At 34.4% G+C, this 288,358-nt stretch overlaps 1 protein-coding gene across 4 annotated transcripts; it reads right to left on the bottom strand.

Annotated features, from left to right (window-relative positions):
* Positions 1–59,571: 59,571 nt before the first annotated feature.
* Positions 59,572–277,666, bottom strand: LOC120626182. Of its 4 annotated transcripts, XM_039893555.1 has the most exons (7): positions 208,266–208,280; positions 206,253–206,544; positions 160,018–160,071; positions 143,279–143,308; positions 75,419–75,512; positions 62,136–62,298; positions 59,572–60,878 (listed from the first exon to the last, which is right to left on the bottom strand). In XM_039893555.1, exons 3-7 carry the CDS (start codon positions 160,067–160,069, stop codon positions 60,714–60,716), a joined length of 504 nt encoding a protein of 167 aa, XP_039749489.1. In that variant the 5' UTR covers positions 160,070–160,071; positions 206,253–206,544; positions 208,266–208,280; the 3' UTR covers positions 59,572–60,713. The 4 variants fall into 4 exon arrangements, with proteins under 4 accessions (XP_039749489.1, XP_039749487.1, XP_039749488.1 ...); XM_039893553.1 differs by lacking the exons at positions 206,253–206,544; positions 208,266–208,280 and adding an exon at positions 277,223–277,666; XM_039893554.1 differs by lacking the exons at positions 143,279–143,308; positions 206,253–206,544; positions 208,266–208,280 and adding an exon at positions 277,223–277,662.
* Positions 277,667–288,358: the final 10,692 nt, after the last annotated feature.

Below are 288,358 nucleotides of genomic sequence, written 5' to 3'. Positions count from 1 at the left end.
CCAAATACCAAACAATTTTAGTCCGATCCGGTGTCTGAACCTAGGACCTCGTGCTCCGTAATTGGACATTCGAACCACTAAACCAACGAGGTAGACTCAAGTATTATCATTAAATATGAAATCTCTGGAACTTGCAGACCATTTGTATGACAGATTACTTCAATTAAACTAAGCGCTGAGAACGTCCTTAATATGTGTTTCATATAACTAATACAGTTCAACAGATGGCAAACAAACGCAATGAGTTTAACGAGTCTTAATTGGTGTAGTTAGTGACACTTTAGTGGGACAAACTTTGACCTGCGGCTTGGACTATTCGAGCATTACTTTGAAGGGTTTACCTATAACAAATCAATATCGTTGTGATGAAAAACAGGACTCCCAAGCATTGCACGAATATAACTCTTTTAATTTTATTCCACTAAAAGTTACTTGACTTTTAGTGGAATAAAATTACTGACTTTGACTTGTCTGCAGTACAACATATCTTACCTTATGGTAAGTTATGTTGTAGTTGAAGAAGGTGGCGGGCTTAATTTTCGGATCATTCCGAGTCAAAATTCTCAGTCAGCTCATTCTCAAATATAAGCGGCGTATAAGGTTGATGTCTTTTGAAATCTCGCGGAAATTCTTGTTTTCCTCAAGCACGTATCCTATATTAGAAGTCAAATTCTAGACTAACTGCCTCGTAAGTCTATGAAATTTGACTCTTATATCATCCTTAAAACAACGAGTAAGGCGATAAATAATCGCGTAAAGGCAAAATTAAGAAAAGCTGACGAATAATATTACCAAGGTTCTATTAGTACCATTAGTTTATCTATAAAGCCCAGAAAAATAATTACATTTGTATTTGAGATCAAAAGAAGAAATATAAATACACAGTATTTTCCTACGCTTTGACGCGCGTTAATATAAGGATAGCTTGTAAATATAAGGATGTATTTAACATTTGGACTATCAAATGATTAGCGCGTGCAAACAATAAACTTTGCTTCTTAATAATCCATAATAATATTACTATTTCATGACGACTTCATGGAGAAGGAGGGCCTTTATATGATGAACTCCTTCTTCAAGAAGCGGCCACACAGGAAATGGACCTGGATAAGCCCCTATGGTTCCACGAGAAACGAGATCGACTTCATCATGTCGACCAAACGGCATGTATTCAATGATGTCTCTGTGATCAACAGGGTTAAAACCGGAAGTGATCACCGTATGGTAAGAGGCACATTGAGTATAAACGTTCAACTTAAAAGAGTCAGACTGGTGAAGTCTACACTCCGGCCTACTCGTGCCCATATTCAAAACCCCGAGAGCTTTCAACTAGAACTACAGAACCGGTTCGGTTGCCTAGCAGATTGCGACACTGTGGACGATTTGAACAACAGGCTGGTGGAAACTGTCCAAACAGTCGGGTCCAAATTCTACAAGGCCCACCGTAGAAACAAGGCCAATAGGTTCTCAACCAATACACTCAAGCTTATGACGGAGAGGCAAGAGATGAGACTACAGTCTATAGCAGACGCGTCCGCTTACCGGCGGATTAATAGGCAGATCTCTAAATCACAGACTCGTGATATGCGGCACTTCAATACAGAGCGTATTAAAAATGCCATCGAGCAAAACAGAGGCTCTAAAGTGTTCGCTAGAGATCTGTCTATCGGTCAGAGCCAGTTGATGCGACTGAAGACCAATAATGGTAGTCTTGTCTCTTCCAAACCTGAGATCTTGGGTGAGGTTGAGAACTTTTATGGACAGTTGTACACCACAGTACAGACGCCTGTTGAAGATTTGGCTAAGGATCCTAGAGCCAAATTAACTCGACACTATACCGAAGATATCCCAGACGTCAGCCTATACGAGATTAGTGTGGCTCTCAAGCAGCTTAAAAATGGCAAGGCGCCGGGTGATGACGGAATAACGGCAGAACTCCTGAAGGCAGGTGGAAAACCGATACTGAAAGTCCTTCAGCGATTGTTTGATTCCGTTATTCACCAAGGCACAACGCCAGAGGCATGGCACAGGAGTGTGGTGGTTCTGTTCTTCAAAAAAGGTGATAATACCTTGTTGAAGAATTACAGACCCATCTCGCTGCTGAGTCATATCTACAAGCTGTTTTCGAGAGTCATTACGAATCGTCTCGCTCGTAGGTTTGATGACTTCCAGCCTCCCGAACAAGCCGGTTTCCGTAAGGGCTTTAGTACCATAGACCACATTCATACGCTGCGGCAGGTTATACAGAAGACTGAAGAGTATAACCGGCCACTTTGCTTAGCGTTTGTGGACTATGAAAAAGCCTTTGATTCGGTGGAAACTTGGGCTGTGTTTAGGTCACTGCAGAGATGCCGAATTGACTACCGGTATATCCAAGTGTTGCAGTGTTTGTACAAAAACGCCACTATGTCAGTTCGTATACAGGATCAGACTACGAGACCAATCCAATTGCAGCGAGGCGTGCGACAGGGAGATGTTATCTCCCCGAAACTATTTACCGCTGCGTTGGAGGACGTCTTTAAGCTTCTGGAATGGAACGGACTTGGCATCAACATTAACGGCGAGTACATCACTCAACTTCGGTTTGCCGACGATGTAGTCATAATGGCAGAGACTCTGGGAGACCTAAATACGATGCTCGATGGCCTCAGCAGAGCTTCTCAACAGGTTGGCCTACGAATGAACATGAGCAAGACGAAGATTATGTCTAATGCTCATGTTCCGCTTCAACCAGTAATCGTTGAGAACACTGCACTCGAAATTGTTGACGAATACGTATACCTAGGACACACGATCCAGTTAGGTAGGTCCAATTTCGAGAAGGAGGTGAACCGCCGAATTCAACTCGGATGGGCAGCGTTCGGGAAACTCCGTGCCATCTTTTCGTCAGAAATCCCTCAGTGCCTGAAGACGAAAGTCTTCGAACAGTGCGTGTTACCAGTGATGACCTATGGCTCTGAAACATGGTCGTTAACTATGGGCCTCATAAGAAGGCTTAGAGTCACTCAGCGGGCGATGGAGAGAGCTATGCTCGGAGTATCTCTACGCGATCGAATCAGAAATGTGGAGATTCGTAGAAGAACCAAAGTTACCGACATAGCTCAACGAGTCGCGAAGCTTAAGTGGCAATGGGCCGGGCACATAGTTCGGAGAAAGGATGGACGTTGGGGTCCCAAGGTGCTGGAATGGCAGCCCCGTACTGGTAAGCGCAGCGTTGGTCGACCCCCAACGAGGTGGACAGACGACATTAAGCGCGTCGCAGGTAGCCGTTGGATCCAAGCGGCTCAGAATCGTGGAACTTGGAACTCCCTACAAAAGACCTATGTCCAGCAGTGGACGTCTATCGGTTGATGTGATGATGATGATGATGATTACTATTTTCGGCTTAAACGTTTAACCGATCTTATTGAAATTTAGCACCAAACATTGGTCGAAATTTGAAGCCTGGAGACGGATATCATAATATTAATCCCGAAAATCTGCTGAGGAAATTTTTTAAATATATAGTTTGCAACCTGTAGGCGACGGGGAATAGGGGAATACATTTTATGCCGAGAAAATAAAACAAACGCAGTCAAAGTCGGGGCAAGAGCTAGTATGTGGCACTACCACATACATAATTAACAAATATTATTATTCTATTTCTACAGATTTGCATGATATTTTGTGGTTAGAAAAGTATAGTAGAACACTCACTTATTATGCTCAAAGAATTTCATCGGGTGTCCAATTGCAATCTGCCTAATGAACAGTCGCGGAGATAAATCACAAACGCTATAATTACAAAGGCAAAAGTAGATGTATAAACAAGGGGGTGGCTTCGTGTGGCCATTTGTTATTTATTGTCAATTTGCGTCCGACTGCGACCGTTCGTTAGCGGCGCGGTAATAAACTTATTAAAAAGAGCCGTAGCTGAGACCGCAGTGTAACGGTAGAGGTTTATTCAAAACGAAAACAAGATTGTGTTTGAGCTCGTGCTCCAAAATTCAATTACCCAGGCGCCTGTATAATACCTTTTAGTCAAATGGATGTTTACTAACGACAGTTTACAAATAAATTGGAAGCATTAAAGGTGAAGCAGTATAGCTCAATGGACTTCGGGCTTCATTTTCGGGATGCAGAGTTCGAATTCCTAATAGTAATATTTAGATTTGAAGCGGTGACAGCTCAGTGTGAAGGAGCTCGACTTCACATTCGGGGGGCCGAGTTCGAATTCTAGCGTGCACCTCTAACTTTTCTAAGTTATGCACGTTTTAAGCAATTCAAATATCACTTGCTTCAACGGTGAAGGAAAACATCGTGAAGAAAGCCTCAAGCCCGAGAGTACTTCATAAAGTTCAAATCATGTTATAAAAACATACTCAGCTCCACATATTACTTACGTACCGTTCGCAGACCCATAGCCTTTTCGATTGACACATACTGTAACACCGATGCCACACCAGCCTCTATATAAACTTGTTATATATGCATTACTGAATAATTTTTCAGTGATGCTATTCTATGCACAGATTTTTGCATCAAACAGGCATTCAGGCTCAGTAATAGCAACAGACGTTGCGTACACCTACCTAAATATCGTGCGCTATATATTAATGAATTATAGAAATTTAAGTAGGTACATATAGAACAGTCAGTTCTCAATAGCATATTGCTGAAATCCCGAATAGGTAATACCTGCCAAATTTAAATTATCATCATCGTCATCATATCAATCCATCATCAGCCTACTACAGGGAACGGGTCTCCTTCCACAATGAGAAAGGTCCGTAGTCCACCACGCTGGCCCAGTGCAGATTGGTGGACTCCATACACCTTTGAGGACACTATGTAGAACTCTCAGGCATGCAGGTTTCCTCACGATGTTTTCCTTCACCGTTGCAGCAAGTAATATTTTAATTACTTAAAACGCACATAACTTAGAAAAATTAAAGGTGCGTGCAGGGATTCGAACTCGGCCCCCGAAAGTGAAGTCGAGCTCGTACACACTGGGCTATCACCGCTTCAAATCTAAATATTACACGTTATTTTGTTTATATATAAAGGATATAACGGAGGACGGTTAGCGGACTGTTATAGGCTGTTGATGATCAGGATTATGCTTAGATTAAAATAAGGCTACTTTAAACTATTACACTTTGTCAATTACAACACCGTGTAAGGGCGCTTCAAACAATGATTTCATTTAGTTTGAATACTTCCCCGACTAGCAATACGTATACATTTACTTTAAGTTAGTATATAAAATAATATCCCTTCCTAGATTACCTATTAAAAAAGCAATATTTTATCATAGAGCAATATAATATAAAATTATAATTTTTTATTATAACGAAAAGTTAACACCTATCGTTATTTCTATGAGAGTTCAGTTTTTTTTCAACCATGCTATAATAAAATATTAGATAGGAACGACAGTTTTTATGTTAGAAACATACATCAATATATATTAAGCAGGTGCCTAATTTATTATTCAACAGTTATGAAATACGTTCCTATGATTTATTATATCGATACTTTGACCGTCTACAAACAACGCATACTTCTTAAGTGTTCGTATTTTATTATAATTTTTTCCTGGAGGGATGTTCAAGACATTTAACTTAAGATGGCAATATTTTTCAGTCGCTTCAGTTGAAAAGTTTCGAATGTAATGTTGTAAGTAAGCAAAGGGTGACGTTTATCTATGAGTTTTTATATTTCGAACTTTGCTACTGGTAATCAGTTTTTGAAATTGCTATACTTATAGTATAATATGCCAGCCTTTTCATAAAATTGATTTGAATTTTCTTGCATTTAATAATTCGTAGTTATTGAATAGTTTAATGAAATAATTTTAATTCATTTTACTTACCGCGACTAAGGCAAACTCGACTCGCAGTCAATGAATAACCTCTGATGTTCAGGTTGTAAATTTGATGAGCAACGCCAAAGCAATCGCTCCCAATTAAGTACCTAAACATCACCGTTAGAATATCTTTCGATAAAAGGGTTATATAAATGGTCGTTTTTTTGGTAGATACCCGCAATCTTAAATATTATTAGTGAATAGCAATTTGCTTTAGTATTAAACTCAGTTTTATTTGATGATTTTGCAAGTAACAATTAGGGATAGTAGAATTAAATGATAGTTATGCATTATTAAAAATAACAATAAATATTTCAAAAGGAAAAATGTAGAACATATTTCTTGCTTTTGAGGAGTTTATACATGTCGGTTTATTTTAATCAAAAAAAAAAATTGAGTAATCCTCGCATGCAAATATTTTATCCATTTAAAATAAATAAAATGTAAAACATATTTGTATTTTAGACAATTGTCAGCTTTGGTCAATTGCTGTATAAATCTTTTCAATGTGGTCGTATTTGGCACACGAGTCAGGCGTATCGGACAACCCTCCAATACGGAGCTCCCTGATTTATTGGCTCAGAGCCGGAAAGGTACTGTCTACCACCTGTCTGGATCTCCTAGAAACTTTGGTAATACTAGTATTTCAAAAGAACTAGACAAAGCCACTTTCAATAATTTTAAATATGTATTAAATAATGTTTATTATTGCGTAATACGTGTAATACGAATAATCAATTCGATCTAATTTTTCGCAGTAACGTGCGTTGCGAGTATTGAAATGTCACCTGCTTTTTTTAAATATATCAAAATTTAAAAAAGAAAATGCACTGTAACAATATAAATATTAGAAGCAAAAATAAACTCGTCTAAGTTTACTAGGCTGCACAAAATTGCAAATTCATTCAAGGACAATTGTATATTATTTTATAACAAATTACCAAATGAAATCTTTGAGATGTCTCTCAATAAGTTCAAAGTTTATATAAAACGTAAGCTTACAGAAAAATCCTATTATAATATTAAGGATTATTTAAACGATAAAAAAGCTTGGGTGTGAATTGCTCTAGCTTCATCAGTTAATATAAATTTACTGGAAGATGGTGATAACAAAAAAATAAATTTACCCGGCTAAGTTTGTTGTGGGCTCTTCTTAGACCAGGGCGCGTTTGGAACCCTCGTAGCTTTAGATTTAAGTTAAGACGAACGAAGTTATCACCATCCCTTTACAATTATGTAAACAAATATGTATGAACGCTTCATAAGCGCCTGAGATAGACCGACATGAATAAAGAAATTTTGAATTTGAATTTTGAACTTTTACGGTGGGGGAAAACAGGAAGCCTACATGCCTCCATTATGTTCTCAAAGGAGTGTGAAGTCCACTCCGCCAATCTGCTCATGGTTAGCGTGGTAGCCTTAACTGGTCTCATTCTGAGAGGCTCCTGAAGGCACTTTATCAAGCACCTTTCAACCAAAATGTCTGTGTACCAATGTGGTATCTGATCGCTGTTTGTGGTGATAATTGCACTCTTTGGATTAAGCAGTTTACTGTGCCGACCTACCTTAGGCTCTTCCGCCACTTTAGCTTCGAAACTCGTCGAGCTGTGTGACCCTGTTTCTCCCACAGATCTTTTCATTTCTAATTTGGTCACGCAGAGAACTCCGAGCATAGCTCCTTTCATTACTCCTTAAATGACTCTGAATTTTCTTTTGAGGCCCAAAGTTAGTTCCTAAATTGCCACAGTTGTCAAAAATAGCTTAAGTAGTTTACATTGTGAGATGCTCTTAAATATCTCTATCACTTAACTCTAATTCGTGTCTCGGGTATTCGTGACACAATAGAAGATTATAATTAACTAGATGTCGTGACTTCGTCTTCATTTAAAAATCGCCCTCTATTCTTCGATGACAAAATGACAAAATATGAGTGCTACTTTTTTAATCCCTGTAGCTTTCACCAATAGCTTTTTCGGGATAAATATTTATCTTATGCTCATCTCAAGAATGCAAGCTACGTGTGTGCTAAATTTCATCAAGATCGATTCAACAGTTAAGCCGAACACAGGTAACAAACCAACAATCAAACAAACATAATCTACCCGCTGTTACTTGCGCTGCACAAGATTGAATTATGAAAGATATTTACTTTCTTGACGCCTCTCCGCTGAAGACTGTAAAGCCCGAAATACCTATAAACATCGTTTTCAAAGAAGGCGAATTTGTGATTGAGAATTTTTATTAAAATTCCTAATCATATTTTCTTTTATACATGTTAAAATACGGCCTGAATCGGCAAAACTTTTATCCCTAGAATCTGAAGAAGTTACATCCTCCTCCGAAGTTATAGACATCCTGTTAAATAACCCTAAAGGCTTTCAGTATTTGCGAATGACAAGATCCGTTTAACTCTAAGACGAGACCGTACTCTATTAATTAAACCTATTTGCTCTTTGACAGTCTGTATTTGCGTCTTACTTAATTAACATTCTCGAATACACGTAAATGTACATATTGTCATGATTTCAGCGCGTAACAATCGTGTTACGTAAATAACAGTTTCAGAATAATATATTAATAAATTCAGCCCTTAGAATATTTGAATTTTTATTCCTTTCAACCACATTCTTAATGAGTTACCCATTGGATAACTGTAAATCTTTGTGGTGAATCTCCGGGGAAGTACTAATGACATGCTTACTTCTGCCGCCAAGTAGCATTGCTGCATTAAGGTCTGAAGGGCGTGGTTGCGGTGTAATTACAGGCACATGTGCCTTAACACATACGCCTCTGGTTGATCGACTCAAGGCGGTACTTTGTAAGAAGTGTTCCTTACATGCCCTGAGAATCGCTGTTTATAGGCGATGGGTTTTGATTTATCATCACAAGGCATTTTGCCTCACTCATCTACTATCCCTATCCCTAACCCTATCCCTACTTCCCTACTAATATTATAAATGTCAATGTAAGTTTTTTTTGTTACGCTTTCACGCAGAAACTACTTAAACGATCCTCATGAAACTTTGTTAACCTATTCTTGGAAGGGTTAGAAGTAATATAGGATACTTTTTATCCCGACATTAAGCTCGATTCCTCTGGATGAGGGGGTGAAAGTGTTTGACGACTTTTCACCACAAAATTATATCCGATTTAAATAATTATTTTTGTACTATCGAGGTTATAGTAAGTGTTTAATTTTGCCCAAACTTTAGGTAGATCTGATGAATGTGATTGGAGATAGAGGACAGAACTCCTTAGCGGACAGCAGCAAACTACTTATAAGGCTTAGCGATACTTAATACTTTTTTTTTTAGAATTAACACTAAATTGAATTTCACATCAAAAAACAAAATCAAACGCAGATGAAGTCGCGGGCAACTGCAAGTTAGTATATCAAAGAATCAATATATGCAACGTGTAATCGAATTACGAAATACAGTTGAAGGGTGAATACCCTAGTATATTTCATAAGGAATGTAAAAATATTAAATCAATAGTAATATATTTATTCTTCCATACAAACTAATGCAAAACATTTTAAGTTTTTACTTATGAGAACCCTATTGAAGATAAAAGACTGACATGCGCATAGTACCTACGCTACGCTACGCTACGCTTACCTATTGAAAGTGATAGGAGTAACTCTATTTTAATTTTGCATGAGATATTAGGACTGTATTTGATTTATTTCAGTAAAAACTATCTATGCAGTGGTTAACTAAAAAACTATTAGCGTTTCGGTTCCACAGATAAGTCAGAGACAGCGAAGTAATATTTCGTTTTTCATTTACACGTTGTTGTTGACGGTCGTCGATATTTATATTTAAATATATTTTAATTTATATTTCTAATCAATTCGTTTTCTGTTCGTCCGTTGTATTGCGTCTGTCCGCCCGATGTACTGGGTTGTCTTGGCCTGCGCCTATCATAATTGTTTTTCAGTAAGTTAATCTGCACTTACTATCATTATTCCATATTGATAAACACTTAGTCTGTTAATTACTCCACGTTGTGCGTCACGAGATTTGCACTTAATTGAACAAACTCTCCGAAGACGCGACGGCGACGACTTAAAAATACATTTACTTTATTACAGAGACAGTACAGACCGATGCTTTAAGACATTGCATTATTGTTTTACTTCCATTCTGTTGCATACAGACAAACGCTAATGGCTGGCTGAACTTGCTGAAATTATTTAATTTAGGAATAATAGGGTATTCCACACTTCACAAAATGTTTATAACCATATTTGTAGTTTAGGTTACAAAAAAAATATCTTCCATTTTTTGTACATCATCATCATATCAACCCATTGCCGGCCCAAAACTCTCCTACAACTCTCCTCCCACAATGAGAAGGGTGTGCCACCCCACTGGCCCAGTGTGGATCGGTGGACTCCACATGCCTTTGAGAACATTATTGAGAACTCTTGGGTATGCAGGTTTCCTCACGATGTTTTCCATTACCGTTGATATAGTATTATATTATATACCGAAGAAATATTTTAATTACTTAAAACGATTCGAACTCGGTCCCCCGAAAATGAAACTGAAGTCCTAACCACTGAGCAAACACCGCTATTTTTTTACAATACGATGTATTATGTCTATCTTGTTGCAGTTAAGTTATTCAAAAATTTCAAATGTTCTCTCAGCGACCTGCATTTATTATAACTAGGTACTTTTATTATGCCGATAACTCTATCCCCCGCAAATGTTCCCGTTGTTTAACAGTACAATTTAACTTACAAATGTTTCCTACGGCGCGTTTTCAAGAGATTAAACTTAAGATGGGTAATATTTTTCAGTCGGTAGTGTTGAAACTTTTCCTTTGTCGTGTTCCGAGTAAGCAAAGGGTGCCGTTTATCTAAGACGAGCGGCTGTACTTGGAAGTTTGATAATATCATTGTTTTTGAAACTTCCATCTAGACGTGCTTCATGTGTGAATTAAATCTAAATTTGGGTTTTAGTTCATCTTTTGTTTGATAATTATCACCATCAGCCTTTCAACGCCCAAAGCTGGGCCTAGATTACTCTCCCGTACGGTAACGGATAAAATATAGTAAGTTTTAACGGTTTATGATTTTGGCCTGACCCGGGAATTGAACTCAAAACCTCGTGATTCGAGGTTACTCGAACATCCTAGCCACTAGACCAATGAGGCCAGAGGCCATTCAGCTCCAGATTTATGCTTATTCGAACCGATGACGTTGGGGTCTCAAAGTACTAGAATGGCGCGACCTACAGCTTAGACATACTACTTTAATAGATATAGATATAGTGAAGTTTTATATCCTATGGGAATTATACTAAATTACTGACAGCAAAAAAACGTGATTTATTGGCTCTGAGCCGGCAAGGAACTGTCTTCTTGTAGTCTGAGCCACGGTAGATATAACTTGTTATAGTCAATACAACCGATAAATATTGGTTTAGATTTATAAAAAGAAAGATGTTATTTATTAAGTGCCTGTTCTGTAAGATAGCTTTGTTAACGTTATTTAAACATTCGTTCAAATTTCAAGAACTACAAATATTATGCTACTAAATATTGGATGCTTTTTTTTTGTTAAAAAGCTAACGGTATTGGTTCATAAATATTTAGTTTCTTGTGTTTAGATAGCGAAGCATTTAAGTCGCATCACTCGTAACTCGTAACTCGTACGGGAGCAATACAAGGACAAAAAGTTTGGAAAAACGATCTAGGACTCGAGAAGATGCGGTCTCGAAATGCTAGAACGAACTCGTAGCGGTAAATGTAGCGTTGGTAGAGCCTCGACTAGCTAAACAGAAGACATCAAATGAGTCGCACGGAGTTTGGAACTCTCTACAAAGACCTACGTTGATCATTGAACTTCCGTTTAATATTAGTGCCGCTTAGCAAAGCATTTTATACATAATTTATTTATTTATTTAAAGTACCACCAACAGAATCACATGTTATACATTCACATATGATAATAGCCTAAGGTACTAGAAACATATATGATTCACCTTAAATGTAGCTACAACATGCTTTATTCAAGTGGACGCTTAATAAAGATGGACACTATAACACAAAAAGAACATTTAAAAAAGAAAACAAATGAAAAGAGAAGCTGCATATACAAAATTATACAAAAGGAAAAAAAAAACTCATATACCAGACTTTGGCATTAGTAAATATTTATAAGTCATACTTAAAAAACATAATGAATGATATCATCATTGACCTCGGCTTATTAATATCTCAATGCTGGGCGCAGGCCCCTCTGACAGGACTCTCATTAGCAGGTAAAGAATAAAAACATTAATCCACAACACTGCCCCAATTTCATAATTATAAATAAACTGAAATTAAATGAATATACCCAAAATAAGAAAAATTTATTTAAGGTATTAGACCGTACTTGCGGAAATTGCACGATTCCGAACTCTATGAAAAAGCTGGCAAATTTTTCACAATACAGCTTTTTGTCGTATCATTCAATAGCAGTGTGAAAAGAATGTCATTTGTATCTTATCTCGTGATTTTCCTCACTGAAGGATACCGTTTGCCTAGAAAATCACACTCAATGCAATTACCGTTTTCCCTTCGCCAAAGGCGTAAAGTCATTTTTGCTCCTTAGTCGCCTGCGATGAATAAGCAAATTAATTGACAACAAGGATTTTGTTCGTTCATTCATTGTATTGTTGGTATTATACTTGCAGCTCCTCGGTGACACTAAGCTTCTATTGTTGCAGGCTATTGAAAAGGCCTTGGTGACTTCTTAATGTAACGAAACCGTAGAATATACCTATTGTATAACATTAGTTTTATGCATCTATTCGAATAAACTGTTAAGTATGTATGCTTCACTTCGCGATGCTGAAGAATTTTTTGAGTGCCATCTTTTCTGTAAAGTACCCTGTTTAACAATATTAAAAACTTTTTGGTATTAGATACTCGTATTAGTAAGTGTTAGTCGTGATATATCGTATAGTGCGCGTCGTAGTGAGCCGTTGGACGCGAGCGTACTGGTACTTGGACGCAACTTGTTACTGCCTATAAAATACCTATGCCCAGCTGTGGACGTTCGATATGATAATGATGAGGATGCTTCTTACTTTTAGACAAAACAGTTAGTAATTATTATTATGATCCTTGCAAAGGAAATGGCATGTACCTAATAATTTTTTAATGGTTAGTAAGTATGTAATCTCACCAACATAAGTCCACCAAGCGCGGTGGACTACGGCCTTAACCCCTTCTCAATGTGGAAGGAGACCCGTGCTCTTAAGTGGGTAATGGGTTGATATGATGATGATGACGAAGTAAATTATTACAAGATGCCGTCGATTTGAAGAAGTTGTTCTTAATCTCTTATCTTCTAAATCTATTGTTGTTCGACTCCAAATTTCGACTGTTAGGTTTTTACAAAAAAAAAAGTAGGAAAAAATGTGGTTAGTATCATAAATTTTAAAGTTCCCCAAATGGTAACTTTGTTTCGAAATATATTGTAGTTTAACCTTTTTCTTTAGAAAGTGCAGTTTATAACGGGTTTCGCTGAAGCTTTAACATTAGTTACCGTTTGCGCGGAAGAAACATGAAACAAAAGCAACTTTGTTCTCGCAGTTTATGGTGTGCTTACATGATTATAAGAACGTGTGTTAAAATTCGCATTAACACACTATAAAGGCTTACAAAGACTTTAAAATGGCTTTGAAAAACCTCGTACCCCAAGCCGTAAAAATAAGTGAGGAAACTACTCCTCGGATTTTGAAACGTTGATCTTTGATCAAATTATCAAATCGTTTAAAATTTTCAAATTAAGTTACAAAATTTGATTAAAATTAAGTAAAGTTATTATGAGTGGATGTAAAACGCTAATAATTATATCTATTAATCATTATTATAATTATCAAACCTGGATCTTGTCTCAGAAAGAGACAAGTTTAAGAGAAGCTTTACTCCTCCACACTGGCGAAATGGTAGGATGGGGTGAGATTGGTAGAATTCATGCGCCTTTCAAAATATTATGGAGTAGAAAAGTGAGAGATTGGTGCTGGGGAGCGAACTCAGTAAACCAGAAATTAATTATAAAACTGCTTTTGTTTCATTTTAACAAACCGTATTTGTAATTTTAAATTTTGCTACAAACTTGATCTTAGCTCACCTTTAAATCACTTAAAGACCAACATCCGTTTTCTTTATTAAATCTTTCAATAATCTTTCGATAAGTTGCTAGGCAATGTTGTTATTTGGTTAAATTTTATGTACTCGTGACAACATGTTGCTAAATAATAAATCTATTGATTATGGATAGATTGAATATAGAAAATGGGCATTAGACAGCTTTGTTAGTTGACCGTTTATCAACTCTCTTAACTCGTTAACAACTCATTTGCATGTTCTTGAATTATTGTTGCTAAACTGTTACGTATTTAATTCTATTTATCCGGTATTTTTAAATTGTAAAAATAATTCTGTTTGAATTATTAAAAATACCTGCCGTTCAACCACTAGAGCTCTGCAATTAGCTTTTGAACTTTAAAGAGCCATAAACTATTATAGTTTTACTTCAGCTAGTCAAGTGCTAACGAAAATAACAAAATTTGTTATGAACATAATAATAGTATACATGACACTATGCACAATACTTATTAGGTATAAAACTACTTCTATAGTAGGTACTATGAATATTTATTATGTGTACGCAACTACTAGAAATAATAGAATAGGTGATATCAAAGTATGGATATGGAGTTTGATCTCGCGAAAAAAATATAGCGATGTAACCTGCATAGAGAGTTCTTTATAATGTTGGCGTAAGAATTCTACCAATCCGCACTAACTAAGCCAACGAGGTGGATTACTGCTCTTTTTAACCAGAGTGGTGGCCGTTGCCCTATAGTATGCCGGTGGGTTGATAATGATGATTATAACAACAATGGTGACCTGTAAAAAACCAGCTCAGCGCGAGACTCTTGTACGCTCGCTAGACGTAGGATCAGTGGAACCAGAACAGCATTATAATTAAACCGAAAATTTGTTGTTTATAAAATAACAAAGCGAATAGGGTGAAGACCTTGCAATTACATTGAGTCTAATGCGAAGAGGAACTTCTCCTCAAGGTTTTGGATGATATAATTTGAAAGGGGGTTTTAATTCCACAAAAACATTTACATGGAGAGTTGCCGACAGATAAGCGGTCGTTTGAATATGTCAAAACCAAAAAAGTCTGTCTTCAAGTTCGGAGTCTCATCCTCTGTAGCTTGAAAAGAGAAAAGAAATTAGATTTTTGTATGTGTTTGTTTGGCAAAATGCTACTTAAATCGATTTATTTCATATAAAAATGTTGTAAAATCTAGCAAAGTAACTATCTCCATTGATGATATTAAATATGCCAAAAGATACGTCATAAATATGTAAGATACTCAAATTGAACTTTCTTACTTATTACTGGGACGGTTTCATCACTTCACTAAGCTTCTTTGTCTGTCGTACTTACTTTTTCTGACTGTATTTTTAACCTTCTAGTGTTACATCCCCCAGTCCTCGGTCAGTCAGAGCTACTAGACTAACTAACTAGACATTAGTTTTATATTCTTTTTCGGTTTACCCCTAATTTTTATAGCAACCATGAGCAAAATATGTTTCGTTTTATGAACCGTTAGGAACTAGTTACCGGCATGAAATAGTGATCAAGTATTCTGTCCCCTACTTTATTACTCACGTGTAGTAAAGTCCACTTTTATTTTTACGAAAAGTTCCCCTAAAGGAAATTTTGATATGGATGCGGAAATCGTCCGTCTTTATATATGTCCAATGTCCATTTTCAGGTTGATTTGTTATTTTCCTCTATTATTGTTATGGGACTTTTTATGATCTCAAATAAAACGTAAGCCTTTTGGCGAAAAGTTCAAATCACCTTTACACAAAATAACTATAAGTAACAATATACTTCAAGGTTCTGTATGTTGCATCAATAGCCTATGACAGTTTATTGCTTGACTTAATACCTCTCGTAACGGAAGGGCTTGGCTATAACCACGCTGGGCAGACCAGGTGGTGACTGCAGTAGATGGTCGTAGTATCACAGAGGACGCTGCTCCCTTTTCTTCTTTGTATAGGAGTGTTGGTGACAACTGTACTCTAATCGGCCATTACCAAACGACACACTGCCTATTTAATCATCATCATCATCATATCCAAAGGGCTTCCAATGGGAGTTCACAATACCACAGTCTTGTGCCGCTTGGATTCAGCAGCTGCGTGCGACTCAGTGGACGTCATCCGTCCACCTCATTCGAGGTCTACCAACGCTGCGTTTACCGGCGCGAGGTCGTAATTCTAGCACTATGAGACCCGAACGTCCATCGGTATGGAGTCTAATGCTCATTTTCTGCGCCAATCAGTCATCGTTGAGAGCACTGCACTCAAAGTTGTCAAAGAATACGTATGTCTCGGACACATTGCCCGTTTACTAAATGGCAATGTTTTTGTTTTATAAAGCAATCATACATATATTTGTCAAAGTTGACTTAAGGTCCTACAAATTAAAATAAAAAATATCTAAAAGGCTGAAAGAGGGAATACAATGAAGCGCATATAAATATCTTACTTTATTCAAATTTTGAAAAATAGTTCGATTGCACGCGATGACACAACGCATTACCCACTGAAATCGGACCGGAAAATATTCCTGTCGATGGCAATAAAAACACTTGGCTATATGCAACCAAAATGCAACGAGTCGAAAAATATTGGAAGCCTTCCAATAAGTTCGGGTAATGAAAACAAGTTTACACTGAAGATACCTAAGAAGTTACCCATTTCACGAAATCTCAGTACGTTTTACGATCGAGACAATAGATGTTTGCTAGTTTGTGTTGGCAGAGGGCCGGGGCGGCGATGCGAATAACTCATTTTACGCTTCATGTCATCAACCCGATCGGGATCCGTATTCTGAATCAATCGGCTTGAAATAAAGTCGATTGATTAGTTTTTAAAATTAGATTAAAGGTCCGATAATGGTGACAATTTTTAAAATAGAATTAGTAGTAGTACCTACTTACTTACTTTTTTTTTGTAGACTACATGATTTGTGCCCGACAAAAACATACAACTTAGCGCTAGTCAATTCTGACCATTGCACTTAACAGAATATTTCATGAGCTTGCGAAAGATGGCACTTTCTAACATATAATAACCATTAATTCCCTTTAAAGACTTTTCTTTCTTATTTAAATCACTGGGCATATATGGGTAAACACATCAAGTGTCTAGGGTTCAAGTAATTTTAACTTAATAAAATTAATAATTACAAAATCTAGTCCAGACCAACTTCCTACATTAATTCTTACGTTATATTTTTAGAATGTAGGTATAAGTTGTAAACTTAAGTTGTGTAAGTTCAATTTAACGTGACTAAACTAACAAGTATTGTAGTCACGTTAAATTGAAGTAGCAAAAAAAGGTTGTTATCTTCTTGAAGGCAAATCTAAAACCGACGTGTCCAGCGAAAAAACGCTGCCGCCTTGACGATTAAATTTCATTCCTTCTTGCTGGCGTTTCTTGCCCTTTGTCGTAAATTCGCGGACGGACATTTGTTTGGTTTAAGGATTGTAAACGCTTCGCTTCGCGTTCGGTTTCGCTTTTATGATTTTATTTGGTTACTTTCTGGATGTTTACTGTAGTAAAAAATACTCGAGATGTATATTATTTGTGTATCTTCTCAAAAATTTATTTATGAAAGATCAAAATAACGTACGTTTGCAAAAACTAACTAATTACTGGTCTTATTATAATAATTACAAGAAGCTTAAAATTCTTAATGTGGCTATTCCGTCTCTTTCTGGTGTTACAGATAGTTGTATGGATATATGGTTCTACATTGCAATACTGTTACTATCATAATATCTAAGAAACCTTTTGTAAAGTAATCCTCTCAGGGGATTCAATAGAACAGAGAGACCAATACTCGCCCCAAAACCAACAGTCTGGACGTTAAGAAAACTAAAGCATTCAACTCCATACATAATGTGGTAACTTAGATATGCCCAACAAAAAGCTTGAATAATTAACATCCCTTTGCGCTATATTGGAGAGCTCAAAGTTTAGTTGAATTTTATTTTAAATGCATTAGTAAAAGGATCAGGTTTTAGAACCACACTCATGGCGATAACAGTATCCAAAGCATATAAATGTCTCACTGCTGGGCACAGGCTTTTACTCCTATTAAGAGCATTAAACAGGCGGTTTGTCCAATGAGGGTGGTTGGGCTTTAAGGATCTCTATCGGATCTCAGTGCTTATAACCAGAATCGACGGCTTGCTCTCCGAGGCATGGAGGTTTAACATCTTTTTCTAAGTCCGGGCCAGTAATGAGGTTTAAACTAACAGAAAAACTCAATACCTATCCTAGCCGACCCGGTAAGGTAATCTAGGTTCTCATGCCCCGCAGTTGTTTTATGTATTTTATGTGTGTTCATATGATCTAGTACCAATCACCACAAAAGTAACAACTAATATGCTTCAGAGTAACATTCTAGGTGACTTAACGCAAACATTCGGAAATAAAAACCTAACCAGAAGTAGATTCAACCCAACTAAAAGACGTAAACCAAAGGTATGCCGAACACAATCTCGTAGAACCGCGCTTTCTGGACGTCAATATTACTTCCAGAGAATATAAAAAAAATCAGGACACCTTAAACATCGCTAAACTTAACAAACATAACTGTAAACAAACTGTTAAAACGTATCAAGGGACTTGCCTGGAAAACGAGGATGTTATTACTGAAAAATAATAATATCATAACTATCATTGTACTCGCGCATATACACACACACAAACTCATACATAAAAAATTACAATACACTGCACATATAAAAATATTTTTGTAATATTTACGTGTTATAAGTTGGTTGAATTTTTGTTTGGATCCGTAGGCAGGCTACGGCACTCGTGATACAGGCCTCCCTGGTACGGCTTCCAAAGCATATTTTGTGGGCTTCATATTTTACACCTTGTATTTTACACCTATTTATGATTGAGTTTGTAAATGGTATGCTACCTACATTATTCTTACCAGAATAGAGACACTTTCTTTCTTACCAGTTTTTGCCCATCCGTTTCTACACACCAGTTCAAAGAAAATTGGTAGATGTCCAATACCTAAAAAAGTAAAAAAAAATACTTTTGCACGTAAACTCTATAACTTTCTTGCACCCTGCCAACACGAACTTTTAAAAAAAGGCACTTTAAAAGATATCCAATAATGAAATTATGATCTACATTAAATCTTGGCTAAAAGATTACGATTATGAGGGTACAGAGAAAATATTTCATAATAATATCTAATTTAGAAAAAAAAATTAATTACAAATTAAAATTAAAACAAATAAATTACACACAGAACGCACGCACACACACGCATACAAACACGCGCACACCCACAAATGATTCAAATGTACCTACGCACCCGCCTCAAAAATTTATATCATTCTTTTTTTTACATTTTTTTTCTCTCATATAATTTTGCCTGTTTATTTGTTAAACGTTTGTTATTAAGACCATCGATATAGGGAAGTCACTGCCTCCTGTAACACAGTTTAAACTACCGCAGTACGTATACATTTCATTAGTGTGAAGCCGACAGGGCTTTGCCCAGGTTGCTTTTCCTCAGCAACCTAGGCGGCATGCTGGGATTCTAGAACGAGCTTGGATGGCTGGAGTAGCAAGCAACAATGGGAAATTTCACGTACAACAAGCGAAGCGCTTACGTGCGGAAACTGCCCAGAGAGAAGAAGAAGAAGAACCTTAAGGCTAGGGAGATATTGGACGGACAGGCAGGTGGTGTATAATTTGAACATACACGTTAATAAGTAAATATATATATCAGAATACAAACATGTATGTAAATATTCTATCATTAACTAACACAATAAGTAGTTGTGTTACTTCTTCGGGAACTTCAGAATTTTTCAAGATAAAATGTAATTAAATATGTGAATTAATTTAGGCTACAAATTAGTTTAATCACGTAAAGTGATATGAAGGAAATATCCAAAAATATCTATTTTTGGATATTACAATAAACATCCAAATATAAGCAACCATTTTATATTAAAAATATTAGTGACATACGCTATAATTGAGATTACAGTTACTTATTATTTTCTTCATTACCAACCTCATAATTATACGCAAACTTAAGATAATTCACACACTTAGCTTAGCTTTCAAAACTCGTTGTAAAGTTAAACAACGTCAAAGTTTGCGAACTCATAAGTGCGGAAAATATTGTTGGAGACTCTTTCATTTTGAAACGTTGATAACAAGGGGAACTATCTGGATAAGTACTCACTGTTTTTCTTTTCCTGAACACTTTATTATTGGACAGTTAGAAAAGTTTAGAAATTGTTCAGTGTGTATCGTAACTGTCATTTTTATTTTTCTTGGAAAATTATAAAAGTATTTTTTTTAAATACAAAAAAATAATTTTAGTCATAATAAAAAAATAAGAAGGGGCAATTACAAATAAGTGATCATAATAACTGGAATCAACGACAACTTAACATGCTCTCCGAGGCACGGATGTGGTCGAAGCCGATCAATCATGGTCCCAGGAAACATATGGTTTGCATCTTTAGCTACGGTAATCATGAAACAAACGAAACAGTTTTGCAAAATGAAATCAAATAGTCTTTATTGCTGATCATAAAAAATATCTAGCATTACAAATTACAAATGTTCTAATTTCTTTACTCTAAATTATTATAGACTACGTTATTTTTTATAATACGAGTATAGTAGGTGTTTAAATACAAAGTTTAACTGAATAATAAACATTTCAATTAATAAATATATTCCAATCACGTTTTTGATATGTATAATGTATGTATTGGAAATATATGTTCTACATTTACCTTAAATTGCAGGCTACAGTAGGGTGACTATATCACTAGTGGACACTAGCGGGTAAGCTCCAAATATAAGACATAGAATTATGCTGCTGATATAGAAACTGTATTTATACTATAGAAAAGAGCTGTGCGATATAATATTATCTTAGATCAAGAGAAACCCTACGTGCCAAATGTAAAAAATAGGTATACTTTCAGTAGCTTAGCAATATATTTATAATAAAAAAACCTTTGTAAAACAAAACATAAGTTATTATTAAAAAAAGTCAATATAAACAACCGAAGTACAAAAACGGACATAAATTAGTAATATCTGCATATCGTCTGAAAAATTACAGAAATCCTTGGTGGAGATTGGTAGGTATGTCTACATTATTCCGAAGGTTAGATCTACCGTTAGCTAAGTTTAAACTTAAGAATTTAAGTGAAATTGGCGATAATATGTATGCATAGTAGTGTAATGCATACATATTATCATACCATAATATCATAGTATTGTAATAGTTTATTTATTTTTGGACATCGGTAACATCAGCTTGCCCTTTAGCAAAATAGTGTTACCAAAATAAAACTTTCCTCAAATCTGACAAAGTAATACCTAAATCATAACACAAAATATTGTATTCAACTAATAAAGAGGTCTTCGAGCTCAGAGAATATGTGAAATGTGTGAATATGGGTTAAGGGGACCGGGGAGCGGGATAAAAAAAGAAAAGGACAGGGCGCACAATGGTGAACCTTATTAAGGATAAGGCAAGAATGATGAATGGTTTTGGGTTCATATTGCGAAGAAAATATATTAAGTCCCTAAAAAATAAAAATCACTTTAATGTTGCCTCCATTAAAATTACAATGCTTTTAAATGGACCTAATAAATAAAAAAATCTAGTTGCAATACTTATGTTTTGTGAAGCGTTTTGTAAAAATAAGTTTTAAGTACCTGTTAAACTAAAATTCACAATATGTCTGTTTAAAATTGTGTTTAGTTTAATAAATCTGTTTCCACTAAACTTTATTTTAATTGGCAGATTTTATTTCAATTCTGAGAGCATCAGTTATAACCAATTATCAATTGATATATTCCGATAAATAATTTGCTTTTATAATTATTTACCAATGCATGCTGTTTTATTAATTGCGGTTACTGCATTTGCATAAATGAAACCAATGCAGTATGTATAGCTTGAATGGAAAATAACTTTGAAATAAAGTAGATTCCGCAATTTATAAGAAAAAAATAGATTAAACAAAATACGAAATACCTTACAAAATACATGATTAGTTGTTTTTGCAGCTCTTTTATTTATAATTTATGAATAGATATAATATTTACTTGAGAAGAGATAAAAACAAAAATATAAGTTCGAAACAAAACAATCTTAGTTTAGTAAAATAAATATTAATAGGTTTTTTTCATTTTCAGATTAAAATTTCAACAAGGCTACATATGAAGTTATTTTTAAAACTGAAGTGAAACAACATTTTGTATTAAAAAAAATCGCGATGTATAGAACATGAACTAAAAACTTGAATATCAAACAAAAAGCTCTTTAGAAAATGTTAAGACGGAAAGCGTTGACGCCTGCATAGAGGTGACGCTACAATCTGATACGATTCATTAGTGTTATGAGCTATTAATATTTAATGATCCCCTTTGATTGACCCAAGGAAGTGTTATGTAGCCTTGAGGTGATGACGCTTTTAAAACCTTTGAAGCTCTTCTAAGAATTCTATAACACTTTAACGTCACAGCATCGCAGTTTAAAAAAGTGTTGAAATATAAAAATGTTTCGATAACAGTCTGGTAGTGATGAGTTTTAATTGAAAATAAGGTCTTATACATTATTTTATCTAAATCACACTTTAATTATCTATCTATACGTCTGTCTGTTTATATCCACTAACATAGGAATTTCATAATAAACTACTGGAGATCTCTCTTAAAAAATTCAAAGTTTGTGTTAAATGTTAGCTTATAGAAAAGTTCTATTATAGAATAAAGGATTACGTAAACGATAAAAATACTTGGGATATCGGGTGTGTCGAGCTGCTTGACCACGTTTTATTTAATTATCAACTATTGATAATATTTTCATGAATTTCCCGCCAGTCTTATTTATCATATACATATATGCCCACTTTCGTTCAGACAAAGTTACGAACATTACCTAGCGATATCACTTTTTGGAAGACCAGAACTTAAAAATATTTCTGGCAATTAAAAAAAATATATATGAAGTCAGAAATGGATTTTCATGTATGAGATAGTATAATTTATACCCTGTTAAATACTGAACATGGCATCGGGTAGGAGCTCGACTTGTCGTGCTCAAGCTTGCTTCACGCACCTCCAACTTTTTAAGTTATGTACATTTTTAGCAATTAAAATATCACTCGCTTCGATTGTGAGAAATGTTCTCAAAGGTGTGTGGACCAATGTCCACCAATCCGCACTGGGCCAGCGTAGCGAACTATGGCCTTAAGCCCTTCTCATTGTGCGAGAGAACCCTTGCTCTGTAGTGGGCCGGTCAGTGGCGTGCACTTTGTATATGCACAAAAGCATTGCCTACCCATTTTTTTTACATAACTCGTATCGTATTAGGATTTTTCCATTATATGCTATCTTCCTGCTTTAAGCATACCCTGGTCAAAAGCTATATGCACACCACTTGGGCCGGTAATGGGTTGATGTGATGATGTTGATGAAACACAGAAAAAACAAACTAATGAAATTGTTGTTCAATTATATTTTATTTTGTCATTTTAAACTTATTTATGCATCTATCACAAAATACTTAGGTCTGGTGAAGTTTTATAACGTAGAAATATAACCCCGTTTTGTTTTGTAGTTTAATTACATATCTCTTTTTTATAGTTGAGCGTTTACAAAAGGAAAAATCCATTATTCCAGTAGTCTGCACAAAGGCAATTAAGTAGGTATGGGAGTTGTGGCTGTTTCACATCCAATTGAAGGCACGTTAACACTTACATTACACAGCTATATAACAAAAAAAGGAATAATAACTTCTTACTTAATTGAGATAAAAAGTAATAGAACCATAGTCTATTACTATGTATCTCAATTTAAGTAAATATTTATTCATTTCTACCGCACGATTTATGCTTCTATACTGTAATTTTTAAAACGGAAATGTGTCTGTCTGTTTATTTATCCATTTATTTTTTACCAATGTTTGGCAAAATTACTTTATCGGCCTTGATTAAGTCTAGCACATATTATATAACTTGTATTCTGAAATTGGACTAAGCTTTTTATCCCAAGAAATCAATAGAGTAACGTTTACGGTAACTTGTTTTTAAATAAAGCTAGGAAAAAATCCATTACAGGAGTTTTTCTAAAACCGAAATGCAAAACGCGGTTAGGTATACAATGAACAGTAAGCTTAATTTGGTGTATTACTCGTAAAAAAAGTGTAATTTAACATTCCTATAATCTATGTATTTAAAAAAAAAAGGCGTGTCAAGGTATTGACAGACTGGATGATTAATCATAATATCTCAGGAATAAAATAATAAATAAATATATAATTTATTTGTGAAAATCCCTCATCCACCTTATGTAAAGTAGGATATGAAAGTTTTTGCTGTTTTTTTATAATTAAGTCTACAATCCTGAAATTTAGTAAATAGATTTTTTTTAAAGCATAGACATTAGTCCAGAAAATAGTCTATCTAATAGCCCTAAATGGGGTAGCCCTAAAGAGGTATAACAGGAGTTGGAAGTTTATATGAAAGTCCTATGTTTTCGAAGTTAGAGGCCCCGAAATTAGCTTTTAGTTAAGTAAATATAAAACAAAAATTGCTGATTAATATTTATTCACAGACAACGTCATGATCAACAGCTAGTTAACAATTTTCTAAGTCCAGTAACTATTGTGCATTGTTAAGCAAACATCTTTTTAGGGTTCTCCGATGTCAGAAAAAATAAAAGAGTAGCGAGTGCATTTTAAAAGATCTGTGTGGTGTGGTATGAATGGATTGGCGAAATTTTAATCTACACCGTGCAGATTATTTTGCAGGAGTATTTGTTATATATATCATAGATTCCGTATAATAAGTAAGTTTACTCACACTTCCTCTGGTAATCAGATGCTCCACTCTGCTTCAATGAAGGTTGTTTAATAAACTTCAGACACAAGCTTGAGAATAAATATTAAAATTTTACAGCATGTAAATCAATCTTTACGAAAAAAAAGTCAAATATTGATTTTGAACGTTTTAAAGTTGTTCTACACAGGACCCCTCCAGAGGGGGTTAAAAGGGTTCAAATCTCAAGGGAGGTGTCGAATCATTCGAACGAACTTACTAACGCTCTCCCTAGAGTTTTATACACTTGTTAATATTCAGTTCAAGTTACATGCTTTTTGCGTATACATACATATTTTGCAAAAAAAAATTAAAGAAATTGTTTTATGTGTTTCAAAATAAAAATTTAAGTCTTGACCTGCAACAATTTGCTGTAAGTTTTTTGGTTATTAAACACTGTTTCGTTTTGATGACCTATTTACCTGCTTTACACAGCAAAGTATTCATATGTTAGTATGTTATGTATTATATAAAATATATATATGGTAGAGACAAACAAACAAACTTGACTATTCAAAAGTGCGTATAAAGTAAGCCTACTTGTAATAGATGAACTTTATTCTTATTTGGAATATACTTTTTCTTTACGCATAATATTACGTATGATGAGAAATCCAGGGTACGCAACACAGAGTAGTCCGGAACTGCAGCGCACGAACGCTAACTTTTTTCATTTCGTAGAGTAAAATACAGTCATTGCCAATAACGTTGCGGCGCGCCGCTCTGTCCGCGTAGCCGTGAATCCGTAGCAATACAATGCGTCGTGTGGAAGTAATAAGACAATTATAAATTGCTATGAACAATTGGGAACGGTGATAGCCTAGTGGAACTTCGGCTTTAATTTCTGTGGGCCGAGTTCTAACCCTGGCATGGACCTATAACTTTCCCGAGTTTTTTTAATTTAAAATGAGACAATTACAAATTGCTATGAACAATTGAAAACGATGATAGCCTAGTGGGTGGGATTTCGGAGGGCCGAGTTATTGCTCCGGCACGAACCTATAATTCTCCCGAGTTTGTTAATTTAAACTATCACTTGACTTCCGGTTGAAGGAAACATCGTAAGGAAACCTGCATGCTTGAGATTTGGCCATAATGTTCTCAAGACGCGTGAAGTCCACCAATCTTGGCCAGCGTGATGGACTACGGTCTAAACCCTTCTGAGAGGTGACCCGTGCCCTGTAGTGTCCCGGAAATGGGTTGATGATAATTTAAAAAAAATTACATATTTGTAAAGTTTTTAATAAAGTCTCACCTTGGTCCATACAACAAGATATGATATTTAGCGCTATAAGCCTCTGACTTGGCCCGAGTATTAATGCCGCATACTTCGTGAATATTACAAAACTGCAATTTCCGTATCAACGCGTTGTAAATACGTAATGCACCATACCATTCTGTATTCATTATCATACGTACCTAAGTAGATAGGTAGGTACGCGTATGAATTATCTATTTACTAGTCTGCAATGGTTCCGTTTCATTTCATTTTTGTACCATGCTCATTTAAAATTTGTTCCTCATGTTTAATGCCACTTAAATCATTCGTTGTCGATCTAATTTCTTTGAAAGTGCTTTCGTAATAAAATAACTCTAGTAGGCTTAAAATAAGCAGAAATAATAGAGTATTCTTGAATCCATGAAATAATAATTATTTGAATAGTTTTCAGCCTTTAGTTCTTTATTTATAACATATAAATAGCGGGCAAATGTCCAACTAGATACTAGGTAATTACTGCCATCATTATAAAATCTGAAGCTAGACTAGTGCGAACGTTGATATGGACGGTATTTAAATACCCAGGAAGAATATCTAAGTGGTTGTTAAGGCGACATTTAAACAGCAAGTGAAGTTTATTATGATTTCCACAATATAATTTCCGCAATAGATTCCTTTACAATCTATCTGACCTCAGTCCATAGATCGCTTTTCCATTCAGACGTATAGAACACGGTAGTATCGGTAGGAGCATAATTCTCCGCTCTGAAATATTTATATCATGGTCTGTGTAGTGGTACTAGGGAGCCACGCTGTAATCCACTTTTAGGTAATACGACACGACTTTGATATTATATGTTACTATCGTGATACGATAAAGACGTATGGTATGTTATTCAAATTCATTCGTCCACTGCTGGACATAAGTGTTTTGTAGGGAGTTCCAAAATCCAAAGTCCTGGGCCACTTGTTGCCCGCGGTTCCCAGCGACCCACGAAATCAGGCGATTACGTCCGTCCACCTCGTTGGGGGCCGACCTACGCTGCGTTTACCAGTGCAGGGTCGCCACTCCAGCACCTTAAAACCTCAACGTATCAAGTTACCTTGGAGATTATGTACGATAGAATATTTGACATTAACATCTGATTATAGGAAAATAAGTAAAATAATAAATAAATAAGAAATTTTCGTTTAACAAAAACAAAAGTTCTATAATGGAAATAAATCAAACAAAGAAGATTGCGACTTTAAAACAAAATATAATATTTATATGATCCAATCTAAATTAACTCAGATGGGCTTATTTTTTTATATAAAACTATAAAAATAACAAGTTCTCGTAGTAAATTTGGTCGTATTCGTTACGTATGGAGACAACAAAGGCGGTTATACTGAAATCTACGATGTTAAGACTAGCTCTCGAGTTATGGAAATAGCTTTGGCAAGCATTGAACACCAATTGTTATAGCTTGAACCGTATATTAAAGCTATTGCTTAATAACATCGTGCACTTAATTGCCCCTCGTTTGTTGATGGACCTCCTTTTCACAGGCACCAAGGCTCTATGGTGGTCAGAGATTTTCCGAAAATGTATTTATTTCTTTCTTATATTCTTCATTTTGACTTTGCTACAAGCAGAGACATTATCGATTAGAAGTGCTTTGGGAAACCCTATAAAAAAACAGACGACACGCGGTGCATAGTTATAAAAACAAACATACATAAACTAGATTAATTAAATAAAGTATTGTATAATTAATATTTAAAAATAATAAAATGTAGAATATAATATATCCTAACATAAAAAAAATACTTCATCATTATGATCATATCAACCGACAGACGTACACTGCTACACATAGGTCTTTTGTAGGGAGTTCCAAATTCAACGGTTTTGTGCAGCTTGGAGCCAGCGGATACCTGAGACGCGCTTAATGTCGTCTGTCCACCTCGTTAAGGGTTGACCAACGCTGCGCTTACCAGTGCGGGGCTGCTATTCCAGCACCTTTGCACTCCAACGTCGATCTTTTCTCCGAACTTTGTGCCCCACCCATTGCCACTCTAGCTTTGCGACTCGTTGAGTCTGTGTCGGTAACTCTGGTTCTTCTACGAATCCCCACATTTCTGATTTGATCACGTAGAGACTACTACTACTCCGAGCATAGCTCTCTCCATCGCCCGCTGAGTGACTCTGAGCCATCACCCATTATGAGACCCATAAGAAAGAAAAAAAACTTACTTGATAAACATAAAAGTATATCGAATTTATGTCAAGTAAGTGTTCTTTGAATAATATATGTAGTTCAAACAGATTGTGTATATTTTATTTTTGTAAAAAGTTTATATATTCCATACTTATATTAATGAACAGTATAACATATCAATTAGTTAATAAATATGTGTCATAGTGTTGATAAAAAATATGCGGTAACTGTAAGTTAAGTAAGTTAACTACTACTAGTTAACGACTATTTAAAATTACCTTGCAACAATAATTTTAAATAGTCTCCTGAAAAGTGAAGTAGCAATTTTTTAGTTTGCAGTTACTATTTATTGTGCTAGAATATCTTGGAAAACCACACAATCAGCAATCCATTCTCTACGTGATATTTACGGACATTGAGGTCTTTAAAATGATTTGAGTGAGAACGAGTTCAAACAAGGGAATTGTTCATTTACTCACTGTTAAGAACACAGAGTTATGTATTTTATTTACCTAATAATAACTATTTGTAAGCACTTGGTATTGAGGTAGGGCACATGAAACAGGTAGAGCAGGAACGCTTCTTTAGCCGCCTGAAAAAAGTACTAAAGAGTCTTTTATCAGGTGGTAATAAGGTACGTGCCTTTAGTAGCTAAAGTGGAATCAAACTGAACTGGACACCCTGGACTGTAAAGTTCGCAAACTGTTGAGGGCTTACCGTATGCAACACCCACGTTCGTCTGTAATGAGGTTGTACATCCCACGCAAGTGTGGAGGACATGGTCTTCTGAATGCCAAGAACCTTCATAATCGTGAGGTTTGCAATCTTAGAGATCATTTTCTTAGAATGAATGTGGGTATGTGTAAGGATGTCGTTGCAGTAGATAAGGGTCTTATTGCACTATTCCTTGGCAAAGAGAACTGGCGTAAGCCAAAAGTACTTAGCAACTCAGATCGTGTGGCGGTATGGAAGAGTAAGGAGTTTTATGGCAGATTCTACAAGACCCTGTCGGGACCAGATGTAGATCAAATCGCATCTGTATCCTGGTAACAGTTCGGTGACCTATTTGGGGAAACCGAGGGTTTTTTCTGTGCAATTATGGACGAAGTCATCAAGACGAGAAATTACCGGAAACATATTATGAAAGATGGCACTCTAGACATATGTCGAGCGTGTCATCGTCCTGGGAAGTCCCTCAGGCATAAAGTTTCTGAGTGTTCTCATCTTGCTAACGGCGAATACTTGCACAGACATAATCAAGTAGCCAGGATAGTTCATCAACAACTTGCTCTTCGGTTTGGCCTCAAAATCGATGAACCCGGCGTCAGTTCTTGAAAATAGCAGAACATTGCTCTACTGGGATCGAACGATTATCACGGACAGGTATATTACAGCTAATAGACCTGATATAGTGCTAGTCTATCGATCAGTGCGCCGTGCAATAATTGTTGACATTACTATTCTACATGACGATAATCTGGTGAAAGCTGAAAAGGAAAAAGTTTCTAAATACTTGGACCTTGCTCACGAGATTATCGCCATGTGGAATGTTGATTCGACCGTTATTGTTCCGATCGTCGTTTCAGTCAATGGTCTTCTCGCGAAAAGCTTCGACCAACATCTTAAGAAGATTCAGCTTGGTTGTTGGTTCAAGGGTCGGATACAGAAGGCAGTAGTCCTAGAAACGGGGCGTATTGTGAGGAGGTTGCTCACTCTGGAGCCCTGACCTCCGATTGCTTGGGCATTCAAAAGCGGAGGGTGGATGTTTTTTTTATAAATTTTTAAGTGTTTTATTTTATTTTTAAGCATTGTTAAGAATTTTAAAAAGAATAAATGATAAAGACTATTTGTAAAATAATAGCTTTAGTATAGTAATAGCCTACATCTGACGGTAGATTAGTGTCAAAAGCAAATTTGCTTTATTTTTACACTAGCTGTTGCCCGCGACTTCGTCTGCGTTTGATTTTGTTTTGTGATGTGGCATTCAATTTAGTTCTAGTTTAAAAAAAAAAAAAGTATTCAGTAACGCTAAGCCTTAAATGAGGAGTTCTGACCTCTATCTCCAACAACATTCAGATCTACACAAAGTTTGGAGAAAATTAAACACATATTATAGTACACAAATAATTATTTAAATCGGTTTGAATTTGTCGGTGTTATGGTGTCAAATCGTCAAACACTTTCATTCCCTCTCCCGAAGAAACCGAGCGTAATGTCGGCATAAAAAGTATCCTATATTACTTCTTACACTTCCAAGAATATTTGTCCTAAGTTTCATGAGGATCGGTTAAGTAGTTTTTGCGTGAAAGTGAAACAAACAAACTTACATTGACATTTATAATATTAGTAGGGATAAGGATGGGGATGTAATCAATCTTTGTTTTTAGTTCTGTTAGTGGACTAAAAGCAAAGAACTCTTATACCAATTAAATAGTTAGGAACCAAAAATTAGGATAATAATCTAATATCGTAGAATCGGCAACTCTGATTCAATAAACACAAAGTTTGCATTAATTTGCTTGAGTAAGAAAGTATTATTTCCGTTCCGTCTAGCTTTGTGCCTTGCAGAAGCTCCACACTAAGCAAAAGGCCAAGCGCCATTACATAAGGAAGCCTTAAAACCGTAACGGTGTCTTTTTCGTCTGTAAACGCCAAAGAAATCAATACATTGCTACTAAACCGTGCATTTGCATAAATTTCGCGTGGTTACGTATAAAACACAGCTTGTCAACCTTACCGCCGTTTGCCCTGTTTATATAATGAAGCATGTCATAACATTTTTATAGTAAGAGACGAGCCATAAAGCTGGTTTAGTGCAGCGACATTACCGCAAAGCCTCGCTTCGATGAGATATTTTTGCTTATAAGCTCCCGTTTCAATACCTATATCGTAGATCTTATTATGTTAGATTATATCCCATATTGGCTTGAAACTGCTTAGTTCAATGAATGCAGGTAATTAAACTTTTGAGTTTCACGTTCCACTTCAATACTATAATAAAAAAATATTTATTAAAAGAGATATTTTGAATAAATAACGGATGGACAAGTCCCTACTCGTTAAATGTAAATGTTTTTTTTTTACTTCACTATAGGCTCAACTTCGTTCGCTGGGCTTAACGGCTTAGTACACAACAAACAGTGGTAGTTTAATTTGAAAGTAAAGTATACGCTAGTATGCTACTATGCTACCTGGCTAGGACAAACTTTAACAAAACCGTAACGTAATTATTTGCCTTACATTTTAGTAGATCCTTGTGGAAGAGATTAGAAGGGACAGAGCATCCTCCTTCAAAAATTTTGTAGTAATAACTTTTTTGTAAGCAAAAATCAAATAACACAAAATCTTAAATGTGGGCATACTATTAAATGCAACACGTAGAGCCTCTACGAGAGTGTTGATCTACGGGTAATTTATGAGAAAGATACAATTTTGCTAATAATAAAAATTTATAACATGATTTTATGCGAAAACATGAAATCCCGATACGTATGTTCGGATAATCTCTAGACAAGTTTTCAAATGTGAACTCTACGGCCTACTTAGCGGGTTGCCAAATGGATCCATTATAGTAAGCGTTTGTACCGATCGCTCGACGTACGTGGCTTATTCTAGAACTGCAAGCCATGTAATTACTTTATTGTGGAGTGGCCTAGTTGCGACAGAGTGTATAATTTGCATTAAGTTAAGCAATTTAGATCGGAAATTATTGATTGCTGGATTGGATTACTTTAACAGTAAAAGTTTTAATTACGTTATATAGAATATTCTAGATTGCTACTACCTGAATTATCCTTTTTAAATGATTCCCTATACCTAGAAACAGACAAAATTTTAAAATTAAAGTAGTAATAATAACAATAAACTTTATTCAGCTTCCACACATAAGTAAACTACTGAAAACTAATTACTAATTACGTTAAAACTAATTATTCACTATATTACAAACTAAATGCCTTATAATTTACTACTTATACTAAATGCCTAAAAAAAAATCTAAATTCATTTATTTCAAATAAGCCTAGTTTATAAGTAACTTTTAAAACATCAAGTCAGTAAGTTTGTAGTGAATCTACCACCGGTTAAGTAGGCAGAAAGTAACAGTTATTAATTGATTGAAACAATTATTACATCCATGGGCTTCTTAAACATTGGGCTGTAAGAATTAGTTCTCTTCTCTCTCTTAGATCGCGTAAAGCAGTATCATTCCAAAATACGTAACTTGACGTTATTATTATGATTCTTTATCACAACATCAAGAATATATACGAGGCACGTGAAAAACATGAAAAAAGAAGTTGAATACAAAAGTCTGCCTTATCGCTCTGTGCCAGGTAACGTTAGAATTAGGAAATAAAGTGGGGAACAGACTGCAGGTCGTGCTAAAATTTTAAAATACGTACTTACGAATTTTAATACATTAATAATTGACATAAACGAATTTAAATATATTTATTAAATATCCATAATTAATATACATAAATTAAACAATTCAACTTAATAATAATCATTTTAATAATAATGTAAAATCGGTTTACGCTTTGTTACTCCTGGACCTAAAGATCCCATCAGACTAGCAGCATTGCCGCGCTGTATAGCGATGGGCAACCTTTGGGCCAGGTAATCTCCAAAGCGATCGCAGCCCCCTTCCCGTAATATCACGACCAATCTCCTGGATGAAAACCTTAGCGCCCCCCACCCAGCAACCAGTTGTCTCCACCACCAACTAAGACATAAAGGTAGCGGTCTTGAAGTTGGGAATATTTTAGGTTTTTTTTTTGGTGGTAGCGACTCTGCAGCATCACCGTCACCATCATCAGCAGTCCGGCCAATATAACTGGCCGCCAACATACTTACGCATGTCATGTCACATAACAGGAATTTGCCGTTTTACCAGGGGACAAGTGCGCTTGCCGTCTCTGTGGCTCAGATGCGGCTACACAATAAATTTAATAGGTACATGACGTTACAAGAGTAAACATATATATTTGAAGACGTTTTCAATAGGAATATAATACTAACAGCTTTTTAAATATCATCAATGGTTTTTATTAGCATATGCTCATTGGAAGCGCATTCTACAATTCCACAGTTTGTACGGAAAATGAACGCTTGTAAAATTCGGTCACAGGCATAACATAATTTACATAATTTTATAACGCAAACATCAACTGTAGATGTTTGGTTTCATTAAAAACAGGAATTTGGCCTATAAAGGTTGCTACTTCGTGTGAGTTAAAAAAAAATTGGATTTCCCTACACTTTTTAAGTATTGTAAACCTACAAAGGGATTCAATACAATATCAGTGACTAGGCAGAATATTCTGCCATATAAAAGGAACTCTAATAGACTGTCGTATGATAATAGAAACGACCGGAAGTAATTAGGTCATTTACATAATTATGACGCTTTACGATTATGGTGACTAAAATGAGGTGTTCTGGGAACTAACTAGAGCTTAACTGGGTTCTAAACCGCTGGAGATTAAATCGTCAGAGGTTCACATACAAGAGACTGGAGTACATAAAAAATATATTTCGGTCTTCCTAACCGAAATATATTTTTTATGTATATACTCGATACTACGGTCTTTTTCAAAGTCTGCGGAAAAATACTTTTTAGGATGGTTAAAAGTTTTATACCTGCCGTATTAGCTAACAGCTCAATTGGTCTTGTGGTTAGGATGCTTAACTACGGATTACGAGGCCCTGGGTTCGATTCCTTGATCGGGACAGGAATTGTTTGCGGCTGAGATTTTTCTCTATTTAATTCTCAGATTTTTCTCTAATATTATTTTCCGGAGTTAGGAAATTGTTGGTGTCATCCACCGCGCTTTTAAAAGTACGCCAAGCCATCGGTCGACGATGCAATCTTGTCTTTCTGTCAGGTGGTCGAGTTGGCAAACTATATACTTGATTACACATATGGCAATGTGTAATCAAGTATATAGAAATTTTAAATTAAAGTAATAATTTCCGAAATTAGTGCGTTTCTTATATACAAACTCTTCATTATCCTACTAATATTATAAATGTGAAAGAAAAGAACATAGGCTACCTTATATAGGATAAAAACAATTGAAAATTGTTTAAGAGCTAAGCCGTGGGCAGACTGCTTTTAAATTTGGCATGCATGTCACCTATGCCATGGAAAAGGACATGTGATTTATATACTGATCTCTGAAATAGTTCCCGTAGTAAGATTTAAAATTGTTAACGAATAAAGCTTCAGTCTCAATTCTGAAGTCCACGCAGACAAAGTCGCGGGCAGAAGCTAGAATATGATACAGGTGAAAGTTTGTATGTTTGTTACTTCAATCACGTCCGAACCGAATTGAACCGATTTGGCTGAAATTTGTTACAGAGAGAGATTTTATTCTGGAATAGCACATAGGGTCCTTTTTATCCCGGAAGATAAGAGACTTCCTGCGGGGAAAAACCCTTAATCCACGCGAACGATGTCGCGGGTATCAGCTAGTTATAATATAAAGTATAGATTTTAAAATGTATCAATGTCTGAAAAATCCTTTGTTACGCATAGACTCCACTGCCGTCCGTCTTTATCTTCCTATAAACTCTTTTCACGTGATCGGACGCAATAGTAGGCTTTCAACTTGTTGACCATCCCAAATTGGCCTTTGAGTCACTAGTGCACTGAAGAGATGATGTTAGCTCTCTTTGTGTGTTCCATCAACTTTATAACTGAGAGTGTTCTGAAGAGTTGATTGTAATCGTGAGTCAGTCAGCGCAAGGTAGTATACCTTCACTGTGCTCTGACTGCACTTCACGCCGTGGAAATAAATTCAATCCACACCAAGGGGATGCCTAATATTCTACAACTCACAATACCAGACCATTTCTACCGCGTACTTGTATATTGTAGAACCTTCTCCCATCTGACGTGTCCGCTTAACCTACGATTTGGAGTTATTCAAGGGGCGGATAAACAAATTCTTCAACAGCTAACAATGCCTTGGGTTTTTTTTTTGGTGTTGCATATTTTCACGGTCGACAATGATCACTTTAGGTGCTGAGTGCTATAAAATGAGGTTGAAAAAACTTAAACTATTTATAAATATGTTATTTTTGACCATATTTATGAATAAATGGTAGCCCGCTTAATACGAATACATAAAATCTTCTGGTGTGTTCAAAAACAAAAGTGCTGAAGATTATATAGACATTATTGAGTATTTTAGTTGATTTAATTTTTCTAACTACTAGCTGTTATGAGCATGAACAGTTTTTCAGTGTCTGGGTGTGTATCAGTATATTATAAGTATTTATTTATTTATTTAAATATCTTTATTGCGTAGTAAAGGAGAAATTACAAATACTTAAAAAACAATTAAAAGCAAAAGGCGACCTTATCACTAAAAGTGATCTCTGCCAGGTAACCTTAACGATAGTAAGAATAATACAAGAGAGACGGGAAATCGCAATTACAATAAACAATTCATAAATTTACACACTTAAGTACACACTACTAATAACTAATATAATAAATTTTTAAAAGAGATAAATAAAATAAGATATATGAAACACAATAATAAATATTTATATATATTTACTATAGATATATAAGTACACATATACGAACAACAAAATATAATGACAAATAGTGATGTCTAACATTATTTATGTATATTATCCATAAAAATATTTTTTTGTTGTTTGTGTTATGGGTATTAGTACCCATAACACAAACTACGCTTACTTTGGGGCTAGATGGCGATGTGTAGCACACACATCGCCATCTAGCATCATCATCATCCGTCGTAGTATAAAAAAAACCTTATATTTTTCTTAGTGGAAATATTAGGAACTCCACGACTCCTGAAGTGCATGAAAAAACTGCAAATAAAATGCAAATTGCAACCTTGCATACCGATATCGAATTCAGTCATGTCACGATCTTAACAAAGGTGACAAGGTCTCCCGCTATATAAAATTTAAAAAAATACGATTCCAGTAATAATGTCTGCGTATCTTTTTACAGAAAGTATAAATAAGACGCTGGCAAATAAAAATAGACTACAATAATGCCGCAGACGCTCGTTACGCTTAATTAGAATAATAGGGACCTTTTCAATTTTGTAAATCCATTATCTAATCATCGCAATCATTAAAAGGAAAAACAAATCATAAGTAATGAATTTAAAACAGAAAATGTAACAATCAATTAATGTAAGATGGATAAAGGCGAAATAAAATAATGTAATAACGGCGTTAAAAGTCCGAATTTGCCCTTTGTTCAGTCTGGGCGAGTCTTACAAACACTTTCAGTTCCCCAATTACTTAAAACATTTGGCAATAGACTTTTCATTTTATTTAACCAAGGGCTTGACTTTTCGATTGATTTGAACAGTTCAAAGGGCGGAGGGATAGGAATTAACGCAATGTGGGGTGTGCAATGAAGGAGCGAGGTCTTCAAAGGGAAAATAATATTCCTATTTTGTTACGTAAATCGCGTTCAATACTTGAAATAACAGTTTTTACAATTTGGGGATCTCGGAATAAAAGATCTAAATATTTTTTTATATTTTTAATACTTATATTAAAGCGGTGATAGCTTAGTGGGTAAAGCGGTGATATCCTAGTTGGTAAGACTTAGGTTTTCCTTTCGTGGAGACCGAGTTCGAGCCCCGGCACGCACCACTGACTTTTCAGAGTTATGTGCGTTTTTATTTAACAAACGAACACGTCACTGTCACTGGAAAAATGGCTCCAGTCGGGGATGAAAAATCAGTTTTGCATTTGATGGCCCAATTCTTGAGGAAGTTCGTATACATAACATCAAGCAACTGACCTTTATTGTCGAACAAGGTGCGGGCGATGTAACCTGGAAAATAAAAATATTAGTCGGCCAAATTTACTTATAAGGTGTACGAGGAAGAAGCCGCGGGGAACTAGTATCAACTAAACGACGATCAAAACAATAAATATGCTAACGTTGGTGCTTTTAGTATAGTTTTAGTGATACGCGTACTTCTATCTACTTCACATGAAAAAAATTCACATGATTCTGATTTCTTTTTTGATAATGGTGGAGTTTATAGTTGTAAGTATTCTCAGTGTAGAAGCCTAACAATGATTTTTAGTTGATTTACTAACTACCTAATTTGAATGTACCCATATGATAAGCACAATATTTTAAGGCACCCCTTTTGTACCCTACCTGAGCTTGTAAACTTTGCGTCTGCAACTTTTTGTGGGTGTACCTTCGTAAGAAAATAATTGGAAATCCAATATGGATACAACATTTATGTTTCATTACAATTATTATTTTAAAGTATTACTCTATACATTTCATGGATATATGTGCTAACAGCTTCATTGCTCTGTCTGGCAAATTTTACTTCCAGCTCATGTAGAATGAGCTATTGCCTTGAGTCCTGTTACTGTTAGATTTGCTATTTGATAAGTTTTGATTGTTATTAAATTTGGGTATATGCTTCTCCTTATATCAGGTCACTTTTGGAAGCAGCAGATCGGGAGTTTATTTGAGAACGGGCTGCAACGTCCTCGGTGCTACTAATACCATCTACTGAGATCACCCACTAATCCGTCCAGCATGGCGATTAAGTCAAACTTTCTCCTTAGGAGTAATGAACAAAAATTATATGAGAACGCTTCATGTGCCCGTGATAAAGCTGAATAATTTAACTTCATGTTTTTATTATTTATTATGATAGACCGTAGTTTGTAATTCTAAAACACTAGCCAATTACTTGCAATTCATTCACAGTCCGGCGCTTAAACTTCACCACAAAATCACCTCCCAGTCGGTAGGTGCTGGAGCTATTTATTTATTCAGTGAATCGTGAATGCCGTCGGAGTGGAAACATTGGCGTCTGCATTGTGATGCGTTCAATTAGCAAATGTTAAGAGCTGAGTAATTGGCGTTTCCCGCGCGTTTTTGTGCAAACTCAATTGTTTTCCAATTAACACTTTTCTTAATGAATGTCCCATCGAGCTGTGTTCTGATTTCGACAATGTAACGGAATATACTATTGTCTGGATATCTGTGTTGCGAGATGTCGTTCGAACTCGTGGATTATTTGTACTGGATCTAAAATGAATTACTTTTACCTAACTTATATCGCTTGGGTTATTTTGAATTCATAAATATTTCCGAAATATAAATTTTTTGTACATTTGTCAAGTTCACTCAAATTCTATCTGACAATCTGTTTTCCAGTGGGATCGAGAAGTCAACCTGAAGTAGTGAAATACTGCATCCTCATATTGGGGTTTCAGCCTTTTTAGCTGAAGCACCCTTAAACTAATGCATTTTGCTAGTAATATAGTACTTAGGTATTATTAGTATTGGTTTTGGTTTATGATATTTTGAAGCTGAACAAATACTTAATTCTTTGTCGAATACTTTTTTCATCTTTAAAACAATGGACATAGCCACAACTATTTTATCATCGAAGATTTACCGCTTCCGGTAAACAGTGGCGTGCATAGGGTTTTAAAAAGGGTAGGGTAGGGTAAGCAAGAAGATTGCATAAAATTTTAATGAAATTTTTATGGTAGGCAGTGCATTTGTGCATATATGAAGCGCACGCCACTGCCGGTACGCATTTATTGGTTGCCTTTATATTTATTTCTAATTTCAGTGTGACAGTTAAGTGTTATACGATATATTTCGTATCTTACGATACGTTAGTGATACATACGTCGTACGGTAGTGATCGATACGTTTACGACTCACGAAATAGTCGTCAGTCGTTATATTCACACGATTCACGACTATTTTCCCATGGGGCCTCATGGATGCATATATGTTTCATAACATATATGCATGTTATGAAATTAAATACTGCAGTAATAAATAACAGTAACAAACTCATGAGTTATAATTTTATGAAACTAGTCTGAAAAGAGTCCTGATTAAATAATAATTATGTAACTTACACTTAACCAGTTATCTTTAGTAGTTACTGTTACCCTCCTCTAAATAGTTCAAACTATTATTTCAAGTGTCTAAAACGATTTATGTTAGCAAAAACCAATATGACTTTCCCTTTGAAGATCATTGTCCTTCGCTGCACACCCTGTATTGTGTTAATTTTTAGCCCTTCGTCCTTTGAACTGAGCAAGTCAGTGGAAAGATGAAATTAAAAGTTATTGGAAGATGTGTTCAGTAAATAGAAAATGAATTCACGGAACCATCCAGAAAGCCATTGTTTTTATCTCTACTGTATTTATTTCATATCCTCTACCTATATAATGTTGTTCTATATTAATTGTTTCGAACTACAAACTAACAAATTAAAATGTTCCAATTATTTTGAACATCACAAACTTTGATTGTTAGCTGTTACTTTTTTTAATTATTTATATTAAAATATTATATTTATGTAGATAAAAAAAGGTGCCTTTCTATGAAACTAGTCTTCTGACCATTAATTTTAAAAAAGCAATACATTCAATCAAAAATACAATACAGTCAGTTTTGTTTTGATTTTCGCTTATCTTACTGTGATATTTCTATTGTACTGATTAATAAAATGAGTATTTTCTGTCTGTGATTACAAACCCTGGCGTTGAAGATTAAAAATAACAATAGGGTTTTTCCTCTTGGTGGGTTTGAATATTGTCAAGTCATTTGGAATAATGTCTTTTGTTAACATCGAGATTAGAGTATTACTTTTGCGCTTCACTTGCTAAGAAAATTGGTAGGGCTTCTCTATCTTTGAAGCAAAATTTTTGGTTGGAAGCATGCCCAGCTAGCACGAGTAGGTAACGATAACGGTTAAAATGCTTTTAGAGCCAATGTAATGGTTAGAGTCTCCTGTAAAACTTTAATAACGCGATATAGCTGTATTTTTTTTTAATTCAGAATTCGGATTCAAAAATTTTTTATATCTCAAGTAGGCCTATCACAAGCACTTATAAAGCATTCATACATATACGTTACCATTATTGTGAGGCGATGGTGACAACTAAACTTAAACCTAAAGCTAGAATGGTTACAAACGGGTTGGTCTAAGAATCACAACAAACTTATTCGAGTTTTATTCTGTTCTCACAATTTATAATTGTACAGCAATAAGTTAGGGATAACAGCAAAAGAAGCAGAAAAAAAAGGCTGCAAAAGATGGCCGTTAAGTACAGAAGGCAATACAGGGACGACGAAGAAGAAGTAAGTGGTATAAGAAAAGTATAACATGTGTGTGGCAAAGAAAAGTTACATTTCTCAAAGTTCCCCCTTATGAGTACCCCTTTAAATTAGGCTTATTTAGTTTGGTAATCAATGGGTATCGTTATCTTGAACACATCCGACGCCGAAACTAACGTGAGTTTGTGTAAATCTGTTTCTCTCCTAAGGAAAAAATAAATAAATGATCTTTGTAAAAATTACGTATGGGCGACTACCCATTTTCTTATGGGTGATATTTATATATATATATATATATATATATATTATGGGAATAGGATAAAGTGGCAGACATAATTATTATCTTGTGGCGTTCATGTTTATCCTACTCGACTAAAAGATATACCGAAGGCAACCGATAATGAGGAATATAATTTGCATTTAATTTTTTTAACAGTGATTAATTATTAGATATTTTGAGTTACCTATAAAATCTAACTTAACTCTGACCATAAAATTATTCGTTCGAAAGTCACATTTGCACATTTTAGAAATATATAAATATCTACTATTAAAATTGATGTTTTAACACTGTTGAATCGTAATCGGAATACCAACTTAAATACACTGAAATTAATATAAATGATAAACAATAATTGAAGATACATTTTCCTTAAAATGTGTTTTAGAATTAAGTATACCGTAAAAGTGATAGATAGATAGAAAAGACAGTGGGTAGGTTCTCGACTTCACTTTCTTGAGACCTAATTCTAATCCCAACCTCTAACTTTTTTAAGTTATGTGTGCAGGGTTATAGACCAGGGTATGCATTAAAAAAATTAAAAATGTACTAATACTATACAAAAATTTTAGAGTAGGCAGTGCTTTTGTAAATGTATGAAGTGCACACCACTGTTTGTGCGTTTTAAGCAATTGAGATATGATTTGCTTCAACGGTGAAGGAAAAAACGTGAGGAAACCTGCATGCCTGAGCATGAGCATCTCCATAATGTTAGATTAAAACTGTGTGGAGTCCACATATCCCCAGCGGGAGAGCATGGTGCACAACGGCCCTAACTTAGGTCTTATTGTGGAAGGAGACCCGTGCCCGGTAACGGGTTGATATGATGATGACACCGTAGAGCCAAATTCCTAGGAAGTATTACCCCTAAGCCGCTTGCATCGTATACGCAGCTTCTAACAAAATAAAAGGAAAACTCTTATGGTAGCAAACTTTGACCAAACACCTAATCAAACAAAGAATATGAACTTCTCAACGTAACAAAGAATTTGCTCGAAAATTTTTCATTATACTAACAATATTTATTACTCTGACGCGACTCACATGTTACATTTGCGAACTTTTTTACAACTTGGGATACTGTGAGAAACTCGATAAAGCCTCCATAATCGCATTGATCATGAGTTTCCGAAGTAATCAAGATCGAGAAGTTTTGATGCGTTTTTTATGTAATTTATTAGGAATGTAACATATTTATGAACTTCATATAGAACCTGTTTTGCGTCATAAATTGTCTCTTCCCAAACCTATGCAGAAATATTTCAATAATTCGAAAAAAGAATACCTACTCAAAATATCATACGTATTACTATGTCTAGTTATTTTTAATAAAAAAATAACGTCTCAAGAAAATAACTAAGAAAATGCAATATCTAGTTTAAATTTCATAATGAATGAATATCCATTTGTCTTCTACGCTTTTTTAATAACAGACGTTTTATGAATAATGATATTCTGCTTTAAAGGACGCTAGGAAACATAGTGTTTGTACACTCTTTGGTCGCTAGGTTGCATCGTGGAGTACCTTTACTTGAACGAAAGCGGACAGACAAAAATATTACGATTTGCACTGAGCACAGTGATAGACAGGGATAATGTATATAGGAATAATGTAATTGCCAAATTTATGAAATATTTTAATTTATAGTTGATTTAATTTTAACCTTAATTAAAGTATTCCGTAGCTATTTGATTTTATTTTAACGAATTATATTTTTTGGAACAGCACTTCGTAGGCCGTGGTGGAAATTATGAAAATGCCATAAAATTTCCTCCCCTACACCTAACAATCGAAAATTTACTCGTGCAGCGCTCTTCTTTTCGGGACTTGAAACGAATGTACTATAGAAAGCAAATTTAAACTAATGCCCCTTGCATTAACTAAAACATTAGACACGATATACTTAGTATAATTATAGAATGGTAAAATACGCGCATATTTTAATCTACCATGTTGCTCTCTCGATCCTTGGGGGCACGTACAGAAAATAGAAACAAACACGAAATTGGGGACTTTTGAATAAAATAATAGTCCCTATGTTTGATATAGACAAGGCTGAGCAATTAAAACCAGACAACTACTGGACTAGGAGTCGGTAATTTTTCATCCTTGTATGTGTATTGCCAACTTATATACCTTTGCCTCGTTATTTTGTGGTTTGGTTCATCGTAACCGCTATATCGGATTTGTCATGGCTTTTATATAAGTAATTATGCATTATAGAGGTATATGTTACGATTTAAATGTAGTAAATCAATGGTAAAAAATGGGACGATTATTAACACAAAAGCTTGTGTTGAAAATTGTGGTGAACTTTTTTAATATGTTGGTTGTGTAATGTTAAGTCTACTACTACTCATTTATCTACGCATGGATAACTTTACAAGCATGGTACATCTTAATTCAGCTCTTGTAGAGATATCTGGTCCCATTATATCTAAAGTGTGATGCTATAACCTTTAGCTGCTGAGGTCGTTTCGCTGGGGTGTTGCCCTTCAATTTATCTGACATTTTCTAAAAATGTAAAATTCTCTACAAAGGATACAACATAATGTGTGTTGTGAATGTATCTTTAAAATATACAACTACTAATCCACCGTAGTCAAGATAAGGATTACGTTTTCTAATAAAGTTGTTTGTGCCGTAAAAAGATACGTTTATGTTACAATTAAGCCCGGGCAATGTTGTAGTATAAGAACGAACATCTAGATAAGCTACCCTGAGTTTATTAAGGGAAAAAATAGCCTTAAGTATTAAAAGTAGCTTTTCTGTGGATTATACGCGAAAGTACTTTTGCAAGCACAAGCACAAGATGGTTAACTATGGTTGGAGAACGTGGGGATAGCACTTGGAATAATACTATATTGCAATTTTTATATTTGACATATAATCGGGCAGAGTTTCCCCCTTCAACTTCTTAATACAGAATGAAAGCTTGAGAAGGTAATGCTTCTACTTTTATACGACTCGGGTACCGTTTACAATGTTGACAACAAAACGAACCAATATATTTATTATATATATTAGTTTCCGGTAGGTTATTTCACAAAATATATTGTTATTAATATAAGTAATTATGCATTATAGAGGATTATGCATTTATTTGGGAAACATTAAATATTTAGACGAAGTATTTTTACGAATTATATAAAGCAAAATAGAACTATTAAAGCAATTATATATTGATGAATCTTGAAGTGACGTCATAACATGTTTACGGCGTAGCATAGGTATCAGCCAGGGGGGCAACCGCTAACACTATACACCTATGTTAACACAGATATGTCTCGGTAGAAGTGCAATGTATCTTAATCATAACAAAACTATTATGGATATATGTGTTAGGAAGAAAGAATTTCCACACACGTGTTTTCCGTGGGGTGTTCCAACGCAGAGCTTCTCAGTGCGATATCTATGTCTTTGAAACCCAAAAATCCATCTGCTTTTCGGCTTGCTGGGCTTTTAACTCCTAGACTAGGAATAGCGTTAAGAGTCATAGCGCTCATTTAAGAGAAAGAAAACTGCTATATAGTTATTATTTAATTTTCTACATCAAATGTTATTCAGTTCCATTTTTTATTTGCTTAAGGAACTCAAAAGCATTTTTTATTACGGTTTCCTGTTTCTTTCTGTCGTATACATTCATCAGGTGTACGGTACACCACCAATTTAACCAAGGATTTGCAGTTTTTTTTATTAATAATAAGTGATGATGCCGTTTAAGATAGTATCGTGCTAAACTGTTAGGGATTTGGCACCCACCCACATCGTTACTACCCAAAACGCATCGTGCCTGACCCAGCCAAAGAAAATTGATTTTGTTTTTTTTGCAAAGTTGCCCACGCTGGGAACCAAACAGGGACCTTATTATTACTCAGACTATTATAAGAAAACGCTCACGAGTGTTAGGAGATAGTTGAAAATTAGACGCCATTCAAAAACAGAACATGACGTAAATTATAATAATATGTCTCTAATAACATTCTGAGCCACATAAGGCACGTCAGAACAAGTTTAACGGTTAAATTGCAACAAGTTTAAACCCATGGGACGGTGGAGTTACGTCTAATTTACGCTAGACTCTTCCCTAAAACCTATTTAATTCGTACAATAGAGAGCCCCTTCAAAATACCTTGTTCATTTGAACAAGAATAGTTAGCCACGAATTCTTGTACAAAGATAAATAACAGACTTTATTCTGGAAGAGTCACTTTTTATGCTATTTGATATAGAATAGCAAATTATACAAGAAAATACTACTTTTTAATGTTTATTTATATAAAAATAATAAAAAGTTTATAATAAAAAATTATTTTAACAATAATATAAAATTTAAATTAAAAGAATTAAAAATTTTATTTGTTAAAAAAAGGGTTATTATATAAGCTATGTTAGTATGTAATTTGGTATACCTTCCATTTACAGGGCACTGAGAATTCACATGCGTGCCCACCCAGTGCTGCATAAATGCCTTTTCTTGCTTTTCTGATAGCGTATTAAGAATACCGTTGTAGCTTCCGTATATGCTACATATTTTCGTCATAGTGCCGTTTAATCTTTAAAGGAATAGATCAGTTACACATTATACTGACACTGTAACCGATATATGTATAGTTCCGGGAATTTACAAAATTGGCCGGCTAACTGGGAACTCTAGTAACAATACAAATATCGCTTTTATATGGGCGAGGTACACGTACGTAGGTACACGGCACGGGCCGGAGTGTAAAACTACTATAGAATCTCATTTGCAATTCAAAATATATTTATCCAGGTAAACAGTTAGTGAAGTTTTTGTAGCCCATGTTATATAGCAAGCAAGTCAATTTTTACTTATCATGATCATCATAATTTAGAAATTTTAGAAATTTTAGGTTTATTCGTATTCAATGTACCAAGGGTAAGTAAATTGAAAAAAAGTCTTCTTCGCAAAATGATCAATCACCTTAAAACAAACGAAAAATAGTTATCAAAATATCAAACGTTTTTGTTATCAATCAAGCCCGAAAGACAAAAGTATATAGTCTTAGAATAGCTATCCTATGTGAGTAAATAACCTTATCCTTTTTGTCTTTTTAATATAATGTAGTTAAGTGGTTATTATAGCTCATTTAACTATTATAAAAATATAACGGTAAGGTAATGATAATATTTAACTGTTATGAAGGAAAATTAATGTTTTTTTTTTTCAGTACAAGTAGCCCTTGACTGCAATCTCACCTGGTATTAAGTAACGATGTAGTCGATAGCGGGCTAACCCGTTAGAATGTGTGGAAGTTATATTTAGCCCGTAGCAAAACACTATTATTGGTAAATAGCCACATAGTAACGTATCTACGCGGCACATCTTTATCGGTAGGGTGGTATCTAGCCACCGCCAAAGCCAGGCCAGAAAAAAGTCAAAAATTATAAATTCCTAAATCGCCTCTACCGGGGAATCCACCCCAGAACCTCGAACTTTAAGCCACAGCGCAAGTTACAAGATGACTACTGCTGATGTCTTTTCTAGTGGTTCTAAAGAGGCGTTGTCTTTTATATTCACTTGTGTGGTCAAGACCCAAATAATTGCGCGTCGACCCGCAGCGTTTATAAATTACAAATTAGGACAGTAATTATAACGAACGCTGTCCTTTACTTGTTCAATATTAGGTATACGGCGCGTCGTTCCGGTACGATGCCGCGTAGAAACCAATAAGAGGGTTACCACAACTGCCATACACCTTTAAGTTACCTAGCTACCATCTTTAATTGCATCATCCTTTATCAGTCTAGAGCTAAGTTGTAGTGGTATAAAAAAACCTAAAAGTAACTTTTGCTGTATGTAAAGTTAGTGAATTTCATTAAAATCTGTTTAGTTATTAGGGATTATTATTTATTTATTTATGCTCTTTATTTGTACAACACATAATTCAGAAAAAAAGAACAAACACTTCAAGAATGACGTCGGGTACAAAAGGCGGCCTTATTGCTAAGTAGCGATCTCTGCTAGGCACCCTTAGGATTAGGAAAACTAAAAAGTAAAACGAATAGGTTGTGTACACTGTTTAAAACATACTCGTACGTACGAATAACTCCATACTAATACATAATAATAATATTTATTTATTTCATTAAACAGACCCTTCAGAATCGACTGTCACAGACAGTGTGCAAATGTTTATAAAAATAAAAAATAAAATAGATAAATTACATTACAATTTAAAGAATAAAAATACAATAAACAGAAATAAGTTATACTGTCATTTTAAATTAATTAGGCAAATAATACAATTACAAACATAAACCAGACTACATAAATACAACAAAACTATTGATAAATATAAAGAAATAATCAATAATTATGAATGCGCCATGGATCTGTCTTATTGAAAATCACTTTTTTCGGGATAAAAAGTAGCCTAAGAGTATGTTTGTGGTATTATTCCCCGTTCTATATGAAGAAAAAGATCGACGTGACAACAATCTATGTTCCTGTCTCAAACAAGGGAAAAACCCAATAAAACACTATGATTTTTTTTATTTAATAATAATTGTAATAAATCTTTATTTCGGATTTGGTCCATAGCGTATTAGGAAATATCTCTTAACCTATGGTAGGAAGTAATCCTGTAATCACAAACTTGAGCCAAAAGTTACAGGGAGGTCTCAGCATCTTCAGAGTCAGCTATGCATGCGAATGTACTGAGAAGGGTGCTGGTGCTCCTCTATGACAAAAATCAAGTCCATTATTTAGTAATATAATATGGACTAACATTTGGAATAAATATAAATTAATAAAATATCCAAACAAACAAATTGTAATAAATAACACTAAGAATCAGTTAGGATTAAATAAATAATATCGATACGACATCAGTTGTTGAGTATTCCCGATTCCTGAACGAAAACTGTAGGTCTTAGTAGGAGGAATGTCAATGTCAATGGTGAAGAAAGGGGAATAAAGGGGAATTAACCGGTTTTTAGTAGTAGGTAACTAAAATAAATCTCGAAGTTGTACTTCAGTAATTAGAGTAAATAAATAACTCTAAAGTAAATAAATAACTCTAAAATAAGTGCACTGTATTTTTTTTATGTGAGCCTAACACAATATTTCTAACATTAGCGTAGCGAGCATAATGTAAGGACCGAGAAAAGGTTTTCTCATAATCGAAAACATCTTTAACCAAAATAATCGAAATCTTAAGAGTAGGTAGGTACTCCCCGACGTAGTATCTAGTTGGGCCCATTGAAAACATATAAAGAACAACTTACACCTTCTACAAAAAGTAAAAAAAAATTATAACACTTTTTCACTTTCATTTTATTTTGTATCCACTGCACCTCTAGTATATTATTGATCGAATACCTTCAGATCGAATCGATACAATAAGTTTAGAATAAGTGCAGTACTTTTGCATTGCGTAAAATTACACTTCATAATTTCAGCCACCGCTAAACCATCTGTAGAATATTATTGTGGAGGTATTTCACAAAAAGCTCCACCACGCCCAGTCCTAAGCCTACTTCGTATACCCGGCCCCGGCTTTATATCATCCATCAATCGTGCTTGTGAGCCCCAAATGACTCTTGCTACTCTAGGGCTATCCTTGTTCAAAAGCTTACTTATACTATATATGGAAAAACACTTAATTTTCTAACTACTTATTTTAGTACATGTCTTTTTATGCCATCGATTGTCAGAAGATATCACTTTAAAGTAAGAAGGCCCTTAATTTTATAAACTGTATTGCATTTTATTATTTGCTATATATAGGTACATTTTGTGTGAAAGTGTTTCCATAAGAGTATATTTATATATTATATCTTATGTGTAGATGTCTACTTACGGCATTAGTATTAGTGTGTAATTAAGTAACTATAAGTGTAATAAAAATAGACCTTACCAATCGATTCCTCTTGGTTTCCTAATCCTAAGATAGCCTGGAAGAGATCGCTAATAATCGACAGGGCCGGCTTATATATCCCATTGTTCAGGTTTTCTTTTTTTGGTGCACAAATAAAGTTTATAAATAAATAAATTGAACGCCCTAAAATTGTAAATGAGCTAAGTAGCTTTATTTTGTTCTTTTTTCCGTATCTCCGAGAGGTGTACAATAAAAGTGCATTCATTCATTTTAAGATCAAAGCGATTCAACTTTGGCCCATGGACTGGACATCGAACAAATTTAAAAGATAGCATCAGTTGTAATTGGAGAACAAACTGTCTGTGTTAGTTGATTACTCGCGCTGATGGGAGTGAGGATAGTAATAGACCAATTTAATTTAACTGCGTAATAACACTCTTTATTGTTTTGGCCTCAAAAAGCTCTTTATTGTTTTCAGACTTCAAAAAAGGAAGTTTGATACATAGATTTTGTTACTACTTAAGAACAGGGTCGCACACAATCCGCTTGAGTTTAATTTGGCTCACGAGGTAAGCTCGTACTTTGATTTGACGGCAAGATTTACCTGTTAGGTTAGGTTATTTCGAAACATTTCCGCTGCAAGGCGATTTTAAGTAACCAATTTCAAAATACGTCGGTCGTACGGTCTCAGGTAGTTCACGAGTGTTTTAAGAGATGGCGCTGATTGATTTGTTCGGCCGAGCGGTAAGAAATATTTGTTTGCACGACTATAAATTATTATAATATAACAAAATATATCTAATAGGTAATAAGTTAGTTTTGAAGTGGTTTATTTATTTTTAGTTCCAGCTCCCATTCAAAATGCTGTCGGATGAATATCTTTTAACTGTTTGACAATCATAAAAAAAACCGTTTGTATTTGCATTAAATTGGCAATATTTTTAAAATGCTGACGAAAGTGAGATAATAGTAAAATATTACAATTTTCTTTTATATATTGGATAGAAGCAGTCGTTACTTTGCGGACATCCATAATATATTATGAAAAATAAGCTTAATTTGGTATACTCTGCGAAAAGATTACTCTTTTCGTTTAGAAAATTAAAGCTTCATTTTCATAATTTTCATATTTTTTTTATATATCCGTTCTTATTAATATATTAGGTGGGGAAGTATGTCTGCCAGTTTATTTGTTATCTATTGACACTTAGAGCTCCAAGCCGAAATACGTACACGTCTTATCACAGAAGGAAAATATTTTAAAACAGAATGTCCTCCCACGATATCGCCCAACAACTTGTCTTTTCTGACAGGTAATTATAAAGTTGGATTTACATCTTTACATAGTATAAAACATATTCGATGGTGGCGTCTGTTTATCTACTAACTGCTACCATACCACGTGACTGATTTTGATGCTGTTTTTACAATCGTTAATCGATAATTATCCACTTATTACGAAACAAGTGGCATAAACCTCTAATTTGGGAAAGGTTAAACCTGAAATGAACGCCTGCATAGCACTAATTTTAAGCCTAATTTCATAATGTAATTACGAATAAAGGCCTACGCTAACTTATTGACTCGACACTGTTCCAATGACGATTCATAGAATAGGTTTTTGAGGCAGAGCTCGAGCTGCAACCGGAAAGCATGGTGTCCGTTTTAAAGGTTGCGGTTGCCGTTGTAATTAGGTACAGGAACATGAGGCTTGACAGCTACGCCTCAGGTCGAAGGACACAGGGCGATGCAAGACGTGTTTCTGGGACGGTGGTGGTTGTTTTTAATTCACCACCAGGTGGCCATCTTGTGGGTGGGCTTGGTCCGACATTTGGAAAAAAATGGTATGCGCTGTATTATTATAGATAAAATTGTAAAGTTGACAGATATTAATAAGCCAATAAAAAATACCATAACTGCCTCGTTGGTCTGGTGATTAGCATGTAAGACTAAAATTAGTAAAAAAGTGGGTGTCTGTGTTTAGGTATTGTTAGTACTAGACGATTTAGTAAATTGGTGGTCCAATTTACCAACCGGTGGACGGGGGTAGACCGCTACCCCCGTCCACCGGAGAGCTAGTTGTTTTCATTACTAAACTGTGATAAAATTGTTAAACTTCGCCAACCTTATTATGGTGAACAACAAAGTTTATTTTGATGTGATTTAATGCGCACGATAAAAACAAGCCTATCTATCTATTTTGAGTAAGAAGGCATATTTCGGTCTATTTTGGACATAAATACACTTAGGATAGATGAGAATGGAAAATTGTCATTGTTTTTATTCATGTACTTGTCATAATTCAACTGAAACAATTTCAATCATAATTACGCCACTGATGTTGTCATTTCATGGCACATTGAATGCAATATCCATACTCTTTCGCTATGCGTTGGCTACCATAAAACGGCCGTTAGTTCGCTCGATGGTCCAACAAATATGTCATAACAATGAATCAAGTTATTGTTTAGTTTAACCAACTTTATGACGTTATTGAGTTACTAAAAAACACTGTTACAAAATTAATTGCGTACTGCTAACTAACTAACTACTAGCCAAAAATGTTACGCATACTTGATTAATAGTTGGTAGGTAGGTATAAATCTAAATAACCAAATTCATCCGTCAATTAGCAATTTTATGTTATGATTGAATATGTAACTATATGGTAAACAATAAAAGAGAAGGTATTATAACTGGGTAATGCTAGGCGTAGAAGACTTAGTGCAGACCATAATCCTGTGAACGAATAAATATTGACATAAATAGTAATATCAAAGAAATAATAATAAGTTCACTTTTTTCCTGTGATTACGAAATAAGTAGGTAATTTTTGTCCGTCTGTCTTGACTACGCAAAATATAATTCAAAGATCTTTAATTTATTTTTGACACATATAAATAAATAACCTCTGTAATTACTCTTTTTTTCCAATAGCAAACCTGAATTATAAAAGTCATTTATCTAAACTATATGCAGTATTAAGTATTTATCAGAAATTGTGAATTGTTGTCGAATATTTATCAAAGCCGTAATAAATAGGTACCTACTAATATTAGATAATTAAATAAACTTTCAAGCTTTCTTTATAAATCAACTAGGGTAAATCCAGAGCGAGAGTCAAACCGCGAGCATGTTCGAGCAGTGTGATGTTCAGTCTGCTCTGACCCTACAGCAAACGAGAGCCGCAAGGCGGAAACGTGGCAAGCCCTTAATTAATGTTATGTTTTTAGGAGTATGACTATATTAATTAGCAAACGAAGACAACCAATTACTGTTTGGGAGCGCCTCCGAGTTGTTGATTTTGTCGTACAACCCGGAGGCGCTCCCAAGCAGACCAAGCGAGGCTTTGATAATAGTCATTTGTTTTAAGTGTTAAAACCTCATAATAGGTATAGGTTTACACAACTATTTTTTTATTAATAGAATTTTTTTATATAAATTATTTAAAATATAAAAAATAAGGTTCACTTGCTTTTGTCTGTTTATACAACATGCCGTCCACACCACTAGCCTATCAAAGTCCAGTGCTGAACTAAAGGTCTCTCCCAACGGATTAGCCCATGTTGACCGCGCTGGGTTGGTGATCGCAGTAGAGTGAGGTGGTAGTAGCACAGACCAACCTGCTGCCCGTTCTCCGTTATAAACCCTTAGTCACCTCGTATAACACCCACGGAAAGCGGAGATGTGGTGATGACAATTGTACCTATATATATGACATACCTACCATGTACCTATATAGATATGACGTCACCACACGGCACATAATTAAACACAGTCAAACGATTCCGCCACGCAGATTTCTGTTGTTGCTTCCCCGCCTCGTCACACAAGCGAAGTACCTAGCTTACGCATGAAATAAAGCTCACAATTATTATTTAAAATTGTCGTAACATAAAGCACAAAGCAAATGCAGTGGCGGGAATTAACAACCATATCAGAATACACTGTATATAATAGCACAACCAAATCAGAATACACTGTATACGTTCTTATAATTTTATATTATTGATAATTTTTATTTGTAATTGTACAATATTTTTTTGTTTGTATGTACATGTTATACTAACAATAACTAATTACTAGTAGTATTTAAGTATGCTCGTTATTTAGTTTTAATTAAGGTAATGTTTGACATGTGATGTTTTTAATTAATCCTTTGTTTCTTTTCCCTTTGTACGTTATAAAGTCCTTTAAATAAATAAGTGGAAATAAACTTTATAAATATTTTTTTAAATCACTATTCCATTGCTTATATTACAGCGCTTCCATGTCATTCAATGAAAGCTTCGTAATTGTCAGCAATAAAATAAAGACAAGAGAAAATAGGGCAATAGTTACAGCTAGAGTTTTCCGAGAGTACATAAAATACAATCAACAAACGCTTTCCGCAAGGAACTCTCCTTTGTCATTACAGAAATAAACTGCATTGTATTAAAGGGCCCTACCGGCTTCATTATTGTTTACTTCATAGGGTTATCGCAGTGAGTCAGATCTATCTCTTGTTATCGCTTGCTTTCTCAATCTCATTTTACACGCATAATTTAAATATCGACCTTTCACGAAGATTATATATATGTGGTCATTTGATTCGATTGCAATTGTTGTAATCAATTTCCTAATTATCCTTAACTCCTACTAGAGGTCGCCAGCGTCTTCGTTCGCGGGGAAATTTGGATGTGTTTTTATTCTCTAAACAAAAAGCATGTCAATCTCTTGTTCTGTAAAAAAAAATCTATCCCTCGGGAACCGTAAATTTTTCCGGGAAAAAGAAGTCTATGTGCTATTCCAGTCTATCTGCCTTTGTTATCTGCTCTAAATTTCATCCAGAGCCACTTATACACCGATTAAAGATAACGTAATATAAAACTAAATAAATTGCCATATTATTTTCAGGTATATATTAGCTCGCTTTTATCATAGGTATTTTCTACGCGCATATTAGTATGCTATCAAAATTTAAATTAATTTTCTATATTATGAAAATTAAGCTTAAGGAATATAGGGATTGAAGAAATTAAAATCATATACATACTCCTCCTGCTTTTGTGGAGTATAGCAAATTAAGCTCAATATTCATAATATATCATGGATTTCCTCAAAGTAACGCCTGATTCTATTCAATACTTAATAATGAGGTACGGTGTAATTGATAATTTCTTCAATGTTTATACTCCACACCTAACAGATCTTCGGTCATGTACTCTCATATCTCATGAGAGTGAGATATTCTCATGCTTTTCGCGGAGGTTAAACTTTTTTTGCGGCAAATTAAGCTTAACTTTTACAGCAGACATTACATAGCGGAATGGAATTCCAGTATGTAATGCCTCCTTCTATCCATTCCTGGACTAAAGGCCTCTCACAACTGGAGGATTTGCCCATACTCACCACGCTGGACAAGCGGGTTGGTGATCTCAGTAGATTGTAGTAGTAGCACAGAGGACGCTGCTGACCGCTCTCCGTTGTATCCCCTTAGTCGTCTCGTACGACACCCGCCGGAAGAAGAGGGGTGGTGACAACTGTATTCTGCTCTGCCGTCACCACATGGCACCTATCCATTAGTATTATTGACGGCCGATTGTCGCAATTTGCAGCGACCCTGCTTTCTGAGTCCAAGGCCGTGGATTCGATTCCTACTACTGGAAAATGTTTGTGTGAAGAGCATAAATGTTTTTCAGTGTCTGGGAGTTTATATGTATATTCTAAGCATTTATTTATATTGCTCAAAAAAATATTCATCAGTCATCTTAGTTCCCATAACACGAGCTACGCTTACTTTGGGGCTAGATGTATGTATTGTCGTGGTGTATTTATTTATTTTTTATTCATTTATTATGGAGTGAATACACAACTATATTTTTCAACTTAATCAATGGCTATTTATTTCAAAGACGACATGAACGACAAATCCGAATGAACGATAGCCCCAAGGCGGGAACGTGACCCACTCCTTTGTTGTTGCACAAATAAGCTTCATTTCCCTCCCCTCATTACCAGTCCGATTCGTTTCTTGCGAACGTGTCAATCTAATGCATGGCTGTTGTCTGCTTTTATGAAGAGCTTAGCCCGAAAATAAATTGGGTCCTACCTTTCTGATAAGTTTACTTAATTAGTGATAATTGCATCTCTCGTCTTATGGTACAGTTTCGATAATTTTTGGACTTGGTTTTTCTGTCAAAAAAAATGTTATTGGGAAGTCACCGTCCAACCCTCGGGGAGTACGTTTAGCCGTTGGCCCTGGTTACTTATCATTGAACTGTGATAACAACTTAAAATCCGCAAATCCACCTTGGATCAGCGAGGAGGATCAAAGTTCCAACATTATATCAAGGAGGAAACAGATTTTTTAATTTAAGAAATTTAAATTATCACTTTCTTTAATGGCCGAGGAAAACATCGTAAGGAAACCTGTATGCATGAGAGTTATCCCATAACGTTCGAGAAAGGCGAGTGAAATATCAATCCGTACTGGGCCAGCGTGATGGACTACGACCTAAGCCATCCTGTAAGTATTATTAATAAGTGGCTTTTAATATATGAATCTATGCTTCTTAGAGATCAGCATATGAGAAAAAGGTTTAAAAATTCTGGGCAGACGAAATCGCATGATATGCTGTAATAAAAAAATGTAATTAAATTTATGAGGGTGCGTCTCGAGAGATATTGGTTTATTATATCGGAAATTTTTGGAGCTTATATTTTTAATCAATACAGTAAGATTTTGGAAGGCTCCCGTACTTTAATTAAGCTTCTGTAATAATAAAACTTTCATTAAAAATAAACTAATATTTTTTTTTTACGAAGCGATGATAGCTCAGTGGGTAGGGCTCGACTTCACTTTCGGGGGGCCGAGTTCGAATCCCAGCACGCACCTCTTACCTTTCTAAGTTATCTGCTTTTTAAGTAATTAAAAATATAACTTGCTTCGACGGTGAAGGAAAACATCGTGAGGAAACCTGCATGCCTGTTCTACTAAATAGAAGTATAAGTTGATTAAGTATTTGTATTTTTTTTTTGTTATTTAAGTATTATTTTGAGTATTTGATTGTACCCTCACGATTACCTAGCCATAAAAAGATTCTGCACGCACCCTTATCTAAAACTTAGAACAGATTTAAATATTTTGTAATCAGTGTCTCTCGCCTTCTTAATTCAACAGAATTACTAGCAGAATTGATAACAATCAATGACCCCGAAATTGATTTCTTTTATGGTAATATTAATAGTGTACGTCGCAACTTGGAAGATAAACTTTTGCATGCTTATTTTATACTTAATTTTTAGTTATAGTTTGCTGCATTTTTGCTGGGTTCTAACAGGTACCCTTGTTTATATAAAACTTATGTGTGGAAACCTGTTATTAGTTTTAAGTCAACCAATTTGTTTACTTTTTAGTATTTACAACTGTTGGTTTTTCAATTAAATAATATTAAATAAATTAAAACAATGTTCTCAAAGGTATGTGGATTTCACCCCTTCTAATTGTGGGAGGCGACCCGTGCCCTGTAGTGGGCCGGTATTGAGATGATTTGATAAAGATTTTTTTTTTGTTTTTAGTTGTCAACTCATAGAGTCCTCGGAATGAATATCTGCTCTAAAAATTCTAATTACATGAGGACAGTATACGCTTTGCATGCTCGCAATCGTCAAGTTGCTTTTCCAGTATCGACATAATGTAACGTCTTAAATAAATAAATAACACACATCGCCACCTAGCCCCAAAGTAAGCGTAGCTTGTGTTATGGGTACTAAGATGACTGATGAATATTTTTATGAATTATATAATTATATATACATAAATACTTAGAAAATACATATAAACACCCAGACACTGAAAAACACTTATGCTCATCACACAAACATTTTCCAGTTGTGGGAATCGAACCCACGGCATTGGACTCAGAAAGCAGGGTCGCTGCCCACTGCGCCAGTCGGCCGTCGAAGCAAAATAGTCTTAACGTGACTAAGAATTGCAAAATCTTTAACCCACTTTTTATTTTTCTAAGAGCGCTAACTATACAAGTGCGGGCGAATATATCCTTTAAATCAAGATTATTACATCTCATTTTACTCGGACGTTATCAGATGTATAGTACTCGGAGATGTATAGGGTGAGGATTATGTGCTCCGTTATTCGACTATGAGCTATGAAACCCAATAAAACATTCCTTTTAAAAATGTACCAATTTGAAAAGAATGAATATTGTCCAAAATAACAAAGGAATAAGATGGTTTTTACTCTAAGCTACTAGGTATAAGCTAACAGGTTAGCCCACTACCATTTTAGCCCGTATCGTCACTTACCTACTGGCATCAGGTGACATTGCAGTCAAAGGTTAACATAACAAATAATTTGAGTGTGCATACATGCAGGAAAAAATAAGGTCAGGACTCAAAAAGTATTTGTCGAAATAATATTTGAATTATATCGCTAAATAAGAGCTAGTTACCTGCTACATAAGCAGTTTTATATTTGAGGTTAATGGTCTTCGATAACTGCTTTTGCCTTTTATATTCGTCGAATCAGCCGTTTAATTAATTTCGGACTCGATTGATGAAGTTTGCAATACTAAAACGAAAACTTTATATGCGCATGGCTTTTTTAAGTTAGTAACGTACCCAATTACCATATCCTTTTTCCAAGCTCTGGACTCTCCTGCTCTTTATAATTAATTGGTTAGCTCTTACCTTTTATGAAAAGAAAATGATTATTGCTATTTCATTATTTTAACAAATATTTTGTATGATATTGATGGTTTTGGAATAAGTTTACCAAATGTGTTGTGCTGCCATCTATAAATATGTTGAACTTCGTCGATGCTGTTACTCTCTATTTTAAAACTTAGCTTATAATTGTTCTTATAACTAACTTGTTAGGTATAATACGATAAAACCGGAAAAGATTGTGTGGTATCACGGTACAAAGAAAAGGTGCGTAGTTCAGCGCCCTTGATCTCATGGCAAATGTTGACAGCGTCACTAATGTGTGTAGTAACTACCTAGGTCCCATCCTTTTGAAGCCATTTAGACATCACATTCACCGGCACAGCACTGTCACGATTATGAATGTCTCTCAAAATCACGATTTGATGTGTTTTTTTATAACACTATAAGGTAGCCTTTGACTACAATCTTACCTGCTGTGATTATGCTGTTTGAGTTGGTAAAGGGCCATCCTATTTTTTTATAAATCTGCTTCTCTTACCCCCCTATATGGATGCGTTCTGCCGGCTATTGGTTATTTTTAACTGCTCCTAATTCCGTATTTCTGCTAAATTAAAATCTGCTGGATGGTTTAATTTAAAACTTTCCACCTTTTTCTCTATCACTAGATCTCCCAGCACTGGCTGGAACACCCTCTACTCACTTCATTCAGAGCAGCTGTCTCAAACATTCTCAGGTCAAGAGGAAGTACTCCAGCCACTCTAGGTGATAGCTGGCCACCGCCGTAGCCTCCAACCATTCTAGACCAGAGAATATTCTGAAATTATAAATACCGAAATTGACCCTACCAGGGATCGAACTTGGCACCTCCCACTTAAAATTAAAGCGTTCACCGCTGCTTCCCTGGCGCCTGGTCGTCAAAAATTCAGCTCATACAAGGCTTTTTTATCGCTGTTCCTCCGTAAAATGTGGACGGAGATTGATGTTTTCTGTAATTTGAAAGGACTTAGGTATGTAGGTCCCTACTTACCGTCTATTGCCGAGATTTAAATTTTATGATGTACATTGAACTAATGAAGATATATAGAATTATTTAATGTAGCACAGCATATAATTCAAAGCAGTGAGCGCAATACAATATAGGTAATAGTTTGTACTCAAAATCCTATTTTTATAAAAATAAATTTTTCCTTCCCATGTTAGTTTTTTCTGTCCGCTTTATTTATGAAATCTGCCTACTTTCCTATCATGAGATATGAAAAGGTTTTGCAAAGTATGCCTAGTACGTGTAAATAAACTAAATTTATAAATTATTATTTAAAATAATATTTTCATACACTGCCATCTATCGCAAAACAATGTTGAACAACGTTGCAATTAAAGAACCGAGAGAGAGAGCTTCGTCTCACAAAGTATAACATTTACGTTATATACGTTTATCTTATACGTTTCTACTAGATGGCAGCACAAAATAATATGTAAAAATACCGCTAGATGGCGCTACAAAAATAATTATAGGTGGCAGCACTAACGTGACAAAATAAATATATTTTATATATTTTTTCCTTAGAAAGCAACTATCAAACTGTGATGCATAGCCATGACCATGACCTCAAAATCAGTTGAATATTTAGGAAGAAATACAATAACTACATTGCATTGACTGCTTCATGGTTCTTTGAGTCCATTTAGCACACAGGTTTGTTTTTTGTATGATTTGCTATTTTGTTTATGTTGCTAATATTATGACTTGAACCAACTAGTGACTCCATTTTCTTAAATTTAGCATTACAACGTCGTCATTATCATCATATAAACCGATGCGTATCGACTCCTTGACATAAGTCTCTTGCAGTGTTCTGAATTACACGGTAATGTACAACTCAACGGCTCTCTGCAAGTCTTTTGATGTCATCTGACCTAGTTAAAGGTCTACTTACGCTGCTGTATCAATCCAATGTGGGTCAGCATTCCAGCATCTTGGTTTCCTAGCCTTCATTAGCCACTTAACCTTCTTATCTTTTTTATATATGTATAGACAATAGATGCTGTACTTGCCCAATCTGTCGGGCTATAATGCGTGCAACGAGATAATTATTTCTACCAGTTACTCGTATTTTTCTATAGAGATAGACGAGATAATTAGTAGACATAGTTTTTTCGCAATGCGTGTGATCGTTTTAGTGGTCATTGTTTTGGCAACGGCTTACCTACTGATGGTTCAGTAATTTTGGGGTATAATAACTAAATGGTACTGTCTACATTCATCTGCTTTCAACGTTATTTCATTATAACTAAAAATTAAGGATGAAGATGAGAGCGTATAAGTGTAGACAGACTTAATTGGTAAATAATTTTATATCTAAAGAAAACAAGGTAATAACATCCTGATGGAATTTATTTTTCTCTATGTCAATGATAGATTGAAGTAACTGCACACTGTTAAAATACACTTTTTATAACATTGTATCCTTTGCAACAGATTTCTAACGAAAATAATATATTACCATGGCTGAGTTTATTGTACCTACATCTACAAACTTAATTCATCAGAATATCTGGCTCAATATGAGCTATCACAATTCTCGACCGTCGGTCCATCCTACTGATAATTGACAGGTCAAAACGAATTTAAACTCAAAATTTCATCATCAATCATTATTTATTTATCATTTTATATCACAGTAGGAAAAGACCGGGCGAAAACCAGAAAATTACACTAACAAAGCATGCAAGTAACGTAACTTTACAACTAGGTCATTCATAATTCTCAGAAAAAAAAATCAGAAGACGATCAGAACATTGAACGATATTTAGATAATATTTCAGGTGTTACGTTACATAATAATTTGAACAATATATCAGTCTCGCTCGCAACTCAAATGCTTCATATAAAATACTGCATCAAACAATAAGGTTCCACATTCGTTTCCATAAGATGATAGGTTAGCTTACATATGTATAGCTTCATGATACTATTTGATCGATGTACCTACATCTAAAGATACGATCATCGTCTAGAATAAGTTAATGAACTACAAAATGCCCTAATCAGTTAAAATTACATGGTTACAAGGCATCAGCTTCTATCATAATTATTGGATTTTCGTCACTAGTATGCGCGACCGCACTTTCCTAATTCCATTCGTAACTTTAAATTAAAAATTAAACTAATTCATTTGACTATCACTCATATTCCAACATTCAAATATCAATAACGGAACAACACTCAAACTTCAGTGTTCTAATACTTATTAATACATCTAGGCTTATAATCACAAAGTGTTGAATGAAAGATTAAATATTGGTCATAAAAGTTAATTGGTCGAAAGATATGTTGAAAGATACAGAAGGCATAAAGCCCGTGCATAGATGTTTCCTGATATTCGAATACAGATATGGTTTTAACAGTAAGATATGATTTTTTAATATTACAACCATGGAGCTCTTGGTTGAAGTCTATCTTAAACTAGCATTGAAGATTCCTGCTTCTCTGCCATTATAGTCGTAAACAGAAAGTAGTTAGTACACATATATTTGCTTGAGTTGAGGCTTGAGCTCAGGCGGGATTGTGTACACTTCTTGCTCAGGCTTCTTATTGACGAGTCGCTTCCAACGACCGCCAATGTTTTTTCGTAAACTGCGAAAACTCGCTCGCTCATTGCCAAGGGGCTGCATCATATTGTCCTGCAATCAATACAAATGATGAGTTAGTAGGTATTCAGGATGTTAGAGGTGAATTTCGCAGATATCTTTGAGAGAGCTAGTAAACCATGCCATCTAAACAATATGCATTGTACACTTTTGGAAACCCGCATTATTCATTGATAGGTACCTAGTGACACAAATCCCGTTACAGTTTTTCCGTTATCGTCCTCAATATTGCAAGTAAATGCATTTGCGATGCTTCACAACTGGCTTCCAGTTTCACAATGCTCTTAAGTTATTTTAAGCCTGTTGCTATCCAAACGTTGAAAGAAGGCCGTTTGTCGAACGTTAAATATTATTACTAACAACGACGCGAGAACTTTTGTAACTGTCGTTTCACTTAACCTCCATGCTTGGCATTTTAATATTATCTTTTGTTTAAAACAACAATCGGTATGTTTGAAAATAAGGACGATTGATAAAGCAGAAATCGTTAAAAGGGATTTAAAAAAGAGCAGTAAGTTATAGTTGCCTCCTTTTCACATGTATCTAGGAAGCTATTATTGCAAATTGAACTTTAAGTCTACTAATATAAGACAAGCCTTGAATTCAAAGGCGCATTAGCATTTTTCACTTCCTGGTGCCGTCAGAATATAGGCAGCCGCACGTATTAGAAACATAGGTTAAGAACGTTTAGACGATTTTATACATAAACCTCGGGAAGCCATAACTAGACCGTGATATTAAGGTTAAAACATTTACAAGACTGCAATTTTAAGAGCTGAACACTGCATTAGTCTCCTTTGTTCGTTTAAGAAAGAAGGTCGAACGGTTACAACATGTTCGCCTTGCACAGCTTTCTACTCTGTACCTACCTACAAGCGTGTCCCGACATTTAAATTTATTTTGCACTTAGATATCGTCACTAGAAACAACTCTCTCTCTGGCGTGGAGGGGACTGGGGACGCTCTTTGAACGTAACGTTTCTTTTTATGATATTAACATTCCGGACTTCTAAAACCTTCATGTTAGGTACTATATTTATAATCTTTAGGCTACAGAGCGGATTTATGCTTTTAAAACATTGCACATGTTATGAGAATAGTATGCAGGTCAAGACTATCAGCTGTATCATGTTTGCAATCGGCTTTATCGGTATATAACTACCTAGTTATAGTAGTTCGGTATATAAATACATATATAACTACCTAGTAAATAATTACTTGTACTTAGTCTGTTTGTATACCGGATTTAGGCTATCTAGATTTTAATTATCTTTATTGTATAGGCACTAACCTGATCGTGGGAATAGACGTAAGGCGGAGGCAGCGGTGGTGGGAACTGCCACAGGGGCTGCTGACGAAAGGCAAGAGGCTCGGGCGGTGGTTGCGGAGCGGCCTGGAGCACTGCTTCGGCCGGATGCACCGAAGCCGAGTGCTCCTCACGCTTACGCAGCTTGCTGTGGACGATGCGAATCGCCATCATTGTACCGTTGTTTCCAACCATGATTGTAAAAGGTCCTTCAACGCAAGTACAACTAAACACACTGGGTTGGATCACAGGTAAATAGTTCCAGTCGGACAGTCACAACATATCCAATTCACAATTTCACTCACAGCCGTTTTGCGGTCTAATCGACGCGTATAACTAATTACTAATTTAAATAAATTATCACAATTATTTTGTAAGTAGAGCTATTGCACATATCACTGCTCGTAGGAACGCGCGGGAGACCGCGTTAAGCGAGCTTCAGCTGCGCGGTGACTAGAATGTTATCGTGAAGATTGGCCGGCAGGTGCCTAGCAAAGCGCTCGCTCGTGCCAAACGACCTCTACGGAGTACTCCATGCGTCTGAGTTGAAGTGGAGGGGCGCGAATGGCTTTTATATGGTAGCATCTGACGCGGCGCCAGTGAGCGGGGGACGGGAGGAGAGGGGGACTCGACGATGTGGCCGTTTTCCATGAAAAACTACGATGATTGCGATACCATAGTCTCCACATATAAACCGTCATGGCAATGACGCACCTTATGGGCCAACCGTTGGTTTATCCCTGATGCTAAAGACATAAAAATTCAGACGTTCATTCTAATTATTAACAAATATCCGCACCTAGTGACGACTGTGAGTGCGAATCGGAACATACCAGTATATTATGTAGTTTTCTTGCGTTGAAGCTTTAACTTATAAACTAGTAAAGTGCAAAGAGTAAGATCAGATAATCCTTTCGTAGAAATAGATACCTTCATTAAAAAACGATACAATCACAAAGTGTATCGATTTGAAGATGAGTACTATATTGTATAAACGTAAGAGATAAGAGCTTCCTAGAAAATGTAGTCATTATGTAGCCATAGGTAAACAATGAACACGCCCCCTGCTAGCTTAACTTGGTTATTGCAGCAGATAACGGGCCCGTATTGATTCCGCTGATAGTAACAAATCTGAGGGAGACATTTCACCATCAACCGAGTACAAAGTCCATAAAATACAAATGCACAGCCGCGTATACATTCAACGCACAGCTGTGTCTATGGATAAAGAAAACGCAATAGTCACAAATATTGCATCTCTCTCTATCAAACACGTGTAAATGGGCATAAAAGAGGAGGCAGATATTTAATGCTTTCAACTTAAAAAGGTAAAGTAGGGCTACAGGGTAAGGGAGACCGGGAAGGTGCATTGCCCTTAGTCTGTTCCTAATACAAGCAAGCCTTCGGGGCTTTGACTCGAATGTGGGATAAAAAACACAGGTAGTTTAGCCATTATAAGCAGTTACCCTTGAGAAATGTCTGGAGGATACCGTCAATGTCGGTAGAAATTGAACAAGAACCTCTAGATTTTGCAATAATAATACAAAATAATTTTACTTAATTACACAAACGGAATTTATGAGATTAAAATTGTGCGTGCGTAATACATATTTGTAAATTAAATAGGGATGGTTACAGGATAGTCATGTGGCTTAAATAATGATAGGAGGGTAGATTTAACCTCTTGTTTAAGTCTTAGTTTCTGGATACCTACCAATAGTGTAGCTCTCAAATCATATATTAATGTTACAGGATTCTGTGATAAGTAATAATAACCGAAGAGTAAGAGTACGTTAACGGAACCCCAATTAAAGTAGCATGGTCGGGCTCAGCTCGTTATGTATTCAAATTGTCTTTCGCATAATAAATAAAAGAAACAGCCCATGTCCAGCAATTGGATATAAATTATGCTGGCGAAGAATTTGGAAACCAGAAAGTTATTGATAATAAACTTGGCATATATTTGATGAAGTTCAGAACTTCGGTCAACAATAGTTCTATAAAAACAGCTCTTTTATTAGGCTATTGTTACCATTGACGTCAAACTGTGATGGAAGTAACAAAAGTACATTTTAATAAGATCTACACAGTATGAAGACTTTAATGAATAGAGTAATGGATGCATTGATTACGATCAATCGCCATTTAATAGAACATAATATTACTCGATAACTTGAATGATCAATTTAATGTTGTTATTGATACAATCAACTCGGAACCATACGGTGAGGTCGATAAAAGTGTATTTTGAACGAATGTTGTTACGCTGTATGGAAATAAGTAATATAGGTAGGTACTAGCGGCGGATGTTGATAACGTTTTGTGTAAAAGACTTACCTACTTAACTTTTCTTTAGCATACAGTTATAAGAAGATCTTCTTGATCATAATGCTGTTGTATATGGAATGTGACGAATATAACGGGCATGGGAAAATGACGTCGGACTATAATGGTACGATATCATTTTTCCATATGTCGATGTTTATTGATTTTACGGATAAATAGCAGTTCCTTAATGTTGTGATTAAAATTAAAGCACGCGTTCATTTTACTTGTAAAAATAAAAACATAACATTTATTTCAAAAACCCTACTTGTACGTTTTCAAATGTCCGTTTGTTGTGACAATTACAAGTTCGCAAGAGACATTTTACTCAAAAGAGCAAAAAACTCAGCAGTTTCTCTTTTCAAACGTAAACAATGTACTATTTTAATAGGTAATAATTGTTCTGTCTTATGAGAGGAGAAAGCAAGGCCTGCTTTTAGGCCACCTTCTCAGTAAACAATTTGTAAATTCTGTTCCTTGAGGTGACAAGAACAGCCGAACGGCTAAGTCTATCAATTCAAAGAGAGCAGAGTTTAGAGCACCAGCGCTTTGGGTTACCATACTCATAAGTGAGTATTTCAATGGTTTTAAATAGTAATTTCTTATTATATAGAGTAATGGATTTATTTTTAGTGATGATACTTTCATCTACAAATTAGTCCGACGTTTATCTTGATTTATTCACATTAGAATCACACAAACACACGATATGATTTTCCCACACAAAACCTAGGTAGTTTACGTTTGCTCGCATTCACATTTTTATCTCTTGGCCTCGCTTGTTCTCCGGACGTTTCTCAGGAAGGTTTTGTTTATAAAGAAGCGCCAGTGTTTACAGACGCGTCAGCAGTGGTTATATAAACGGTTGAAGAAAAGCCATCAATTGATAGAGGGAGGACTCGCCAGATCTGCGTTTGCAGGTTTATACCTGCAAACGCAGATCTGGCGAGAATACCATATCCTTATGGATATGGTATTCTATACCGATTTTGAAATATTTTATTATTACGTTCATGTAATTTTACAAGAAAAGCATGACCAATTGAAGGTTTTTTTAGGCTGGCTGAACTGAATTTGTTTCTTATTAGTAGAACATTACACAGAGAGTCATAAAAGCTTCTTTGTATTCATAATAAAAAAAGGGATTAAGTAGGAGGTTTTATTAAAGTTCTGTAGGTTTCCTAATCCCTTGAGTAAGAAAGGGTTTTACTGAAGTCCACAACTAATAGATTGAAAAAAGGTTAAAAATTGTATTCTAAAACTGAAGGATGAAGTCTGTGAAAAAAAACTTGGGTATTAACGCGTTGTTGTTTTCAAGGCAATACAACTTGAATTGTTGTGCATTTCGCTGATATTATGCAACAAAGGTGGATAAGACTTATACACGTAAGTAATTAGTACCCATTTCTTTTATTTTGTGTAGGTGCCGCAAGCCGGTAAGCTATAAACTAATTACCCGTAGAGTATACAAACACTACGTCAGACCATGTCATGCCTGTCCGCAAAAACCCTTGACCTTTGGTCCCTACTGAAAATCAGCGTTGCAGTATTCCTTGGCAGTTACTGCCATGATGCTGCGGCAAAGAACTGAGTAGGTGCCCCGTTGATCACAACGAAGCAACATACGCCTAAACGATTGTATCTTTTTCTCTGTTCTCTTGTTGTAGTATGTTGTAATTTATATTTGTTGTAGTATATAATAATCATAATAAATATTTATTATTATGATTATTATTATTACTAATAACTAACAACTGCAAGGCATGATTGCAAGATTTCTTCCTCAGAATAATGAATTTTTGCGATATCTTCATAAAGCATCTGCCAAGCGCACCACGATATAAACTCATAATAAGTTCAAAGCCTTGTGAGTTGTGACCTCCTTTACTCTGTAGTGACTATACAAAAAAAAAATAGTATTTTTTTAGCCACTTCAAAAAGACTGAGCTGAGTTGACTTCTCAAATTCGTTGTTGTTTATACCCAAACGAATGTATGACGTTCATGATCACACACCTGTAAGTATAACCACCTGCCTCGTACATGTAAACCATAATAAAGTACGGTCTACATACATATTAAAAAAATAACTGTACAGCATCAAGCTGCGCTCGCGCCAACTAAATTTATTTGCATATCAATACGGGTGTGAAAGTTTGATCGGCATAATATTACATTTGTAGATACCTACGTAATCATAATATTATAAATTGTTCGACATTAACTGTTTGTATTTTAAAAGTACCTAATCGAGCCGTACAGTGTACTAAGAGTATTGTAATAAACGCGTGTATCGTCCTATCTATGCCTACGTGATACGTCGTAAGCTTGTCCGGGCGAGTTTAATGAAAATAATAGAAGCCCACTAATTACAAATTCGTATGTAATGAGCATTTGTCATATTGCCACATGTTCTAATATCTATATAACATATTACTTATGTAGCAACTTAAATATTCCTGTGCTGCAGAATATTGCTGTTAAGTACTTCTAACTTAATTATTTTATTGACCCTGAAGTATTATAACTTTACAACATTGCTTGAATTTTGGTTTTGATTTACCTGTGATCAATTGATTTCAATAATATTTATCCTTTAATAAATAAATAAAGAGTTTATACGTCCGCTTTCCTAGTGAATCTTTGTAAATATGGTATTCGTACCACATTATTATAAAAAATTGCCATTTTGCCAATCACTAAAGCCCCTACATAATATTTCGGTCTCAAAATCCATTCACCAGAATATACGGGTAATATTTTAACGCGAGGTCAAGTACGAATAATTTGTTTGTCCGTAACATTGTTATTAAATGTTTTCAGTGTTCTTGATGATTATATCTTATTACCCAAAAAATAAATCAAATCGAGTTACTAATAAATACTTAATTCACAACAATGGTGCAAAATTTCTTGTACAGCAATCTATAAAATAAATTGACAGACCTTTGTACGGGTCTCGCCGTGGAAATGGTAGCACTTTCTTTGTACCTCCCCATTTATATAACTTTAAAGGTAAGTATATGTAAAAGATACAATAGATTTGGAATCAATACCTGTAACTTTTCACACGTATCATACAAAGTTGCGGTAAGAAGCCAGAAGCCCTATAGTATTTAAAAAGGAACTGCCAGCAATTAAAATTTGACCAAGCCAATTTGTGATGCCTGCTGTGCTAGGTGTTTTGGTATTATCTGATAACTAAAGAGATTAAGAATAAACAAAAAAACATTTGAAACAGGAAATAAAGTGTAAAGAACTTTTACTTCCGATGTCCGATTCCTTAAAGTCCACTTTCATCTCCTTTTCTGTATTTGGAAGGCATTGTACGAACGGTCGCGACCTTGTCAGTTCTTACGGTCAATGATCAGTTCCTTTTACTCTTTAGGTAGGTACCTACAAATAACTTTTTGTTCGTATTAAATTGACCCATTCTACTGTATTGTCAGGTTTGAAATAAAATAGCAAATTTGATAAAATACAGTCGCGGATGTAGAAAGAACCTGGTATAGCTAAAACACAAATAAAACCAAAATAACTTAATGTCTTAATGTCAAATACTCAATGCGAACATTCACATGCAATATGTATGGACTGAAGAATTTACCTTGACCAGGTAGATGTCAACCTTGGTAGCTGTCGGTATGACAGAAAACAAGTTTCTCTGCTAATAGCGACATGTTCAATTGAAATGCTCTATCGAATTTGAGGTACTACTTAGTTTGACTATTTGGTAGGTACAATGAGACATAGAATTACCCGCGCTCGAAAGGGTTGTTTTTGTTTCTCCCGCAGAGGCACACGATGGTCTTGTTGACAGATAGAACGATCAGGGAGTTGTGTTCCAGCACCACACCGACTTCGCAATTTTCCTCTTTACACTTCATCGCCTCACAGGCGATAGGAGTGAAGCGCATCGAAAGGCGGGCACAGACACTGACACAGAGCTCGTTTGGGCGGAAAGGCGCCAACGTGGGGCGCTCAACGCGATTTGGCGCAGACTGCCGGTCAGCCGCCTGGTTTCATGCCGCCCGCGTCGACTGCGGTGACTATTTGACTGCCGGCACCACGGCTCGCTCACCGCACCGACGGGTGGCGACTGATCACGCACCTCTCCCGTTACCTCATTGCTATGTTATGGGGGCTCGACCTCGCAAAGCTTTTAGCAAAACCAATTAGGTAGGTGTTTAAATCAATTAGGTAGGACGTAGGACATACGATTATCGATCGACTTATACTATATTCTACATCAGTTACAAACTTATAGGTACGCGGCCGTTGCTAAAGATAGCACTTCACAGAAATCAACCATAACGCTTAAAGGTTAAGACTCAGTTTTCTGACGCTTTGCATATACACTGTATGTTTCGACATACAGTGTATATGCAAAGCGTCACCTGTTACAGCTTTGTGCTGCAGTTTTCTCTTGCCGTTTTTAATTGCTGCAATTTTTTCTTGCCAATGATTTTGTATCTAAGTAATAAGTTGAACGTTGCATACGATATTAAAATCTGTAGAAGAATCGAGTTACCGATATAGCTAAAAGTGTACTAAAACATGACAATGACAACCTTGCTCTGGAAAAAGTTAGCGTTGGTAGACTTATGAAAAGATGGACAAACGACATCAAGGGAGTGAACGGGAGCCGTTTGATACAAGCAGCACATAACAGGAGCGTAGGAAAATCTCTGCTAGAGATTTATGCTAAATCCAAAATAAACTTAACAAAGAACTAATGTGAAGCCGGACGTAAAGATTAAATTCCATAAAAGCATCAAAAGAAAGGTCAAAATATATTTTAAGATTGCAGGAAGTATTTAAATGACATTAAGGATTCTCTGCGGGTGAGAGGAAGTGTTCGAAGGTCCTTGAAACTTATTTAATGTATGTTACATTTGTAAAATTGATAAATATTTTAGTCTAACATTTAGTATCAATAAATTGGACAGATAGGTAAAAAAGGAAGTTTTATTTTTGCGTACATTATCAGACAATTAATAGGCTACGACATTATTAAACCGCATTACTCTTTCCTTAGTCTCTGTACTTTCTTATTATGTCTATTTATATTTATATAACAGTTGTTTTCATTAAAAAAAACTTCAATACTGTACACTGCTGGAATAAAGGCCTCTTCCAGTGGGGATGGTAGTAGTAGCACAGAGGACGCTGCTGCACGCACTCCGTTTTATTCCCTTAGTTGCTTCGTACGACACCCCGGGGTGGTGACTACTTTTCTCCATAAGCAAACCGTTTCTTGTATCCAAGCAAAAATAGCATTTAGACATTCTGATACTTAATCTGAAATGCTGTGGGAAATGTTGGGGAGGTGCTTGAAGAAGTTTTATGCAGTTTATTTCTTCACTTAGAGTGCCTAACATGACAACTACTGCGGTGGTCACTCATTAAAGTTACAAAAAATCCAAAAATAATAGAAATGAAATAAAAATAAAAATGCTATAGAAATAAATTAATTTTAGGAAACTATGTATATAAGCAAACAGCTTATATGTTTATCTGATCCGAATACGTTTAAAAGGATTTTATTTCTTCCGGAATAGAAAGCGTTTAAAGATATATTTGGATTTCAGAAAATATACAAAAGTAATTGAATTTGCTTATTTTAAAATTGTTTATTGGTCTAGCAGTAATCATGTTCGAGTTCAGATCATTAGGTTCTAGTAAAGGAAGATATATTCAGTAAAGGAATACTATAAGAAATTCTCAGTAAAGGAAATTATTAGAAAATTTATTTTTTAGTTAGAAAATTTGCATTGTCCGTTATAGTGAATCGGAAAACAAATTAAGCCGGCAGTCTCGATTGTCACTATCATTTGATTATAAGTTTCATTGCAATCCGCATTGTAGCAGCGTGATGGAGTTATGCTCTAAATCTTTTCTCCTATGAGCGAGGAGGCCTGTGCTACGAGGTGGAAAATAAGTACACGAATGATAATGATGATGGTGACTTACTCCACTTCAATCCATCTGCCTGATAGCAGAGTGTATCATCTAAAAACTTTTTAACACTTCTCACAATTTTACCACGTTCTATCAGGTCATTATTTGCATTTAGCCACGCCGTTTTGGTATACCGTTTGGGCGTCGGGTAGTGATTTGCGATTTAAAACAGTGAACAACCGCTAACCTACGATGTCCAGATGAAAAAAATTGGCTCGTATCCAACGATACCCGGCAGACCTTGGTAGCGCATTGTTGTATAACGTGGTTTAATTGCTCTTAATGTACTGGCATCCTTGTTATCAATACGCATTTTTTAAATAGACCCATTAGAGCTATGGGAACGCTTTGCCCTTGGTTACCATTATTATTATAAAATTCATATTGTTAATTAAATTAAAAAAATAAAGTATCAAATAAATTTTAAATTTGCATATTTTAACAGCATCACTGCTAATTACGGCTGTGGTATACGTACGCTGCCATATTTTAAATAAAACAGTTTAGTAAACAGTAAGAAAACTAGAAATTTTGTTTACGATATTCGATATAAGTAAATAATAAAAATATTATTTTGAAAGTGTTTGTACCTTGAAACAGTTAATTTGTAATAAGGTATACGGAAGTTTTTGGAAAATGACTAGTAATTATTTAATGCTGTGAAGTTTGATATAAAAAGATTAAATTTCATTCTAATAGATAACAGGCAAATTATTAGATAAATCCCTTATCTAGTCTAGTATAATTTAGTCTACCACGCTGGCCAAGTGCTGATTGGTGGACTTCACACACCTTTGAGAACATAGTTCAATTAATATTTAATTGAAAAGGCATATCTAACATTTCACTAAATCAGACATGTTTAGTGTTTTTTGTTCCCGCTTCCTCTATAGAAACCGTTATTTCAGCTGAAATTGTATTATTACTGAAAAAAATATATAGTCTGTGTTACTCGCTGAGAATTCTTCCCTCGGCCAAATTTTTTTGAAATCGATTAAGTGGTTTTTATTTCATACATTAGGTACATACAAAAATATACAATATAAGATAATCTATATGTGAATAACAAATTCTCCAGTTTCGGTTCGTTTTATTTGTCTTAATCAGGACTCAAGGCCAAATGACCAAAAGATATAGTTACTTTATACTCGTAGATACGATATATTCCTGTTAATATTATCAAATTATACTTAAACTAAACAACTCTATTGACTTGTTACTAAGGTTCACATATTGCAGGGCTTCCTAAAATGTTAAATTGTATTTGCGTAAGTACTAACACGGATATATCTTAGTTTGGACAGCCACTCGTGACTGTTTTGGGCTTGAGTATTTTAACACATCTATATAAAAATTACGATAATTATTATTTCCTTTTTAGAATTTCGATAAAAAACCATTTAACCAAAAAAAGTAAATAGCTTTCTTACACCAGTAAAAAAATTGAGTTAAAATAAATAAAAACTACAGGGTACTTCCCGACGGAATACAAGCTTGAAATTGATTACGAAGGTCATAATCACTTATGGAAAACCAGTGATTTAAAATAAAAATTGGGATCTAGGCTCGTAGGCTGAGTATCATTAGGCGAAAGGGCTCGACTTGCAAAAAAGGTTTTTGTTGTCAGTCACATATAGTTAAAATCATATATAAATATCAAAATCAATAATAAATGTAAGGGAAAACATTTTCTCCCTGGAGGTTTAAAAAACATGAAATATGATATTTGATGCAAAGTAAAACTAAAATAGAAAAGGATTACAGCCCGCATTAGAGCAGCGTGGAAAATGTATGCTCTAAATCTGCCTCTCTTATAAAGGAGGGCTGTGCTCAGTCAGGAGAAAAAGTAATGCATGTCATTGTCAAACTAACTTACCTATTATAATCGAACATATAATTATCATTACACCTGTTTCTTTTTAAAGTACCAATGGAAGTCCCGACGGTCCCGAAGGCCCTCAGTGCGCCAGTCTTTCGCACTTAGCCCTATTTCTATTATAAATTAGGTTCTTACCTATCGCTGTGAAAAACGTGTCTCAAAATATAAACGTTAAAATATGTTATGGTTTAAATTATCGTCGGTTACCAGTGTTAAATTAGAATTGGAATATCTCAAAACAGCCAGTTGGTTGAAGTTTATCAATTATCGAGACATTAGTAGAAAGGAATTTATGTAAAACAAGTAGTTTTTACAGTTGGTACTTACATTTTGCGGCAAACTCTTCGAAATGAACGTTTTATGATACTTATTATCAACATCTTATCGTACTTCTATTATTGAAACACTTATGGATTAGGAAATTTAAAAAAAAAAACCTTCCGAGATTTTGTCAAGTAAAACACTACGTTGAAGTATCGGCGAACTGTCTCAAATGCGATATTGTTGAGGACAAATCAAATAATGAAATAATTTTTGAACTACCCTCAAAAATAAAATGAACAAATCTTGTCTATGTATTTTAAGGTATGGTATGATAGATATTGTTTTTCTTTATACCAATTATGTATTTCTTTTGTTTTTTCAATCGTGCAAATATGTAGGGTTCTCAACTTTATTTCTAAATATTTATAAAAACATGAATCTACATCAGATCTAGGGTATGGACGGATTAGGAACGTAAATGGCTGCACAATGTAAACAAAGACTCAAAGAAGACCGGACGATTACGAACCGTTAAAGCACACTCTTCTATGTCTACCGCTTTATAATCTTGAGCAACGTTTCCCAACCATCTTATATTTTTTGCTACCGCCGCGTGAGCCTTATTAGCTTTTATATAGGTTAGAAGAAACACCATAGTACGTATTATAAAAAGTAAAGGTAGGGATTTAGTGTGAATATTAACATGACATTCAGATAACGTACCAATTTTTGTACCTAGTTCATCATTGGATTGCAATTGTGCCTCCAATATTATATTTGCATATAAAGTTTAAATAATTGTACGGTGATTTATTGGTTGGAATAAAGTACGATTGCCAAATGCTACAAACTCAATATGCGTTGATGTATTTGAGATTTGACTTCGCTTTTACTTTGATGAAATCAATATGTAAAAGCTTTTCTATATATAGCTGATTTTGGTATACCGACCGCAAATAGAGTTATGGTTTGTGTTGTACAGTTGTACACTTCGCGTATAGTTAAGTTTACGCAGCAAGTTATGCGCTTCCAAAGTTAATTTGTACGTGTTCCCTGTTTACGTATCGTTCCAAATGGTTCCTACGCATAAAATAATTCGATATAAAAGAACTCGTAAAAATTGTAAGTGATGCTTCGCGTACATTTTTATTGGTTTTTTAGTACGTATTATTAAGGTTCTTCAGATAGAAGCCCGATCTTTTTTTTTATGACCACTAACACTTTAAATAAATTGATATACCTACATAATTTTGAAGTAGTGAATAAATCTGAGTAAAGTTTTGATTGTCACAAAATCCGTCAGCGGCAAATATGAAGTTCTAAGATGCGCATGCTTACACTCGCAATCGCTTTGAATAACGGAACACTAACGTTAAAGTTAAACAGCCAGCCAGCGTTGTAGCGAAACGTTTGTAACATAAAAAACCGCGGGGCACAATGTTACACTTTAAGGGTCTAACAAGTAAACGTGTAGTTACTTCGGAATAATTATTTAGTGTTTGGCAACTCTTCAACAGAAGTTTTTTTGTTGACAGAGCATGACAAAAACTGAACCACGTTTTTTTGTAATGTCTTAAAACTAATAAATAATATTAGGTCCATAAATATAACGAAGACTTCAATAGTGTTTAATTATTCGAATCAGACTCTGTAACTATAAGCTTACAAATCAAATTTTTTCTTTGAAGGTGGGCTAAGAGGCTTATGAAGTATGAAGAAATATGAAGTTTCATTCGTTCGTGTTAAACTTAAGAGAGTTTTTGAGTTGTTTTTTTACAGTATACACAGTACTTAGTACTTGGAGCTTTTTATGACAGAGCTCGTCCGGGGAAGTACTATCGCAATGCTTATTTCTACCGTTAAGCAGCATCGTTGCAATACTGTGTTCCGCAGGGTGATTACGTATCTCGCGGCAGTGACGTTACGACGGAAAAATGACGTTTGACAGCAGTGATTGCAAGATTTACGCCTGTCGCATTGCTGTCGCGAGATACGTAATCACCCTGCCGTTCTGAAGGGTGGTGTAATTACAGGCACATGAGGCTTAACACCTACGCTTAAAATTGATTGACTCAGGGTGGCATGTTGCAGGACGTGATCATTGCATGCCCTCTGAAGTATTGCTCTGTTCATAGGCGATGGTTTTCCACTTAACATCGGGTGGGCCATCAGCTTCAATTTCGTCCGTAATAAAAAAAAAGAAATTTAAAATTGTATAAATTTCTGAACTAGCTTATTGTCAAAGTAATACGTGTCTTTAGTTCATAATTTCATAAAATTTTCAAGCTAGTGTTTGACTCTTAACTGTAACATGGTAGGGACATTACTGGGCCGTGATACATCCATGAGGTATATACATCTAGGTGCGGACAATTATGCAAAGCCTGTGCATTGACGCAGGCAAGGCATTAAACAAACAAATGGTACAGATCAATTGGTGCTAAGCGTTAAAAGAGCACCAAACGTGCGAAGGAGGTAACCTTTTTCTGCCGACTTGATAGGAGCAATAAAGTGATTACACCAAGCGAAAATTCGACAAGGTGTTATATCAGGTAACTTAAGTTTCACAAATACCACGTAGTCTTATAGAGATTCGTGGTAGTTCATGAGCATGATGATGTTGGTCAAATGAATGCAAAATATTTATTCGCAAAACCACATTATCTATTGATTTATATGGATATAAAATATGCATGTCAAACTTCTGTGTTAAATACTGAGTCTTATTATGGAATATATGAAACAAGATTGGTACTATAGGAACTATTGTAATTGATATAAGAAAAAGATCAGTTTAAAAATCCGCAAAGAAATGATGAAGTTTAGAAGTGGATACTTACTTGATAGTGAGAGCCAGCAGCACAATTATTAGCCCCACGAGGGCCATGGCTATCACCACACCGCCAATCATGTAATTCGCATCATTCGGGGCATCTGTAACAAGGGAATATTATATACATCAATATTACGTTCATATTCTTGTACTTTGGTAAAGTCAGATTAGACATTATAATGTACCGATCCTAAATAAAATTTGTATTCATTATAATATAACTGCATATTTTGAGATAGAAACCAAAAAAATAATTACGCGATAATTTTACTTTCCTTAATAATACAGTGCTTTATGCACTGTATTATTTTCAGGATAGCTAAATACCGTGATCTCTCAACGCATGAAAGGATTTACTTAAAACTTTTGCTAAAATTCAAAAAAGTATTTTCAAAAAACTCTCAACTTGTTTGGCTGTCGTGTTTTAAATTTTTTCTTATGCGTACTTGTTTCTTAGCTGAATAAAAAGTTGCAGATTTTAATATTAAAGCTTACTAAGGAAACAACCTTGCATGATTGATGGTCAAGAAAAATAAGCAAATTTAGATGCTAATATCCTTAATCACAACCAACAAAAAGTTGCAATAACAATCAAAATAGAAAAAAAACTGTTACGTCACCCGGGTCATTTCTTGTAAATTTACTTAAATAATAATTAAAATATTCAAATAATTATACCTACATATTCTTAAACGTACTGTTGAGGCCAACTACTTTATTCAGACAGTTTACACCTCGCCGCTGTCTCTTCTAATAAGGATAACGTTTACTAACGTGTACGCAAAACCTTCAAATAGAGTTATGTAGTTAAATATTAATACTGCTGGGTACCTAGTTGTGACGTAGCTTACGTAGGAACTTAAGAAGTATAATAAATTGCAAACACGAATTTTTTTAAGTGATTTACTACACCTCGATACTTTTTAGCGTGCCAACATATTGTAGAAAAATGCCACGGAGGTAAGCGAAAAGTAAGCGGGTTTAATAATAATTATCATTAATAAAACAGAATAAACGACGAATGGACTGATCCACAAATTTAAAGTCGCTCTTAGAGGGCTATGTTGGGAAATTCCCTAGAGGATAGAATTAGACACGAAAAGATCCACAGGAGAAACAAAGTCACTGACAAAGCCAAAAGACTAAACTATCCATGCCATGCAGACTAGCCATGCTTGTCGTAGGTGCGTCAGAAACGTTCTAGAGTGGAGACCACGAACAAGCAAGCGTAGTGTGGACGCCCTCCAGCACGATGGAACTATGACATAAAGAGAGTGACGAGGAGTGGTTGGATGAGGAAGGCTGAGGTACCGGGTGTGGTTGCGCTTCTTGGGAAATGCCTATGCTCAGCAGTGGACTTCCGCTGGCTGAAATAATGATAATGGATAATAAACGATGCCGTGGAATGGGTTGTACACTTAACTAAATTTCTAAACTCCGAGCAAGCACCAAGATTTCATTGACATTAAAACAGGAAATTTAACTCAGGTCTATTTCAGGGTTGCACATGTTAAACATTAGGCAAATGAGGACCCAGAAATATCTAATATTCTTGATAAATATCCAGTGAACAGTGGTAAATTTTAAGTTTTGGAAGTGGGCGTGATCACTGTTACAGTTTCATAATTTTACAGTGATCATCGTTTTATTTATTAGCGGTTAAGTTATGTTATATATTTCACAAATAAAAAAATGCATAATTGAGAGTTAACAGACAATGTAATAAAACAACGATTTGTAAATTACTAACACGCAAAATCTTTGGTTTGGTTATTCCACCCACTGTAGTATGTCTACGCTAGAACCGCTTCATACCGGCTGTTAATAAGCGTACCACTTTGCGCCAATTGTACCGCGTTCGCTATAGCCCCTCGATGCAGACAAATCGATATTAAGGGAAAATACCAGATCGATGGCGCACCACACACGCAACTGCAGTTCGCTGAGGTTGAACCTCAGTTTTTAACTGACTTACAAAAAAGGAGGAGTTCATCAATTCGGTTGTATTTTTTTGTAAGTTTGTTACCTTAGAAAAAATATTTTTTTGTTCGAAATGGTACACTTCCCATGTGGTCCCATTTTCACCTAGTCAAGATCTATTGAAGATATCCTGGAGAAATCGTGGGAACTCTTCAAATGTTATAGGGACACGTATAGCGATTAAAGTATTTTTAACCGACTTTAAAAAGGAGGAAGTTCTCAATTCGTCGGAATCTTTTTTTTAATGTATGTTACCCGATTACTCGAAGACGCCTGAACTGATTTGAAAAATTCTTTTTTTGTTTTAAAGGGCATACCCATGTCCCATTTAACAATAATGTAACTCAAAGTAGCAAATTTTTCCCTATAAAGTTCATTATTTGGCCTACGCTGAGTAGAGTATTGATGATAGATAAACAATAGGTACTACATGCTTAAAGTACTCATTATTAGCTACAAAAAAGTTCGCGAGGGAATACATCTGACTATAATATTTAGGTCACAATAGTAGCGTTTGTGTTCTAAAATTTAATTAGTTCGCCGGTAGAAACAAGTATTTTTTGCTTTTTAGTTGAAGTCAATTTTTCTTCTATTTTTTTAAACCACATTATATTATTAAAGTAACTAAAGCATTTGCAAAGCATCACTTGACGAAATGGTGCTTTTCAAGAGAAAAGCACCATTTCGTCAAGTGATGATGAACCACGGATGGCCACCGGAATGTGACAATAATAAGTATGGCACGGGTTGCGATTCGGTTATGGTATATAGTTGGTAAGCAATTTATGCTCACTACGATAAAGGAGATGATGGTGAAGTGCCGGGATATCTCCTCAACCAATAACTTTAATAACTTAGATCATTTCAAATCTAGCCAATAAACTATTTAAAAAAAAGGCCGGTCGATAATAATTGTTGAACCCCACCACCCTGTATTGAAGGCTGGTTCAGCGTGGAGTCTCCAAATCCCTCCCTCCTAGAGAGAGTTTAGTAGCAGTTGATCTCCAAAACTCGTCGAGGGACATACTACCGCCATGCTTGTTTCTGCCGCTAAGCAGCATGGCCACGTTGCGGTCTAAAGGGTGTTGTTGCCGGCACATGAGACTTGCGGAGCTAGGACATATTCCTTGCATGTCCTGCGAAGTGTTTATCTGTGTATAGACGGTAGTTTTCCATTTAACAATTCGGACATCGGCGTTGTCCGTCAATTATTACTATAAATAAGCAGAGGAGGCCTGTGCCTAGAAGTAGTTTATTAATAGTGTGACGATGTTAATGGAATATTATAGGTCATTTGCTACGTCCTGTCTGGGACGGCCCTTGCGTGCATGGTGTAGTGATTCAAGTTTATTATGTACCTACCTGTCTTTATTGTAATTTGAAGGTTTACACGCAAAGGGCAACACACCTTGCTTGATATGGTAATCATACTTTATACCACCTACGTAAGAAGGGCAAAAAACTAAAATGATAAGAGGCCAAAAATGCTTTGCGTTCTGTTTATTGTCAATGATAGTATTCCGCGATCTTTGTCGTATAGGTACATTCCGAGTTATTTGAGTGAATACAAAACGTGTGCACGGCTATAATGCTAAGAGTCGCAGTGATACATTTTTCTCGTTGTATTTTAGTAAATATTCTATACTTAGTCATAATTTTATTACTTGCAAATTTTTTCTCCTCCGTTTGAATTCGGTTAAAAACCAGGTGAGCATTATTTTTAAAATAAATTATCTTATTACCCGTGACGTGTCGATTCCCAAAAATACTATTTGGTATGTCGGTCGAAAAAAACAATGCAGCGATCGATATAAAATTCGACGATCGAACCCTCAACTATATTTATTTTTATTAAAACTTAGATAACCAACTAGCTAATCTAACAGATGGACCGAAAGGGAAGCGTTGTGAAAACTTCGCGACATCTTTTCCTCCAAAATCCAAAATCCAAGTCTTCGGTTCCATAGCAATGCAATTCCACCAGCAGTGGAATTCTACCGGTTGATGTGGTGAAGATAATTAGAGCAATTTTAATCAGGTGCAAGAACATTCATGCAGTAAATTAATGAATAATTAATAGAAATTCTAGACAAGCAAGTTGATAATTGTTTTGTTTTCAGACATTTGATATCACCTTCATTGTAACTGCTATCGTCGCAATCCTCTTCGATTTTCCTAACACAATACCCAATTAAACATTATTTAATAATACGAATTTCTTTAAAATTATAAAGTAAAAACAATGAATACCAAAGTAACAAGTTCTTATGTAATAATTGTATAACAGAACACTTAACTGGCATCAATAACCTCAGTAATATAAATTAGAAGTAAGTATTGCAAGCCTTTTGATTAATTCATAAATGATTGATCTTTTTGACTTAATTTCTTATTTCGTTATAAGTTTTCTATGATCTTTTTATTATATCGTCTAACACATGGTCTTGTTACTAAAATTATGGAATATACTTATTTATAAATTATAATGGAACAAGTAATAAATTTCTGTAACTTATAGATAAGAAGATAACACTAAGCAACCGTTTCGAAATTAATGATTATCTCGGCACTCATGTATCTGATCTTCGTATACCTTATTCAGGTTTATGCCTCTAGACCACCACCAGACCAGACTAGATACAATTGAGAAATCATAATAAAACATTATTATGAATTTATGTGTTTTTATTATGAATTTATTTAATTTATGCTTTTGACTTTTAATAGTTTGTAGAAATGGCTACAATGCGAATAGTTGTCCAATAGCATATGACTAATGTGTACCTACATAGCCTTAATGATGGCGCCGTCAAGCCTTTTAAACATGCAAGGCAAACATTTTTATCACTCCACGTGTAACCTTTTTTCACATAAGGCTCAATAGACTCACCGCTTTCCTGACAATGCAGTTATACCTTGTTGCCAAGAAATATTTTAATGGTATTGCATAAAACAGGCGCCACTAGATTTAACTATTCAATCATTTTAATTACTTTCAATTATGAATTTTCATTTAGTTTGCTTTTTTTTTGCTAACTACCCGCGGCTTCGCTCGCGCGGTAATATGAAGAACGTTGTCAGGAGAAATAAGACACCGACCATGAATACAGAACAGTTCGTTATATACGAAGGTTTGTGTAAACTATGTTAATTTTTTAGCCTATGTTACTACTACTACTGTACTAACTCCATACAAAAAATTATTATGCTGTGTAACCGTAACAGTTGTAACCATCCTCTTACCGCGGGTGTCCTACGAGGGAATATAACGGAGAACGGGCAGCAGCGTCCTGTGTGCTACTACTACCTCTACTGCGATCACCAACCCGTCTGCCCAGCGTGCTGCCTAAATGGGCTCCCTTTGGGAGAGGCCTGTAGTCCTGTAGGACTAACATAAGCTAAAGATGTTGCCATAAATCAATTGGATTGGTTGCTCAGTTAGCGTGTAGGAAAAAAATTCTGACAAACACACTATCGCGTTTATAATTATACTAGCTTCGCCCTACGTTGTTACCCGCGGTTAATGAGCCATTTGGGTGCTGTGTTAGGACGTGAAGGAAGGACGGTATTTGGTTATATATGACGGAATATTTCTGTTGAGCCTTGGAAATTTTATGTTTAAATACCCTATGTTACTTTCCGTACTTTCAGAATCGATCGAAATCAAGTAGATTTTTTCCTTAGTTACGTTTACAGTTACGTGAATTAATGACGAACAAACACAATTTTGCTACTGGTAAGTAAGTTAGAACTTCGAGTAAGTGATTTTATCAAAGCAAATTATTTCGAACTAGTCAGACCATTTTACATAGTTTTCTAATGAATCCCTTCACAAAATATTTTGTTACATAAAAAATAAGCGAACAAAGGAAATTATATTTGTAGGCATTTTATCGTAATATCCTAAATGCAAAATATTTTTTTTAATGTATTTTATTCTTGCAAAGACTTTAGTCTCCTATCGGAGGTTTTTAAGACTTTTATACTTTGAAATAGCTGCACACAATAATGGGGTACTTTTCCCGTACATTGGCATAAATTTTACAGCGGAGACGTCCTTTTTCGGCCAGCTGGTCTTTTACCGGCCATTTTACCCTTAATGATGAGCAAAAGGAGATCATATTTGGGATTTCTCACAAAATGATCAAAGTCTCTAACTTCCGCCTCTTTGTCGATGTTCGCATAGCCTCTGTAATACTGTCGTTTTCCGTATATTAATTATTAGGTAGGTTATTTTTTTATGATTGTTTTTCGCGGCCCATTACTTGATCAGTTCAGTAAGTAGGGCGCAAGTGCGGTATCGCGTTACATAAATCAATATAACCTGCTTACTAAGGCATATCAGGCAGTGGAGGTGTTTCCATAGAATTACCTACTTTTACTGTGCGCACTTTGTACACGCACAAACCCACTGCTTACCTAATCATTCTAAATGCCAAAGTTTGATTTTTAGTAATTTAGTCAGACAGATTCTGGCAAAACCTTTGCGCATCCCCGTGGCGGGTATTCATAAGGATTTCCCCAAGATAAAAAACGTATAACACCGCTATAAACGCTAGTTATTTGATAAATAAATAAATATACTCGTCAATACACACATTGCCGCCTAGCCATAAATTATTGATACATACATACTTATGATATACAGATTAACACCCTGTCTGGGTGTTAATCTGTATATCAAAAACAATCATGTTCATCACACAAACATTTTCCAGTTGTGAATCGAACCCACAGAATTGGACTCAGAAAGCAGGGTCGCTGTACACTGCGCCAATCGGCCGTCAAATTCTATAAGTATTAGTGTAGAAAAAAGACTTTTCCTGTTATCTCAAAAACCTTATACCTACCTGTACTGTGTTACAACCTTACACCGCGCGTACAGGACTCAATCATGCATCCTCGGTTACATCGGGATATTTGTTGAGATGGAAGTACTAGTAGGTACATTTATTAAGTTTTGAATAATAATAACTCACATTATACATAGGTAAGAAAAATTCTTTAACAGCAACACAACTTAATGCCAAGCAGGCTTTATCAATTTAAAGGCCACGCGTGACATTACCGAACATTTTGGTATAATAAAGCAGACAAATCCGGTTCAAGACACGTTTATATCACATGTTTCAGTTCTTCGATGTTGTGTCAATCGTTACAGATTTCTCATGCTGTATTTTTAATTAAATCTTATACTCATTTTTAATTTCAATTTTTTTTTTAAATTTTATGGTGGATGAAAGATTCAACATTTTCGTCAACTTAAACACTGACGCATTTAATAATACTCAGCCTATTGACGTCCCACCACTCACTTTACATGTAGGTCTCCCGCCTTTGGAATGGGGGAAATAAGAGCTTAAAGTCACCATGCTACTCCAATAAGCTCCGGTTTATTCCAAATGATAGTACAACGAGTACGTAAAGCTTTTGTATAAATTTACTATATATTAGCACCCCTGTTTTTTCCACCAATACGCACTGGGCCAACGTGGTGGACTACAGTTTAAACCCCTTTTCATTGTGGGAGAAGACCCGTATCCTGTAGTGGGATATGATGATGATGATATCATCATTGCGATGTCCCGTCTCTCATTGCCTTATTCCAATAGTTAAGGTAGCCACAAGATCACTTTTAGTGATAAGGCCGCCTTTTGCATATAATTTATGTTAATGTAAGTGTTCCTGTGTGTGTTTCCTTTATTATGTCATAAAGTTGTTTAAAAAAAATAAAAAATGATGATGATATTAAAACGCAATATATATATTTATATAGCATATTTTTATAGCAATTTAACAAAGAATAGACCTCTTATTCGTAAGTGAATTGCTTTATTGTTCATGGACACTTTCAGCAAATCTTTCCTGAGTATATTATGCGATTGAAGTTTAAAAACTGTCAGCTTCAATAATAATATAGCAGGGGCTATCGACTTTACAAACTCTCTGAGGTGCGAGGTCTGACAACACCAATTGTTTACTGGAGTGGAATTTACTAACAAAAATCCTATATATGGTCTTGTGAACCATATTCAAGCATGCATAACAATAAGTAAGTAGTTGTTTTTTTTTAATATCAATTACAGGTTTTTCTATTCTCCAAACGGAAAACCTGTTAAATTTTTTTAAACCTGAAAAAAACCTTGATCCATAATAAATATAAAGTTCTTTATGTATCTTGTGAAAGGATGACGTGTCGGTTTATTCCTATTAGTGTACTCAGACAGACAAACAGACAGATAGGAATATGCGAATCAATTATTTTTCGTAATATACATTGCTTAATTCGTACTCTTTGTTAACGTAACCGTGATGTAGGTAAGCTAAATAATAAAAGTATAACACCAATTCACCGTTATGTAATGTAGATACAACATTTGAAGTCTTATAATACTTTTTATGTAATTGTTATATTTAGTAGAACCAGCAATTTATTGGGCTGAATATCGATGATATCGGTAATAGTGCACCCAAGAACAGTGAGCTATTTTTGTTATATAATCATGCGATTGGTTCGTAAGGTTATTATGATTAAGTATTTACTCGATCAGGACTTGAGATTGTAAAGTGAAAGTGACTTCCTTTTAGTGACAAGAGAAATCGATGTCACACCTAAAGATTTATGTATGTATAACAGACATTAACTGGTAAGTATACCTTCTGTAAGTATCAATGTCAGAGTAACTAAATAAGCTATTAGTTTTAAAAGTAATCAATTAATCAAGCTAGGTATTTTATTAAGCTAGTAGATAGGTTCAATTTCGACTATGATCTTAAGTCTTTGTGTCCCCTTTTCGGCTCAAATATCTCAGTGTCTGAAGACCAAATTATCTGGATATTGTGAGTGATTTGATTCGAAACATGAGCGTTAATTATGGGCCTGACAAGAAAGCTAAGAGTCATTTACTCAGCGAAGATAAAAAGTATATTATATGTTTACCTAGAGATAGATATTAGAAATAATCTCTCTAGAGTTGCAAAGCTAAAGTACCGATGGACGTGGGGGCCCAAGGTGGATTGAGTAGCAACCCTGCACTGGAAAGATCAGGGTTGGTAGATTCCCTACTAGGTCGACCGACGATATAAAGCGAGGCGTAAGGAGACGTTTGATGCAGGTGATACAAACCCGTGGACCCATATCGCTACAAACGACCCATGATTGAACTATAATCCCTATCCCTGTCCCTATCCCTATCCCTGCTAATATTATAAATGTCAATGTTAGTTTGTTTGTTACGCTTTCAGGCAAAAATTTCTAAACCGATCCCCATAAAACTTTGTACACATATTCTTGGAAGTTTTAAAAGTAATATAGGATACTTTTTATCCCGACATTAAGCTCAGTTCCTTTGGGAGAGGAGATGAAAGTGTTTAACGATTTTACTCCGACAAATTATAACTGATCTAAATAATTAATTTTGTACTATATAATATGTGTTTAATTTTGCCCAAACTGTGGTTGGAGATAGAGGACAGAACTCCTCGGCGGAAAGCAGCAAACCCCTGATTTAAGGCTTAGCGATACTGAATACTTAATTTTTTTTTAGATCTACAACTAAATTTAATGCCACAATTTAATCACAAAACAAAATCAAGCGCAGACGAAGTCGCGGGCAACAGCTAGTCATTAATAAAGCAAGGGGCGGTAAAAAAACCAACAACCTAAATTAGTCGGTAAGGATTCATCAATCATTTACTTTTCGTTGAGCCTTTTACGTTAGAGTGATAAAGCCAAATTGTTTGTAAACCTAATTAACGTTTTGTCAAGTGTGTGCCATCCTTAATAGATAATAAATTAGCACTTGCTATCAACTCATCATTGTGTACATTATTTTGACACTTGATGAATTGATGGAGGTCACGCTGGATTCAACTACATATAATATATGAAATTTCCTGTTCTGTAGAAGTAAACTTATATCCGTTTTGCACAATAAAACACACCAATTCACCGATTTTTCTATGTATCATGTGCAATCTGTGAAACTATTCTTTAATAATTTGCTAAAAAATTCTAAAGGTATATTATTTTTGTTACAGTCATTATTAACATCTTCAGCTTATCAATAACCTACTGCTGGACACACACATACTCTCTCATAAAAAAAAAACAAGAATTTAGAGTTTTGCCACTCGGTATTGATTAAATGTTGTTGTTAATAACTACGACCGATCACTGAACGTGCTTTTCGAGGCATTTGGTTGAACAACGCCAATTTACTAACTACGGTCTTGTAAGGAGATTTTATTTGACAATGAAACGCACCTTACAATATTATATTCTTATCTTGGAAACGCACCAAGGACCTTGCGATCCTTAGTCTATTTGAAAGCTTAACTTGTTCTTTGGGAAACAAGACACAATACCCCCATTTTCTAACTCTGGGCTGGTATTGAGGATTTCTTGACAGAAAAACCTAATACCTTATAATTATTAGCGCGACTGAAAATCTTAAACAGGACCTGGTTATCAGTTGTGGAGCAGGCTAATCACAAGACCAGCGAGGTAGCTTATATTACAATACAAATTAATGCTTTCTGTCAATGTTGCCCACGTTGAGTCTTACATCAATTTATTGGACGATTAACAAACGAGATATCTGAAATCGACTTTCACTATTATCCTATTGCGCATGAGCTCTTGCACGGAAGAGAGAAAGCGATGTGATAAGCTGTTCTGGGAATTAGGCTATAACGAGACAGCTTTTGGTTATAGACTTTATTTCTTGAACGAATATTAAAACAACGAAAGGCCTATGACTGTTATGAACGCCTGAATATATATATATCAATGATGAATTCAGAGTTCAAATAAAAAACGTAGACATCCTACCCCCATTATGTACCCCTGTATGTTCGACACCATTTGCTGATGATGATTAATGCTGATGACGCAGCTGGGAATTAAAAGCTACCTACATTCATACTTTTTAAGAGTGTACCATCATCATGAATTGTTTAGTGTTGAAAAAAACTTCATACTAATTTAATATAACTCTCACGCGATGGAATAAGTTAACTTAGGGAGAAAATTTTAAACAGGCACCCTAGAGAAAGGCATTAAACACAAAAAACATCTCACAGAAAATAAGGATTTTTTCAGAGTAGTAAGTACATCATATACTTTTTGTGGATGCTCTAGTTATTAAATGCAATTCAGCGGTTCTTTCTCTCCTATTCTGAGACAACTAGCTAAAATAAAGAGAGAATTAAAATAAGGAGGAGGAATGATCGGCAAGGAACGCGCACCCTTTAGGATCAAAATAGATCGGACGTTAAACTTGTTAACTATACTATTTCTACTGACGCACTGGGCTTGTAGTTAACGATTGTATATATCTAAGCACTGTAACTTCGCGAAGTAACGAGTTCAACAAAGACTCGGTATTTATGGTAAGTATTCCTAGTGTGTAATCTTGTACTCAAACAAAACCCTAAGCAATTTTGTTTCTTTTTATTTAATAAAACAATAAAGATAAAACTGTAATATACTCGTTTAAACCACCTGTTTCTGAAACGCTGATGGTTCATCGGATCTATGAATCGACGAGTGTGTTTGTTAACATTTGCATGCCACGCGCTCAGAATTTCTGTAATACGATTTGCGTAGCTAATTGAAGCCGATCAATGGACATCGGCAGAGTTAACCTAAGAATCAACAAACATGTTTACTTATATCTACTAAAATTCTTAGACTATTTTATAACCTTCATTTCAAAAACTATAATGTAACTAACACTTCTTTCTCATTATTAAAAAACATTCTACATTTCGTAAATTTTTTTACACCCTCACGTATCTCGAATAGGCACCTACTAATAACTAAAATGAATAAAACAATTTCGATAAGCAAAACAAAAAAAAAAACAATATTTAGCCCGGGTAAACAAAGGATTATCTCATTTATTGCATGTAAATTACGGTTACATTAATTAAATTAAATAATCAATTAGTCACATTTTTTTTCAGTTCTCACTATTTTATTGCTATCGTAATAGATACTAATGCAAAAAATAGCATAGAAATAGAAGGTCAAACTACAAAGGTAACGTAGCTAATGTAATGACAAAATCGCATGTCTGGGCAGCTCAGCCGTAATTAGTTAAATAAAAAATTATGCCGTACCTATAGTTTCAGTGGCCAAGGTTTGTAGTTGAGTATTTTTATTGCTTATAGTAATTAATTTTAATGGAAATATAGTTCTCAATAATATGCAGAATATCTCCTGCTTGTATTATTTAGTACCTAAGAAAAACTAGCTTATTTATTATTAGGGACTAAATAAGAAAACAGTGTTACAGTAATTTAATTGAGTTAATAAAGTGCCAGATATTTTATTTAATTAATTAGATCTTTACAAGTGCGCTAGTAATAATTATTTGATTAATAAATAGTTTCAAGAAACAATTAAAATTATGTTTGATACACAACCAATGTTCATGAACAGATTTGCTGGATATTCCGATATAAATACTGGAGCATTTTTGATACAATTCAGTCTTGAATGAGATTAAACGATGCAAAGATACCTCACGGTGTCTTAATCGTAACAAAGTTGTCAATCATTGAATTGAAAAATTTGACTGTTAGATATTTTTGCTTTGCTGGACTGGTTCCACGACATTTTTTTATACAATGCGCTTGTTGTCACTGGATATAAGACCAAATTCTGAAATTGGTAAATTTAATAGCCTGTATTATCTAGAATCTAACTGGGAATTCCCATAAGGTAACAAGTACAGCCAAAGTCTCCTAAGACCCAAAAACAATAGAAGCATCATGGCAATATATCTCTTAGTTGGCATTATTGTATGATGTGTTTACCGAGTATTTATACGTGTGCATATGTAAGAACAAATGAAATTTATAATTTTATTTGCATAGATACCTAATAATAATTACCTAATTTCATCAATACATCGTGATAGTATTTGGTCGTGCACTATCGTCGTTTTATTTTTAAACCAGCCTCTGTCTGATTGGACGCATGCAAATTTCATGAAGGAAGGTCGGTTGAGTACGGAATAAATCGTTTGCAATTAATGTCAAATTAAACATCACAGAATTATATTTTGTGTTCAAATTCAAATTCAAATTCAAAATTTCTTTATTCATGTAGGCCTATCACAGGCACTTATGAAGCGTTCATACATATTTGTTTACATAATTGTAACGGGATGGTGATAACTTCGTTCGCCAACTTAAATCTAAAGCTACGAGGGTTCCAAACGCGCCCTGGTCTAAGAAGAGCCCACAACAAACTTAGCCGGGTAAATTTATTTTTTTGTTATCACCATCTTCCAGTAAATTTAAATTAAGCTATGAAGCTAGAGCAATTCACAACCAAGCTTTTTTATCGTTTAAATAATGCTTAATGTTATAATAGGATTTTTCTGTAAGCTTACGTTTTATATAAACTTTGAACTTATTGAGAGACAACTCAAAGATTTCATTTGGTTTGGTTACTCTATTAGTTCCTAAACACTACCAATACAACTACATTTAGAATAGAATCTCCATTTAAATATTGGTTGAAAAATGAACAATATAGCAAGTATTATTATAGGTTCTTAGTTACTTAACTTTTCTTTTGTTACACGTTATTTATAATGTTGGTATGTCGACGCTAAAGCGTTAAGGCTAATATTTCAATTATCTTTTCAGAGCTTTATGAAACCGTATATACCAACTCGTTTTAAACCGATGAATCACCCAACGACGGGCCCACTACTCGATTATACATTTGATATATTTGCATCATGCACTTAACATCTGGCGGAAAAGTGTGCTTCTGTATTTATAACGTGTCCATAGTGTATCCGTTTCCTGTAACCTTAATTTTATTACCATTATGGAAACTTTGTATTTATATATTGTAACTATATAATAGGAAATACCTGAGTAATAAGTGTTAAGTATGGTACCTATTCCACGATGCGTTCAGAAAAATATCACTTTTAGGTGTCTATCTAAATATGTATAGTCAGAATTCTGATAACACAAAGAAGATTATCTATCTTTTTTCTTTTTTGTCTTCTAAGTATCTTGCACTAAAACGGTGCAAATACCCCTTATATGGCAACTACATCCATAAGTCATAGACAAAAATGGCCTTGTGGTGACGGCAGATCAGAATATAGATTACCCTACGCAGCGTCCTCTGTGCTATTAAGAAACTTCCATCTACTGCGGTCACCAACCCGTCCGCCCAGGGTGGTTATTACGGGTCCCCTTCCATCAGGAGAGGCCTGTAGTTCAGCAACTATTATTCCACCTGACTAAACATTAAAGCGCAAAGCCAAAAACCTATACTAAATAGAGTTAATAGTCGTTCGAATACACAGAATTAAGATCACACACAAACCGTGTACACGACAAATATTAAAGCATCAAAACCACTCACGCACAACTCCACTTTAATAGTGTTTCTTTAAGAGGTGGTTAGTAATTTTATTCCATTAAGTTGTTGACACTACCTATTTTACCTCTAATGTTCTAAACGTTTACTATTAAATGGGATAAAGGGGAAACAGTTTGCGAGCTAGCACTTTTAGACGAGACGTGCGCGGGCGTTTTCAATGTTATTGGACACAATGCACTGCATGCAATAATGTATGAATGAGGATTCTGTAGTTTCCTTATTCTGTGTTCATATACACATGGTGAGGAAAAAGCGCTGTTCTATAGAAAGTAGCAATAATCCTTTTGGTACATAACAACATACTAACCTAGATTGAGTGTTTTCAAATGGGTTCGAGCTAAAAGTTGCACATCGCATCCCTTCGTTGTTCTACAAATGTTTTGGCAAAAGATTATTTTGGTACTTTTAACTTAAAAATATCAATTTGTTGTGAGTATTTTTGGTCGGACAAATTTATGATATAAGAAATAATTGGGTTTATAGATCTGGGGGAATTAACATGCCACTGTAGGAAGGTGATTACTTTAGTCACTATTTTCCTTGTGTTGTAATCTTTTGGTATAGGGGAAAATTATATAATGTTATACTTACTCGCTAACATTACTATGAACAAGTGAAGTTATATCAAAAGGTACATAAAACTCATGAATAAACCAAAAACACATTTCAAAATTTTAAAATAAATACACACATACAAGTTTTACTACATACTAATAGTGAGCTGACGTGTGTACTTCAGATGTAAAAAAAGTTATGACGATTAAAATTGCTACTTAAAGTAATAAAGCATGTTTCAGGATTTACAAAATTCTATCCAACGGTTAAAGTCATGAAACATAATTGTGTTTTAAATAAAAACAAATATATTAAAATGATTTTCGTATCATATTTGTTTTAATTTTATTTATGTACCTTATTGTATTTTTTTACTACTCTTAAATCATAAATTGTTTATATTATAAAAGAAAAAAAAATCTACATATGCCTAGTTTTATATCCTATTTATAAAATGCAAAAAAGAAACTAAGTATTCTCTAACTGGATCTAACCAGTTAGAAAATGACTAGATATAAGTGACAATAATTATAAACAACCTATATCTCCTAACCAGTTTACTAACAGTCATATTTACATAAAATGGCGTCGGGTACAAAATTAACTTTCACCAATTCAACGTTGGGTTCGGCATATAGAATTAGTCTAGGGTAGGGTATTCGAGTATATAAAATTGGGGTCTACTTTATGGATTCAATTAAATTTGGATTTTACAATAAATTCCTAGGTAACACAGCAAGATATCCGTTTATTATATCTACCGTTGTACTTGTAGCACATCACTAATTTCGAATCAATAAGGAAACATTGCGGCATCGGAAAGCAGCTGGTTTTTAAGAAAAAATGTATTTCCTTCCTTAAATAAACGTTCAACATCATCATCTATATGTCAACCTATTACCGGCCCAGTATTGTTCACGGGTCTCATTCTGAAATGAGAAGGGTTTTGGCCGTGGTGGTGGCCACGTGCATATTGGTGGACTTCACACGTTTTCGAGAACGTTATGAAAACTCTCAGGCATGCAGGTTTCCTATTTCCATGCAGGTAACACGCACAAAACTTAGAAAAGTTTAATTTGTGTGCCGGGGTCATAACTTGGTACCCTCGAAACGGAGGCCGAAATATTTCTGAAAAGGTTATTCAATTATTGTATATGAATATTACAGCTTCACTTTGCCAGCACGCACCTCTAACTTTTCTAAGATATGTGCGTGTTAAGCAATTAAAACACATTTGCTTTAACCTATATGAGAGTTTTTCATACTGTTCACAAAGGAGTGTGAAGTCCACCAATCCGTTCTTCGCCAGTTTGGTGGACTAGGGCCTAGACTTTTCTTATTCTGGGAGGATAACCGGGCCTGGTAATGGGTTGATCACAATGATATCTCATTTCGCATAAAGACAGTATAGAATGTAATTGAATCATGAAGTTTAATAATAAATAAATAAGTAAATATACTACGATAATAAACACATCGCCATCTCTAGCCCCTCAGTAAGCGTAGCTTGTGTTATGAGTAATACAGTGGCTGCCTGCATAAAGTTTTTCTCAACAAGGCTATATCGGGCTGTCTATTGAGATACTCGTTTTGCTTCGATTTCCGTTACAGTCAAGGGCCCGCCCGGCGCCGCCCCGGCGCATACGTAACGGTAATGAGCACACTTATAGCGGATGCTAAAACTAAACCATGCGTGAACTTAGATATAGATCGAACAAGGAATCTTAAGTATTTTAAGTAATTAATTATGTAAGCAACTGTTTATTGATTAATGGTATGGTGCGTGGAATGGCAAATTAGGTTGCGTATTATATATAGTTTTTTTAATACCTCGCCATCCTAGCTTAGTTATTTCTGTAATTTTCGCATGCAGGAATCCCAAACCATAAGATTTACAGGTATTACAGTTTTTTAAAGGATCAAAATACATAAACTCAGGGCCGCGCCGCACAGCATCTGTGTGCGAAACCTATGAAGCGTCTGTTTTTATCAAGAAACTTCATGACTGAATATTATTTTTATATTATGTTCGTTAGTATGATATTCTACTGCTGCGTGTGTTAAACTTTATTCAAAAAATATATAATAATATAGTGACATTGTTATAGACTACATATCAAATATTTTGAGAAGTTTATAACTTTCGCATTTGTTTTATAAATATAACCTAAAATAAACTATTTAAAACTAAATAAAATCTAAAACGTCTTCGAAACTACCGCAGCGAGGCCCGGCTCCTAAGATGCTGGCAGCATTGCCTCTTTGGATGGCCAAACTAATTCGTTGGCCAAGGTAACTGCCCGCTCTAGGATCACCGGTACACTCGATAACCCTTCTCGATGATTCTTTAAAAAGAGCTCGTGCCACGATCCCAAACACGATCGATCCAAACACGAGCTCGTGACACGATCCCACGGTCCCAAAGTCTCTACTCCAAAAGGCACCAAATCAAACTGCTATCCCGGTTTTCATATTTACGCCTCTTGGCCTACTCGGCACTGGTAGCAGCCGCTCCCATAATTTGTTATTTACAATTTTCGCCTATTGTACCGACTTACTTATCGATTCTCCAATACAAAGAATATGTTGTTGTGTAAGAGTAACAAAAAATAATTCGCTTGAGGCGCCCCTATTATCTTGGCTCCTGTGTGGGGGCGCACACTCTGCAGGGGCACATAAACTTATAGATTGAATAGGACTTTCAGGGGAACCGGGTTCGAACCTTTCGGAATAATGTGAGTTTTAAGCCATTAAATGTGGTTCAACGATGAAGGAAAACCTCATGCCTGAGACTTCTCCATAATATTCTCAAAAGCATGTGAATTCTACAAATCGGCACGTCGTGAGAGACTACGGGGCTCTAAATCCTTCTCAATCTGAGGAGAACCGTGCTCTGTAAAGGGCCGGTAGTAGGTTGATAATAATGACAAAGTCTTCACTGTCGTCAAAAGGAAAACAAAACTTAGGTACAAATAAATAATATACTATGAAATGTATCTGTCTGCTTTCCTATTTTTAGGTTACACGTGTAATTGTACCGTGTTGTGTAATTTGCTGGTCTCCTTTAATACAACTATCCTTTCTAAGTAAATCTCTCTATTTGTCCGGACCAATATCCGGAACCGCTGAATGGGATTTTTACGGACAAGACATTGAAAGGAGTGCTCTAGGCAACTTCACGCCGTGGGAAATAGAAAAACAGAACTCTGGCAGACGTAGTAGGGTAATAAACTTATAAATACTAAACGTAAAACTGAATGTTGGAAGCGCATCAATAAATAACAAAAATTTATAAAGTTTCATAAATATTATACTTATGTATTCGTTTTTATTCACATTATAATTTTCTTGTCGTGCTCCACTAATTGCCCTGTATTTACGAGGTGCAATTAAAATAAATAATTAAATGATTTAAATGCGCAAGAAAGTAATGTAAGTAAACATTGGAAATCAATTACTTAGTTACTTTACATCGACACGAGGCAATAATTATCACGTATAATAATAATATTATGTATGTAACCACCTAATGCTTGTGTTTAGCGAAAACACAAACCTCATAGTATGACACTTATTATTAAAGACGTCAGTAAAAACCAAGTAGTCATGTTTACACATTGTGATAAAAAAATATTTATGTGTGTTACATGAATACATCATCTTGCACTTTTCCTTATCTCAGATTATCTGCGGTCAGCAAGCTCCACGGCATTCAGATGATACCATAAATTTTCCTCTCCGTAGAGGAAAACCGAAATCGAAGGACTGGATGGTTGTAATTCTAATTTAAAATTAAATGAGATTTATTGTAGCCCCAACCTGTGACCACGCGTCACACCTAGCGACTTAGCGTTTGCCCTTGACTTAAACTACGGTTTTTAATAATCCCGCGGGAACCGTTAGTTTTGCCGGGACAAAAAGTATTTTTCTAACGCCACCCGAAAGCAAGCTATCCCTATGAAAAATTTTGCTAAGATCAGTTTAGCTGTAACAAGCACAAACATTTTTAATCCGTCGGGAACGTTATACTGGTGCTTTTCTAGAATAAAAGTATCTTATATCCAAGCTATATATTTGCTTAATTTCATGAAGATCAGTGCAGTGGATAAGGCAAACATTGATAGTAAACAAACAGACATACATTCAGTAAACACAGGCTATAACAGTTGCCCCATAGTGCGCATGGCCCCTAAACGGCAAGTAGTTACAAATTTATACAGGATGTTCTTGGTACGCAAGTCATTGTCTTAGTGACAAATGAATGCAGTATAAAATACCAGTTGCGCATCAGACTAAATGGTTTCCTTGTATAATGACAATCTATAGACCAAAATAAAAAAGCTGTGTCATAACGGGCTTTCAGATACATTAATTTATTTATATATATCCTTAGAATACTTACAGCTATCCAAAACGTATGCTAAGTCCGTTACAGATGTACATTATAAAAAATATCATTGGTGGAAATATTAAGCTTAAGGCAAATCATGAAAATAAATCCATGGATGAATTAATGGATTTAACAGTTTTAAAGAAAGTTGGAAGTACGGGAATGCCGGTGCCATGAAAAAATCTTTTTTATCCCTTAGTTCTAAAGGCAAAGGGAATTAATTTCAGTTATGCAATTACCGTATTTCTGTTATGCTTCTCAATCTCATTTTGATTCATTTGTTCAACTGACCTCATAATTGGAAGTGGCAAATTCTTATAAACTGTAATACTTATAAACTGTTGTTGTACGCGGTGTTACATATTTATGTATGCCTAACTTGAGTTATATAAAATATCAATATATTATTTTATAAAACGATATCGACGATTGCAAAGCACATGACATAAGAAATCGCCATATAAGGTTGTATGCTAAATTACTTAAATAGGAAAAAGATTTCGACAAAGAATTTGCTAAGAGTACGAAATATTTTGGGTAGATATTGCTGAACATCTATTGTACATAATGTAATTTTAGTGTCTTATAGATTATTACCTGGGTTCCAATAAAATCGCAGTTTCATAAATAACGTTAAAGGAATCAGTTTTAACAAAAACCCTTTTAATATAAGTTTAGAATAAGGTTTATTTTACATTGTCGTTGCCAAAAGAATCAGTGCATGACTTATCCTTCCAGAGACGAGTAATACGAGCCACGATTGCGATAAGCGGAGTTTTCATAACTCTCTAGAAATAATAACTTAAAAAAACCTATCGTTATTTTTAAAACTGAATCAGAATAAATAAGTTGAGCTATAATTTTATGTAAATGGAACTTAATGAAATTATTTTCGTACTAACCAACTATTTAATACTTCTGTAACATTTTGTGTAAAGGAAAAATAAATTTTAATATATATTTTTATTTTGATCCTTTTATCCTCATTTATGTATAACGGAATTATTAAGCTTATAAGTACCTACCCTTAGGTTGTATATGGATATACTGTGATTCTGTCTGAGTAAAATGAACCATTCCTACCTTTTACGAACCTAAGTTTAAAAGCCTAAATTAATCCGCAGGCCCATTTCACGCTAACCCGCCAACCCACATTTGAGCAGCGTGATGGTTCTATACCCTAAATTAAACTCTCCTATGAGAGGAAAGCCTGTGCCCAGCAGTGAGGCATCAAAAGGCTTAAGCAGATGACGATGATTTTATTTTGGCGTTATATTTTTCGATTGTCGTAAATACATCAATGATTGCGAGCGTTAAAATCTAAAACTTATTCTAGAGAATTAGAATCAAATGGACTCTCGGCAAAACATTAACATGAAATAAGTGACCATGCTTTGTAGTTCAGTGTAAATATTCGATAGAAAATATTTCTAACATTACTGGGATTTTCATTACTCAAACATAGCAGCACTGTTTCACAGCTACATTTATCAAAGCAAGTATGCCAAGGTACGGCTGCGTCACTCAGTTGCACCGTGGCCCACATGAAATCGGTTTTACATTATAAACTCTATTTTGACCATGATAAGAACTATGCTTTGATATTGAAAATTACAATATTCTCCCACCGAGATAGAGCGTTCTATTCATACAGCTATTACTATTAAAATAGGTACTCGTATTTTGATTTATGTCAAGTTTGCCTTATTTATCGAAGTTGGAACGTTTTCTACATTACCGTTAGTTAGTTTTAATCTTATATAGTGTTAAACTAAGATTTAAACATTAACGTTTAGCGGCAAGTTAGTCGACTTTTTGGAAGAGCAAGTGTGGTGAACTGGAAATAAAGAACTTTACTACTAACTGCTTTAATATCTATGTGACAAATTAATCACTGATAAATGGCAATATTAAAATTTATGAACCGTTTAAAAACACCCACAAGCTTTTATTTTTATTGAGTTTTCAAACTTAGCAATCAGCTTCAGATTATTTAATTACTACCTCTATAAAGGTCATACATTCACCTGCAAATAACATATTAATATTTTAATATAACATTTATAATACAAGGTAGTTTAAAATGTAAAATTTTGATTAAAGAGTGAGATAAAATCTTAAAACTTATGTTTTAAATAGCTATCTATATATTTATATAAACTTATGTTTTATATACCTTATGTATGGTTAAAAATTTAATTAGTAAAAACACTCGTCTCGGAGTTCGGGCGCATGCATGCCTTCTTGGAAGATACGCTAAATATAATTATTTTATCAATAAACTAGCGGTCCATCGTAATTTCGTCCGCTTAAAACTTCTGAGAAGTTTCCCATACCTACGAACTTTCTTCTGCCATTCTATCAGATCTGATCCACCGGTAAAAATAGATTTTTATATTATATAGCCTACTGGCTCTTCCAGACTTCCTTGACTAAAAAATTGGAAATCTAATGTTTAAAAGATTTTTCAAATATCTGCGGTTCTATACTTTAAATGGGGCTGAATTAATATGGCAGACTTCCTACTACGCCATTTAATCCTGGCTACCATATGTAGATATAATAGCTTCGTATAGAGATCAATTCAATGAGCCAAAACATTATCTATTCATCTGCTGTATCAACTTGAACTATCTACAGACGGTCTTGGCTGCAGCAATGTATATTATTAACTGATCACTGGAAACATATTGCCAGGGATTAAATATTATCTGTTTGCGCGTATAAACACGCGCAGATAGACAAAGGCGGTTTTTTTTTTATTTATTTTTTTTTATTTTGTCTCATTCAATTTAACTACACTAAATGCACTACAATGTTTTATTTTATTTATTTCCTAGCTAACTTTTTACCATGACCACATCCTTAATTGTATATCTTTAACAGTTTTTAATTTTGTTAACTATTAATTCATGTTTAATTACTGTACTGTACTTACACACACTTTGAATTTTAGCGTGGATACAATCTTTATTTCGATTTAACTATAGTTATTAGCTGTGCCTAGCAATAAAATAAATAAAAAATACTGCTTTTGCATCGAGATTAAAACTTACATACTACCTACATGTTCGTGGTTATCAGAAATCTTAATGATTATATGAATAGAAAGTTTAATAAACATGTTATCTAATCATGTTTGCAGGTATCTCCACGGAATTCCCCTAATTTTTCCATAATTGATAACAAATCTAACTAATATAGACGCATTAAGGCAGCATTATCGTGAAAGTTTTTGTTGTATTGCCAATTTTCTTTAGAATTTAACTAAACCAACCCTTATTCTTATAAGCTATATGAATGAATTAAAAAAAATCGTTTTATATTATTTTTAGTGTCATCATTTATAGTTAGATACCTACTTATCTTTCTTAACCTTTAAGTATTTCTAGATAAGTGGCAAGTGCCAAAGTAGTTCCTCAAGAATATTAACTAAGTACTATCGATACTGATCTTATTCCGTTTGCTGCTATTATTAGAATATGCATATTATCAGCGAGTAGGTAGGTACGGTCACGAACACATTGAAATATTGTGATAACCGAAATTCCCCAGGGTAATGAATAAAAACATAATACAACTCAGTGCATGGTGGCATTACTTCCTCATTATAATTACTATCAAACAAACGAACGAATTAGTATTTATTCGCAAGAGAATGTTTATATAAATACTAGTACGGCACGTGACTGCGCTATCTGCTAAAGTGAACCGAAATTTTTAAATCAGATTGGGTAGGTAACAATGGATTTAGACTATCAAAACTATTGATGGCAATATCGTTAACCTTTCAAACGTGCGTAACATCACTTTTACTTCTAAACAAATACGAAATGTTGATCAACTCTTTCACAAAGGCCTTTTAAGTAACTTACAGGCACTTATGAAATGTCAGAATCACCTCTACAGTTTTGAACCCAGAAAGGGTTTAAAAAACCTAACCGAAACTGTACGCGCTTAAATATATTTAACAGTAGGTTATAAACACCAATTTCGTCGGTTCCACTAAGGTCACTTAGGGACGATTTTTTGATCCGTAGTCAAAACTGACTTAACAATTTGTTAAATTAACTATAGTTAAGACACGAGCCAATTGTTACATCTATTTTACGTTTATTGGTCACCACATTAACTAAAGTTAATATTAACTGGTTGCATTGGAACTATTTACCAATAGGTTGTCATGTGCTGAGGCTAGTTCCCTTATCTACGGATCAAAAACCGGACCTTAGTGTCACTGACGGCCGATTGGCGCAATGGGCAGAGGCCCTGCTTTCTGAGTGGGTGGCAGAGGTCCTGCTTCAGCTATGGGTTCGATTCCCACAACTGGAAAATATTTGTGCGATGAACATGAATGTTTTTCAGTGTCTGGGTATTTATCTGTATATAATAAGTATTTATGTACATTATTTATAAAAATACTTATCAGTCATATTAGTACCCATAACACAAGCTACCTTTACGTTGGGGCTAGATGGCGATGTGTGTATTGTCGAAGTATATTTATTTATTTATTTTAAAGGCTTGATATTATTATGTCTAGAAAATTATGTCAGAAAGAAGAAGTTCTTTGTGACAAGAACTAAGCAAAAAATGGTTATAGTTGATGGTACGAGTGATATCTCAAAATATAATTATATCACCAAACATGATGGATATGGACTAAAAAAACGTTAAATAGTTATGAATAAATTACGCAAGTGACCAGCACTCAGTTACTAAGGCGCTGGTTAATAATACAAGTTTAGGAAAACAATGATTATTATTACTCATCAACATTTATCAATAATATGACGATTATTTATTAGCATTCTACCTTTTGGACACCATTCAAAAATGTAATAAAATTAAACAGGTACTTAACTGGCCGATCAAATGCTCATATGAAACGTTCCTGAACTTTAATTAGCTTATTGAGACGGTATAGTAATATAGTAATGGCTAGATTTATTAACTCAACACGAATGCTTCTAACGTACACTGGTCGAAATAAAACCCCATGACAAATTTTTCCGCATTATTATTAATATTTTCTTTACACGGAGTAACTTCAACGTAATTGGTTATTTATTTTGAGTTATTGATACCCAAGTTTTTTCATTAAAAAACCGAGCACCAATATGAAGCGGCTATATTTGTTAATAGATAATTCGATCAACCTTTAAGGTACTAGGATTATGCTAAGCAGTAGGCACGCGCCTGCTGAATGATAGGACATTCGATACATGTGATGGCCACCAAAGAGTAATTGTGTCATGTGGGTAACAAGATAACATGTGCTTTAGTTTACAGCTACCATGAAGTCAACCTTAAAATGCAATTGAACTCCACGATTATAGAGATTATCTCTCATACTAATTATAAGACTCGTTATCTGCTTGAATAGGTTCCATGTGGTTCATACGTGATATCATAATGTAATAGTCTGACACGAATAATGCTATCGTGTACATAGTATTATTCTGAAATCGACTTCTTACTTTATCCCACCATTTTTAATTTTGAAGCAACCGATGGTTTGCTATTGCTAAACCCGGCTGGTAACTGTTCAGGCGATTTATATACCCGACCAAAAAGGCTTTGATTTATATACCTATTTATAAATAATAATTAAAGCAAATAATCTACAGATTTTTTATAAATTTAACTAGGTTTTATTGATACACTAAAAAGTAACGTAATGTCAACCTTCTTTTGCTATCATTGTATATATTATCCGATTTTGCTTTTAGATCCCAGAATTTTTGTATGTGTCTACACACGTTTTACTAACATACGAATCCAATTATCAATATTTATAATTCGTTTGGTATTTTACTTGTTTATTTTTAATGCGGGACAATATTTTTCTCCAGGGTTTGACAGAAATTGCACAAGGGCGGAAACTTGTACCCTTAAAACTGATAAAAATTTAATGATTTGCACAAAAAGGAATATTAAATTTTGAGAGAATAATTTGTAATGCATAACCTAAGTATTTTTAAATCTCTCAGTTGTAAAAGAACAACAGAAGAAAATATAGTTTGTTGACTTTGTTGAAATTGCAACATTCTGAGTCTTCTGCGGTGACTGACTTGTAGAAAATTACATGTTTGTTGTAAATATTATATTCTATTTTATGCACCGAAACTGTACGTTTTCATGCGTGCGTGTACTTAAATGGCGACATACAAGTAACAAATTATTGAAAACAAGTGAAAATTTGTATCCGTAATAAAATTAGTAAAACCAGTTCGTACAACTCATCTATAACTTTCTTATTTTAACGGAATCTTCATAGTTCAAGAAATTATTGACGTATTCATGATTTATTTATTTCCATACCGAATACTTCTAGCTTGATTCAGAATAACACAGTTTTATATGTTTATATCTTTCCTTGTTATATTATATTCTAAATTTCTCTCTCCTACAAGAGAAGAGGTCTATGACATTGATAGACTGATGTTTGATGCTGAGGATGATTTTATCAATGAATGTACAAAGCTTAAAACTAGAGGAAATATTTACTGTAGATTCATTTTCCACGTAGTTGAAAGGAAGGCTAAGAACAGATCACACATAGTACCATAAATTATGCGATAAAGAAATTAATGTTGATTTAAGAAAGTGACAAAACCTGTCTTGTAATTTCAATTTAAGGTCCAAGATAATTAATTTGTACTTTATTTCACAGATCTCGCTCCGCAGCATGAGTCAAGCTATGTTTATATTTAGGTGTAAAGTCGTGTATTAAGTGGAACACAATATGACGAAATAGGTAAACGTCTTTGTGTGTGTGTATCCGCAGTATTACTCATGTTAAAATTCATGTGATTCGAACGTTTAAATCGGGGTTACCGTAACGATCGGTGAAAAATTACACCCCTTTTAAAATGACTCAGCCTTTTTCTGCAAGCAATGCTAAAGTAATGTACGTACCACGGATTTGGTATTATGGACCTACGCATTCGTAGCTATTTTCTAAGTAGTAAGTAGGGTATGTACAGATACAATCCTACATCATTATAATCGTTAGCCTATAAATGTTCTATTAAGCACATAAGATGGCGGATACAGGTACAATATTTACTGTTCAATATTATCAATAATAAATTCAAATTAACTGGAAAAACCGCATTATAGCATCGTTAAAGCTCTCCTGTAGAAGAGAAAAAACCTGAAACCAGTTGTAGAACGTGGAATAATGCGTTATGGCACCAACTAGCATCGATCAGTGAAGAAATGAATGAGATAAACAACAACTTGTTTTTTTACATAGCGCATTAATAATTCAAAAATATTGTTTGTCATAGAAAATATGTCAGTAGGAATAATTATCTGGTTTGAACAGATGATAATAATTGTTGCCTTCTCGTGGTTCTAAGAAAATAACTAAAACAAACAATATTACTGTTTTATGTAAGAAAAATACATAGGAGTCTTGAATAAAGCAATAATATTTTTAATCAAAACAAACCTAGTAGATAATTGACTGTTTCATGAACAAGCAGAAAAAAGTAGCAGTGGTAGAAGTTGGAATTAAGGCAATAATACATTTATGGTTTATCCAGACAAATCAGAGCAAAGCGCCTTCATCGAATTTGCATAGCTTAAAACAGTTGTATATATTTTTAAATAAAGCTTATTCTTAAAGTCCTTAAAAATACGGATTACAATACTGAAACAAAACGTCAACAATATTAAAATAAGTCTAAGTACTATAATATCATGAGTGGCGCGAAGATAAAAATGCTTGCATAAAATTTGTCTCTGTTACACTTATTTATCAAAGGTTTGCAGTTTTTCGGGGTTCTAGGGCTCGCCTTGACACAACCGAAGACACTGATGCAGATATCTCAAATAGATATAGTCAAAATTGACTGACAGCACGCCCCTGATGGGTTTTACAGTTTCGTTTGTGATTTGAAGATTCGTTTGGGGTTTGAAGATTTGCAAATTCTATTCCTGGAACACTCAGATATTGACTCATAAAAACTTTGGATTGTTTTCTAATGTAAGACGTTTGGGACGTCTGAATTACCCATCTGTAATTCATTATGGCATTAAGTGGCAGTAGTATGACTATCTGTTATATGAAAATATTGAGAAAAAACAATAAGAACAGAAGTAACAGAAACAGAAGGATAAAAATAAAACAGCGTTTTATCATTGCGTAATCGCAGAATTTAACAAATACTTTTGCTAGAACTGTATATAGTTGTCGTCAGTGTCTTCCTAGTATTTCTTTTATTTTTGTGAAATTCTCAATTGTTTTCCCTGACAGGCATAATTGCTATAAAAGTCTTACTTACTTGGATTCAGGTTTAGTAAAATTTGTTAGTTATCTTAAAATTAAAAAAACCAAGATGGTTACTCGTTTTTAATATTATATACCTACATATTGTTAAAGTTAAAATTATTCAAAAATACATATAAGTACATGTTGTAAGACGAGGATACGGAACTTTTCGTGTGCGAGTTGTTTGAAATATCAAAAATGTGATAAACATAAAGTATGATTTTCAGTTTTGCATGATAAATCATTGAGGTTATAAAAAACGTAAGTAGGTGCGATTTCATGACAGGAATCAATAAGGTTATTGCCCTACTGATCCACTATTTGTTGTCAAATATTGGTTAGGATTACGTCCTCATTGCCTCGTAAATTTTTATCAAGATAATTACTTATATAACGGATTATGTTGTAAAAAGCAGTGCGCATAAGTCCAACTGTATTATTCCAACACGCTATTCTACCGTGTTTATCATTCTTATCGTTACAATCTTGTGATGGCTGTCAGTTCTTAAAAACATGTGAATTCTCAGTGTAGACACAAGAACGAGTACTTAGTACTCTAAGATACAAAAACTTTGTATTATAATCCTGTATGCATATATTTATTCCTATAAATCTTAGATGCAACTGTACTCTACCGTTGTCTTTTAAATGCTTATTAAACAGACACTCTTTATTGCCACACACATAAATAACTAAATGAGATTAATTTCGCGGTTTCAAAAATTAATCTCGAGACAACCATAAGCCCCCGAATTTGAGCATAATTAAAATTAAAGAATGGTGAGAGAAGTTAAATAACAAAAATAGATCAAAACACATAATTAAAAAGAATTACGCATACATGTAAATATTCTATATTATTTAATAATATGTGTAAATAGCCTACTACAAAAATATCCAAAATTCATAACTAACGATATAGAGGAGTACCTACTAATGCAGCTTGAGTTTCGACTTATAAACAGTCAGAGATTATAATCTCTGGTATTGAGGCGAACAAATTAAAATCTAATTATTCGAGCCATTTTCGAGTTTTTGCAGGGCACACACAAGAGATTATATATGTCATATACAACGTGACAATTCGTAACTAAGTGATCGGAATTTTGTCGAGATTTCGTCGACAAAATTCTGGACAGCACAACCTCGCTCGTTTTTTATTCTGTGAAATATCTATGAAATATCTGAAATATGACCGTGCATTTCCAGGCTCGATCCGCGAAGGAATTAGGGAATTTATTATGATATATATTATAATTCATCAACATGCAAAAGCACTTCACTAGCTGTCAAATTCAAATTCAATTCAAATTCAAATTCAAATTCAAAATTCATTTATTTCAAGTAGGCCTAATATAAGCACTTTTGAAACGTCAAGTCTGTCTGTTTGTAGTGATTCTACCACCGGTTCGGAAGGCAGATTCTACCGAGAAGAAGCCGGCAAGAAACTCAGCAGTTGCTCTTTTCCAACATCAACAATTTACATTTTGTATTTTAACATTCATTTTTCTATCTTGTGAGAGCTGAAAGCGGAGCCGGATTCTTCCAAGCAACCTTGTCATTAAAAAATTCATCAATTGTATAGTAACCTCGCTCTAATAAATGTGTTTTAACAAATTCTTTAAACTTGTGCATTGGCAGGTCCAAAATCACCTTAGGAATCATATTATAAAAGCGTATACTCAATCCCAAAAATGATCCCTGTACCTTACGCAGACGATATGCAGATGACACTAATTTATGACCATTTCTTGTAAGTCGACTGTTTATGTCCACTTTTTGTGTATAAAGACTAATATGTTGTCTTACAAATACTATATTGTTATAAATATATTGTGAAGCTACAGTAAGTATGCCTATTTCTTTAAACTTCTCACGGAGGGATTCGCGTGATTTAAGTTTATATATTGACCGTACAGCTCTTTTCTGCAATATAAATATAGTTTCGATATCAGCTGCTTTACCCCATAACAAGATTCCATAGGACATAACACTATGAAAGTACGCAAAATAAACTAGCCTAGCTATTTCAACGTCAGTAATCTGTCTAATTTTTCTGACTGCGTAGGCAGCCGAGCTTAGTTTACCCGCTAGTGAATCTATATGGGCACCCCACTGTAGCTTATTATCCAAGGTCACGCCCAGAAAAACTGTGGAAGTCTCTATTTTTAGTGATTCACCATTTATCATTATATTTTTATCAATTTTCTTTACATTTGGTAAGATAAATTCGACACACTTTGTTTTTTTTGCATTTAAAAGTAAGTTGTTAACTGTAAACCAGTGCGACACATGCGACATAACACGGTTTACTTCGTCAGAGTTATCTTTACTCCTATCAGTCTTAAAAATTAGAGATGTATCATCTGCAAACAATACAATGTCGCATGTTCCACTGACATGGTACGGTAGATCATTTATATACACTAAAAATAGAAAAGGACCCAAAATCGAGCCTTGTGGGACACCCATTGAGGTATTTGAACCCTGAGACTTTGCATCATTTATGCAAACTCTTTGGGTTCTATTGCTGAGATAAGAGGCAACCAAATTTAGTGCAACGTTTTGGATACCATAGTGGCTTAGCTTAAGAAGCAAGGTTTTATGATCAACACAATCGAAAGCTTTAGATAGATCACAAAAAACAGCCATGGCGTTCTGTGAACATTCCCAGGCATCATAAACATGTTTTATAAGTTTAGCGCCTGCGTCCGTTGTGCTACGACCTTTAGTGAAGCCATACTGCTCAGGGTGTAGTAAGTTATTTACATTAAAATGATATAAGAGTTGATTTAATATAATTTTTTCAAATATCTTACTAAGAGCTGGTAAGATTGAGATAGGTCTGTAATTGTTTATATCATTTTTATTACCAGATTTAAATAGAGGAATGAGTTTACTATGTTTCATTAGGTTCGGGAAAGTACCTAAATCAACACATTCATTGAAAATTATGGCTAAAAGAGGAGCAATGACGTCAATAATTTGAGATATTACCTTTACCGACATTCCCCATATATCACCTGTTTTCTTTAATTTTAACAACTTGAAGTTTTTACTGATATCCGATGCATCTATATGTTTGAAATGAAATAAAACTTTGCACTCATTAATGTTGCCTCTTAATAAATTCTGAGCTGCAGTAGGTGAGGAATTTAGTGAATCTGTTAACAAAATAGGAACATTCTGAAAAAAGTTTTCAAAAGTACTAGCAACTTCTGTATCAGTAGTTACCATATTATTATTAATAATTAATTCAAAATTTCCGTCTCGAGATTTAGTTTTCCCAGATTCATTATTAACAATTTTCCAGGTTGTTTGTATTTTGTTTTCAGATTTTACTATCCGATCTTTAATGTATAGCGACTTAGCTTGTCTACAAACATTTTTAAATGTTTTGGAGTAACTTTTTACATATTCAAGGAAGGTTGGAGTCTGATTGTATTGTTTTTCATCATATAGCTCATACAACTTATCCCTGCTTTTGTAAATGCCTATTGTCAATGTTATAGTTTATTCATATCCATATACCATTATCTGCGAGTACATAGTATACAGTACAAAATTAGTTATTTTTATTTAATAATGAATTCTTCATAAATACCCTTCCACGGTTTATAGCCTTCTCATTCTGAGAGAGGACCCGTGCCCTGTGGTGGGCCGGTAAATGGGTTGATGATGAAGTTAGAACAATAATGGAATATAGCCTCACGCTAGAACGTCGTGACAATCACTCTTATCATTTCAATCTAGTGAAAGCTGAAGCCCCTTCGAATGCTTCGCCGATTGGAATAACGTGGAAAACTTTTTCTTCGCGGTTGCCATACATAATCGACTCGTTACGCAATTCATCTATGTAGTGTGACGTGAATTTTATGTTTCTCTACCATCTTGGTTTGTAACCTTTTGCGATAATTTAATTTTGTGACGTGTGCAGATCTATTGAAGTTCATTAGTGTTGAATCTGAAGTTTGTTTATTAGCATTAGTTAGGTACCTACGTAATACGTGGTTTTCACGCATTGGCATTCAAAAGGTTCTGTTCAGTTAAAATATGTCAAAACACGTCATAACCATTCCGATCTTATGCCTCGTTTATTAATAAAACGTACAGTTTACTACTATTGTGCTGGCCACGAAAGGTTCTATAAAACATATAATAAAAGCAGAGCTTAAAGCTCCACCTTCACTAAGCGAAAATTAATATATGTTTTATCCTTAGTGTATGCATTAGTTATAGGATAAATAGATATTTCATCTTTATTTGGTCTACCGTCCAGTCAAATATATCACTGGATGAAATATATATTTACCCTATACCTAATGCATCCGCTAAGGCGGTCATTAAAGGTGTATTATTCTTTAATGCCATGAACCGATTATCATTTATTGCATTAATAACTTCTTATCTTGGTATTTAATAAATAAGTAGGTACAAAATACAAGTATTTTATTATTAATATACTGTAAGTCAGTGCATTAATAAATAAATAGTTTTCTGGATCGTCCGTAATTAAATGATGTGTCTCGATACGCAGTTCCCTAAACCTAATATTTTGTTCGGTTAATCATCTTTACATGTAACTAAGTTTACCTAATAAATAAAAAATAATAATGATCTATAATTATAATAATAATATCAATTAAAGATAGCTAGAATAGAGGCGATAAAATACATGGTAACTATTATCGTCTCATATCGATGCCTATAACATATTTAATATGTATCTAAGAAATAATAAGAAATCTAAACTATTCTATTCAATATCAAATAAAAAAAGAAACGAGACAGCGAGATAAAATATACTTTTTAGGGTTTCGTCCCTCTGTCAGCGAGCTGTGTAACAATACAGTTATTTGATATAGGGATGAAATTTTCACAGAACGCGGATTTCCGATAGCTGCAATAACAGCAAATAATAAAATCTAAAATAGTTTAAATTTAAAAGCTCCTTACAAGAAACCGGTTTTTGGGTTCATTGCTCGATCTTAGTAATGTTAATAAGTAGATACTGTTTCATATTGCACCTTGGTATGGAACACAACGTGTGCAATTCCAATTCGCACTTCGCCTATTTTTTTAGGAAATTTCTTCAGGTCTCTTTCGAACTGTTAAACTTATAAGGCGCTCTTTTTATTTGATCGATTCTTATAATGCATTGCAGCGAAGGTCGAAAGATAGTGTTTTAACATCATTATTTTTTTAGTACAATATTTTTTTGTCTAGACTGTAACGTGTAGGTATTCGTCCGGAGATCATGCCGTACTAAAATTCTAACAACGCATTAAATTTAACTGCGTTGTAACCCTGAATAAACAAAAACAATGACAATAATTACTGGCGTTCATTATTAACTGGAATTTCCTGTATGTTGACAATAATTAACACTATAATTCAGTTGAATATACCTACAAGCGACTTAGTGACGAGCTCGAATCCTAGCACGCACCTGTAATTTTCCTAAGTTCTGTGCGTTTTAAGCAATTAAAATACCACTTGCTTCAACTGCGAAGGAAAACTTCATGAGGAAACCTGCGTGGCTGTGAGTTCTACATGATGTTCTCAAAGGCTTGTGGAGTTCACTAATCCGCACTAGGCCAACTTGGTGGATTACAGCCTAAATCCTTCTCATTGTAGGAGGAGACCCGAGCCCTGTAGTGGGCCGGTAATGGGTTTATATGATGATGCAAGCGGAAATAAGTACCTAAATATAATGTAGGTAACGGTTAGTAGCCTGAGTGAAACCCAGATGACGTAAGGGCAGCCTCATTCGGATATTTCTCAATAAACTTAAAACCAAATACCTAAAGTAGGATAGGTATTTCATAGTACGTAGGGACCTACTGTAGTTATACAAACAACTAGCTATTGCCTTCGTTCTTCGTCCGCATATATTACGGCATGTCGGAAATCCCGTAGGAATCGTTTGTTTTTCTGTGATAAAAGTACCCTATGTTGCTCTCCGTCTTTTCAACAAATTCTTTGCCAAAAATCAAGTCGATTGGTTGTTTTGGGAGGGCGTAAAGGAAGGACAAACAAAAACATTTTCGCATATATAATATTAAAAAGTAAAAATAATATTATCCTCTCATACTTACGAAAACCTTAGATTTCAACAAACAGAGAAGGTATAATATTCGTTTAGAATGCACGGCACCAGGCTTTGAATGATGTTTCTTTTGGAAATCCATTGGTACCTACCACGATATTATTATAAGCAGATAACGTGAATGTTGGTAAATAATGTTTTACATTTATGTTTAAATTTAATATATTTTAAAACCTGCACGTTATCTACGCATAGCAACACATACCTTATACATATTATAAAGCTGAAGAGTTCGTTTGGTTGAGCGCGCTAATCTCGTGACCTACTGGTTTGAATTGGAAAATATTTGATGTTGGACCGTCCATAAGAGACCAATAAGACCGGAGCATCAATGAATTGCAAAAACGGGAAAAAATATTTTAAGATATTATATCATGGAATTGATCTTTATAAAAAGTTCGAAAAATCCCGCAACATCCTAAGTCTACCTTTTTAGGTTGTCCCATACGCGGACGAAGTCGCAGGGGACCGCTAGTTAATAATATTCAGTAGAATCTATCGTCATACACAAATGGACTGTCGAGGTTTTATGCTCATCCAGTAATAAAAAATATGTCTATTACTAAGAATTATAGTCGTGTACGAAAAAATCAATAAGCTTGAAACAAATATCTTAAACACTAAGCTTTTTGTATCATTACTTAGATACGATTTAAATAACTAGATATTAATGAACGAATTTGTAGTGAATGACGTGAGTTTCATATCTATTGTAAAATAAGCTTGTCGGCCTCTGCGAGACCGTTGACTTATAAAAACTTCAAGGTCAACCGACCGGGAATAGAGGTTTGACCCGAAACGTATCTCGTCGCTAGGCGAATTCGGATTCTCTTGGAGTTCCTTGAAAAGGGAACCTTTAAGGGGAGATTATTGTGTGGGACTGTTTTATGCTATACTAACATAGATATACCTACCCTCATTATATTTGCGAATCGCTTTGTCTTCCAAAAAAGGTGAATAATCATACTAAAACGAACATTTATCATTTTAGTTAACCTGCAGTAATCATGTATCCATGTTCCATATAGGTATGAACTATGAAGTAAATAATGCATAGATGATGTATATTATTGTTATCTATTTCTAAGATCGAAAATATATACCTACCGAACTCAGGTAAAATTGAAATAAAAATGGTTGATTCAAACAAAATAGTTTATATATTCACTTCACACATTTTTGGATTATCTGTATTAAATAAATCTCAGCTAGCTAGAAATCCTTTTGATTTTCATAATGTTAAAATGTTCTTTGGTCTTACGCCTACGTCTTTTTAACTATCAAAATCTACGTCTTTTTTTAACTTCCAGGTTCATATAAAACATCAAACATTTTTGTTCTTCTTCTTCTATTGATTTATGGCTTTTCGTAGTGCCAAAACAGCACAATGATCAAACATTTTTATCCCGAATGTTATAACAATTGTAAATCTACCAAAACTTGTAATTCAAATGCTCGTGACCGATGCGTCTTAAAATACTCTGGCGAGACAGCAGGTACCTAAATGCAACTTGGAAATATTTCAAGGAATTTTAAAAACAAACAGTTCCTGATTTTTTTAATAATTTAAGTGATATTTGTAGCAGTTTTTTTAATTTATTATTCTGTGGCTGAGGTAGGTAAAATACCTTGCTTAAATCAGAAATGTATAATTATTTCTTTATTTCCAATAAGAAAATTAACTTCTGCCAGTAAGTAGGAAATATTTTTTTCCAGCGGATGTTTCGTCATACAAGAAACTCTCTACATGATACCACGATCAACATAAACATCAAAATACTTACTTTGACTTACTTTGACTTGATAGATCTCCTCCGATGCCTCAAGGATCTTAGTCGTAAGATAGTAAAATGAGAATGTAAATAAACCCAATTATTACCCAAGAAAGTTATTTTGAGCTAAAGGAAGTCAACTCTTGCGGCATCTCAAACTAGAACCGTTAAGAGAGTCAATACACTTACAAAGGTAAATGCTCAAGATCACATAAATTAAACGTTAAGTAGGTACTCGTATAACACAATTCGAAGACTGCCGCCAAAAGTCAGGTTGACCTTCGCAAAGACATGATCGGTTGAATCAAAGGCGTGTATAATCCAGTGGGTAGGTATTACAATACAATGACTCAGTCACTCAATTAAGGACCTCAGAACGAAAAAGTGCTTAAAATTAAACAAGGAACCTATCAAACAACCAAACGTGTTTTAAAAAACTTGAGGATAGGCATTGTAAAAATTAAAAAAAGTCTACCCTTAAGTGTTTATAACTCGTACTGGAGATGTTCTGCATTTTATATCATCTGCTTACCCTGTGCGTACCCTCTATGCACGCCAATGCAAACAACTATAGAACGTACAAGGCGGTGAGACATTTGTTAATAAGACCTACGAGAGAATTTTGAGATACTCATAGTAGTTTCTCGGTGCTGAAAGAAGACCACTTTTTTATTAATTATAATTTAAACTAATGGTGTTTGTGACTTCATCTGTTATAAAGCTAACTCATGTGTTGTTAAACTTTTAAAATAGTTGCCTATGGGTACATAAGCCAAATATCACTGACTACGGATAAAAGTACAAATACAACACTGATTATTGTATATGTAGTCTCGAGGATGCACGCTAGCTTTGTGACAAAATTTGTAAAGAACTGTGCAGTAGTAGAGTCGGATTTTCACATCTATAATATTTTTATGAAATTATGGATTTACCGTTAATATGTAATGTCTGAAGCATAATCTGTTATTATTTACTATTTCGTCCACGTGATAAAATATGGTTGAAACGACGCCAAATGCATATTTTGCAAATCGGTGTAATAATAACCCAGACATTGGTATATATCCTCGGCTCTATACTTATGTGTCGCAGTCTGGCAACTATTCACGATATAAAAATTTTCAAAAGTAAATGTCGAATCAAAATTGTGTACTTAAGTTACTTAATAATTTTATAGTTTCTATATTAAATTTGGTGACCTCCCTGGCGCAGTAGAAGTGCTGTTGGTCTTGTGAATGCACGTCGCGGGTTCAAATCCCAGTAGCAATTTTGAAATCTATAATTTGCGAAGAAAAAAAATTCCTCTAATCGGTATCTTCATTGAAAATAATTGATTTCAAAATTATTACCGGTTTCATATAGCTGATATACCCATAATAGGTTAGCCAGCTGTGATCTTAGCCGTCATCATCATCACTAACAGATCAGATTGTAGTCAACGGCTAACTTCTTGATTATTATCCTCGGCCTATTAGTGTACCAAGGCTGAGCAGAAGCGTCCTGTCTCATGGTTAAAATGAGCTAAGAGTGTAGAAATAAGATCATAATAACCGGGATCGAATGCTCGACGACGCGATGCACTCCGATGCGCGGAAGTGTAACACGGGCACCTTCCTAACTCCGGGCGGAAAAATCCAATACCTAGCAATATTTAACACAACACATCCCATGTAATCCGAAGTAAAAAAGCGGTGATAGCCTAGAGGTCAGAAGCTATGGCCGTGGCTAGTTACCAACAAACCGGCAAAGACATGCCGCTATACGATTTAGTTATTATCCCGCTACCATCTTAGACTGCATCATCACTTTCCTTCAGCACGGCTAGCATGGGCAGGAAACGATTATCTCCCCGGGGAAAGGATACAAATGTATCTTCTCCCTCAGCTTTATTAACTGTCACAGGACTGGTGCACAAGTGGAAATAATATCCAAATAATATAGGTATAACAAACGGAGATAAACTTCTCCTATTCTGTGTTCCCGTGCTTTAGCAAGTGGATACGTTAATTATATCCCCTAGGGGATATAATCGGGGGATATAACTTGTCTCCTGCCTGTGCTAGCCCTGCAGATGAGATTGCAGTCAAGGGCTAACATGTAATGGAATAAAAATGTTGACTGTCTTAAGGCTTGAGGCCTAACCCCTTTTCATTCAGAAGGAAACCCGAGCCCCGTATTGGGCCAGTAATATTTTATAATCCGTGGAATTTACTAAATAAGTATAAGACCAAAGAGACACCACTTGGAATGGTAATAAGGTACGTATTTATACCGGCTTTCTATTTACAATGTTAGTTTTACTAAAAAGGAAGCGTAACTTATGAGTACTTTGAAAGGTATAGATTTGTACCTCTATTGGTAATTTACTGTAGTACTTACACGTTCTATTGAAATTGACCAATGGTGCGTCATACAATCAATGGTTTAGTTATAATGGACGCCGTAAATCGATCAGTACGCTCCCTCGAAAACACCATACATCACTTTTAGTTGTAATTCATGTCATACATTTATTTTTATTGCGCAACATTGCCTTCATTACCGAACTCGCTGCAACATCTGTGTCTAAACAAGGTTTGACGTCATAGCGTTTACCCTCAACCTAAAAAGAAATGGGTCACTATTCGCTTCGCTTTCGCCAAACGCACGTCAAGCGTCTATCAAACATATGGAGTAACAAAATATTTACTTGGCATTTGAAAATGTTTGCAACCCATGCCTATCACGATTTACAAGAAAAAAAGTTATATTAATTTGAAATCTGATAATAATTCACTAGACGACCTTGGAGAACAAAATCTAAAATTTTGCATTATCGTCGCGTAGCAACTAATTTTCATCTGGAAACTTACTTTTGGTATTTTTACTTACATAAGTAGAATTGCTGACGTTTTTTTACTTACCTGGTAATAAAAAATATATATATTAGTAGTGGCATATGATGATATTGACCGAAACAAAACTTTGCACTTTAATTTTAGAATAACAAATAAAAAACTTTGCAGTGAATGTACTGTAGATTGAATGTGCGAAAAGATTTGATCTTTTACAAAAAAATAACGTTGTTATGGCACACAGCACGTCTGCTATGACTTAAAATTCAGTAATATAATGTCAAAAACTAAAGAAAATAATTTTCTTAGAACAAGAGAGTGTCTAAGAGATAGGAGGAGTAGACCAATTCAAAAAAAACCGTAAATCTCAAACATACTCAGAATTTCAAAATTTATAAATATTCTAAATTCTAAATTCCCCTATTTACACATCAAACACATCTTGTATCTTGAAAAATGCGTTAATCGTACCTATTCGAAATGTAGCCAGTCGTTACATTTTCATGCGTGGTTTTGCTCAGTTGTTTCCCACAAATTATAAGTGTAACATCCGAATTAGATAAATACGTGTGCTGTCATTCTTTCGGTAAACGGCTGGCACACATATTTTGATCCGTATAAGTGTGGATTACTAATATGGTCGTAGTGGGTCCTACCGAAAAGGGTAAAGTAAATTTCATTTTTGCTTGACCTGTTCTTTAGCTTGAAAGTGATAAGGCTCTCTTGAATAAACTAAAAGACTAATGCAAATCATTGCAAAGTCAGACAACACATTTCGTCGATCAAGTACACACAGGAGACGCATAACATACAAATACATACTCATAAATAGTCTAAACTATAATTTCTATTGAAGAACTATGTTATAATTTTTTATTACAAAACAAGTTAGCCCTTGACTGCAATCCCACCTGGCGGTATGCAGTCTATGATGGTAACGGGCTAACCTGTTAAGAACTAAGGGATAAAGCAGTCATATCAGAGCCATGCCCCTAATCGGTTTCTACGCGTCATGGTACCGGTACGCCTAATAGCTTGGTGGAACGTATTTGTCAGCATGGTGGTAACCACCCACCAAGACGACAAAAATATTAGCAGAACAAATATCCATGTGGCTATAAATAAAATACACACCTTTTTGCATTTAACAAAATATCGTAAGTATCACAGTTTTGTGATGAAAAATAAATTAGGTGACCCAGTTCGAAAAATTATTATTAAATGTAACTGGATACGTGAGGACGTGTTCTGGATGTAATGTTCTCAGAAGATATGAATGAGAACGCGACGCTCATTTATTTTTATTTTTTATTCATCGCTGCGTGGCAACGACAATAATTGCGTGTGGTCTACCGATTGGCATATCTGTTGAAAATTTTATATGGTGGATATTATTAAAACTGTCATCTGGCTATACGGTGATAAACCTTTGCCTTCTCCCTACGGGAAAGAATAAAGAAAAAATAACTGTCATCATCATCATCATTCTCTACCAATTTATATTCCACTACCGGGTACAATCGTCCTCTGTCATGGCAGAGTTTGATTTAAAGCAAAGCTGCTCCAATGGCTATCTAGTCACTTTTTAGGTAGTTATGATAACCGGGACTAACAGCTTAACGACGGGGATAAAGAACAGACATAAAAATTTAATACCTAATAATTAACAGCCGGATGCAGGACCTTGTGACCCGTAGTCGAATATGCCAATGACGAGGCAGCTAGGCACGTTTGCCGGCCGACTGGCGCAGTGGGCAGCGACCCTGCTCTCTGAGTCCTAGGCCGTGGGTTCGATTCCCACAATTCCAAAATGTTTTTTCAGTGTCTGGGTGTTTATCTGTATATTATAAGTATTTATGTGTATTATATTCATAAAAATATTCAACAGCTACCTGGTACTACCCATAAAACAAGTTACTCTTGATTTGGGCAAGATGGCGATGTGTGTATAGTCGTAGTATATTTATTATTTTATTAATATAAACAGTTAGTGTTCGTAATCTATTTCCGTATGATTGTAATCAGATTTACTGTAGTAAAAATTCGTATCGCGATAAAGTTTGACCTATATTTTAACACACTTGGTTTTATCTATAGTTTTATCTATATTTATGATCTTAATAACAGGTAAGTGAAGTCCCTATTTAATTTTGGCAGATATTAGGTACTCAAAGTGTAGGTTTTAGTTTGAAGGCTAGTAACTTATTTCAGATATGGCTAAGAAACGTGGACTGATTTTTTAGAATGTAAATGCATCGTTCGTCTGATGGGAGGCTTCTGCGGTGGGCAGTTACCACCATAGCGATAAATACAAGATAACACAAGTCGGCATAAAATCTATCTCCTTGCCAATTATTTCGAAAATCTGTTCGGTTTAGGTGTAAAAAGATAACAGATAAATAATATCATTTCGAATTTATGATCCATACTCTCATATATAAGAATAGTTTTCATCCTTAAGACAGAAATATCATACTTTTCACTTCTCATGCTCTTAAAATGTTACTTTAGGCTCTGTGTAAGCGGACTAAAACTCTCGAAAACTCGAGTATAAAGATAAAAATGATAAAACAGATTTCTTGATCATGAGGCATAACGTTTTTACGGGAATTCTTTTTTAATCCAAAGAGTAGGTACCTATGTAAGCACAATGTTGTTTATTAATATTTTATTTTTTTATTTTATTAAAATGTTTTAGTCCATTCATTATTTAAAATATTAATTTACTCCTTCATGTTTTAAATACCTATCTTACTACCTCCTTATCTGAATCAAATCACACACTAAAAAAAAACTGTTAGGTTTGAGGCACAATCCACTATTGTATCCCGGATAATTACTGCGTGTGTTTAACGTTATAAATTTACGTTGGTAATACTACTCACTCTACAACTAAATACTAACATAAGTTGTGAATTATTGTGATAACGTGAACGTCATAATGAATGGCTTTGTGGAATCAAGTATTCCTCAGGTTAGGTTATGCGGGCACGTCTGAGTATGTGCTAAGTAAATTTATATCGTTAACAACTCAACATGTCAAGTTTTAAATGATAAATAATAATAATTAATATCGTGTGGAAGTATTATACATTATTGTGAGACTATAGTCTAGAGTATATAAACGAATGAATGAATCGGTAATGAACAGATAAAATAAAAAAACAACACAACACAGCGTCGGTATTCTTTTGATACTTATAATAATAGTTTATTTTTTAGTATGCTATGATTAGTATTAATTATTATATTAGCTTTTGTCGTCCGTTTTGAATAAGACTCCAGGACGCAAGCTTTCATCGGTTGTGTTGTTCGGCAAAAAAGTCCATTTTTAGTGTGTGATAAAATAATCCTGTCTTTCTTTACTGATTGAACTGAACATAGGTAGCAAACCAACAGACAAACAAATAAATAAACACACACACTAACGCATCTGTCACGTTAGTATTGAAATACCTACCTGTCTACCGTTTAACCTGTACAGGTTTCTGTGGCGAGTTTTGATATTTTCAATCAGTTTCCACCTGGCGACAACATCAGTGTCAAGTGTGTGCATAAGATATATATACTTGGGTCTTGGAGAAACCATATTGTATGTTTAAATCATACTTTAGAGTCGTATAGCGAGTGTTTCTATCTATCAACACATCAGCTGTTGGGCTTCCATTGTTTGTATTTTATGGGGATTTTCGTAAATCATTGACTTCCTGTAGATCTCTAAATGGAGTGAGTGTACCTATTGGGGGGTCTACAAACTGTCAGTTTTCTGGTGCACAGAACTATGGAAAATCAACATCCATCGTTCGCGCGACATGTGTACTCCGTACCGCCGGTTCTTCGTCATATATGCTTCTGATTTGATCTAGTAGGGATAGAAACTTCGAGCTGAGCTCAGTCCATCACCTGCTGAGTCACTTTAAGATCTTTTTCTTGATCATACGAGTACATATAACATAAATTATATTGGGAATTAAGTGAATGCGTTTAGTCCTTGTAATATTTTGTCCTAAAACCATTTTCAGCTCTGATCTCAAATTCTTTCTAAAGAATTTTTTGCCTAAATTCGGCGCCGAAAATTAAACTGAATAGGTTTTACCTAGAGCTTTTAGAATGGCAGTCTAGAAAAGCAAAGCGAAAGCTTGGAAGGCCGAAACAACTTCGCAACTCTTTTGAAGCTGAAATAAAAGCATCTGATTTATCCTGGAGATTGCAGCTAAGTTTGGCTCTAAAAGAAGTCATATCGGCCCTATTCACCACCATTTGCTTCAGGACATAATGAAAACATAATGATATAAATATAACATCAACTTATATCGTTTTTATTTGTTTCTTATCGTTTAACAATGAAACGAATCCTTCAGTCACGGATACGTAGTGTAATTATCTCAAACGTTTGAACAGCCGGTTTAAAATAAACGGAAGGTCACCACCAACAGTCCATGTCTGCGTTAAGACTAAAGACGTGCCGTATATCAATCCTATTGTAATAAACTTATGCTTTTATGTCACGTATTAAACAATAAAAACGTTTGATACCATTAGTTGTGTCCGCAATATTGGGCTATATTCTGACTTAAATAAAGATAGCACTACTAAATCTGCCAACTGAAAATTTTGTCTATAAATTAATTCGGACGTAAACCTATCTTTATATTATTTTGTGTAATTTGCTCGTGTAATTCATATCGCACCGAGACCCCTGTATTCTTTACGGTTTTTCATTCTTATTTATTTGATGCTTAGGTACATATTAAATAAGATAACAACTGACTCTAGCTAGGGAACGACCTTTTACGGTGGTAGGTACAGTATAACTCTTATCGCTACTATAAAATTACAGCGTTTTTGATTTATGGACAGATCACACAACACCATGAGATGTACTAAAGTTAAAAGCATTTCAAAGTGTTTCTAATCTAATCGAAAAAATTCAGCAACTAGATTAGTAAGCCTTAGATTAATGCACAGGACCTCTTTATTCTGGTAAAATAAGTTCTACGGTAAAACTATGCTAGTAAACTACAAAAGGTAAACTTTCGACATAGGATAAACAGTAATTCAAGGTCAGATCGTGAGACACACCAGTTTTAATAGCTAACTATAGTACTAAGTACTAAAGTACGCTTTAGATTGTTGTCAATAACGTGACAAGAAAATATTATATCCTGGCGACCTTTCTGGTGTAGAAGTGCTTAAAATTACTTCGTTTTAGATTTATCGGAGTGCTTAGAGTAACTTATTATAAGATTTTCACCAAATGTTAATTTATGCAACCACATTAAAATGAAAGGTTAGATTTTTCAGTCGCCAAGGTGACGTTCGTCGGGTTGACGGGTTCTTTTTATTACTTTATGGTAGTTAGAAAGGGATGTTACGGCGATTACCTGGTCAGTAACCATTAAATTTGCTAGTATGGCCTTCTTTAATGATAAGAAGACTCAGAGCCACCATGGGCTCAACGGGCGATGAAGGGAACTTTTCCTCCATGTAGAGATCTATATGATTAAATCAGGAATGAGGAGATCCGTAGAAGAACCAGAATTACCAACATAGCTTTATGATAAACGGGATAGTTCACTGCTCCCTTCTTCTCTTTTTTATAATTTTTATTTGAGGATAAATATTTAGATATTTTATATATTTTGTTTCATATTTAGTCTATTATATTATTTATATATATTATATATATATATTTAAGTAATAAAATATGTATTTTATGGGTATATGTATATATGCACTACCTAACTATTTTCTGTAACTGTTTTTTATCTTCGCTATTGGTTACCTGGAAGAAATCGCTATGTAGCGATAAGGCCGCCAAATTGTATACGTTGTTTTGGTATACTTTTATTTTTGTTCTATGTACTTTTTGTGGTGTGCAATAAAAGTATATTCATTCATTTATTCATTCATAAACGAAGCTTAGGTTGCAATGGACGGGACACAAAGCTCAGAGAGCTTATTGACGTTGGAGTCACAAGGTGCTGAAATGGCGACTCCTCACGGGTAAACTCAGAGTTGATAGATCCCTTACTAATTGTAAATGGACGAATGACATCAAACGAGTCGCAGGGGTTTGGTGGCAAGTGGCCCAAGACCGCGAATACTTGAACTCCCTACAGAAAACCCATGTCCTGCAGCATCGGTAGATATGGTGATGATAATATTGAATGCAAAAGTATTCCAATTTAAGGTTTTAGGTAAAATAGTTTCTCGTACCGTTTCAAAGGCCTAACATTTTTTTCTTAGAAACTTTAATATTTTACTTTTCAATCTTTTGTTTAAGAACACGGAACACACTAAAAACATCTGCAAAAGGACTTTATGCAAGAAGAAGAGTAGATAAACTTATTTGCTATTAAACAGAAATTTTACCATAACGGTGTAAGACAATAGACATTACAATACAAGGCAAGAGTGCGTTTAATAATGAATTATGTAACTGCAGTGAAAATACGCCTTAACGTCATGACGTGAAATCACGCGCCTCTTTATAACTATTTAAACTTTCACGAACAAAACGATTAACAAGATAATAAAGAGGAGTCGTGACCAACGAGAGCGTTTTGCGTCATACGCGAAAATAGTCTTTGTTTTGAAGGTAATATGTAACAATCCAGGAAGAGGCATACAAATTAAAGCACATCACGATGTTTGTTTCTAAACTGAACATCTTCATTTTAACCGATGTAAGTCCATTACAGGACAGGTATTTTGTAGAGATTTCCACGCGTTTTAATTAGCGATAAAACCATCTTTTGTATCCTACTCCTTGCTTCATGTTTTATTTTTCCTAATTTAAACTTAACGACGTTGTTGTGTAAATCAACATTTACAAGGAGGACAAGGATTTTAATAAGCTGTTTAGATATTTACAAAAAAACATCAACTTTTGATAAAACGTTTTTCCATTATTTGAATTTCAAAATATTATTACCGTTGTAACATTATGTCAGGTCTTTGAACTAAGAAACAGTTCTAACTTTCACTTTGGAGAGCTATTTTCTATCCAACTAGTAATTTTCCCCTACATATTAGGAAATTTCCGTTTATTAGTTCTTAGTCTTATAATAAAGTTGAACTGACTTAGTAATTAGTAAATGTTTCCACGGTACGAACTAGGTAAATGTTATGAAATAATTTTTAGGAAGCCTAGTCTTTAACAGTAGTAGAGTACCTGCTACATGTTGCTCTTGAGATTTAATCCTTCTTTGAATTAAACAGAAAAAACCTACCGTTTCATAAATTTTGTTTATCTCTCTGGAGTTGATCAGACTGTCTGGCAACTATACTGTTGTGTCTTTGAATTTTATTTTTGTAAATCGTAAAACTGACAACTTCATTTTAATTTTAGCATCCGTACATGATCAAAAAAATTTTACAATAATAGTGTACAACGGTAGTAAGATTTTGAAAGTTTTAAAACCTTGTATTCGTTATCTTGAGATTAAGTTGAACATAGTTCCTGCATCAATTATTTACCTACTAATGAAAAATCAAACATCATTTCTAAACAACCTTGTCTTTATAACTACATACTCTTAATTTTCCTAAATACAGTGTCATGATTAATCAATACAAGATGCCAAGTAATATCAACTGTCTCTGAAGATGTCTGCGATGGTATATACAAAAATAGAATCTCATTGACACATGTCACTATTACACATTATTAATAATGTTGACTCAAGCCAATTTTATTTATACCCTAGGTCGAACAATTTATAAATCGCATTACGGAACTATTCTTATAGCACCATTTTGTATAAAGTCTGTTAACGCTCAATATTTTACATTATTATATAATTATCTAATCAGACTGGCTTATTATATTATATAACAGACAATATTTTATATGAGTAATAATGACGAGTAAGAAATGTGTAGGTGTTATTATTTTATCTCCCACTGCTGCACAGTTCGTTTATTGTATTATCTATCTCGCAATGCGAATGGAATAATCACTACTAAGAAAAAATTTATGCAAAACGATGGTTTATAATACAGAGCATAGCTCATGTACATTCTTTTTTTATTTATAAATGTACTATGTTTTTCCTATATTCTAGATACATTAATTGTAAATGACCTAGAGGCAAGCAGGAACACAAATAAAAATTTACAAAAGAGGATAGAGATAGGGTATGTTAATACATACCCTATCCTCTATACTTAAGCAGTAAGGTAACTTTTTATACAAGTAAATTTGGCTTTGTCTTTATTTACCTGTAGATATCGATTAAAATTGTCTGTAGTAAGTTCTTTTGTTTTATCTGTGTGACCGTTACGTACCTACAATATCCTTATCACTTAGTCTTCATCTAAACTAAAAAATGTCAAGATCGCACGATATTTAGCTTACGTAGTAAATTGAACACTTGTATAATCGTGCCACCTACTGTTTCTATGCAAGAGTTGAAATTAATACAGCAATATAATATTTGCTTTTTCTTCACATTTTCACATTATTTCGTCTGTTGACTACTTTAAAGGAATGCCAATGAGTGTAAATATCAAGTCGATGTTCATCGAAAACGAGGTGTTTGAAGGTGGATATCTTTTTTATTCTAGAATCTAAATGCTTCATGGTATTAATAATATGTTTCGAGAAAGTGTATTGAATTTTAAGTGGGTGCTGGATAAGAGCTCAAAACTCCTAAGATGGTCCTTCTAGTTCCCAATACTTTCTTTTAGGTAATAAACCAACTAGATCAGCCAGCCATGAGTTACCTAGCGCCAAAGGGTATTCACTCATGGTTCGACGTCCTTCTTAGAGCAGGATTTTATTAATGCAACTAACTAATGATTAAAAAATTATTAACATTTCATTCTTAAATATCAATAATGTCTGATGACACGTAGGTACCTACTTGATTTCAAATATCACGTGCAGAATATTTTGGTAATCGAGTATCAATCGCAAACAATTTAGCTTTGCGATATTAATAGCATCACGGTATTTTGTAGATTACAATTAGATATTGGCACTGCTTTAATATTGTATTCTAGAATGATCTCAGTAATTACTTTCCAAATATTTTCGAACCTCCAATGTTAAATAAAATAGTTCAGCGTTATATTACGAGTATAAGTTATGAGTATTACTATTAAAAATATTATACTCAAACCATTTAAATATTAACGTAAGTGATGCGTGGGTTTTTATATGCATGCTGCCAGGTTAAAATTAAAATAACTAGTAAAATATAACATATATTTGAACTTACTTTAAACACACACGGTTTTTGAAACTAGTTTCGTTCAGACTTAACTTTATATATCTCTAGACTGACCAAAATCCGCACTCAAACTTTTTATCACGTTTAGACTTAAGACATTCAAGGGGTTTCCCTTGTACTATGTGTACCTGATATTAGGGGAAATCCAACCTTGTAATATACTTACCGATTGGTTACTTAAATTACAGTTCCATCAACTTTTATGAGTAGTGATGTTAAAATTGGACAACTTTAATTTAATACAACAGTTATTTTTCAAATGCGAATTTTTGTTTCATTTAACCTCCAAATCTTTGTTTTCAGTGATATATGAAGCTTGTGATTGTGGGAGATCAAAGGATAATGATGACAACTGATAAGGCGTTTTAAAGTTACCAGCCAGCCAGCTGAAACCTCTTACATCTGCATATATCTCGTGAATAGAAAAAGAAGAAGATGAAACACTATTGCACGCGATACATAAAATAATACAATGAATAAAATAAAATAATAAAAGAATACAAAGCCAGCCTTATTGCTCCAAGTTGATATATATAATATATATATATAAATTTCAAAGATGTTAAAGGTATATATTTCTCGTTTTTTATCTTGATCAAAATTTTTATTTACATTTTCACGCTCTATTTGAAATGTGCTGTCAGTGGCCACGTAAAGTTCATATGGTCCTGAGAACGATATGTGATGTACACACAGATAAATTTTCAGTAACGAGCCAATGAAGAAGAAAGATTTTGTAGATGGCCTTTCCGCACACGTAAACCAAAAACTGTTAAACCTAACTCTGAGTAACTGAAATAAACAAAATTCTTGAATGAAGCCTTCGGTACAAACCGGGTACAAGGATTATATATTTTTGATTTTCCATTAAGTCGAGTGGGTTTGTTCACCTGCATGTTTATGTGCTTTGCCTGAGTTCGTTGACTCAGAATAAAACGGTCGTCTTATTTATTTCGTCGTATCGTGCGGCCAGACGCATTTGGGCCGTCTGGGACACGTCTAATTTTGATTCTTATTTTATTATTTTGATCCATTCTAAATAGAGTCTAACTATTCTACACTTTATTTTAAAGTAACAGATAAAGTCAAACTTTTACTACAAAATTAATGTTCTGGAGCCTCCAGGATTAGGTACTCATTAGTAGGTTTGTGTAGTGAACTTTAGTTGCTGAAGATGGCTACTTTTTTTTTATTCTACTACAAAATACCCCTTGATAAAAATCTATTAGTTAATAATAATGCTGACTAGGATAGCAGCGCAGTAACCAGTTTTAGCCCATACCCCTAATTTCTACGCGGCATCGTATCGGAGCGCTAATCGCTTTGCCTCTTTGTCTTTGGTTTGTAACTAGCCACGATCTAAGCCTCCAACCAAACCATACCTGGCAAGAATCTTGAACAATAAATTCCTAAATTACTCAGCGCTCACCACTGAGAGGTGGACAAATGTTACGTTAGTATGCAATCGTATTAACGTTAAAGATTCAAAAGTAGGTAAGTGAATAAAGTACCAACCACAAATAATTATTATGTTAGTCGAAGTTGCACCAATCGTATTATATAACTACAGAACGATTTTTTCAAAGTAGTATTAAATACGGAGATAAAAACATAAATAGCCGTTCGGAATATCATGTTCCTTAGATAAAAAATCCTTAACGTTCTCAAACACGGTATTCGATATATAAATTCGTCACGAGTGAAGTTAAATTAACCTAGTTCGCTTAAAATTATCTAACACAAACTGGAATTAATTAAAACGACTCGATATGAAATTCAGTGGAGCGTGACATTGCGCCATTAGAAATTATTCATATGCGCCGTTAGAAGTTGCTACGTGGTTCCCAAATGTCAGTATTGACGTCATTGGTTACTAAATATAATCCCACTGAGCAAGGGCTAAACCGGTGGAGCGATGCAGATAGTGCTTATACAATGACCTTTCAGCTAATAGTTATTATGGAATGTTGATAGCCATTAGGTGCCGACCTATAATCAAGGAGAAATAATTCCTAGTAATAAGAACAAACGCGAATGGAATTGGTTTGCCTGGTTTTTCAATATTTCACGAAACAAAAGAGCAATGGCTGGGCGTAATTATTTGCATAGACACTAGATTATCGTCATCATATCAGCCAATTACCGCCCAAATACAAGGCATGGGCCGATCACGCTGGCTCAGTGGTGGAGTCCACACGCCTTTTAGAACTCTCAAGCATGCAGACGTTGCATCACTTGCTTTGGTTTATTTAAGGTTTAAGTGTGGAAAAACACTGCATGAATACGAGGTTATGCCTATTTTAATCAGGCCCTAGGTGAAAACGTCAGTCACGTTGAAACAACAGAAAAAATAACAGGGACCAAGTGACGGCCTTTATACAACAATGGACGTCCATAGGCTAATGTGATGATGATAATGATAATATCAGTCGGATCTTAGAATCAATAAATCTGTCTGTGGTTTCCAAAAGAAATCAAACCAAAATAACCATTGGCAGAGGTAAAGAGGCTTTGACGTCATAGTTAACCCAGTCTACCACACAGGCCCTTCAACGCATGTGTGACCTATTTCAGCATTTATTAACGCCGATCTTGCAGACAGATTGATGCCAGCGACTTCCATTTACTTAAGAATCACTTAAAGCTTCGATGTATTGAGAGCTAAATATCTCTGAGAAAAATGTACTGATGAATTAATGAATTAGAATTGAAATAACAAGTAAAACTGTCAAAACGACAAATTTATTCTTTAGTTAAAGATTATTGGGCTGTTGAAAAATGTAATAATAAAATCATGATTCCATAAATTTACAGCCTTCATATGATGATCATATTATGAAAGCTTAATATAAATGTGTGTTAATGTTTGTGTCTAAATTACGCTGAAACAGCTGAAATATGTTAAAAAATAAGGTACTTCATATTCCGGGTTACTGTATTTATTTATACTGTATTTATGACCGCATAAGCAAATAAAAACAATTGTAGTCTCTATGCGGTTTCCAAGAAACTATGTTTTTATGACCTTATCTGTTTATTTGCATAATACAAAAGACAAGCATTTTGTCTGCCTGTACTTTTTTCCGACACCCATTAACTATGAGTTGTTTTTTTCGCAGGGTACAAAACTTTTTGAAGCAAATAATAATATTCAATCAAAACATGCGACGATCAAAGCTATTATAAAATCATATTCGTATTTTGGACGATTGCCATAATTTGCGGCGACGTACATTAAACCGCTACTTGCTTGTTTTTGACTGCAGTAAGTATATTAACAAATTGCACCATTGACTTACCTTGACTCGAAATTCAAGGGAAGAAGGTTTAATTTCCTGCATCAGAATTTTTGATCCGAGCTCATAGCTCTGCGTTTAATGGTTTTATAGAATAATGGTTGTATCTGTCTTCGCAAATCAAACACTATGTTTCAAAGAAACGAGTATCTGCATAGTGTCTATACTGTATACTGTTTTGGTTAGAGTAATGCATGTACTAGTAATACTCACCACTGAAAATTTATCTCAGAGATATTCAGGTTGTTTTAAGTTTTTGTGTATTACACATTGAAATGTTCATTTTTCATTTTTAAAGCCCATAAGGTCAGATCTTTGGAACTCATTGAAACTAAAAGGCTGTTTTTCTTACAGTTTTGTGAAACTAACAATAATGTATTTATAACTTTAGATAATAATAGTGGTAATTTAAAACGTGGAACATGGTAGCTGAATCATAATAAAACTTTAAAAAAAGCTAGAACTTGTCAACAAACAACAATGGCAGCCTCATTTCCTAAGATGTATAGATACTTAGTCAACTTTTACACAACGTGAGCGACCACACCAGTCTCTTTACTACCAATGCTTAACTAGAAAGATCAGAACTGCTTTGCTTGTAAGTAAGGCGCTCAGAGAATGCTCGCTTCCATCCACCAATAAATAATATAATCCGACCACGCTTAGCTGTAGCTCAGTCTGATTTTCAGAAACAATGTTTAAACACTTTAATATACAAAATGCAAAGTTCTTGGGTCATAAATTATTACTATAAAAAAAAAATATTTTGAGTAGTACTAACACACGGAAGTTAAAGTTTTATCTCTATACGAGGTGTCACACAGAAAAAAAGCATTCTTGATGACGTTCTTGAGACGAAGCAACGTGGCAGTGGATACGTACGTATATTGTAAGGATGGGCGTGTTGCCCAGCCTTTTTTGCGAGAGCTTACCGTGACGATATCAAGGTCAGGGCAGGGCCCCTTTGACGTGTATCAGCGTCACACGTCACTGTACACTATCGATCGGTCCCGAAATAGGTTTGACCTTTGCCTTAATAAATAATAAGTAACAAATGATCGATGTTTCGTAATTTCATGAATGACATTTTCTACTAGGTACGTTGACCCATTTTGCTTTTCAGCTGAGACCCTCAGGGTGTCAGCGTTAGTCATGTACTTATAATATTATACGGCATATGCAGCTGAGCTGTACACCATTTTTCTCTGGTGCTACAGACAGACAGTCTGTTTTTACGCTAATACCAAATGTTCTGTTTGTAACACAACATTTATAAATGTATTTTCTTTCTTCCTTCTTTCATTGGTACCCCGGAGGTGGAGTAGTTATGTCGGACTCTTACCGACTAAATCCCACGGTTTGAACACACCGTACGGTGGCTGGGTCACGGGAACGCTCTCGCACCCATCCGCAACTCAGCCAGCCCACAAGAAGTCCCTGAGTTTAGCGCGTTCAGGCATACAAACTACTTCAATTTCATAGTATTGTTATAGATAAATAAGTGGGACGGGGTTAATTATAACGTAAAACGTAGATGTTAGTTAACGAAGTCAGAAAATGAGCGAAAATTACAGAGGCCAATGGATTATACCTCATCGAAAACTGTAACGCCGTTAATAGTGTTGATCGAAAAATTAACCTAACATATATATATAGGACCTAATATTTTCCAAGAAGTTACTACTTAAATTATTTGTATTAAACAAATAATTTAAACAGAAAATGGCAAATAACAGCTTTTTACTTATTATATGTCTGTCTGTTCTGGAGTATCTCTGAAACGACTACACCGAATTTAACAGAAATTTTCTGCCAGAAAGCTGAAGATATTAAGAGGAACTTAGGTTACTTTTATTTCTAAGCAGAAGAATCGAAAGAAGGTCGCGAAATGAACAACCTGAAGGTTGTAGTTAAATAGTCTAACCTCCTAGAAACGGAAAAAACATATTATTAATAGGGTAGGCAAGCGACGCGGATTTTAGGGATTGTGTAGGATGGCGGATTCAAAATATACTAAAAAAGTATGAAACTTATTCGCAGTCGTATTAGATATATGAATACATAAACAAGCGGACTTCATTGCAACATTTGTGAAAACCGAGTACCTGCTTATTTAAATTTAACCACTGACGCAAAGTTATGTTTCTTTATATTTTAAATAAGTACATTCGTTAACTTTTGTAATGTGTAATAGGTACCTATCTACGTTACCACTTCAGATTACACAGTGCCAAGTCAAAACAGAAATCTCAGACGCATACGTCACGGGTATTGCATTATAAAAGCTGAAAGTGCGCACGAAACAAATCTTTTTTTATGTCTTACTCTGACGACGTACGGTCGCTTTTCCTGCAACACTGTGACATGAAATAAAATCGTAATTGCGTCTGGGCTTGTGACATTGCCGGTATGACGGCCTACGTTCGTGGTAAATTTAGCGTCACTGTGAACGATTTCAAATTGCAACGATTTTGTAGCGCCATTAAAAGTTGATTTTATTCCATTATGACTATAGGTATTCGAAATAAATTAATGAATACATTTTACATAGCGTAGTTAGATATAAACGTTACCTAGTTAGGTACCTGTTATAGATATCATCTAATATATCATTTAAAGTATCAATTCTTGTAAGCATATATGATTTGACTAGTACGACTTCGTGGCCGTACATGTAACTGATAAGGTCCTATACAAACTTTATTTTTCAATTCTATACAAAATACCCGAAAACGCCGCGTTGCGTCGAAGCGTCCGCCTTCAATGTACTACGTTTGTTTGTGTGTGATATATATAATATAATTTTTTCTCGAGAAAAAATCGACAATAAAGTGTTAAAATAGTTTTTAATTAGACTGATAGTTCATCAAATATCAGTATTAAACCCATTCTAATAAAATATCTTTCATACTCTGTTCTGTCTCCTTCTCTGTGGTGTATTTCCTGGAAAATCAAGATTATACACAAAAAAATACGCCATCTCGTAAACGGCAGGTAATTAGGTACATAATTGAATTGTAAGCATACCTGACATCTGAGGTAGGTAATTCTTGAGATACAGCCCGCTGGCAAACATCCGTATGGACGGACGGACGTATGGTTTTACCGAGGGACAGCGAAGGCTTACTAATTGGATAGGTACCGATAGTATCCTCTTTGGAAAAAAAATAAAAACTTCCGCCTTTTACGATGTTGGTTGCTAATACAGTGTTTGTTTATCGATATTATTAGAAACAATAATCCAAGAAAAATAATGCTTTAATACTGTCATCCATTAAAAGAAAGCTGAGATTAAAAAGTGTACCGGACGTACAAATATTAATAAGTGCCTAATTGATCCATTTTTAGTCTCTGAACAACAGATAATCGCATAAAACTTTAGGATTATTGTTACACCTGATTAATTTAATGAAAAAGTATTAGATTAGAACCAGCTAAGTGCATGTCAGACTATATACTTACTCGTACATAACTTCTATGTGCCTGAACAAATTTTGATGTATGAGGTATACTTAGAATCCTGACATCATCCCGAGTGGCACTGACTATGAGTTTATTGAAAACAATTTTATATGTTGTACCATTTTTGAAAGTAAAACTTCGTACAATGTTCGACAGAATTTTGTTTTTCGTTAATCTCTATTTCTGCAATATGCATTATTTCATTCACTTACAAATACTAGTACAAGTAAAATTTTCTAATTGATTGTATGTACCTAATTCCAAATTGGATATATATTGGATAAGAATGCAAACCGTTCCTTTATGAGGTAAGCGGTCAAGCAATGCATAGGTATTTTTATTTATCTCGCAGGTACAAAATTATCAGCAGTTTTTCCTGGATAAATGTAATCCTACGCCCATCTCCAGGATGCAAGCTTCATGTGTTTCAAATAATGTCAAGATCGGTTTAACGGTTTCGCCAAAGGGTTAGGCCAAAGATAGGTTACAAACATATTACCAGATACACTTTTCATTTACCTTATTATAGTATGGATAAGTGTTTTAGTTAATATGTTTACCAGACATGGCGGAATTCCCCTACCTTATTTTAGCACGAAATATGCGCCTGGAGGTAATAAGTTTGGGTACTATCAACGTAGTTTTGGGTTATAAGTATAATCTCGCTTTTTCGCTTTTTTTTTATTCTCGCAGATGTTTCCTTATTTCGTTTATCGAAAGGCTGGTATAGGGTACCCTGCTGGACCCGCTATCGCTATCTCTATGGGTTTCTATACCTAAGTATATATAAATAAGACAAATACAGAGAACCAGTTGCTGTTGCAGCACACGGTAATGAAACAATGATACCCGATATAATTAGCTTGAAGTCATCACGTACTTTTACAATAATTTATGTAGTGATTAGCCACGGTTCTTGTAGAATTATGGCTTTTTCCCACAAACACTAAGGTATCATTCTGAATGCTAATAGTTTTCTATTGTTCCCCTAATAACTCGCCCGTCCAGCAGCCATTTAACATGCATTGATATGGTAAATGCGTTAATAATACAATTAGTTCCTCCTCAATAACAAGAGATCTTTCTTGCATTACTTACTTCCACTAAATTATACTTTAAGACATTTTAATTTAGTATGAATACAATTATAACATGATGTTTACCATATCGAAAGCATAGGTACTTAAAGATGATGTTATTGTTTTTAATATGTTAGTTGATGTAGTAATTTTCCACTCACAGAAAGCAGGAATCTATTTTACTAACCCAATAGCAGAGGGTCACTTCTTTTACGCGCAGTGTCTTATTTTCACAAGGAGTTATTCAATCCCATGCCTATTTCCCTCACTTGCGTAACCATCTAACTACTTTAATATTTCCGACGGGCAGCATTACGTTGTCTCCATGTTAAAACATTCCAACAGCTCTCATCCTCTTCCAGTAGTCGTTAATACATTCCAGCTTGCAAAACTCATTGATATTTTACGGAGTCTCCTCTCTAATGAAAAAACCCCTGCCATTGCCCAACGAAAAAAAATTATAAGAAACTAGCGGACCCCAGCGCCATCTGTCGGGCTAGTTAATGAATCTAAACCATCCAGGGTGCCACCCAAACGTATAGCAGAAAATTCATTCAAATCGGTCCAGCCGTCTAGGAGGAGTTCAGTGACATACACACGCACACAAGAAATATATATATAAAGATTACGATAAAATTAACCAAAACATAACAAATGAAAGCATAGGTATTCGTAATTGTATCTGATTAAAAGATTAACTTATACCTGCGTCAATTATAATTATTAGCAGAGCTAATCTCTGCTTCAAACATCAGTAGTCCATATGGATATCAGTAATGAGCAAATAATGCTACAGTAGGCTAGTGGACAAAATGTAAAAAAATATCGATAATTGGGCAATAATTTTTTTTTCATTTTCCATTGTTTCTGAAATCGTTTTCGTTTATAAAACTATTGTGTACGACAACGTCTTTAAGATAAAGTACCAACTAGTATAAACTGATAATGTAGGTCCTATGACTGATGGAGAAAAGGTAGGAACATGTCTCACTTAGACAGGAGGTAATCTATATCTTTCACATGGAAGAGGTTTAAAACTACTGCGCAAAAGAATGCACCGGCGCAGAAGCAGGAACATTGACAGCTATAAACACGCTATTCATCGCCGTGGTTTTGGCTTCCTGGTTAGTTGACAGATACAGTTGACCTTGGGTCGCAGCTAGATACGAGCAATGAATATTTAAATCTATGCATATACTATGTTCGAACGTTACTTGATTGATGTGCTTTGTTTCATAAGCTAAAGTAAAGGTGTTCGGTACTGAAATTTTAATCCAAAACTTTGTTAGCCCGTTTTTTTGGTAGGTAACCTGAATGAAATCCTATAATTATCAATATTTTATTCTGAACAAATTTATTAAGTTAAATAAGTGGAAGAAGATACGAGGAAGTTATAAAGATGGGAACTACTATGGGGTCCCTAGGCTGCTGTTGCAATTACGACTAAGATTGATCAAGGACAAAAACACTTATCAAAAAAATACACAGGTTCGCTTTATCTAGTCCAATTTATGGACTAGTAACGTGTCGGTTTGTAAACAAAAACAAGCTGATGGTACGTAACAAAAATTCAAGAAAATTCCGTCATCAATCATTGCCAGTTGACATGGCAAGACAATATTCACAACTGACTGATAGTATTATCGAATAACAATACGGAAACGTTGGCACTTTTTTTGGCATTCTGTAACTATGTGATAGGCTCGTGTCTATTGATACTTGGTTGACAGACACAATACAGATAATTAAAACACAGTAAGACAGATAATGGAAAAGGGCATAATCGCCTCTTAGCATTGATTTATTTTAAGGAAATTTATTATTGAAAACGATAACATCTTTTAAAGGCGATAATTTTCTCAATATAGGACAAACGATTTACAAAATCTGAAACTTACCTACTACGTCGCCTAGTGTAATGAGTATCTAATCCCACTGACCTTGCTAGAGCAGTCATTATTGCTTGTAAGTATATTATTACAATAAGAACAAGATACACCTAAAAAAACATGACGACAAATAAATTGTCCCAACAGAAAAAAAAAGACTATAATGAATTATTCTGCGGAATAACCAAATACCTAAAAAAATAAAAAGTGCGGTAAAATAAAAGGTTGGCTAAAAAGGCTAACCAATTTAATTTTTTTGGTTTTAATCAAGTAGGTACATACTTAAATAATACTTAAATATAAGTTTCTTACTAAGGTACAGAACCTTCGGTGCGTGAGTTCCGAATGAAGATGGCCAAGTTATCTTAAATGAAATGAATATTTTGCAGATAATCGTTTTCCTATGTCCAGAAATACATTCTTCCCAAAAGATAAACCCCCAGACCTGAGTCTTATCATCATTACGCGCAATAAATAGTTCAATAAATACTACAAACATCTGTGCTCAGCTAATGTATGTCTGCGCGTGCTACTGCGCAGCCCCGTCAGTTCTTTTCTTGGCTTATACAAATAATCAAGACGGAGTTTAATTGTTTGTTTGAAGGGGGAAAATTCGTACACCGAACATATTTTTTCCACTGTCAAACAATCAGAATTATCGCATTTTCTGCAATTCTACGAGTTTAATGACGTGGATACATTACTAGAGTTTCGTGAATGTTCGTCCAGTCACCATAAAATATATCAACTTTATCATTTTCAACCAATGACCGACCCAATACGGCTTTAGGCCGTAGTCCACCACGCTGGCAAAGTGCGGATTGGTGGCTTTGAAACGACAGCGAGCAGCAGAACACGAAGCCTTTTGACAGAACATTATGTCGAGCTCTCGGGCATGCAGGTTTCCCGACTATGTTTTATTAATATTGTTCGATATTTAAATGCTGAAAAAGCACATATATCGAAGGCCTAACCACATAGGCTATCATCGTTTGTAGATATATAGTATACACATATACAAACATTTTATATAACTAACTACAGGTGGTGTATCGCACATGTGTAATGTTGTGGTGTATTCAGGCATACTGCTGGAATTGCCATTATTCATATACATATATAATAAAAGCAATTCCCATAGTGTCTGTAAATTTGCGAGCATGAATGGGATTGCCGTTACAAAGTCCCTCTGGTTCGCCACACTTTTTTTATTAGCAAACTAAAAGCTTACGTAAATTGGAAGAATAGATCGCATTGTTAATTATTAAACTCATAACTAATACTATTACTACATCGATACTTAAAAGTATTCAACTTTTATTTAGAACAAAAAAGAAAAGAAATAGAAAGTGGTTAACTATACAAGAATCAAAAGTCGCGAGAATTCTAACCAAGCAAGCGAACTTAATCGTGACCAAACCCTTGGTGGGCACAATTTTATCGACAGCGCTGAAATATGTTATATAGTTTATACAATATATTGTCACGTTATGTTTTAATCTTAAAGGTAAAATAAAGAATACGGGCAAAATTTTAAAGATCAGGTATATTTGAAACTAATAATATACAAAAACAGGACATAGGTCTAGGCCAGCCTAAGCTCGACTGTATTTCGGTACAGCACTCTCCTTTTGTGTTAGGCCAGCATCAAGTTCTTGGCATTTACTTGATATATGCATAGAGGTTTAAGTGCTGTGCCAGCTTCAGATGTTATTATCTCTGCTAACAGGTAATCTAAAGGCAAGTCAACTTCTTATCCCACCGTAGTTCCCAGCATGGGAATGTTAAGCCACAAGGATATTAAATCTCAGAGAATTATTTCAATTAGGTGTAGCGGTTAACAGTTTGAGTTTGAAAAGACACCAGTGTCTCATCTAAGCTGTTTTGACAATAGGAGAATCTCGTGGTGGCAGCAAGCGTTACAGCAGTCTACGCCAAAGGCCGCTAGCGGAGACGTATTCCCCGCAACAACAGCCGCCTCAGACACAAAAACCGCCGCCGCAGACACAACAACAGCAGCCGCCGCAGACACAACCGCCGACACAACCTCCACCGCAACAGCAGCAGACACAGCCGGCGCAACAGCAACCACAACCGCCGCCCCAACAACAGCATAGATATCAGGTGGTATGTTTATATTGTAGTTTGTAACAGTGATGACGCTTTAAAAGTTAAATAATATTGTTTTACTTTATTGTAATATTTCCACGTACCAGATTGCATGGTACGTGGAAACCTATCGCCTATAAACAACGAAACACTTCTCAGGGTTTGCGAGGAACAGGTCCTGATAACTGTCGCCTTGTGTCCATAAACCTCATCTGCCTGTAATAACACCGGTAAACACCTTCAGATGGGAACACAGCAATGCTGTTTTGCGCCAAGAATAAGCATGGCGATGTACTTCGTCGTACTGTCACAAAAAGCTTTACTACTAGCTCGTCCGTTACTACCGCCGCGCCTCGCTTAATTCTGCCGCTAAGCTGAGTTCCGATCTGAAGGCCGTGGGTTGAGGCTTCTTCTTCTTTAGGGCTGCATGTTGCATGTCGTGCTCCTTACGTGCCCTGCGAAGTGTTACGCCACTTACGCTCAGATTGGCCATCGTCTTATAGTCTGTGAATTGTAACTATTAAAAAAAAAAACTTCTGGATCCTTTTGCCATGGCCAACCTGAGTGGTTCAGTTACAAGCAAGGTTGATAAAAAATCTTTATAGTAAAATCGGAAATGTGTTCTCAATCTTGGTATTTTTGTGTTTATAGAGTTTGTCGGCGGAACTCAGCCGCCACAGCACCAAGGCAGCCCGGGACCTCAAAATATGCATCCCCAACAGATCATGCATCCGGTATTTATTATCATTTTCACATACATTCCTCTTTGGTACATTTCGTAGCCGCACCAATTGCAAATACCACGTTCACATATCAGAAGTGGGATGGAATCAAGCGCCTAATATCCGTTTTGCATCAGTAAATGGAACAACACAGTTCTTAAACACAAGTTTATTTAAGTGCTATTTATCAATGTTACGCGCAATGGAAGGTTTAAGAAGAGTAATCATGTCACTGTCACCTAAGAGAAACGTTCCGAAATACGTTAAGATGTACCCGAACGTTTATATAAAAGCTTAATATTTATTATAATGTAAAAGAATGCAAAGGCATGTTACAATATTTTATATTATATTGTATTAAATACAATATAATATAATATATATTGCATTGTTTAATGTAATATATTTTAGTGTTGCATATGTTTTTGAGGATTCTTTTATTTTTATTTATTTGATTATAATTTTTATATTATGCATTTATAGTAAAGTATTTGTATGTTTATATGTTGTACCTTCAACATTATTGTGCTATTGTACATGTATCTCTGTGAATTTTCTCTTTGGTGTACAATAAAAGTCTGTTCACATATAATATACTAAGGAGAACAAAATAGTCCAACAGTTGGTTCAACTTTCGGTAGATTCTAGTGTTCAATAATTGGTTTTCTAGCCTTTCTCAAAACATGTGGATTACCGATATAACGCAGTAGTAGACTATCCACGACGATATCCTAACTAAGGGTTCTCTTGATTTCTATATATGAATACAGTCTTGATTAGTTTGATAGACGGGTACATTTATCACACTAATCAAATTTAACTTGCTAAATCCTATCATGGAATATGAGTTTTCTTGCGATATTATCATTCACACGTTCATGACTAGGCCGTGGCCCTCGATTATTTGTACAATGCCACGATATTATGAGGCCTCGTGACCCGTCGCTTGCGAAATCCATCATAACTTCATAATACCTAGTTTGTCTTTGATTGCAGACATGCTTGCATAACCTTATTCAGGTAGAAAATGTAATTGTTTATTATTAACTAATAAAAAAATAGTCTGCAATAATATTTCATAATGACATCAAAATGCTTTTTATTGTTCAGTGTAGCTAACTAATGTCAATGTGTACTTACATCATTTATTTTAAATATAAATATAAATAAATATAAATATACTACGACAATACACACATCGCCATCTAGCCCCAAAGTAAGCGTAGCTTGTGTTATGGGTACTAAGATGACTGATGAATATTTTTATGAATTATACATAAATACTTAGAAAGAATAATACATATTAAAACCCAGACACTGAAAAACATTCATGCTCATCACACAAACATTTTCCAGTAGTGGGAATCGAACCCACGGTCTCACGGCTCAGAAAGCAGGGTCGCTGCAAACTGCGCCAATCGGCCGTCAAAATTTTCCTTCATTCTGAAACGTTTTATAGATTATACCTACCTTAAATATTAAATGTTACTGTTTTTTTATTTTGTTCGTTTCATAGGAAAATCCTGCATTTACTTTTTAACCAGCTACCTAAAAATACATTTGTGATAAATGTGTAATTAGATGCTGTGGAAAACAGGAATTAACAAACTACTTGTGTCGCAACTAAAATAAAAATAGCAAGACAACAACTTGAGCAAAATTTTGAAACGGTTAGTGAGATCTATTACAATCGGCATAGGGATGAAAATAAAACGACATCTTATCGCGTTGGTATAACGTATCCCCATTCGCAGAATTAATTGCTACCATTAATTTATAACGGGAACTATCAAATTAAGGACGTTAAAACCTGCCATTTATGTCTTTCTGTATATTTTTTTGCGCTGTTTTCACATTTCCTCATGTCTGTAGAGTAACCATACTTTATAGCAATCTCACTACGACTGTATACGAGTTAAACCTTTGTCTCAATCAATTAACGTCTACCATCTAGATCGTGAGTACTATTAATTACTTACTTTGGTCTTTTCTAAGAATTTCCTCCCATTGCTGAGTGAGTCTAGTAGATTTCGTCGACTCACATAGCCACTTGTCTATTCCACCTAGTCTAAGGAAATCCCGAGACTAGGTGGATAGACTGCGTAGCAAAAACCACAGCGTTGGTAGATACCAACAAATTCTGAATTTTGGTTGGGGGTTGGGGTCATCATTCCAGAATCTAGATATATAAGTTGTGTCTCCGAACCATATAACCTGCCAATTTTAATTTATGTCAACAGATCTGAAAACACTTTACGTATCATACCTTCTTTAAATTTACAAAAATGTAAGGCATTTTGAAGATTAGAAATACCTCGTTATAGTGATATCAACTTGATAATATTATTTGCTAATTAAAAAATATGTCCTTTGATACCATAACAAAAAAGACAAACCAAGTTCTTCATTTAAATGATAATTATTTTGTTATAATATTCACAAGTTATATAGGTTATTATAATATTCACTAACGTTTGTGTGTTGTCAGGTTGAATAAACTTATTATTTGCCAAGCCAGTCCTTGTTACTGTTTCCTTTGTTTCAATAACAAAAAGCCCTGTCGTGGATAGGTTATTCAAAACCTTTGTTAAAATATTAAGGATATTAAGGTAGAGCAGAAAAGGGAATCCATCCCAAGGAAGTCCTGCCAAATCCACACATGAGATCCACAATGATCTAAGCTGCTATTTATTATGAATAAGACAGCCTTTGAATATAACATATAAAGAGAGCCGACAAGACATCTCTTTGGTATTTTAAAGACGTCTAGAACCCCTCCAAAATTGTAATTTTTAACAACGTGTACAATTTGGCGGCCTTATCGCTTCATAGCGATTTCTCCCAGGCAAAAATGGCATACAACTTTAATATACACCCCGATAAACCTCATTTTCTATTCAAAGTTTCTTCTGTATTATATGTCTTTACTTTGTATGTTTGTAATGTGTATGTTTTCAAATAAATAAATATGTAACTACTAATATAAATATAATATATAAAAATTATATTTACTTGAAATAATATAAAAAAATAAAGTGTGAATGGATTTATTATAGTTTCAGAGGTGAGAGCAATATGTATTCAGTATGAGCCCTATCTTACGTTAATTATAACTAGAACCTGTCTGTGCGTGGGCGCAGAGAAACAGTGAGGCTGTTGGCTGTCGAGCAATCCTACCTTTTTGGAAGCTACTTTAGCTTTCCTTCCGAGGGATTGCAAAATTTACGTGAATTTGTAATGCTGACCCCTACAAATGCTAGGTTTACATGCTTTTAGAAATTATATCAGTTGACATAAGATATTTCGCCGCAAAATCGAAATTTGCTTTTATTAAGTCTTCAGTAGTCCGCAGAATATAGATAATAGTCCACATAAACAAACTATAGAATGAACAGTAATATTTTGATGCCAAGCATAATATATATTTTACGGTTTAAAATAAGCTTGCCAGCAATCAAAAGACTGTAAACTGGAACTCTGGGGCAATGCCAAACAAAACCCAAATAAAATAAAATGGAACTGTCGCAAATACACAATTAAATACTAGAAGCTCTCTGTCTGCTGTGTTTTCTAGATACAGTTAACTCTAAATCGAATACCTTCTAAGATCATAGTTTCTATTATAACTATTGATTTCTGCAGCCAATACATAGTACAATAAAACAATTTAAAAATATTTATTAGTTTAGAACATCATGATTACGATCATGAAGTGTATAAGTGAGACTACTTGATATATGCATGTATATTTTGTGTGTCATTTGGAGGATTGTCCTCCCGAGGTTACAGTCACCAATTACCCTTATGAACTTTAATTGAAACGCACGCTGGTAATAATAAGGCGTATCATGCAGTAATGGTAATCATAAAACGGTATAACAGACATAATATAATATTGTTCAATGTCTTTGCAACTTTAAAAATAGAGTTTCGTATTCAAATGCGATCTATTTTTGTAAATTATGGATGCGTCCGAAACTTCAAGGATTTTGTTCTATATTAGATAGAACACCTTACTAATTGATTAAAAGTAGTAAGTCATATATAAAGTGTCAATGTCATATATAAAGATAGAACAAGGCAGCTTCAGTCGGTTTTAAATTGTTTGGAACAGGTAAACCGACGTCTTTAAACCTAGACTTAAACAAAATTGATTCCTTATGAGATTCACGATAGTGATAACAAGCCAGAAGATCTAATTGAAATTGTATTTTATTATCTATATGTGAAAAAATCCGGGAAGTTGAAATTATTGGCATGTTTAAATAATATACAAACACGGAAGATCTTATTGTTTGTGCAGTGAAGACATTTCAATGTCTCAACCTATTCGAAATCAACATTACATTATACACATTATTAAAACAGCGAAACAATAATTGTAATTACGTATTTTTCTGCCCTTATCACGTATTATCGACTCTATTTTGCAATTCTATTAATCAACCTGGATTACTTTAATTTACATACTTTTATTCCACTACTAGTTAGCCTTTAATTGACATCTCACCAGAAGGCGAGTGAGTAATGCAGTTAGCAGCGAGCTATGCTATCAATGGTATAGTATATTTAACCCGTGCCGAACCAATAATTCGCTTGATACCTTTGTCAGTAGCCACGGCCGAAGTCAGACAAATAATAATTTAATAGTTAGTTTATAGTTAGTTAGATAGTTTTATAGTTTCTTCTTCTTCTTCTTAATTTAATAGTTTAAAATTTTTTACTAACACATAGACGAAGGCCTAAGAAAATTCAGGAAATATAAATCCAAGTCCTGACGTGGATAGACCCGTCATCAACCGTATATGCAACTTATGAAAAAGATCAGTGCGCCAAAGAGATCGACATATATAATAATGTATTGAAATCCAAAATTCATTACAAAATTAACGAAATAAAACGAAATTTAACGAATTAAAACCTAACTCCCATTTGATTGGCAGGTTATATAACTGAACTACAGAATTATGCAACCAACAACTATAATAACTGTCTAATAAAATTATTGACTTTCAAACCACTGTGCCAATAACATAAATACGAAGGTAACTTTAAAACTCCTTTCTAGCGATTGCCTTTATAGCAATGATATGTTAATTTATCCATCACCAAATCAGCAATGGACTGTAGAGTTTCGATTAACTCGGGAAAAATTAAATCGAAATTAAACTCTGCATGGTAATAAAAGTTTACGTTGAGAACTAACTCAACTAACGGTTAGTTTGTATTTGATTCCTCATGCTGCGATATGATCAAAACATCCTTTGAATCAAAGATGCATGTTCCCATTGATTGATAAACTGTTAGGCAATACAGATATAATATACTGTTTTGGTTCATTGTTTGATGTGAGAACTATTACAAGCAGGTGTTCCTATTAAAATTTATCATCGGATTACTATTTATATAACCATGAAGTTTTAAATTATATGTAAACCTAGCACTGATATTCTAGATACAGGTAAGGAATAAAATATCACAGATTATATACGTATTGATTATGATTTTTATCTTGGGGTTATCGGACCACGATGACGGCCTTTTATGTAACTTTTTTTGATTACTTCTGGGAGACATCGAGGAGGTACAGTATAAATTAAATTAATATATTTATTAGTGTTTTTACGAACACTTAGAGGAAATCCTAACTAAATTCATAAATGCGTGAGTGTTTGTTAGTTTGTTTGTCCTGTTATACGCCCTAACGAAGAAACTAATATTGTAATATGATTTTTGGCACAACTTAATTGCAAGGATAAATAGTAGATAAATTTTGTTTAGAGAATACAAAGTAGTCTATGCCAACAAACGTTTCCCAAGAGAATTGTAAAAACAAAAGTAAAAACGCGGACGAAGAACGCGGGCAACAGCTAGTTGGTAACAATCTAAAAAAGTTCTAATAAAAAAAAATAAACAAAAAACCAAAGTAGACAATTATAGTACTAAGAAAAATACTATAATTGTCCTACAAAAAAATACAGTAATTGTACTACCTACTCCTAATTTTCGTTCTGAGTAGATAACTATGACTTTTTTTGATCGAGAACATTTTACTAACTTAGCGGACATGTAACTATATTTCAGAGTTATGGTTAAAGAGCAATGTTGGGATTATCTCTACGTGATCAAATCAGAAATGAGGTGATCCGTAGAAGAACCAGAGTTACCGAAATAGCTCAACGAGTTGCAAAGCTGAAGTGGAAATGGGCAGGGCACATAGCTCGGAGAACCGATGGACGTTGGGGTTCCAAGTTGTTGGAACGACGACCCCGCACAGGTAAACGTAGTGTTGGTCGACCCCCAACGAGGTGGACTGACGACATCAAACGAGTCGCTGGGAGCCGCTGGAAACAAGCGGCCCAGGACCGTGGATTTTGGAACTCTGTGAATAGTAGGATACAGCGGAGGAAGCCGCATGTAATTTTAGTATTTCAGTTTCAGTTTCCTTATATGCCATTTTAGTTTCCTCTTTCATCATTCAAATCAATCAATTTAATTGATCATATTTTAGGCCTTTTTAAGTTATTCCGCCGTAGGTAATATAGCCAATGTTACCATCGAATTATAAAGTAACTTCTAGTAGGTGCGAGTAAAGTAGGTAATGTTGCATATATGCAATTGTACAGGTATTGTAACGACCTCTAATTATTCATATTTTCAGTTTACTAATGAATCATACTTTTGATTAGGTATGTGACTTCATGCAAATGATAATCGACAGCTTTTATCAATTCTCAATAAATAATAAAATCTCGATGATTATTTCATAAGACTTCAGAAGGAAGATAGTAATCTTGTTGAGCGCTGAACATTAATCTGGTGACTAATATGCAATAAAGCATGCAAGTGGGCAGCGATATTCTTATAGAGATAATTGAGTTTATCTTTTAACAGCTATTATGTCATATTTATTGTAATTTCTAATAAGAAAATCATACTTAAATTGCCTGAAAGACAGGAAAATATTAATATAAAGCTGCTACAACTCTAAACCGTTACTTTAAGATATATTAAACTTTATTTTTTTAATAAGTTTGCTACTTAGTTCCTGTGAGCATCTTAACTATATAGTTCAGCGGTTTCACTCTTGTGTATAATATCTTAGACCATGTCTATGTCGGTTGTTGGGCTTTTGGATTAAAATGCTTCAGGAGCTTTCACACAGACAGATCCTGAACAGCGTTTCGGCACAGAGGTGAACCCTCACTCACACACCCACACATACACTTTCACACACACATACACACCCACGCACACACAAACATACTAAGACACACCCACACACACTAAATAAGACGCTGCATTCTCTTTGTATTCGATAATGTAATCTTTCCTATTTTCTACTTTTGTTTTATTGGTACCATACGTTTATTGTTGAAGGTGGGCGTTAATGGTTTCGACACAGTTTAAACTACTGCAAAGGCTATCGCTACACCAAGTTTATTGTTTCAGTTCTGTATTATGAAAACTAAGCTCAATTCCAACATCCAACCATATCTGTACCCTTACCAAGATTCTAAATATGTAAATAAAAAAATGTCCTATCTCCGAACTGTACCTGAGAAATATACCATAGGTAGCATGGATTTCACCGTAACCTCAAGAAAATTGCAATCTATTTCTCTGAATTGAAAAGTTGAATTAAGCATTGGTAACAAACAGACCATCTTAACTTTTATATACTAAAGTAATTATAAATTTATATTTGACGTGATTATTCACTTACCAACATGTGAACGGCCGGTGAGATCCGAATCTGTAATAAAAAAAATGCGTGAAAACAATACCAGTGAAAGCGTGCCCACATTAAACAATTAGCACTTTACAAATGGATATGTTGGAAACAGTACAATGATGGGTATTAAATGGCAGCACTAAAAGCAATGATTAAAAAAATATCACGAATTTACAACAGTAAATACGTTTTATTATTCATTTTATTTTTACAGGTAAGTAATTATTCATATAATAATACCTAACCTATGTATTATTTAATTCTATCTAATAATAAAATTCATTATTACAACTTTCCTTATAAATAACACACGTCGCGTGAGAACTACTCTCACGCGACGTGTGTTATTATTGATTAATAAGAAGAAAATTACCGCCTGGATTATTTTTATATAACACCTCACTGTGCTAACTTTTGGGATTAAAAATGTGAATGACCGACCGGTTCAACTAAAGCCTCCTTAGAAACTAAAAATTGAAATTTAAGAAGAAACGAACTTCATTTCTTTCAAATAGGCCTATTTTATGAGCAGTTTTGAAAGGTGAAGTCTGTCTGTTTGTAGTGGCCCCACCACCTATTCGAAATATTATAAGGGGTTCACGAAACCTACATCTCATGTATACGAACGCAGTGGATCCGTGTTTTTTTTGTCAATAAATTAAACACATTCTTTGCACGGACTTTACGCGTTAGTAATTAACGCTCACGGAAATATCGATGTCAATCAGGAAACGAGGATAAACATGAAATTTATATACGACATTGTTGTTAGACCTTCCTTCATAATTTCTGTTTGTACTGCTCAAAGTGTCTGTTCAAAAGAATGTCGTGTTTTTCTTTATGTGAAGCATTTTCCGCCTTGGAAAAAAACCAGCTCTTATGTCGTCACGGTTACAGCAAGACGCTCTCTTTATATATGACAATATAAGTATATTTATTATGAACGCTTCATAAGTGCCTGCGATAGGCCTACATGAATAAAGAAATTTTGAATTTGAATTTGAATTTACGCTTGCAGAACTGTCACGCTCTCTTGCCACAGGTTCTGACATACGAAGGTTGTAAGCAATTGCTTGCAGCAATAAGGCTGCGTTTGCTTGCCTACATTTTATATTTATTTCTTATTCTTATTATGTTATCTGTATTATTTAATGCTTTGCGTGCAATAAGGTGTTTCTTCACCTTCGTCTTTCTCATGCTGGCATGCCCCCTCGGCGATACCACTTATCAGCTTCTTTGACTGGTTCTGCGATGAAAATAAATCGAGGAGCATCGTCGTAGCCATCAATATCTACTCATTGTTGAGAAACTAAGGTTGTCTAGATGAGCTCACAAGATATAATTTCGTTTTTATTTAATGTTATTTCATATAAACGTAAAATTTTAGATTTTGATGCTTGGTTTCAATTTGAAATAGTTTTTATCTAGTTGCTCTAAATAAAAGGGGTTTAAATTTTACCTGTCTTTGTTTGTTGTGTGTTTCTTTATAGACTCGGGAGCGTTTGGAAACCGCGAAGCTTTGGTTTTTGAGTTAACGAATATTTAATGGAAATATTGAATTGCTATGTAGAAATAAATATGTAGTCAAATTAGGTTTATTTTTTATTTTTATATTTGGTGGACCAATCAGATGGCCCACCTGATGGTAAATGTAAAACCATCGCCTATTGACGGCCGATTGGCGCAGTTTGCAACGACCCTGCTTTCTGAGTCCAAGGCCGTGGGTTCGATTCCCACAACTGGAAAATGTTTGTGTGATGAGCATGAATGTTTTTCAGTGTCTGGGTGTTTATATGTATGCTACTAATATTAACTTTACCCTACTAATATTTTAAATGTCAATGTAAGTTTTTTTGTTACGCTTTCACGCAAAAACTACTTAACCGATCCTCATGAAACTTTGTACACATATTCTTGGAAGTGTTAGAAGTATTATAGGATACTTTTTATCCCGACATTAAACACGGTTCCTTTGGGAGAGGGGATGAAAGTGTTTGACGATTTTACACCATAACTCCGACAAATTATAACCGATTAAAATAATTATTTTTGTACTATAGAGGTTAAAATATGTGTTTAATTTTGTCCAAACTGTGGTTGGAGATAGAGGACAAAATCCTCAGCGGACAGCAGCAAACCCCTCATTTAAGGCTTAGCGATACTGAACACTTTATTTTTTTTTAGATCTACAACTAAATTTAATGCCACATCAAAAAACAAAATCAAACGCAAACGAAGTCGCGGGCAACAGCTAGTTATTTATAAAAATATTCATCAGTCATCTTAGTACCCATAACACAAGCTATAGATATACGCTTACTTTGCGGCTAGATGGCGATGTGTGTATTGTCGTAATATATTTATTATTATTTTTACTATAAACAAAGCAACACAGGGCACAGGGCATGCGAGGAAAACATCCTGATAAGTTGTTTCCATCAGCCTGAGGCGTAGGTGTTTAGTCGCATGTGCATGCCTTCAGACCGGAAAACAAAAATGCTGCTTGGCGGCGAAATACTAGCGGTACTACCTCCCCAAACAAGCTCTACCAAAAAAAACCTCTACTATAAGCCCACTTCTGTGGGCCTATTTTAATAAAAAAACTCAAAGTTAAAACTTGAAACACTCAAACTGTGAAAAACTCAAAGTTAAAACTTTGAGTTTTTCACAGTGAAGGTAACGTGCCTGTGTCAACCAGCACGGCCAGCATGGGCAGGAGACAATTATATCCCAAAGGGAAAGGATAAAAATCTTCTCCTAAAGCTTTATCATCTCTCAGAGCACTGGCGCGTATTGGAAATAATATCCATATAATACATGTGTGGAATAATAAACGGGGGTAAACTTCTTCTATTCCATGTTCCCGTGTTTTAGCAGGTGGGCACGTTAATTATATCCCTTGTGAGGGGATATAATCGGGGGACAAAATTTTTGTCTCCTGCATGTGGCCTGTGTGTGTGTAGCCATGCAGTGGTACCTACAATTCTTTGGATTCACGCACGGCCAAATGCCCATACGCGCAAACGTACTCCGAGGTTGCGGACATACTACTATCACTTAAAAGCTGGTTCTTAGACAAGTTTAACAGTTGTAAGCTACCAGGAAACGCTTTATTACGTTAGTTGTCATCAGGGTTTAAATATTAATATTGCTTTGTATATGATATTATTTCTTACATGAAACTCAGTTGGCTCGAGTATAAATATAATTATCGTTTAACTCGGACTGTAACGATATTTTTGGTCGACCTCCCTGGCGCAGCGGTGAGCGCTGTGTTCTTAAGTGGGAGGTCCCGGGTTCGATTTCCAGAAGGGGTCTTGCGGGAATTTATAATTTCTAAATTTTCTCTGGTCTGGTCTGGTCTGGTGGGTGGCCTTGGCTAGTACCGAAAAAGACGTGCCACCACGCGATTTAGCATTCCGGTACGACGTCGCGTAGAAACCGAATATGGATATGGGTTTAATATAACTGTCATACCCCGCACAGGTCAGCCCGTTACCATTTCTACACCACATCATCACTTAACACCAGATTGAGATAACAGTCAAGGACTAAATTGTGGTGGAATAATAAAAAATCGAATACCGCCTATTATCGTTACAATTTTACGGACTTGAATCAATAATTGTATTCACTGGCTTCAAAACCGCAATAGACTTTGTTTTAATAATATACCTATTGACTAATCTGTGCCCAAACACAAAACTTCTATCATAATATAGGTACTTAATAACAACAGATAAAGCACGCGTGCTGGTGATTTTGTGGCGAATAACTATTTCAGCGGTCAACTGTAACGAAACCTAAGCCACAAACATATTTCATCAGCATTGTAATGGTAACGAGAAAGGCCACCGTTGACGTAAATATTTGTTTCGGCGAGACAAAGATAATAATTATGCGTATAAGAACGTCGGTCGTCACCTCATATTTTTGTTGTTGTCGGAAAATATTATTTTTAAAATGACGTAACTAATTGTATTTTGTGAACTTTTTTTAATATATTTACAAGTACAACTTTATAGTGAAGCAGTGATAGCCAGTGGCGTGAATAGAGGGTATGCACAGGGTATGTAGACGATATAAAATGAAGAAAATCTCCTGTAGGAGTTATAAAAAACTTAAGGGTAGGCATTGTAATAGTTATAAAAAGCCTACCCTCAAGTATTTACAACTCATACTGGGGATTTTCTTAATTTTATTTTATCTGCATACACTGTGCATACCCTCCATGCACGCCACTGGTGATAGCGTAGCGGGTAAAGTTATGTGCGTTTGTTTATTTAAGAAATTTACATATCACTTGCTTTGTCGGTGAAGGAAAAGATCGTTATGAAATCTGTATGCCTGAGAGTTCTCCATAATGTTCTCAACGGCGTGTGAGCTCCGCATTTGGCCAGCGTTTACGGCCTAGATGCTTCTCATTCTGAGAAGAGAACCTGCCCTGTAGTGGGCCGGTAATGTGTTGATAATTATCATGACGATTAAAGTAAAATATGCAATAAGGCAAAAAAAGAAGCAGCTTCTCTAATACCTTAAAAGGTAAAATAACAATATAACGTGTATTTGTTATCTAGGCATTATCTGGAAAAAATAAAACCATTATTTGAAATTATGTTTAAATTAAACAATCGAATCCTATCGTTCGTTAACATGAACAAATGAAATAATTAGGTAGGTTTATTGGTCTTTGTAGCCTAAAACAAAAAAACAACCGAACGCTGCGTTCTAACCTCCTGCTTACAGAACGCTAAAAAAACTTGTACTACTACCTATTGCGATTTCGAGAATAGGCGCTCTGGTTCTTTATACAAGTGGTTATTGGTTTTCCGTGTTTCTGTTTATTTCGAATAGCCATAAATATTGACGTCAATAACCTAAATGTTTTAGTAAGTGGAACTGCCACGAAATATACATGCATGTAGAGTTTCGTAGAATTGTATTAACATCTTGCATAATACCATTAGTATAAATTAAAATACAAGAAACATTGTTTGTGCAGAAAATTTGTCTCAGACATGTTTTATTTTATCATTGTAATCGTTACAGTTGTTGGCCCATACAAAGTGCGATGACAGTGTAGATAGTTTAATTAATAATTACTGATACCTACTAATTCGTAATGCCTGCCTTTTTAATCTGTAAACCTTTGTTTAAACGAATTGTAGGCAACGGCGCTTCAACAGTTGTGTACCTACAAACTTATAACTTAACTGATTATAGTACTGCTCTCCTATTCCGCAGGGACTATTAAGAGAAGGATGGCGCTACTGATACACCTGCCAACTTAATTAAGACAAAGCCATGCCTAGGCTTTTAATTTGCGTCCCTTCCTTAGTTCAAGATTGCGTCCAGAGTACGACCAATCAAAGGAAACACGCGCCGCTTAGGACGTAAGAGGATATTTTTTGCGATTTTTAATCTAACTTAAAAATAACCCTGAAGCATCTCCCTGCGCCATGGTTGACACAAGATATCCGGGCACTGATGGCGAAGCGTAATGCTGCCAAAGCTATATATATATATATATATAGGATAGGAGACAAAAATTACATCCCCCGATTTTACCCCTGACAGGGGACATCATTAACTTGTCCACCTGCTAAAGCACGGGAACATGGAATAGGAAAGTTCACCCCCGTTTATAATTACACTTATATTACTTGGTATCCTTAGGTATTATTTCCATTTGTGCGCCATTGCTCTAAGAGTTGATAAAGCTGTGTGTGGGAGAACATAAATTTGTATCATATCCCCGGGGAGATAATTGTCTCCTGCCCATGCTAGCCGTGTAGTAGACCGGTGATGGGTTGTTAATGATGATACCAAGAGAGAGTCATATCTACAACAGAAATCTTTCAGTAAACAAGTAGTCGCAATCTCACGCGGAATTTCACATGCCACAGAAAGATTAAAACGTCTCGTTCGGAACGTTTCCACTTCTTATCGTTCGGGAGTCAAGGGTCTTACATCTTACGTCGTGACATTGGTTTTATCATGCCCCCTGTAGCTTGATTCAGTTTATTTGATATTAATAATATAGAGCTATTTATATTAAAAACAATCCAGCCTCTTTGGAATAATCGCACAACCACGCACAATATAAATACTTACTGTTATTTTAGACTGAAATCTCATTATTACCTTAGTATCTACTTATTAAAAGAAGCCTCTGGTGTTTCTTCTAACGTTAAAAAAGTAATGAAAACCTTTTAGTAGTTACAAAGTGTCCCGATTACTTTAACAAACAAATCTTTCCTATTATTATCTAATATATATTTAGAAATATAGAAAGAGAATAAATTAGTTCGCGGTATCACCCGCATATAACTTTAGAATTCCCGAAATATGATATAAAAGTGAGAGTTACTGCGTAAAAGAAGGACAAAAACTTTTACACGGTCACATTATAATCTTCTTCTGAATAAATAAATACATATAAAAGGTATTTCTGGATTAGATTGAATGGAACAGTTCACAATCCGTTCAACTATTTTAGCATGAGTCCGTTATACAGGTACCTTACTACCATCGCTTAAAGCAGTATTACTTGAAATTACAGTTTATAATATTATGATATAAGGATTAAAATTCTTCAACATAACGTGAACAATATTAAAATCATACTGCTTTTAGTACTCCCAGGACTGCGCTTAGATTTATCTTTTAGCAGGTAGCCCGTACATGTTCCTAATCTAACGTAACCTGCTGTGCTCTCTGGCAAGTAACGTAAAATATCACACCAATCTGTTGTTCTGCTACTGCGAGTAAGAAGTTCAAAGTACCAAAAACACTACCGAATTGTATTATATTAGGATTGTAGGCTACTTAAATAGGGAAAACCGAACCATCTTATTACAATGTATTATCACTATTTTTCCTAGTTTCAACTTAATTATAATTTTATAATTAAGTTGAAACTAGGAAAAATAGTGATAATTCCATCAACAACTACCTATTGTTTATTAAAATGTGATCTAATCTTTATTTAGTTACACTGTATAATGTAGGTTTTTTTCAAGGATATAGGTACTTTTAAAGGTCTGAGGAAGGCTTCGATGGCATTTTGTAGATTAAATCTTTAGACCTTATAACATAATCTTGCCTATAACAGTCAACTGGCCTCTCTCAACAGGCGAGTTTTCCTATGATCACCACGCTGGGCAGACGGGTTGATGATCGTGGCAAATGGTAGTAGTGGCACAGACGCTGCTACTTGTTCTCCGTTTTAATCCCTTAGTCGCCTCGTACGACATCCTTCTCATACGAGAAGATGGTGGTGTATTCTGATTTGCCTTCACCACTCTTAACATACTGATGAAAAATATAATCAGTTATTTGAGTAAGCTCACTCATTTCATATAAGTGTCACTAAGGTATAACTGATTGCCGTTATTAAAAACGTGGCCGTACTTAGAACATATAGTATGGATGGATAGAGAAACATAAAAACAGTGACGCAGTGATTCATTGTCTGCATATTAGGTATGTGGCCGCTGGATACAAGCGGCCCAGGCCGTGGACTTAGGAACTCCCTACAAAAGACCTATGTCCAGCAGTGGACTTCAACCGGTTGAACTGATGATGATGATGATGATATCATGTAACAGTTTAAATTTTGATAACTTTAGGTCTCGCCGGCGGCGGTCTCTTGGACTATAATTGTGAGCGTATTTAGAATATAAAGATTTTATCCTATTTGATAAATAAGTATTATTGTTTATGCGTATAGTAATAGCTCAAATGACGTAGGTACAAACATCATATTTATTCATTTAGAGACTTGTTTATCGACAGAGACGTAATCTTAATGCGTGCGTATATGAAATTAAACACACTACCAATTTATTAATAAATAATATTTACGTTGCGATTGATTATTCATATTATAATTTTTGATAATTACAATATAACTAAATGTATGTACTCAAATCTGCATGGATTTCTATTGCATACGATATTATTTAACGTTTACCGCGGGTATAAACCAAATGTATATAAATCAAACGTGGACCAACGCATAATTAATTCCTATTGTCCTGCAATCCCGGTTTGATGTGACCAGTGGCGTGCATAGAGCGTATGCACAGGGTATGCAGATGCTATAAAATGAAGAAAATCTCCAGTACAACTTATAAAAACTTTAGGGTAGGCTTTTTATACCTCTTACGATGCCTATCCTTATGTTTTTTTATAACCCGTACTGGAGATTTTTTTTATTTTCATATCATCTGCCCGCTTAGTGCATACCCTGTGCATACCCTGTATGCACGCCACTAGATTTGACCGTTTAGGGGGTATTTGGGCAAGTCTGTTTTTTGGTACATTAAAAATATTTTTAAAGATAGGTATATGTATTTCAGCACTAAAATTAATTTAAACCTAATGAAAAGTGATCCGATTTCCTATTCTCGCTGCACACAATCCTGTTACGGTCCCAGTGGGCCTGAATTTCGACCACTCATCTTCATCATCAATAGCCACAGTAGTCCACAGCTTGACTAAATGCCTCTCGCGAAGTATTTACCCAGAATCACCACGCTGGACAGATGGGTTGATGATCGCAGCAGACGGTAGTAGTAGCATAGAGTATAGTGCTGCCCATTCTCCGCTTTATTTATTTTCTTAGTCGCCTCGTACGACATCCGCGGGATAGGAGGGATACTTAGTCAGATGTAAGCTTTTTACGTACACAAACATGAAAAGTAGCTCAGTTGTGCCTTTTAAGCTTACGGTTACGGTATTTTTGTTAATCTTGTTCCTAAAATTGTACAAAAAATATTGGCAGATTGGCCTTTTTTTTCTGATTCCGAATATGTATATAACTCAATTTCGGAAAAAATGATAGTTGTGTCCTTTTTCCTTATGACGGCAGTACTGACAACTGCATTCTGATTTGCCATCACTACACGGCAATATCGTCTTCATATATCAGCCAATTTAAAGAAAACCTTTATTATGCTTCGAATCACAAGAAATGCTCATAAATTAGTGACATCTGCATATCGTCTGCGAAAGGTGCAGAAGTCATTTGTGGGATTGAGTATACGCTTTTATAACACGATTCCTATAGTAATTTTGGACCTACCAATGCATAAGTTTAAAGAATGTGTTAAAACACATTTATTACAGCGAGGTTACTATAGAATTGATGAATTTCTTAATGACAAGGTTGCTTGGAAGCATCCGGTTCCGCTTTCATCTCTCACAAGATAGAAAAATGAATTTTAAAATGTAAAATATAAATTGTTGATATTGGAAAAGAGCAACTGCTGAGTTTCTTGCCGGCTTCTTCGGTAGAATCTGCCTTCCGAACCGGTGGTAGAGTCACTACACACAGACAGACTTGACGTTTCAAAAGTGCTTATATTAGGCCTACTTGAAATAAATGAATTGTGAATACATTAAAAATCTTAGCATTGAATCCGCGCAGTTGTAGAAAACCTCATGAAAACCAGTTTGGTAGTGTTTGGGTATATCGCGTTCAGACAGCCAAAAGTACAGACAGACAGACAGACGTGGTAAGGGAATTTGTTTTATAATAGTTAGTGAAGTAGGAAACTACGACATTCGCTAACGTTACACAATTCATACACAAATAGAACACGCGGTCGAATTTGCAACAAAGTGGATAATTTAATTGAAGGAACAGCGGGTTACACCATACCACAACAATAGTAATGGGATATTGAGTATTGTTTCTAAAACATTGTCTACACGTGTTAACTGTTAGACGTGGCGAAATAGGTTCAATGCTTTAAAGTTGTTGCTGTAAGAGCGCTTGTGCACTGCATCAGATATGAGTACGAGATAATACCTAGATTGTTGACTTATCATATTATTAAAATTAAGCTTAATTTGATATACTCCGCGAAGAGCAGGAGAATCTGTATGGTGTAATTTATAATTTCTTCAATCCGTATACTCCACACCAAACAGATCCTCGGCAAGTGCCATTCATTGTAAAGCCAACAACTCCTGAGGATGCTCCGGATTCGGAGCGAAACGCGCGTAGTATACGGATTGAAGAAATTATAAATTACACTATACAGATTCTCCTGCTGTTGGCGGAGTATAGCAAATTAAGCTTAATTTTCATAATAAATTGTGGATTTCCGCAAAAGTAACGCCTGCTTCTATCCGATATGTTGACTTATCAAAAAATATTTTTTATTCCTAGAAACGCAGATTGAATTCTAAAGAGTTGGTAAGAATTTTATGGACTGGCACGCAGAGGTTGTCTTATTCAATGACAAGTTGGTACTTCGCTGCGACTAGACTTCCCTTTGGTTCTGTTGGGGTATTCTGTGTTCCTGTGAATTGGAATTGTCTGAGAAGCTATGGAATGGTAGCTGGCTGAACTCTAAATCTCTTTTCATTTTGTACTAGCGTTGGCAACTGCGATTCAGTTATGATATTCGGTTCAAATAAACAATTCATGTCCAATCGGGTCGGATCAGACGCAGTGCACAACCGCTCTAAAGGCAGCAAGACGGTGTTGTCAGAATATGGCGAGTTTTGCTTGGAATTTCCGCCTGGCGCGTGGACGATTATTTAAAGTAGGTATTTTCTGCTTAATTTATGCATTCTATGTTATTCTTACTTTAAGGGTTCTGTACGCGAGAAGTGCCATGTACGACCATACCTACACCCTACAGCCTATTACTTAGCCCCTACTATCCGTATTTATGTCCGTCCGTCCGGCCGTAAGAAACTTGAAGTTTACAGAAGGTTTCAGTATATTCTTGATACCGCTATAACAACAAATTAAGGGTACGAGTTTGTGGAAATGGGTGGGGTACATAGCTCGGAGAACCAATACACGATGGGGTTCCAAATGGCTGGAACGGTGACCCCGCTATGATAAACGCAGCGTTGGTCGGGAACCCAACTAAACGAGGTGGACAGACTTACATCAAACGTCGCTGGGAGCCGTTGGAAACATTCGGCCCAGGACCGTGGATATTGGAACTCCCTACAAAAGATCCACGTCCAGCTGTGAACTTCAATCGGTTTAAGTAATAATGATGATGGTGATAGTATGTGTCTAGTAAGAGTGGATAAAACCAGAATTTATTTCATATTTTAGATATTATACTATCAATATGCAGGATAATTTAAAGGCTTACGCTTCTAAACGGTATTTTAAACGGTCTCAAGTTGATGAGATAAAGCCACATTAATTCTCCAATATTTCGCTGTAATTGATTTTCGTGGAAGTCCTTTTTATTAAGCTAAATTTGCCTAAGGGGTTTTCCCGTTGGACATGGTCTGACTTCGTCGTATTTATGATGTTGTATAGCCGACTATACATTATGTTGCCCGCGACTTCACCTGCATTTGTTTTTTGTTTTTAGTTATCCTATGCGCAAAGTTTGTTTTAATAAAAAAAGGGAACTTGATTGTAAGGATGCAAGTTTGGTATAACTAGAATACAAGCTATAGGTATATAAGCAAAACTTTCTTAGGATCGGTTTAGCTGTCTAATTTATGCACACGATGTAAATCCCGGATGTAAAAAGTACGAGAAATATGTAGGTACGTGTGTAAATATATGTCGGCATCAAAGGTTACAAATAAACAAACAGACGAATTTTCGCATTTATTATATAAGTGTCTATAACCGATAGACTATTTAACGCCAATAACAAATTGCCAATGATCCTGAGTTTATTCAAAAAGCAGAAATACCTACACCGCTCAAAATATTTAGAGTATAGCACATATTACTAAATCATATTATTGTAAAAAATGTTATTAATAATTTATACCTGTGTGAGTTTTGTTTACACCTTTAGTTAAGTATTATTATTGACGTCACTAATTCTAAGCTCGTGATTCTTGTTGTTTTTTTCTACAGAGCTTTAAAAATCGGTTTAACATATAGGTATCCTTGAAAAGGTCAGATTTAAGTAGGTACTGGCTTCATTTGTAAAATATTACGAGACATATTTTGTGTCATTTCTAAATTGACACGGTCCCAAGGTTATTTTTTCACATTAGCTTAGGGGAAGAATTCGGTTCATAAATTAACTTTGTTAACTTTGGTTGAGTAATTTTTTCATTTATTCAATGAAATGATTGATGAAGTTATTTTTTTTTTTTGATTTCCCAGTAAAAAATGTTATTGCGGTGGTAAAAAGAAAACTTTGAATTCCATGTAGTATTATCTTTAGTCGAGGCTTATCTCTATTCTCTGGCACATTTTCTTGTTGTTGGTATGTCTTCAAAGATTGTCATGAGTGGTACAGTCAGGTAGCATATATTACAAAATCTATATGTCGGTACTTTTGTATATTTTTTTTTTAAGATTTACTGGTTGGTTCCTACACTTAGCTGCTTGCTCAGTAAATCTATAATCGTAACAGTAGCATAGCACCGTATTTGGACTGCTTTATTATCATCTTTACACTAATCGAAATTTTACACTCCAGAACACTGGTCTCGTCTATACAGAACTCTTATTTACCCCTTTAGGTTTCCTCGCGATGTTTTCCATCAGGCAAGTGATATTTAAAAACACTTATAAATCTGAGAAGTTAGAGGTGCTTACCGAAGACGGAACTCAGTCCCCCTGAAAGGAAGGCCGAAGCCCTAACCACTAGGCTATCAAATATTTATCATTAGAAATTCAGATTGCTTAAGGTAATTATTATATACATCTTCTTCAACTAATGGTTATCGTACTAGGAGGGTTCCGGTATCCGGCCGATTCAGTTTTGCTTTACTTTATCTTGGACATCTGTTTTTTTAAGTATATTATCTCTGATCTGTGTTCACAATGCTCACTTACTTCAACAGTTACAAGTTTTAGGAACGGAAATGTTGAGGCATTAGTTATCGACCTCATTGCGGTCTCCATTTATCAATGCCTTACCATCTGAGACGATTTTCGACAACTTCCCCCCTTATATATTATGATAAACTTAGTACTTACCAATTCGTAACACCACTCCTTCAATTCCCACCACCCAATGCTGTTACAAAAATAACAACATTTTTTCTTTCTTCTCTCTTTCTTTCATTAAAGGTACTATCAACCCCATAGTAAACAAGTAGGTAGGAATGTGGTATCGCTTTAGTGCGGTTTCAGCGAGGTAGGTAAATATTCGAAACCTTATAAGGGAAAAATATCAATTTTCATGTAAGCGATCACTATTGCATTACAATTATAAAACTCCTGTGGTAAGAGGCGAGTGGTAGTTTTTTTTATTTGGATTACTGAAGTGATAGAGTTACCTCATAACTGGTGTGGGTATAACATTTCTAGCCTGAACAAGATTATAGGGATTAATAGGGATTAGTTGGGTCAATTTGGAAGTCATCATCATCATTATTTGCCCCGTGAGAGAGCGGGTATAGAGCATAGACCCACCACACTCCATTACAGTTTCAGTTACAGTTTATAATAATTCCAACTAATATTATAAATATCAATGTAAGTTTGTTTGTTACACTTTCACGCAAAAACTACTTAACCGATCCGCATGAAACTTTGTACACATATTCTTGGAAGTGTTAGAAGTAATATAGAATACTTTTATCCCGACATTAAGCTCGGTTAGTGTTTGACGATTTTACACCATAAATCTGACAAATTATAATTGATTTAAATTATTATTTTCGTACAATAGAGGTTATAGTACAAAAATAATCAATATGTTTTTAATTTTGCCCAAACTGTGGTTGGAGATAGAGGACAGAACTCCTCAGCGGACAACAGCAAACCCCTCATTTAAGGCTTAGCGATACTACATACTTTATTTTTTTTTTTTTAGATCTACAACTAAATTTAATGCCACATCAAAAAACAAAATGATACACAGACGAAGTCGCGGGCAACAGCTAGTAAATAATAAATAAATAAATATACTACGACAATACGCCATCTAGCCCAAAAGTAAGCGTAGCTTGTGTTATGGGTACTAAGAGGACTGATCAATATTTTAATGAATAATAAATACATAAATACTTATAATACACCCAAACACTGAAAAATATTCATGTTCATCACACAATTAACATTTTTCCAGTTGTGGGAATCGAACCCACGGTCTTAGACCCAGAAAGCAGGGTCGCTGCCCACTGCGCCAACCGAAAAAGCTAACCTCTAAACCAAGGAGGCAGTTCAGTATACGTTGGCCAGCTATACGTGTTATTTTATTGAGAACGAATTCAGTTCTATTATATACAGTATTGGTAACGTAAACACACCTAAAGACGTTTAATTTAGAGTTGCAAATCCTGTACTTCTGATTTTTGTTTTACAAAGGTTCTGAGAAAACACGAGCTAAAGAATTATTGGAGGCAAATTTGAGCTTTCACACAATGTTATCAATCCACTTCACGCCCATGTTTAACTATTTCCATACTCGAAAACGACGCCTCGAATTGCAAGACGAGACTTCTGCCGACACCCGGACGGGCTCCCCCGATGTCTTCAAGCTCTAGGTCTCTTCTCACCTCATTTGCCGGTGACGCTGTAACAACCCCTCAGATGGTTTTAAGCTACCGTCCTTGCAACAAAGAAAATAAACTGGAAAGCAATGAGAAGGCCGAGGTCGTGGCACGTTTGCCTAGAAGATGCCTATTCACTCTTGCCTTAAAGGTAATAAATTGTTAAACGCGGCAGGAATCATTTACCGGATAGGCATTCCACAACTTTGCTACTCTTATCCGAAATGACAGTTAAAAAGTTTCATGCAACTAAAGGCACTAAAGTGGTAGAACTGTGAAGGAGAAACCCAATCACCACGATTGTGTGCACATTTACTACTGCTATCATGCTACCTACTACGATCATGCTACTACTATTCCGCTTTGTATCTCCTAAATAGTTATTAGGTACCTCCTAGGTACATATGATGTAAGGAATATCTAATAAGGTACATAGGCTTGTAGGAACGTATAGTTTATCATGTACCTAGTAGGTACCACACTTTTCTTATATATATTTACAATAATGTAACAACGGAAAACTAATTTGTCAATTGAATCCTCCGTATTGCGACGTGTACAGCAGTCCGTGTCGAGTCTTTGAACTTGCCGACGCGACGCGACGCCTGCGTTTGGTCATTAATTTGTGGCCGCTATCAAAGCGTGCCAGCTATTCAAGCGAAAGTAGAAACTATAACGATGTTATAGGTACTAAGCGATTAGCTGTGCAGGGATGGGAGAGGAAATAAGTAGAATTCTATTCATTATAAATTGTAAGATTCCACGTCAGTAGAAAACTTAAGAACCTAATCTGACAACCATAGGTATATTTATTGATTATAAAACAAAACAAACCCATCAAGTATGATTAAATAAACAAAGTTTGGTACGATACCTACCTAGGTACCCACCTATTTTATCTCACAAGGTGTGGAATAGTAGTAGTCTACAATAGTCATATTATCTTTATGGTTGAAACTCATAAAATAAAATACCTGTTAGTAGAGCGGCAGCCCTATTAGCTGACGTAAAGAACAAATGATGTCATACAAAAACGTCAGTTTTACCAGCAGGTAGGTACCTAGTAAGTTTGTACCTACTTTCATTAATATAATGTAAAGTGCTAATTTACGCGATATTCATAATTTGATAGGAGGTAGGTATTTGGATATACCCGGCATGCCGAATGACCATAAAATTGGAAATTCAAGACGTCATTAATACTCAGCTTCTGATGTAATAAAAGTACCTAAACGCGTAGGTAATGTAGGTATACGATACGCTATTCAGATTTTTAATCGATAACGGGTTTTGCGTTTGAGTACGATTTCACGTTGGAAGAAACGTGATTGTTTAGTAGGTAGGTACTGATAAGTAGATCTAGAACTAATTGGGAATAAAATATTTTAACCAAAGATGCCTAGGGGGATTCATATCTCATTTCGGTTGGTACATCAGCCGTAAGGATGGAACAGCTGATTCTGGAAACACATTTTTGCAAGATCTCAACTCTTTTAATCATTAGGCCCTATTCTGGTGATGGTGAAGCAAAAACGTCCAAAAATATAAAACTAAACGTTAGGCAATAGGGTAGGTAAAAATCAGCATTATATTTTCCTACTTCTTGGCACATCCATCTCTCTCATAGGACAGAGCCAGAGGGCTCTACTCCACGCTGTTTCCAGAAAGGTTAGCACTGGCAGGCTTTTGGTAAAAAAATTTTTTTGATAAGTCATCATAATCGCAAATCAGCGGAATATTAATAAGTAGGTAATAGCAGTGACGGGCAGTTTAAAGAACCCATTCCCAGAGCTATAGACGTCTCTATCCGGACTGCGCTTATTATACCTACTATAGTAACTCCGAGCCGAAACCTGTCTTCCGTGAATTATATTTTATTACTAAAGAAATAAATAACCGATTTTGAAAGCTACTAGCGCCATCCAGTTAAAAGAAAGTAATAACTTATTTTAAGAACTACTAGCGCCATCTAGAGCACATATTAGACAAAATAATCTGATAAGCGCCATCTAGTAAATACTCTATGAACTAAGTAAATAAACTCAGAAGGTAGTTAACGAAGTACTACATAGATGGCGTTGAGACGTAAATTTGACGAAGTAGTGTTAGAGGTTTTGCATAGATGGCGCTAATAAAATATTCGTAGTTATAATATTAGTAGTATTTTTTATGACCTCGCTTGATGGCGCTTTATTAAATAATTATACAAAAATTATAAATTTCCGACTAAAAACTACTATTTATTTAATATTTTTAAGTATCTTCAAACTTACCAGTATCGTTGAGTAGTCCGTGAATGTCTGTCGTCGACCCATCGGCCGACATTGCTGTAAAGAGAGAGAAAAGGAATCATTTTTTACTGATTTCATAGGTAAATAACATTCATTCATTTCATTTCATAGAAAACGTGGATGTCCAGGGTGCTTTCAAAATAAAACGACGCCGATGGCCTACCTGATGATAAGTGGAAAACCATCACCTATGAATGGAGGAACACTTAACAGGGCATGCAAGAAATGCCGAACGACACAAAGTGCTATGTCAATCCATCCGAGACGTACCTGCCCAGGTGCTAAGCCCTATGTGGATAAAATAACATCTGCAAACAAGACATTCAGACCGGAAAACAGCAATGTTGCTTAGCGGCAGATATAAGCACGGCGGTAGGTAGTACGTCGCCGGACGAGCTCTGTCACAAAAAGCTCAGTAATTAAATATCTACTAGGTAATACTTACGAAAAAAAATTACGTAGACATAGCCATTTAAATCAGTTCATAAATAAAAATTACTCAAGACACTTGTGCATCCTCATAAGTTTTATCTTCTAGGATTTCTAGTACCTAAGTATAATTAATATTTGTACATTAATTGTTTGTAAAATATATATATTATATACCTACCTCCATTTTAACTGAACAATCTCAATGTGCGAAAATTTTAATACATGAGGGATCGGACGAATAGTGGGTCTATTACTTATAAGTTACACTTAGTAAATGTTATTGACTAACGAAATGCTTTTAAAGCTTTTAAAGCATGCAAGTATTTTTATAATACGACTTTAAATAATTTTTTGTAAGTTTAAGATTGTTTGTCCCGGAATTCCAATAATAAAAAAAACATATACGCAACTGCATGTTATTGAAACATTTTTTTTTCAAATTAGATAGGTACCTACTGTACTTATTTTTAAATCGGGAAATCGTACATTCTGGTCCAGTCCATCGTTTTAAATACCGACTGTTTTATATTATGAATAAGTCGAGCGTGACCTACCGATCTTGCATTCTTTTACGCCCAGTTAAGCTTTTGACTTGATTACAGCGTTAGGCAAATGTTCAAACACCGTAGTGTTCAGAATCATTAACTTATTATTAAAAATAGGACTTTCATTATATAAAACTGTCTTTCCCCGCCTAAATTTGGACATTCTTATGATTTAGCTGTAGATTAATGAGGATTCTGTAAAATAAATAATTCTTTAAATAATGTTCTTCAGAGGATTATTTAAATAATTTTATACAGGGAACACTAAAAAAAGCATAGCATCAATTCATCCTGGGATTTTGATAAAATATAAAACCGACTTCATCGTTATGACATCCATTCATATTTTGATTATCCGTTTATTTGGTTAAAGGTACAAAAAATAATGAAGGAAACTATAAACCAACACGATTTTTATTTTTATTAGATTTTTTCAAACAGCATTAAAGCAATTTCGTATGACGTACCTACCAAACAAAAAAATATATAACAATCAATTCGTGATTGGTGGAGTAATCGCGTAACAAGAACGCGTCAAGATCTATCGCCTTGCATTTATATTAATATTAAGTATGGATACACCTATAAAGTTTCTAGATTGAATTCCGCGTGAGTCTGCTTATCCGTTATATAATGGTCATTCCGTCATAACCGCGGGACGAAGGCCGTGGCCAGCGGACTGTGACCACGGGTGACACGGCAGCTGAACGCCAATAAGGCTGTAGACCGTTTCATCTGATTTTCTAAAGATAAATAAAGGTACGTATTTGAAAGACTGTAGAACCGGCCTATATTTTGATTTTGACGGCCGATTGGCGCAGTGGGCAGCGACCCTGCTTTCTGAGTCCAAGGGCGTAGGTTCGATTCCCACTACTGCGCCATTCGAACGTCAAATTATAAGTATTTTTCTAAAATGTTCATAAAAATATTAATTATATTTTTATATGTAATGTACATATATTTATTAAAAAAAAAAAGATATAGCGGGCGCAAAAGGTTGTTTGGGTTGGTAACGAATATTTATGTCGAAGGAGAGTTGGATAAATCGTCTTTGCGAACAAAAGTACGTAAGTATATTTATTCTCCACTCACAAATAAAAAAAATATACCTACAACTAAGCGCGGTTGCAGGGGTTTTCCTTTAAAGACCTTCCTTGCCTTATTTATAAAGAACTTACAAATCTCACATAATAACAAAATACCGGTTGTTTTCAGCATAATAAATTGAGCGGAAAACTCAATACTCTCGTATCCAAACTAAAATAACAGATATAAAAATAACTGCTATCCTTTTTAACATGTTCAGTTTTGTGAAATAGGATAGTACCTACTTACTACTTTTAGACTTGTCAATTGAGTTTAGAAATTTGTGTACAAAAAATCGGCACCAATAAATAAATAAATAAATATACTACGACAATACACACATCGCCATCTAGCCCCAAAGTAAGCATAGCTTGTGTTATGGGTACTAAGATGACTGATGAATAATTATATGAATAATATACATAAATACTTATAATATATAGATAAACACCCAGACACTGAAAAACATTCATTTTCATCACACAAACATTGTCCAGTTGTGGGAATCGAACCCACGGCCTTGGCTCAGCAAGCAGGGTCGCTGCCCACTGCGCCAATCGGCCGTCAATATTCTGCATTTTCTTTTATTGTGGTTTAATTTGCTGGCGCGTTGTCTAGTTGGGTACCTATCAACCGAAAATAGGGATATTTCACTTTTTACAACTAAGCTTTTTTCTAGCAAGCGCGAGAAAACTATATTTTGTCTCATACAATATCATGTAATGGATAGGTAATTCTTTTTATTGCAACATATGGTTAAGTAACAGCCAGAGAACGCATCTAATTTTTATCGGCTATCACCTAAAGGTCACAGTTTGTGTCCGGTATAAAAGTTAACGAGAAGCGATTGAATTTGTGATGAGAAAAGTGTGTCAATATTTACATCGTAAACACATCTTCACTTTTAAATTGATTTAGAAATGTCACAGACACGCTAAAATAGCTTTTATTGACCATTAATGATGCGTTTTAATGAACATGGACGGATGTTCTTTCGCAAGCTCTATGTTTGGAACTCTAGCAATATAATTTTATTTAAAACGTAAGGTTAGGTTTATTTATCGCGCAATATACAGTAGGTAAGTAAGTAATTATAAGGATGCGAGTTGTTTTATCAGTATTGTGACGTAATTTTAACAAATATTATGATGAAGAAATTAATTGTCAGCACTTTTAAACAAAGCCTTTACTATAAGATATAATTGAAATAACACAAAAAATGCTTTTGTAATAGACCCCAGACCAAAATACCTCGACAGCCTTTTTTAAATTTTCAACTGTGAATTTTTTTCGGGAAACTTGATTAGTTGGTTGGTAAGCATGTTCAGCATCACGAGGTTCTGGGTTCGAATCGCGGGACGGGAAAATGTTAGGTTTGTAGAGTCTCTGTCTACAAACTTAGCAGTTAAAGAACTCTTATCTATAATATTCTATTGTTAACACCATTAATCAAACTTTGTAACGTAAAAGTATCATTCACTTATGAAGAGATTAATTATTATTACCACTGGTGAATACGAATGAAAAACAAAATGTCTTTGAGTAATGGTTTTTTATTGCTCAAATAAAAAAAAATATATATTTATTTAAATTCTTTATTTGTACACCACTACACAGTTAGGAAAATAAAGGACGAATAGAGAGAAACACAAAAACTGGAGTGGAATACAAAGGCGGCCTTATCGCTTAAAAGCGATCTCTGCCAGGCAACCGGCAAAATTAACACTTTGTTTACCAATTATAACTCTTTAACTCTTTATATAGGTTTTTAATTTACCGCATTTTTCTCCCGGACATCATTTCGCCCGTAATCCCCCAATGCCCTAAGACCAATGTCTTAAACCAGTGTGTGTTGCCAGTGATGACTCGACGGCTACATAATATGAGCTAGATTTATAAGAATATGAACACAAGTAGAAGTTCCAGAGTTATATGTTAACCAAATTCTTATTGTAACAGTCTTAACTACTAATTGTACAAAATACGTTTCGTGTATACTTAAAATTTCAGCACGATACAGAAACGGTCCGTTTAGCGGGCGATAAACTACTATTTTTATATGCAATGAATGTATAGACGACCTTCATGTCTCTGAAATTAAGTTTTGTAAATATTTAAGTACAATATTAGCAAATAGAGCGTACGTGATGAGTAAAAAAAACTTGGTCATTCATCCAAAGGTTAGTTTTTAATTTTAAAGATTTCCTGGTGTGTTTGCAGTTTGTTTACGAGAATAATAAATATACTACGACAATACCCACATCGGTATCTAGCCCCAAAGTAAGCGTAGCTTGTGTTATGAGTACCAAGATGCCTGATGAATATTTTTATGAATTATATACATAAGTACATAGAATATACATATAAACACCCAGACACTGAAAAACATTCATTCCCATCCCACAAACATTTTCCAGTAGTCGAACGCACGGCCTTGGGCTCAGAAAGCAGGGTCGCTGCAAACTGCGCCAATCGGCCGTCAAAGAATGTCCTGCTACTTAATGATTGTTTTATCCAGTTAAGCAATAAAAATTACTTAGACTACAAACTACACTTAGACTATAAATGAGACTAAGGTAGATTAAGTGCGGAGACTGGCTTGTAATAACCATCAAGTCAATTAAATTAGATTTAGTGGGAAACTAAATGGAAATGTCAATGATACGCTTCATAGGTTTTAATAATAAGGCCGTGGTCTGAACGAAAGGTCTCCTGGCTTGTTTCCGCTAATAGTTTTTTTCTCTGAATTAGTTTATTCAGTTTTGGTTGGCAATGAGCTTAACATATAGTGCTTTTAGTACTTTTGGTTTTAAACCGTCTCTAATAAAATTATACTGTTCTGTAAAGATCAACAAAGTGAGTGAAGAGGCCAGTGGAAATTTAATTGGTTTGATGATTAATATGAAGCATGTGCTATAAGAATAATTATTATAAATAATGGCACTAAAGTGATCTATAACCCAAGTTTAATGTTTGAGTTAGAAACATTAAACTTGGTGTGTTGATAACATACCATAATAACACACTTCTGTCAATATTACTTAAATATTGTCTTTACAATTTTCACATTACATTTTCGTAAATGCTGTTAGAATTTAGAGTGCCTAGTCAAAAAGGGGTCTCAGTCTATTGTTGTTGTTGTTTTCAGTCTAAAAGTTTTGCATTTACAGCATACATTGGCTCCTCACTCGAATAACTTTCGGGCCAACCGCGCTTGCTACATATTAAAGCCTTAATTCTATTTTATTTTATTACTCTCGATAAAATATTTGAAGTCTGCGTTTTTAATTTGCTAGTAAATCGATTTATAGTATGATTAGATATGTATTCATAGATCATTAAAGTATTAAATATAATAATTCTTTGAAAAAATGTGAATTAATTACGGTTTATAGATAGTTTTAACGCCATCATTTGTGTTTTTATAACACCTGTATCACCATCATCCCCAACCTATTAGTGGAACAGCTAGGCAAAGGTTTCTTTTGGAAAAGTGTGGGAGGTGCCGACTTCGATTCCCGGCAGGTACAAGTTGGAAATTTTTAATTTCTGAATTTTTGTTTGTTTGGTAGGATTTAGCCAGGGCTAGTTCAAAATATACAAATAAAAACATGCTACCAAACAATTTAGCGTTCGTTTACGGAGTCAAGGTATAATAGGTATTTAACTGTTATATACCTAACATATAAGCCGTCAAGGGCTAACGTGTAAAGCATAAAAAACAACGGATATAAAGTTACTATATAATAAGGTAGGTTTTATTATTCTCTACACATATCTACATTTCTCATCTTACTCTTACGAAATGGCATGCACTGTTAGTCTACGAGTGAGCTTATAACATTCTTGTTAACCTTGCTCTTAATACTTGCAACACGACAAATTCAATGCGTTAGATATGTAGGTACGTACGTCTTTATACACTCTGATAAAAGAGAACATTTCATTAAACCTTGTATTTACAATACAAAATAATTAATTATTTTTCACTATATATATTTCACAACTCCCTACCTACGACTAAAAGGTTACATTTATTTAAATAAATAAATAAATATACTACGACAATGACCGCATGCAAGATGGTCCGACGATATCGTTAACTGGATGCAAGTAGCCAAAGATAGAGACCGGTGGTCATCTCTGAAGGAGGCCTTTACCCTCGCATTAGAGGGGTTCTTACGAGAAGAAATATTATACCAAAAAGTTTGAAGTATGGCGTAATAAGGTCCGTTCATTATAAAAGATCACTGGGAATACCCAATAATGGAGATGAGCGGTAAAAACAAATAGCAATAGTTTTTCTAAGAATATGTTCGACAGCCGTAGTAGCTCAACAATTTATTCAACATAGTCATAATAAAATTCAGTGCTTACTTACTGAGGTTCTGAGTACTATAAGATTAAAATAAACTAAACCGCGTAATTAAGTCCGTTCATTAAAAAGGATCACCAATATTAAGAAATGAGCGGTCAAAACAAAGAGCAACAGTTTTTCCAAGAACATTTTCGACAGCCGTAGCCATAGCTCAAACATTTATTCAACATAGTCAATAATAGAATCCAGTACTGAGGTTCTGAGTATTATAGGATTAAAAGAAGTAAACTGAATGGAATATTATTTGAAATCCTTTTGCACTGATTGACAGTTATTTTGATAAACTGGATTGCAGTTAGGTTAGGTACCCTTTTGTGCCTTGATTTGTGATTGATAAGTTTAGTCGAAATCGAACATCTTTAGTACCTATATCCTAACTTTTTCTATAAGCTACTAAGTAAGGCTTGTTAGTTTTTAAAAATAAAATAAAAATTACTTATCCTAACTATTAATATAAATGCGAAAGTGAGTTTGTTTGTCCTTCCTTCACGCCCTCACTATGCAACCAATCAACTTGAATTTTTGCCATAAAGTTTGTTGAAAGGATGGAGAGTACTGAGTAACATAGTTTACTTTTCCAGGAAATAAACAGTTCCCGCGGGATTTATAACCTAGTTAACCTTCACCTAGCTAGTACATAAAGCTCGGAATTTGGTTTTTATAAGAATAGTAATCGTTAAAGGAAGTATCGAAATCGCATTGTTAGTTGATTCATATGCTAAAGGTTAACGAAGAACATTTTTTACATTTTTTATTTAGTCCTAGCAATGAAGTCCTCATAAATGTGGCAGCAATTATGAATTCAGTATTGCTAAGCCTTAAATGAGCTGCTTATGATTTGCTGTTTTCCGCTGAGGAGTTCTGTCCTCTATCTCCAACCACATTCATCAGAATGTTTTCACAAAGTTTGTGCAAATTAAACACATATTATAACCTCTATAGTAAAAAATTAATTAGTTCTTATACTTCCAAGAATATGTGTACAAAGTTTCATGAGGATCGGAAGTAGAATTTGAGTGAAAGCGTAACAAACAAACTTACACTGACATTTATAATATTAGTATGGATAGGGAAAACTAGCTAAATTATTCAATGTTATGACACTATAGCCTAAAAATAAAGAAATTGTAATTCTTTTTATTATCATCACTCAAAATAAAGGAAGATATAGTAAATCAATACAAAAATTATAAATGTAAAAGTGAAAAATGTATGCACCAAACTTCGTAATTCGGCACTGTAATAGCTTGCATCCTGGAGACTGGAGGATTTTAAAAAAAGGAAAACATGGGGCGGCTGTAAGCTAGTATGTGATATTTCAGCCTACTACTGGCAATGTAAAGTTCGAGCACAAATTATGCAATTTACAGGCAATATGTTATATGGCGAAATAGGTTCCGGTAGCGGGTTAACTGTGGTTGTGACTTGTAGTATAAGTAGTTACTTATATGTTGCATTGCAAACTTGCTTTATATTAGATCGAAGCAGGCGTAATATTGCGGAAGTCCACGATATATTATCCATGATAATATTAGTAATGTGTAAGTGTGGCAGTTTGTTGGTTACTTATGTCGGGCTCAACAGCTGCTGAAATACTTTTTAAGCCGAAAGTCTAACGTGGCCGAAATCAGTCAGGAACACTAGTTTATATCTTCAGGAGACTTTGAATTTAGAAGGCTCCGGAATTATGGCCAATTGATGGATTTACGGGCTCAGGACATTTAATGTGACAAAGGTCGTCTGGGGAAATATCGAAGTACTTAGTAGTCTGCCGGGCAGCATTTCTGTGTTCTAGTGGAGGGACTGATTGCTGGTCTAATTAAATGCACATGAGGCAGGACACAGGACATTTCTTAGGACGTGTTCCTTGCATGCCCTGCAAAGTATTGCTCAGTTACTAGGCTATATCTTAGCTTAGTTTGTATCATCATAAACCTATTTATCGGCCTACTACAGGGCACGGTTCTCCGCTCGGAGTGAGAAGGCTGTAGTCTTCTACCCTGGCCCAGTGCGGATTGGTAGACTTCACACGCCGTTGAACTTTATGGAGAACTTTAAGGCACGCAGGTTTCCTCACGATGTTTTCTTTCACATTTTAAAGCAAGTGATATTTAAATTGCTTAAATTAAAAACGCACATAACTCCGAAAAGTCAGTGGTGCGTGCTGGGGCTCGAACTCGGTCTCCACGAAAGGAAATCCGAAGCCTTACCCACTGGGCTATCACTGCTTCTAAGTCAATTTGTTTATTACCTATTACAATAAAATAAAAACACACAACAGCGCCAGACGTCAATTCTTTGTGAGCCTTGTTTAGCAGTCAGTGTTCAGATGGCCGAGTATAACGCCAAATTAGACTTTATTTTTACAAAACTGTCTAAGAATCCTTAACAATGATTCAAATGGATTGGTTTTGTAATCGATTTATGAAGCAATTCTGTGGTTGACCGCAAATATGAAACCATGTTACCTATATCTATAACTAGAGCTATCTGGCTATAAATATAACCTTAATAACAAAGCTGGATAGTTAGATGTTTTGTCTTGGAAATTCCGGTTGGATATGAAAAATCTTTTTGCAGTTTTAAGAAGGCTAAAGGCTTTTACACTAGGAGACGACCATCTAAGTACATACCTGATAGCGCAGGGAGGCGATGCGTCGCGGTGGGACGGGGTATATTGGGGAGATGTAGCGAAAAGTTTAAATTTCAGATGTTGTACCTAAGCGGACGTAGTCGTTAGTTCCTTTATATAAATAGTACCTACCCAAGGATAATCTTTTTGTTTGTATGAAAAACAAAAAATATTCTGTACAATTTTAAATTCACCGTTTAGTTGTTAGGTACTTTTAATATTCTGAGTGCATTATGTTATCATTAAATCTAGTTTAATAGTGCTATGGCCATAAATCATTACACTATAACCTTTTAAATACAACAGGTAGGTAGGTAATAGTTAATTGTAATAGTGTCAATGAATATAACTGACATTGCTATTGACGATTATAAAAATGTCTCCAGGGAAATTAATTTTATTATTTGCATAAAATTACTTGTTATTTCAAGTTCATAACATTAATTGCCAAAGGCCTTAGTTACTGTAAAATATAAAGCATAGAAAAGTTATTCTAGGTACCACATTTATTTTACTTATATATTTTTTTAATTATTGCTATTTTATTTAAGTTCAGAAATGATATATTAAGAAATTAACGTTTCACACCAACAACATAATTTGCAAATTCGTGTACTTAGTTGTAATTTTACTCTCATACCCATTAAGGTTTTTGTGCTTATTCTTTATATCTATTATTTTGAACATTGACTTGAATTTCTCCATTTTTATATTTTTATTGGCCACTGACCGTTACTATTTTGTATTTTTTTTTGTTTACATTAGAACTCATTATTAACAGTAAATCAATGCGATACAAACATTAAAGTTTTTCATCGTCATCAGAAAACTTTTCCATCAGGTCAAATACGTCGTCAGTAAACTTAACTTGTGACATACAATGTCACAAATGTCGGATAAAAGTTCTGTAAAATCATTAATTATATAAACCAAAAATGGAACGGGATCCAAAATAAGACCCTGCTGAACACCTTTAAAGTCTATCGCATATCGCAGTATCGCAGGGTACAAAATAAATGATACCATGAGTTCCTATCACATATTTTAACATCATTTCTATTTTTCCCGAACGTTACCACAGGTGACAATAGTAAAAGGTTGTAAAAGTGCTCGCCACATCGGGCGTTTCTTGCGCATCGGTTTGGCCTTAGTGTTCCGTAGCAAAGCCGCATAAAAATCAATTTAACAAACCCTTTACCGGTTAGCTTGCTTAGATCTTAGAATATAATTATCATCACAAACGTCCGTTTTCTATATTCATCATAATCATCATTACGTGCCTTCTTCATATTGAAGTTCGGAGGTCAGCCGGTGGAAAATCGAACGATGATGTGCCATCCTCTTGAATTGCGAAGAGTCTATATTTAATCTATCTGTAATCTGTTGGTAATTTGTATAACTAAATAATAATAATAATAGGTATCTGTATATCAACATGTATCATAATCTTTAAAACTTGTTGCGTCGACATTTGAATGGATTAGACAATTAACAACGTTCTAATGAATGCTCTAATCATTTATATTAACCTTGAACTTCATAACATAAAAAACACCTACATTTCTATGTGGTCATTGTTTGTGAGCACAATACATGATGCGTTATATAGTGAGGCTTCGACGCCATTATCTTGTCACGCATTGATGGCTTATGTAAGCATTTTGTATTACCTGCTATTATTCGTATTGCTTTCAAACCAAAAAAAAGACTTGACTACAAAATGTAAGTAGGTACAGTTTTTTGTTAGATATTGCTAGGTAACTTCTTTTAAATCATAGCGAATTAACTTATTTTTAAATAATGACATGATTCATAGTTAATATATATATATATATATATATATATATATATATTTAAATAGAAGGAAATTACTTACAATGTAGATACGAAATATATTAGTTTATTTGGCTGAAACACCATCTTACGGCTGAATAAGGCTTACCTTATTCAATGTTTACTCTAAGGGATGCAACATCTTAATGTTGCATCCCTTAGAGTAAACATTGTGCCGATATGTATTATTTCGTGATGATCGCATAATATCATGGTCGGGTGGTGATACGCAGACACGCGTTGTCCGATCATCAAAGGAGAGCTGACACAAAACTAGAGGGCAAGATTGTATGATACGTTTACGTAGGTGCGTACAAAACAGGTACGTAACGGTAAATACTGTTAAAGAATCATGATCGATATTAAGAATACTTTAAAGCCATATCGACTGATAAATTGAAGAAGAACTTGAAATCAATTATATTAGCTTCTGACTTATTCTACTAAAAAAAGTTTACCGGAAGAAGTTGTAATACGTGATTCGTTAAGATAAACAAAATAATTGTAAAAAAATTGTTGTTATTTGCCCGCGCTGCTCGACCGGTCTGTATACAATATGATCTCCATTAATCATACAAGGATATAGAATTAGGAAAACAAAAGTCGGAAGTGCTTTAAAGCATAAACAATGCTGAGGTCAATAGAGTCAATTTGTATTCAAGTGGTGGCCGTAGGGTACATACAGGCCATGTCGCCAAATGGAGGGAACTCAGCGCAAATAACAACGCTCTGTGAGGTCAGTCATCTATTATGATATAAACATCTAACATTATTTTAACTGAATACATACTGTGAGGTAGTAAATAAATATCAAAACTTTTCTTTCGTAGACCTGCATTTTTTTTGCGCTTGACTGCAATCACACAAATGGTAAGCGATGATGCAGCCTAAAGTGAAGCGCGCTTGCCTAGAAGATGCCTTGACTCTTGATTTGAAGGTACTCATATTGTAGGCACTGGCATCATCATCATTATCAACCACACGGGTCTCCTCTTAGAATGAGAAGGGTTAAGGCCGTGTTCCAAGTGTAGAGTGGTTGACTTGAGACACCTTTGAGGACATGATGAAGAACTCTCAGGCATGCATGTTTCCTCACGATGTTTTCCGTACTTGTGGAAGCAAGTGATATTTAATTGCTTAAAAAGCACATAAATTCAAAAACCTGGTGGTTCGAGGTGCGTGCTAGGAACCGAGCTCGATCTCCCAAAAAAGAAGAAGCCTTACCCGCTTTGTAAGCACCGCTTTTTTAAATGTAAACGTAAACTTGCAAATCTGTAAAAATGTAGCGGTAACATACCTATCAGTTTCTAAACTATATTATTATGTAAACATCTTGACGGAGCTACAGAAGATACACGATAAGTAGATAAGGATTTACAAGCTGCCAAGCTGAATGTATTTTTATATAAGCAATGTGCTAAGAACATGAAAATGGTATATTTAAAAGCTGATAAATAAACAATTAATATTAAGAAATATAAATGGGAAATTAACTAATAAATAAGGCTCTGCATCAACACTTCGTTTGTTTGCCTCCCGCGCTGTACTTCTTTCCAGATTTACTAAAAGTTTAATAATATTCTGTCATTGGTACGAATTGGTTGACGGCGACCAATATCGTGTTTGGAATGACGAATATAGTACAACAAAGAGTGTTTTGTAAGTTTAAATGATACATTATAGAAAATTTTAATGGTCTGGTGATTGATTAATGGTAGCATGATTCAATACTAAGTATGCGTCGGCGTGTCCATACGCGAGACTTGGCACGATAGGTTATAATTATTTTGCTTGTCAAAAATATTTTCAACAAAAGGATAAAACCGAGGTTTTTTGCTAGGAGTAAAAGAGCATCACTGTACAACGTGTAAATGAAAACCGAAATAATAATACAGGCTTTAGAGGAACATTATGTACTGTCTCTGAGACATATGTGTGAAACCCAAACGCTAATAGTTTTTGACTTGACTGTTTAGTCACTGCCACTGCATAGTTTTTGTTGAAAGGAATCAGATACAGCCCTTGTCTCTTGTCAGTTTATTAGGTACGCGTCGTGTAGCAAAGGAACTGTCAAATGCGCGTGTCGGTCTTTTATCTTCAATTATAAGTACTATTTAACGGTTTATGCGGTACACACTCAGAATGTTTTAAATTCGTTTGCATGGAAAAATAAATATGCTTCTTTTTATTTAATATTTTTACAGGGTGATTCGTGATTCGGTTACACATTGTATAGTATAAAAGAAAGTCGCTTCCCGCCGTCTGTGCTTTTAATAGATACAGTGATTCACGAGTAAACTTTATATGTATACTACATGCCAAATAAAGTAGAGAAACACTAGTAATTTTAGAGGTTTCTAATGTCTTGAATAAACAAATGCGCTTACATTGCAAACGCTGCCTAAACTCAAAATAATGTGCTACAGTATTTTACACCTTAAAAAGGTCTACAAAAAAGTCCGCAATGGAATATGTTTATGTCCAAAGGATAACCCAAAGTAGCCATTTTTTTTATTTTTTTATTTTAAAAATATGGGTTACTTACAAAACTAATGTAAACAATGTTATATTATTCCATATCCAATTAAGTAAGTACATTAAGTAGGTTGTGCATTTAATGTGCAAAATTGTGCATTATAGCATATTATTAAAATATACATTTAACATGAGAGAATATCAGTGGTTAATAAACGAGGGTCACAGGGCTAGCACGGGCCAAAAGGTAGTATATTAATTTTTCAAAGAGAATGTGTCGGGGATTACTATAATTACGAAGATGATGGTGTCACTTATTTATAAATGATAATTATTTTATCATTATATTGTGTTTTATGGAACTTTATAATAATAGGAGGATAATCTATAAGTTCAGCAAGGCTAGGCTTTCTACTAAGTATTAATTAATAATACAATCACAAAGGCAGGAAATCGTTGCCTTCATTTTGTAAGAAGTGTCTAGATGCCTACCTATATAAAAAAAACTGTCAAAGAACAACTGGATCAAGATTGTATACAAGTAACTATTTATCCACGTCCACCAATCCGCACAAGGCCAGCGCGGTGGACTACGGTGCCTCTCATTGTTGGAGGAGACACGTGCCCTGTTTTATAGCCTGTTAGTTGTACTAGGTGCCGTTCTTTGTGGGCATCCGTGTGATTGTACTAAAAAGTAGGTACCAATTGCTTTAATATTTAGTTTGTAAAGTTTATTATACCTAGATCTTCTAAGCTGGGTGTGGTTAGAAAGACAGGTCCCTCCCTACAAAGTATTATTCCAGTATTTAACGACGAGTCACAATTCTGTCGTTACCATTCAGATTTTTTATTCATCTGGGAAGTACCTTGGACTATGATCATGTACGTCAAATATCTTGTAGATTTTCTTGTTAAAACTGCTCAGTCTGTTTATAAACTCATAAGTTATAGTAAGAGGAAATTTTCTCTGCAAACTTGCAACCTACTCGAACCATCGAGAGACACTCAATCTTTGCTCATGAAACCTCCGCTGGATACAACCGTTGATATCTTTAGCGGTTAACGTTGCAAATGGTATGAACATAGAAAAAAATATCTACTTTTTCGTTTTCCTGGTAGATAAATATAGTTAATAAAAAAAACATTATCTTTAAATTATACCACCCTTAATATTCCACCTGTTCTACTTATTTCATATTCCTATTTAATAATAGTAATTCTATGAAATTAATTTTATGATTTATGTGTACTTTTTTTTTCTCCAACTGTTCGATTTTAGTAGTAAAGTATTTATATATTTATGCTGCGGTTCGTAGTAGCTTAATTAGTCAAAATATGGTTTTTTGTACCAAACAGGGATACCCTGGTCAAATTATTGGTTTTAAATTATGACACAGATTATACTTAGTAAAGAAAGTTAGTAGTAGTTAGTAGTACTTAGGAAGAGGAAAATTATACTTAAATATAATTATAAACTTTTCGTCATCTATACTTATAATAAAACATTTAATATATTTTGAAAATTTTGACCGGGGGATGCTTTATAATCGATACTGAGTCCAAAACAGATTTTTATTTAATTTTTGTCTGTCTGTCTGTCTGTCTGTCTGTCTGTCTGTCTGTCCGGGCATCACACGAAAACTACTGAACGGATTTAAATAAAATTTGGTATAGGGTTAGCTGATATTCCGGGTCAACATAGAGGATACCTTTTATCCCGATAAACAATAAGTTTCCTCCGGGAAACGTAATGAAAAATTTTATCAATTTTACTTCTGATTTTAATAATTATTTTTTTATTTTAAAGTGTATAATATAAAACATGTAGTGATTAAATTTTAATGAAGATCAGATAAATATTGTCGGAGATAAAGGACATAACTCTTCACAAATACCAGCAAGAAGCAAGGCATATGGGACAACGAACGAATACATGCGTACCATACTACTTAATTTATGAGGGTGGATTTATGGATGTATGTATGTATGTATGTACGTATCAACTAAAATAGTAAACAACTTACTAACTCAGTATACTACATAAAATAATAGTAGGTACATAGCTAGCCACGATCATTATGATGTTAGCATCACATCTATTCTAGCTTCTCGATTGACTCATGCGCGGACGAAGTCGCGAGGGTCCGCTAGTATTTTAATAATATCATCAAACTAAATAATTGTTATCATGATTATAACCATACTATAATTATACTGTCTTCATAATATAACAAAATCTACGCCATGGCATTATCTGTCTCCTCCGTTATAAAGTTAATTTATTACTCAAGTCGGCTACAGGATGTAGACTACAAAGTAAAATTATACATCATTAAATTCTTACTTCTACAACTAAGAACATCACAACTACTTTAATAATGTAGCTTGGAATATTCTAGTAACATGTGGAAGTGGTTTTCTCAGTAGCTAAAAGCAACTACTAGGTCTTAATTGCTCTACTTTATCAGGATAAAGTAGAGCAATTAAGACCTAGTAGTTGCTTAGTAAGCTACTGAGAAAACCACTTCCACATGTTACTAGAATATTCCAAGCTACATTATTAAAGTAGTTGTGATGTTATCAGGATAAAGCAAATGTAGAAGAATTCATAAAGGGTATGATAAGGATGGACGTGATTCAACATTTTCTTATTATAATATTCATCATCCATCAGCATCACATAAACCGATTGACAACCATTGCTGGACATAGGTGTTGGTAGAGTGTTCTACAATCTATGGCCTTGGGCCTCTTGTTTCCAGCAACTCGTTTGATGTCGTCTGTCCTACTCGCCAACCAAAGCTGCGTTTGCCTGCGCTGGTACGTCCAACGTCCATCGATTCTCCGAGCTATGTGCCCCGCACATTGCCACTGCAGCTTTGCGACTTGTTCAGCTAGGTCGGTAACTCTAGTTCTTCTACTAATAATATTGAACCGCTACAAAATTATACTTTTTACTTGGCCTGGGTATGTCTTGTATAAGTAAGCAGAAGCAAATTAAACTGAAAGGTTAAGTAGTCGCCTTCCATATTTTCCTGTTGATAGCATAGCACTACCATATGAGCAGTTTAGTAAAACCCGTTGTGTGTTATGTATATATGTTATATTAATTTTGATTTAACAAGGATATCTCTAAGCTTATTTTCCTCGACTGCAGTGAAGCAAACCTCTCATCGATATGGAAGTTTTGTTCGCTCAATTAATTCTAATGCGGACTGTACGACAATATCAGTTTTATGCAAATCATTCCTTGATGATCAATGTCTGATTGATTGCATATTATCTCACAACTACTCGTTAATACACCTTCGTCGAAACATGACTTGAAACTATACCTTGGTATATTTATGTGCAATATAATGTGGGTAAAGATTAATTCTATTTTTACCTTTAAGTACAGTAGAGACTTCCTATTAATGAAATAAATTAAACATTCTTTACAACAATAATTTGTGATGTTAAAAATGCCGGCCCTGTATATAGAGAAGTTTTTTTTAGAATTCCTATAATTAAATAACTAGATTGTGGCCATTATTTCACATCAAAATTTCTTATTATTTTATCTATATTGTCATTTTTATTATCTGGTTAAGTATGTAACCAGATAATAAAAAAACAACTTTAAGGCAAAAACGCCATCGTCTGGTATTCATAAAACATTCATATTCGAGTAATTAAATAACAGTGGCCTTGTAAAAGAGGCTCGGATTGTGTATTTCTTGATAAAAGATACTGCAGATTGATAAGAATACAATAGCTGGATGCTTGTTAGCTCAGTTGCTTAGAGTTCCTTATACATAATTAGTTAGTTCTTGATAATGTATAGAAAAATATATCAATCAAGATCAACCTAGCTGTCAAAACAATTTTAGTTATAACTTGCTTTAATTCGCAACAACAACATACGTAAATATGGTAAACATAACTTATAAATTTAGTTAGGTAATAAATCATGAAACTTTCATTGGCTTAACCTTTGATGAATCGATGAGCACCTTTTATTGTGAACAGCCAACTGCTGATATTTTAGGACCTACTCTAGTTTGTTACGAATAAAGGAGAAAAAACGACATATTATATTATTTACGCAGCCCGATATGATTCAAAGTTATTTTCATTGGTTCTACTATCTTTTGGTAGAATACTGATGAATATATATCATAGCAGATATATCAGGTAGACACGAATTTATGTCACTATCCCTATCCCTATCCCTATCCCTATCCCTACTAATATTATAAATGTCAATGTAAGTTTGTTTGTTACGCTTTCACGCAAATACTAATCGATCCTTATGAAACTTTGTACACATATTCTTGGAAGTGTTAGAAGAAATATAGGATACTTTTTATCCCGACATTAAGCTCGATTCCTTTGGGAGAGGGGGTGAAAGTGTTTGACGATTTTACACCATAACTCCGACAAAGTATAACCGATTTAAATAATTATTTTTGTACTAAAGAGGTTAAGCGGACAGCAGCAAACTTCTCATTTAAGGCTTAGCGATACTGAATACTTTAATTTTTTTTTAGAACTACAACTAAATTTAATGCCACATCAAATAACAAAACCATACGCAGACGAAGTCGCGGGCAACAGCTAGTATCTCATGTCCTAAGGAAGGGATCTCGTCCACTCGCAGGACCCGTGCTTGATCTCGCACCAGCTAAGGCCAATTCTCTGCGTTTCTTCTATAATCGTGCATCACAGGTTTACTGCGACCTTCCCCTTCTAGTTTTTACCTGTCGGTTTCAGTCAAGAGACATGTCTGAGCACGTGCCTTGTTCCTGCGTAGGGTGTGACCAATCCACTTCCACTTGTATTAATTGGAAACGAATTCATATGAACACACAATTTACATATATTCATTTGCACTTTATTCATAGTTTCAAGATAGATAATTGAAATCCTAAATAAATACCTCTCTTATTATGATGTTTTACTTTAGTCAACGAAAATTTTAAGATACAAGTAAATCATGCGTAAAATATTAAAGATGACACATGTTTATCTACTTAATGACCACATCGAAAAATCCATTAATTTGTAACCACATAGAAACTGTGGGGGAAAATGCATTTGCATGACTGTTTAGACTGACTGACTTCAATGTTCCTTCCTTTTTGCGAGTCATCCGTTACTGTAAGTAGTTATGAATATAAAACCAAGTTTTAAGCAAATTTATATTTTTTAAAGGTTCTGTACCAACGGGACCTTAATACTAAGCCTACGCTGTTTGGCCGTCCGTCTGTATGTCCGTTTATACTATCCGGCTGTATTTTATTTATCGTAAAAAGTAGAGTTGAATTTTTTATACAGTTGAATTATATAACAAAAAATCATAATGAACAAGTTACCATATCTTCCAAATTTTCGCCCTTCAGACTGGAACACAGCATTGAAACAATGCTGCTTAGCGGCAGAAATAAGCAGGCGATAGTACTTCGCCGGACGAGCTCTGTCACAAAAACTCTACTACTACTGCAAAGTGTATAATACATTATTTTGAGCATAAATTTCTTAGCAGCCATATACCATAACCGAAGCGGGACCAAATACTTATTATTGTATTACACATACTAATTATTGTATACATCCATGGTCTTCATCATCAGTTCAACTTGACCATATGGTGCTTTCGAAAGAAGTTGTATAGGTTCGTTCAAAAAATATTCAAACTGAAGAGTTCCCTTGATTTCTCCAGGATCCAACAAATCTTCACCATATTAAAATGGGACCACCGCTAAGATAAAATATACCTACCAAACAAAAACAGAATAATCAAAACCGTTTAAAAAAAACATTCAGTCGAATTGACAACTTCCTCCATTTTTTGGAGAAGTTAAAACTAAAATATAATAGAGCAAGTAAGCTAGGTGGTACAAATTGGCAGTCTTACGCTACGTTGAGATATCTTTTAAGCAATCAAAGGTGTAGGAAGAAAATTTTACTGCAAATTTCAATTGATTGTCCTAGTTTATACCCATTCCCTTTTCAGTTGTTCAATTGTTTGCTTTTTTTTTTGAAAAATAAATCATAATAAGCACGAGACGGTATTCGAATATAGGTACTTACATTTGCGTACTGTAATAAGTGATATACAGTTCAGGGCTATTTCGAGTTTTGTACACAACAGGTGAGTAGGTATAATAGTAAGTAAAGCGTGCTAGAAACATAACCGTAAATAAATCCTTGTCCTATGGCATGTCAGCCTCAGATAGTGGGTAAGACATTGGCCCACCTTTCCAGAGAAACGCGTTCGATTACATTTTGGACGCACTTACCGCTAGCTTTTCGGATTTGCCTATGGGCACTTTTGGATTAAGCAAATAATATCTCTTTCTTTAACAGTTTTTGAAAATATCGTAATAAGGCATGTCTGAGAGCTATTTATAATGTACCCAAAGGAGTGTAAAGTCTACTGATAATTCGCACTTGGCCTGGCGTGGACTACGGTCTATATATTGTCATTCTGAGAGGAGAGCCGTGCCCTGTAGTGGACTGGTAATGATAATGATAATACTTATCTAGCCGGTAGCTCTTTAACATACGCCAACGCAAGTGGCGGCGTGTCTATTCGCATAGCCTTGCCTCGTCTCTGATTAAATGCAAATATTTCTGTTGCTTATTAGTTTTGATATTGATTAAGTGTTTGTTTAAAAAAAAAAAAATGAGCAAAAAACGTATGGTTAACGAACCTATTTGAATATGAATATTTTTGTATTACGAATTGAATTTTGCTGTTAAAAAAATCTCAGTATCGCCATAATGTGTTATGACTATGCGAATATTAAAATATCGGGCCGGAGTTGAAAATTGGCTCTGTCAACCATGCCTCAGCGAGCACGTTAAGCCATTGGTCCCGGTTATTATTACCAAATATCGTTAAAGCCCACTAATCGAATTGGATCAGCATGGTGGGTCTATGCTCTAAGGTCATCTCACCTATGAGAAAGGAGGCCACTGAAACAGGCTGGTGAAGATGATGATGATAAATAAGTTTAAACTAACTTATTTATTTTAATTATTTAGATCATACTTTGTTCTTGAATCTCATGAATTAAGCAAAAATAACAGTTTCTTAACAATGAAATAGATTTCTACCGCAGTCACAACGGGGTTTAAATAATTGAGGGGTTGCTCCCTCCAGACGGAGGGGAAATGTCAATGGCGACCAGTGTTATGCCTACACCATACAATTTCTAAGTATTACAAGCAAAAGCGAGACTTCGGAGACTTAATGGAGAATTTCTACCAAATACATTGTTGTGGATCTATTGTGTCGTGTCGTGTCATTATGTCTGTCTAACCATCCGTGTATGCAAACCTAATAAATTCAAAGTCAAAGTCAAAAATATCTATATTCAAATAGGACCATAAATAGCATGCCTACGTTGCATAAAAAACTTGTTAATGTTAGTGAGATGCTTGCGATATTCGTAAACGTAAACGTAAAACTAAAGCTCACTGGGTTTATATCCGCCGTGTCCCCTGGTGTGAGTAGAAGCCAATAACAAACTTAGCCGCGTGTTCTTTTTGTCATAACCATCTCACATTGTTAATTAAAATTATTAAAAAAGTCACCTGGTTAGAGCAATAATACACACCCAGCGTAATTCTTTATTAAAATAGGACTTTTCTATAAGCTTACTTTTAACAAAAACTTTGAACTAGCATGGTTGTTCTAAATACCACGCAAGTAAGTACACTATTGATGTTTTACAGGAGGGTGAGAAATAGTAAATTGTTAAACGAGACCAAAAGTACTCCATTCACACACGTACGCTTGTTCGTATCTACTTAGATTAAGGGTGTGAATGGGTGAGTTAACGTTCTATTTTTAATATCGGTTCCGAGACAAAATAATGAGTAGACTAAACGGTAAAAAAATATTTGATAATAATATGTCACTTTTCTTTCATCTCGTCCCTTCGTTTTAGGTACCTTTAAAAAAAAAGGCACTTAAAACATTTAAAATCCCTTTTAATGGTATATCGTAATTCATTATTCGTATCATAATTCTAAATTATCTATTTACATAATGGCTGGGAGAAAGAATTCATATGAAAGAAAATGCTTTTAAAACTATCATTTTACAGCATATCTTTAGTGGTCTTTCATTACTAAATAATTAAATATGTATTTAATAATTATCAGCGAATGCGTTATCAAAGTGCGTTAACTATCACTAATGCGCAAACAGACAGAAACATAGTATTGAGTGCACTTAAAATTTCTCATTAATCTCAATCCCTGGCTTATATGATAACACAAAACTGCATTAATGATAAAAAAAATCCTATAATATCGAAGGTTTCATATTGCTAGTAATTACCACGAAATATTGTGTATATATATATATATATATATATCATCATCATAATCACTGATTGTTGACCCATTCACTAAAACTAGAATTAGGATATAGTCTTTATTTAGTAAATGTTATTTTCGTAATATGCTCACATTTTGCCATATGGCGTGCACATATTTTATAGTAATATCCTTAATTACTTAATTAAAATTAAGTAACAAAAGGTATTTGATCACAATAGGCTTTAATATTTAATAAAGTACTACAATTAATACGACTATAACTATAATAAATAGTTTTATATTAAAGTAGGTATAATAACTAGAATTACTACTATAACTATGAACTACAATAACTATAATAGGGCGTGGGTCGCCTCTGAGTATGAGGCCGTAGTCTACTACGCTGGCCAAGTGCGGATTGGTGGATGAAAACATTATGGCTGTATTTCACCAGATGGAGTTGGATTCCCAAGCCTAGCCTAAGGTTTTTAAGATGGGCATTGTCAACCCCATCTCTTAGACTGCTGTCTAATGTAATCATGATTAATGTAATCTAATGTAATCATGTTTCAGTTTAATGTAATCATGATTATCTACAAACAAATCAGCGAGGCTATATGTCGAACTGTTATGGTTAAGTAACAATAACTGCTTTTTTATAATTTGTCAAGCAGTAGTATTAATAAATAGGTTTATAAATATTAAGTTTGATTACATACCTACAAATTGAACCTATCGCTTAGAAGGTGCGACGGGTATAGAAATGCAAAAATCAAGAAAAATGCCGCGGGCCGCCCAAATAATATTTTATTCTTAGTTTGGCAATAAAACTGGACCTCGTGGCGCTGAAATTAGTTTCTAGGTTTTTTAAGATAGTAACAACCGATTTGGTGCAGACGAACTTGCGCGGGTCGGCTAGTTCTTAATATATTTTAAGCCCGTTTTTACCATTTAACGCTGTAGGAACCAAGGGGCATAGCTCGCAAGACAATATAAAAGAAATAAAATTGGCTTATATCTCCGAAACTTCTCCATTTCGGCTGGTCTTTAATATAGATTTTTGTGGACAATTTTACAAATTGTACGCGGAAAAAGTCGCAGTCGCTAATAGTACATAAAAACTTATGGGTATGAAAATTACGAAGATTCGTTACCTACGTGCATAGGTATGTGCGCATTAGTTATAACAAATATACCTACTTAAAGCATTTTTGTGTACTTGTACATATATGAAACATCTCTTGCCGCAATTAAGATTTCGACAGCAAACTCGTGACGATCATTATTAAGTAGCAGACATTGACCTAAGCGGCGCTGTTTTAATAACGGTAATAATCTTTCTTTTGTGCAAAAAGTATTCTTAATGTGAACTCAGTTGTTTTGCGGAGATACTGTGAAAATAATAGTTCAAAAAACTATGAGATAAACAATAGGTAATATGGTATTAGTTAACAAGACATTGCTTGGTACCTAGAAAATTCTTACTATTACTTTTTTTTTTTTAATCCTAATTTTAAGACATGATTTGCTGGGTGAATATGCCTCTGTTGTGTTACATTACGTATAACCACATAAAGTACTAGTACTACATATAGCAGTTGCCAGGACTGTCATCGAGAGAGGAATTGTTATTTTCTCTTCTCGATACCAATCCCAACCAATCGTAAACAGTTTTCTTGCTGTCATTGAATGTGGGTAGGCCAGCAAACTGTTAAAATATGATATTTTAATATTTTTTTTACTATTTCTTAAAACATTGATTTATTTCTGTACAAGATGTAGGCTGTGGCTTCACTCACGTAAATTACGGGATGCAGCGTACTGCTACATAGTCTAAACCTATGACAAAAACTCTGATAGGTACCTAATGTAAAGTTGTCCTAATTGCACTGAAAGTGTCACTGATATTTCAAAATATTTACCAAATGACTGGGGGAACCTGCAAACAATTTTTTTAAATATCTTCAATGTACAGAATTTGACCCGTTACAGTCTTATTATAAGTATCTATAGGTATTGTATTATTTTAAGTTATTATAACTATATTTGACATTTATGTTGTCTGTCATCTCTTTATTCAAGAGTTATTAAAAATAATAAGCCCATTAAAATAAAATAAAATTTTATCCCAACCTATTAATTATTATTTAATAAGTGGATAAGAAAAATCCTGCTGGCAACGCATTGGCAGTGAATTTGGTGTTGCAGTGCTATTCACTTTACATCTCTGAAAAACCACAAATTAACTTAAGAAGTTTAATGGATGATTAATGGATTTACAATTATTGTTGAGTAGGTAGGTACGTGGTTAATTATTGTGCTTCTAACGTCGTTGACGTAAGTATGGTAATATTATTACAGATGTTCTTGTTGTTTTATCTTTTAATATATAAAGTCGGTTTGTATTGATAAATTTAAACATTTTCTATTTTTTTTAGAAAATACTATTGTTTTAAAACTTTTAACTTTCTCATATTATATGTTCTATCTTGTTGATATTAAAGAAAGATCTTTATAACTTACAGTTATCAAAGTAATAGTTGCAAAAGTAAACACTTGCCCTCAGACACATAACTAATACATAACATACTATTATTTCATCACCATCGTATTAAGCAATTACCGGCCAGCTACAGAGCACGGGTCTCTTCCCTCAATGAGAAGGGTTTAGGCCCTAGTCCAACGCTGGAATCCACACACCTTTGAGAACATTATGGAGAACTCTCAGGCATGCTGGTTTCCTCACGATGTTTTTCTACATCATTGAAGCAAGTGAATTTTTTAATTGCTTAAACCGCATTGTCATATCAACCGATTACCGGCCTACTAAAAAGAAAAGTTCTCCTCCTACAATGAGAAGAGTTTAGAGAGTAGTCCACCACACATATAACTTAGAAAACTGGGATTCAAACGTCCGAAAGTGTAGCCGAAACCCTAACCACTAGTCTATCACTGCTTCTATAATATATGTCAGTTGGTTTCTATTACCTGTTACATAAGGGTACTAACGCCGCGTTTACAACGTGTCAGGATATCTCGGAACAATCTCTACGCAAATACAATTCTTACAAGCACAAACATTATTATGCAGTAAACACATTGCGTTATTATCTCAAGTATTAACGAGAAGATGATTCTAATAATGATATTATCTAAACTTTGTAACAACAACATTACAATTACAAGACTCAACATATTCTGATAACATGATTAAGATTTTATTGACTTTTATACAGATAACAGAATTGTAATAAAATCGACTTCAAGTAGCCTTACTACCAGCTCTTTAAGCAGTATTAATATAATGTTGCATGCGTCCATCGTCCGCGTTTATTACGATTTTTTAGAAATCCCGTGGGAACCGTTTGTTTTCCTGGGATAAAACTCCTACATTACGGAAATATCGGGATTTTATCTCTTCGGTAATCGCGGACTGTGTTCTTTGCCAATAAACGTTATTTTTTAGCTACATATATTATGCATTTGTCCGATTCCACTTTTTATTTATATTAAAAGCCGGCCAACGTTTAGATCTACGCCAAAAATCCAGTTAATTGGTTGCCTAGTTACAGTGTGAAGAAAGGACAAAAAAATCTAGTCACTAGAAGTACCTAGGTACTAAGGACTCTTCATGTTTTATTTCAAAATTATAATCCTTCTTCTTAGGTCGTCAAGGTGTGCGAAATAATCTTTTTTTTTTCTTTTTTTATTTCTATAGTAATAATTGCCGGACCAAGCAAATGGCTCGCTTAATGGTAAAATAAAACCCATCGCCTATGAACAGGGCAACACCACGCAGTGTCCATCAACCTGAGACGTAGCCTGAAATTACACCAGCAACCACGCCCAAAAATAAGCATGGCGGTAGTAGGTACTAGAATCTTTAGTTTTATGATAATATTGTTTTTAGCGATAGTAATTATACATAGTAACGTTCCTACAGTGGTAAAAAAAATCAAAGTGTTTTATGATTTTTTTCATAATTGATACTATTGCCTATAGTATAATATTCGTTACGCGCAATTGTAAGGCCGTTATCGAGGATTTTAACTCAAGTCAGAGTAAAATGGGACTTATCTTTATTGTTTTAAAGCTCTAATTCATGTACCCTTTGGTAGCGCTTTTATAGGAACGCGGAATAAACTAAAATTGGTATACAGAATTGGCAAGTCCTGAAATTATTATAAAGTCTATTTTACTCCGATATTTCGGTGCTCAACTTGACGAGCGTGCAAACGTTGTACTAGAGATATAGACTTGCGAATGATTTGCTGCCGTCTATTAAAACTTACGGCCACAAACATTATCCAACATTCCTAAGTCTAAGTCCTACATTCTTTAATATGATACACATAATCATCCAAATCCGTTATACCTACCTATAAAGTCATCATCGCAAAATCAAAACACTAAGAGAACTGATAAAAACAAATTCAGCCTGCTGAACGAACAATCTCGCTAGTTTAGTAAGGAATTTTCGTTTACATAGGTTTACAGCCAAGTTAGGCCCGGCTTAAGGCTTGGTCATTAGATTTCTATCTAATCAACTTTATACTGAACCTGAAATAAATAAGCCTAATGGTAGGTACAAATAGAGGTTAGGGTGGAGCACGCTATCATTTGGTTTACAAATAGCCAATTTGCCAAAAAGCTCGCGGACGGAAAAGGTCATGCCATTGAAACTGACCACTGACACAAAATGTTTATATTATTATTACATACTTTTCTATTCCCATGCCAGATTGACATTTACTAAGTTTGAATTTGTTCTTTGAAGCCGTGATAGCCCAGAGGTTCGGAGGACTTCAAATTCACTTTCCGAACCTAAACTACCTTTGCTTCGTAAATTACAATATATTTGTATTTTTCAAAATATTTTCTTCTCTTTATAAAAGTAAAAATAAAAAATATAGGAACTTGTTGCGATTAATAATCTTTTAAACATCAAACATTCAGGTAAAGTAGATAAACGCTTAATGCCTTTTTTTTTGTAATAAACAGCTAACAGTATTGTATTATACTTATCCGCTTACAAATTTTTCAAATGTCATAAATTAGCGAATAAAGACAATAGCATATTCGAACAAGCGCAAAAATTACATGGTTGCATTTGGCTAATTTTAATAACATTTGGAATTGAAATAAAAAAGGAAAAAATAAATAGTTAGGTACATAGGTTAGGGAAATAGACAAGGTAATTTATTTGAATTTTCAATCTGTGAAAATATGTTAATCTTATGTTAACATCCAGTAGGTACGTCCGAAAAAAACTTATCTGGAAGTCGGTTGGACATAGGAAATCACGAAGTTAACGATCGGTTGACTTTAATCTAGCAGAGATTGGTTAGGAACATTATCTAGATAATACCAACCATCCATCCATCGGGATTGTATCTCTTCCGTAATCGCGGACTGTGTTCTTTGCCAATAAACGTTATTTTTTTTAGCTACATACATTATGTCAAAGTCAAAGTCAAAAATATCTTCATTCAAGTAGGCCCATAGGTGGCACTTTTGATGCGTACCTACATAAGAATTACACGGTAGCGATAACCACATTCGTAAACTTAAAACTTAAGCTACGAGGGTTCCAAACGCGTCCTGGTCTAAGAAGAAATCCACAACAAACTTAGCAGAGTGTTTTTTTTTTTTTTTTGTTATCACCATTTCACAATGACATTTTAAATTATTAAATGGGAAACCTGTTAAGAGCAATAATTTACACCCAAGGTTTTTTATCGATTACGTAGTCCTTTATACTACGAGTATAATAGGACTTTTCTATAAGCTTAACGTAAGCTTAAATAATACAAGCTTTGAACTTTTTAAGAGACATCTCCATATGCATTTGTCAGATTCCAGGTTTTATTTATATTAAAAGCCGGACAACATTTACTTTAGTTTGCCTTATATAAATGATGTAAACAATTAAATAACTATTTATTTCAAAATCTTATTTTATCTTATCATCGTCAGCCTCAACATATTAATTATTTTTAAAGTCTCTTCCATGCACAGACCTATTCTCTCGTCGAAAAGACGGTTGTAGTGCATAAACCCACCACGTTGATCATATTGTTGGCGTTAAACATATACTTTGAGAATATCGCACAGCAATGCTACAATACTAACATTAACCTTACTTATAACATAACATTAACCTAACATTAACCTAATACTAACTTTTGCCAACTTAGGTTATCAGGGTTTTTCTCTTTTTATTAAAACAAGTAGGTGTATTTTGATATATATATATATATATGCTAGAAATGTATTACGTGTCAAAATAAAATTTTAGGCAAGCCTAAAACAGAATGTTTTACCACGAATTTCTACGAAAATACTAGAGACCGATAACATCTTCTATGATTAATTAGTTACTTACGTAGTAGGATCGGTGCCCGCCACTTGCTAGAAAAGGTCAATGTTAACCACTTTTAAACTATGTTCTCGTATATCACGTATAAATATATGCGGTAGGATATTTAACCTTATGTTTTTACTTACAAAATGTTAAATAAATAGGTACGTAAAAACATATTATCAACAACCTTTGTTGATTGATTAAATCATTAGCTAGTGGTAATTTAGACACTGACTTCGTTATATTTTAGTAAAAAATTCTTATGAAATTGTGTAAAGTTTAATTGACCCCGCTATTTCGAAAATGGCCCATTTGGCATATTTTTCAAACTTAAGTTGCGTGAGAAATTGCGTGTTCACTTAAAAGTTTCATCTCACTTGATGTTAATTCTGTGTAATAAAATAAAAGCATACCTAAAATTATATGATAAACGGGAAGAAATATGTACGTTTAACAAATAGAAAGGAAAAGAACACGCAGTATCCGGTTTGTTCCCTTATTCTATGACTTTATCGCAGTGAAATTGTGGGAATGTTGAAGATAGAACTAATTAAAAATTCATTTGTAAATTTATGGACGTGAAAAAATGAAATCAAAATTTTTTTCAATGCCACAATGAGGGTGAAAAGATGAAGAGTGGTCAATAAATTTCTTTGACCTTCAGGGAAGTTACTGAGTTTGAGTCTAGTTGCAAGTATTGCTTACACAATATTTTCATATTGTATAGTATAGATGTAATAAATACTTAGTATAGATATCATCATTTCATATTAATAAGCCAATAAATCCTTTGTTTTAAACTCCATACACATAATATTGAATGAATTCAAGAAATTATGAGCACATTTCATTACAATAAAAGCTAAAGGTAGGATCAATAACCCCATCTGGCAACGGTGGAATTTTCTCCCTGAGCTCTCCATTAAATACGTGAAATAAATTTTCTTACCTTTGCAAGCACTCGTTTGTTATACGAATTACGGCAGTATATATAGAACCAATGGCTGAATGTTTGGATTATGTAAGTAATGCTTGGGTGCCTATAAATATTTTGGGTAAAACCATTTAAAAAAAATAAACTTGGATGAAAAATTAAACTTTCAATAGTGTTTATTTTGAAATCATTTATTAGGTTTATCGAACTAATAAAAATAGCATAAAGACTGGAGTACTGGAAAGATACCTACATAGGTCAGATCTAGAAAATTATATGGTTGTGAGGCAATATATATATATTTAATTTTAAATACGCGATATTCAAATAATATAGGAATAACTAGTTTTACTTATTACTTGTATACATAATTATATTAACTAGTGGTCGCCCATAATATATTAAATTGTAAGTTTGAACATTATGAAGGTCCTATTGTCAAAGACCTTTATACTTCTTCAATCACAGATTTAGCCAAGGCTACACGGTCGGTGTCAATTTGCCTGTTTTTTCAAACAATTTATGATCCAAAAACTTAAAAAAGAGTATATATTATGCGTATATGTTTCAAATAAATGGCAACGATAGTAACTTATTAAATCAGTGCATGGCACTGGGTGTAATGGTTTTTTATTGATTTAAAAATATTAACATTCTTAACACCTTCTCTATATATACAAAAAGTGTAATTTCGTACCCCTCCGTCCGCGCAATTTTCGTATAAAGGGGTACATAGTTTTGCCTCTCTTATACTTTTAGTTTACAGCACGGTTCGTAGGCACATAGCCAAAATATATTATGTACATACATTACGCGCTTGGAATAATTTAGAATCTTTTCATCAAAACTTTTTGTTCTCTAATGACGTCAAAGCAAACAATGTCGGGTTGTCACTCACTGTTAACGTCTAAACAGAGTGTTTGGATCAAGTTTGGATGCTTGTGCAAATTCTGTCACTGCTCAAAAAGGCTTGTTTACATTTCTCTACAAAATTTAAGTTAAAGTGACTTTTATTAGTCACGCGCGTACATATTTTCGGGGAACATGCTACAAGTTGCGTCCATCTATGCCAATCGGGTAGAAATACTTTAAGATATTTATTTAATATAATTAGCCAGAGAAAACCAATGGTGCTTACTTATAACAATGATTATCAGCTCATTACCTGTCCACTACAAGGCTCGACGTCACCTCGGTCCTCCTAGAATGAGAAGGGTTTCACTGGTTAAATGCCTATATTTCACTTACGCAGGTTCCTCAGAATTTCAGGTTACGCAGGTTCCTCACGATGTTATCTTGATTCTTGATACTGAAAACACCTTAGAAAAGTTAGCGTTGCGTGCCGGAGTTCCACTCCACCTACCCCGAAAGTCAAGCCGAAGTTCCAACCACAAGGGTGTCACCACTTAGCTATGTAATCGTATTCATAAGAACTTAACAAAGCTTTCCTCATTTGAAGCTAAAATATGAATAACCTTATTATTACTTCCCAAAACTTTTAATGTATCCGGTTTTGGGGTTCCGCACTACATAATTTTATGTAATATTTTATTTATCAAAAAAGACTGACACGCTTTCATACAATCTTCGGTCTGTTTGTAAAAAGATAAAAGTAGTGAAATCACTATCATTAATCAAATAATATTCGATTTTGTCACCTAAACTTACGAATTTATTTAGAAAAAATTAACTAATATAACGCTTTTTTAAAACAGTTGGCCTCATAGGCATACAACGTGTAACAGAATTACAAAATAATGTTGATATGATTGTATATTTCATAAGGAATCACCCTGTAATAATCGAAATCAAAAGACTCATGATAATTTTTCCATACAAACGAATTGAAGATTCTAAGTGTTTACTTAACACAACTTTATTGAGGATAAAAGACCGACACGCGCATAGTACCTACGCTAGTCGACGCGTACACAATAAAGTGACAGGATTAACTTGATTTTAATTTTGCATGTGATCTTATTGCTGTATCTGATTTCTTTCAGTAAAAACTATGACAAGACCAGTTAATACCTAACAATTATTCATTGTAAAGTCAACATCTCCTGAGGATGCGAAGAGGGTACATTGCCGAAGACCTGTTTGGTGTGGAGTATAAGGATTGAAGCAATTATAAATTACACCATACAGATTCTCCTGCTTTTCGCGGAGTATAGCTTGAATTAAGCTTAGTTTTATATTACATCATTAATTCACCTTATTTTAATATAAAAATAAACATTTTAATTTAACGAAATATTGTGATCATGGCTTTTCAAGGCCTATATTGTCTCTAAAAGCAACTTTACTAATCGATTGTCAAAACAATTTCGCCTAATGGGGCACGATCACACTAACCTGCTATTATGAGTCTTCATTAGCATGAAGACTACTACTGACTGAGCTAGTCGGGCTTACGTTTTATTAGGTTTGTCTTTAGGTAGTACGGAACCGTCAGAACGCAAATGCTACTCGCACTAATTGAATTCATCACTCAGGTTCCAATAACTTTGTATAAATCTGGTTTTTTTCCACGATTTTGTAAAAATACTTGTAGCACACTTTTACTTTGATATTTATTGCTTTGACCCTATACACTTTGTTTCCCGCTGTCGCTAAATATTTTACGGAAATCGCGATCTGACATCGTATTACATTCCAAATGTCCGCGTCATATTTATATGTATTGCTACCGGGGCTTGCATTTCATGCATGCATTAAAGCATTACCTTCCCTTTAAATATTTTATCCTTATCCTTTTTTCTATAAGGAGGATTTTCAATTTTAAGCCATCTTTCTGCTTTTCACTTTCAAGCGATCAAAATCCCTATGTACGCCACAGACTGCTATTATTTATTTCTCGTGGTACACCCACAGGCTATTATGATACGTACGTTCACTTCATGTTTAACGTATATAAAGAAGATTGTGAGTAGTTGATTTGTTTCTCGACAATTACGTAGAGCGCGGTTCGTACAAAAATTGCGAAAGGCAGAGGCGTGTCGCTGACAAATAAGTGCATATGTATCTAGTGTCCACAATCAAACTTTGATAGCACACCCAATCATGAAGTTTCAATGTAAATTTCAAAAAAGAATCGTCTTGTTTTCTGTTATAAACGAGCTTTTAAACGATACCAAGCATAATATGTAGGCACGTTAACGCTTACCTCCGTAATAGCTTTTATAATAGCAGCCCTTCCACATATAAGAATATATTTGTTTTTCAATTAAATGTTCATCTTAAAGCTTTAGATTTACATATATATGTAAATTCAAAATTAGAATGTCGCAGTGATAGACGTACGGATGGGCGGATGGTCAGATAGACGGACTAACTGCAATTTAACCGAATAAAAAGCTAACTCTGTTCACTCGATGAATTATTCTTAAATAATACTGTCGAAATGTCACATCTAACCACAGAAATAGTAATAAAATCTACTTGTGGTATAATTAACGCCATATTTATCTATGAAACAAACCAAATACTCTGGACAACATTAAATATAAAATTTATGAGAAATGTAATATGTAATGTATTGCTGCAAAGGTTAAACTGGTAAACATAGTAATTTATGTTATGGCATTGAATGCAAAATTGTGTAGCACCGCTTTTTTCTTACTAATTTGACTATCGTATAACCTTTGCTTTAAAATAAATACAGGAAAAAGAAACAATAAATAATATCCTCTCAGAGAGCAAAGGGCAACAATATCCACAATAATGGGTTTTTATGGAAATTTCGACCTCCTTGGCAGAGCTTAGCGATGCCAGCTCGGTAATCTAATGATTAGAGATCCCGGGTTCGATTCCCAGCAGGAGCCAGTTATTAACATTGTGGTTTTCCATCAAGAAATTTATAGCTTGTACTAGCTCGGAGTTTGGCATTTTGGCGGTCGGTCGGCGGCTTTGGGTCATGCGTCTCTTCCGTTTGTGTCGGAGTTGCCGTCCCATCGGACTATGAGAGTGAGGGAGGTGAGAGTGCACTGTGTTTGCGCACACGTATGTGCATTATAATATATCCCGCGTAGTTAGAAAAAATCTCTGGAGATTGAAGACCATTGCTGAAAATCGGTCATCGAAAATGTACTCTCGTTTTAACGCGTACGTAAGGACCAACGCGCTGCAGTCTCACGAAGCAAGAGGCTAAATCTAAACTATGGGATTAGGTCCTAGTCCACCACAGTGGCCCAGTGCGAATATGTTTGCAAGAGTGTAAAAACTTAATTATAAACTAAATTATGTAGGTACGTTATTCTGATTTCGAATATCAATAACTTACTTTAATGTTATAGGAATATTATTTTAGTTAAAAGTTTAAAAGAGCTTATCTGTCCATACTATGACATTTAAAACGTGTGTTTTTATACACATTCAATTTTCATGATTCTTCGCAGTCGTTAAAACTATTATCGCTTGGCGTGAAATATACCTACTCTGTCTGTTTATTTTAGTTTTGCAATAAGTTACTTTCAATATACGTTATCTGTATGTGAATCACTGAAAAACAACAATTTTCTCAAACAAACATCGTTATCTTTTATTACCAACACGGTAAATCTTTTAGGAAGAATAACCCCTTTGTTGTATACGTGTAGCTATAAGTCATCATCACTAGCCTCTAACTGTACTAAATTCCTCTTCAAAGCAAAGCCCCCCGCTCATAGGGGAGGTTGATGTTTTATGGAAGATCAGACCCACCACGCAACTCCGGGTTGGTGGGCTTTCTAGAATTTCTTCACATATTAGAGTTAATAACCGGAACCGACGGCATTATTAAAAAAAACCTTTTCCTTTGTCATGAAAAATTCAATTGCCAAATAGTAATTTCTATTTCTATTGTATTTACGTTTTTATGAATTTTCTCTGTGGTATACAATAAAAGTGTGTCCATTAATTCTTTCAATGTACTTTTAAGCAAAATCGAGGAAATCATCGAAACAATGTTTTTGAGTTACTTGCGTTCTTCTTTGCATTAACGGCAGAACAGTACCTACAGTTTATTTAATTTATCTATACTTATAATAAAACTGTAACTGGAAGATTTCTGTACATTTGATATATTTTGAATTTTTTTAATCTGTCCTAAACAGATTTTAATTTTATTTTTGTCTGTCTGTCTGCTTGTCTGTTTGTCTGACTTTCTGTCCGGGCACCACGTGAAAACTACTGAACGGAATTAAATAAAATTTGGTATAGTGGTAGCTGATATTCCGGGTCAACATATACGATACTATTTATCCCGATAAACAATAAGTTTTCGTGGGCCATCTCTTTCTTATCTATAACGTTAATCTTTACTGGAAGAAAACGAAACGCGTTTCAATCCAATGCATTGATATTTTATGGAACAGACACCCTGGATCCTACTAATAATAAATTTTCCGGATAAAAATTATAACGTTTAATTTAATTTACTTGAAATAATAAGTTTTAATTAGCAAAAACTTACACTCTACACAAAGTACCAGAGACGCATGACCTTTACACCTGCACTATGAATCATAACTGTTGGTTCAAGTTCAACGAATAAATGGCTTGTTCAATAGAAACCTTCCTGTTTATCCTTACTGGGACGAAAACGGGACAAAATCGGTCGCAACTGGTACTGACTAACAAGCAAATATCAATCTTATTTATTTAGATGTTAGACTGCAAATAGCTTAATCGTAAACAGCACTGAGATATAGTCTGATGTGTGCTTACGATGCTAGTCACGTATCGAATTATAGCAATCAACAGATTATTCTTCATAGACCAAGGAACGAATCACTTACACTCTGTTGGAAAAGCAATTGCAAGGAAATCACTAATTAGCCAAATACCTTTTACAGGTACGTAGGACGAAATAGTGTACATGTAGACATACACGTAGTAGTCAAAATTATAAATTTCTAAAAAGTTGTAAATAGCGTTTCATTATTTTGGCGCGTTATGAAAATCAGATGCGTTAAATTCCATATTAAACGCTCTTAATATAACACAAAATTTAGTATTGTTATTATGCTTAATTTTATTTAAATCTTATTGTTGCCCACGTTTATGACGATTTTTCTACAAAGATCGTGGGAACCGCTTGTTTTGCTGGGATGAAAAGCAGCCTTTGGTACTCTGCGTTCTTTCAAACTCCTCTATGCCAAAGATAAAGTTCTATAGTACATAAAGTTGGTTTATTTGTTGCTTAGTTAGGGCGTGAAGGAAGGAGAAACCAACAAACAAACACCTTTCAAATTTATAATTGTAAGGATAAGAGTCTTTTTCTTTAAGAGAAAATCTAAAATATTCCTTACACACATTAACATAAACAAACACCTATACACTCCTCTCAAACGCGCGGCCAGCTTTTTATGATAGTAACATATTAACTAATTAAATTTTATATTTAAAATATTGCAGGAGACAGGTCTGCACCGTACGGAAATGTGCACGTTTTTGATAAATAAAGATATTAAAAGTTATTTAAAAATTACACTTATAATATTCGTAGTATTTGATTTTACACATTATATGTCTAAAAGGAAATTGGAATTGGACACAAAATGATTACCTATTCGTATGTTTTCAATGATCATATTGTTAATTTTGACACACGCTAGCTAACACTATTTTAACTTCAAAATATTAACCAAAAAAGTTAGTACACGGAAGTGATTGCCCTGACTGATTAGACAAGACAAACTCAAGGAAGGAAAGTAGTAGGTAATATTTTTGCAAGGCTCTAGACTTTAGAGTCTCGAACAACGCGGAAGACAATGTAGCAAATGATCATTACGTTTTTAGCACTACAAGATAACACTTGGAAATTTCCTCACGACGTAGTTCGCATGTACATAAACATCCTGCAATCCATCACTTGAGACAAATTCGCAAAGTACAGGGCAGGAAGTCACAATTTCCAGATACAAGTATTAAATAAATATTATTTTTTTTCATATTTTCTTCAAATCAGTTAACGATACTATTATTGATTATTGGTATTTATGTATCTGTCAAAAAATATTTTGTTCGTTTATAATAATATACTTAAAAGTATTTAATTTTACGACAATAATAATTAAAGTCTGTTTAAATAATAATGATAAAATGTAAGTTCTACTAAAATAATTACATTAGCATGTCAAATGTTATTGTATGCTAAGTACCTAAGTAATTAAAAATAATAAAAATAATTGTCGGATACAGAACGCAGTAGTCCTTGAAACGGCGCGTATTGTGGGGAGGTTCCTCACTCTGGAGCCCTGACCACCGGTTGCTTGGGAATTCAAAAGCCCCGCAAGCGGAGGGTGGAAGTTTTTTTTTTTTATAAATTTTTAATAGTGTTTTTTAATTTATTTTTAAGCATTGTTAATAATTTAAAAAAAAAAGGAAAAGAATAAATGATAGAAATAATAATTGTACTTAATAATAATATTAAGAAGGTACGGTACATGTTTCATATATGCTTAATAATATATTTTTTGTGCATTTAGTAATAATTTCCTGACATGTCTACAATCACATTTTATGGAAACGAGTTAACAATCAGTTTATATAGGATCTAATAGATATAGCAGAATCATAATAATTATGACGTGCCAAAGTTTCATTGCTATTGTGTGTTTTATTAACATAGCATATAATCTGTTGTCACACTGAGTAATGTGACTTTATGCTGAAGTGACGATGACTTACTTTGTTTATCATTGTCATGGCTGTGACCGTAAGCAACGTAATCTGCGCCATAAAATTTTAAGTAACGATAAAATACAAAGTTTTAAAGCGTTTGTTTATTTTATTTTCTAGATTGCTTTTCTAATATTGCTTATAGTTTTATTGAAATAATTCGTACCCCTTCATCTACGAGCGTTGCTTGTTTATTGTAATAAGGGCAACTCGGTTTAATATCTCGTATGTTACTCTTTGGCTCAAGGGTGTCCACGGTAATAGTAATAAGCAATACTTAAATATAACGGTCATTTTCAACAATTAGAAAATAATTCCAATATAAAAATTTACATTCATTGTATCTACAAATTGTGTTTCTATCATAATCTTATGGGTCCACATTGCAAAATGAAAACGTTATTAGTAAGAATATAAATTTAGATTTAATTTAAATATATATTTATAATATAAATTGCTAAGGAATTAAATAGCACTCGCTCAGGAGTGTGAGGAAATCTGCATATCTGAGAATTGTCCACATTATTCTCAAAGACTTGTGTTTCGCAACAGAGCGTTATGGATTACAGCTACACCATTGAATAAGCATTTTTTAACTCTGTGAGTAACATGCCTTCGTTGCGACGCGCAACTTAGACCTGATTATTGCTTTGCAACAGACATGATAATCACAGAGGGCAAGGCTTATCATAATTCATTACCATTCATTATTAATAACAGACTTCTAGGTACCTTATATGTTGCCACCATGCGAATTGGAGTTGCCACCTTTGACAATTATTATCATACATTTAATGTCAAGGAACCGAATGTTTGATGTGCTCTTCGCACGGGAGTTAACTATTAGAAAATTATGACATATAAAACAAAATAGCTAGCAGTTATCCGCCTTGGAATAGAACCCGTGCTAGACCAGAGGTATATAGCGAAAGCGTAATTCCATTAAACAAAAGCCGTTTAGTATTTATAATTAATTACAGAAACTACTTCAAATAGATTAAAAAATAAATGTTGTGATTCTTTTTCATTATTATACCTACTAACTTTATTTTTCAAGTTAACTGTTTTATGATTTATCAATTAATATTGAGTTAACAATCCATTCAAATACCCACTAATAATAATTCGATAACCTTAAAGCACGAAAGGATGTTACGAATTCTTGGAGTAAATTATAATGATTTAATTCTTTTGATAAATCGAGTCTTTTTTACTTTACACAACACGGTCATCGTAAGAACCACTGAATAAGTATTGATATATAAGATATATAAGATAATTTCTTTTTTTAATATTTTTTCTTCCAGCTTAGGAAGAAAAAATATTATTCGTAAAATGGGTGCGCCAAAATATTCCTTTTTTATGGGGTCAATTAGTGAAATGGGAAAGGCAGTGACGCAGAGAATCAAGGACGCATCGGGGGTGGTGCCGTCGCGGTAAAGTTGAATTTCAGGGTGTGAAAATAGAGCAAGCTTATAATATAAAGAGCCGTGCCCAGCGCTTTCAATCGCGTTAACCATGGGGTTATAGCGTGATTTTATAAATATTATCATATTGTTATAGCTTATATTATCATCATCAACATTCTTAACTCATTACTGACACACTACAAAGTCCAGAATGAAAATGACTTAGCCTGTAGTCTACCATACTGGCTGAAAAATTATGGAGAACTCTCAATAATGGACCTTCCCTAAAAATGATTTGTTCACCATTAAGGCAGGTGATATTATAAAAACGACATAACTCTTTAAAAGTAGTAAAATTAGTTCCGCGGCAAATACTTCTCCGAGTTACGTTACACTTAGTCCTCCCGAAAGGAAGTCCTAAACGCTTGCCAGTAACTCAAGTGGTTAGGACTTCCTATATAATATAATCTACATCTATAAACTGAGCTGACACCTTGAGTCACAAACATTGACATCTTGAAAATTTCAAAACAAATAAAAGATATGCAAGGAAAATGTAATTACTGAGTATGAATTTATTTTTAATGAATAGTATTATCAACCTCTTTATCTTGCTGCCTTTTAGCTACCTACCTACAAATGTTACTGGCGTAGCGTAGTATTTATTATGTAGGTGCCTACTGCTCAATCAATAAAAGTGTACAGAAAATTATGTCGACTTCCATATTTTATAGTACGTAGTATGATTATGGCAATCGACCTATAGTATCGAGACAATAGCTGTAGACGTTTAAAAAAAATAAAAAATGATATTTTCGCACCGTGGCTCTATTTCCCAAGAGTATACGGACTATTAAGAAAAATATAACAATACCTAAGATTTTCTTTATGTTGAAATTTACTAACACAACAATTCGTGAATCTCGCAATAAGTGAAATTTTACAATTTTTGTTGTTCCTGCACATATTTTACTTGAATATTGAAAAAGTGAATATTATTCAATTTCCGGTCGCAACAGAATAAGGCTGTTTAAATAATCTTGGGTTATTCCTGCTGCAGTACCTATGACCTCCTAGTCTTATGAGTAAATCAATTTATTCCAATCGCATTATCATTGCACAGCTATCTCTTTCTTTACTACGAATGCGTGCAGTTTTCATATTTATAAAGTAAAAATAAAGTCACTTATGTTCAGAGGTTTTCCTCATTCGTTACAGATGAAAGGCTTGGCTATAAACCGTACTAGACCCAACCTTGTACGAATTAAATGTTTACGTTCTTAATGGAGAGCGACGCGTTGACCTTGTCAATAACTCTGAGTGAAGATAATGCCGGATGAAATAATAAGGAGCGTTCGTTATCATTAAGTGTGTTCGTACCGAATTACTGCCAGATAACAGAGATTCTTACTTCTTACTTGATGACTTACGGATCAGAGACATGGTCGCTAACTATGGGCCTCATAAGAAGGCTCAGAGTCACTCAGCGGGCGATGGAGAGAGCTATGTTAGGAGTGTCTCTACGTGATCAAATCAGAAATGAGGAGATTCGTAGAAGAACTAGAGTTACCGACATAGCTCAGCGAGTTGCGAAGCTGAAGTGGCAATGGGCGGGGCACATAGCTCGGAGAACCGATGGACGTTGGGGTCTTAAGGTGCTGGAATGGCGACCCCGCACCGGTAAACGCAGCGTAGGTCGGCCCCAAACGAGGTGGACAGATGACATCAGGCGAGTAGCTGGGAGCCGTTGGAGGCAAGCGGCCCAGGACCGTGCATTGTGGAACTCCCTACAAAAGACCTATGTCCAGCAGTGGACGTCAATTGGTTGAGATGATGATGATGATGAACAGAGATTCGTGCTATGATTTCTAGATATCATTCTTTTGATGTCATTTTGACGCTGTTTTGCTGTATTTGGCAGTATATTTAGATATGTTTTTATCACATCCATTATGACGTACGTCGCACGGGTAGTCTTGGAAATTTCGTCGTTTTTTCCCTTAGTGCGTAACTGAGGGCCAGGAAACAAATTTAAAAAGTTGTTCTTCATTAATCAGCATTATCGGCTATAGCCCTTAGCACTTATTTTCAAATCAACACTCCGGATATTGTTTAAAACTAGATCATTAATTATTTATCAGTAAATATTTAACAATGATAGTTACGCGGTAATGAACTATCAACTTTGGCATGTTGTGTGATATTATATTTTTCCGTCATCAAGACATGATTGAATTATTAATTAGCCAAGTATTAGGATTACAAAACCAACAAAAAATTAGATAAAAGTGAACGCAAACAAATTAATGTCAATCAATGTCAGTTTTAGGATTTTTTAAAACGCATATCTCGAAATTTAATTTATCAATAGCCTATACCGGTTCACCTATAACGGTCTTAGGGTCTCTCCCATTAGAGAGGGTTTACACATAATCACCACGCTGTTCAGACGGGTCGGAGATCGCAGAAGTTTGTAGTAGTAGCACAAAGGACGCTGCTGTCCGTTCTCCGTTATATTACTTTAGTCAGACTGTTACTTTAGACATATCTTGCTTAGTAAGTTAGTCAGTTAGTAATGACCTGTCGAACTGTCATATTTATTCTTCATTTAAAGTTCCCCTAAGACCAAATCCTAAGGTCACTTGGTAGAATGTCGCTACTAAGCGATAAGGCCGCCTTTTGTATTCTACTCCAGTGAATGAATGAATTAATTAATACCCTTTTATTTGACACCACATGAAAATACAGGAAAATTTGTAAATAACTAATATTTCGCTCTAATCTCCTTACCCTTACTGGGAGTGGTGTACAAATAAAGAATATAAATAATAAGTAAAAAAGAAAGTTTCTGACGCTGAGCTATTAAATGATGTGTGTGTGAGGTATGTATAGTAAGCGTTCATTTTATCAGACTGATACACCACTTAAACGACCTAATAAAATGGAAAGTTATAAAAAAATATTGAAATTATTTATTTTATATCAGTTCAAAGCGTGCACGGTGTAAGTAATATACAGCGCAATATAAGTAAAAACATTTTGAATAGAGCCCACTTGGCTTCACCTAGGAAAGTTGTGTTTGGATACATTTGAGAAAAAGAAAAAAAAGTTCCGATTTGAATGATATTTCTCAAAGAGGGGAATGGGTTTAATATAATTGGCATACTTTCTAACAGGTTAGCCCGCTACCATCTTAGACTGTATCATCACAAGGTGAGATTTCAGTCAAGGTCATGGAGTTGAGTAACAAAAACGCAAAGTGTATTTTGAAGATTGGTGTAGGTTTGGGTAGAAGCGGTGAGTTTTGTGTGCTTATTTTGCACGAAAGGGGAAGGGCGTTGAACTGTGTGTCGCATTTATACCACACATATTGTTCTGGTTATTTGTGGACTACACTAGCAAAATCATTATTCAATCATTATTACTCCATCAAGTCTTCCAAAAAGTAAGACGTTTAAGCTCATCATATTTATCAGCCTAATGAATGTCCCGTATGAGTTCGAAATAGTTTCATCAACCCGAAATTCATCCAGAATTTCGATCACTTAGTGATCTCACAATATGTTAAGTAATTTCGAGTATCTACGGAAATATAATTAAATTTAACGTGAGCAGTCAAGTCACAAAAAATTTCGTTGTTTTTCATTAAGTAAGACAAGGTAAGGTAAAATTTCGTTGCTTTTCATTAAGTAAGACAAGGTAAGGATCACATATTGCCGCAGGAGTCGCAAATGGTGAAGGACTGAATATGACAATAACATAAAAAGCATGTGTGGACCGCAAAGGGCCCTTCAAGGTCATTCTTATGAATAATGGCGCATTCGTTAGGGTTGATTTATTTGCTGTCGACAGCATTTGAATTTTCAGTAGAAGGGATGTTAGCAACGTGAAGTAAGATAGTTGATTTCATAAATAAGATAAGATCTCTCAATAAGTCACTCTAAATAGTTTATCACATCTAAGTGAGTAAATATTATATTATTTTAAAGTATTAGAGCCTAATTTGTATGCTTTAAAAGTTATTACTACTTATACTATTATATCGTCAAGTCACGAGGTTTGTATCATCTTAATAAAATATCATCATCAGCCCACATGTATTCCACGGTCAGTATCTACATACATGCCAACGTGCACAATATACAGCTCAGTTTGTAGCCGATATTTCCTCACTAAATCAATTATATAGTAACTAGCCTAAGTTTAGAACCCAACTAAACTTGGAATCGAGTCGGTCGCCAACTTGTTGCTATATCTATAAATACTCTTAGAGATATGTTCATAGTTATAAATCACGAGCTATAGGTACCGACCGATGTATTTAACTCAAAAAAGAGGGACCAAACATGTATAGAAACTTGAGGATTGAGGTACAAATTTTCTACGTAATAATTTGTACAAGAAAATTTTCAAACAAAGACGGCCGACTGACGCAGCAACCATGCTTTCTGGTTCCAAGGCTGTGGGTTCGATTCCCACAATTGGAAAATGTTTGTGTCATTAATATTAATGTTTAGCAGTGACTGGGTGCTTATCTGTATACCTATTATAAGTATTTATCTATATTACTTATTCATAAAAATATTCATCAGTGATCTTAATACCCATGACACAACCTACGCCCACTTTGGGGCTAGATGTGCGTATTGTCGTAGAATATTTATTTAATTATCAACCGATTACAGCATTGGCAAACACTAAAAAGAGCTTTAAGAACTCACTTGAATTCACATCTTGAAAACTACTGAACCAATCTTTGATGAAATCTGCACAGTTTCCTAACTTGAAGTAAATGAAATAAAAATACACTTTATTGTACACCTAACAGAAATTAAATTATATACAAAAACAACACAATAAAACACAGGTACAATGGGCGGCAGACACAGACTTAAGGGTTAGGTTGTACACAAGAGCAGAGCAGTTACCAAATAAAAAATAAATATATATATCAATTATTATATCATACAAAGTACAAACCTACAACACAAAGAAAAGTGACTTAGACGCGAAAAAAAATAACTAATTAGGGTGGCATAAAATGTTTTTAAGGAGTCTCTTGAAAATCGGAAGTGACTGCGCGCGCCTAATTAAATGTAAAGTTTAAAGCCAATGTTTTGGTAATTTTTCAAATCATTGGTGAAAGCATTATTTCTATTATATTATTCCAAAGATATAACATGTAGGTAAATATGCAATTCGAAATAATAACATTTTTTTTGAAGTCGGTTCAAATATTTATAATACCCCATTTCCTCTTCAATGTAAAGTTAAACAGATAAGTAATCTTTTATTCCGTTATGTGTTTCACGCTTAAAGCATATAAAAGGACGTTCAATTCTAAATCTTATAAAATTTTTAATAATTTTACATGGAAACCTTTCTTTAGAAGAAATTTTAATTTAACTACATTGGATAGAAGCAGGCGGGTAGGGCAGGTACTTTGCGGAAATCCATAATATATTATAAAAATTAAGCTTAATTTGCTATACTCCGCGAACAGCAATAGAATCTGTATGTCATTTTAACTCATTCTTTGTAAAGTCAACATCTCCTGAGGATGCTCCGATTTTGGAGCGAAACGTACGTAGAGGGTACATTGCCGAGGATCTGTTTGGTGTGGAGTATACGGATTGAAGATATTATAAATTACACCACACATATTTTCCTGCTGTTCGCGGAGTATAGCAAATTAAACTTAATTTTCATAATTAAACTACAGCCGATGCACTCATCTCTAATAGATTGTGTTCTTAATATCTCGGCAAGAACTTTTCAAAATAAGATCGCGTTTTTTAACTTATATTAGATTTATCACTTATATTATGATCTTGATAATATCATTGTATACTTTCATATTTAGTACTTAGTCTCAAGTAGCTCTTTATCGATAAAGAAAATCCTTGATATCCGTGTACAGTAAGTTACGAAATGCCGCTGAGTTTTAACAATCTGTCTAACATTGTTGAAGTATAGGCTTGACACTTCAACAAACGTTTGTGATTATTATCGATTTATTTTTATTAATAATTTGGTGATTACCAATAAACTAGTGTCATAAATATAAAACATGAAAAAGTTTTTTTTTTTAAGTTATGAATGACGACGGATGCAAATGGTCCACCTGGTGGTTAACTTGTTTTTTTAGTGAAAAACTATCGCTTTACAGAGCAACACTTCGAACAACCACAGAGAGAAATGACGGTAGAACTTACTTCCCCGGACGACCTCTGTCACAAAAAGCTCTACTATAAAGTTTCTTCCAAAGAATGCTTTAGTATCTAAGACAATAACTGAACCGGTGACTTCGAAATTGACTTCCGTGACTCATAGAGCCGGTTAAGCCGTATTTCCTGGTTCTAATCATCATCATTAATATCAGCCCAGCATTACTGGCCCACTACAGAGCAAGGATCTCCTCCCAGAATGAGAAAGGTTTAGATTCGTAGTCCCGATCCGTAGTTTACCCGCCATTTGGTGTAATTAACACGCATTGTAGAACATTATGTATGAAGCCGGACGGGTCGCTAGTTTGGTAATAAAATGGTAAGTTGTTTAAATGACACTAAGCACTTATGCCAGTTTTCACTGATCTTAGGCATCACCTAAATCGAATGCCTAATTATTTAGGTGATGACTTTAGAAATAAAATGTTTTACCAACTCTTAGGTGATAACTATTGGTAAACGGTTGATGCATTCCCAGGAATCTCCTTAGATTAGGCGTTACTTACTTAGGCATTGCCTTGTTCGTCGTTAGTGAAAACGGGTGTTAGAACTGGCGCACAAGTGGAAATAATATCCAAATAATATATGTGTAATAATTAACGGCGGTGAACTTCTAGCAGCAGCAGCAGCAGTAGCAGGTGGACACGTTAATAATATCCCCTGTCAGGGGATATAATTAACGTGTCCACCAGGTGATATAATTTTTGCCTGCGCTAGCTCTGCTGTAGTAGGCTCTGGTGTGTTGCTGTGATGATGTTGGGTAGGTATAACTATATTTTCCTTTTATGGTATGTTTTTTCTTGCCTTTTATGGTAAAAACCCATGATAGGATGTGTTTTCCACGTAGCAACTCTTTTTCTCACATAAAAAAATATATGGAATATTTGACATAATAGATTTGTGCCATATTTCCTGCATACTCGCCTTAATTATCAAGTCATTAGCTTAGTATTAAAACTATTTATTATTAGATTACATGGTATATTAGTTCAGACATAGCCTTCTAATGGGTACTAAGTGATTTAATTGTTATAAATACGTGCACTTCTACGAAATAATTAGGAGTTTGTTTAAGTTTATCTCAGAATTTTCAAAGTTAAGTTAGATTTAAGTGTCAATTTAAAGGTAATATTATACATATTATCTTTTTCATACTTCCTAACTATTTTATAATTTTATCCAATGAGTATATGTATACTCTGCGGAAAACTTCTCGCGGAGTAGTGTAGCAAATTAAGCTTAAGTAATGTTTATTGTTTAACATGGAATTCCACAAAGTAACGCCTACTTCTATCCAATATTATTTTTTTCACGTTTTAAAACTTTTCAACAACTCATATTAAAATCATTATGTCATTATCGCATGGTATGCTGCTAGTCTTTAGATCAGTTGTAATTTCACTGGTAACATCGGACGGTGGTATAAAATATAGCTAGGTAGGTAGGTACTATAAAAATCACATGATTTGACATTTGTATACCATTCCTCAATATTTTCAATCAAATATTTCCCAAAGTAGGTATTAATGTTAGACGTAAAGAAACTTACGAGCTGAACATGAGAGAAATAAAAAGTGATAGGATTAGGTTATTTAAAGTTGCCTGGAGGAGATCGCCTCAATGTATCAGTGAAAACTCTTTAGAATTTTAATTAAGAACAACAAAATAAATTTGAAAGTCTAAAAAGTCCTTTTCTAAAGCTGTCCTTTTAAAGCTGTCCTTTTCTACAAAACACATAAAGAAAAAGGATGGCACTACTTTTACAGAAAACAGCATGAGCTCCAAATTTTTATTTTCATTTACGTTAACCTCGTGGGAAATGAGGTTAACATGTAATTATATCGTATATGAAAAAAATAAAAAAATACCTTTGTATCGTACAAAATATATCCATTTATGCTGAATTAACACAATGAAAACTTACCGCCTTCAACCGGAATAACATCGGTTGTCAGCTGGACGACAACTGACGCGTCATACGTCTCGGCCTCCAGTTTTCCTTACTCCTCAAAAAAGGAACTCGCGCGAACACTCGTACATTATCATCACCACAATCACTGTTTACAAACGGTCGAATTTCGTTTTGCACTTTTTTAGTAGCCGACGAACAAAGCAGTTTTTGTAGTTAGCCTTAATTTTCCTCTTCCGATAGTTTAATCGTTTCTGGCAAACATTCGTTCTATATCAAATAGAAACGAATACTGCTATTTTTGATTCTAGAAAAAAAAATTCGTGTTGCTATTCGTGTTGAATAAATAAACTAAAATAGTTTGGTTAGCTTTATTCCCACAACGGTATTATGGAATTACGGATATAAAAAAGGAGCCTATTCACAAAAATGAAGGAATGTAATTTTAAAAATAGCTAGCTAATTAATTATTTATTTGCATAAATTACTCGCATGTCCGACACTACTGCTAATAATTTGTCTATTATCTAAATATTCCAGTATGTGTATCTTGTGTATATTTATTTATATATCGCTTAACTGCTTACATAAGGACGTTATTTTAGAACCATATTATCACTCCATTATTTTGAACATAATCAGTCACGTATATTATCTCATGACCATCTATCTTCTAGCTGTTATCATATGTTTGACGTTAAATTTGAACAAAAAACTAATTCAAATTGTTTGAAACAAAATCAAGTTAGAGCTACGTTGACGTGAAAATAACTACCTACTATGAAGTAATGTTTTGTAGTAATTTTTTCATGAGAATCAAATCATACTTGATGATGCTCTGCTCATAATTTCAGTCGCATGACTGGATGTCACATGATGAAGATAACGTAAGTACATAATTTAAATTAGACAATGAGCTTAATGCTTAAATAAAATATAAGATTTATGAAACGCAACGCATTATGCAATTTTTTGTTCTCAATTAATATATTAATGGTGATTTTGAAATTAAGTTAGACGTTAGACTAGCCATACTAAGTCATAGTCATAAATGTATTTATTTAAATTAGCCTGTCATGTATGTGTGTATACAAATTTTTAAATTTTTGCGAGCTAGTAGCAGCATTGCAGCCAAATTTTTAAACTAATAATTATAAGAGTTTTCAAGCAGGTCTTTAAAGAAGCCCTCTAGACACTGACAGCCCTGGTAGTTTCTTATTAGTTTATATCAATGGATTTAATAAAATCTAACTGATTACATTCTCCTTATTAATATATAGTATTTTCTTTCGAAGTTATTTGCAATAAACTAATTCTGAAGAAGAATATTTGTATAACGTAAAACATTATTTATCGGCTTATTACGTTCAAGTTCACATCATCAATAACTAATGCAGCGAGCCGCGAACGCATCGACGCACGTGACCGGCAGAAAATCATTGCCAACTTCTCCTTGAAAGGGACAGAAAAAATATCAACTTCGTAACCTCCTCAGTACATTGATACAAAGATAATATATAAATGTATAACACGCAATATAAATACTTTATACTTAATCGGAGCAAGGGTAAGTACGTTCTGCCTCAAACTAGCATTAGTTCCACATACTTTAACCGCATAAATATATTTTACACGACAATCTAATTGTACGTTATTTCTGCTAATCTTTACGCGTTTTCTGCTACGTTTATTCAAGACTTACTAGCCACTTCATTGGGATCTGCATAACAATTATCCTAAAACAATAATCTGCAAATACTTCAAGGTATTTGCACAATGGCGAAAATAAATTTTTAACCATGAAAACGATTAAGTAGAGCCACTGGCACTTAAAATTTTGTTACAAAAAGTATTAAGACTCACGAAAAGAATCGCGAAGTTAAGCGCGGGAACGCAATGTTAAGATCATCCACAAACCGGCTGCGATAGGGATATTATTATCACTTTCCTACCCTTAAGAACTTTACTTCTCATTTTCGAATGATCCTTTATCCTACGAAACGTTTGCGACTACCGATAAATTAGTACCTGAACAGGTACAGGCGCGCGTGCGGCAAGCGCGGTGTTCGTCACACGAATGCCGCCTTGCGTCTCTTGCATTGTTTACATCGCTAATTACAATTTCGTTTCGATCGAGTTTGCCTGCTAAGGCTCCACGGCGGAAAATCTGGCCGGTGTCCAGTGCACGTCACAATACAAAACTAGCTATTGACGGCTGATAACGGCCGATACAGTTGATAAGAGCGCTACTAGCTTGTTTGGAATTTCATTAACTACAATTTACTTTTTTGTTTTTCGAACCTTGCAATCAATCTGTGTTCTAATACTTGATGTTTCATAAGATCATTACAAAATATGTCTGTGTTATATGATAAATCTCCCATCACGAAGAACACCCGTGTCATATCTATTTGGCTAGCCAGTATAAAAGCCTTTTTGAACCGAAACTGGTTAACGTACGGGAAGTAAAAAATCAAAGTACAAAAAGGCATGCCATTGAGGTGCGTAAAACCCAATAGCAGGATCACTAAATTTACACAAAGCAGCCAACTTACCCTGTTCCACGAAAGCTTAGCTAAGCTCAGCTAACCTATAAAACAAAATAATTGATCGCAAAGTAAATAGTATAATCATCGAATCCCTTTTACAGTGACCACATCTTCTAGAATCTTCTTTTAAAGTTCATGTAAGAAAAAGAAATAATCCATTCTTATATGAAAAATGCAAAAGTATGCCTGGTATGTTTATTTATTACTTATCTTTAAAAAAATATCCTATACTTATAATGCTTGCATCTTGGAGATGGACACAGGATCCTTTTTACTATTACTATCCCGGAGAAGCACGTTTGAAACCGGCTACACATTTTGACCAATTACCACCAAAATAAATAGTGATACAAGATTCTGATAGTTATTATCCCGGGAAAGCGAATGGTTTTCTGCGGGATTCTTAAAAAGCATTCAAACGCGGGATGAAGTCGTGGGCAATAGCTAGTAAATGACAAATAATTATTATTTAGAATTTGAACTCATAAAGTTGAATTTGAGAGGTCTTCGCTTTCCCGAAGTAATAAATCTATAAAACATTAATTTATATTTAAACCTACTTTAATACGAATCCACTTTACACCAGCTACTACCGTAGCTAGTGTAAAGTGTAAATAATGTAGGTTATAACCTACATTATTTTTAGTACTTTCATCGCGTAGCATCATTATGATAATTTGGTGATAAGGGTCCCAGACAAACAAAAACTTTGATTGCGGTTCATTGTAAGCCTTGAAGAAACCTGTTATGGTCTTGTCAAACTTAGGGTCACAAAGTTGTATGATGAGCTCATGGATATAATGGAGGTGACCAGAACCAGACACTTCTTAAGAAAAATAATTATTACATACTATATTTTATGCTCACGACTTTGTATGAAATATTTGACTTTAAAACTTTCATGGGATGAAAAGTACACTAATTATTATTATCATTTCTCCATAATATCAACTTATACAGTAGGTACCTCCACATAGGTATAGGTAGTTTTATTTTGTACAGCGAAACGTAGAAACAGTCCACGTTTGCTTAAATATAAAGAGTTATCTATGAGCATCTCTGGGATAAAAACTACCTCTGTGCCCAAAGTCAAGGTGCAACCAAGATGAATTGATAAAAGCCGTTCAGCCACAGATACTCATTTGTACAACACGAACAGCTAGACAAAATTTTTAAATTTTAAAAGTTAGTATTGATACTACCATTTAAAATTTACACGTCGAAAATTTAAAAACTTGTGAAGCATTCCACGTTTACGGTGGCACATCAAATTGTATTAAGATTATTTTTCTCTGATGGGAGACTTTGGCCGCGGCTAGTTACCACCCAAACGACAAAGACGGGCGATGTAGAGTTCCGGTGCGGTGCGATGTGAGGGGTACCCCCATACTCACTACTAGGTTAGCCCGCTATCACCTAGACTGCATCATCAATAACCATCAGGTGAAATTGCAGTCAAGCTAACTTGTAGTGGAATAAAAATATAATTTATATTGAAGCTCACAGTTATTGAGGTGAAACTGTCCGGTATTTGGTTTTTCAGTAAAGAAACTCTGGTGTCTGAGTATCAACCTCGAGTTACGAAATTATTGGTTTTACTGAATCACCTTTCAGCCTCCTTGAGTACGTTAAGCGGTCTGACCAATTTTGGTAACAATAGTCGTTAGATTTAGAGTGTAAATATCTCCCGGTCATTAGAGGATTCCAGTGCCCAACAGTAGGACAACTATAGCCTAAGGGTCATAATGACAAATTAGACCATGTCCTGAATATGACCCGATGAACTTCGTACCACCTATCAAATTATTTTGTTGATTTTTCGCCCATTCCTTGGAGCAATGTATTAAGAACATCCAGAATCTTCAATCAGCCATTATTGTATGCAGTGCATTGTGTCCAAAACAGTGAAAACGCCCCGCGCACGTCTCTCTTTACACCCGCGGAATGTTGCTAGCTCACAATTTTTTTCCCATTTTCACATTTTATGGTGAACGCTTAGAACATTAGAGGTAAAATAATTACTGTCATCTGCTAAATAGTATGGAGTGACTAACCGTTTGCTCCATAAACCATTCTAAAGTGAAAAGGTTTTTATGCTTCAATATTATATTAAGGTAAAAAAGGTTCGTGCTTTTGCAAGACGACGCAAACCAATTTCATTTGAATTATATGCATTATCATTAGGTTAGATAAAATCTATAAGATAGGTAAATAACATGAGAAAAATAATCGGTAAAACTATGGCAAGTTAAAGGATGTGCTAAAATTTAAGCAATTTATTATTTTAATATATCTACATTAAAGCAACCATTAACAGGACACCTTCCTACTTTTAAGTTAATGATCGTAAATTTACACTCAAAACTTATAAATAGCTAACTATGGTTACAAAACATTTTATCTACGAGTACCTTGTGTGTAGAACTTCACTAATCGACTAAACCTTGGTATGATTCATACACTATGAGTGGATCTCACAGTGCGAGTAACCGCATCAGAAAAACGATTTTCTTTTACATTTATGTCAATATTGTTTTTCATTGAGGATACAAAGGATTTATCTTTAGGAAAGTCATCGTGACAAAGTATAGGTAATCTGTTGATGTATAAAAAACTTGCGTGTCGACTGTCGCTTATAGTATTTAACCAACGTAAGTATGATACTTGTTAAAGTAAGTAACGAATTATTCCATCATAATCATCATCCTATCAACCCATTACCGGCCTACTACAGGGCACGGGTCTCCTCCCACGATCAGAAGGGGTTTAGGCCGTCGTCCACCACGCTGGCCCAGTGCGGATTAGTGGACTCCAAACACCTTTGAGAACGTTATGGAGAACTCTCAGGCATGCAAGTTTTCTCACGATGTTTTCCTTCACCGTTGAAACAAGTGATATTTAATTGCATAAAAAACTTAACTTTAATTGCTTAAGCACATCACTTAAAAAAATTTGGAGTTGCGTGCGTGAAGTCGAGCTCCTAACAACTGGGCTATGACTTCTTCTTTTTATTCTAATTATTTCATTTGCCTATGTGTTAGAAAATCAAATAGCAGCTGTTGAAATAAGCAACTCATACTTACCTACTTAGAAATAAAGCCCATTAAACTTCGGTACAAAGCAAATGAAAACAGCCAGCTATACAATAAACTATAACGTATAATTTCATAACAATTTTTTGTTTGTCAATTAAAAAATAGTACCTTTGTTCTCTTTGTAAAACATTTTTCAAAGATATCGCATCAATATATGTAGTGGTAAACAAAACTAAAACCTAATATATTATGTTTTCATATACGTTCCTAGAAATACTTGCGATGGAATTCTTTAAAAATGTGCGTATAGCAAAACCACAGTTATAATGTTATAAACGCGATCTTATACGAATTAAGCATAGAAAAGAGGTAGTCATAACCTATTGCCGCGAAAACATTTCAAAATCTCACAAGAAATCAGAAAATGTACCCGGGTATGCACTATTGTTTGAATTTGTTATTTCTATTCCTCCGTAAAGTATCTAAGCAGAAGCAATTACGAAGACAATTTAAAAAAATAAAATAAAGTAATCAGTTCACATCGAATGCTCTTGAAAATTACCTTGTCACCATTCATGTGCGTTAAAATAACATAAAAAGTTAATGGTTTATTTTTTTAAATAACCTTCGCAATGTCATTATGTGAAAACATTATGTAGAGAAGAAATTAAAACAATGATTGGTCACTCCTCTGCACACATTAAATACGAACCACTTTTACAAATAAATAATAATGTATTTTACTACATAACTTAAATGATTTTTTAATAATATAGGTATCTCATACATCATCATCATCATCGTCATCATCATAATCATCATCACCCCTTTAACGTCCAGATAAAAATGCATGCATTTTAATTGTATTTAAATCACGGGCCCGTCGGTGATAAAAGAAGCGAAGCTCTCTAAGAAGAATTTATATATATAGCCTAGTGGTTAGAGCATAGGCTTCCATTTTGGAGGAGACGAGTTCGAACCCTGGCACGCAGCTCCCGCTCTTCTAAGTTTAACGGTGAAGCAAAACATCGTTAGGAGACCTGCATGCCTAAAAGTTCTCTATAATGGTCCCAAAGCGTGTGAAGTCCATCAACCCGCATTTGGCCAGCGTGGGCTATGGCTTAAACCCTTCTCATTGTGGGAGGAGACCCTGTAGTGGGCCGGTAATAGATTGATATTATGATAAAGGTTTGAATTAAGGGTTGAAAAGCGGTATTAAATTCCTATGTTGGTTAAGTTACAATAATTTAAAAAAAAGCTTTCAGGGTGAATGAGAGTTTAAATGGGTAAAAAAATACCTATCAAAAATGTACGCAGTTCAAATCGATTGCAATCGCTAATCTATACTTTTATGTAAAACGAGCTACACGGCAAGTCCTTGCAAGTGCTGCCCGAAGTTTATTAATACATTATGTTATAAATCAGGATCTTGAAAGAATGAATCACAGAATATCAACACTCATTCGCAAAAGGAAGATGCACAGCTCAGCGAATCCAAACAAAATGTACAGGAGTTTAACTATTTTTGTCGTACAAAGAACTATGAGTCAAGGATAACTAATTATTTTATTATTAGTTACACCTAAGAATGAAACAATCTAAGCCGTAATGGAGTAATAATATTACGTAAGCGCCTTACCCAAACGATCAATGATAAATAATTATTGAATATCTACGCTATACTGTACTAATATATTTATTAAACTTTGTTAACTACCTATGTTGTGCCGTTTAGGTACGACGTAAATAAATAATATATAAATAAATATACTAAGACAATACACACATCGCCACCTAGCCCCAAAGTACGCGTTGCTTGTGTTATGGGTACTAAGATGACTGATGAATATTTTTTTATGAATAATATACATAAATACTTAGAATATACGTATAAACACCCAGACACTGAAAAACATTCATCCTCATCACACAAACATTTTCCAGTTGTGGAAATCGAACCCACGGCCTTGGGCTCAGAAAGCAAGGTCGCTGCAAACTGCGCCAATCGGCCGTCAAATATCACGGCTATAAATGTCACCACAACTCCTCTTCCTCGGGTCTCGTGCGAGGTGACTAAGGGAATATAACGGAAAACGGGTAGAAGCTTCCTCTGTGACTTTACTACCATCTCTGTCTGCCTAGCGTAGTGATTATGGGAAAATCCTTCCATTGGGAGAGGCCTTTAGTACAGAAGTGGAGTGTTATAATCTATTGATTGATTGATTGATTATCTTCGTTTCTATCAACCACTGCATTGATCTAAATGACATTCGGCATATGGTCATATAGTTTAGTTTTAGGGATGATATGATTACTGAAAGTACCCGTGGATGTTTCCAGTTAATATATATTATCAACAACATTTTGCAAATGCTCTCTGTCTGTTTGTTGGGTCTGATTAACTGAACGGCTGAACCGATTTTGATAGGATTTCCACAGGTACGTACAGCGCTTTTTATAACTATTTCGATTTAGTTTTTATTTAAGTCCAATCTAACCGTTAGTTAGAATTACAACGAATATTTTTGGTTTCTTTGTGCAATTGAAAACTAGAAATTTTGCTTTGATTTATGATTATATCTAAGACACAGTTGTCATAACTGAAAGAAATAGGTACTTATTTATTAATTCAACAAGTTTTTACACATTTTGCAATTTAGGCACTTTATGATAATTTAGAGTAGGTACAAAATAAAATTATTTTAGTAATACTCAGAATACCCAAAATGAAGTCATACGTTCTTAGTTCGTTAAACAAAGGATTGTTCGAGAGTCGAGAAACGTGTACGATTTGCTTGTCATTTTAATATTATCTACTGTCATTTTAATATCTTGAAATACATTCCAAATGTCTGCAATTGTATATTTTTAGTTCGTATTTTTTATTATTAAAATTCAAAAAACGAAACATTTATTTTCCTCGGTTAAGACAAATATATTTAGACATATATTAAGATATTTTGACATATTACGAAAATTAAGCTTAATTTGCTATACTCCATGAGCAATGGCGTGCACAGGGTTTTCGACCAGGGTATGCAAATAGAAAGAAGTTGGCATGAAATGGAGAAAATCTTCTCCTTTATGAGACATACAAAAATGTTAGGGTAGGCAGTGCTTTTGTGTTTGTATGAAGTGCACGCCACTGTCCGCGAGAAGCAGGAGAATTTATATGGTGTAATTTAAAATTTCTTCAATCTTAATACTCCACACCAAACCTGGTACGACGCAGGAAACGCGAGCACTGCAATGACGATCCACACCTTATAGGTTTGTATGAAAAACGTGGAAGATAATGATTCCGTGCAAGTTAATTGGACGTCAACTATATAAGGATGCCGCCATTCTCAGCGTCTCGCTATTCTCTGGTAGAACAGTGGAGTTGGAACAAGATTTTCTTAGAATAAAGACGACGATGCTATTCCAATCCAGCAATGGAAATACCTACTGAATAAGCTACAAACTAAATAAAGTGTATTATGCTGAGATTTCCTTAGCTTAGTTAACAATTAACGGAATTTCATTTGTAATGTTGTGTAACTCGCGTCGAGTAAAAGAACTCAGACGTATTTTTTTATTTCAATTCCAATACAAGTTAGTGCTTGCTTGCAATCTCCTTTCACTGGAGAAATCCATCTTACTGCATATTAAACGATTATTATAATTTTTCAAAGGATGCCAATTAATTGCTCACTATTTTATTATAATAATTTTACATTTATTGGAAATATACGTACTCATTCAAATGCAATGGTTAAAACCTAAATGTGCAGGTGAATTGTCATAACGGCTTTTACGTGACACGGCCTATAACTATCTCACAAGTAACGCTTAACTGTTGAATTGTCATAACATCGCCATAAAAGTAGATATCTATAGTTAAGTGAAGATGCATACTGGTCCTTACAATTATAGTTATATAACCCTCCTATATCATTCCGTATAAATTTATCGTACTGTAAGTAGGTAAGTCTTTTGTATATATAAAATATTACAAAGGGACTGTTGCTATTAAAGGATTTTCAGATAAGGATAAAGTAAATACATATTGTTATACATATGCCAACAAAACAATAGAACTGTCAATAAGACTATGAATTTTATCGGTGAGTCCCCTTTGGACAATAACGGGTTAATTATCAAAGAATTTATAAAATTATATGAACAATGGAATAAGTCGGGATTTCTGATTACACAACTGACAACGCACAATTGCAAGACTTAGCAATTATCCGTTATGAAGCGAAGAACTTTTTAGAATCCTCGAAGTGTATGTGCGTACAGAGCAAGTTTGATGTTGTGAAATCCTGCCGAGAAGTCTGAAAATACTCGTATAAAATACCTTAATTAGGTCAATACTTATCTAAAGCGCTGAGTGGTCCTAAGTAGGTAGGAAGGTAAAAAAATGGAAACGGTTGGCTTATTTTCATTCGAAAATAAGTGCAGTTTAGGAAAACTGGTTCTTGACGAATTCGGTACTATCACGAACTTTATGAACTTTTTAAGCAGCCGAATGTAGCTACCACTTTTGTCAAGAATGAGATGGGCGGGAAATGTACAGCATAAGGACGATACAAAAGTTCCCCGAAAGTTGATGAAGGGCCAGAGAGGCTGGTGGAGGGGAGTAGGACGTAGAAGTAGTTCTATTTTTTGATTAAGATAAATAATTCCACCTGTTTAAATGTTAAATTAAAGGCGAATTTTTTTAGATAGTGCAAAGCGTGATTAGTATGTATCGTTAATGACCATTTCAAACATAGTAGTTCACGTCATATTATAATATTGAGGAAAATTCGTAATTTACTACTTAGAAATTAATGTGTTTAACTTAAGTGGCTTGAAGTTTAAAGGGCTCTGAATGTCAAACTTATTCCCAGTGTCATCATTTTAAATATGTAAATATCGAATCAAAAGTACAAAAGTAACATAAAATAGAATAACGATTTACATAATTAGGATTTGTGATATTTTTCTATTTAAACACAAGCTTGGTTCAAACTTCAATGGGCAGCGTTCGGGGAACTTCGTAACATCTTTTTCACCCAAATCCTAGGGTACCTTTATCTCTAATTTGTCGATTTATTAAGGCTATATTATTTTTTTATTTATGGTTTACGGCTCCTAGACAAAGAGCCTGATATGTAAAATCATGAAAACTTAGCGTTCGTTGGTGAGAGCTATGCTCCGAGTATCTCTCTAATATACTCTATGTATCTAGTGAAATGCGTTTTTGACACGTCGGTGTCAAAAGAACACAGTTGTGTAGCTAAGGTATAGGCAATAGGCGGAAAAGATATTTCTGAGACTTTATGGATGTTAGGATAAAAATGCTGGTGCTGGGCATCCATTAGTTTAAATAATAACTGAATCATAGAATCACGATATTTTTGAAGTTAGAAGATGTAGTAATACCAGGTGTCCCGTTCACAGACCATGGTCCAAACAATAACCTAATATATTAGATCATTCCTTCCAACTGCTTCCACCAGGGATTTAATATCGTTCAGTGCATCTTATAGATATATTAAAGGATAAGATCCGATTGCTTCATCCGGTTGGTCTCTATGTAAATATATAATTTTATCTATATCGAGTACCTACTTATGTTATAACGGCTACAATCAAGAAAGTAACAACCAGTACTCAATGCCGTGCAAATATATAGACCAAGCTTAGGAACAAGGCAAGTATACCTACTAAAAAATGGAAAATCCTCCTATAAACAATATTTTGCAGTAGGAAATGCTCCTATGTACGATCTGCATGCATATGCAAGAACTGGATATTTATACAAAAAAGAACATCACAATTATAGTCTACGTAAAAATGACATAAAAATAATATAAGTATATTTCGTTTTTGAACACAAATTAAACATTAACTTACGTAAGTAATTTCATGGCAATGTAGATTGTGTATGTACCTGTCACAATAAATCAAGGTTTATTCTAAGCAACTAGGTTTTATTTTCCTCGTAGAAGTTTATTCTACAACACATTAATAGGCACCATTCGAAGAAATATTTAACCTATTTTATTTGATAGTAAATCATTGTTTAATGTGGAAAAAGGTTACCCTATGACGGTATACACCAAGCAAGATAAAATAAATATTATAAAACTAGGTGCTGGAATCCTCACTCCGCAACGCCTAACGCGGTGAACAGTCATTATAAATCAAAAAACCGTGGATTTTGTAACTCACTACAACTATGTTCAGCAGTAGGGGGCGCAGGGGAGGGCAGCTCGAAATCTCGCAGAAAATGTATATAAACTCTCTTAAAAAATGTATCGCGGCCAAGATACAGACAGACAGACAGACAAAACTAAAAAATTGTTGGCATTACCATCGGCTATAGATCGATTATATTATAAGTGTACCTATAAAGCCAAATCATTAGCGGTTGTACATGTCTCGCACACAACAAAAAAAATCTAAAATTAAGAAAAAATGTGATTGCAATAATTTGAACAATAGGAGTAAGAATAAACTTGCAGTGCAATATACTAGGTTAAATAAAATTCTATTGTCCTATTATAGTATAAAGGACTAGGTAATCGACAAAATCGGCTCTTCTAATAATTTTAAAAGACAATGTAAGATGGTTATAACAGACCGAAACTCCCGGCTTTGATTGTAGGCTTCTTAGACAAGTGCACGTACCGTCGCAGCTGTACTTCTAAGCTTACGAATATGGTTATCGCCATAATCCCACTACCATGTATACATTTCTCATGTAATGTACGCATCATAAATACCGTCTATGGTCCTACTTGAATAAAGATATTTTTGACTATGAATTTATTTATTTATATATTAGGCAACTAAAAGTAGTACCTACTTATAATATAACTTAGTCTTAATTCTTATAAAATCGCGTCTTATATCATACAAATATGACGAGAAGAAAGCCCAAAACTTAGCTGGGATGTTTTTCATAATAATCTCACCAATAAATGGTGCCGTTATTGTACACAAATCTAAAATTCGTCTAAATTGACAGGCATACAAGTAGTGGCCTTCTAAGTAAGTTATTTATTGAAAAGTATGGCACCATTAACGTTCTATGTTACAGTTCAATGGTATTGTAATCTGAAAACTATTCTGATCAAGCCTTAACTGGATGCGGTAACTGAAGTTAGACTACAGTGGCGATATGAATTTGAACAAAAAGTAGTACTATCCAGTTTATGATGTTCTAATACACTACTACTATTGCAAATGCTTCACTCTATACAATGTTGCTTAGGCTTTTTAAGAGCTTCTCGAAATCGTCAAAATAAAAGCGAATATTGTAATGCATATTTACCTTGACAATTATTGACAGAGCGGAATGTATGTTTTAAAATATTAGTGAATATCTTCAAATTATTCTGTCAGGTTTTTATATTCGACAAAATATTTACATATCGTGATTTCATAATTTTATATGGAATTTAGCGATCACATGCAACCTTTTTCCCATTCTTTGTTATTTGTTATTCAATTACTTGATTTGTATTTTGATATAGGTACAAAATGTTTGCCGTATGAATAAGCAATGAATTAACATTAATTAGCCTTTTTTACTGAATATTGTCCGACTTCTAGCCCTCTGATGCAACGGAGTCCGCTCGTAGGCAGGAGGCCTTTGATTCCCGTTCAAAATTTGGGAATGGCAATTTTATTACCCACTATTTTGACTCGGAAGTAAGGAACCAAGTAAGGAAATTAAATGCAGATTCTTTGGATATTACTATCATTTAGAAATGTTTTTTGGAACGATAGTTTTGTACTGTATTATGTCTGTAACTTAACCTATTTTTGTGATTAATATATTTGTAGGATGCCATGTTAGGTCGGATCTTTTGGTATGCGTTCTGGAAATTTCGCGTTTTGATAGTATGCTGCTTATTTTCCAGATTAAAACTTCCATCTCAAGCTGATATAATACGCGTGAATGCTCATTCAAGTGAAAGTCTTTTTTCATTCATTTAACTGTCATATAAAATAGCATAGAACTGAGCGCTCATGTTTTCCTCGAATTTGACATCGAAAGAAGTTGTACACCTTAAAATTCGTAGGATTTGCAAAAATTTTCTCGAAAAATAGAAGCAGCTTCGGATGCATTGCTAGAATAAAGATCCTGCATTGTAGCATAATTTATCACGTACACAAACTTTTTTTTTGCTTAACGTCGCGTTTACCGTTTTACCGTTATGAGGTAATAAAGATACTTGGCCATTAAATATCTTAATATTCGTGTCAATTACACAGCATTTTTCGGTTCTAATTTAATATTTAATATTTTAATATTCATCTAATATACAAATGCTCTAAATTCCTATAAACCTATTATTAGATAGCCGTAAACCATAAAATGGATATTTTTTATGAACATGTCACGATTTTTTTAATTGCCATTCAGAGTAGCCCTTGAACTTTAACCTTATCAAGTATTCACCCTTGGATGAAATAAGGATTGTGAACTGAAAACGTGAACGTAAATTTGCACAATACCATATATTCAAATTACCATAAAAACATTTCGCAAGAAAACGGTATTTGCATATCGAGACGCGTGTAGTATATAAGTAAAACAAAACTTTTACCCTAGACTTGTATGTCTTTAAACAAAAAACCTAACAAAGGTTTACGAAAGAAAACTATATAAACGACTTATTATTAAACATGGCCTAACGTACTAATAGGTTTATCACGCAGTGACATTTAAACGGTGTTCTTAGTTGAAGCGAATAAATAAACGTGATTTATAAGCCCCGGCTTTTTTTTTAAATTTATACATATAAGTATATTTTCAGATACGACCACAATACCTGCCAATTGACAAAATGGCATGATGTAATGACAGAACTCGGAACAATTGCAATTTGTAAGTTAGGACGTGGGGTAAGATAGTCAGCTTTTACGCTTATATCACCATACCTTATCATACCATTATTATACCTTGTAGTACGTTAATTCGCATAATTTTGATTTTTTCTTGGCAATGTCCAACAGGCCTATTAAATAATATAGGCTAAAGAAGTAACTAGGTATTAATAATAATAAAATTGTATCGAATATCAAATACATTAATCCATAAAGATGGATTAAGTAAGTTATAAGAATAATATAAATTATTATTAAAATCTTCACTTCCTTCAATATTAGTACCTACTGTACAATTCTTGAAGCCTTCTCTTTGAAAACGTATAGAAAATCTACTTCCCATGGGTGAATAAAGTTATTTTTAAGATAGGTACCATATTGGCCTCTTTTTCAATGCATGTATATTATTTTCAATTGAAAAAAAGTGGCACGTATTTTTCATAAATATACGAAATTTAACGTCGGTAACCATTTTTGTATGGAACCCCAAAAGGGATCCTTAAAACTAATAGCATGTAAATGTATAGAGTTCTTCATGCATAACTAAAGTCATTTTACATTGATAATTGAATTCATTATTATCTATCGTTCTACATATTAACAAGCTAACCTCGAACACGCGCCTTTGAGTCTACAACGCATAGGTCGCGTACTGCCTTCCGGTAAAAATTATCTCTACCTACTTACTAACTACTTCCACACATCATAATAAACACATTGCAATACATTATTTGATAAAATGAAAATTAAAAGAAGATTAGGAATGTTTAAAGCAATCTCCCCTTATCTCCCTCAACTAGCATAAGTAAGGCTTGTTCTACAAAGCAGTTTCCTATATGTTTCCTATATGTATACAGTTCCAGCGGCCTTCTGAGGCCACTTGCTGGCAAGATTGATTGTCAGTACCTGTGCCATTGCTGCATGGTACATGTGCTTTCCAATCGGGCATGCCAGAAGGGTTTTAGATTAACTACTTCCTTAGGCTAAGTATAGTAACATTAAACTTTGTATTTTACTAACTATTTATGATCCATGTCGGTCGAAATAAATGAATTTTATTTTTATTTATTTATTTATATAAACTGTGATGTGAAACATGTACGTTACATTGCAAGATAAAGTATGGTTTTGTCTCGTAGATACATACAAGCGTTGTTTTGAGAAGAAAGCTGTTTCATTTTTGGTTCAGACTTACATAACTCGGAGCACGCTAAGCTATTAATCTCAGTCATTCTTATTGATCCCAATATGCTAGCAATCGTTAATGTAGATAGTCTAACATATTTAGTCCTGTTTATAAATTAAACAAAATTTAAGATATATATATTCTTAACATGGGCAACTAAGATCTGATTAAGACCTAAGTATATATATATAAGTAAATATCGTAATATAAAAGCTGTCTGTTTAGCCGTAACTTTGTCTAATAGTAAGCAGTGGTCTTCGGTAAACACTATAAAACAGAAACTGTCAAACGTAAAAATGGACTAATTTTCAATTTAGTGCAACCCATTTGCTTTGGGCGTCGATTATTCGCCTATCTTTAGATCCGGTGTAGTCTTGGCTTTTGAGCAAGAATTTTAATGAACGTTATGCATGTAATGACAATTATTGTAATAATAGCTGTACATCTTTGATATGGATGCGCTCTGATAACTGGCACGCGTGAATATTGAATAACAAGGAATGGAAAAACAACAAATGCCTTTACTTGTTTATTATGTTGAGTTTCAGAGGAGTAAGAATAATATAATATTATAATTGAAGATACTACACGTGTTTACATATTTTATCGACATTTAGCAGTTAATAATAATTAAAATTTAGTTTAACTGGTTTTAATGGTAAAGATAAGTATTAAGAAAACATTTAGAAATACCTAATCTCGAAACTTTTAAATGGGATTTCATAAGTTTGTGTAGGTTCCGATATTCAGCTGTAAGATTACTTAACCTATGAAGTCTTTATATTATAACTAGCTATTGCCCGCGACTTCGTCTGCGTTTGATTTTGTTTTTTGATGTGGCATTCAATTTAGTTGTAGTATTAAAAAAAATTAAAGTATTCAGTATCGCTAAGCCTTAACTGAGGAGTTTGCTGTTGTCCGCAGATCTACACAAAGTTTGGGCAAAATTAAGCACATATTATAACCTCTATAGTACAAAAATAATTATTTAAAACGGTTATAATTTGTCGGAGTTATGATGTAAAATCGTCAAACACTTTCATCCCCGCTTCCAAAGTAACCGAGCTTAATGTCGGGATAAAAAGTATCCTATTACTTCTTACACTTCCAAAAATATGTGTCCAAAGTTTCATGAGGATCGGTTAAGTAGTTTTTGCGTGAAAGCGTAACAAACAAAGTTACATTCACATATTTTATAATATTAGTAGGGATACTTCTATTGACGTCAACACTATAATAACACTAAGCTAAGCCAATATTACCAACATAAGTAAAAAACATTCTTTATGGCTGTGCTATTTATTAAGTTTGACAATGTAATGTTGGCACAATTTTAATGTAATCTTATATCTTTAAAGGAGCAATTCTTGTATATAATTAAAATCTCGGAATCGGCTCCAACGATTTTCATGAAATTTAGTATACAGGGGGCTTCGGGGGCGATAAATCGATCTAGCTAGGATTAATTTTTAGAAAATGTCATTTTATTTGTGTTTTCCGGTAATAATCGATTTGGTGCAGACGGTTGCACGGTTCAGCTAGTTCTAAATGTATAGGTAGAATAGTGTATAAGAGGTATTTATGTCTTGAAAAAATAACGATTTGATATTATCATTACATATTTGGATGCAAGTAGGCGTTTCTGTGCGGAAATCATATAGGTACAATTATTCTCATTTTATATAATCCTCGACTATCAGACGAATCTTTTTAGTGTTAAGTACCTATTTATTATTTCTTTATTCTTCACGTAACAGATTTTCTCAAGTAAACTCTGATACCGATACCGGTACCGGTACCTTCATGTATAACTTGTATTTATTAGATAGAAGGGGTGATGTCTTAGAGCTAGTGGTTCGAGCTTTAAAATTTTATTCGTTTAACATAGCGAGATTTCGCGCTCCTTCCTTTCTCCCGGTGACGCCGTAGCAACACCTCAGGTTCTTATCGGCAAGTGTCCTTCCGAAAAAGAAAAAGAAGGAAAGCATCGCGAGGAAATCTGCATGCCTGAGAGTTCTCCATAACGCTCTCAGATGCGTGTGAAGTCTATACCAATCCGCACTACGAACTTACGTCGTAGTTCGTTCGTAGTATAGAACCTCGTACTCCTCTACTTAAAGGAGACCTGTGTCCTGCAGGGGGCTGATAATATGTTATTAATAATTAATATGAAGCATAAATAACCGCACATTGATTCGTCGGCCTTAAGACAGGTTTATTGTACGGTAAAAATTTAAAAACTAGTTATTAAAATGCGGTTAGAATAAATATTTGTTACAAAATAACTTTTTATACGTTTCCTTTGACGGTACGGAAACCTATAGGTACAAAACTGTTGAGTTTAACAAGTCAATTATTAACACATGAGGCTCGATTATGTTGTCAGTTATATGAAGCAGTTGTACGCGGTAGTAAAGGTGTTCATTTGTGACACATAATAAACACATGGTTAACCTTGCGATTTAAAAGCGAGATAGATCATACATGTCAAACTAACACATAGGTACATGTCGTTAGGACAAGCACGTTATAACAAGATTGACCTACGCTAACTGTTCGGAAGTAGCCGATTGTGGTTCGTTTTCCTCTCCGCTCGCAGAAGGCATAGGGGGATAATATAAATACGCTAGATGTGGCATCAAAATAAATATAACTCATTGGAAAATGCATGTAGAAAAGAGGCAGCTTAGCCGGAGTTAGGATTCCATAACTTCTAAGAACCAATATGGAACGTTTTCTGACTCGATGCCCAAAACCTGATGCACGGCGTTTTAACTACACATTATCATCATCATCTTAAAACAACAGAAAAATTAAACGTGTATATTGTTTTTACATTCTTTTCCAAATTCTTTTACAAATTCTACAAAGCTTGCTAGCTAGAAAGTTGCATTTTTACTTTTACCTTCAAGTCTTGAAATAAAATACTTTTGATTTTAAGCTATAATGAAACTATCATACTTCTATCATAACTATTTTATTTGATTTGTAATAATTAATCTCTTTTGAATTTCTATTTAAGCGGTGTCTACCTTATGCGAGTAATAAACTTACTAGAGTATGTTTTGTAGAAATAATGACCAATGATGGTTACGATGGATGGATGGATTAAGGTCACAATGTAATTACATCAAAGGGGGAAATATAAAATGTCCTGATGTGAGATAGTTCCTAAATAGTAGATACTTGAATATACATACATAGTCATGTATGAGTAATAATTATTTCTACAACATGTCACTCATCTTTCAACTCTCAACAGCAACAGGAACAACCTTGCACCGTTTCCGGAAACGTTCCTTTTCTTCTTATTTGCATAACAAGTTTGCGACTTGAATACGGGCACATTTCTAGGATCGTCAATGAAAGATAGTAATCAAGTAGTTACTTTTTTCTACATGCTTATTTAAAAAAACTGTTTATAAAACAATTAGAGTAAACTATGGCAATTCACAAAGATAAGAAATATTTCTCTATAAAAAAATGCGTGTAACTTCGCTAATAAGCTAGTATCATCTTACTTCTTAGGTACTACGTAGATGTGTGAGTTACACACTTAATAACCGCAACTATAACTATTCTAATTATTTATCTATGAATACTAATTTTAATATTTAAAATAACATTAAACTTTTCGTAACGTTTGTAAAATTTTCTAGATTTTGTTTCTAAAAAAATACTAGTATCCTGACTTTCAATTAGCATTTTTACGAAGGATTTTCGCGCAAATTCTACGCAGTCGATGTTGAGAAAATCCGCTAGTTGGCGCGTCAACCTGTAATTATCAATTTGTTTATTTTATACAAAGGGAATAAATAAAACCGTATAGATTATAGCAAAGTTAATTGCATCACACGAACTTCCGCAAAGTAGCACCTGCTTGTATCCGATATGATATACGTGACAGTTGGCACTTCTGACAACTATAATCCTTGAACCTTACGAACGATAGAGGCAGTTCTTCGATGAACGCACGTCACTCCAAGGCGAGTACAGCGTTCGAATATTAAATGGCTCGATACCGAATATTAAATGACTACCTACTCTTCAAAAACAGAATTAGGGTCTCTAACTTCCATATTTTTACATTTTGTATGAAAGAAAGCTAGAATAATTATATTTTTTCTGTTAATCGAATTTTTCACCCAAGCAATCGATGCATCCTTGCCAACGCAATGGCATTTTGTCAATGATCTACTTAAAGAAATTAGATGGACGGAAAACAACAAAATCTTAAAAGGCATTTTGCACTGTCTCCCGTTTATATATTTTTTTATCGGCAAAGCTGATACCGCGGTTGACGGAAAAATTGCAACCCAAGCTCTTGTAACTTAGATAATTTTCGTTGTGCAGGATGGACTCGCGCGTTGTTAGATTAACAAGCTTGTTGTTTTAGCAACACAAGCTGTAATGTACCTACTGAGCAAAATGATGCACATTTAGGTACTTTACAGTATACATCTGATGCTTGTGTTGTTTAGTAAGAAACTATTATGAAGAAGCTCTAGACCACCAAACAGAGAATATTGCTAGCACCAAAGTAAGCGTAGCTTGTGTTATGGATACTAAGATAGCTGATGAATATTATAGAGTTATAATACACATAAACACTTACAATTATGTGTACACAAAAACACCCAGACACTGGAAAACATTCACATTTAGCACAAAAACATTTTCCAGATGTGGGAATCGTACCCACAGCATTGACTCAGAAAGCAGGGTCGCTGCCCACTGCGCCACTCGGCTGTCAATTCCTAAATTGGCACAAATTGTTCCTCCCATTTGTACGACCACAGTTCTTACTAGTGCGCCAGGAAGGTCGGCAAACTTACCGGTAGCTACCGGATTCTTGAGTTAAACTATCGTATTTCTTTTTGATGGTTAACGAAGCCGGCAAAAATAATTATTCATTTTTTTATTAAATACACAGAGGATATCTCCAATTCTACGCGGATAGTAACGCCCGTCGGAATGAATTAACGTCCGGGGATTTCTCCTGAAATCCATTGTCCGGCATCCGCGATAAATTAATATTCAGTTTTAATGGTCCAAAAATTTGCATGACACCACTTGAGCAAGACTTTGTTATTGAGATGTTATAGGTATAGATAAATCATTTTAGACATAAAGCAAGGCACTCCATCATCGAAATGTCTTTTAGAAAGTTCTAAGAAACTCAAAGCAGGTTTACATTTTTTAACTGTCATTTCTTAAAATACTTAAAAAGTAATATAAAAGCCTGGAGACAAATTCAAAATCTAACAGATTGAATTAACGGTTTTAGTTTTTTACTGAATTTCATAAATATTGAACTAGTTGAAGCAAATTTTTTCCTAACATGAAATATCATATTTTTGTGTGTTTTTTTCTGTTATTCAGTCACTTTTAAAGCTTTTTTTATAGCTATCACTAGTTTTTAACCAGCGAACAAAAAATAAATTAGGCACCCAATCGTAGCTTTAGATATTATTTATGTCCCAGTAGAAATTCTTTAGTTAAGCTAACGTCATAATTAGATTTACAAAGTCTATATATAATACGATTGAAAATTTTTGATTTCATGATATTTCGTGAATTTAGAATTAGAAATTCTTAAACTATCGTACAGAGTACAATATTCATATTATAAGCTATAACTCACACGCCGCAGATACCTAGTCTCACAGAAAATTCATTAAGAATGAAATTATTACGTACCAGCAATAATTACTCTTGATGTTTTTACGTGTTATAAAACTTCGCAATCATATACGCAATTACTCTGTCGTATAATGTTTTACAATTCTATTTTTCCTTGATGCTTAACTAAAACGCCCCGGTGTGCTTTGTGGTAAATGGGTGGTATATTTGGAAAATTATAATTACTGAATTCTTCTACTGAGTTCGGAGGATTTGGCCGTGGCTGGTTACCACCCTACAGACAAACCAGTGCCGTAAAGCGATTTCCCGTAGAAACCGATTAGGGGTAAGTATAGGTTTAATATAACTGCTATACCCCCTAACAGGTTAGCCCATTACAACCTTACACTACAGCATCACTTGCCACTAGGTGAGAATGCAGCAAAAAAACGCAAAGTGAGGAAACATTGATGAATATGTACAGGTATAAGTGCGGGGAATTTCATATCGAAAATTCCAAATGTTGATTATAGTAATTCTATAATAACCTACATTGCAAGTTCTCCGTAGTACATGTTGCCTAGTGCACTTCTATTTTATAGGATCGTAGGTAGGTACGTTGCGTTGAGTAAAATTCCTCTGACGGTCTTACTGCGCCAATACGACTTTTAAATAAATTACCAATATTACGGCATCGAATATCGATAAATAATCGATACTACAATAATTTCAATGATTAGATCTAACTGCTTTATTGCCTATTAAGATTTGTGGTCAATGGTTGACAGTGCTAGAAATAAGGATAATTTTGATACTCGTACTCGTATATCATCTAGCCAGATTAGAAATTTAAATGAAAAGAAAAATAAAGCCAGTGTAATCAGATGAGTATCACAGAAAACCGTTAATCCTATTGCGATTCTGTTAATGCGCCCGCGCATATAATGGTGCATACAGCGTTTACATCCAAACAACCGGATCGTAAGTACGATTGTATATAAACTCGATCGCATCTCGAATACGAAATGTGTTAATGTTGTGGATTTAGATGACATTAAAAACAGAAAATTCTATTATGTTGTCACATTGCCTAAAAGAGAAAGTGTGTAAAGAATAAAATAAATTACGTCTCCTTCTGGGGCGAGCATCTAAATCTTTCTCTATATCACCATAGAGTTCATAAAATGAATGCTTTGCAATAATTTCATGAACTGAAAATACACTCTAAAAAATGTATTCAAAATGTGTTTATACCGTTTAACTTGATCTTCTCATAGATTAGTTGTTTCTTCAAAGTCACATTTTGAAATTAAAAATTGATTTATTTGTATCTTTTGTATACATTTATTTTCAAGTAACCTCAAGCTTTCGTAGAGCATCTTATAGTGGTTTATACAGTGCGTTGTAACTATGTATTGTTAATTAACATACTTACAATAATGGACGTTCTTATCTATTTCAAAATACAAAGCTCAGTATTAATGCAGCATCATCGTTTGCAAAGGTAAACTCTAAAAGGCCCTATAATTATTGTGAATTGTCGAAGGCATATTTCGAGATGAAAAACCAATTATATTATTATGATGTACCTAATAAGTAAACTCTTGAATTATTTGGCAATTGTTACTAATACGGAAGGTCCTTTATTTAATCAAGCAATATTACGTTCGTCCATATTCAGTATAAACTTTTCCTCACCAAACCGTTTCATACACAGACCATTCATCGAAATAAAACGACTTCCTAATTTTATGACTTAATTATTTTATTTTGGTAACAACCAAGCAAACTATTTCGGTATTTTTCCATATCATAAATTTCACGTTATAATAATAAATAAATAGCATAGCTTGTGTTATGGGTACTAAGTAGTGTTGCCCAAATGCAAGAACAAGACGAGACTTAGCCAGTCTTGGTCTTGGTCTTGCGCCAATACACCTGGTCTTGGTCTTGGTCTTGGTCTTGCGCTCCCAGTCTTGGTCTTGGTCTTGGTCTTGCAGCAAGAGTCTTGCAAGTCTTGCAATTACCTATTAGTCTATTACTATTTATTAAAGTTTACTTTAAATCTTAGAAAAACGTATTAGAATTGGAACATTGTGAGCTTGAATTAACATAGCCATAGTAAAGATCAAGCAGATTAATAAATAACTGAAGATTTGATAAGAAATTCGAAAAATCAACTGACCTATATGTCGTTTTCCATGGAAGTAACTGTTTCTTAATAAACATTTATGATTTATAAGCTTACATTTGCTAAAACATGTAAAAAAACAAATTAATTACAATAACTTGACTGTATTTTAAAGAACAATACTTATCTGTCTAGAAAGAGATTGAACCCTCGACTTATAAGAAATTTAATAAAAGAGTTTTACGATTTATCATTTATTTGAATAAAAAATAAAATACAACACAAATCAACAGCTTTATCATTAGGTTATGATACTTTATATCAATTCTTTTGACCAAGAATTAATACAAAGTAACCATCTGGCTGACTCATCACTTAACCTATTTCTATGTTTTCTAATTACTAATGATGCTTTAGAAAATAACCTCTCAGCAGGTACTGAAGTTGCAGGTATTGAGAGAAAATCACGGGCCATTTTCGATAAAATCGGATACTCTGTCTCATGCGTCCTCCACCAATCTAAAATCACCAATCTGAAACTTATTTATTCTTTGGAACACCTGTAGGTACTCTTAAAATTCGAAATTATTTTGCATGAATAGTGTCAAATGTTATGATTTCGGCGCGGCGGCAACGATTGTTTTAGATTTCAAAAGAAGCCGCCGGCGCGTGTATCTAAACCATGTACTTCCGAAAAGCGGCAAATTTCTTTGAGAAGTAAGTACAAAACCTTTGATGCCGCATTATCAAAGTGCCGATGGTTAAAACATAACTATGCATGCACTCAGTTTGATTTTAATAGATATTTTTTTATTCGCTATGTTTATGGTATTAGTCGTAATGCGCATAGGTCCAGTTTTTCATATTCTTTGATATAGTTTTTTGCGTCTCATAGAATTCCTAAGCGTACCTACCTACCTATACACCGAACTGTTACACCTAACTACTCCGTGAAATAGCGCTAAGTCCTAGCTGCAAGACGCAAGAGTCTTGCAGGCTATGTCTTGTTCTTGCTCAAGTCTTGCACGGTCAGTCTTGGTCTTGGTCTTGCTAAAAATACGCGGTCTTGTTCTTGGTCTTGGTCTTGCAAAAACGCAAGAACAAGACCAAGACTGCAAGACCAAGACTGAATTTGGGCAACACTAGTACTAAGATAGCTGATGAATATTTTTTATGAATACACATAAATACTTATAATATACAGATAAACACCCAGACACTGAAAAACATTCACGTTCATCACACAAACATTTTCCGGTTGTGGGAATCGAAACCACGACCTTGGACTCAGAAAGCAGGATCGCTGCCCACTGCGCCACTCGGCCGTCAATATTCTACTCGTCAGTTATATCTTTGTACTTTTTGTTGTATGTAAAGTATATTGCATATGCTTCTGTGAGAGATCACACAGCTGAGATACATTATGATTATCCTGGACATCTGAATGGTTTGCTAGGCAAGCAGGTCAGTTTCCGATTATCAGATAAGTATATTATTAAAATAAATAATGTTTGGAAAACATAGTAGTAGTATTCGTTCGTTAGTATTAGCATTGGGAATGAGAGAACGTGCCTAGTTTATATTGAGCAATGGGGTAGGTCAAACATGAGCGTTGATTTAATGGGATACAAATACCTTAGCTATTAGGCGCTGTAATGCTCTTTGCATTAACCCGAGACGTTTAACTCAGTGATAATTCATTAATTTTCTTGATTAAGTTTCATAAAACCACTTATGTGTCCCTACTAACATTATAAATGCCTAAGTGTGTTTGTTTGTTTGCCCTTTATTAATGCAGCAAAACGAACACATAAGATTTACAGTGGCTCGCTCCCAAGAATTGAAATAATATATTCTGTCACTTTTATTACTTTACGGAGATAATTATACTCATATTAATTTTCCCAATAACGTCAATAGGTTTCCAAATAGCAGTTAAGATCTTCTTTCAACAGACACTTTATGACGACTGATAACATGTATGACATTATCGAAGTAAAAAAGGTACACTGTTTTACATCATACACTTTCTTGCAATGGTGGTAAAAAAAGCGAGTGACAGATCAATAAAAATATTTACTGACTCAAAAAAAAATCAATAAACGAGGTCTAAAATATTCAGAATAATAGTATAAAAATGTAACTTCATACAAGTAAATTACAGTAGTCTTAGTACAAGATTTTGATTAACTTTGTATCGCCAAAGTAGAATAGACCTAGTGTCAGTCGTTTAGACTCGCAATTCTAATAGAAGCATTTGATTTTTGTTTTACAATCGTTCGGTCTAAAACACGAGCTAACGAATTGTCGGCAAATTTCAGCTTTAATTTAATACTTATAAGATCCATTTTATTCCGATGTTCAAATATTTCCATACTCGAAAACTACTCCTCGATTGCGAGTGTACTAACAATTCAGAAAATAGGTAAATACCTAAATAGTAAATCTATATGTATTATGATTTACAGGCCACAATGCAGGTACTTGATTGAATATGTAAAATGTTGCAATGTAGGTAACATGTAAAAGTCATTAATCATTGCAAAATGTAATGCATAACACATAAAAATGTCTTTACAATAATTTATATGATAATTAACTGTCGTCATGATATTATGATAGAAAATGTTATGTAATACTCGCACAGTAGTTAGGAACGTAAAATACTTAATTTTTGCATATACCTAATATAGGTATGGCTAGATGGCGACCACGACCAGTCTGTCAAGACGGAAACGACTAAGAAGAAGAATATAGGTATATTATTGTCATACTACCTACCACCCTAATATCCGCATTTCGATGCATATAATATGAACTGCACACCACTGCATTTTGATCCCCCTACTACAGTCAGATGATGTGAGCAGTCAGATGATGTGAGCAGAAATTATGATTTTATGATAACAGCCAGCTTACTATCAGTGGCGTGCACTACATACAAGCACAAAAGCACTGCCTTCCCTTAATTTTGGATATAACTCATAAATGCGAAGGATTTTCCATTTTATGACATTTTCCTTCTCTATGCATACCCTGGTCAAAAACCCTGTGCATGCTTCTGCTTACTATACCATCGCATAAAACAGTGTTTTTTTTAAATGTTTTGTTTCAAAATTATAATCCTTATTTTTGGACGTCAAGGTATCTCATATAAACTGTTATCCATAAATTCGAAAGTGAGTTTGTTTATTTGTTTGGTTGTCCTACGTTTAAGCAGTAACTAACCCACCAGTCGACTTGATTTTCGGCATAGAATTAGTTGAAAGGACGGAGTGTTACAGAGGCTAATTTTATTTCAGGAAAACCAACTGTTCTCACGAGTTTTTTTAATAAAACGTATATAATCAACATAGGTAAGTTGATTTTTTTTACTTTATGACTCTTCTAAATTTTTCGTTCTCTCGGTCTTTTGTATGGGATCGTCAGTTCAGATTACATTGAAAGCTTTATTGTTCTCTAGGTGTTACGAAGTGTATCAAGCATATCCGGCGAAGAGTAATTAATACATTAAAGTACGGTAAGGTGGCATATTTTAATATGCCAAACACCCTGTAACTCTTGACACGGCTTAAGGATCATCATCATATCAACCCATTAACGGCCCCCTAAAGGGCACGGGTCTCCTCCCGCATTAAGAAGGGTTTAGGGCGTAGTCCACCACGCTGATTCCAAGTACTTATATATTTTACGTCACTGTCCTAGAAAATCGATCACACAAAACTTCCACTAATTATTTCTATTTAATGTTGCATAACATAAAACTTGCTCTTATAATTATAACTTTAGAGCAAATCAATACAAATAAACAAAATACCCTAAGCCTTAAAAAGGGTTAAAGCTTTTAAAATTAATTTTACTGACTCATACAAAAAACATACAAAGGTTTTAAAAGGAAAAAAATCAATAAATTATGTACGTATTAAATATAAACAATACACTTGTATTTATAAACAGATCCAGAAGAGTGATTGTTATCATGGATAGTTAATATAAACAATTGGTCACGGATCGTTATAAGCAAATTAGTTTAATGAGACATTGTAAAGACCTAAAAGTGACCGCTGGCAGTGGTTTAAAAACAAAAATAAAGATACTTTTTGAATTTGCTTATTAAAAACCGCTGTCGAACCTTTATTTTGCCCTCTTTATTATCAGTAGTCCACTGAGATAATGTCTTGGTGTCTCTGTTGGCAGATGAAAAATATTGCTATAGTTAGAACGTAGGTTAACACTGAAATTTCAAAAAGTTCCGTTGTAGAATACTCGGTTATGTTTGGTGTGGGCTTCTTCTTAAAGAAACTGAACCGGGTATTATTTTTGTTATTAGATATAGCTATTTAAGAGCAACCTAGTTAGAAGCAATAATTTAAAACCATCTCGTGAAACTTCTATTAATATGAAACCTAAACACAATTAGCATACTAATAGACGTGACGCCAATCGACTTAGCTCCGGTACCGATTATGGATATACTTTAAATCTTATCTTACACTAATATATAAAGCTAAAGAGTTTGTTTGTTTGTCTACTTGAATGCGATGATCTCAGGAACTACTGGTCCGCTGGTCCAATTTAAAATTGATTTCAGTGTCGGATAGCCCATTTATCGAGGATGCTTATTGGCTATATTACAAATAGGACTAATGAGGAATATTTCAAATTCATACGTATGTCTTTAAAGGTTGACTTATACGCGAACGAAGTTGCGAGGGACCGCTAATATATTATATGACTTCCACACAGGCTAATCCAATATCTGCTAATGCTACATCATCTCCCATTGTGAAGAAACTAAAGGAATAAATTAAGTACCGTTAATTTTTGTTCTTTAAGTTATGTTTTTTCAATTTGAAAAAACACCCACGACAGGCGAAAGAAATACACGATACTAGAAATTTTGATTATTGTACCACTGACACACAATTGTAATAGCAGACTTGGGACCCAGATGAGATTGCAGGCTTGGGGCCAAGTGAGGGCCAGATGACAAAAAGTGTCAAATGAAAACGATTTTCTTATTCAGTCGCCCTCTGTGCCCCTAGTGTAAAAACTTAGTTCAAAGTAAAATTTACGCTTAAGTGGATGTTATGTCAGTTTCAATGGCCATGATAACTTACACTATGGCTTCGGATGTTCCATTAAATTGACATCATAATACTTATTTACCTACATATTTAGTGACGTCAGAAATGTCAGTCCTTGGGAAAGAGTCATAATAATACACAAAACTGATTTCTAGTCCGCATGTCATAAAAAACAAGCACCTATTCCATTTCACTCTTATTTTACCAGTTAATATAATGATTAACTTGCAATGCTGTAGACTATTGTGCTAATAAAATTTCCCAGGCGTTAGAGGAAAATATCACTATAGTGCAAAATTTAACTTATCTTTAGTCACAACTAACAGACAGAATTTCCAAAGTGCTTTTAAAGGCCCTGTCTAATTAGTTAGATTTTTTTATTGATATGTACAATGTATAGAAAAGCCAGGGTGTATTTTTATATTTTTATCGCAGCATTAGTCCTACAAAAAAAAAGCGGCCAAGTGCTAACCGGACTCGGGAAGAAGTGTTCCATACTATTAATTATCCATAATAACGGCAAGTAAATCATGTTTGTGGTATTGGAGCCCCCTTAAACATTTATTTTATAATTTTTTATTAGTATTTGTTGTCATATAGAAGGGGGATCCTTCCAGAGATTTTACGTTTCAAAACGACGGAAAGATGTTCTTTAGACTCTAAGGAACTATTTACCAATAGAGAAGAGTATATGAATATAAAATAAAGCATCCATATTTGCAAGACTCACAAAAAAGTCGATGATTGGTTTGAATTTTTTCCATAACTTTACATATTCAAGTTGGCAGCCAAGCCAAACGAAGCGCAGTTATTGTCATCATCAATAGACGTGATCCATGAATAGTCGCCACTCTAACACCTTGGGACCCCAACGTTCAATGGACGGTAACTTTTCTTCGATAAATGTCGTCATTACTAATTTTATCAACAAGACAATAATGATAATATTTCTTTTATTTCAGGTAGACACCAGTGCACAAGCTTTAAGAATTGACAGTTAAAAATATCTGTAAAAAAAAGAACTCCGAAAGATGATTCGTACACGTGTTGTTCTATAAACGGTTCCTGTCGCGCATTGCGATACTACTACTATAGAAGTAGTAGTTGCCGCTGATTTGCGTAGTGGCAGTCCAAGACTGTGGGTTCGATTCCTACAACTGGATAGTGTTTATGTGATGAACAGTGTCTAAGTTTCTTAAATATAGTTCAACGGGTACATACCACGATAATATTTTTGGATTTGTCGATATATCGACCAATAATATTATCGTGTTAGTACCCGTTGAACTATATTTAAGAAATGTTGATTAACCACAAAAATCTTAGTTTAAAATCTTTAAGTGTCTGAGCTATCTGTATATTAGTAGTAATTATATATTATCTGCAGTGGCGTGCACAGGTTCTTCGACCAGGGTATGCATAGAGCAGGAATATGGCATAAAATTGAAAAATTCTCCTCCAATAAGAGTCATATAAAATAATTTGGTGTGCAGTGCTTTTGTACATGTATGAAGAGCACGCCACTGATTATCTGCATATTAGTTTAATTTTGGGGCTAGACGGCGATGTGTGTATTATCGTAGTATATTTATTTATTTATTATATACAAGTCACCACTTGCGCTGTACAAGTAAGGCGGCCATATCAGCTAACGAGAACGAATAGCGACCCACTAAACATGTAAGAGTATGTGGATCACGAGGGCTTAGCGAATTTCACTCGGAGTCCGACCGACAATTGCAGTTTTCAACGAAACAAGTTCGCAAATGCGTTCGCAGTACGAGTTGAAATAATCCACAAACCGCCAAGAACCAGTGAAAGTACCTACTTACGTAACGCTTGTCCAGATGACTCGCGACGAACTACGTTAAACCACTATTTAAACAAGTTAATGTAATAATCGAGTATAATTGAAGGAAGACGGTTAATTGCACGAGTTGATTTGTAACAGAAATGTATTTAAATTTATTTATCTATAACTAGTTTTGCTTTTGCTTCAAAGCGCATGCGTTATTTACTATTAAAGCGTATCAATAATTGCAAATTGTTTATTTACTTGCCTGTCAAATTAACTTTTATTGCTTAAAATGATGGCTAAATTGAAATAAATAAAAGATGGCGAATTCTATGTACCTACATACTTCAATCAATTATATTTATATTTCTAAACTAACATGTTACACTAATGTTAGTGATGGTGATAACTGCATTTGTTAACTTAAAACTAAAGCTAGGAGGATTCCAAACGCGCCCTGGTCTAGGTAGAAGAGCCCACAACAAACTTAGCCAGGTTTTATTTTGTTATCACCATCTCACAGTTTATATCATACAGTAGCATACCCAGCCCACTTCGCCGGGCTAGATTTTGCTTTATTTTATTTAAACAATAAACTTACATCATTAAATTTTTAATAATAGAATATCATCATAGGAAATAAAAGCTGTATTTGACAGTTTGACCGTTCAAAAATAGGAGTGCTCCGATCGTCACAAAACTTTACAGGATTACTCGCCAGGTCAATCTGGAGATTCCCTGAAAGTTTCAGTGAAATCGGACCAGCCGTTTCGGAGCCTATACGGAACATACCCACACTCTTTCTCTTTTACATATATATAGATATATGTAATCCTTAATATTATAATAGGATTTTTCTATAAGCTTACGCTTTATATAAAATTTGACCTTATTGAAAGAAATCTCAAGGATTTCATCTGGAAATCTATTATAAAAAGATAAACAATCACCCTAAAATGAATTACTAATTTTATGCAACCAAGTAAATTGCTCTACAAGTTTATTTTGACTCAAAAATTATTTTTGATAAAAACGGCTCTATTCTATTTTGAAAAGATATCACCAAATACATAGATAAGTCTGAACTTTAAATCAACGTTGTACGCTTAGTGGGTACATATTTGATTATTTCGCAATAAACTTAAATAGGTAAACCTTGATTGCAGTATTGTAATGTATAGTCTGATGCTGCCCGATGTACATATTAATTGTATACTTATCCACTTCGTTTCTACACCTTTCACTAAGTAGAGTAATTAAAATATTAAATTTATTTTAATTTGCGCTTAAATTGTCTTAAAATTAACATATTTATACAAATTTTAAAGGCTTCTCTTAGGTTTGATTACTTAAGTAGAAACCTTAAATCATGTAACGAAATGGATACAATTAAATGATAAAGTTTCATTCTTATCTTATGTGTTCTCAACTGTTCATTTAAAAATAATAAAAAATCCCGATGAATTTCTTTAAAGCTGTTTGTTACACCTCCCCATGCCGAAAACGATTTTAGAATTTTCTGGCCCCAGGATCTCAAGTCGCTAAACGCTTCTCCAACGTTACTTTGTTGACATCCCATGGCATTTGCGAAACTCTTCCTCGTTTCTAGTGTGCACAGCACAGATGCAGAATGTCCTTCCGGCTTCCGTGTTCCCTACCACCTAAGCTTTAAATCAAGAGCGAATAAGCATCTTCTATATAAAACACATCTAATATTCATATTTTACAATGTTTAATCGTTTTAGTATCTCTATTTACTACATAACACATTATAAACACAAACATCAAACAATTTTAATCTTCTTCCATAGTAACTTGACTCTTTCCCCTCTAACTTAATCGACCACAGATTATACCAATCTGAATGAAGATACCTTTTTTAAAAAACTAAACGGAGCAAATACGCTTTTGTGTGTACAAATACAGTTTTGCTAACATATATGAGGGCACACCACTTGATCTGCAGTTCAGTCCAATGAATTCCAGCATAGCTAAGGTATTTGCAAGTATTGTATTTAACTAAACTCCGGCATTTGCAATTATCGAATACAAACAGTGTGTTTTTTTTAAAGCAGTGATGTTTTACAACTAATTATTGCTTATAAAAGAGTTTGATATTTATGATTTCAGCGTTTATAGATAGATATTAGACTGTCTAGTCTGTAGCCACTTAAAATGCGAGATTGTGGTCAAGTGCATTTCTGCCATCAGTAAAAAACACAACGTAGATATAACTAACTAGTCGCTGCGGCATTACATTGCAAAGGTTACACAAGTTAGGTAACATTAAAGTTTTTGTGCGTACCGAAACGCAACAGATGGTTATAAAATCTAAGACTCTGGTCTTAAAAAACTAAGACTTTTAACAGGTAAGATAGATACCGATTAGTCAACAATTTATAAATAGCGTTTGTTTAAACAATATGTCCTGTGATCAAACATCATGCTATGAGCTTTAAATATTACCTATATAATCTATAGGTTATAATGATAAGATTTTTTTACACAAAAGCTGTGACTAAAAGATGATGGCCTCCTTCATACATAACACACGTTGTAATTTGTAATACTTGACATAACTTATGCAAAAGTATGATATAATAATTTATTTACGACAAAATTGCTCAATCGCTTTTGCTTAATAACCGAGACATGTGCGTATTAATAATAATATTATTTCTTATTGATTTTATACGTACAATATTATTGTTATGATGTTGTATACGATGTTATTGAATAGATCTTGATCCCAGTACTTAAAGCAATTGTAAACACAATATGTCTCCCGGGTACTTAAGATAGGTATTAAGATAATAATTATTTGCAGCGTTCCGGATGAATCTTCACTTAATCTATGATCTATATAATTTTCGGAAATTTTTTGGGCACCGAAGCCAAACAAATCAGCTAAATACCACATGCATTTGTAAAACTTCACTTCACTTATGCATAAGTATGATATAATATTTTTTAGATAAAGGTATTGACCTTTATATACTTTTTGCTTAATAACTGCGTAAGTATTGTATAATCATTCGCATTATTATAAATACTGTCTTACTAACTGTTAAATCATGGAAGTAGTAAAATTTGTACTTTTCGGTCATGATTTCATCGTATAAAATTATAAAAGTTATTATAATTTTATTAGTAGTTTTATGGCATTAGAAACAAGAACGCATGATAATGAAGACATATTTAAATACCTGTAGGTACTCATTTTACTGCTTTTCAATAAAATTCAAAGCGAGGTTAGTTTAGAATTTTATAAAGGTAAATATAGTAAAAATAATTAAATATAACATATCCAAATTTTTACAAACAATTTTTTGAAAGAAGTTTTTTCAGTAAAAGAAACATTAATAATTTAAAAGAAAGCAAATGAATATTTTCTGTGTAAGAGAAGCAGCAGCCATATTATTACGATTTATCCATACATAATCCACATTACCAAAGTCGGTAATATATTACTAACTTTGGTAATTCTTGGTTTCCTACCACTTTACTACGGCTGTTATACAGTGTGGCCATTGCACTTGTTATAGTACTATAATGTGAAGCAGTGATAGCTTAGTGGTTAGAGGCTTCACGTTCTTAGGGACGAGTTCAAACCCCGGCACACACCTCTTACTTAAGTACCAGTATATTCTAAACAATGAAGTGTCACTTGCTTTAACGGTGAAGAAAAACAATGTTGCATACCCGAAATTTCTCCATAAGTTTTTCAAAGGCGTCTGAAGTCTACCAATTCTGACTTCACAAGCGCGGTGTACTACGGCCTAAACTCTTTACATTCTGGGAGGAGACCGGGAGGAGCCGATAATGGGTTATTAATGATATTGATGACTGTAATTCGTTTATTGTGGTTATACCAATAAAGGCCCTTAGTTCAACTCTGCCTCTTTAATCTGCAAAAGCTCTTAACAAAACATGACCGTTACAAAGATTATGCAAATCGTAAAGGTAACAATTTCCACGCATGTCAACCGGTATTTTAAAATCAACCGTTCTAGTTGCGCTAGAAAACAATTTTCACACGAGATTTTCTCAATTAACAATATAACTAGTTACGTATTATTAATTTATCTTGTAATTATTGCTCTTTGTTCTCATGTCAGTCAAAGAAAATAGTACGTTATATTATCATAACTATAAAATGATTTTTGAAATAAAATATATCATACCTATAGGTACCTTCTTCTTTAAGTAAAAATACTTTAGTTCAATTTGAAATTTCCAGTGCATGTTCTTCAAGTAAAAGAAAGAAAGGTTTTAGCAATTTAATCTAGGAGGCGATGTAAGAAAGTTTTGTTTTACGACTTTAAGTTTTCAAGTTAAATCCCCCTACTAATATTATAAATGTGAATGTAAGTTTGTTTGTTACGCTTTCACGCAAAAACTACTTAACCGATCCTCATGAAACTTTGTACACATATTCTTGGAAGTGTTAGAAGTAATATAGAATACTTTTTATCCCGACATTAAGCTCGGTTCCTTTGAGAGAGTTTGACGATTTTTACCATAACTCCGACAAAATATAACCGATTAATATAATTATTTTTGTTAGAGGTAGAGGTTATAATGTGTGTTTAATGTGGTTGGAGATAAAGGACAGAACTCATAAGCGGACAGCAGCAAACTCTCCATTCAAGGCTTAACCCTTCATTCTAAAAAAAATTAATGCCACGTCAAAAAACAATATCAACTCGCGGGTCGCGGGCAACAGCTTGTACTTTATAATTGATTCTAAAATATAAGAAGTATCTATTTGACAGGTTTTGAAAATAGGATCCCAAATTAGTACTAAGTAATATCGCGTTATTCATCAACGAATATTGGAATTTTGGCTTTCATTAAAAAATAAAGAAGTACCTATATCACAAATGTTTTTAAATACTTCTTCCCGCAGGGTTATGTACGGTATTTAAGCGTTTATTTAAAAGTATTTGATTTATAAAGTTAAAGGTCCATAAATTAATACTATCATAGTTGTAGGTTATTTAGGATCCGCTTCGCTGGCTACCATCCTCTTAATTACATTTGCCTTCAAAATTTCCTAACAGCATAACTTATAAATGTAATCAGTACAATGCTAGTTACTCTACCGTTCTGGATTTTGGAGTACACCAAGTGCGGATTGGTAGACTTCACACACCTTTGAGAACGTTTTCTTTCAGGCAAGCGGTATCCTCAAGATGTTTTCCTTGACTATTGATATATATATATGAGCAAGTGATATTTTATTTATTGATGTTTTGAAATTTGATGGTGATGAATGATTATTTATTATAAGTTCTACTACGTAACGCAGAACCTGGGATAACAGAAATTCTGCAAGGATGAACTCTGTGGTAACAACTATTTACCCACTAAATATAATTTTACTGACTTGAAGACGGAAGAAGCCGTTATTCTTGCACAAGAACTGGTAGTTCGGGCATCACTTGATAATTCGCGAAAACAGGTTGGCCAATATACAGGAAACCTGTTTATAATTTAAAATGGAAGCGGTTACCATTATTATTTTGCGTTTTTACGTCGGAATTCGACGTGAAAATCACTAAATATATTTTGAAACTCCATTGCATAGCGATATCTACATAAAATTATAGAATATATGAATAAGCTCTACCATATACTTTAGAAGGATTTTTTTTACGATCACTTACCTATAGGAATAAAAATACAGACCTTATAAAATTCAGTAGAACGAAAGGTATTTATTGTACTTCAACATTTTTTTTTTAAATCTAAGTAGACCTATTGTCACAATGTTTTTAACAAAAATAATAATGTTGCCATGATATGTTACTTGCATATTAAGCGTAGCATACTTAATGGCAAATTAATTGTTGCAACAAGTTACTGCTCGCGAGGTCTACCAACTGTTCGCAACTACAATAGCAATGTCGTCAATTAATAGCCAATCTACAATTAGTGTGCATAAAAAGAAATATGAATGCGTACTATGCGAATATATTAGAAGTTTTAATGAGTCGAAATATATTTTGAATCGGTACAATGAGCGTTTCGTCGCAACTGAGCGTTATCGGTATGACTACCTAGTGAATTCCTTGTAACGGAATTTTTAAACATGCATTTTACTCCAAGAGTTGACTAACTTGTAGTCGCATTAAAAAAAACCAAAAAAAGACTGTTCCTAACATAGTTATACCTACTACCGTGTGTGTTTAATCTGCCGAAACATATAATTAATAACAGACAGACTAAATCTTGACCTTACGTACTTCTTTTATTATCGAATTGTGGGAAAAAACAGTCATTAACTCTTTTAGATCCCTGGGGTGACCTTGTAAGCATGGTGACCTTATGGCGAGCACTGCATACATGCATAAAGGTACTGCATACCCTACCCTCAGAGTTTATTAGGGTTTTTGCAACAATAGAATCCAACACTACGATACCGATTCATGACTAAGCAGCAGCGATGTGTGTGTATTTCATAGGTGTAATAGAGCATTGCTTCACCTAAACATTTTGTAAAACCCGTAGTGCTTTTCTTTCCCTTGTCAAAAACTCTTTGCACGCCTCTGCTTATAAGGCTTCGATCCCCAACCCAAGCAGTTTGGATAATTAATATCCTATATCTGAATTTTCTCCTGTATGGTCTGATGTGAAGGCATCAGCTGTGGCTGGTTACTACCATACCGAAACAGACGGTAACGACGTAGCGATTTACAGTTTCGGGGCAATGGCTTTTAAAAATATGGGAAATAGGTTTAACGTAACTGTCATATCCCTGACAGATTAGCCCGCTACCATCTTTCTGAATCATTACTTACCATCAGGTGATATTGTAGTCAAAGGCTACCTAACTTTTAGTAAAACTTTTTTATATAGTAACTAGCGGACCCCCGCGACTTCGTCAGCGTATGAGTCAATCGTGAAGCTAGAATATATCTAATGCTAACATCATAATCATCGTGGGTAGCTATGTACCGACTATTATTTTACGAGGTATTTTAGTTGATCCATACCTACATACATCCATCCCTACATCCATACTCACAAACTTTATGGTACGCTTACATTCGATCGTTGTCCCATATACCTTGCGACTCGCTGTTATGTGTGAAGAGTTATGTCCTTTATCTCCGACAATATTTATCAGATCCTTATTAAAATAAGACCATACATGCTTGATAGTATACACTTTCAAATAAAAAAAGAATGATTAAAATCGGTGCAAATATAACAGAGATATTAAGTAAAATAGATAAAAGTTTTCATCCCATTTCCCGGAGGAAACTTATTGTTTATCGGGATAAAAAGTAGCCCATATGTTGACCCGGAATATCAACTACCACTACACCAAGTTTTATTTGAATCCGTAGTAGTAGTTTTCACGTGATGGCCGGACAGACAGACAGACAGACAAAAATTAAATAAAAATCTGTTTTGGACTCAGTATCGATTATAAAGCATCCCCCGGTCAAAATTTTCAAAATATATTAAATGTACAGAAATCTTTCAGTTACAGTTTTATTATAAGTATAGATAATTGTCAGACTACGCAGATGGCCCACCTGATGGTAAGTGGAATACAATCGCCTATAAATTTATAAACAGAGCAACACCTCACAATGCGAGGAGCACGTCCGGCAACATGCCGCCCTGTGTACATCAATTTGGGGACTGGCCTTTAGGTCTTTTGCCTTCGGTGTAGCCTGTTACTATTTTTTTTCCAGGCTATCATGCCCCCGCCGTATTTATCTTATATCTTTAAACGAGCAATTCTTGTATGTATATAATTGGAATCTCGGAATCGGCTCCAACGATTTTCATGAAATTTAGTAGACAGGGGGTTTCGGGGGCGATAAATCGATCTTGCTAGGATTCATTTATATTGGAATCTCGGAATCATTTATATTGGACAAACGACTATTTTTTTAACTCGACTCATTCGCGGACGAAGTCGCGCGGGTCCGCTAGTAAAAGTCATATAACATTGGAATAGTTATTCAGTGTTTGGTTTTACTTCAGCTGACAGAACCTTTCAAATATCTAAACGTGACTTAATACTGCGTAAAATTCCAATGTCATACCACGTTTATTAAAAAGGGGAAGTATACAAAACACTGAATTGCGCCGTGTATGATAATACACAAACCTCTGAGTAAACTAACATACCCACTTTCGCATATTACAATATCGGTACGGTATTTCTTTGCAATTGGTTATTGAAATTGTTTAAACGTTTAAATGAAATCATAATGAAACAGAAACACCTGTACTGTACAGGTATTTTCATGGTTGATTTTAATATGCATGTAAATACCAGCAGTCGTCCACCGACCTTGTCCACCGTTCATATGCTTACAGTTATAACATACTCGTACCTTCTGACAAACAATATCTTTGGATTCATAAAATTCTATTGGAATTTTATTAATTTTATTCTTCACTATCCTTCCTTATGTCTAAGAGTGATGACCACCTCCATCAACTTTCCGCTTTACCATGGTACGCTATCTCATTCTATCGCCAGCTACTTTGAAGAGAGATTCTTAGACAGTGGTGTCAGAAGTGCAGCGAATCTGGTAACAACAACGCATCGCACTGCTGTCACGTAACCCTTTTCCTTCTGGTAATGGGTCCGAAATACTGAAGAATTTGCTTGAGACTATAAAACTTTGTTTCAGCTTGGCAAGTATAGATCTCCAAAATGCTGTCAAAGGGATCCATAGAAGTTCTCTCCAGCAACACATCTCGAATGCGTCAATAAGTTTAGGGTCTGCAGCCTGTCTCAGCCCTATTGAAAAAAATGAAAATGACGAGTATGCGTACGAGTGTGGTAAACTCAAATTTTAATTTTAATTTGGTTAGATATTTAATTATGACATCGGATACTAAATATCATCCGGTGCGATCTTCAATTATTTTTCCCGTCAAATTTCTCCCGTTCTGTGGTAAACATGTTAAGCAGCCCATCCAGGGCATTAAGAATAACATTTATTAAACTTTAGTCAATATCAGACTTCGTCACCTCCACATCTTTATTATTTCAAATATATATCATTTCATCAAGTTAATCCTTGACCGCAATCTGATCTGATGAGAAGAAATGGTGCAGTCCAAGATGGTAGGGGTATGGCAGTTATAAAAAACCCAAACTCCTAAGCGTTTTCTACGCAGAATAGCACCGAAAGAACTGAGAGAGTTAGAGTTAGAGAGGGTAGAGTTGGCAGCACGGCTTTACAATATAGGGTGGTAACTAGGCACATCAGACTGTGACTGCCCCTGCCGAGGATCGTGGACGTGCCACTTATAAAAAGACCATGCACTCAAAAGCGTTAGGGAGTGAAACCAAACCGAAGTCGAAATTTCCAATAATATAAGATGCATTCAGACTGACAGATTTTATTCATTCTAATACATTAACCATCATCATGAACCCATCACTGGTCCACATCAGTGCACGGGTCTTCTCTAAGAATTAGAAGGGTTTACCACGATTCACAGGCGTGCAAGTTTTCTCAGTGTTTTTCTTCACCGTAAAGCAAGCGATATTTAATTGCAAATATTTAAAATGCACATAGCCCGGAGAAGCTAAAGATGCGTGCCGTAAATCGAACTCCGTTCCCCCGAAAGGGAGGCCGAGGCCCACTAAACTACAACCGCTTACTACATTAACCTTAAAACTATTGTTAAGTACACAAAAATGTAAGACAATTGCTATTGCATACACATTTTAAAAGCATTTATGTAATCAGGTTTCGAGGTGGTAATTTACTTTACTGTATTTAACAACCAAATGCCTAATTCATCCAATAAGCATGTTTGAATAAGGATTTTAAGGTGCTGGATTCATTTGCTGGGACAGGCTAAAATTTTTTAAGGTTAACAAGTAATTAACAAGTTTTCTGTTAAGACAATCATAACCCGCACAGAAAAGCAGAGTTAGGCGATTAGCGTTGTAAAATCATCTGATATTATTTCTAAGAAGTAATTATTATAATTAATTAAAGGGATTTAAAAATTATTAATTATAATAATTTTTAAATCCCTTTAAGTTTGCCCAGCTGCAGTGAATTGCAGTCTAAATTGTAGCGGGCTAACCTGTTAGGGGGAAAGCAGGTATATTAAACGGATGCCTCTGATTGGTTTCTACACGGTTTAAATCAAAATCTTTTTCGGTGTATTTAGTCCTTAGTCTAAATACACCGAAAAAGATTTAGTCGTTAGGTTAGGTTAGTCGTTAGGAAAAGCGTGGTGGGTATGACCTGGCAATACGAGTACCTCTCTCCTACGAGAGACAAGACCTGTGGCCAGCAAGGGTATATTAAGAGGCTAAGAATAATGTAATTGCAGACGGTCACTTTGCCCATACATACGAAGACATACGTAAATTACGTCTGTCTAAACTACATTGTTTACTACTTTCAAGCACATCGTACAACCTTCACCTAAAAAATAACCGCTAACTTGATACGAGCACCTTGAACTAAAGATTTATAAATAAGTAGATACCTAATAAAATTATCTTATATGTCCTGTAAACAAAAGTTATTAAATCAACAACAATATCGTATTATTCGCTTAATTAAAGTCCCTCATTTTATTGCAATAATAATATTATTATACTCGATATATGTATCTCTTTGACCGAGTTTTGACCGGAATGCATAAAGAATTCATATTTTCGCCCATGGAACCTTGACTGAATTATTCCAGCCACAAATGTATACTTATGAAATTATTCTAGAAGAGTCTTGTCATACCCAAATTTTGTACTTGCTAACATATACCCTAATAACAATGTAACATGCCCTTAATGTTTATGTTATGTTGTTATACATATTTATTGTTATTAATATTAAACTATTTATCTGTATACCACAACATTAATATATACAAAATATAAAAGAAAAATTTAGAAAGAAGTAGAATACAAAAGGCAATCTTATCGCTTTATAGCGATCTTTGTCAGGCAACCTTTGAATTAGGAAAAAAAAGCAGAGGAGATTTATATTGGTTATTCGGTTAAAACAAGAAACTTAAAAATACGGTTAAAAAAGAACAGTTTTGAAATTTAATTACATAGTTATACAATCCATACTATAAATAGTTTAAATAGATGAAGCGTTTTGTTGTTAGTAACATCTCCAATCAGGTCAGGTCTCAGGCGGACCTGGATTCGGTTTCCGTGTTAAGCCGAGAATTTAAAGGTATTGATATTCTTTTACACATTTTTGCCTAAAGAGTGCCTATGAGTGAGTTCCTTGAGGTACGTGCTTGGTCAAATTGCATAAGTTCTCTTTTTTTAATATAATTGCTAGAATATGGCATAAACCTAAGGTATTACACACAATATAAATATATGTTATGTGACGTATTTTTTTGGTACGGGACGTAATTGGTAGTGTTAACACTTCCAATTTCCTAACTTCGGGCAGATACTGAAAATTCCTTCCGTCACGGCATTCCAACCCGGAAAGATGTGAGTAAGAAGATTTAATTGTGGTATAGGTCAAATAAAGGTACAATATACTTCATAACTACTAAGTATATTTAATATATCTAAATAATAACAAAATTCTACATACTAATACAATAACATTTGAATATACGATATATACAAAATACATAAAAATAATATAATAAATATTTATATAATATAAATATAAATATATATCTATAATAAGTAAACAGTGATAAATATACTATGACAACGATAGATAATGCTCCTTTACATTGTGTTTAAAAGAGTGCACCGATCGGCAGTGTCTAATATGTTCTGGTAGTAAGTTCCAAAGGTGTGTTGCGTGGACGGAGAAAGATTTCTGGAAGAAAATAGTATTATATGAAGGGACATCAAGAGGATTTTTTGACACGCAAGACCGCAAGGGTCTCGTAGGCGGAAGACATAGCTTTATACGCTCACACAAATATTCAGGAGAAGAAGAATTATATAGGATGTTGTAAAGGACAGTTAAAATATGCACATTCCAGCGAAAACGAATTGGCAGCCACTTTAATTGACGACGAAAATCAGAAACGTGATCGAATTTGCGCAATCCGAAGATAAAGCGAATGCACAAATTCTGAAGTCTTTCAAGTTTGTCGAGTAGCTCTTCAGTGGCGTCCAAATAGCAGACGTCGGCATAATCAAGTATTGGAAGCAATAAAGATTGGGCCAACATAATTTTGGTATGAAGCGGAAGAAAATTCTGCAGCCTCCTCAATGAGTGAACGACATAGTGCATACGTTTACTTACCTGGTTTATATGAGCTGACCAAGTTAAATTACTGTCAATTATAAGTCCTAGATTTTTAGAAGTGCACGAATACACAATTGGTATACCGTTATAAGAAATCGGAGGCAAATCATTAAAAGTCACACGACTCCTTAGCTGTCTACTACCAATGATCATAGCCTGTGACTTATTTGGGTTAACTAGTAGGCCGAACGATTCGGCCCAGTCTTTAATTGCATTCAGATCCTCGTTAATAGCAAAAATTGCAGCGTCCAGATCCGTTAAAGTTGCATGCCTATAAAGCTGCAAATCATCAGCGTAAAGATGGTAGTGAGAAGTAATAATTTTTGTAATTTCGTTAATGAAGACTGTGAAAAGAAGAGGAGAAAGCACGCCACCTTGAGGAACACCAGCGGAGAGGTCAGCCCAGTCAGAAAATGCCTCTTCCGTGCGAATTCTCTGCTGGCGTCCATGAAGATAAGAGTGAAACCAGTTAATCACAGAAGGCGATATGTTAAGAGAGCGAAGAATACCAAGGAGTATATCAAAGTCCACTGAGTTAAACGCATTACTAAAATCCAACAACGTAATAACAGTAAGCTGTTTGTTGTCCATAGCAAACCGAATGTCGTCAGTGACTTTAAGTAGTGCTGTAACTGTACTATGGGAAGGACGGAAACCTGATTGAAAGGGACTTAAAAGATTATTAGTGAAAAGGAAAGAAGATAGTTGTATAAATACAGCATTCTCAATGACTTTTGAAAGTATAGGTAGAATTGAAATAGGCCGAAACTGTGAAAAAGAATTTGGATTAGGATTGTGAAAGAAGACCCGTGCATTGTAGTTGGCCGGTCATGGGTTGATATGTTGATGATGTGATGGTGCGGCCAAATTAATTACCTACATCCCAACAACACTATGAGAGCATTATAAGACTTTTAATTTGAACAACGTACATCATAACAACGTTTTCATATACCCTCATAAAGTCGAAAACAACATTAACGCGGTGTAGAGTTTTCGCTTATTTTTCTGACTAAACCATTTGTAAATAAACTGTTTTTGAATATTAAAAGTGGACTTTGACATTACTTTATGGGGCAAACCTACGCGTATAGCCATGTTAGTTATTTCTAAATAATGAGAAGGTATAACTTACGTCAATAACAACGTTATCATATACCCTCATAAGTTTGAAAACATTAACGCGATGTAGAGTTTTCCCTTTTTTACTGACTAAACCATTTGTAAATAAGCTGTTTGTAATATTTGAAGTGGACTTTAAAATAACTTTGTGGGCAAACCTACGCGTACGTAGCCATGTTAGTTATTTCTAAATAATGAGAAGGTACCACTTACGTCAATAATTATTCATAAGTAAAATTTTTTTTATTAAACACCTACCTACCTACCACCTACGAAACAGTGACCTTCAAGCTCGTTGAGACAAAACAGTAACCATAGCAATGCTCTGATTACCCAGAAAAATGAATATTAGTTACATAAACCCCGTCTGATATAACTTGTACGTGAGACTGACCCGCCGACTTGCACTTTCTATTATACTTTCACAGCTATTGTGAACATCGCCGGTGTCTGGAGTCTTGACGTAACTGCCGAATAGGCTCTATGTTTTTACAAGTGCTTACCTGCACTTCAATACTTCTTTGGGTCCCTTCTGAAAATCTGCGTTGCAGTATACCCATTGTATTGCAACACAGACCTGTCGAGGACCAGTCGAGGTGAACCATTGATTACAATGAAGCAGCGTATAATAATTTCAAGCGATTTTTTTCTCACATATTATTGGAAGTGTTAAAAGTAATATAGGAAGACATTAAGCTCGGTTCCTTTGGGAGAGGGGCTGAGTGTTTGACGATTTCACACCATAACTCCGACAAATTATAACCGATTTAAATAATTATTTTTGTACTATATAATATGTGTTTAATTTTACCCAAAATGTGGTTGGAGATAGCGGACAGAACTCTTCAGCGGACTGCAGACTCAACCCCTCATTTAAGGCTTAGCGATACTGTATACCATAATTTTTTTTAGATCCACAACTAAATTTAATGCCACGTCAAAAAACAAAATCATACGCAGACGAAGTCGTGGGCATCAGCTAGTATTTATATATACGTATTATTTATATATAGTTTACACTTGTAATATCCCATAGTACAGCCGCAAGTGAATGCTTTCGGCGGTACTACAGGCGGGCGGTTCTAGGCTATTTCTTTGCGTGTGAAATGGAATACTGGAGTTCAGATGTTTGCAGTTGACATTATTCAGTAAATAATTAAACAGCTCCATATACTCATTGCCAATTTTATTTATAACACCAACTGTGCAAAGAGTTACAGAATACGGGGGATGTTTTTCTTGAGGGGAAGGCTTCAGCGGCATCTAGTTTTCACCCTACTTACAATGCTTTGCTGCCAGGCGATTTAGCGTACCAGTACGATGCAACGTTTAATGCGTTAATTGATATATGGGATATGTTTGAATGGATTTCAATAACTGCCCTTTCTAAGTTATTAAATACAGTATGACATTTCAGACAACTATTCGAATAAAGATAACAATATAATGGCTTTATTATAAAAGTCCGGATTTTCTCTCTTTATTATAAGAATAGATATCGTTCATACCGTTCACCACAATTATCACGGTTCGTTGGTCAATTCTCAATTGAAAGTCTTATCTCATCAATGGATAAAATGATGCAATTTATTTTTTCAGTTGCAATTTATTATCTATTCATTTAATATTGTTTGTTCTTTAAGTCGATAATATATTTATGTGCCTTTGTTTTACGACACGGATTTCTTAGTAAACTTATGTATCCATAAGTAAAGTTTAACAGTTAGTTAATCAAAACTCTGCCACATAAAATCACTAACAAAAGGTCATAATGTACAGGAAAAGTACAAGTTTAATATAGACTTTGGTTTCACCATGTATCTTAATATGCCTCATAAACATCTAACCAATAGATCACCGGATTTGCAAATATAAGCTGGGCGGAGATCGTATTCTAAAACGTATTTTTCGTTTCGGATGAGGACAGGTTGAAGGAAAAAGGGCAAGAGGGCGGTCACCTACTTTTGGACAGATACGGTAAAATCGTTGACCCAGACAACTGTGGTGGAATGATTTCGAAACGGTACCAAACGCCAAAAGAGAAAAAAGAAAAGGGAGAAGACTCGCGCGGGAAACCGCGCAATCCAATGACACCATGAAATTCACCTCAGCAGCCACGACCACTCTGCCAAGATTGCACGACTAAGAAGAATTTTTCGTTATTCATCATAATTCAAGTACATCTCCATTTTGAAAGAATACGAAATTCAAAACCCAAATATAAAACACAGGAACTCTCTCATCAGAGAGCGAGAGAGAGAGAGCATCAAAGCATGGCTCCACCAAAACAGGCCAACCCGGAGACACCTTGGACTGTATCGCCACTTACCACAGAGTGAGATTACAGTCAAGGGCTAACTATCAAATCAATAACAATAATGCTAGTTAAGAAAAAAAATTATAACAATAAGTTTTTTGTATTTATTTATAAAGAGAGTTAGACTAGGTACACAACAGAGTCTACAGAAATAGGATATCCATGAGTTAGCCATAGACCTAACACTTAACCTAAAGACCTAATAAATTATTGAGTTATTAGTAATTTGAATACAAAGGGCCACGTCCTGAAAATAATTCGATTATTCTTTTGATTATTTGAAACTTGTTTACATTTATCGGAAGTCGCAACATTCGGTCTCTTTCGACCAAATGATGTCACCGTCTGTGAGATGTTTACGTTTTTTGTTGCCAAACATTTCTTATTCAATTGCGTGACTAATTTATATCGATGTGGACGCCTCAACGTCTAACACTAAACTCCCGCCTAACTTTAGTATAGATACTATCGATATTATAGTACTATCGATAGTAAATGAGCGCAACATACCTAAATATAGTTAACTTTTCATAGCAGCATGAGGACAATTTATTAGGAAAGAACTGCTATGAGGAAAGTGGATGTTTTTTTGCCTTTAAAAAAACAAATTTTTTGCTACAACTATCGATTTATTTGGTGATGACAGTAGGCAGCGATGCTGCTTTCTGAGTCTATGGCGTTGAGTGGATTCCCACAACTGGGAAAATTTTGTGCATTTAATGCATTCATGTATATTATTCCTCAATATTTACCAGTTATCTTAGTACCCACAATACAAGTTAGGTTCACTTTGGGGTTAGATTGCGATGTGTGTATTTTGTAATAAATTTTTATTAATTGATATTAATTAATTTGTTAATTACCATGTTTATATATATTTAGTTAAGGAGAAATTTAGAGAGATACCATTAATTATTTTTTAGAGTTATAGCTGTACCTCCTCCCATCCTGTAACATGGGAACCTCCCATTTTCTGCGGGTATACAAAGATTCAGGTCTTCGCGAATCTGGCTCGTACTTGGCTTCGTTTTCTGTTATTTTCTTGGCCCACCAGCTAGCGTCAAATTAGTTAACAACGAAGGTGCTTCAGCCCGTTTGCCGCGTAGTTAGCAGCTATTACCGCAGTTACGAGAACTGATCCATTACTGACATCCTGCGGCGAGCGCTGATGTTGTTAGGTGTGCATCTAAATTACACTCGCTTACTAACCCTTCATAACGGAACAAAACAATAAAAATATCGGCGAGGGTGCCACTGTAGAGACTCTAACGAATATGGCAACAGAACCAGTAGTTCATTTATTCTGCTATGCCAATGAAAAAGTCAACTTTTTGACATTTCGGTAAAACTGAGCTACTACTAGATAGACTTGTCCTGTATTTGCAAAAGAAACTCTAACTACCTATCTTACTCTTTTATTTCATAAACCAGAAATGTTTTGATATGAAAAAAAAAGAGTTATATCTTCTTGACGATAAATAGAGCTTCCATTGCAGTTGCAGGTGAGTCTGAACTTAGTTGTAGCGAATTGTCAAAATCATATTTGTTTATTAGCACATAGTAAATATCTCGATAGGGTATGGCCACGCTGGCCCAGTGTGGATTGGTGGACGCCAGGGCGGATTAATGGAAAATACAATAAAACAAGTCAGATATACAATTTGTTATGCGTTATCATTACATAGAGATTTCTTCCAGGAAACGAAAATAAACAACTCATAAATAGAAATGAATATTTTTCTAATCGATTATAATATTACAATATAATTAAAGCGGAAATGCTTTGTATGAAAACTCACGTTGCTAACATAACAAACTTCTTCGAAACAAATTACAAACTAGAACGTGTACATTGCTTTACAGCTTTGACGTAAAGAGGAATACAAGAAAACGAAAACATCATGACATTTCATAGAACAGGTATCCCACAGAGCAAAATGATTTCCATGATCCTATCGCTTTAACCAATTATCATGGTATTCGTTATTACGACTTCACTATAAATACTTATACCGTATTTAATAAACTTCGTAGGGTAGGTGGACAAATGTGTATGCGAATCTGCAAAGAACTTACGAAGGATAATTGTTAACGAACGAAAATAAAAACTAAGACAGTCCGCAATCCGCACTCATCCGAGCTAGGTGTAGTGAATAAATATTATATATATGTTTTTCAGTGTCTGGGTGTTTATCTGTATATTATAAGTATTTATGTATATTATTCATAAAATTTATCAGTCATCTTAGTACCCATAACACAAGCTACGCTTACTTTGGAGCTAGATGGCGGTGTGTGTATTGTAATATATTTATATTTATGTTCTAGGTACAAATCTTAGCGAAATATATTAGTATCCAATACTTAGTTTCCAATAGGGAATCTCACTACTTTTCAGTATTAACTTTTTTATTATTAGTTTAAACACTTCTTTATCAACCTACAATTGATAGGTATAGTTGTTTTATAATATTTTGATGTTTAATATTAAAATCCCACACTACATATATGAATGTTACACAAGTATAGCTTTGTCTATAGGTCCTCAACTTTCTCACGGTAAGTATACAAACATTACCGGATTGGAAACAATCGTTGCTTAAACAAAGTATATATATAATATATATATAGTATTACTATATTTTAACCCTCTGCTATTATGATTTTTCTAAAGATAAGGTCTCACATTATAAACGTCACACCCATTTGAATTAATTACGTAGTCAACAAAATTACAGAGAACTTGAAGGAATATACAGAGCCGTGACAAAAATGTAAGGGCTCTGTATTAAACTACGACTGCGACAGTACTCGCTGTCAGACACCAACCTAATTTGTCTTCTAAGCGAACACAAGTCAAGATAGTATTCGAGTAATTATGTAGCAAATATACCTTTATATAAACATGGCTTGGCCAACGTCTGTTTGATAATGCTCTGGTAGCGAAGTTTCCAGTAACTGAACTTGATCATACGCCTACTTATATATTACACGCATATACCTGCTCAGTTGCTTATACGATTTATGCACCTTAAGAACAGGTTGTTAAATGTTGTAGCCAGGATGTGAAAAAAGAATTTTATCCATTTTTATATGTATATCAAGTACGTACCATGTTTCAATTGTATAACCTAAACCTAAACTATAACTTTTGAAATAAGTTTAATGTCTTATTTCGTTATTTCTTAGCCAAAGTGTATACAAAGTGTTAGTGTTGTTAGTGTTTTATTTGTTTTTTTACAAAAAAATAAATGAATGCGTTGAAAAAAAAATATATACCTATAAGATATTTTATATTATTAAGATATTTGTTTTATTAATTTTTAAATATTTTTTTTACATTAAAATATTAGTTTTTACCTAATGATGTAATGAAAGATTGCTAACTTATTAAGCCAAGTAAGAATTGGCAATGATTATGTCCCCGTTTTGCGTTACCTACATTATTTATTTTACATTATCTTTTTCTCGTGTATGTGGCAATTTGCGAATTTTGATTTGATAAGCTGTCTTTATTTGAAATTTTAAAGACTACCTATTTAGAGTTCATGAATAAAAATCGTTGAAGTTTTTTTACATACGTTACTGGGCTACTTGCCTCTTATTTTTTTTTAAATGCTAAGAAACATGCAAAGGTTTCGATACCAACCATATGAGTATTCAATACAAGTATGGTATTAGTACCAAATATCCTTCCAGAGTCCACGAAAAACCTCTAAAACTAACTTTTAAAAATGGAGGCATTCTAAATTCTTTTACCCACAGCGTACACATACGCTCGTTCCGAAATCACACCATTTGTACATATAAATTCTAAGTTTACTAAAGAAAATTTAGCAATACTTAAGTGGCTATCGCAAAAGTAAAACATGAAATATTTGCTCACTTTTATAAACCAAGAAAAATTTTTAATAATAAAAGTGTCATCTCTCACAAGATACAAAGAAAATTTTAAAGATTGTAAACTGTAAAATGATGTTCAAAAAGAGCAATCTGCTGAGTTTATATAGATATTTTTTTATTTTATTGCACTCGATTAAATGATTATATATATGGAACTCCCTACAAAAGACCTATGTCCAGCATTGGACGTCGATTTGTTGGCATTATGATGATGAAACGTTTATAATTTCAAGAAGTGTAATTTTCAATATTCTTTTACCTACAAACATTTTTTTTGTAATATACGCATCAAAAGTACCATCTATGGGCCGGGTCTATTTAAATAAAGAAATATTTGACTTTAAATATACCTTCCATAACTAAGGGTATTGATATAACAACAAATTCACCTACACTCAAGTGTATTCAAGCTAAATTGTGTGTGAATTATTATTTAAATATTGATTCGTGCCCCTTTTAACTGAAAATCTTAACAGCTGACTCTTGGTTATCACCTCTTATTTAAAAAAAAACTTTATAGTTATTGATTAAAATAATTCGTTTAAAAAAAAATAGTGGACTAAACTTTTTTGTAGCATAAAAACCTCTGCACTCGTTATGTACTTTTTTTTAAGTTATTGTTATCTACGGATATATCAATAAATGATACTGTCAGTACTAATTTTATAGCCAAAATAGAAATCTCGAGCCGTTTAGATGTAGACCATAGTCATGATAATTTATGTTTAACACAGCGTTGTTATCGGTAACAGTACCTACTGGCATTGAGAATCTGAAGTGTATAAGAATTTCAATTTAATGAGCAACTTTAAACTGGTAACATTGGAAAAAAATTGAGGTTTAGATAAAATATATTCATGGGTCACGTTCACACATCTTCTTCTAATACAGTAAAGCGGTAAATTTGTAATATCTATTTTCTTTATAATTTCTTATTCCGATACAAGTAAGCATTTGTCTGCAATCTCACTTGGAAGTAATTGATGGTGCAGTCTAAGATGGTAGCGGACTAATGTGTCAGGGGAATGGAATTATTAATCAAACCCCATACCCCTAATTGGTTTCTTCGCCAAGCGATTTAGTGGTCAGGCACCCCCTAATTAGTACCTAACAAATAAACTGCTAGGCGGCATAGCGCGTCTTTTTGGGTTGTAGTCATAAAATATGTGTACACAAAGCTGTTAACTCTACCTACATGTACTCGTCTAGAAAAACCCACTTAAATAAATTCGACTTATTCAGAGCACCACTTACTTTTGTCGCGCTCTGTATCGAGTCAAGGTTTTATAGATCATTGGCATTAATGACTTGTACATGGGTACTACAAAAAAACAATAGATCCGACTATTAAAGGTATATTAAAGGTATATTTAGTTTATAAGCACACTGACAGCGTTTTATGAGGAGATTAATAATCAGTACTAATTTTAGAAATCCGAAACTGTGTCTGCCTGTTCGTTTGTTTGTTACGTATGTTCAGCTTAACCGCTGAACTGATCTTGATGAAATTTGGCACTCATGTAGTTAGCAATCTTGAGAATGACCTAATTGGAAATTCTGTATTCTAGCTAGACTAAAATAAGATCATTACCTGTACAAAGTCACCCTACTAAAATTTTAAGTTAGCATCTTTTGTTAAATGAAATTAAAATTGATTAAAATATTTATAAACAAAAATAACCTACAATAACCTATGTCAAAATACAGAAGTACAAAAAATGCGTTAAACCAGAAACAGTAAAGTTTTTATAATATTTTTTTTTATGGAATATTTATTGCATTTCGTTAAAGACTTTGAAAACATAAATTCGATTAAAACATATAACAATACGTAGATGCCTTTATTTTACCTGGTATAACATCTACATGGCCGAGAGCTCTCCATTATGTTCTCAAAGGTGTGTGGAGTCCACGCATCGGCACTGGGCCAGCGTGTTGGACTTCGGCCTTACTCCCCTTCCCACTATGGGAGGTGACCCGTGCCCTGTAGTTGCCGGTAATGGGTTGATATGAAGATTATCTACGAGTAGGTATGTTATAAAATATTAAATTGATAGGTCATGAAACCGAATAACTAAGTTTTTTTTTATTTTTTGCGTCAACCGTATCTCAATCGCATTTGATGGAATTGTACCTTGCACACAAAAAATCTATACTATAATTTTACACGACCTTGTATAATAGATCTATTATCCCTAATAACCATAGGCGATAAGAATATAATAACTCTTTTGGAACTTTGTAAAAATTATTCTTCTGTAATATAGATCGTTTTACATAAATAAGTTATTGTAAAAGTTATAATTATTAAAATTAAGAATTTAATTTTGTGTTTGGTTATCCTCTAATCAATACAAGTACTTGTTGACTAATCGTAATAGCCTAATTCTTGAGGGAGGTTACCATTAAAGTACGACTCCTAGGATCGAGCAAACGGGTTATATCGCAGGTTTGGCCGAGGCTTAATATACAGAATATTGAAAAAAGTTTGCATGGAAAATAAACATTTATCGACGAAGACGCGGTGGACTACTAATTAGGTTCATAAAAAATATTACCTACTGTAAATATAAGCTGTTTCTAGTTGTAACATGTAACGAAAGTTCGTTTAAAGTAAAAACGATTTAAACAAAACGTAAACCAGCTTTCGAAGGTCAGGCTGGCGAGCGGTATGATATACTAAAAATAAAATAAATTCACATAATACAGGTAATACAACTTGAGATTGCAGCCCATATAGAATTACATATTGAGTATTGTATATGAGTATTCAAGCATTAATATTGTATAAAATTTACCGACTAAGTACCTCTTTTTTTAAAGCAATTTGAAAAGAGATAATTAAGTTTAGGGCGTAAATTTGTATTACAAATATAACCTAAAATAATCTACCGAATTCTATACCTAAGCAGTGTATTCATTTTATTGATAACTACTTGGCTGTTGCCCAACTTCGCCTCTGTATATTTCGGTAGTTTTCTCGGGAGGAAATACTTTATATCCCGAGAAATCGCTATTCGAGATCATATGTCCGTCTCAAGGATGCAAACTACCTCAATGCAAAATTTCGCCAAGATCTGTTAAGCCGTGCTTAGGATACAAAGGCTATTTCTATCCCGGCAACGTCACCTAGCGCTTTTACGTAATCAAAAGTACACTTTGTCCATCTTCGGGATGCAAGCTGTATAATATGTACTAAAAAGATATATTATATCATATAGATATATAGTTTCTTTACCATAGTTTTGGAATTTTAATTTATAGCATAAATACCAATTTTCGTTGATACAAACATGACAGAATTCCAATACAAACTACCTAATACCTTAATAGTAATATTTTGTCACATGCATAAATGATTTTGATTTCAGACTTGTAGCTCGAGTTATTAGCACGTTCAAACGAGATACGAACAAAATAATGAAATATTTAGCTTCATTATTAGTTTATAGATAGAGATCCATTTAAGGAACTGTTTTTATTTACATTCCGATGTACGATAATGTCTTCGGACAAATCTTGAAACATGCAAGTCACAAAAACCAAGACACCGCCGCCGCCGCCGGGCCACTCCGGTCCGCCGTTTCGATTGATGCTTGGTTAGCAGTTTATAAGGAGCTATTATATAAAAACACTGATCATGAGATATTACTAGCAATTACCCGCGACTGCGTTCGAGTAAAATTTATATGTGAAATTTTCTCAAGCTAACTTCCAATTCGTTTTATTTATAGGGGTTTAAAATTTCAACAATCATTCCAACTCCTTATGGATATATGATTAATGGATTTTCGGAACAAAACTTACCTACCTACAAGATCACACCTTGCATAATTTTCCGCTACTTTATAAAAGTCTTATCAAAATCGGTTCGGCGTTTCTAAAAAGTAGCTTTAACATATACTATCGTATCCTTTATATTTACGCTATCGTTTAAATAGACATCTCACTATCCTTCTAATATTATAGCGTGAGGGTTTTTGGAAATGTATAAATGTATGTTCAGATATTACTCTTTCTCGGAAAAACTACTACGCGGATTTGACTGATACTAGCTGCAGCCTGCAGTGCTTCCCTCCATGAAAAGTCTATTCTCATAATTGATATAAAAAAAATAACATGTACAGACTTGTTCACCGCGGGACGCATTTAGTATGAACGAAATTAGAGGTAGTTAGTGTGATATCACAGACAGACATGAAATATTATTTATTTGTATGTATTAGATTACTTATAAGTTATACATGCAACAGGTATATTATTTATAGAACGCTACACGCTCGCTAGTTATTTGATGTCTGGTAAAATGCGTATCAGAGACCGCATGAATTAGTTTTCCGCTGCAATTCTAAAATAGAACACGACCATTTTTATCGCTAAGACTCAGAGTAACTTTGCGGGCAATGGAAAGGACTATACCTACTCGGGGTACCTATGTTAAAGAAAATCGTAAATGATGACATTCGTAAAAAAACAGAGCTACCTTCGTACCTGAACAAGTTGCAGAGCTAAAATGACCCTATGGTCACTAAAATATATACTATATTCCTATGCTGGCACGTAGTCTGGAGGATAGATGGGTTTCGGGGTCCCAAGGCGTGTCCCAAGACTGGTGGTCCACATTGAAAGCGCTTGTTAAATGGCCTCCAAGTGGAAATGCCCACAAAAGACCTATGTCTCTCACATCGTTCGAAATTATGAAAATTTGAAACGAAATAATTGTTTTTCCGTTTCACTTTTCATCTCTATAGACTAAATTGCAATCTTGCAATAAATTTTTACTCTATTGACCGAAGCCATTATAAAGTGAGCACTTTTCGGAAAAGCTATACTGACCGAGTCCATTATACATTACCTTGGTTATTAGTCACTTTTAGTTGTTTGGTAGGTAAAATTTTTTATTTCGGAATGATAAATATAACCACTTTAAACCTTATATGCAAATGGCATTTGAATGAAATTAGGCCATCAATTTGCTTGCGAAATTATCCATAAATGCCTGAACTCAAATTCGCAATCATTTTAAGCGTTCGCTCGTTAATGATATAACAGGCGATGTCGTAGGTGATTGCCGTCTTCCCATTGTTAGACTCTCGATTAAATTTATTTTTATCTAACTACGACGAAAGCCTTGTAACGAACCCTTGTTTACCTACATAAGTGTAAGGCTAGAGTCAAAGTCGAAACTCCCTTCATAAAAATATACCTATAGAAGGTAATATAACCACCCATGTTCATCATGTTCTCCGATTTAAGCGACTCAAAATCAATCTCAAAACATATTATTGTGGTACTGAATTGAAGTTTGAAATCTTCAATTCAATACCACAAAATTGAAATTTTAAACTAAACTTTCTTATTAGTCTATGATCAAATTATTATGTTTAACTGTAGTATACTTAGTATATTTTAGTATTCTGTCATATCATTTTTTCATAGAGAAGAGGTTAAAGAGATAATTTAAATGTTAAGCTTCTTACATAATTACTTGATATCTCGCAGATCATCACAATAAAATTTACTGCGATAGAAACAAAATTGTAACGGTTACTTTCTGGTTTCCAAATAGAAACAAAAATCGTTATAGGTATCGTAGAATATATAATATATGGAAAGATATTCATTATTAGAAGTCAATAAATTGTCGTGTTTCAAAACATATTAGCATATCAAATTTAATTGCAAAAGCAGTGTTGCACATATAACGAGAGCATTTTATTTCTGCGACTAGAGACGTATGCTATTTATGAATGGTAAATCCCAACGAATAAATTAACATGCCGGTCTCTGAACCATATACGTCAAGGTTGTCAAAATTAACTAGCAATTAATTTACTTATTTTGAAGTCAATAAGTATCACGCGTCACCGTGACCCACATTAGATAGTTCCATGATAAGGCTTTGTGCACATTACTTGTTACATTATAAACTTTACGAAACAGCAGTAACATTGCAAAAGATCGCTTGTTTTAGCAAGACAACAAAATACATATAATTTGGTACATATCACAGTGTGTTTAAAAATAAACAAATATTTTTTAAAGCAGTATACGTGTAGGTACAACGGCGACATACACCACATATTTAAAAAACTTTTCTAAGCGTCCAAACGTTAGCAAAAAAAAAACAACATAATTATGAAAAAAAATACCGTTTTTCATAGAAATAAAAATTACCACTAACAATAATAATTTATGTCCTGTATAATAAAGGTTAAAACATGTAATTATAAAACTGCAATAACTATTAATTTAAAATTAAGGTAATGCTTTCCTGCACGGCTAGCAAAGGCAGGAGATAAAAGTTATATACCCTGACAAAGGATAAAATAACCAAAGTCTACGTACCAAAGCACGGCATTAGGGAGTAGAAGAAATGTACCCCGTTTATTATTACACGTATGTATATTATTAACTGTACGCCAATCCTCAGAGAGTTGATAAATCTCTGGAGGAGGAAAAAAAATCGTCTTTTCCGCTTTTCGTCCGCTTGACGTGCTGGCGAAAAATAGAGGTAGAATAAAAATTCTTTGTTCTTCGTTTATTGTCCTGCAAGGATCTGAGGTTCGTTAAATATTATCCAACTATAATACTACCTAATGCCCGCGACTTCCGCCGCGTTTATTTTCGGGTTTCAAATATTCGGCAGGAACCTTTTTTCCCCGGGATATACAATCAATAGACAGTAAATAATATAACTGCGGTTGACTGGGTCAATGACCACAAGTAAAATTGTACACAAACTTATTGGTGCTAAAAAGTTAAAAGAGCACCAGGCATACGCAACAACGCAACGACAGAAGATAGCCTTGTATTGACGACTTGACAGTGCAACTTAGTTGAATGCAACAAGGGATCCGTCACCAATTCATAGTTGTCACAGTGGTCAGCGACTCTGCTTTCTGAGTCCAAGGCCGTGGGTTCGATTCCCACAACTGGACAATGTTTGTGTGATAAACATGAGAGTTTTTCAGTATCTGGGTGTTTATCTATATATATTATAACTATTTCTGTAGGTATATTTATCTATATATATTATAACTATTTCTGTAGGTATATTATTTATAAAATTATTCATCAGTTAACTTAGTAGCCATAACACAAGATACAGCAATAAAGACGACAGTGATTAACTCTTACTCATATTTAAGTATGTTTTAGTATATATTAGTTTAATATTTTTTATATTTATTGTTATTAGTATTTTATGTGTGTAATCTTGATAAGTATTAGTGTGTAATTGTTCGTAAGTATGTATATAATAATAATACACCCCACCAATCGGTTTCCCTTGGTTTTCCTAATCCTAAGGGGTTGCCTGGAAGAGATCGCTACTAAGCGATAAGGCCGCCCTTTGTATCCTACTTTTTAAGTTTATTTTTGTTGTGTCCATTGTTCTTTTTTACTATTTGTGGTGTACAAATAAAGTGTATAAATAAATAAATAAATACACTTACTTTGGGACTTAGATTGCGATGTGTGTAATGTCGTAGTACATTTATTTATTTATTTATAGGCATTTTCAAACAGCCATTCTTAAAAGGTTAGTTCATATGTTGTTCGCTGTTATTCGAGAGGTTTCTAGAGTTAGAAATGGCGCTGATTTATTTGTTGGTCGTATTAATGATGTTTGCTTAAATACCATAATATGCATTTATATGGATGGTACAATTTATTTAACAGTAGGTACTAACTATAAAATTTTTGATTCAATGGTCTGTTATCATATTAGGTGGCCATCTAACGAATATTACAAATCAATTAAACATAGGATTCCTGTTGGCACAATATACAATTATGAGTAGATATATCTACTAAAGTAGTGTAAATGTATGTATATAATAATAGTATCGGTTGTTACTTGAAGAACCTATGGAGCGATACTAATAGTACTAAAATTTGAATATAAATATACGTATCTAATAAATAGAAATCCGTAAAGTAAACTTTCGACAGTCGTTTTCCATCATACTAAACGGAATTCAGAACGGCTAGTTTAACGGTAATTCAAAAGTATTTATCTAGTTCTTGTTTGTTTTTATTTAACATCCTCCATCCTCCGGCCGTTTTCATTTTATATTTTCAGAAAGTATATTAAAGAAGCTACGAATGATTTCCATAAATGCGAAAGTGTTAGAAATCAATCGACTTAATTTTTGGCATGGTATTAGTTGAAAAAACGAAGAGAAACAAACGCTACTTCTTATCCCTTAAAAACAAATTGTTCCTACGGGATATTTAAAATACCGTAATAAACGCGGAAAAAGAATGCGGACAACAACTAGTTACTAATAAACCCTTTTAAACAACTCCACAAAATGCAATTAAACATGAAATAGAAAATCCATGAAGGAACTGCGTGGATATCGAAACTTTGAAGCAAGAACTTGCTGGAAATTCTCTTATCTTCAAATCTATCCCTCTATATTAATATTATAAAGGGGATTTTTTTGTGTTTTTGTTTGTTTGTACTCAATAGGCTCCGATAGTCATGTACCATTTTTAATCCAAAAGAAAACTAAACTATCACATAGGTTATAATTTATATTCCAAAATATTAGAAAGTAGCAAAATTTAGAGCTGGGCGTTCACTGAGAAAACTATTGATGATGCATGAAAATTATGTGAAAAAAGTCCAGGAGGGACATATATAACTATCTTAGTTAATTCGCTATAACAGCTTTTTTGTTCTAAAATTTTATTGGATTTCCAGTAGAAAAATGGGTTACATTCGTATCGCAGTATTATTTCTTATTAGAATAAAATAAATAGTTTCATCATCAAGGGTATTTATATTGCAGCAATATAGTTTTTAATTAATTCCAATCGGACATTTAAAGTAACCTACACAAAACAGTTATTTTTAGAGAAAAACTTATTTTTAAAACGCCTGATTATTTTCCACAAGAATGCACAACTTAAAATATGCTTTATAGGCAACAGCTGGATAAAGAACATAATTAAGTACAATTAATGGTTATCCAAAATATTGCTCGTATATAATTCATCTTGTTTAGACTATCATCACTCTGCTTAGAAATATAAAGGAATAACAATTGCTTCGTGCATCAACAACATTTCCTTTTGAAAGTTTTTGTTCTGTGTTTTGTGGGTGGATAACACCTATTACGTTTAGTGCTGTTTAATTTTAGTGATGTCTTATAGATCTCTTAAAAAAACTTGTGTTTATTATTTTGCCTGCAATTTACCCATACGTAGTTTAACTTAGAACTAGTGTTGCCCAAATGCAAGAACAAGACGAGACTTAGCCAGTCTTGGTCTTGGTCTTGCGCCAATATACCTGGTCTTGGTCTTGGTCTTGGTCTTGCGCTCCCAGTCTTGGTCTTGGTCTTGGTCTTGCAGCAAGAGTCTTGCAAGTCTTGCAATTACCTATTAGTCTTTTACTATTTATTAAAGTTTACTTTAAATCTTAGAAAAACGTATTAGAATTGGAACATTGTGAGCTTGAATTAACATAGCCATAGTAAAGATCAAGCAGATTAATAAATAACTGAAGATTTGATAAGAAATTCGAAAAATCAACTGACCTATATGTCGTTTTCCATGGAAGTAACTGTTTCTTAATAAACATTTATGATTTATAAGCTTACATTTGCTAAAACATGTAAAAAAACAAATTAATTACAATAACTTGACTGTATTTTAAAGAACAATACTTATCTGTCTAGAAAGAGATTGAACCCTCAACTTATAAGAAATTTAAGAAAAGAGTTTTACGATTTATCATTTATTTGAATAAAAAATAAAATACAACACAAATCAACAGCTTTATCATTAGGTTATGATACTTTATATCAATTCTTTTGACCAAGAATTAATACAAAGTAACCATCTGGCTGACTCATCACTTAACCTATTTCTATGTTTTCTAATTACTAATGATGCTTTAGAAAATAACCTCTCAGCAGGTACTGAAGTTGCAGGTATTGAGAGAAAATCACGGGCCATTTTCGATAAAATCGGATTCTCTGTCTCATGCGTCATCCACCAATCTAAAATCACCAATCTGAAACTTATTTATTCTTTGGAACACCTGTAGGTACTCTTAAAATTCGAAATTATTTTGCATGAATAGTGTCAAATGTTATGATTTCGGCGCGGCGGCAACGATTGTTTTAGATTTCAAAAGAAGCCGCCGGCGCGTGTATCATAACCATGTACTTCCGAAAAGCGGCAAATTTCTTTGAGAAGTAAGTACAAAACCTTTGATGCCGCATTATCAAAGTGCCGATGGTTAAAACATAACTATGCATGCACTCAGTTTGATTTTAATAGATATTTTTTTATTCGCTATGTTTATGGTATTAGTCGTAATGCGCATAGGTCCAGTTTTTCATATTCTTTGATATAGTTTTTTGCGTCTCATAGAATTCCTAAGCGTACCTACCTACCTATACACCGAACTGTTACACCTAACTACTCCGTGAAATAGCGCTAAGTCCTAGCTGCAAGACGCAAGAGTCTTGCAGGCTATGTCTTGTTCTTGCTCAAGTCTTGCACGGTCAGTCTTGGTCTTGGTCTTGCTAAAAATACGCGGTCTTGTTCTTGGTCTTGGTCTTGCAAAAACGCAAGAACAAGACCAAGACTGCAAGACCAAGACTGAATTTGGGCAACACTACTTAGAACTAAAATAGTTTTTTTATTATGTAATTTTTCAAATTATAACCATGATACTGGATATATTGGCTTTCACTTTTAAATAAAAGTTACGTGTATCGCAAGTATCTAAACCAAAGTGCATTAAAATATATCTTAAAGTATTATAACATTATTTGAATGCAATATTAATAAATAATTAATAGATAACCTATCAACTTGTACTCTGGACCGCTAGTAAAATTGGCTATACAGTTAAAACATAACGGTCCAAAGATAATGATGTTCATACAGAAGCGATATTTTCTTTGATTGTTAAGAATTAAATATATAAAAATAGATATTGCAATAATCTTTAATACAAATAAATAAAATGAAAGTTTATCTGTCTTTCAACTGTAGATCAACTTTATCTGCCTGTATTTTTTTGTGGCTAATCTTCATGACAGAACTTCGCAGGTAGGTAGGATGTTTATTTACTTAAAAACACATCACAACACGTGCCGGGAATAGAAATCAGTCCCCCTTAAAGAGACTGTCACTGCTATTATAAAAATATACTTCATCATGTCAACCAATGGACGTCCACCGCTGGTCGCCGCATGTCCTATGTAGAGAGTTCCAAATAACACGGTCTTGTAGCGTTTGGGTCCAGCGTCTCCCTTCGACTTTCCACACGACCATTCCAGCATCTTGGGACCTTATTTCCGTTGGTTCTCCGAGCTAAGTGCCCGGCCCATTGCCACCTCAGTTTAGCGACTCGTTAAGCTATGTCGATAACTCAGGAATGAGGAAATCCGTAAAGACGAGAAAGATCTCCTCATTCCTGAGTTGATCACTTAGAGATACTCCAAGCATAGCTCTCCCCATTGCCCGCTAAGTGACCCTTAGCCTTATTATGAGATCCATGGTCCAAGTTCTTACTAAGTATTTAAATTATATTAAGCTGCGGAAATGTCGTAACGGCTATAAATAAATATATGTGATACTTTGCAAGGAAGTGAGTCTGTGTAAGATTTAGCCGCCACCATCGAGTCAATTGTAGCGGCATCAAATTACATTAGAGTTCAGGCGCACTTGACCCTGCCTATGAATTCATTTAGTGATTGTTGAATTGACGTAGGCGGAGCGGGTAAGGAGCAACCTGTGTTAGATGATCTGACTTTTTGCAATTCCATTACATACCTACAGTTTGCTATTTGTTGTAATCAGTCTGTAAAAAAATGTGGCAGTTTATAAATTCAGTGATAACACTTTATGATCCGATTAATCCTATTTGTACCTTTATTTTTTTTATCCAGTAATACATATCATTAATCTATATATAGGTACAAGTATATTTATTATTTAATGAATCATAAATATGTTGTGTATACACTTGCATTACGTGAGACGTCGGTTTCGAGACGGTATTGGATTTCATTTTGAAATCTATTTTCAAATGCCTTGATAGGTTACCGCTACAACTCATCATCATCATCTACACCTACACATATAGGTCTCTTGTACCAATTCTACATACCTAGTACAGTAATTGTACGTCGCTTGTAGACTAATTTTATGTAGATGTGACTCTGAGCTTTTATTTGAGGGCCATCCTTACCGATTATGTTTACAAACCATTATTTATTACAGGCAACACACTACGTTTTAATACTTTTTATATAAGCACTGAGAAGTTTTGGACCGAAGCATGTCAAAATGACGAATGGCAGATAGCAAAACTACCCGAAAGCAGCCCACAGGAGTTGGAATCGCTAGACCGTTTAAATACAGTTTTTACACATATCGTTAACGCTTTTTGCCAATTAAATAGGTGGCAGTCTAACCTTTGGCAACGTTATTATCTATAGAAACGAATGTAAGATTCTAAAAATGAATACGAAACAAGTCAACCAACAGGTTTGTAAACAAGGCGTGGCGCAAAACAAATTAATTAAACCAAACCACAATAAAAGGTTTAAAAATCGCGTAACATTCCACGGCGCTTAAACAAATCATGCTTTCAAGTAATTTATTGAATTTACGCCAATTTCACTAATTAAATAAATAATACAAAAGTGCGATGCGGTTTTTATTTCTTTATTTTAAAAGTATTCAATTATGAATCAGTTCATCGGAAATCTCTAAAATAAAAAGACTACATTGAAAAGTAGAGCTGTTGTTTATAGGGGCAACGATATAAATCGATTACGATTTCTATTAACGCTTTATTAGTAGTTATTTTAAAAAATCAAACTTGTGTGATGATGCAATTATTTATTCTTCTAATAACTATCGAATATCTAAAACGATGATATTTAAAACTTTACTAATTAAAGAACGTATTTTGTTAATTTGCATTGTATATTTATGTAGTTCAGATAAGTTAATAATAGAATAAAATATAAATAGCATCTGTTGGTAAATACGAAAATTCACATTATGAAAAAAAAATATTAATTTTCAGATTAAATTCCTTTAATGGTTGCCGATGTTATAACAAGCTCATAAAGCTTCGAACCTTCTCCTGTGGTTGAGAGACACAGGTCAGCACATTGCAGGACGTGTCTCTTGCATACCCTGCGAAGTGTTGCTCTGTTTAAAGGCGGTTTCCACTTGTCCGCCAATTATTACTATAAAAAATCTTATAAGATCATAAGTTTAACAACATCCTGGAGATTTTCGAATACCTATACACCCTACAATGGCACGCGTATTTTTTTTTTGCAAGTTTTCATGGTACAGTAACTACCATAGGGATTTACACTAATGCGAAAGCTTGTTTCAAATCAAATCAAATCAAAATACACTTTATTGTACACCAAATACAAACAAAAAAAAACACAAAATAAAAAAGAAAATGTACAATAGGCGGCCTTATCGCTTTAAAACGATCTCCACCAGGCAACCTGCCAAAGTACATTAAGTTATGAAGAAGAGTTAGGGAGTACACAAAATAATATTTAAATAATTAACATAAATTACAAAAATGAAAAAAAAATAATAAATAAAATAAGCTTACTTCGTAAACATACACATATGTATATAATAGAATATTTGTAATATTTATACAATAAATATAATATACACCTATATGTAAGAAAGAAGCCAGAGAGGAAAAGAAGAACAAAAAAAAGAGATTTTTTTTGTTTAGTTGGATGTTTGTTACTCGTTATCTCGCTAAAATGGTTGATCGAATCTAGATGATACCAAGCAAGTAGATATATTTTGGTCTGGACTAGCAAATTCTTAAAAATGTATGGTTCCCGTGGTATATATATTATTATTGTTTTTCACCGAGCAAGAGATGGACGTGGCTTTTTTGAGAAGAGAGAATTATATAGTACTACGTATCAACTACTAATATTAGGAATCAGTCAGTAGGTATATCTTATGCTCGCAATATAATTATGATTTGTGTTTCGCTATGTAAAAATGGTCGCAGACTACCACTAGAGCTAGCGAAGCATTTTTTTCAGATGGAAACCGGCCAAAAAACTGCAATACATTGTCATGGGCAATGGCTGGTGTGGTCGACTCTTTATGCAACCGTTGTCATTTTCAGTTCCAATACGTATTCTTGCGCCAATCTGCGATGAAATAATATCTACAACAACATTACTTATTTAGCCAACAAATAATACCTACATTCTTGCTTAAGCACCCCAGAAAAGGTAAAATATTTCTTTCCGTGCAATAATTTATTAAAAATACGTAGGCTATTAAGTAGGTACTTACTTACTTAGCTTGACTATTGCATTTACCTTGGAATCACCTACAAATTATATTAATTGTATTCGATTTGCAGACAACTGTGGGGACCTGCGAAGATATTTGCATTGCTTTGAATAGTTTATTGATCTTTAATTATAAAGTTAATAATGATAGTTTGCAAGAAACGAACCGGCTCAACGTGAAACAAGCCTGTAACTTTGTATAAGTAGGTATATATGAATAATGAACGTTAAGATAACAGCTAATACTCATCTAATTTGAATATCCTTCGAGCTATAACTAATGGTAGATACTATTATTTATAAATAAATAGTAGCTTAATACTGCGGTATTTATAATTTAAATACAAGTTAGGTGTTAAAATCTCTTTTCAGATTTTATAAAAAAATAGATGTACTGTGTAATTTTATTTATCTAATATGATATAGTGTATGTATGATATTTTGTATGTTTATATATATATATATATATATATATTATATATATATATATATATTATTTATATGTATGTATATATTATAATTATATATATTTAATTTAATTGTATCACCGGTTGCACTATCCCGTTTTCCCTAACCTAATTCTCTACCATTAAGGGTTGTCTGGAGGAGATCGCTTAAAGCGATAAGACCGCCTTATCTATATTTTTATTGTTTTGTTATTTCTTGTTATCGCTTTTAATTTGTGAAATAAAGACTTTATCTATCTATCTATGTACCCGATCATGCTTCCTTATCGCTGAGTCTGATATTCACTCCCTATTCTGTGGTAGCTTGTTTGATAAAAAGTATTTACAAACACTCTTATAAAGAACAAGACCGTGTAAAATTTTAAAATACTTTTCGGGTTTCGCAGTAAACAGCTGCCCTACAGAAGCTGACTTTTACTATTATTATAACATTATGGTTATGATTTGGGTAATGCGTAAAGAAAAAAAAGGTTTCAACAACTTTGGATGCCATCTAAAGTTACGACACCGTTTCGGGTGTGCGTATTGTTTAGGGAGCTCGTAAACTGACAGTTTGACAGATTAAAATAATGTAATTTTTTTTTTTTGCTTAAAAACACAAAATATAATTTTATAATTATTTCGACAATAATTATAAAATTAAAAATATGATATTAAAAACACAAAATACCACACCTTGTGACAAATTAGGTTATACCTATGAGTTGCCTAGTGAAAATCGGTTGGAGAAAATGTATGCCTAGGAATCTTCTCTGATTATGCCTACCTACTTACTTAAGCATTACCTTTTTCGTGGTTACTGAAAACGGGCATTCGTTTGAAACCTATTTAATTTTGTCTATATCTTGGCAGGTTCTGGCAGATAAGAATATGCTTGTCAGCACTCCTCGTCTTCCCACAGGTTTCATACGAGGCCTTGTCTGCAATCTCACCTGGTAGTAAGTGATGATGCAGTCTAAGATGGTTGTGGGCTTATCTCTTAGAGAGTATGGTAGACATACCCCTAATGGGTTTCTACGCGATATCGCACCGGAACACTAAATCGCTTAGCGGCACGCGTTTGTCGGTAGGATGGTTACTAGACACGGCCGTGGTCGTAACCAGACCAGACCAGAGAAAATTCAGAAATTATAAACTCCCAAATTGCCCCTGCTCGGAATCGAACCCGAGACTTCGTACTTAAATTCACAGCGCTCACCGTTGCGCCAGGGAGGTCGTCAAAAATGAACGTAAAATATGAAGGAGACGGGCAAGAGCGCTGAGCTGCTACTTCTGTCTACTGTGGTGCCCAGCAAATCTTCCCGTTAGGAGAGGTCTCTCCAGAAGTGTTATAAGGTAAGGAAGAACTTATCAATATTACCCATACAGATTAGTTTTATGAACTACGGCACTGTCGTAATATTTGACACAAATAACTCGAAATTTCCATAAAAAAAAATCAATGATTATTCATTTATGAACGCTTGTTATTGCGGAAAATTGCAATTATAGGATGTCGTCAGATTGAGATAATGTATTCTGAGAATGATTTACTTGCCTTAAGGCTATGTTTACTATTTTCTGAACGTAATTCTAGAAATACGGTAAGTTAGTAGATAACCTTATAGAATCACTTTTTTCTCTATAGGTATATCCGTCTGACCGTGTAAAAGCTTTTGATGAAACTGAAATTTACTTAAAATTTATAAAATGTGAAAGTTTCTTAATAAAGTTCAGTTCAGTTCTCCAAAAGTTCTGGACCATTCAAGCCATTTCTTCGCCAAAAGAAAGTTAAATTATCACAAAGTATTACTATTTAAGAAAGAATTGGAGATCCGTAAGTAAATTCCTATTATTTACCCCAAAGTCAAAAATTTGCCTATAAAATTCATTACGTGCGCTGAGAAAACTGGAGGTGATACATACATATGATGTAAGTACTATATTATTTCCTACAAAAATATCTTCGAGGGAATATTATCATATTTAGGTCGGGACAGTAGCTTTTGTGTTCTATAATTTTATTAGATCGCCGATAGAAACATAAGTGGGTAGTAACACAGTATTAAGTCTTATTCAAATAAATAGTTTTATCTTGAAGGGTATTTACGGTCATTTAATACTACCCTTACGAAAAAACAGTTCTTTATAGAGATTACACTTCATGAAAAATTTCTATTTAAAAACTACACCCCATTTTTTACAACTCAACTTAAAAAAATATCTGTAGATCCATACCTAAATTTAATAAAATAAAAACAAACGCGGACGAAGTCGCGGGCCACCACTCGTATTTTATAAACAAATAAGTACAGACTTGAATTATTTTGTTAACTCATAATCTAATAAGTTTATACATATTATCTTACTTATTAGTTTAAATAAAAATAGCTTTCAACTAAAAATGGTGTACGAACCTACCGTTTAACGAACGAATGATTGTTACCTTTCTTGAAATTGCTATTCGTGCACGCATAATGTAGTTATTACGGATTAGAATAAACTTAGTTCTGCAGATGACTAAGCAGACGAAGTTACTAGACACTCGCTAGTATTAATATATGTAACTATTGGTGATATATTTATAATTCGTCGTTCGTCGTCGTCGTTTTTTTTTTTTGGATTTTAGTGCATTTTTTATTATTATACTACAATCCCACCTGGTGGTAAGTTACGGTGCTGTCTAATATGGTAGCGGGCTAACCTGTAAGGGATCTTTAAACCCTAATCTTTTTATGCAAGGCATCGAACGGGATCGCTTAATCGCCTGGCGGAACGTTTTTCTTGGTAGGGTGGTAACTAGCCAATACTGAAGCCTCCCTCCGAACCAAAACAGAGAAAAGTCAGAAATTAAAAAATACCAAACTTCTCTACGTGATTTAAATTTATTAATGTACGTATATTGTTGTAATTTTTTGCTTTATTTATTTTATTACGCAACTAAAACAACTTACAATTGAAACTTAGTCTAAAATCATATTAACCTAAAATTTATATTCTTATTATAAGTCCATATAACTGCACAGCTTGCATAAACTTCTTTTTTTTTTACAACAAAACTTAACTCAGACTTTAGATAGGGTTAGATGTTTAGGACAAACACTAAGAAACAGAGGCAATAAAAACAGGTAGGTAGTAGGTACCTACGTAGCTTCTAAAATGGGAAACAACTTAGCTATTTAAATTAGCGAATGTGTTTAAAAATTCGTCAAGACCTGCTTTTTTGTATATCTTGGCAAATGCTTTTAGTGTCGGGTGTGTCAATATATAAATGCAGAAAAAACTTGTTAGGATTCATAACATGTACGCATTCAAAGCTGGTTTATTTGCAGTTTAAATTCTTATTTATCTTGATTGCAAAAGTTAAAATGAAAAATGGAATCCTTGTTTGTCAAATAAAAATAACGATCACTATATTTTCAAATTTGACAATCCAACATTAAAAATTCAATTTTTTCCAATGGGCTTAGTCTAGAAGCACTTTTGCCACTACTAAAAAAACTTAGGGTATAGATCAAAAAGTAGAAACAACATGAATAAACACCCACTTTCAAGGCTTTTAGTGCGGGTACTAGCGGAAGTCTTATTTATTGTTAAATTTTAAACTTTTTTCCTTAGTACTATAATGCAATTGATTATTTAAAAAAAAAAGGAGCTCGATAGAATCTCCACTTTAAACTCTTCATGTAGGTACGTGATCTCTGGTTTTGATCATAATTACTATAATTAAGCTTAGAACTTTGGGGTACATTATCACTGATAGAAACAAATGCGATAATGATAATAATGTCAGTGATTACCGACTGTCTATACTAACTATGGTGCATTTTCACTGTAGTATAGATGGTTTTCGAACATGTTAATAAAGGTAATGAGATAATGACAGATATGGTGAAACCAATGCACTTTATATAGATGCATATGGATTAGAACCATGCTTACGTCGTATAGCGTTGCATATGACACGTAAATAAATATAGGTCTAGATGCAACGAACTTGGAACCAAACTGTCTTCAAACAATAAACTTTTCGTTAACTGCCCACGCAGACTAGACCTTATAGGTGTAAAAATTAATAGTTGAATTTGGAGTTTTCTCTTAGGTCTCTATATTATAAACTAAAATAAGACCTGATCAAAATTTCCTAAAATAAGCAAGAGTTCAAATCCACAGTTGGACTAAGGTTATTCGCATTTTAATAAGATGAAAAAATTATTGCTATTCTAGCGGCAATCTTCTCAACTTTATGGTGACAATTAAGATAAGATCTTTAATTTTATGTGATTGGTAGCTTTTGCCCCGAACTTCGTGCGGGTTTGTTTGTTCGATTTCCTGAGATGCGCGCCACGAGACCAATTATTTCACCCAATCCCAAACAAATAGTACGAGAAAATGGCAGACAATAATTATTTTGTGGCACTCGTGTTCTTTTTTTATACTTAGTTATAACTGACAGACCGAGCAGATGGCTGATCAAATGGTAATTGGCAAACTATTGTCTATAAACAGAGCATGCAAGGAAAACGTCCAAAAAAGTACCACCCATCAACCTAAGGAGTACGTAAGTGCCTCATGGGCCTGTAATTACACCAGCACCCACGCCATCAGACTGGAACACAGAAATGCTGCTTGGCGGCAAAAATACGCATCGCAGCAGTACTACCCCAGAAAAGCTGTTTCTCAAAAAGCTTTACGAATACTTAAAGTAGAAACTAAAGGGACCAAGTTATCTCTTAGCAAAATGTGGCCAGATCGGTTTAGTTGCGAAACCGTGTATTTGTAAAGGATAGATATTTTCCTAAACGGAACGAAACGTTAACATACATAAATTAAAAATTATAGTGGTTGTTGAGGCATGTTTCTCGTAGAGTCATATGACATGTTTACTCAATTGGCCGAAAAACAGTGCCAATGTTGAAACTCACGCAAGTTTAACGGCTTAGCGATAAAATAATAACTGCGAAGTTGCTTGGGTCTAACATTTATAATTTCGGTTTCGAAATGTGCGGTTAAGTTACGCGAATCAAATTCAGCAGTTACTTTCGCATAATTTGGTAATGAAGAGTCATTATAATTATACTTCCAAATGCGTTTCACTAATTATATTTTCTTAATATCATCATAAAATTGTAAAAGTAAATTTACTTACATAGGACAATGTAAATTAACTAAGCGATAAGGTTTTCGGTGAAGGATTGGGTTAGACGATAGACTTATAAATAATTAGTTAGTTTGGTTAAGAATGAAACTGAGTACAGTTTCACCAATCATTTCTGTGTATCCAATAAAATACTGGCTGATTGTGTTGCCCTGTAGTTTTTATTAATTACGTAGATATATGAATGACTCTCTATGTTTGTAAATAAATAATCAGATCAATAATAAACGAGAGTTCCCAAGGAATAAGATATTTTAAACTATCAATAGACTTTAATCAGTGCATAAATAAAGTAATGTGAAAACCTCTCTAGATGCAGATTAAAAAATATCGTCTTCAACTATGAATAGTTTGCTAGAGGCAGATTTTATTGTATTTAAAAAAATATATATAGAAAAAAAATTGGGACTGGTTTCTGTGAGCTATTGAAGAAGTAAAGAAAGAAAATATTCATATTAAAGTTGGTATAATTTCCTATACCTACTTATATGAAGTTGTACAAGAATACAAATTGAACCTAAATTTTTCCACTCCGATCTTTAGATAAAGTTAGCTCTATTAAAACAAACGATTTAAGTAATAACCTAAGCAAATACAATTTTGTAGAAAGTCATAAGGAACAACGACCGAAACGCAAAACTATCTAAAATTTGCCTTAGCTAATACTACATGCGTTTCGCATTACTAGGCCGGTTTGTTTCAACAACATCCGAGCTTGATAGAGAAAACGATCGCTGTGAATCGCTTGGCACCTGCTATAAGTTTTATTTTACTCTTACTAGTAAGCTGCAGCTCCCTACCTTATAACTCATACTATATATATAATATATTAACTTTACGTATTTAGCAAAGTTGAAACTCCATTTTCTTGAAAGCAAGAGTGAGATTTCTTCTGTTATCTAGTACTAAATATAAGGACTAGACAAAATAACGTCGAAAACATGGAGAAACTTCGGTGTCAGTACTGCCTTATTTTATATAGTTCTCATTTTAATATAATTTATTCGTAATAAACCACATAATATTTTAAATGACCTGTAACATGGTATGCTATGTACCGTATTGTTATCAATAGCACTCTTGTCTGATTTTAAACAAACATTGTTTTTGCCTTCATTGTTTGTAATGCAGAAAAATCTGCATAATTCCGCATTCATCGATAGGCGCTGTTAACGATTATCTCACCTGAATCCTGCGCATTTTGCAAATGGTGAATGTGGTGTAGATGTGCATAATAGTGATGGTGATGCAGGATGCATTCCAGATCGGTGCAATTCAACATTGTGACGGGGCGCCGGCCGGGGCCGCGCCGGCAGCCGTCTGTTCACTCACGCTCGCTGCACACTTTCACAAAACTATTCCACTGCCACTTCAATAAGTATCGTTGTCACATCACGTTATCTCCTTGGGCACAAACACCGGACTGACGCACATGGGTTGAGTTAAAGACGGTGCCCGTTCAGTCTGTTTCTACTGCCGCAACACTATTGATACATCATTTAAAACTTCCTGGCAGTACAACCACTGGTGTTCGCTTGAGGTAGCATCACTGGGAAGAATTCCGTGCGGCAATCGATATAGCGGAAGGCGTATCGATAAGGTGATCGAATCGACGTATGCGCGAGTATGGTCGGCTGCAGAGAGCAATGCGTGCGCGCAACACTTGTGGCGCGCGACTGTACACTGAATGCGGCATGCGATCTACAGCCACCACTCCCGGGCTCCCGGCCTCGACCGTAGATTGCACTTGATGCAGACCTGGCTTCCATATCACGCCACAGTCGCAGTGGAGGATAATAGCACCGTTCATCGTCCGACATCCATTATCATCTCCACATGGAAGTGGGTTTCGTTGACGTACACCGTCTAATCAGCATGACCTAGAATTTCGAACAATAAATTCAATTGTTTTAGGTATGTATACCTACCTACTCGTTACTTGTTTTCACGTGATGATTTAAGGCACTACGATCACATTTTCATCTATCTCGGAAAAAGTATCTACGTACTCGTAACTAGTAAGCCAATCATATAAAAAAGTGCTTGTTAATTCGTAGTAATACAGATTGTCTTTGTATTCGTAAAATGTAGAGTTATTTGCGGAAAAATGGAAAAATAACAAATATCCGCAGTGCAGGTCTCAAGGTCAAGGTACCTGCTTGCCCTGAGTGTATTACCTGTAGACGAACTTTCGAGCGAGCGGCGTATGTCAACAGTTACATGTTTAATGTGAGACTCGTACATATACAGAAGAAACATTTTCACTCATTATCAACTGATTATTAGATTTTTATCCCTCTAAACATTCCTAATAAGCTTTCATAATAAGTAGATATGGCGGTTAACTAAAATTTCGCCCGTGCAGATTTTCTAATATCCAGTTTCCAACGGGATGAAGTTTAGTTTACTTTTGCCAGATTGCCCATGCCTACTTAAATTACTGAATCGTTATGTTTACTTTGAGATGCACTTATATCAAAACTACAAACAGACACTACAATGTTATTTATTTCTACAGACACAATTTTATTTGATTTGCTTAGTTCGACATCGTTATTGCCGTTCAGATAAAACACAACAAACAAAGCATTTAATTTGTAAGTACATATTGTAAGGATAGATTCTAACCTTCATCAACAAATGTCTTCTCGAACTGGACAGCATAATTTTTAAAACCAAAAATTTATGGACCAAGCAGATGGCCCACCGGATAGTAAGTGGAAAACCATCGCATATCAGAGCAACGCTTCGCAGGGTAAGTATGGAACCCGTCCTACAAAGTGTCGGCATATGCCCATTAACCTAAAGCGTAGGTGTTAAGCCACATGTGCCTACAATTAAGCCGGGACACGGTCATGCTGCGGCAAAAATAAGCATGTCATACTCCGGACAAGTTCTGCAACAAAGATTTTACACTACTCACATATTATTATTACAGTGCCAAAAATAGAATTTTACGTCAGGAAAGTAAACCACGTAAAACTATTAATATAAGCTATTTCATGAATACAGTGTGTTGATCAAACACCCCATCACAGGACAATGTTCTTTCTACTATCCAAGGATTTCAAAATAGCCAGAAATACAGCTACCTATAGTACGAGTAGAAGTAGCAGAAAACACGTACACCAGGGTTTTCCAATCTCAATATAACCGTGCAGGAAGGGGCGTATGAGCGTAATATATCTACAATAATTTATAGCTCATCAATCTCAACATAATACTTTTATACAAAAGCTTATATTAAAACAAGGAAATTAAAAACAATTATTGACTTTAAGGTTACTTTAGATCATGGCCTTATGACATTCTCACGAATCCGTTATTCCTTGCTACAAGCAGATGCTCGTGACTTTGGCTTTGATGCTACAAGTTTCATTAGAATGAAATTTTAACGTAAAAGTTGTTAAGTCATAGTAACAGAACCTGGATGAAAGCTTAACCAAGTCAGTCTAAGAAAATTTATAAAAGTGACAAACAGATTATTGAATCCAAATTTTTCGAAATTTGAAATTTTTTTGTCTGTATAAATTTATTCTTAGCCTGATGTTAAGGATTTGGTAACTCCTTTGAATCCTGCTACTTTAAATAAACATTTTAAGCAATCGTTCATTCACCGCGGATATGACATAGAAACTGATTCTTTGCGGAAGTCAATGGTTTACGTTGAAAATTTGCTTGTAAAACTTCTACGTTCTTTATAACACTCAACAATTTTCAATCTTTATACTTCACACCAAACAGATCTTCGGCAATATACCCTGTATGCACGTTTCGCTCCGAAACCGGAGCAACCTCAGGAGATGTTGACTTTACAATGAATACCTAATTGTAAAGTCAACAATATGTACCCTTTGTACACAGATCTGTTTCGTATAGAGTATAAATATTGAAGAAATTACAGAGTCTCCTGAATTCGCGGAGTAGGTACCTATAGCAAATTAAGCTTATTTTTAAAATATATCATGGAATTCCGCAAAGTAACGCCTGCTTCTGTCCAATTTATTTATATATGCCGAATAATAGAATTCTTGTGTTGACGAAAATTTATTTAATGCTGAATTGTTAATAAAATTCTAAAGGTACCTTTGTCGAAGCCGCCCGACGTTCTCTGTTACGAGGCATGCATTATACAATTAGTTAATATCTTAGCAGCACGAAGACTCCGCACGTTGAATATCAGAGAGTCCTTGTCGGTTCAGCTACCTGCTTGCTTCTTAATATAATTAAATAGTTGTTGGATCTATGACATGTCTATGCTTTACTAAATAATGTTCATAACAAAATCTGTCTTGCTTTGGCCGGGTTATGTCTTCGCATAAAAGAAGGCCAAGCGGTATTTAATAACGCATGTCTAATAATGTTATCAGGCTTTTCGGGACACTACATGATGCACGACTACATGTCGGGGTAGTATCCATACATAAAATTTTCTTTTGTAACTGTTTACCTATATCAGCTATTCAACCACTTTATCGTTAACATAGAGAGGCAATAACAGAAAAGCAGTATCCCACAGGAACCGTACATTGTAAATAATGGAATTGAAATTTTAACATTGCGTATTTCATTTACATTTACATTTCTAGCACCAAAGTAAATTTTGACGCTTGAAATGTAAATGTATCGAGTGTTGGTGCTGACTTCTGAGCGTGTGAATAATAGATTGAAATAAAGAATTGGGGTCCAGGCAAACAAAGTTTTATAATTAAAAAAGCACAAGTGTCAAACACGGGGTGAGTTGTTTTTTTTTATAATTATTCTTCATTTAATACGTAATTCAAAGAGTTAAATAGTGCTATGCCTAGTAATCTTAATAATATTTAATCCACTTGAAATTCTTCTCACGAAAATAAAGTCCCAAAAGTTGAATTTAAAGAGGTCCGAAGGAAAAACGTTGACGCCTTGAAAGAAGTAGATGTAGTGTATGTAGCAAGAATTGCTTAACGAGGAAAATAAATACTTAAACTACCTTCCATTGTATTTGTACTATGCCGCGCAAAACATTGACCCGACTGATTATTATCCTTATAATGGCGTATTGAGCCGAATGAATCCCCAGTAATATGATAATACGTAGGATCTTATCGATAGGAGGAACGGGTATCGTACTAAGCCAGATTTTATATAAATGACGAAAATATGCAACGTTTAAACGTAAATTCAAATAGTATACAGATTAGTAACCTTAATTAGTAATTTGGAAAGTTAAACCCTCTGAATGAATTGGTCATAAATAATTATAATAAACCATAATGCAAAGATTACTGCCTCAGTCATAAACCATCCGTGATAGAAATGTTTAAGGAACAGAAAGAAAACGGCCTTGCTCAACGTTTTTTCCGCAATTCCGGGTGTATCTGCCGACTAACTAAATATTAAACGTATCTCTTGTCACCCTTAAATACCTACCTCAATATTACTTCCGTGTAATTAATTGCCTTAATGGAAGCTGTCGGTAATTTTTCAAAAGTTGAAGATTAAAAAGCAACTATCCCCCTCGAATCGGGTAGCTATCTCATCATACCTAGATATTTAAAAAGATAGGAAATATGAAATGAGTTTGAATGGTTTTAATTATGGTAATTAGTATGGATTCTAGTAACTAATTAATCAGTAACAAACTCACAACAATTAACTAAGTGGCCTACAATGTATGCTTCTCACTATGTTCTCACTAGTATTAATGTTTTTGTTTTAGTATTTATGTTACTATGATCTCAGATAAATATTAGGTAAGGATGTCAGTGATGTTAACTCAGCTTTGTGAGGGAGAGATATTAAATAATGACATAAAATCTTAATATTCTAAAAAAGGTAATGTGCTGTACTCTACGAGTAGAAGAGGTTATATACCTCTTCTACTGAGTGAGTGAGGGAGAGTAGAGTGCCGTATATGATAACACTAACAATTTTAATGAAATGTGCACTTAAACGGTCTTATTAATCGACTAAATCATAACAAATTCAAGCATATTGTATATGAAAATATGATAAACTGTTCTTCTCTCACTTTAAATTATTTTTAAGAGAAATTTACTTACAATACAACCGTTTCATTAAATAGCAACTGAAATGAAAAGCAGTGTTAATAAGTCGGAAATAAAATATTTGTTTTATGCTCATGTTAACAAAACAATCTACTATATATATTTTGTGGCTTTTTAAGTCATAGGAAAGGTTATGACTTAAAGGATAAAAGAAATACAGCACATAAAGTGATTGATTAACAACGATTGTGACCGGCGGTCGTTGCATTGCTTCGTGATTTCGAAGCGATCTTTGTTATTAAAACAAATGCCAAAAACAACTCACGCCACTATATTTTCAATTAAAATCGCGGCTACGTAGTAGCTTTTTCTTGGGTTTCGTACTAAATTAATTAATTTATGAATTTTATTTCAACTTCTATAGCTGTAGTGTATCCTAATTTAATTATCTTATTACGTTTTTGCAGCAGTTTTAAAGTACCTCATCCGTCATCCGACGATATCTTGCTACTACCGCTCACGTACCAGTTGCATTAGAACCTACTGTTTTGGCGCGGAGCGATTGCAAGAGACCTGATTATATAACGCTCATTCCTTGAATGCTGGGAAGGTCACTTGTGTGGGATGTAACTTGTGTCTATACCCTACCTGCATCACACATCCAGGCCACCTCGTCAATGGTGGGTGCGGCTGCTAATACAATTTTTATTATTTAATTATTTATTATTAAAAGGATAATTATAATAATTATGACAGTAGTTGCCAGTGCAATCAATTAAAATAATATTTTAAATATTAAGAAACTAAGAAAAATAACGTAATGCGTCTTTAGTGTCTTGAACTTTTAGTAGGTTCATCAAAAATTCCAACAGAACTTCTCCTTCCAAAAATTTATTAGTTCATTATGTAATTTACAGATGATTTTTTTGTTTTCATAACTATAATTATTTCTGGGAATTAACTCTTGTTATTAACATAATTATAAAACAGGAACAATAAATAGCTGACAAATTTAAATTCACCGTAGTCTTATCTCTCTACATTTTACATAATTTACAATTTGTGAAAGGGATTGTAAGATTCAATAATTTTATTTATTTATTTATTAACTTTATTGCACAACCAAAACAATGGTTTACAAACGGAGGACTTTATGCTAAAGAATTTTTTAACAGACAACCTTTGAACTTTCGAGAAAAACGAAGGTGTGGCAAAAAAAAAATAGCAAGTAAAAAGAGAAAAAATATATAGATGTAAAAAACGTAAAAAAATATATATATCTATATATTTAAATTCTGAATATATATATATATATATATATATATATATATATAGGTGTGTAACGAAAGAAGAAAAAAAAGGTAAATACATAAAGCCGTGTTGACAGGAAAACATATAAATAATCAAATATGTTTAAAAATAAATGCAGAATATGTACTATTTGAAAGACTGTTGCTGAGAATCTGTGTGGGGCATCCAATGAGCAATTTATTCGTGTAATTGCAAGATCGTTTCAGTCATCATTAAATACCTCGTGGAAACCTGCACGCATTAACACGCAGGTGCGGCTTGGACCTCCGTTTATGGTAGTTCAATTAAATCGCTTTTGACCGAAGAAGGCGGTCGTTAAACTCGGACATTGCTTTAGTTTGTAGTACGTTTGTAGGTAGGCACTAGAATTCTTCAGAAAACTGTAATTACTAATAACTATTTTAATTACTATATACCCTTGCTAAGTTTCTAAGTTGAGCCAGCGTTGTAATTCTATAAGTTTTCAAGAAAACAGATATCTACTACCAGGCATTGCAATAATATAAAACGACATCTGAAATAAGTTTATTAACTATTTCAGTTAGATGTAAGTTTTAATGTATGCATTTAATTATAGATTTCTTTGTATATAAAAGCTGATATATGGGTTTATATGCCTCTAATAAAAAACTTTATTATTATTATTATTATTATTATAATAACCATCAATGTTTCACTGCCGCCTGCGGCAATAGCGACTGGTTCTGTTTGTTTTTGTTTTTCAGTATAAATTACATATAAGGGCTTCTCTTATCCGCCCTGATGTGACTTAAATACCCTATTTGAGCACTAAATATGCGTGCACAGTGAGGACATGTAAGGGTACCGTCAACGTAGTTTTAGGCAATATTGGAGGGTGGCCTTGCTTTAAGATAAATAAATAATAAATATACTACGACAATACACACATCGCCATCTAGCCCCAAAGCAAGCGTAGCTTGTGTTATGGGTACTTAGATGTCTAAACACCCAGACACTGAAAAACATTAATGTTCATCACACAAACATTTTCCAGTTGTGGGAATCGAACCCACGGCCTTGGACTCAGAAAGCAGGGTCGCTGCCAACTGCGCCAGTCGGCCGTCAAGATGGTCACGATAAGCATCAAGATCGTTCCAACTTTTGTCTTCGAAATCGCTGGTACTCTGCTGGACTAAATACCTCCATTGCGCTCGATTTACAGCCAGCCGATGCGTGGCGTTTATATTGCATCTAGAGTTCTAGACAAATGCCGCTTTTGCTTTTGCCGTGAGGATTGCTTAGGCCGTAGTCCATCACGGTTGCCATTGGCAGCCTTCATACGCCTTTGAGACAACTATAGAGAACTCTCGGACACAAAAGTTTTCTCGCGATGTTTTCACCTTTAATGCAAGATATATAACATTGCCTGAAGTCACATAACATCGAAAAGTAGCACGTGCGTGACGATCTCCCGAAAGAGATGCCGAAGTGTTAATAACCTTTCACCTCTCTACGCTCTCTTTTAAAACACCAACCGACATCTCTTTCAGAGCCCGTCCGGGGAAGTACTATCGCCATGCTTATTTCTGCCGCTAAGCAGCATTTTTGCAATGCTGTGTTGCGGGCTAAAGGGCGCGGTTGCCGGTGTAATTACAGGTACATGAGGTTTACCATCTACGCCTCAAATTGATGGGCACAGGGCGGCATGTAAGACGTGCTCCTTGCATGCCCTGAGAAGTGTTTCTTTGTTTATAGGTAATGGTTTCCTACATACCATCAGCAGGGCTAGCACGGGCGGGAGATAAAAATTATATCCCCCGAACGTGCCCACCTGCTAAATCACTGAAACATAGAATAGGAGAAGTCTACCCCCGTTTATTAATACACAAATGTTATCTGGATATTATTTCCACTCGTGCGCCAGTGCTCTGAGAGTTGATAAAGCTGTGGGAGAAGATAAATTTCAAGAAGATAAATTTAAAGAGAAGATCCTTTCCCCGGGGATATAATTGTCATGCTAGCCGTGCTGGTGGGACGTCTGCTTGGTCCGTCAATTTTAACTATATTTCAAAATAACCCCTTTCAATTTTTATAATAATGTTGCAGCTTGAGCCACTTGCAACTCAGGTTCTTAATTTTTTGACCCAACTACGAAAGAAGGAGGGTTATGTTTCTCAAGTGTAGGTATGTGCATACGTAATATACGTTTTTTTTGTATACGAGCTGCGCTCACATAAAAATGCGAGCACAGCTTTGTTGTTGCAGCAACTTGTTGTTGTAAAATGTTGCTCGTTTATGGGCGATGGGTTCCCACTTGCCATCAGGTGCGCCTTCTGATCCGTCAATTATTTGTAAGTGGTAATTATGTGAGTTTAAGTTTGGACTACAACATGCAATACCTCTTGTATTTTAAGTCTTGACCTAAACGTGTCAGAAGTTATATAGTCAATATTTCAGCGAAGATAAAACAGAAGAAATTGTTGAACAAGCAGTAATTTATCGATAAGCAAATTTCGTTCCGTGCGAAAACGGGTTTGTAAACAAGTTCATTGAGTATAAAATCGTGCCAACGATATACCGCCCTTAAAATAAAGTAAATTTAGTTTACGGTATAACCAAAAATCGGAGATTCTGATAATTTAATATTATATCTTGCATTATCGGTAGAAAGTAGAAAGTTTATCCTGTTCTGCTAAATTAAAACCTACATGGCAGGTTATGTATGAACACAGGAATGGGTACAAAGTAATATATACGATACAAGTAAAAATGTATTATCAATTGAGACATTAACAACAAAAAATATATATTTAAAACACCAAAACATGAAAACACTACCAAAGACCAACTCGTTGCGCAAGTAAGACTCTTACACCGTGGGTTCCATATTATGTTAGAACGAAATTCATATTTTGAAACGAAACGTGGCATTACTTATGAGCTTGACAAAAATATATATTTGTTATAATGTATTATTGTTGCTAGATTAGCGAGCTGTAAGCCAGTATTGTCATTTCGAAAAATAGTTTAGTATATAAACATTATAACAAAAATGTTCTTATGATCACAGATTGGTTAATAATTTTTTTATATGCAATGGTGAATTTTAAAACACAGATTTAAAACACCTCTGTGAAATTTTTCTTTGTCGAATAACTGCATCTGCAATTTCAATATGTTCTCGGTAAAGCCGCCTCGGGCCTAAGAAAAGGAATCCTTCTTCGACTTTTTGCTACTCTTTGTAGATGCCGACTTGGAATGCCATCAAATTGTTGAACCCAAAGCCACTTCGAATTCTTTAGCCCTTATAATATTATTTTAATAAGCTTAAAACTAGGTAATAAAACTTACTTTTTAAATACACTTACGGAAGCAGAAAAATACCATGATGAACACCATTTTTGATAGACTAAATATTTTATCCTATCATACTCTTAAGTTTCTTGTTTATGATTATTGAAGCTAAGCTTAAAGTTTCTTAAAGGAAGATTTAAATGAAAAAAATTGAGAAATACAATGAAAAGACCAACATGTGTAAATACCACATGTTGTCTTTTCATAACATTATTGAAATGTTTTGTTAATTCAATAATTTGAATTATTACTGAAAATTCACGACGTCATTACTTTAAGATTATTTAACGCAATGGGATACCTTTAATTATTTTATTTAACGTAAAAATACAAAATTATTCGAGTTTGAGACATTATCACTTACATAATCATAATGTATAATGTTAATGACTGATTATGCAAACTACTGTTACTCCCTGCACAAAAATAGACCTATAGTATCGCACTATGAATAAGCCGAGAAAAAGGCAAATAAATCAAACTTATGTAAACACGTAATATTTTGCAGTTTCTCTTAAAATTGCTGTTACTGGTAATGCATTGCGCAGAACACTAAAACAAATAGAAAGTCGGGCTACGTTAGTATTTGAAGAAAATAATTTTGCATCATTTAAAAGTTGTTTAATTTTTTGTTCTAAAATTAAAATTATCTGACGGATATAAAAATAGGTTTTTACTTAATATTTTAAAATTAGGCATAACGGCGCGACTACCTACTCGTATCTCGAAAGAATTAAGAAATCATCTAAGTACGTTAATATAGTACAGATTTTATATTATATACAATAAAAGTTAATAATTGCCATCGGACAAAGTATCTCAACACTATGAAATTTAAATTTACTTAAGTAATGCTGGAGTAAAAGATAACATGGGAATATAATTATCGACTTATAATCTGTTGAAGACTCAATAAATATTATGACTCAATAACTATCTACAAATATTAATAAAACCTATTATAATAAGACTGTAACGGGCCAAATTCTGTGCATTGAAGATATTATGAAATTTTTTTTTGGAGGGTACTCTCTCTATAATAGATACTGAAAACAAAAAAAAATATCTGGCCGTCTGTTTGTATGTATGTCTGTCTGTTTGTATGTATTGCCTTAAATCACGCTCAAACTAAGAACTCAACGAATTTAAATGAAACTTGGCATGATCTCAGTTCATAATACGAGTTGGGAGGGATGGCAAAAATCCGCCTAAAATTACTAACTCGTATAGAATTAGTAATTTAGGGGTAAGCAGTGCTTTTAAACATGTATGAAGTGCACGCCACTGCTGGATAGGTAGGTTATAGTATCAGTTGAGTTCTGCCCAACTAAAGTGATACTATAACCTATACACCTCCTGAATTCTTAAGTGGGCAGCAGTAAACGCCTCACCTAAGGCTGGACGGTACGGAATACATAAAGTGTTGCCACATTTATGAGAACTTCATTATTAGGACTAAATATAAAATATTCTTGGTTAACCTTCATCACATGAATTAACTGTTAGTGATAAGAGCCGAGATCGATGGAAACCAAATTGTCTTTCAAACTTCCGAAGTCGGGCACCCATCCATTTACTGACTTGGGTCAGCTCATATTTGGTGTTGGTGGATATCGACTAATATGTGGTGCTGCAATTTAGCAACACAATACTTATTTGCTGTGATTTGTTATAGGGAATCAAAAGTATTTTAAGTAAGGCGAAA

This window comes from Pararge aegeria, chromosome 9, assembly GCF_905163445.1.
Source record: "Pararge aegeria chromosome 9, ilParAegt1.1, whole genome shotgun sequence".
Lineage (NCBI taxonomy): Eukaryota > Metazoa > Arthropoda > Insecta > Lepidoptera > Nymphalidae > Pararge > Pararge aegeria.
This window is presented reverse-complemented; position numbering and strand designations above follow the sequence as displayed.

Bases quoted from the DNA above. Each gene is read 5' to 3' on its own strand.
- LOC120626182 (XM_039893553.1), bottom strand. From the start codon at position 277,319: ATGTTGAATTGCACCGATCTGGAATGCATCCTGCATCACCATCACTAT. The intron at 75,513-143,278 runs GTAAGTGAATAA...CCCTTGTTACAG, and splicing joins CACCGGCCGTTCACATGTTG to ATGCCCCGAATGATGCGAAT. The intron at 60,879-62,135 runs GTTAGTGCCTAT...TATTGATTGCAG, and splicing joins ACGTCTATTCCCACGATCAG to GACAATATGATGCAGCCCCT.